The sequence below is a fragment of the Gopherus flavomarginatus genome, chromosome 12 (assembly GCF_025201925.1).
Source record: "Gopherus flavomarginatus isolate rGopFla2 chromosome 12, rGopFla2.mat.asm, whole genome shotgun sequence".
Taxonomy (NCBI): Eukaryota; Metazoa; Chordata; order Testudines; family Testudinidae; genus Gopherus; species Gopherus flavomarginatus.
In genome coordinates, this window is record NC_066628.1 from 1399539 (window position 1) to 1664639 (window position 265101).

At 63.6% G+C, this 265101-nt stretch overlaps 9 protein-coding genes and 5 long non-coding RNA genes across 85 annotated transcripts; 7 read left to right on the forward strand and 7 right to left on the reverse strand.

The window, feature by feature from the left end:
• The first annotated feature begins 10660 nt into the window (after positions 1-10660).
• On the forward strand, positions 10661-16041 carry LOC127032748 (antigen-presenting glycoprotein CD1d-like). The gene is given in 7 exon segments (XM_050920276.1): positions 10661-11478; positions 12558-12836; positions 13953-14234; positions 14901-15197; positions 15658-15728; positions 15730-15769; positions 15849-16041. Coding segments are annotated over 7 exon segments (1128 nt in total). The 5' UTR covers positions 10661-11429; the 3' UTR covers positions 15959-16041.
• A 15883-nt stretch (positions 16042-31924) lies between these two features.
• On the forward strand, positions 31925-37339 carry LOC127032742 (zinc finger protein 271-like). Of its 21 annotated transcripts, XM_050920262.1 has the most exons (4): positions 32906-33111; positions 34128-34528; positions 34583-34612; positions 35075-37339. In XM_050920262.1, the coding sequence occupies exons 1-4, from the start codon at positions 33039-33041 to the stop codon at positions 37319-37321; spliced, it is 2751 nt and encodes a 916-aa protein (XP_050776219.1). In that variant the 5' UTR covers positions 32906-33038; the 3' UTR covers positions 37322-37339. The 21 variants fall into 21 exon arrangements, with proteins under 21 accessions (XP_050776201.1, XP_050776221.1, XP_050776223.1 ...); XM_050920244.1 differs by adding an exon at positions 31925-32022 and having other exon boundaries at positions 33004-33111; positions 34128-37339; XM_050920264.1 differs by having other exon boundaries at positions 32904-33111; positions 34128-34612; positions 35150-37339.
• A 1797-nt stretch (positions 37340-39136) lies between these two features.
• On the reverse strand, positions 39137-47615 carry LOC127032750 (class I histocompatibility antigen, F10 alpha chain-like). 4 transcript variants are annotated; one of them, XM_050920279.1, is made up of 8 exons: positions 47457-47615; positions 46457-46726; positions 43674-43860; positions 42220-42498; positions 40416-40535; positions 40283-40324; positions 39733-39771; positions 39137-39445 (listed from the first exon to the last, which is right to left on the reverse strand). In XM_050920279.1, exons 1-8 carry the CDS (start codon positions 47524-47526, stop codon positions 39361-39363), a joined length of 1092 nt encoding a protein of 363 aa, XP_050776236.1. In that variant the 5' UTR covers positions 47527-47615; the 3' UTR covers positions 39137-39360. The 4 variants fall into 4 exon arrangements, with proteins under 4 accessions (XP_050776236.1, XP_050776237.1, XP_050776238.1 ...); XM_050920280.1 differs by having other exon boundaries at positions 43674-43949; XM_050920281.1 differs by lacking the exon at positions 40416-40535.
• Positions 44042-45163, forward strand: LOC127032776 (uncharacterized). Of its 3 annotated transcripts, XR_007768918.1 has the most exons (4): positions 44042-44121; positions 44161-44316; positions 45036-45068; positions 45112-45163. It is a non-coding gene; the product is annotated as an uncharacterized LOC127032776 (long non-coding RNA). The 3 variants fall into 3 exon arrangements; XR_007768919.1 differs by lacking the exons at positions 44042-44121; positions 44161-44316 and adding an exon at positions 44436-44525 and having other exon boundaries at positions 44958-45068; positions 45112-45126; XR_007768917.1 differs by lacking the exons at positions 44042-44121; positions 44161-44316 and adding an exon at positions 44829-44918 and having other exon boundaries at positions 44958-45068; positions 45112-45126.
• Positions 47616-67438: 19823 nt separating the features above from the next.
• On the forward strand, positions 67439-73577 carry LOC127032779 (uncharacterized). Its single transcript, XR_007768922.1, has 3 exons — positions 67439-67502; positions 67630-67826; positions 73511-73577. It is a non-coding gene; the product is annotated as an uncharacterized LOC127032779 (long non-coding RNA).
• Positions 73578-73678: 101 nt separating this feature from the next.
• On the forward strand, positions 73679-78694 carry LOC127033090 (tenascin-X-like; the record flags this gene model as incomplete). The annotated part of the gene is made up of 6 exons (XM_050920892.1): positions 73679-73937; positions 74270-74842; positions 77051-77163; positions 77526-77679; positions 77884-78159; positions 78558-78694. Coding segments are annotated over 6 exons (1512 nt in total), but the record flags the coding sequence as incomplete, so codon positions are not given.
• Positions 77924-169502, forward strand: TNXB (tenascin XB). Of its 44 annotated transcripts, none has more exons than XM_050920193.1 (36): positions 77924-78159; positions 78987-79748; positions 80683-81006; positions 81258-81548; positions 82737-83018; positions 86765-87058; positions 97057-97350; positions 98706-98999; positions 102610-102903; positions 116602-116895; positions 117738-118031; positions 127933-128220; positions 128906-129199; positions 130194-130481; positions 133853-134146; positions 134959-135252; positions 136050-136343; positions 137756-138043; positions 138899-139192; positions 140156-140449; positions 145191-145484; positions 146471-146764; positions 150309-150602; positions 151391-151678; positions 153216-153515; positions 157743-157865; positions 162519-162662; positions 163159-163278; positions 163490-163633; positions 165362-165492; positions 165738-165870; positions 166157-166308; positions 166388-166484; positions 166963-167124; positions 167416-167579; positions 169392-169502. In XM_050920193.1, exons 2-36 carry the CDS (start codon positions 78992-78994, stop codon positions 169470-169472), a joined length of 8967 nt encoding a protein of 2988 aa, XP_050776150.1. In that variant the 5' UTR covers positions 77924-78159; positions 78987-78991; the 3' UTR covers positions 169473-169502. The 44 variants fall into 44 exon arrangements, with proteins under 44 accessions (XP_050776150.1, XP_050776156.1, XP_050776152.1 ...); XM_050920199.1 differs by having other exon boundaries at positions 146471-146582; positions 150421-150602; XM_050920195.1 differs by having other exon boundaries at positions 145194-145484.
• A 3561-nt stretch (positions 169503-173063) lies between these two features.
• Positions 173064-179614, reverse strand: LOC127033091 (steroid 21-hydroxylase). Its single transcript, XM_050920893.1, has 10 exons — positions 179530-179614; positions 178894-178983; positions 178466-178620; positions 177808-177903; positions 177010-177117; positions 176397-176483; positions 175425-175637; positions 174939-175108; positions 174138-174241; positions 173064-173332 (listed from the first exon to the last, which is right to left on the reverse strand). The coding sequence occupies exons 1-10, from the start codon at positions 179612-179614 to the stop codon at positions 173064-173066; spliced, it is 1377 nt and encodes a 458-aa protein (XP_050776850.1).
• Positions 179615-183632: 4018 nt separating this feature from the next.
• LOC127032435 (uncharacterized) lies at positions 183633-184335 on the reverse strand. The gene is made up of 2 exons (XR_007768829.1): positions 184254-184335; positions 183633-184198 (listed from the first exon to the last, which is right to left on the reverse strand). It is a non-coding gene; the product is annotated as an uncharacterized LOC127032435 (long non-coding RNA).
• Positions 184336-197052: 12717 nt separating this feature from the next.
• On the reverse strand, positions 197053-203843 carry LOC127032401 (proteasome subunit beta type-7-like). Its single transcript, XM_050919659.1, is given in 9 exon segments — positions 197053-197205; positions 198069-198124; positions 198126-198221; positions 200501-200559; positions 200819-200934; positions 201231-201371; positions 201778-201875; positions 202116-202209; positions 203485-203843. Coding segments are annotated over 9 exon segments (834 nt in total). The 5' UTR covers positions 203547-203843; the 3' UTR covers positions 197053-197093.
• Positions 199381-200490, reverse strand: LOC127032434 (uncharacterized). Its single transcript, XR_007768828.1, has 4 exons — positions 200353-200490; positions 200278-200317; positions 199868-199982; positions 199381-199422 (listed from the first exon to the last, which is right to left on the reverse strand). It is a non-coding gene; the product is annotated as an uncharacterized LOC127032434 (long non-coding RNA).
• A 16927-nt stretch (positions 203844-220770) lies between the features above and the next one.
• LOC127032417 (complement C4-like) lies at positions 220771-254368 on the reverse strand. The gene is made up of 40 exons (XM_050919690.1): positions 254293-254368; positions 253780-253966; positions 252990-253060; positions 252572-252660; positions 252164-252246; positions 251847-251943; positions 251472-251577; positions 250442-250565; positions 249621-249736; positions 248788-248958; positions 248415-248594; positions 246639-246821; positions 245498-245653; positions 244572-244698; positions 244374-244445; positions 243509-243718; positions 242277-242388; positions 241694-241764; positions 241479-241618; positions 240881-241090; positions 240624-240675; positions 240394-240483; positions 238419-238622; positions 237582-237657; positions 235495-235651; positions 232612-232752; positions 232352-232520; positions 229589-229773; positions 229034-229192; positions 228727-228786; positions 227573-227666; positions 227141-227303; positions 226523-226613; positions 226189-226263; positions 225599-225701; positions 225298-225387; positions 224634-224726; positions 222702-222785; positions 221316-221448; positions 220771-220912 (listed from the first exon to the last, which is right to left on the reverse strand). Exons 1-40 carry the CDS (start codon positions 254311-254313, stop codon positions 220771-220773), a joined length of 4887 nt encoding a protein of 1628 aa, XP_050775647.1. The 5' UTR covers positions 254314-254368.
• LOC127032427 (uncharacterized) lies at positions 233793-234861 on the reverse strand. Of its 4 annotated transcripts, none has more exons than XR_007768810.1 (4): positions 234571-234861; positions 234256-234309; positions 233906-233933; positions 233799-233839 (listed from the first exon to the last, which is right to left on the reverse strand). It is a non-coding gene; the product is annotated as an uncharacterized LOC127032427 (long non-coding RNA). The 4 variants fall into 4 exon arrangements; XR_007768808.1 differs by having other exon boundaries at positions 234256-234290; positions 234551-234861; XR_007768809.1 differs by lacking the exon at positions 233906-233933 and having other exon boundaries at positions 233793-233867.
• Positions 254369-256738: 2370 nt separating the features above from the next.
• EGFL8 (EGF like domain multiple 8) lies at positions 256739-264005 on the forward strand. Its single transcript, XM_050919693.1, is given in 10 exon segments — positions 256739-256856; positions 257543-257682; positions 259277-259399; positions 259865-259977; positions 260065-260160; positions 260491-260655; positions 261795-261802; positions 261804-261872; positions 262907-263069; positions 263956-264005. Coding segments are annotated over 9 exon segments (870 nt in total). The 5' UTR covers positions 256739-256856; positions 257543-257599.
• The last annotated feature ends 1096 nt before the right edge of the window (positions 264006-265101 follow it).

Below are 265101 nucleotides of genomic sequence, written 5' to 3' on the forward strand. Positions count from 1 at the left end.
CCAGGTGACATGGTCACATGTCCTGTGCGACCCCCCCCAGCCTTCATTCCTCCCAGCCTGACCCACAGGAAGGCCTGTCTGCAAACAGAGCCAGCCACAGTCAATTGTCCTGGTTCATGGGAGCCATCAAGATTCCACACTGTCAGCGCAAACATGAAACCGCGTGAGGAAATGGTGAGAAACCAGAATGTGCACGGCCCTGGTGCTAACAAGTGATACTGCAGAACTAACCAGCCTGGGTCGTCTTATTGTCACTAATAGCCAGGGACCGAACACGCTGGTGTGTTACAGGAGGGTCATTTGTGTGCTGCCTCCGAGCTCCAATGTCGACCCTAAACCACACAAGGCAAAATAACAAAGCCCCTGCTGCAAAAGCAGACAAGCCCCATGTGATGAACTAGGAATGTTCTTAATGTCTTCTCTGAATACTGTGTTGGTGCCTCAGTGTCCCCATGGCAGTTCTTAAGTATCTGGCAGAGCAAAGGGCCAGTGCACCTAAATGCCTGACACTCCGTCTCCTAGCAACTGATGGCCTGGGCCCCCCCCTGCAAAGGTGCCAGCTGAAGGTGTTGGAGACAAAGAGATCAGGTGACCTACTGGCCCTGGGAAAGGAAGGAGCAGAGGAGCTGGGGCTGGAGGGGTTGTGAGTCGGGAGCTGGCTGGGGTCGAGGAGTGAAGTGTAGCCGAGGGGGTCTGGCTCACTGCCCCCCCACAATGGACCGGGCCGAGTGGTCCGGTTCTCTGTACCTACAAGCTCTGTATTAGACCCTGTTCCTGTCATCGAATAAACCTCTGTGTCACTGGCTGGCTGAGAGTCACGTCTGACTGCAAAGTGGTGCAGGACCCGGTGGCTTCCCCAGGACCCCGCTGGGGTGGACTCGCTGTGGGAAGCGCACGGAGGGGCAGAGGATGCTGAATGCTCCAAGGAGAGACCCAGGAGGTGAAGACGTGTGAGCTTCTTGCCCTGCAGACAGTCTGCTCCAAGGGAGAGGAGGCTCCCCAGAGTCCTGCCTGGCTTTGTGGGGAGCAGTTCCAGAGCATTGCCTGGGGACTCCGTGACACCCCAGCATCAGCATTGCAGAGCATACGCGGTACAACAGCTGCCGGCAAAACGGTGTGAAACCCATTGCAGTCACCTCGCTGCGCTCTCAGGGGGCTGCTCCCCCGTGTCTCCTGCTGTCTCGCTGTGCAGGGACCTGCTGTGCCTGCTCCATGGCGAAGATACAGGGACGGCACATGGTCTGTCTGCAGCTGTGACTGCCCGGCCTCCTTCCCTGTTGCCACGGAGTCACCGGGCGATGCTCTGGAACTGCTCACATGGCTTCACCTCCTGGGTCTCTCCTTGGAGCATTCAGCATCCTTTGCCCCTCCATGCGCTTCCCACAGCGAGCCCACCCCAGCGGGGTCCTGGGGGGCCACAGGGTCCTGCACCCCCACTTTGCAGTCAGACGTGACTCTCAGCCAGCCAGTAACACAGAGGTTTATTCGATGACAGGAACAGGGTCTAAAACAGAGCTTGTAGATACAGCGAACCGGACCCCTCGGCCGGGTCCATTCTGGGGGGCAGTGAGCCAGACCCCCACGTCTGCCCTCAGCCAGCTCCAGACTAACCACCCCTCCCAGCCCCTCCTCTCTGCAGCCCCTTTCCTGGGCCAGGAGGTCACCTGATCCCTTTGTCTCCAACACCTTCAGCTGGCACCTTTGCAGAGGGGGGGCCCAGGCCATCAGTTGCTAGGAGACAGAGTGTCAGGCATTGAGGTGCACTGGCCCTTTGCTCTGCCAGATACTTAAGAACTGCCATGGGGACACTGAGGCACCAACACAGTACTCAGAGAAAACATTAAGAACATTCCCAGTTTGTCACACCCCCACCACACAGCTCAGTGGGGCTGTTGTGACGGGTTCAGTCACAGAGACCCCCTTGGGATTCTCACCTGATGTGCTGAAACTCTGACCCTGTTTTTCCTGCCAGCTTGGGACTCCAGAACCCTGCCTTGTTGAGCCAGACATGCTAACCTGCTGCAACACACACCCAGGATGTGAACCATGTCCCCAAAGCTGCAGGCTTGAACTGAAAACCACTCAGCAGGTTACCTGTCTCCAGCTCCCAATGAGATCCAAACCCCCAGATAAATCCGTTTTACTCTGTATAAAGTTTACACAGAGTAAAGTCATAAATTGTCCGCCCTCTATAACACTGACAGACAGATAGGCACAGCTGTTTTCCCCAGGTATTAATCATTTACTCTGCATTCAAAAATAAACAAAAGTGATTTTAGTAAGAATAAAAAGTCGGATTTAAGTGGCTGCAAGTAATAACAGACAGAACAAAGTAAGTCACCAAGTAAAATAAAGCAAAACCATGCACGTCTAAGCCTAATACAGTAATAAAGTGATTACAGATAAAATCTCACCCTCAGAGATGTGCCAATAAGCTTCTTTCACAGACTAGCCTCCTTCCTAGTCTGGGCCCAATCCTTTTCCGGTACAGCCCTGGTTAGCTCCAGCTCGGGTGGTAACTAGGGGATTCCTCATGACTGCCCCCTTTGTCCAGTTCCACCCCCTCATGTAGCTTTGGCACAAGGCGGGAATCCTTTGTCCCTCTCTGGGTCCCCACCCCTCCTTCTCCATGGAAAAGCACCAGGTTTAAGATGGATTCCGGTATCATGTGACATGATCACAGTCAGTGTAAGACCTGAGGGCTTGGCTACACTGGAGAGTTGCAGCGCTGTAAACCCACCACCAGCACTGCAACTTACTCACTGTCCACACTTGCAGGGCACATACAGCGCTGCATCTCCCTGGCTGCCGCGCTGGCCGTACTCCTGCTCTGCCTGGGGTATAGGGATTGCAGAGCTGGTGATGCAGCGCTGCTCCGCAAGTGTGGCCACCAAAAGCGCTGTAATTGGCCTCCGGGGTATTCGGAGGTATCCCAGAATGCCTATTCAGCCACTCTGCTGTTTTGTTGTGAACTCCGGGCTCCCTCCCGGCTGCGTATCTAAAAAACAAACACAGCTCCTGTTTGCTGAGCAGAGGCAGGCAGGGGGATTGCTTTGGAATTTCACAGCTGTTTGCTTGAGGAGAGAAGCAACACGGCGGGGGGGGGGGGGGGAGAGAGGAGTCCGTGTTGGAGCTCGCAGTGCATAATTTGCATTTAGTGAATAAGAGAGGGGTGGGGGAAGGGGTCGAAACTTTTAAATTGATTGCAGGTTGGTGCTGTGTATGTTCCAGTCCTTAGAACTTGCAAGGCAGGGAGCTGACAGCTCCAAAAATCCACTCTCTCTGTCTCCCCCACGCTCCCCCTCAGCCCCCTCTTTTGAAAAGCACGTTGCAGACACTTGCACGCTGGGATAGCTGCCCACAATGCACCGCTCCCAACAGTGCTGCAAATGCTGCAGATGCGGCCACACTGCAGCGCTGGTAGCTGTCAGTGTGGCAACACTGCAGCGCTTTCCCTGCACAGCTGTACGAACACAGCTGTAACTCCCAGCGCTGCACATCTCCAAGTGTAGCCAAGGCCTTATTCTCCATTCTTTCAGGGTTGGCCTGCACAGACCCAGGAAGGTTTGCGAGTAAACAGAGCATTTACAGCCGATTGTCCTGGTTCGTGGGAGCCATCAAGATTCCAAGCCACCATTAACGGCCCACACTTTGCGTAACTACAATCATCCCTCAGAGTTATAGTTCAGATTCCTGGTTTCAGATCCAAGAGTGGGACATTCATACAAACAGGATGATCACGCTCAGAGATTAAAAGCTCTGTAATGATCCCTTACAAGAGACGTTTTGCATGAAGCATATTCCCATTACGTTATATTCACACTTATTAGCATATTTCCATAATGATATGGAGTGCAACGTCACAGGGGCCACCCCAGGGGACTGCACCCCTTCTGCGGGTAGCAATCACCTGCTCCGTTATTCCAGGTTGGAGGAAATAGGGGACACTGAAGGGGACAGAGCCGAACACCCAGAGCTGCCCTGACCCCAGCAATGGGGTTGAGACAAGATGTTAGAGCAAAGGGTCAACTATTTGAACTATTTGCTTATCATCTAGGCTGCTCTCCTACTGCACATAGTTGCTTTCTGCATGCACGTACTCAGGATAGTCGATAAACAGATGCATCCTGATTACCCCTAAAGAGGAATTCTTAAACAGATGCATCCTGATTACCCCTAAGGATATCCTAAGGAGGAATTTAAACAATGCATAGGCTAATGGCATGTACGCACGCTAAATTGTTTGTTACAGAGTATAAAAAGGCTAACTCCGAGCTTGAAAGCTGTGCCTCTCCCTCTGGCATGAGTCGAGGGGAGCACCCGCTCAGCTGACTGATAAATAAAGAACTTGGTAACTGTCTCTTGGTCTTCCGTGCCTCCTTGGGGTAACTGAGTAAGCTCCAGGGGGAAACGAGCCCATTTGGCTAACAAGAGCTGGAACTCAGAGGATGAATTTGGGGGAGATTCAATCTGGAAATGCAGCGTCTGCTCCTGGGCCAAGTGGAGAAACCCAAGCAGGGGGCTATCCCTGCACAGTGAGGTCCCCCAGCCCCCAGAAAAGCCGCACCCCCCATGGAGTCCCACCCACCAGGTGGCAGTTTCCACCCACAACCAAGTGGGGAGAGTCATTGCATGTCACTGTTATGAGACCAGCGTGACACAGCACAGCAATGAGGAGCAACCCTACAATAACAACCCAGCCTGTCCACAGCCCAGCGCTCCCCAGCAACCCTACAATAACAACCCAGCCTGTCCACAGACCCAGCGATCCCCAGCAACCCTACAATAACAACCCAGCCTGTCCACAGCCCAGCGCTCCCCAGGAACCCTACAATAACAACCCAGCCTGTCCACAGACCCAGCGATCCCCAGCAACCCTACAATAATAACCCAGCCTGTCCACAGACCCAGCGATCCCCAGCAACCCTACAATAACAACCCAGCCTGTCCACAGACCCAGCGATCCCCAGCAACCCTACAATAACAACCCAGCCTGTCCACAGACCCAGCGATCCCCAGCAACCCTACAATAACAACCCAGCCTGTCCACAGACCCAGCGATCCCCAGCAACCCCACAATAACAACTCAGCCTGTCCACAGACCCAGAGATCCCCAGCAACCCTACAATAACAATCCAGCCTCTCCACAGCCCAGCGCTCCCCAGCAACCCTACAATAACAACCCAGCCTGTCCACAGACCCAGCGATCCCCAGCAACCCTACAATAACAACCCAGCCTGTCCACAGACCCAGCGATCCCCAGCAACCCTACAATAACAACCCAGCCTGTCCACAGATCCAGCGATCCCCAGCAACCCTACAATAACAACCTAGCCTGTCAACAGACCCAGCAATCCCCAGCAACCCTACAATAACAACCCAGCCTGTCCACAGACCCACCGATCCCCAGCAACCCTACAATAACAACCCAGACTGTCCACAGACCCAGCGATCCCCAGCAGCCCTACAATAACAACCCAGACTGTCCACAGCCCAGCACTCCCCAGCAACCCTACAATAACAACCCAGCCTGTCCACAGACCCAGCGATCCCCAGGAACCCTACAATAACAACCCAGCCTGTCCACAGACCCAGCGATCCCCAGCAACCCTACAATAACAACCCAGCCTGTCCACAGCCCAGCACTCCCCAGCAACCCTGCAATAACAACCCAGCCTGTCCACAGACCCAGCGATCCCCAGGAACCCTACAATAACAACCCAGCCTGTCCACAGCCCAGCACTCCCCAGCAACCCTGCAATAACAACCTAGCCTGTCCACAGCCCAGCGCTCCCCAGCAACCCTACAATAACAACCCAGCCTGTCCACAGACCCACCGATCCCCAGCAACCCTACAATAACAACCCAGCCTGTCCACAGCCCAGCACTCTCCAGCAACCCTACAATAACAACCCAGCCTGTCCACAGCCCAGCACTCTCCAGCAACCCTACAATAACAACCCAGCCTGTCCACAGCCCCAGCGCTGCCCAGCAACCCTACAATAACAACCCAGCCTTCCTACAGCCCCAGCGCTCCCCAGCAACCCCACAATAACAACCCAGCCTGTCCACAGCCCCAGCCCTCCCCAGCAACCCCACAATAACAACCCAGCCTGTCCACAGACCCAGCGCTCCCCAGCAACCCTACAATAACAACCCAGCCTGTCCACAGACCCAGCGATCCCCAGCAACCCTACAATAACAACCCAGCCTGTCCACAGCCCAGCGCTCCCAAGCAACCCTACAATAACAACCCAGCCTGTCCACAGACCCAGCGATCCCCAGCAACCCTACAATAACAACCCAGCCTGTCCACAGCCCAGCGCTCCCGAGCAACCCCACAATAACAACCCAGCTTGTCCACAGACCCAGCGATCCCCAGCAACCCTACAATAACAACCCAGCCTGTCCACAGCCCAGCGCTCCCCAGCAACCCTACAATAACAACCCAGCCTGTCCACAGCCCAGCGCTCCCAAGCAACCCTACAATAACAACCCAGCCTGTCCACAGACCCAGCGATCCCCAGCAACCCTACAATAACAACCCAGCCTGTCCACAGACCCAGCGATCCCCAGCAACCCTACAATAACAACCCAGCCTGTCCACAGACCCAGCGATCCCCAGCAACCCTACAATAACAACCCAGCCTGTCCACAGATCCAGCGATCCCCAGCAACCCTACAATAACAACCTAGCCTGTCAACAGACCCAGCAATCCCCAGCAACCCTACAATAACAACCCAGCCTGTCCACAGACCCACCGATCCCCAGCAACCCTACAATAACAACCCAGACTGTCCACAGACCCAGCGATCCCCAGCAGCCCTACAATAACAACCCAGACTGTCCACAGCCCAGCACTCCCCAGCAACCCTACAATAACAACCCAGCCTGTCCACAGACCCAGCGATCCCCAGCAACCCTACAATAACAACCCAGCCTGTCCACAGCCCAGCGCTCCCGAGCAACCCCACAATAACAACCCAGCTTGTCCACAGACCCAGCGATCCCCAGCAACCCTACAATAACAACCCAGCCTGTCCACAGCCCAGCGCTCCCCAGCAACCCTACAATAACAACCCAGCCTGTCCACAGCCTAGCGCTCCCAAGCAACCCTACAATAACAACCCAGCCTGTCCACAGACCCAGCGATCCCCAGCAACCCTACAATAACAACCCAGCCTGTCCACAGACCCAGCGATCCCCAGCAACCCTACAATAACAACCCAGCCTGTCCACAGACCCAGCGATCCCCAGCAACCCTACAATAACAACCCAGCCTGTCCACAGACCCACCGATCCCCAGCAACCCTACAATAACAACCCAGACTGTCCACAGACCCAGCGATCCCCAGCAGCCCTACAATAACAACCCAGACTGTCCACAGCCCAGCACTCCCCAGCAACCCTACAATAACAACCCAGCCTGTCCACAGACCCAGCGATCCCCAGGAACCCTACAATAACAACCCAGCCTGTCCACAGACCCAGCGATCCCCAGCAACCCTACAATAACAACCCAGCCTGTCCACAGCCCAGCACTCCCCAGCAACCCTGCAATAACAACCCAGCCTGTCCACAGACCCAGCGATCCCCAGGAACCCTACAATAACAACCCAGCCTGTCCACAGCCCAGCACTCCCCAGCAACCCTGCAATAACAACCTAGCCTGTCCACAGCCCAGCGCTCCCCAGCAACCCTACAATAACAACCCAGCCTGTCCACAGACCCACCGATCCCCAGCAACCCTACAATAACAACCCAGCCTGTCCACAGCCCAGCACTCTCCAGCAACCCTACAATAACAACCCAGCCTGTCCACAGCCCAGCACTCTCCAGCAACCCTACAATAACAACCCAGCCTGTCCACAGCCCCAGCGCTGCCCAGCAACCCTACAATAACAACCCAGCCTTCCTACAGCCCCAGCGCTCCCCAGCAACCCCACAATAACAACCCAGCCTGTCCACAGCCCCAGCCCTCCCCAGCAACCCCACAATAACAACCCAGCCTGTCCACAGACCCAGCGCTCCCCAGCAACCCTACAATAACAACCCAGCCTGTCCACAGACCCAGCGATCCCCAGCAACCCTACAATAACAACCCAGCCTGTCCACAGCCCAGCGCTCCCAAGCAACCCTACAATAACAACCCAGCCTGTCCACAGACCCAGCGATCCCCAGCAACCCTACAATAACAACCCAGCCTGTCCACAGCCCAGCGCTCCCGAGCAACCCCACAATAACAACCCAGCTTGTCCACAGACCCAGCGATCCCCAGCAACCCTACAATAACAACCCAGCCTGTCCACAGCCCAGCGCTCCCCAGCAACCCTACAATAACAACCCAGCCTGTCCACAGCCTAGCGCTCCCAAGCAACCCTACAATAACAACCCAGCCTGTCCACAGACCCAGCGATCCCCAGCAACCCTACAATAACAACCCAGCCTGTCCACAGACCCAGCGATCCCCAGCAACCCTACAATAACAACCCAGCCTGTCCACAGACCCAGCGATCCCCAGCAACCCTACAATAACAACCCAGCCTGTCCACAGATCCAGCGATCCCCAGCAACCCTACAATAACAACCTAGCCTGTCAACAGACCCAGCAATCCCCAGCAACCCTACAATAACAACCCAGCCTGTCCACAGACCCACCGATCCCCAGCAACCCTACAATAACAACCCAGACTGTCCACAGACCCAGCGATCCCCAGCAGCCCTACAATAACAACCCAGACTGTCCACAGCCCAGCACTCCCCAGCAACCCTACAATAACAACCCAGCCTGTCCACAGACCCAGCGATCCCCAGGAACCCTACAATAACAACCCAGCCTGTCCACAGACCCAGCGATCCCCAGCAACCCTACAATAACAACCCAGCCTGTCCACAGCCCAGCACTCCCCAGCAACCCTGCAATAACAACCTAGCCTGTCCACAGATCCAGCGCTCCCCAGCAACCCTACAATAACAACCCAGCCTGTCCACAGACCCAGCGATCCCCAGCAACCCTACAATAACAACCCAGCCTGTCCACAGACCCAGCAATCCCCAGCAACCCTACAATAACAACCCAGCCTGTCCACAGCCAAGCACTCCTCAGCAACCCTACAATAACAACCCAGCCTGTCCACAGCCCAGCGCTCCCCAGCAACCCTACAATAACAACCCAGCCTGTCCACAGACCCACCGATCCCCAGCAACCCTACAATAACAACCCAGCCTGTCCACAGCCCAGCACTCTCCAGCAACCCTACAATAACAACCCAGCCTGTCCACAGCCCAGCACTCTCCAGCAACCCTACAATAACAACCCAGCCTGTCCACAGCCCCAGCGCTGCCCAGCAACCCTACAATAACAACCCAGCCTGTCCACAGACCCAGCGATCCCCAGCAACCCTTCAATAACAACCCAGCCTGTCCACAGCCCAGCGCTCCCAAGCAACCCTACAATAACAACCCAGCCTGTCCACAGACCCAGCGATCCCCAGCAACCCTACAATAACAACCCAGCCTGTCCACAGCCCAGCGCTCCCGAGCAACCCCACAATAACAACCCAGCTTGTCCACAGACCCAGCGATCCCCAGCAACCCTACAATAACAACCCAGCCTGTCCACAGCCCAGCGCTCCCCAGCAACCCTACAATAACAACCCAGCCTGTCCACAGCCTAGCGCTCCCAAGCAACCCCACAATAACAACCCAGCTTGTCCACAGACCCAGCGATCCCCAGCAACCCTACAATAACAACCCAGCCTGTCCACAGCCCAGCACTCCCCAGCAACCCTACAATAACAACCCAGACTGTCCACAGACCCAGCGATCCCCAGCAGCCCTACAATAACAACCCAGACTGTCCACAGCCCGGCACTCCCCAGCAACCCTACAATAACAACCCAGCCTGTCCACAGACCCAGCAATCCCCAGCAACCCTACAATAACAACCCAGTCTGTCCACAGCCAAGCACTCCCCAGCAACCCTACAATAACAACCCAGCCTGTCCACAGCCCAGCGCTCCCCAGCAACCCTACAATAACAACCCAGCCTGTCCACAGACCCACCGATCCCCAGCAACCCTACAATAACAACCCAGCCTGTCCACAGCCCAGCACTCCCCAGCAACCCTACAATAACAACCCAGCCTGTCCACAGCCCAGCGCTCCCCAGCAACCCTACAATAACAACCCAGCCTGTCCACAGCCCCAGCGCTCTCCAGCAACCCTACAATAACAATCCAGCCTGTCCACAGCCCCAGCGCTCCCCAGCAACCCTACAATAACAACCCAGCCTGTCCACAGACCCAGCGCTCCCCAGCAACCCTACAATAACAATCCAGCCTGTCCACAGACCCAGCGCTCCCCAGCAACCCCACAATAACAACCCAGCCTGTCCACAGCCCAGCGCTCCCCAGCAACACCACAATAACAACCCAGTCTGTCCACAGACCCAGCACTCCCCAGCAACCCTACAATAACAACCCAGCCCGTCCATAGCCCCAGCGCTCCGCAGCAACAACAACCCAGCCTGTTCACAGCCCAGCCCTCCCCAGCAACCCCACAATAACAACCCAGCCTGTCCACAGCCCAGCGCTGCCCAGCAACCCTACAATAACAACCCAGCCTGTCCACAGCCCCAGCCCTCCCCGGCAACCCCACAATAACAACCCAGCCTGTCTACAGCCCACTGCTCCCCAGCAACCCTACAATAAGAACCCAGCCTCTTCACAGCCCCAGCACTAGAGGCAGGGATCAGGGCGGGGGGCAGCAAGGGGCTCCCCCCAGGCAGTCAGGGCTCCCCATTGCCCCAGGGCAGCGCTAGGGGCTGCAGGAAGCAAGGTGGGGGGCAGCCAGGGGTTCTCTCCGGGCAGTCAGGGCTCCCCATTGCCCCAGGGCGGTGCTAGGGGCTGTGCTGCAGGGAGCGAGGTGGGGGGCAGCCAGGGGCTCTCTCCGGGCAGTCAGGGCTGGCCCGATGCCCCAGGGCGGTGCGGGGGGCTTTGTAAGGGAGCAGTGACACCCCAGGCTGGAGGAGATGGAGGGGGCGTCACACACACTTAGGTTGTGGCTAGTAAAGGACGCGCCGTATAGCTGCTGTTTGCGGGCAGGGGAGAAGGTAGCAGAAAACACCCCCCACGAGCGGCAGCGGCTTTGTCGGTATGGGGGCTGTTCACACTGGTGCTTTTCATCGATAAAACGTGACCTTCAGGCGTGTTCTCCTGACCTTGCTGCCGGGGACCCCCGCTCCCCGGCTCACTGCCAGGCTTGGCTCGGGGGTGGCAGCTGCGGGCGCAGAGCTGAGCAAGCAGAGAAGCTGATGGTGTGAGGGGCGTGTGGGCTGCGGAGGCACTGAAAGCACGTGGGGAACCTGGGCCACTCATCTTACAGCCCTGACGCCTGCCAGAGCCCAGATCCCTCTTCCCCTGCCAGGATGCTGCTCGCTCTGCTGCTCCTCCCCTGGGCATGGGGGGCCCTGGCCGGTAAGTGGGGACCCCCCTGCCCGTTTTGCTTCCAGGGATGTGTGGGGATGGTGCAATCCTAGGGCCAGGATCGGGAAGTACCACGCTGGGCTAGTGACTCTGGATGGGGGAGTAGGGCGGGGGAGGCAGGTGTCACGGACTCCCAGGTCGTGCCCACGCGTGGCCCCGTGGGGTCCGTGGGGGGTGCCCCTTTCAGTGCCACAGCCCTTCTCGGGGGTCCACTCTCTCCCGGGCTCAGGCCCCTCCACCTCCTGGAGCCGCACCTCTCTGAGCCTCAGCACGTCTGTCTCTGCCGTGGGCCCCCTCAGGGAGTCCCCTCGCTCTGGGCCCCCAGGCCTCCTCACCCCCGAAGGGGACAATCCCTCCCACCCCCTGCCCTGTTCTCTAGCCCGGAGCGACTCTCCCCCAGCGTAACACAGGAGGGTTTATTGAGAGTTGAACCCAGCACAGGAAACTCTCAGGGCTCAGGCCTGGCTCCCCTCAGCACAGCACATCCCAGTCCCCCTGCAGCCAGGGGGGCTCTGCCTGCTCCCCCTCTCCAGCCCCGAGCCCCTCTGCTTCCCAGCTGGGCCTCCCATATCCCTGGCCCCGAGCCCCCTCTGTCCATTGGCTTCTCTCCAGGGAAACAGGGTCACTGGGTCTCCTCTCCTCTGGCCCCTCTGGCTGGAGCTGGCTGGTCAGGGCACCGGGGTCCTCTCCCCGCAGCCCATTGTCCCCCACTGGCCGGAACCGGCTGGGTCTCCTGAGCTGGGTCTCTGGGTCGTCAGGTCACCAGTCGCTGGGGTCTCCATCCTCCCAGCTATCGGCCGGGGTCCCACGTTCCCTCTCTGGTCCGGTGTAACAGCAACTCCCTCTCCCCTCCCCTCGTTAACCAGTAACAGCGGGGGACACTGAGTCCCACCCCCCTGCATGCAACCCACTGGAAACCCACAGAAAACAAGAAAATCCCCCATTTCATCACAGCAGGTTAGGGGTCAGCAGGGAGACCCCATAGTGCAGGATTGTTTACAGGAAAGAGACTCATTAATCTCTCTCCCCACCCGCTTTGTCCTCCACTTGTTTCCTGCCCCCTGCCTCAGCCTCCCCTCCTGTCCCCACAGCATCTGTCACCCTCCGGGTGCTCCTCACCTCCCAGTTCCACAACGCCAGCTCCACAGACACGGTGGGGATGGCCCTGCTGGGCGACCTGGAGACCCACTCCCTGGCCTGCGGCACCTGCGAGATCCGCTTCCTGCAGCCCTGGGCCCAGCAGGGCCTGACCCCGAAGCAGTGGCAGGACCTGGAGCTGCTGATCCATCACTACCTATTCAACTTCAACCGGACTGTGAAGAGAATAGCCCAGCAGCAGCGAATGGGCTGTGAGTATGGAGCGGTTTGAGGGGGTCCCCCCCCACCCCACAACCTGGGGTGCTGAGAACTGACACTGAGTGTGTCACTGGGGGCAAGACAGCCAGTCCCTGGCCCTTGGGCTGATTGGAGCCGGCGTCCCCCAGAGGGGAAACACCCGTGTCCCATTCTCCACCCCAGAGTCAGCCAGCCAGGTCTGGGGCCAGATTGTAGCCTGCACTCCCAAGAGGGGAAGGGCCCCGTGTCCTGCTCCCTGAGCCGAGGATCCTGGTCTTTCCTGACATACCCTGAGCCTTGGAAAGCAGGTCATTTGGGTGGGGGTCTGTATCTCAGCAACCCCGTGTGACGGAGAAGGGAGCAGGGCGGATGTGACCTGGGAAGGTTTTCGGTTTTTGTTTTTTGGGTTTAGAGATATTTATTAGTCATACCATAACCTTTCGGAAGAATAACTATATCTCTGGCTGCCGGGGTGTTACACTGGGGATGGGAAGGAAGCTCCCTGAGCTGTAACCTGAGCCAGACGGGGTGGGAGAAGTGACTCCTGCCCGGAGACTGGACAAAGGGGGAGGAGCAGAGGGGAGCGGGGAGAAAGCGAGGGGAGGATTTTTTTAGTTTCAGTTTGGGCTGGGTGGGGCAGCGCAGGGAACCCCAAGCTGGGGTCTATACTCCCTGAACCCCCAGAAGGACTTGATTGAGGGGTCCTGGTTGTCCCTCCAAGCTCGGCTGTAGCCTGTGTTCCTGTTGTCCAATAAACCTTCTGTTTTACTGGCTGGCTGAGAGTCACAGTGAATCTCAGGAAGGGGGTGCAGGGACCTGACTCCCCGACACTTCGTGACAGCCCATGACCAAGGAACCCCAAATTGGCACCACAAACTCTGCCTCAGGCACCGATGTAACACAGCGATTTTCAAACCAGTCTGACTATGCACATGAAAAATCAGCTTTAAACAGAAACTGCAACTTACCCTTAACTCCAGCCAGGGCCACCCCAGGATCCTGCTGCTGTCGTGTGGCCCAACATCCTCGTGGCAGCTGACATTATGTCTTTACTCCTCCGTCTCTCTGTTTCTGCCCCCTCCTGGGGTCTCCGGACCCCCATCCTCATCCCCCTGCCCTTCCCGTTCCAGACCCCTTTGTTACCCAGGGCTCCATTGGCTGCGAGCTGCACCCCAACAGCACCTCGAGGGGATTCTATGATGCTGGACTGAACGGCGAGGACTTCATCAGCTTCGACGCAGATGCAGGGAAATGGGTCGCTCAGCAGGCAGACAAGCTGGCGCTCTACGTCCGGGATCTTCTGAACCAGGATAAGGGCACAGCCAGCACGCTTCAGTTTCTCCTGAGAACAACGTGTGTCAATGAGCTCAATACCTTTGCCCAGTATGGGAGAGAGTCTCTGGAGAGGCAAGGTGAGGCTGGTCACCTCTCCCCGCTCGCTGAGATGCAGCCACCTCAGGGGTGGGGCAGGGGGGCTGTTTATCCAGGGACCCCTTGCCTGGGGTGCAAATGCAGCTATAGCTGGAGTTGGGCACAGTAGCTATGTCACAGCCACACTGCACAGCAGTTTAGGACAGGAAGTGAGGGGGGTTCCGTCACCACTGGTAACTGCAAGGGGTAGAATTGGGGTTTGACCAGCAGGGCCAGCTTTAGGAAGTGCGGGGCCCAATTCGAGCAGTTTCGGCAGGGATGACTTAAAAAAAAACACGTGAAAAATCACGTGGGGCTTGTACTCACCGGGCGGTGCTCCAGGTCTTCGGCGGCACTTCGGCGGCTAGTCCTTCACTCACTCCAGGTCTTCAGCGGCACTGAAGGACCCACCGCCAAAGTGCCACTGAAGACCTGTAGCGCCGCCAGGTGAGGAAAAATTCAAAAGGCGCCTCTAGCCAGGGAAGGGATTCTCACTGGGCATGGGGAGCTCTAAGGTGCGGGGCCCGATTTGGGGCAATTGGTGGAATAGGCCTAAAGCTGGCCCTGCTGGCCAGGACAGCGGGGCCAACGCCTGACCCCGGGGAGCGGAGCTGGGCTTGGCTAGTGAGTCCCCTCTCCCCCACCCCGTCTCTCTCCTCCTGTCTCAGAGAAGCCGGTCGCCGTGGTGTTTGCCCGAGCGCCTCCCCCAGCCGGGACCCCCGCGCCGGTACTGCTGGTTTGCCGGGTCACCGGTTTCTACCCCCGGCCCGTCCACGTGGCCTGGCTGCAGGATGGGGAGGAGGTGGCACCGGGCGGGCGGCTGAACTCCAGTGGGATCCTGCCCAATGCGGACCAGACTTACCAGCTGCACAGCTCCCTGGCCGTGGAGCCGGGCGCCGGGCACAGCTACGCCTGCCGGGTGCAGCACAGCAGCCTGGGGGGCCAGAGCCTGCTGATCCCCTGGGGTAGGTGCACGTCCCGGGGGGGGCAGTTGTGGTCTCTGGGGGCGTTTCCTGCACGTCCTGAGTGGGACGCGGGTGGGTCTAGGTAGCGGGACTGGGGCTTAGGGAAGCAGAGCAGTTGGGTGGGAGGTGTGGAGATGGATCAGGAGGATGGAGGAGCTGAGGGGAACGGGACAAGACTGGGATGGGGGAGCAGGACTAGAGTGGGGGGAAGCTGAGGGGGTGGGAAGGTCGGGGGAGAAGGGGGGACTGTGGGAGAGGCTGAGGGAACAGGGTTGGGATGGGGGGGCTGAGAGCAGTGGGTTAGGTGAGATGATCGGGGGTGGGACTGTGGGGGAGGCTGAGGGAACAGGGCTGAGGTGGGGGGCTGAGGGCAGTGGGTCGGGGGGACTGTGAGGGAGGCTGAGGGAACAGGGCCCACACTCCTGTTCCCGGTCCCAGCACGGCACCCCCTGTTTTACAGAGCAGAGCAGGCCCTGGAGCCCCGGCTGGGTCGTGGGCATCACCCTGGGGGTTCTGTTCGCAGCCGCCGTGTCCGTGCCTGCGGCCGTGGTGCTGTGGCGGAGCAGATGCAGGTGAGTCCTCCCCTCTCGGGGGTGGGGGTGGGGGGGCCGTTGCACGCCCTAACCCATCCCCTCTGCTCTCTCCTTCCAGGGGCTACCAGGACGTTAGACCAGGGGAGCCCAGTGCCTGAGGGGGCAGCACCGGCCCGGGCGTGGGAGTCGGCCCCTCTCCTGGGGACTTGGACCTGTGCCCTGCTGTAAGCGATTTGTCCTGAACCAGCACTCTCTGTTGAGTCCCACCAGAACCGCATCGTTACTGCAGCTGAGTCAGCGGGATCCGCAGAGCCAGGTCAGTGACGCTCTGGATCAGAACCCCACGCTACCCACATTGGTACTGTTGGTCAAAGATCAGTGACCATGAGCCAGAAAGCACCAGCGGACGCAATGGAACTGCAGGCCCTGAGAGACAGCCTGGAACATCAACAAAAAGTGGCAGAAACTCGACAGAGAGAAGCAAGCCCTGGCCAAGCTGAAACAGAAGCTGCTGAAAGAGGAACGGGCTCGTAGGGAGCGTTTGGCTGCTGAGGAGGTTGGCCAGATGCGACAGAAACTGCCAGACACCAGCTCCACGTTAAAAGAGCAAGGGAAGAACAGCAGAAACTGAGAGTCCAGGTTCTAACAGTGGTGGTGTGTTTGTTACTCTGAGCAGTGTCTGTGCTGAACCAGTTTTGCTATGGCCAGGGAGAGGGTGACTGCTTGTTGGTGCCCCCAGGGCCGTCCCTAGGATTTACGGGGCCCTATGCAGTATTGTTAAACTGGTGCCCCTGTGCCTGACGGCAGCCTGGGCTTGCAGCCCGGCGGGACGGGGGCAGAGGGACAAGGCAGAAAGAATAACAAGGTGCCCGGCCCACCTCATGGTGGCAGAGAGTCACAGTTCCCCACAGAGATCCCTGTACCCTCTCTGTCACGCAGAACGGACGTGCAGAAGGTACCTAATTGAAAGCACTACACTGGGAATAAAAAATGTCAGTCACAGGTTTTTTGACCTGCCCTGAAGTTTGTCAGACATTTATTTGCAAAACCTTTGTAGTAAGGGCGAGGCAGCCGTCCCGCTGAACACGGCATTCAATATTCTGGAATACATGGTGCAGCTCTTCTCTGGGTTACATTTTCTTCATCAGTATTTCTAAGCTGATTTTATATTTAAAATGTGCTCTTATGCCTCATAAAGTAATCAGTCCAGATTGCTACATGTGTAACTCACTGAAACAGACAGTATTGAAATTAAAGAGTCACAGCGGTTTAGTGTGTTCATAATAATGGCCACTGCTTTCAGAAAAAGAGACACTGAAATTTCACCAACTTTAAAAAATGTGTTTCCAAAGATTGCAGGCATCACAGAGGGTTTTATATCTTATTGAGGTGTGGATTTTGCTTAAAACTAGTTGATCAGATAGTCAGAAGTAAAGAAAGGGAAACTCTTTGTCCAGCTATCTGGAAGCAAAGGGCTATGGCTTCCTTCAGTGGGGGGCAGGGGGAGATGGGTGAAGGGAGAAACGGATGGACAGACAGGACAGGAAGACTTTGGAAGTAAGTGTTTTTACTATAGTCATTAAAATGTGGATTTTAGATCAGGTCTTTTGAAGGATTTATTTAAAAAATCGTATGTCTGAAGATCCCAGCATTTAAGGCTAAAGATGATTGTGCATCTAAAAATCTGTGCAAGGATTTTTTAGAGATGTAATTTTGTAATCTTCACCAACTCGCTAATGAAATATTTTAAAGCAGATTTTAAACTAAGGTCCTGTAGACTGACATGTTCTGAGTAAATATTACAGCCACACAACTGTACCGATAGGAGATATCTGGGGGGTGGCAAATGCCTGTGAAATGTCTTCATTACCCCTTGACTGGCTCTCGAACAGTCTTGGGCCATGTCTACATCTAAAATTTTGCAGCGCTGGTTGTTAAAGCTGTATTAGTACAGCTGTATAGGGCCAGCGCTGCAGAGTGGCCACACTTACAGCAACCAGCGCTGCAAGTGGTGTTAGATGTGGCCACACTGCAGCGCTGTTGGGCGGCTTCAAGGGGGGTTCGGGGAACGCGAGAGCAAACCGCGGCGAAGCTGGTCTCCTTTCCCGGTTTGCTCACTCGTTCCCCGAACCCCCGAACAAGCAGGTCTCCTTCCCTGCGGTTTGCTGGGTGGTTCGGGGAACGCGAGAGCAAACCCGGGAAAGGAGACCAGCTTCGCCGCGGTTTGCTCTCGCGTTCCCGGAACCACCCAGCAAACCGCAGGGAAGGAGACCTGCTTGCTCGGGGTTCGGGGAACGCGAGAGCAAACCGCGGCGAAGCTGGTCTCCTTTCCCGGTTTGCTCTCGCGTTCCCGGAACCACCCAGCAAACCGCAGGGAAGGAGACCTGCTTGCTCGGGGTTCGGGGAACGCGAGAGCAAACCGGGGAAGGAGACCAGCTTGATTACCAGAGGCTTCCTCAGGTATGCTGGGATACCTGCTTATTCCACGGAGGTCAAGAAAAGCGCTGGTAAGTGTCTATATTTGATTACCAGCGCTGGATCACCAGCGCTGGATCCTCTACACCCGAGACAAAACGGGAGTACGGCCAGCGCTGCAAACAGGGAGTTGCAGCGCTGGTGGTGCCCTGCAGATGTGTACACCTCCTAAGTTGCAGCGCTGTAACTCCCTCACCAGCGCTGCAACTTTCTGATGTAGACAAGCCCTTGGTGTCGTGCTAATAGGGCTGGCAGGCTGGAGACTTTTTCTCTTTTAACTACTAGGTCCCCTTTGCAGGAAGACTCTGAGCCTGCAGGAAGGGTCAGAACAGGGATAGGAAAAGCAGGGGGATAAGACCCAGTGGTGCCCCAAATTTTCAGGTGCCCTACCCAGCTGCCTGTGCCTGAGGACAGCCCCAGGCACCCCCAACCACTTGCCGCCTAGGACTGCCCAGTTCGCCTAGTGGTTGCACTGGCCCTGCATGTGTATGTGTGTGTGTGCGTGTGTGTATTAGCTACTGGTTATAGATCAACTTGTGTTCTCATAACGAACGTAGCATATATACTGCCTTGTCCCCTGAAAAGATCCTGTGTGTTTTTATCAGCATAACACTAGGGTGCATCCAGTTAGTGTCCTAGCAAAATCCTGGAGACCAGACAATTCTGCTGCTTGTATTTTGCCTGTTGCTTCTGTGTTGCTGGGAAAGGGTGTAGCAACTCGGTCTGATCAGGGTGATCCCCTAGCCAGGGCACAAGGAGAGTAGGAAGGTGATTTGGTTGCATTACCCACTAACAGTGTGCAAACTTGCAACCAGGAGGAAAGTTGCAGAGGGAAAGAGAGGACCTCTAACCTTTTATCTAGTAAGTCTGTGACCTTGCCTGAAAGGAGACAGTGTAAAAATCATGTGGGTGGGCCAGAGGTGATTGTGGATGTAAGTGAAACCCAGAAAGAGTCTGTTGTTGCTCAGAAAAATAATCCTTTAGAGGAAGCCCTAGGTGAAGAGGGTGAGGGCAGAATTTCTGTGAGGGGTGAATTGTTGCTCAAAGATGCTCCTAAGGGTAGTCTTTGCAAGCAGTCTGCTGCAACTGAAGGGTGTGCAAGTGAGTTAATCAAGGAAGTTTCAGTTCCTAACAGTCAGAAGTTGTCTGTGGTGAATGGATCCACTGACCTTCCTTGTGAAAGATCCAGTGTGGGTAGCTCTGAGAAGGTCTCAGATGGAATGAAAATTGTTAAGAAAGTTGAACAGTGCTATGACCAAGTGGCTGTGCTTGGCCAGGGCTGCCCAGAGGATTCAGGGGGCCTGGGGCAAAGCAATTTTGGGGGCCCCTTCCATAAAAAAAAGTTGCAATACTATAGAATACTGTATTCTCATGGGGACCCCTGTGGGGCCTGGGGCAAATTGCCCCACTTTCCCCCCCCACCTCTGGGTGGCCCTGTGCTTGGCCAGCTTGTTGGAAAGACAATGATGTTGGAACAGGAATGTCTCCATTCTGATTCTGTGAGCTACCAGGCTGTGTCTCAGGTTCAGAGGAAGGACTGGGCAGCTGAGTCTGCAGAGCAGGACAGCTGGGCAGGTCATCTCTGGAGAATGCAGGGAGGGCAGGTAAACTCTCAGCTCTGTCGTGGTCTCTCAGTGAATTTAACATCTGAGCCCATGTGGAAGCAGAGGTTGGGAAGGGAAGGACCACAGAACTTAATCTAACTCGCTAGTGAAAAGGACGGTATCTCTTTAAGACAGAAGTGGTCCCAGTTGAGGATCTGAAAACCAGTGAGGAGGCTAGTGGGTGTGCTGGTGAACATGACCTGGCCAAGACTTGCCAGTAGCCGTTAGCACAGAGAGCACAGCCACTCAGCCCGTGGATTCTGTTCAGCAAGAGAAATGAGGGTTTGATCCTTCAGGACAAGAGGACAGAGAGACCTTCCTTTTTGTCATGGAGTGTGGGGGGCACCAGGCCCTGCACCCCCGGCTGCCTGCAATTCCCCAGGACTCTCAGCCAGCCAGTAAAACAGAGGGTTTATTTAGACGACAGGAACACAGTCCCAGACAGGTCTTGCAGCCACAGACAACAGGATCCTCCCCAGTTAGGTCCATCTTGGGGTCCCAGGGGCATCACAGCCCCCTTGTGGGGTCAGAATACTCCTAGAATACTGAAGGAGTTAATGGAAGAGGTATCTGAGCCTCTAGCTATTATCTTTGGGAAATCATGGGAGACGGGGGAGATTCCAGAAGACTGGAAGGGGGCAAATATAGTGCCCATCTATAAAAAGGGAAATAAAAACAACCCAGGAAACTACAGACCAGTTAGTTTAACTTCTGTGCCAGGGAAGATAATGGAGCAGGTAATCAAAGAAATCATCTGCAAACACTTGGAAGGTGGTAAGGTGATAGGGAATAGCCAGCATGGATTTGTAAAGAACAAATCGTGTCAAACTAATCTGATAGCGTTCTTTGATAGGATAACAAGCCTTGTGGATAAGGGAGAAGCGGTGGATGTGATATACCTAGACTTTAGTAAGGCATTTGATACGGTCTCGCATGATATTCTTATAGATAAGCTAGGAAAGTACAGTTTAGATGGGGCTACTATAAGGTGGGTGCATAACTGGCTGGATAACCGTACTCAGAGAGTAGTTGTTAATGGCTCCCAATCCTGCTGGAAAGGTATAACAAGTGGGGTTCCGCAGGAGTCTGTTTTGGGACCGGTTCTGTTCAATATCTTCATCAACGATTTAGATGTTGGCATAGAAAGTACGCTTATTAAGTTTGCGGACGATACCAAACTGGGAGGGATTGCAACTGCTTTGGAGGACAGGGTCAAAATTCAAAATGATCTGGACAAGTTGGAGAAATGGTCTGAGGTAAACAGGATGAAGTTCAATAAAGATAAATGCAAAGTGCTCCACTTAGGAAGGAACAATCAGTTTCACACATACAGAATGGGAAGAGACTGTCTAGGAAGGAGTATGGCAGAAAGAGATCTAGGGGTTATAGTAGACCACAAGCTTAATATGAGTCAACAGTGTGACACTGTTGCAAAAAAAGCAAATATGATTCTGGGATGCATTAACAGGTGTGTTGTAAACAAGACACGAGAAGTCATTCTTCCACTTTACTCTGCGCTGGTTAGGCCTCAACTGGAGTATTGTGTCCAGTTCTGGGCACCGCATTTCAAGAAAGATGTGGAGAAATTGGAGAGGGTCCAGAGAAGAGCAACAAGAATGATTAAAGGTCTTGAGAACATGACCTATGAAGGAAGGCTGAAGGAATTGGGTTTGTTTAGTTTGGAAAAGAGAAGACTGAGAGGGGACATGATAGCAGTTTTCAGGTATCTAAAAGGGTGTCATCAGGAGGAGGGAGAAAACTTGTTCACCTTAGCCTCCAATGATAGAACAAGAAGCAATGGGCTTAAACTGCAGCAAGGGAGATTTAGATTGGACATTAGGAAAAAGTTCCTAACTGTCAGGGTAGTTAAACACTGGAATAGATTGCCTAGGGAAGTTGTGGAATCTCCATCGCTGGAGATATTTAAGAGTAGGTTAGATAAATGTCTATCAGGGATGGTCTAGACAGTATTTGGTCCTGCCATGAGGGCAGGGGACTGGACTCGATGACCTCTCGAGGTCCCTTCCAGTCCTAGAGTCTATGAGTCTATGAGAACCCTGTCTGGGCTCCCCTCCATTCCCCAGTCAGCTCCTGAACCTCCTCTCCCTCCCCAGCCTTTGTTCAGCTTCCCAGGCAGAGGTGTCACCTGGCCCCAACCCCCTTCCTGGGGTCTCACTTTACCTGCTCAGGTCTCCTCCCTCCGGCCAGTCTCCATCCCCCAGTGCAGATCGTCCTCCCAGGCCAACCCCCCCCTCAGCACTCACAGCCCCCAGTAAGAACAGTCCCAGGTCGGCACAGGTGGTTAAGAGGTTCCTGAGAGAGTCTCCCTCAGGGACCTTAGTGCTCCAGCACCAGACGCCCAGGCAGACCCTGGGCTGAGCTGCTGAGCAGAGGGGAGCTGGGTCTGTCCCATGCCCTGGGGCAGCGCTGGTTGGGGAGGGGGTGGCACTATCTTAGCTCTGCATTTCCTGCACTTGTGTGGGGTGTTTCATGGCTTGCAGAGTGTCAGTTTTCAACGTTCGGGAGGACAGGTGGCACCAGGAGCCGCTTACACGCTCCTTTGCTGGGACACGTGGCCAAGGGGCTGGGACGTGGGGCCTTTCCCCTCCAGGGCACACAGGTTACAGCCTGGCCTGTGGCAGGGGGCTTTCCCTGCTCCTGCCCTGAAGGGTTAAACCAGTCCTGGGGGAAGGTTGTGGCTGGGAGCTGCTGAACTGGGCTGGTTGGGAAGTGGCTGCAGCTGGGCCATGCCCCAGTCAGGCCCCAGCCGGCCTGGAGAAGGAGGCTGGGAGCCAGGCACCCACTCAGTCTCCCTCTGCCTGTAGAGGGAGAAGGGCCTGGCTGCAGGGAGCTGGACATGGGGTACCTGGGTGGAGCAGGGCTGGGGAACGGCTGGGGAGCCTGGAAAGCCCCAGGCTGTGGCCTCGCACAAGGCCAATAGGTGCTAGGGGTTGTAGGGGGCAGCCCAGGGACAGGCCAGGGCAGCAGGTCTGAACCCCCCTGGCCAGTGCTGAGTGGCTGGTACTGCAGTCTGCCCCAGGGCGCGGGGCGAGATGGAGACTGGCAGCAGCCTGATACTGAGGTGAGCTGGGGATAGTGGGGGGGTCCCTGAGCGGGGAGACCCTAAGACTGAGGGGGTTACTGCCGGGGCAGCACCCCATGTAAGAGGGACACGGGGCCAGAGGACAGGCGGATCACCGGCCTGCAGAGGGCGCTCCGGAGCTGAATCGAGCTAATTCCCGAGAACGACCAGCAGGAGGCGCTGCAGGGGTGAGTCCGCTTGTCTACATGGCCCCAGACGGGCGGATTAGGGTTTTGTGGGGCTCTGGGCCAGAGCAAGGGGGGCCCCCCTTTGCCTGCAGTCCCCCCATGCTCCTGCCAGGGAGTGGCGATTGCCCCCGCTCCACCCCCCGGGCGCTCCAGCTGCTCCCCGGCAGGACCGCCAGGCGAGCAGAGCGAGAAAAGCCCCCACTTCTGGCAGGAGCTCTGGGCAGGCAGGCGGAGCAGGTCGGGGTGTGGGGGGACACATTTTTCTGGGCCCCCCAATGGCTAATCTGCCACTCCCCCCAGAGTGGGGGGACTGGCCAGCTGAGTGGGGCGAGAAAAGGTCTTTCCCTTTAGGGGGCACCTGCCCCAAGGCAGGAGACTGGCTGGCTGGGGCGTCAGGGAATGGCCAATCAATGCATCATATCTGTCACCCCGTCAGGACCCACTCAGACGCTGCTGTGAGCATATCGGTTCTCAGCTCCCCGCTGGGTTTGGGGACCGACCCCCTCAGCCCGCACCATCCTCAGCCCTCGCCTGCATCCTTACCCGCGTTGCTCATCACGCGGATGAAGTCGGCCAGGGAGCGATGGATCAGCAGCTCCAGGTCCTGCCACTGCTTCGGGGTCAGGCTCTGCTGGGCCCAGGGCTGCAGGAAGCGGATCTCGCAGGTGCCGCAGGCCAGGGAGTGGGTCTCCAGGTCGCCCAGCAGGGCCATCCCCACCGTGTCTGTGGAGCTGGCGTTGTGGAAGAGGGTGGTTTGGAGCAGCCGGAGGGTGAGAGATGCTGGGGGGAGATGGGGAGGCTGGGGGGTGAGAGGGGGAGGATGGAGCAGGGCAGGGAACACGATGAATCAGTCCCAGTCTCCTGAGCACCCCTCATCCCTGGCATCAGGTCTCTCCCTGCCGAACCCATCTCCCCCTGCACCCCACTCTGACCCTACGATGACATCCCCTACCCCCAGTAGTGAAAAGGTCCAGGTGGGGGGTCCCCACTTACCAGCCAGGGCCCCCCAAGCCCAGGAGAGGAGCAGAGGCAGCCGCATCCTGGCAGGGGATCTGAGCTGTGCCAGGGTTGGGGCCGCAGGACAAGGGGCTGGGGTCACCCACATGTTCTCGATTCTGCTCCGGACCACACGTCTCGTCAAACTTCTGCATTTGACTGGCTCTGCTCAGATGCTCCTCCCCTCCCCCCAGCCCCAGGCCAACCAGGACAGGAGCAGAGGGGGGATCCCACCTTGTGCCAGGTTTCGGGTCCCAGGCTCACCTCAAAGGCGTGAGAGCAGCAAGGGCGGGGGGCCAGATAGAGCACAAACAGGATCTGGTCCAGGAGCTGACGCCTGCTGATTCGCTCAGGAATAGTGACCACCATCTACTTACACGACATTGGGGGGAGGGAGGGGCACACCCAGGGCCGCTGTACCACCAGACGAACTAGGCGGCCGCCTGGGGCACCAAGATTTGGGGGTGCCAAAAAGTGGGGTGCCCAAAGAGCAGCAGCCAGCTGAGCGCAGGGCTCTGTGGGTGATTCCATCTCCCCAGCCGGGGGGATGAGAAGTGCAGCCCTGTATTCCCCGCTGGAGGTCGCAGTGGCTAGCTTAGGACATCTACGGCTTTACCGAGTGACCAAGACACAGATCCAAATCTTCCATGGGCCTTTGGGTCAGGCCTGAAGGACGGAGCGCCCTGTCTCCAGATTAATTTGGTTATAAACGCTTTGGGGCAGAGGAGAGAGTCAGGGCCTGCTCACCAAATAACCCAGCCACAGCCCTATAGCTGCAGTGGAGAGACCAAGGGGAAAGCAGCAGCTCACCTCCCTCATCCCAGCGCTGTACCCAGGGGGAGCAGGCAGCAGGAGTCAGTGGAAAGAGGACAGACCTGGGAATATGCAGAACCTGAGTTCTGGGTCCAGCTCTGCCACTGACTTACTGTGTCATCTCGAGCAAGTCAGGGTGGCTCCATGCCTCAGTTTCCCCATCTGTAATACGAGTATAATGAAACTTTCCTGCTTTTGTAAAGCATTTGAGATCTATGGATAGAGCTCGCTACACACACGCTCTGCGGGGTGTGGGGGAGCAGCCACCCCCGGAGTGAGTCATTGCAGAAAGGGGAACTACACAGAAACAGGAAGCTCGTTACACGGAAATCAAAAGGCACAGTCCCAAAACCGAGGTGCCTGCAAGCTGCATGGAAACCTTTTTGAAAAGCTGCACTAGCGGCTCCAATTCAGTGTGTGTCCCAAAGCAAAAACCATGGGAAGAGGCCCAAAAAGAGCCACCGTGGCTGGCTGACAAAGTAAAGGAAGCAGCGAGAGGCAAAAGGCCCCTTTAAACAGTGGAAGTTAAATCCTGGTAAGGAAAATAGAAAGGAGCAAAAACTCTGGCAAGTGAGGTGTGAAAATTCAATTAGGGAGGCCAAAAAGGAATCTGAAGAACAGTGGCAAAATTTGCAGATGATACAAAACTATTCAAGATAGTTAAGTCCCAGGCAGACTGCAAAGAGCTACAAAGGGATCTCACAAAACTGGGTGACTGGGCAACAAAATGGCAAATGAAATTCAATGTTGATCAATGCAAAGTAATGCACATGGGAAAGCAATCTCAACTATACATACAAAATGATGGAGTCTGAATTGGCTGTTAACACTCGAGAAAGAGATCTTGGCGTCGTCGTGGATAGTTCTCTGAAAACATCCACTCAATGTGCAGCGGCAGCCAGTGATTCCCAACATTCTGTTTGCTTTCTAAAAAAAACAGGAGTCCTTGTGGCGCCTTAGAGACTAACAAATTTATTTGAGCATAAGCTTTCATGGGCTCCAGCCCACTTCATCAGATGTAGCCCACAAAAGCTTATGTTCTTTTTGCAGGTACAGACTAACACGGCTGCTACTCTGAAACCTTTGCTTTTTAAAGAAAGAGATAGATGATAAGGCAGAAAATATCATATTGCCTCTATATAAATCCATGGTACGTGTACACCTTGAAAACTGTGTGCAGATCTGGTCACCTCATCCCAAAAAAGACATATTGGAAATGCAAAAGGTACAGAGATGGGCAACTAAAATGATTAGGACGATGAAACAGGAGGAGAAATTAAAATGACTGGGAATTTTCAGCTTAGAAAAGAGATGACTAAGGGGGGATATGCTGGAGGTCTATAAAATCTTGACTGATGTGAAGAAAGTGAATAAAGTAAATGTTTTGTTAGGATTATGCAAATGTAACGTAAGGAAAATGCAAGTTACACCAAAACACATTACAGGTCTAGATTTCTAAAGAAAATAATTTAAAAAATGTATTTAATTTAAATTGACTTTTGAAAAGTAAGCCATCATGGGATAAGAGGGCAGTCCTCTCATGGATCAGTAACTGGTTAAAAGATGGGAAACAATGAGTAGGAATAAATTATCAGTTTTTAGAATGGAGAGGGATAAATAGTGGTATCCCTGAGGGGTCAGTACAGGGACCAGTACTGTTCAACATATTCATCTGGAAAAATGGGTAAACACTGAGGTGGCAAAATTTGCAGATGATACAAAACTATTCAAGATAGTTAAGTCCCAGGCAGACAGCGAAGAGCTACGAAGGGATCTCACAAAACTGGGTGACTGGGCAACAAAATGGCAAATGAAATTCAATGTTGATAAATGCAAAGTAATGCACATGGGAAAGCAATCTCAACTATACATACAAAATGATGGCATCTGAATTAGCTGTTACCACTCAAGAAAGATCTTGGAGTCATTGTGGATAGTTCTCTGAAAACATCCACTCAATGTGCAGGGGCAGTCACAAAAGCAAACAATGTTGGGAATCATTAAGAAAGGGATAGATAATAAGACAGAAAATATCACATTGCCTCTATATAAATCCATGGTACGCCCACACCTTGAATACTGTGTGCAGATCTGGTCACCCATCCTAAAAGAGACATACTGAAAATGCAAAAGGTACAGAGATGGGCAAGTAAAATGATCAGGGGTATGAAACAGGAGGAGAGATTAAAATGACTGGGAATTTTCAGCTTAGAAAAGAGATGACTAAGGGGGGATATGATAGAGGTCTACAAAACCTTGACTGGTGTGAAGAAAGTGAATAAGGAAATGTTAATTAATCCTTCACATAACACAAGAACTAGCAGTCACCCAATGAAATTAATAGGCAGCAGGTTTTAAAAAAACAAAAGGAAGTATTTCTTCACACAATATAAAGTCAACCCAGGGAACTCTGTGCCATGGGATGCTGTGAAGACCAAAACTATAACAGGATTAAAAAAAGAACTAGATAAATTCCTGGAGAATAGGTTCATCAGTGGCTATTAGCCAGGATGGGAAGGGATGCAACACCATGCTCTGAGTGTCCCTAGCCTGTTTGCCAGAAGCTGGGAATGGGCAACAGGGGATGGTCACTTGATGATTCCCTGTTCTGTTCATTCCCTGTGGAGCACCTGGCCTTGACCACTGTTGTAAGACAGGGTACTGGGCTATATGCACCATTGGTCTGACCCAGTATGACCATTCTTATGTAAAAATTAATAATAATAAAAATGTTTAGTACAGAAACTCCCCAACATAATGACCTCCCAAGATAACAACAATGTGAGATAACAACCTTGGCAAATACAGCATTTTAAAAATCTTGGCCTACTAGGAAACATATTTATGTAAATTTCCATTCCTAGTCACAAATTTAGCATTCTGGAGTAAAGTGACTAAAATATAGTCCAACAAACAAATGTTTATTTAACGTGCCTCTCACTTTTCTCTCCACCGCGCCCCACTCACTGGTGTTGTCCTTGGTCAGTGGAGACTCAGAGTTCAGAGGTGCTTTCAGGTGAGTTCACCTCCCAGGTGGAGGACAAGAAGGCACCTTGCTCGTTCCTCCAGCTGCTCACTGTTCGCTCTGGCCACGGCTGTTTGTTGTGCCAGTTTTCACTCCACCGCTCTGTTGCCAATGGCCCTGCACAGTCACCTTCTACTGCCACCTGCCCCGTGACCTCTGCGAGTTGGTCTTTTGAGGTTCCACCAGCTCTCAGTGATTTCAGCTGAGCTCTCAGTGTGGGAACCTCACTCACTGCTGGTGCAGTCTGGGCTGCCTCTTACACAAAAACACTGTCCCCACAGGAACACTGTCCCCAGAACAGGACTAAGCACTTCGACCTGATTGTCACTGATTTCAGCTGCAGTGGTCACTTAACAGAACAAAAGACTCTCTATGGAGCCTAGTCAGCTCTGCCTCTAAACAGTGGAGAGGGACAGGTCCCCACCCTCCCTCTTGATGCCTTCAAATCATCACAGGCTAAGTACAGTTCTACTGCCCTTTACTCAGACAATAAGAACATTTCATCCCCCCTTCCACCCACATTCAAGTGGTGTGTAACCCAACCCCAGCCAAAATCTATCACTTGGACAACACAGCTCTGTTTGCTGGATCCCTAGGTAGATTAGGTGTGAATCTGGCCCTGAAGCCTTTCCCCGCAGCCCCAGCTCATCACTAGCTGTCAGGGAGAGCTCATTTAGACTTTGCTTACAAATCATCATTTGAAATTATTAGGTTGGCCAACATCACCGAAATGAATGCACTGGCATCATAAAAAACAGCTGTAGAAGGAAGCAAGGAATCTAGTCTATGTTCATACTTTTCAAATCTATTATACTTTTTCAGATACACATATTTTATCATACACTCTATAAGCTTTTAAAGTGTGTATTAATGTTTCAGTTTAAATTCAGATTTCCAAACAGTCACTAAATTGGTATGTAACTAGCTCACAAAACTGGGGGGGGGGGTGTTGGGGAAATTCAGGGGGGTGTAGGGAAACCACTGGTGGGGCCAATGGACAATCGAGGTGCTAAAGCAGCACCCAAGGACGACAAGACCATTGCAGAAAAGCTGAATGAATTCTCTGCATTGGCCTTCACTGCAGAAGAGGTGAGGGAGATCTCCACACCTGAGCTGTTCTTGTTGGGTGGCAGATCTGAGGAGCTATCCCAGATCGAGGTGTCCTTAGAGGAGGGTTTGGAACAAACTGATAAACTGAACAGTAAGAAGTGAGTCACCAGGACCAGATGGTGTCACCCAAGGGTTCTGAAGGAACTCAAATGTGAAACTGCAGAACTACTAACTGTGGTATGTAGCCTGTCATTTAAACCCGCTTCTGCTCCAGGTGACTGGAGGGTAGCCGATGTGACACCAATTTTTAAAAAGGGCTCCAGAGGTAATCCTGGCAGTTACAGGCCAGGAAACCCAACTTCAGTGCCCGGCAAACTGGCTGGAACTCTCGTGAAGAGCAGAATTATCAGACACTTAGATGAACACGAGTTGTTGTGTTTTGTGCAGTTTTTGTAAAGGGAAATCGCGCCTCACCAATCTACTAGAATTACTGTCATGGAGTAAGAGGAAAGGTCCCTCTCCTGGACTGGTAACTGGTTACAAGAGGAAACAAAGGGTAGGAAGAAATGGGCAGTTTTCAGAATGGAGAGAGATAAATAGTGGTGTCCCCAGGGGTCTCTACTGGGCCCAGTTCTATTCAACATAGAAAGGATCTGAAAAAAGGGGTTAACAGTGAGGTGGCAAAATTTGCAGATGATACAAAACTATTCCAGATAGTGAAATCCAAAGCAGACTGTGAAGAGCTACAAAAAGATCTCTCAAAACTGGGTGACTGGGCAGCAAACTGGCAGATGAAATTCAGTGTTGATCAATGCAAAGTGATGCACGTTGGAAAACATCCTCCCAACCATGCATACAAAATGATGGGGTCTGAACTGGCTGTTCCCGCTCAAGACAGATCTTGGAGTCATTGTAGATGAGGGGTGAAAACGTTATCTAAGTTATAGCAGTTCTCTGAAAACAGCCACTCAATGTGCAGCGGCAGCCACAAAAGCGACCAGGATGTTGGGAACCGTTACAAAAGGGACAGATAATAAGACAGAAAATATCATGTTGCCTCTGTATAAATCCATGGTACGTCCACACCTTGAATACCGTGTGCAGATGTGGTCATCCCATCTCAAACAAGATCTATTGGAATTGGGAAAGGTTCAGAAAAAGGCAACAGAAATGATGAGAGGTGTGGAACAGCTGCCGAATGAGGAGAGATTAATAAGACTGGGACTTTTCAGCTTCAAAAAGAGATGACTGGGGGGGGGGGGATACGATTGAGGTCTATAAAATCAGGACTGGTGTGGAGAAAGTAAATCAGGAAGTGTTATTTACTCCTTCTCATAACACAAGAACTAGGGGTCACCCAACGAAACGAACAGGCAGCAGGTTTGAAACAAACAAAAGGCAGTATTTCTTCACCCAACACACAGTCAGCCTGTGGAACTCCTCGCCAGGGGATGTTGTGAAGCCAAGACTATAACAGGGTTTAAAAAAGAACATGGTAAGTTCCTGGAGGACGGGTCCATCAATGACGATTAGCCGGGAGGGTCAGGGATGCAACCCCACGCTCTGGGTGTCCCTGGCCTCTGCCTGTCAGAAGCTGGGACTGGGCAACAGGGCATGGATCCAGGGCCGTCCTTACCTGTATGCAAAGTATGCAGCTGCGTAGAGCACCAGGAAATTTGGGGCACCCCTGCCCCACCTCTTCCCCAAGGCCCCCGCCTCTGCTCTGCCCCAGCCCTGCCCCCACTCTACCCCTTTCCCAAAGCCCCACCCCTGCCTCTTCCCTACCCCAAGGACTGCAGCAGGGCCGGGCCTGCACTCGCCGGAGGTGGAAAGTGCAGCGACCTGGCCCGAGCTGCGCCGCTGGTGAGTGCTGGGGGTCGGTTCCCCCCTGTCCCCCAAGCCAGCCCCCACCCCCCCGCGGGGAGCTGCATAGGGCCCCAGAATAGCTAGAGGCAGCCCTGGATGGATCACTGGATAATTCTCTGTCCTGTTCCTTCCCTTGGGGGACACCTGGCACCAGGCACGGCCAGCAGACAGGACACTGGGCTGGACGGACCTTTGGTCTGACCCAGTGTGGCCGTTCCTATGCTCTTCAGTTCTCATGTGTGCCAGGGCTGTGGTCACATGGGTTTGTTATTGTAGGGTTGCTCACAAGTGCCGGGGCGGCAGTCACACAGGATCGTTATCGGTCACAGTTTAGCCCCCATGTAGGGGGTGGCTGTTCTATGGGGCGGAGACACCTGGTCACTGTTTGGGGAGACATCCCCGAATTGCTCAGCTTCCTTTCCCCAGTTCTGTCCCAGAGCGGAAGCTGCTTTGTGCCCCAATTCATCCCTCAGGGGTCGGGCTCTTCTCAAACCCCAATGCTGGGGTCAGGGCAGGTCTGGGCGTTGGGCCCTGCCCCCCTCAGCGCCCCTATTTCCTCCAGCCCAGAGCGAGTGAGCAGACGGCTGTCCCCGCAGCAGGTGACCCCCCTCGGCACGACACCCCCACTGGGCCGTGGGGTGGAGGGCAGGGGGCTGGGCAGTGCGGGCTGCAGACCCTGGCCAGAGGGAAGGGGCCGCAGGCTGGTGGCACAGGTGGCCAGTCCTGGACGGCTACAGGTCGGTGTCTCTGCCCCCCGAGGACGAGCCCGGGCTGGTGGGAACCCCTGGTGGGGTGCCCCAAATTTCCTGGTGCTCTACGCAGCTGCATACTTTGCATACGGGTAAGGACGGCGCTGGCTCCAAACCCCTGGGCAGTGGTGGGAACTCAGGGGACCCGCTGAACCCCTGGGAGGGTCTTACAGAGTCCCCCCCCCTCCCCCGAGCCCAGCGCCTCTCGCTCCCAGCCAGGACCCCCCCCGGGAGAGGCGGGTCGGGGGGCGGGTCCATGCCCCCCCCCATCCCGGGCCCGGTCTCCCCGCCCCGCCCCCCGGGGGTTGGGCTTCCTGGGTCAGCGCCGCAGCTGCTCCCGGCCCGGGCGGGGGGAGCCCGGGGGTCGCGCTGGGCTGGAGCCGCCCCTGGGCCGGGCAGCGCCGAGCGCCGCCGGGGGAGGGAGCTGCTGCGCCGGGCCGGCAGGTGCGGGAGGGGCCGGGGGCGGGGGGGGGCGAGGTGCGGGAGGGCGGGGGGTGAGTGGGGGGCTGGAAGGGAGGAGTCGGGAAGGTGGGGGGAGGGCAGGAGGGGATGGGGGGCAGTGCGGGAGGGGCCGGGCCGGGGGCGGGGGGGCGAGGTGTGGGAGGGCAGGAGGGGATGGGGGGCTGGAAGGGAGGAGTCGGGAAGGTGGGGGGAGGGCAGGAGGGGATGGGGGGCAGTGCGGGAGGGGCCGGGCCAGACAGAGCAGGACCGCGGTGGGGGCTGGGAGGGGCGGGAGGAAGTGGGGCGGGCGCTGACCCCCATCCAGCCATGGGGCAGGGGTGTGACTAAGATCCGAACACCCCAGAGCCCCCCTGGTATTCCCAGAGTCCCCCCACCGCATCCTGGGTGTCCAGAGCGGGGACAGTGAGACCCCAGGGACTGTGGTACCCCCTGGGGTGGTATCCCCCTCCCTGCCCCCCAGTCAGCCCCATGGGCCCATCCCACCCGGTATCCTGCCCCCTCCCTGCCCCCCAGTCAGCCTCACGGGCCCATCCCACCCAGTATCCTGCCCCCTCCCTGCCCCCCAGTCAGCCCCACAGGCCCATCCCACCCGGTATCCTGCCCCCTCCCTGCCCCCCAGTCAGCCCCACGGGCCCATCCCACCCAGTATCCTGCCCCCTCCCTGCCCCTGGGTCAGCCCCACAGGCCCATCCCACCCGGTATCCTGCCCCCTTCCTGCTCCCCAGTCAGCCCCACGGGCCCATTGCGCCTGGTATCCTGCCCCCTCCCTGCCTCCGGGTCAGCCCCACAGGCCCATCCCGCCCAGTATCCTGCCCCCCAGTCAGCCCCACGGGCCCATCTCGCCCAGTATCCTGTCCCCTGGAGCAGGCCGGGGCTGGGTTCAAATCATGGGCCGTTCCCTGTAGCAGATATTCTCCTGCCTTGTTGCACACCCTGATCTTGCCTGTCCCGGCCCCCGAGCAGGATTTCTGATCCCTGGGCCGGACGCGCTGTCCTGGATGGAGCGAGGGGCAGAGCCAGGGGTCCCAGGTGCCCAGGGCGCTCAGGAGACCCCGAGAGACGCCTGCACAGGTGAGGAGTCGCTTAAACCGGCTTGGAAATTCCCCCCCTCCCCCGGCTTCCTGGGGCCTTTAAATCCTGGGCAGTAACAGAAGGGGCTTTATGGGCTGGCCAGGGGCTGCCCCGGCCCCCGCGCATGTCGTGATTTTACAAACTCCATTTTGTGTGTGTTCCCGGCTACTTTTAGAGTCTGTCTGTCCTTGGATGCCTGTCGGTCTATCTGTCCAGAGACCTCTGTCCTGTCTGTCTGTCTCTGTCCCTGGATGCTGTTTTCAGGCCTAGAAGCGCTGGGACCAGGCCCCACAGACAGCCCGGGCTGGGTCCTGACTACACCACCGCGTCCATCTGTCCCTCTGTCCCCGCCAGCCCCAGGGCTGCCTCGGCTGCTGCTCAGAGCTTGCCCAGCCACAGCCGAGAGACACCAGCCTGGCTGAGGTCAGCCTGCCGGCAGCTCTGAAACTGTGCCCCCTTGGGAGGCGCTGAGCAGCAGCAGAGACCCCGGGTCCATGTCTGCAGGCTCAGGAAGGCAGCACAGCGAGCCGGTTCAGACACTAGCGGTGGAATCCTGCGGGGGTTCCTGGCTCAGGATCCTCCCCGACCAGGCCCCGAATCCCCATGGTGAGGGGATAATTCTTGGTTGAGCTCTCTGGTTTGTTCCCTTTTCCGAGCAGGGACGGCTTGGGTCTGAATCCCTCTCTGTCCCACGGGGCTCCGGGGGGTTCCCAGACAGACCTGGGACCGAGCCGAGAACTTCGCTTCACTGAAGAAGGTAAAACCCATCTCCCCTGGGAACCCGTGAACTAAGGAGAAAACGACAGCTCAGGAGGGAGTAAATGAGAGTCAGGAGACGCGGAGGCTGTGCAGAGCGCAGGGCAGGACAGTTAGTCCTGGGTTACCCTGTGGCTGTACAATTCACCCCAGTCAGAGTGAAAATACGGCTCAGCGGTTAATAAACCCTGCAGGGGTGGGGTGGGGGGGGCAGATTTTCCGCACCGTGAGAATACTAACCGTGATCCTTTCCCCCGCAGGCGATGGGCCGGTCAGCGAGGCTGAGGAGTGGGATCCCCAGCCGGAAGGGCACGAGCGAGTGGGGCCACAGAGGATGGTACCGGGACGACACCAGGAGAATGATCTGCCCAGCCCAGGTGCCTGCGAGCACCAGCGGGAAAACCCTGCTGGGGAGAGAGACGCAGACTCGGCTCCCCATGGGGCAGGCGACGAGGGGCTGAACGAATCCATGATCCGGGCGGCGGGGACGCCCCACAGCTCTGCCCCAGCTTCCCGTGGGACTGGCGAGGGGCTGAACGAATCCACGATCCAGGCAGCGGGAACACCCCGCAACTCTGCCCTGGCACTGAACGAATCCATGATCCAGCCGGTGGGGTCACCCTGCAGCTCTGCCCCAGCGCTGAATGAATCCACGATCCGGGCGGCGGGGATGCCCCACGGCTCTGCCCTGGTGCTGAACAAATCCATGATCCAGCCGGTGGGGTCACCCTGCAGCTCTGCCCCGGTGCTGAACGAATCCACGATCTGGCCGGCGGGGACGCCCCACAGCTCTGTCCCGGCGCTGAACGAATCCACGATCCGGGCGGCGGGGATGCCCCACAGCTCTGCCCTGGCTCCCCGCAGCTCTGTCCCGGCTCCCCACGGGGCCGGCGAAGCGCTGAACGAATCCACGATCCGGGCAGCGGGGTCGCCCCACAGCTCTGCCTCGATGCTGAATGAATTCATGATCCGGCCGGCGGGGACGCCCCACAGCTCTGTCCTGGCTCCCCGCGGGGCCGGCGAGGCGCTGAACGAATCCACAATCCAGCCGGCGGGGACTCCCCACAGCTCTGCCCCGGTGCTGAACGAATCCATGATCCGGCCAGTGGGGTCACCCTGCAGCTCTGCCCCGGTGCTGAACGAATCCACGGTCCGGCCAGCGGGGACGTCCCACAGCTCTGTCCTGGCTCCCCACGGGGCCGGCGAGGCGCTGAACGAATCCACGATCCAGCCGGCGGGGACGCCCCACAGCTCTGTCCCGGCTCCCCGCGGGGCCGGCGAGGCGCTGAACGAATCCACGGTCCGGCCAGCGGGGATGCCCCGCAGCTCTGCCCCGGTGCTGAACGAATCCACAGTCCGGCCAGCGGGGATGCCCCGCAGCTCTGCCCCAGCGCCCCAGCCGGGGATCGGCGCCCCAGCGAGAGCTACCGGGCCCCCGACCCCCGGGCGGCAGTACGTCTGCCCCGAGTGCGGCCGGGCCTTCGGGCAGAGCTCCCACCTGACGCAGCACCTGCGGATCCACACGGGCGAGCGGCCCTACGTCTGCCCCGACTGCGGCCGGGCCTTCAGCGCCAGCTCCAACTTCCTGGCGCACCGGCGCACGCACACGGGCGAGAAGCCCTACGACTGCTGCGTGTGTGGGCGCAGCTTCCGTGCCAGCTCCACCCTGCAGCGGCACCGGCGCCTGCACACGGGCGAGCGCCCCTACCGCTGCGGGCACTGCGGCCGCGCCTTCTCCCAGAGCTCCTCGCTGGCCAAGCACCGGCGCCTGCACACGGGCGAGCGCCCCTACCGCTGCGGCCACTGCGGGGATGCCTTCGCCGTGCAGTCAGGGCTGGCTGCCCACCGCAGCCGGCACACGGGCGAGCGCCCCTTCGCCTGCCCCGACTGCAGCAAGCGCTTCCGGCGCAGCTCCGACCTGGTGCAGCACCAGCGCGCCCACACCGGGGAGCGGCCCTTCCGCTGCGGCCACTGCGGTGCCGGCTTCAGCCTGGCCTCCACCCTGCTCAACCACCAGCGCGGCCACACCGGGGAGCGGCCCTACCGCTGCCAGCGCTGCGGGGCCAGCTTCGCCCGCAGCTCCACCCTGGCGCGCCACCGGCGGGGCCACGGGCCTGAGGGCGCCGGGCGGCAGGAGGCAGAGCCCGCCCCCCAGCCGGGCCCCCTGAGTCAGGGCTCCTGCCCCCTGCCCCAGCCGGGCACCCTGGGTCACAGCTCAGAGCCCCTCTCTGGCCAGGACACCCTCACCCAGCCGGGCCCCCTGGGTCACAGCTCAGCTCCTGTCACCCTGCAGCCCCCCACGGGGCATGGGTCAGCTCCTGCCCCACAGCAGCCCCCCATGGATCATGGGTCAGCTCCTGCCCCCCAGGAGCCCCGCATGGGTCACAGGTCAGATCCTTCCCCGCAGCACCCCCCTATGGGTCATGGGTCAGCTCCTGCCCCCCAGGAGCCCCCCATGGGTCACGGGTCAGCTCCTGCCCCCCAGGAGCCCCTCACGGGTCACAGGTCAGATCCTGCCCCACAGCAGAACCCCCTGGGTCATAGCTCAGCTCCTGCTCCCCAGGAGCCTCCCCTGAGTCACAGCTCAGCTCCTGCCCCCCAGGAGCCCCCCACGGGTCACAGGTCAGATCCTGCCCCGCAGCAGACCCCCCTGAGTCAGGGCACCATAGATCATGGCCTGGGCCCCCAGCCTGGCACTGTGGATCATGGGTCAGAGCCTGCCCCCCAGCAGAGCCCCCCGGCTCGGCCCCCCGCCTCCCAGCCAGGCGAGCGCCCCTACCCGTGCCTGGTGTGTGGGAAGCGGTTCTCCCGCAGCTCCAACCTGGTGGCCCACCAGCGGATCCATGCGGGCGACAAGCCGTTCCGCTGCCCGGAGTGCGGGCGGGGCTTCCTGCGGGGCTCCAACCTGCGGACGCACCGGCGCCTGCACACGGGCGAGCGCCCCTACCCCTGCCCCGAGTGCGGCAAGCGCTTCGGCGACACCTCCGTGCTGGTCAAGCACCAGCGCATCCACACGGGCGAGCGCCCGCACCGCTGCCCCGACTGCCCCCGCCGCTTCAGCCAGGCCTCGGACCTGGTGGCCCACCGGCGGGTGCACACGGGCGAGAAGCCCTACGTCTGTGCCGAGTGCGGGCGCGGCTTCAGCCGCAGCTCCAACCTGCTGACACACCAGCGGCTGCACCGCGGCGAGCGCCCCTACCCCTGCCCCCAGTGCGGCAAGAGCTTCGGCCAGAGCTCGGACCTGCTGCAGCACCAGCGCAGCCACACCGGCGAGCGGCCCTTCGCCTGCGCCCAGTGTGGCAAAGCCTTCAGCAAGGGCTCCACCCTCACCGGGCACCAGCGCATCCACACGGGCGAGCGGCCCTTCGCCTGCCCCACCTGCGGCAAGCGTTTCCGGCACAGCTCCCACCTGACGGCCCACCTGCGGGTGCACGCCCGGGAGCGGCCACTGTGAGCCGGAGCCCCCGGCCCTGCCCCCGGGCTCTGCCCCCCGGCTCTGCCCCCGGCTCCCACCTGCGGGTGCACACCCGGGAGCGGCCGCTGTGAGCCGGAGCCCCGGCCTGCCCCCCAGCCCTGCCCCCTGGCTCTGCCCCCGGCTCCCACCTGCGGGTGCACGCCCGGGAGCGGCCGCTGTGAGCCAGAGACCCGGCCCTGCCCCCGGCTCCCACCTGCGGGTGCACGCCCGGGAGCGGCCGCTGTGAGCCGGAGCCCCGGCCTGCCCCCCCGCCCTGTCCCCCAGCTCTGCCCCCGGCTCCCACCTGCGGGTGCACGCCCGGGAGCGGCCGCTGTGAGCCGGAGCCCCAGCCTGCCCCCCGGCTCTGCCCCCCGGATCCCACCTGACGGCCCACCTGCGGGTGCACACCCAGGAGCGGCCGCTGTGAGCCGGAGCCCCGGCCTGCCCCCCGGCTCTGCCCCCGGCTCCCACCTGCGGGTGCACGCCTGGGAGCGGCCGCTGTGAGCCGGAGCCCCCAGCCTGCCCCCCGGCTCTGCCCCCCGGCTCCCACCTGCGGGTGCATGCCCGGGAGCGGCCGCTGTGAGCCGAAGGCCCAGCCTGCTCCCCGGCCCTGACCCCCGGGTCCCACCGCACCGCCCACCTCTGTGCATGCCCGTGAGCGGCCGCTGTCAGATGGAGACCCCCGGCCCTACCCCCCGGCTGCGAAGAGAGGGGGGCTGGGGGTGCAGAGAGTCTGAGCCCGGTGCTGTGAGGGAGGAGCTGCTCTGAGTGTGATGGACGCAGTGACGCTGCTTGAGTCTGCACAGAGCCTGAGCCTGTCACTGTGAGGGGTGGGAACTCCTGCCCCACTGCTGGGGCCCCCAGCGGACGGGGAAGCAGCAGGACCACGCGGCTTTCCCTGTTCCCCTTGGGTGACGCAGGAGAGGTCCCGGCTGTGGCGCGGGGGCCGAACGGCTGCAGAGCAGCTGAGTGTGCGCAGGCCCCTGTGTGGCGATTCGTGCCCAGCCCCACGGCAGCTCGTTCCCCACCAGGGAGTCTGCACAAAGGGGGGTTCTGGGGAGGGGGGGGATTCTGTTGATTTTCCCCCTTGTGTAAATAAATGTGATGTGCAGAATTCGGCTTCGGAGTCAGGACTCCTGACTGGTGAACATGGAGCCTGCCTGGGGCAGGGAATGGGACACGGGACCTGTCCCCTCTGGGGGGCGCCGGCTCCCACCGGCCCCAGGGGTGGGACTGGCTGGCTCAGGGTGGCGGGGAATGGGGCAGGGGAGCGGGTAGGGGACTGTCTCTTGTGGGGGGCGCTGGTTCCGATCCGGCCCCAGGGGGGGACTGGCTGGCTCAGGGTGGCGGGGAATGGGGCAGGGGAGCGGGTAGGGGACTGTCTCTTGTGGGGGGCGCTGGTTCCGATCCGGCCCCAGGGGGGGACTGGCTGGCTCGGGGAGGCGGGGAATGGGGCAGGGGAGGGGGTAGGGGACTGTCTCTTGTGGGGGGCGCTGGTTCTGATCCGGCCCCAGGGTGGAGACTGGCTAGCTTTGGGGGGGGGGGGGAAATGGGGCAGGGCCCTGTCCCCTGTGGGGTGCTGGTTTCGATCCGGCCCCAGGGCGGGGACTGGCTGGCTCAGGGGGGTGGAGAATGGGGCAGGGGCCTGTCTTCTCTGGGGGGCGCTGGCTCTGATCCGGGCCCAGGGCAGGGAATGGGGCCAGGGCCTGCCCCCTGTGGGGTGCCAGTTCTTCCAATCCACCAGCCTGTTGGGTTTTGCTGCTGGGGGTTGTTTCCCCGCCGAGCCCTGGCGCTGGGGGAGGCACCGACACGAGGGACGATTAGAAACGGTTCTTTATGATCCATATTGCAGCAATGGCCCGGCCTCGGGTGCTCGGCGCTGCACGGCCAGCGAGGGAAAGGGGCGATTTCCCACGGCCCTTAGCTCCCTGCCTTGGTGTGCGGCCCTGGGTGGGATGGTGTGAGGGGAGACAGTGAACCTGGGGGGCAGCAGGGTTGGGGGCAGAAATCAATTGGCAATCAGTGGGGCCCCCAGGTTCTCAAGGGCCAGGCGCGTTTCCAACTCCATTCACGTGTCCAGCCTTGGGTGGCGAGGAACCCAGGCATCCGAGTGGAAAATCCAACCTGGGGGAAAAACAAGGGAATGAGAGAAGGGGCGGGGGGGGGAGTGGAGGGAAAACCTGCTGGTGTCGGTAAAGGCATTAGCTGGGGGAAAGGCGGGGGTCACCCCCCACAGAAACCCCACTGGGGGGCGGGAGGGGTGGACTGGGAGCTGGGGAAGTCAGGGCTGGAGTACCCGCTGTGGCCACAGGGGGGCGGATCTGCCCCCCCTAGAAATCCCCAGGTGCGGAGTGGGGGCTGTGATGGGGGGCAGGAGGCTGTGATGGGGGGCAGGGGGTCGCTGCACTTACCAGACCCACGGGATCAGCTGAGTTCGGGCGCCTCTTCCTCTGGGGGAGGAGAAGGGGGGCAGGTTACTCAGTGCATGGGGGTGAGGGGTGCATCTCCCCCAGCCTGGTGTCAAGGGGGTTTTCGGGGTGGGGGGATGCCCCAAGGGGGAAGGGGCCACGGGGGGTGCCCCCAGAGTCATGTCTCCCAGGGGGGAGGTGGGGAAGGGAAGTGCTGGGGTGGAGCCCCAGGGGGAGGAGGCCCCAGGAGGTGTATCCCCAACAGGGAGGGGGCAGGGGGAAGCAGAGGGGGCCTCCTGGAGGGGGTATCCCTGTGGGGGGGAGACCCCGGGGGCATATCCCCTGGGGGGGGCAGGGAGGAGGCCCTGGGGGCAGGGCAGGGGGTCCCTGGGGGGTATCCCTGTGGGGGGGAGACCCCGGGGGCATATCCCCTGGGGGGGCAGGGAGGAGGCCCTGGGGGCAGGGCAAGGGGTCCCAGGGGGGTATCCCCGGGGGCATACCCCCCCCAGGACCCCACTCCCTGTCGAAGGGGGGCACCGGGGGGGTCTCTCACCTGAGACCAGGCGCAGCCTGGACTGTCCCAGCTTCCAGCGAGCTGTAGAGACAAGCGGTGGGTGAGGTCAGGAGACGAGTTGTGCCCGTTCTCAGCCCAGCTGCGCCCCCCACCCGCCCTGCCCCACTCTTACCTCGCCTCCTGCACAGCAGCAGCGCCCCCGCCAGGCCGGCCAGGCCCCCCAGCGCCCCCAGAGTCGCCCCGGCCACGGTCCCGGGGGAGACGCCCCCTCGGTACGACGGGCTCCTGGGGGCTGGGACAGAGCCATGGGGAGAACGGTTAGAAATTGGGGTGGGAGTGTCCCGGCAGCGGGGGGCTGGCAGGGCTGGGGGGGGAAGGGGCAGTGGGGGGATCCCAGTGACAGGGCTGTGGGGGGAAGGGGGAACTGGGGGTCTCGGGGGATCCCGGTGACAGGGCTGTGGGGGGAAGGGGGCGCTAGGGGTCTCTCGGGGGATCCCGGTGACAGGGCTGTGGGGGGAAGGGGGTGCTGGGGGGGCACTGAGGGGATCCCGGTGACAGGGCTGTGGGGGAAGGGGGTGCTGGGGGGGCACTGAGGGGATCCCGGTGACAGGGCTGTGGGGGAAGGGGGAACTGGGGGTCTCGGGGGATCCCGGTGACAGGACTGTGGGGGGAAGGGGGAACTGGGGGTCTCGGGGGATCCCGGTGACAGGGCTGTGGGGGAAGGGGGTGCTGAGGGGTCTCTGGAGGGTCTCTGGGGGGGATCCCGGTGACAGGGCTGTGGGGGAAGGGGGCTGATGGGGGTGCCGGGGGGGTCTCTGGAGGGATCCCGGTGGCAGGGCTGTGGGGGAAAGGGGCACTGGGGGTCTCTGGGAGGTCTCTGGGGGGATCCTGGTGACAGGGCGGTGAGGGAAAGGGGCATTGGGGGTCTCTGGAGGGATCCCGGTGACAGGGCAGTGGGGGCGAAGGGGGTGCCGGGGGGTCTCTGAGGGGATCCCGGTGGCAGGGCTGTGGGGGGAAGGGGGCTCTGGGGGGTGCCAGTGGGGTCTCTGGAGGGATCCCAGTGGCAGGGCAGTGGGGGGGAAGGGGCACTGGGGGGTCTCTGGAGGGTCTCTGGGGGGGATCCCGGTGGCAGGGCAGTGGGGGGGAAGGAGGTGCTGGGGGCTCTCTGAGGGCATCCCGGTGGCAGGGCTGTGGGGGAAAGGGGGCTCTGGGGGGTGCCGGGGGGGTCTCTGGAGGGATCCTGTTGACAGGGCAGTGGGGGGGAAGGGGGTGCCGGGGGGTCTCTGAGGGGATCCCGGTGGCAGGGCAGTGGGGGGGAAGGGGATGCTGGGGGTCTCTGGGGGGATCCTGGTGACAGGGCAGTGGGGGGGAAGGGGGTGCTGGGGGTCTCTGAGGGGATCCCGGTGGCAGGGCAGTCGGGGGGAAGGGGATGCCTGGGGGTCTCTGAGGGGATCCCGTTGGCAGGGCTGTGGGGGAAAGGGGGTTCTGGGGGGTGCCGGGGGGGTCTCTGGAGGGATTCTGGTGGCAGGGCAGTGGGGTGGAAGGGGGTGCTGGGCGGTCTCTAGGGGGATCCCGGTGGCAGGGCAGTGGAGGGGAAGGGGGTGCTGGGGGGTCTCTGAGGGGATCCCGGTGGCAGGGCTGTGGGGGAAAGGGGGCTCTGGGGGGTGCCGGGGGGGACTCTGGAGGGATCCCGGTGGCAGGGCAGTGGGGGCTCTGGGGGGGTGCTGCGGGGGTCTCTAGGGGGATCCCGGTGACAGGGCAGTGGGGGGGAAGGGGGTGCTTGGGGGTCTCTGAGGGGATCCCGGTGGCAGGGCACTGGGGGGGAAGGGGGTGCTGGGGGGTCTCTGAGGGGATCCCGGTGGCAGGGCTGTGGGGGAAAGTGGGCTCTGGAGGGTGCCGGGGGGGTCTCTAGAGGGATCCCAGTGACAGGGCGGGGGGAGAAGGGGGCACATGGGGTCCCTGGGGTGCACACCTACCCCACGTAGTCTCCAGCGGCATCTCCAGGTCCCCGTGCCTGGCCCGGCACCGCACCCCCTGGGCCTCTCTCTCGGGCACCCATAGGTGGCTCTGGCGTTGGTAGCACCCATCCCCGCTGGGCAGCCCCGCGCCAGCCTCGGCCCCCGGCAGCATCGCATCTCCCCGCAGCCAGGACACCTCGATGTCCCGCGTGGGGAACCCCCAGGCCTGGCACCCCAGAGTCAGCCAGCCCGGGCGCCCGGGGGTCGGGCGGGACCAGGCCTGCAGCTGGGGGGCGGCTGGTGGGGAGAGACAGTGAGACCCCTGTCCCCCATCTGTGGGGTCACCCCAGCCCCCTGTCTGTGGGGTCACCCGTCCCTCTTTCCTTGGGGTCACCCCAGCGCCTGATGGGGGGGTCACGCGCTGTCCCCCTTTGCTTGGGGTCACTCGAGCCCCTGATCTGTGGGGGCCATCCAGCCCCCTATCTGTGGGGTCACCCCAGCCCTGGATCTGGGGGTCACCCCAGGACCCAATCTGTGGATCACCCCTCCCCCTTTCCTTGAGATCACTCCTGTCCCCAATCTCTGTGGTCACCCCAACCCCTGAGGTCACCCCCTCCTGCAAACCATGGAGTCACCCCTCCTCCCAGCCCACTAATCCATGGGGGGATGACCCCAGCCCAGACAGGCCCCGTTCCATGGGGTGACTGCCACCCCGACCCCATTCCATGCGGTGACCCCTCCCCAGACCATGTTCCATGGGGTGACTGCCACCCTGGCCCCGTTCCATGGGGTGACCCCTCCCCCAGCCCCATTCCATGGGGTGACTGCCTCCCTGGCCTCGTTCCATGGGGTGACCCCTCCCCCAGCCCCATTCCATGAGGTGACTGCCACCCTGGCCCCGTTCCATGGGGTGACCCCTCCCCCAGCCCCATTCCATGGGGTGACTGCCACCCTGGCCCTGTTCCATGGGGTGACCCCCCTGGCCTTGTTCCATGGGATGACCCTCCCTGACCCCGTTGCAAGGGGTGACTGCCCCTCCCGCAGCCCCATTCCATGGGGTGACAGCCCCGCCCCCCGGCCCCGTTGCAAGGGGTGACTGCCCCTCCCGCAGCCCCATTCCATTGGGTGACAGCCCCGCGCCCCGGCCCCGTTGCAAGGGGTGACTGCCCCCCCGGCCCCGTTCCATGGGGTGACAGCTCCGCCCCCGGCCCCGTTGCAAGGGGTGACTGCCCCCCCGCCCCGTTCCATGGGGTGACAGCCCCGCCCCCCGGCCTCGTTGCAAGGGGTGACTGCCCCCCCGCCCCGTTCCATGGGGTGACTGCCCCCCCGGCCCCGTTCCACGGGGTGACAGCCCCGCCGCCCCGGCCCCATTCCATGGGGTGACTGCCCCGCACCCCGGCCCCGTTCCATGGGGTGACTGCCCCCCCCGGCCCCGTTCCACGGGGTGACAGCCCCACTGCCCAGGCCCATACCTGCCCTCCTGGCCCAGGTGCGCCGGCTGCGCAGGAACCGGCCCAGCCACTCCACGCAGGTGTCCCCCAGGTACCGGTGCAGCCGCTCCCCGAACTCGGGCTGGGCGTCCCAGCGGCGCCGTGTGGTCTCGGCCCAGGACAGAGCCGCCAGCCAGCGCTGGTTCCCCCGGTCGAACACCACCAGGTCCTGCCCGTCGTAACCGAACTGGTACCAGCCGCGAACCACCCCCCCGGGCTCCCGCTCGCAGCCCAGCGCCCACTGCAGCGTGTGGCGGCCTGGGGGCAGAGCCAGGGGTCAGGCCACAGGCCATGGGGGGGCCATGGGGCCACAGGGTCGGGTCATGGGACATGGGGGGGCCATGGGGCCACAGGGTAAAACCATGGGCCATGGGGGAGCAATGGGGCCACAGGGTCGGGCCATGGGAGGGCCATGGGGCCACAGGGTCGGGTCATGGGCCATGGGGGGGCAATGGGGTCACAGGGTCAGGCCATGGGCCATGGGGGGGCAATGGGGCCACAGGGTCGGGTCATGGGCCATGTGGGGGCCATGGGGCCACAGGGTCGGGTCATGGGCCATGGGGGGGCCATGGGGCCACAGGGTCAGGCCATGGGCCATGGGGGGGCAATGGGGCCACAGGGTCGGGTCATGGGCCATGGGGGGGTCATGGGGGGCCATGGGGCCACAGGGTCAGGCCATGGGCCATGGCGGGGCCATGGGGCCATAGGGTCGGGCCATGGGCCATGGGGGGGCCATGGGGGGGCCATGGGGCCACAGGGTAAAACCATGGGCCATGAGGGGGCAATGGGGCCACAGGGTCGGGCCATGGGGGGGCCATGGGGCCACAGAGTTGGGTCATGGGCCATGGGGGGGCCATGGGGTCACAGGGTCAGGCCATGGGCCATGGGGGGGCAATGGGGCCACCGGGTCGGGTCATGGGCCATGTGGGGGCCATGGGGCCACAGGGTCGGGTCATGGGCCATGGGGGGGCCATGGGGCCACAGGGTCAGGCCATGGGCCATGGGGGGGCAATGGGGCCATAGGGTCGGGTCATGGGCCATGGGGGGGTCATGGGGGGCCATGGGGCCACAGGGTCAGGCCATGGGCCATGGCGGGGCCATGGGGCCATAGGGTCGGGCCATGGGCCATGGGGGGGCCATGGGGCCACAGGGTAAAACCATGGGCCATGAGGGGGCAATGGGGCCACAGGGTCGGGCCATGGGGGGGCCATGGGGCCACAGAGTTGGGTCATGGGCCATGGGGGGGCCATGGGGTCACAGGGTCAGGCCATGGGCCATGGGGGGGCAATGGGGCCACCGGGTTGGGTCATGGGCCATGGGGGGGCCATGGGGCCACAGGGTCAGGCCATGGGCCATGGGGGGCCATGCGGCCACAGGGTCAGGCCACGGGGGAAGCCACACACCAGGCCATGGGCCACAGGGGGCTCTTGGGGAGGTCAGGGTGCTGGGGGGCTCGGGGCACTCAGGGGTTGGGGGGGCAGAGCTGGGGGGCTCGGGGCACTCAGTGACCTGGGGGCAGAGCTGGGGGGCTCAGGGCATGAGGAGCCGGGGGGAAGGATCTGGGTGCTGGGGGGCTCAGGGCACAGGGGGCCAGGGGGAGGATCTGGGTGCTGGGGGGCTCAGGGTACTTGGGGGCCTGGAGGCAGAGCTGGGGGGCTCAGGGGGGCTGGGGGGGAGGATCTGGGTGCTGGGGGACTCGGGGCACTCAGGGGCCTGGGGGCAGAGCTGGGGGGCTTGAGGCATGGGGGCGCAGGGGGAAAGGATCTGGGTGCTGGGGGGCTCAGGGCATTGGGGGTCAGGGGGAGGATCTGGGTGCTGGGGGGCTAGGGGCACTCGGGGGTCTGGGGGCAGAGCTGGGGGCTTGGGGCACAGGGGCACAAGGGGAAAGGATCTGGGTGCTGGGGGGCTCAGGGCATTGGGGGTGAGGATCTGGGTGCTGGGGGGCTCAGGACACAGGGGGCTGGGGGGAGGATCTGGGTGCTGGGGGGCTCAGGACACAGGGGGCTGGGGGGAGGATCTGGGTGCTGGGGGGCTCAGGGCATGGGGGGCCGAGGGGAGGATCTGGGTGCTGGGGGGTTCGGGGGGCTGGAGGGGAGGATCTGGGGGCTGGGGGGCTTAGGGCATGGGGGGCCGGGGGGGAGGATCTGGGTGCTGGGGGGCTCGGGGGGCTAAGGGGAGGATCTGGGGGCTGGGGGGCTCAGGACACAGGGGGCTGGGGGGAGGATCTGGGTGCTGGGGGGCTCAGGGCATTGGGGGTCGGGGGAGGATCTGGGTGCTGGGGGGCTCGGGGGGCTGGAGGGGACGATCTGGGGGCTGGGGGACTCAGGGCATGGGGGGCCGAGGGGAGGATCTGGGGGCTGGGGGGCTCAGGACACAGGGGGCCGGGGGGAGGATCTGGGTGCTGGGGGGCTCAGGACACAGGGGGCTGGGGGGAGGATCTGGGTGCTGGGGGGCTCAGGGCATTGGGGGTCGGGGGAGGATCTGGGTGCTGGGGGGCTCGGGGGGCTGGAGGGGACGATCTGGGGGCTGGGGGACTCAGGGCATGGGGGGCCGAGGGGAGGATCTGGGTGCTGGGGGGCTCGGGGTGCTGGAGGGGAGGATCTGGGTGCTGGGGGGCTCGGGGGGCTAAGGGGAGGATCTGGGGGCTGGGGGGCTCAGGGCATGGGGGGCCAAGGGGAGGATCTGGGTGCTGGGGGGCTCGGGGGGCTAAGGGGAGGATCTGGGGGCTGGGGGGCTCAGGACACGGGGGGCCGGGGGCTGCTCACCCTGTGTCTGGTTGCTTCTCTGTTTGAGGGTCTCCACGTTGCGCCGGAACCAGTCCTCCTTGGCGGCCCGCGAGGCCCCCCCCTGGCGCCAGTACTCGGGGCCCAGCCCCTCGCCCACCCAGGGCTGGGCAGGCACCTTGGCGCGGGCGGCGCGGTCGTAGCCGTCGATGGGGGCCCCGTCCAGCAGCCCGGCCGCCCCGAACTCCAGCAGCCCCGAGGCGTCGTAGGTGCCCACGTAGTGGTAGGCCAGGCTGTGGGGCCCATCGGGGGCTGCGCCGGCGGGAGAGGGGCTGAGTTCAGGGAGGGGACCCCCACAACCCCCCCTCCAGCACAGAGCCCCCTGCTGCCCCCCCTGCAGCCCAGCCCCTAGCGCCACCCTGGGGCAATGGGGAGCCCTGACTGCCTGGGGGGAGCCCCCTTCTGCCCCCCACCCCTCCCCCTGCAGCCCCTAGCGCCGCCCTGGGGCAATGGGGAGCCCTGACTGCCCGGGCAGAGCCCCCTGCTGCCCCCGCCCCACCCCCTGCAGCCCAGCCCCTAGTGCCGCCCTGGGGCAATGGGGAGCCCTGACTGCCCGGGCAGAGCCCCCTGCTGCCCCCCCCTCAGCCCAGCCCCTAGCGCTGCCCTGGGGCAATGGGGAGCCCCGACTGCCAGGGCAGAGCCCCCTGCTGCCCCCCTCCCCCTGCAGCCCCTAGCGCCGCCCTGGGGCAATGGGGAGCCCCGACTGCCTGGGCAGAGCCCCCTGCTGCCCCCCACCCCCTGCAGCCCAGCCCCTAGCGTCACCCTGGGGCAATCCGGAGCCCTGAATGCCCAGGCAGAGCCCCCTGCTGCCCCCCCTGCTCCCTGCAGCCCAGCCCCTAGCGCCGCCCTGGGGCAATGGGGCCAGCTTGGATTTCCTCCTGGGGTGAAGGTGCCCCCAGCCCCCCTCCCTGGAACTCTCCCCTCCTCACACTCTGCTGTTCCGGCCCTGACCCCTGGGTGCCGTTCACCCCCCGGGACCCACCTGGCTCGGCCAGGCCGAGTAGGGACCACAGCGCCAGCCACACCAGCAGCAGGTGTTTCCGGGGCCCCATCCCCACGGCAGTGATCAGGGACCCAGGCGTCTGGGAGCAGGGAGGGGCAGGAGGCCCCAGCCAGGCAGGGGGATGTGGTGGAGGAGCTTGGCCCAGCAGGATCCAGGCGTCCAGGAGCAGGGCGGGGCAGGAGCCCCCAGCCGGGCTGGGGATGAGGTGGGGGAGCTCGGCCCAGCAGGGTCCAGCCGAGGTGCCAAGAGTGAAAATGAAAGTGGGTGACGGGCAGGGGAGGAGACTTGGCAGCACTGATCATTAACCCTGCCTGGGACCCAGGCCTGCTGTAGGGCCAGTGGGGGTTCCCTGGGGCCTGTGCTGGGGGGGGCAGCAGGGGACTCTGCCTGGGCAGTCAGGGCTCCCCATTGCCCCAGGGCGGTGCTAGGGGCTGGGCTGCAGGGAGCGGGGCGGTGGGGGGCAGCAGGGGACTCTGCCCGGGCAGTCAGGGCTCCCCATTGCCCCAGGGCGGTGCTAGGGGCTGGGCTGCAGGGAGCGGGGCGGTGGGGGGCAGCAGGGGACTCTGCCCGGGCAGTCAGGGCTCCCCATTGCCCCAGGGCGGTGCTAGGGGCTGGGCTGCAGGGAGCGGGGCGGTGGGGGGCAGCAGGAGGCTGTGCCGTGGGGCGCAGGGGGTGACTCAGGAGCTGGGTGGCGAGTGCCGAGATGAGCTCAGGGTTGGAAGCACCAGCAGCCCATGAACTTTTGCAGCTGGGCCGGGCGATGGATCCCAGATGTGGCCCCGGTGCCGGGCGGCAGGCGGGGGCGGTGGGGGGTGCGGGAAAGAGCCCAATCTTAATCCTGGCTCTCCCTCGCACCCCTGGCCTCCTCGGCTGCTCGTGCTCCGCCACTGCTCCGGCCCCCGCCAGGACTCCTGGGTTCTCTGCCCGGCTCTGGGAGGAGAGTAGGGGCTGGTGGTTAGTGCAGGGGGGGCTGGGGGCAGGACTCCTGGGTTCTCTGCCCGGCTCTGGGAGGAGAGTAGGGGCTGGTGGTTAGTGCAGGGGGGGCTGGGGGCAGGACTCCTGGGTTCTGTTCTCGCTCTGGGAGGGCAGTAGGGTCTAGTGGTCAGAGAGGGGGCTGGGGACAGGACTCCTGGGTTCTCTCCCTGCTCTGGAAGGGAAGTAGGGGCTGGTGGTTAGACAGGGAGGTCTGGGGGCAGGACTCCTGGGTTCTATCCCTGCTCCGGGAGGGCAGTAGGGTCTAGTGGTCAGAGAGGGGGCTGGGGACAGGAGCCAGGATGCCTGGGTTCGCTGTGTGTGCTGCTCTCCCCAGCAGTGCCCCCTACGGGCAAAGTTCCCTCACACAGGGGCTCTTGGCCGGCTGGGGGTCGGTCACCCCGGGCTGCGTTCCCTGGCCGGAGCCTGCTGGCCCGTGTGGTGTTTGGGTGCAGCCCGGCCCGGCCCCGTGATTTACGGCTGCTTCACACGGACACGAGATTCTTTTGCAAGGGAGAAAACAAACCCAGAGACACGCAAGAAACCTCCCGGGGCCCCGCTCTGGCACGTCAGCCTCTGCACCTGCTAGTGCCCGGCTAGACACCCCACCCCGGGGCCACTCCCCAGGGCCCCCCGACACTTACTGAGTCACGCTCTGATCACAGACTTCATCCAGCAAAACACCCACCGGGCCAGAACACACGGCCTGGCTCCCAGCCCCTCCACCACCAGGGTAGAACCCAGGCGTCCTGGCTCCCAGCCCTCCGCATCGGGGTAGAACCCAGGAGTCCTGGCTCCCAGCCCCTCCACCACCAGGGTAGAACCCAGGAGTCCTGGCTCCCAGCCCCCCTCCACCACCAGGGTAGAACCCAGGAGTCCTGGCTCCCAGCCCTCCGCATCGGGGTAGAACCCAGGAGTCCTGGCTCCCAGCCCCCCCCAGCCACGGTAGAACCCAGGAGTCCTGGCTCCCAGCGCCCCCGCCAGGGTAGAATCCAGCAGTCTTGGCTCCCAGCCCCCCTTTCCAGGGTAGAACCCAGGCGTCCTGGCTCCCAGCCCCCTGCAGCCAGGGTAGAACCCAGGCGTCCTGGCTCCCAGCCCCCTGCAGCCAGGGTAGAACCCAGGCGTCCTGGCTCCCAGCCCCCTGCACAGGGGTAGAACCCAGGCGTCCTGGCTCCCAGCCCCCCATAGCCAGGGTAGAACCCAGGCGTCCTGGCTCCCAGCCCCCCACAGCCAGGGTAGAACCCAGGCGTCCTGGCTCCCAGCCCCCTGCAGCCAGGGTAGAACCCAGGCGTCCTGGCTCCCAGCCCCCTGCAGCCAGGGTAGAACCCAGGCGTCCTGGCTCCCAGCCCCCTGCACAGGGGTAGAACCCAGGCGTCCTGGCTCCCAGCCCCCCATAGCCAGGGTAGAACCCAGGCGTCCTGGCTCCTAGCCCCCTGCACAGGGGTAGAACCCAGGCGTCCTGGCTCCCAGCCCCCCACAGCCACGGTAGAACCCAGGCGTCCTGGCTCCCAGCCCCCTGCAGCCAGGGTAGAACCCAGGCGTCCTGGCTCCCAGCCCCCTGCAGCCAGGGTAGAACCCAGGCGTCCTGGCTCCCAGCCCCCTGCACAGGGGTAGAACCCAGGCGTCCTGGCTCCCAGCCCCCCATAGCCAGGGTAGAACCCAGGCGTCCTGGCTCCCAGCCCCCTGCACAGGGGTAGAACCCAGGCGTCCTGGCTCCCAGCCCCCCATAGCCAGGGTAGAACCCAGGCGTCCTGGCTCCCAGCCCCCTGCACAGGGGTAGAACCCAGGTGTCCTGGCTCCCAGTCCTCCACCACCAGGGTAGAACCCAGGCGTCCTGGCTCCCAGCCCCCCACAGCCAGGGTAGAACCCAGGCGTCCTGGCTCCCAGCCCCCTGCACAGGGGTAGAACCCAGGCGTCCTGGCTCCCAGCCCCCCACAGCCAGGGTAGAACCCAGGCGTCCTGGCTCCTAGCCCCCTGCACAGGGGTAGAACCCAGGCGTCCTGGCTCCCAGCCCCCCACAGCCACGGTAGAACCCAGGCGTCCTGGCTCCCAGCCCCCTGCAGCCAGGGTAGAACCCAGGCGTCCTGGCTCCCAGCCCCCTGCAGCCAGGGTAGAACCCAGGCGTCCTGGCTCCCAGCCCCCTGCACAGGGGTAGAACCCAGGCGTCCTGGCTCCCAGCCCCCCATAGCCAGGGTAGAACCCAGGCGTCCTGGCTCCCAGCCCCCTGCACAGGGGTAGAACCCAGGCGTCCTGGCTCCCAGCCCCCCATAGCCAGGGTAGAACCCAGGCGTCCTGGCTCCCAGCCCCCTGCACAGGGGTAGAACCCAGGTGTCCTGGCTCCCAGTCCTCCACCACCAGGGTAGAACCCAGGTGTCCTGGCTCCCAGCCCCCCACAGCCAGGGTAGAACCCAGGCGTCCTGGCTCCCAGCCCCCCACAGCCAGGGTAGAACCCAGGCGTCCTGGCTGCCTGGTCCCAGGCTCGGGCTGGGTTCGGAGCCAGCCGAATTCTTCCGTGTCATTAGAGAAACAACAAGAAGGAGGGAGTGACCGTGGGGTGTGGGCCAAGCATGAGTCACATTCCCCCCACCCGCCTCCGTCCGTCCGTCCGTCCATTCCAGGGGCCCTGGGGCTGCCAGGCCACCCGCCGGCCGCCGGCCCAGTACAGCCTGTGCTTCCAGACCCCTCGGGGGAGGCCAGGGCCGGCGGGGGGCTAGCAGGGGAAGGGCTGAATTTCCACCCAGCGACCCCTGCCGGGGACCCATAGCTGGGACCTGTCCCCTCTAGAGGGCGCTGACTGTGATCTGGCCCCACGGCGTGGACTGGCTGGCTCAGGGGGGTGGGGAATGGGGCAGGGGCCTGTCCCCTCTGGGGGGCGCTGGCTCCCACCCAGCCCCAGGGCAGGGACTGGCTGGCTCAGGGGGGTGGGGAATGGGGCAGGGGCCTGTCCCCTCTGGGGGCACCGGCCCCGATCCAGCCCGGGGTTGGGGACTGGCTGGCTCAGGGGGTGGGAATGGCGCAGGGGTCTGTCCCCTCTGGGGGCACCGGCCCCGATCCTGCCCTGGGGTTGGGGACTGGCTGGCTCAGGGGGTGGGAATGGGGCAGGGGCCTGTCCCCTCTGGGGGCACCGGCCCCGATCCAGCCCTGGGGTTGGGGACTGGCTGGCTCAGGGGGTGGGAATGGGGCAGGGGCCTGTCCCCTCTGGGGGCACCGGCCCCGATCCAGCCCTGGGGTTGGGGCCTGGCTGGCTTGGGGGGGGAGTTTCTGTCTGTCTGAGCCTGGCCGGGTCCCCTCGCTGGGGCGGCTCCGGATGGACGGACGGATGGACTCCTGCGGGGGGGGGGGCATGCTGGGGACTGCCGGGGGAGGGGAGGGCGTGACCCCAGGGTGTGATGGAGCAGGGAGTGGGGGGGGTGGCCTGGGCATGTGGGGGGGCGGGAGTTTTACTGGCACTGGCTGGGTTGGTGCTGCTGGGGGGGTATCTGGGGTGACTTCACTTGGGGGACGATACCTCAGCAGGTGACCTGAGCCCGGGGGGGCTGGGCCAGGTGACACCTTCTGCCCCGGAAACTGGACAAAGGCTGGAGAAGGAGCCGAGGGCGGGGGGCTGGGGGCTGGCTGGGGCAAGGGAGAGAGGGCAGAACCGGGCTCTGGGCCCCCCACCCCCCAAGGGACCCGGCTGGGGGTCCTGGTTGTACTACAAGCCCTGCCCGGGGCTGTGTCCTGTCAGCTAATGACCCTCCTGTGCTACCGGCTGGCTGAGAGTCGGGGGGAATCGCAGGACTTGGGGGTGCAGGGCCCTGACCTCCCAGATCTCCCTCACCCCCCAGCTCAGCCCCCTGGGTCCCTCAGCCCCAGATCTCCCTCAGCCTCCAGCTCAGACCCCGGGACCCCTCAGCCCCAGATCTCCCTCACCCCCCAGCTCAGCCCCCTGGGTCCCTCAGCCCCAGATCTCCCACAGCCCCCAGCTCAGACCCCGGGACCCTCAGCCCCAGATCTCCCTCAGCCCCCAGCTCAGACCCCGGGACCCCTCAGCCCCAGATCTCCCTCACCCCCCAGCTCAGCCCCCTGGGTCCCTCAGCCCCAGATCTCCCTCAGCCTCCAGCTCAGCCCCCTGGGTCCCTCAGCCCCAGATCTCCCTCACCCCCCAGGTCAGACCCCTGGGTCCCTCAGCCCCAGATCTCCCTCAGCCTCCAGCTCAGCCCCCTGGGTCCCTCAGCCCCAGATCTCCCTCACCCCCCAGGTCAGACCCCTGGGTCCCTCAGCCCCAGATCTCCCTCAGCCTCCAGCTCAGCCCCCTGGGTCCCTCAGCCCCAGATCTCCCTCACCCCCCAGGTCAGACCCCTGGGTCCCTCAGCCCCAGATCTCCCTCAGCCTCCAGCTCAGACCCCGGGACCCCTCAGCCCCAGATCTCCCTCACCCCCCAGCTCAGCCCCCTGGGTCCCTCAGCCCCAGATCTCCCTCACCCCCCAGCTCAGACCCCTGGGTCCCTCAGCCCCAGATCTCCCACAGCCCCCAGCTCAGACCCCGGGACCCCTCAGCCCCAGATCTCCCTCAGCCCCCAGCTCAGACCCCGGGACCCTCAGCCCCAGATCTCCCTCAGCCCCCAGCTCAGACCCCTGGGTCCCTCAGCCCCAGATCTCCCACAGCCCCCAGCTCAGACCCCGGGACCCCTCAGCCCCAGATCTCCCTCAGCCCCCAGCTCAGACCCCTGGGTCCCTCAGCCCCAGATCTCCCTCACCCCCCAGGTCAGACCCCTGGGTCCCTCAGCCCCAGATCTCCCTCAGCCCCCAGCTCAGACCCCTGGGTCCCTCAGCCCCAGATCTCCCTCAGCCCCCAGCTCAGACCCCGGGACCCCTCAGCCCCAGATCTCCCTCACCCCCCAGGTCAGACCCCTGAGTCCCTCAGCCCCAGATCTCCCTCACCCCCCAGCTCAGACCCCGGGACCCCTCAGCCCCGGATCTCCCTCACCCCCCAGGTCAGACCCCTGGGTCCCTCAGCCCCAGATCTCCCTCACCCCCCAGCTCAGACCCCGGGACCCCTCAGCCCCAGATCTCCCTCAGCCCCCAGCTCAGACCCCGGGACCCTCAGCCCCAGATCTCCCTCAGCCCCCAGCTCAGACCCCTGGGTCCCTCAGCCCCAGATCTCCCTCACCCCCCAGCTCAGACCCCGGGACCCCTCAGCCCCAGATCTCCCTCACCCCCCAGGTCAGACCCCTGGGTCCCTCAGCCCCAGATCTCCCTCAGCCCCCAGCTCAGACCCTGGGTACCTCAGCCCCAGATCTCCCTCAGCCCCCAAGTCAGACCCCGGGACCCCTCAGCTCCAGATCTCCTCATCCCCCAGGTCAGACCCCTGAGTCCCTCAGCCCCAGATCTCCCTCACCTCCCAGCTCAGACCCTGGGTACCTCAGCCCCAGATCTCCTTCACCCCCCAGCTCAGACCCCTGAGTCCCTCAGCCCCAGATCTCCCTCACCCCCCAGGTCAGACCCCTGGGTCCCTCAGCCCCAGATCTCCCTCAGCCCCCAAGTCAGACCCCGGGACCCCTCAGCTCCAGATCTCCCTCACCCCCCAGCTCAGCCCCCTGGGTCCCTCAGCCCCAGATCTCCCTCACCCCCCAGCTCAGACCCCTGGGTCCCTCAGCCCCAGATCTCCCTCACCCCCCAGCTCAGACCCCTGGGTCCCTCAGCCCCAGATCTCCCTCAGCCCCCAGCTCAGACCCCGGGACCCCTCAGCCCCAGATCTCCCTCACCCCCCAGCTCAGACCCCGGGACCCTCAGCCCCAGATCTCCCACAGCCCCCAGCTCAGACCCCTGGGTCCCTCAGCCCCAGATCTCCCTCACCCCCCAGCTCAGACCCCTGAGTCCCTCAGCCCCAGATCTCCCTCAGCCCCCAGCTCAGACCCCTGGGTCCCTCAGCCCCAGATCTCCCTCACCTCCCAGCTCAGACCCTGGGTACCTCAGCCCCAGATCTCCCTCACCCCCCAGGTCAGACCCCTGAGTCCCTCAGCCTCAGATCTCCCTCACCCCCCAGGTCAGACCCCTGGGTCCCTCAGCCCCAGATCTCCCTCACCCCCCAGCTCAGACCTCGGGACCCCTCAGCCCCAGATCTCCCTCAGCCTCCAGCTCAGACCCCGGGACCCCTCAGCCCCAGATCTCCCTCATCCCCCAGGTCAGACCCCTGGGTCCCTCAGCCCCAGATCTCGCTCAGCCCCCAGCTCAGACCCTGGGACCCCTCAGCCCCAGATCTCCCTCATTCCCCAGGTTAGACCCCTGGGTCCCCTCAGCTCCAGATCTCCCTCACCCCCCAGGTCAGACCCCTGGGTCCCTCAGCCCCAGATCTCACTCAGCCCCCAGCCAGACCCCGGGACCCCTCAGCCCCAGATCTCCCTCATTCCCCAGGTTAGACCCCTGGGTCCCCTCAGCTCCAGATCTCCCTCACCCCCCAGCTCAGACCCCTGGGTCCCTCAGCCCCAGATCTCCCTCAGCCCCCAGCTCAGACCCCGGGACCCCTCAGCCCCAGATCTCCCTCAGCCCCCAGCTCAGACCCTGGGACCCCTCAGCCCCAGATCTCCCTCAGCCCCCAGCTCAGACCCCGGGACCCCTCAGCCCCAGATCTCCCTCAGCCCCCAGCTCAGACCCCTGGGTCCCCTCAGCCCCAGATCTCCCTCATCCCCCAGGTCAGACCCCTGGGTCCCCTCAGCCCCAGATCTCCCTCATCCCCCAGGTCAGACCCCTGGGTCCCTCAGCCCCAGATCTCCCTCACCCCCCAGCTCAGATCCATGAGTCCCTCAGCTCCAGATCTCCCTCACCCCCCAGCTCAGACCCCTGGGTCCCCTCAGCCCCAGATCTCCCTCATCCCCCAGGTCAGACCCCTGGGTCCCCTCAGCCCCAGATCTCCCTCATCCCCCAGGTCAGACCCCTGGGTCCCCTCAGCCCCAGATCTCCCTCACCCCCCAGCTCAGATCCATGAGTCCCTCAGCCCCAGATCTCCCTCATCCCCCAGGTCAGACCCCTGGGTCCCCTCAGCCCCAGATCTCCATCATCCCCCAGGTCAGACCCCTGGGACCCCTCAGCCCCAGATCTCCCTCAGCCCCCAGCTCAGACCCCGGGACCCTCAGCCCCAGATCTCCCTCACCCCCCAGGTCAGACCCCTGAGTCCCTCAGCCCCAGATCTCCCTCACCCCCCAGCTCAGATCCATGAGTCCCTCAGCCCCAGATCTCCCTCATCCCCCAGGTCAGACCCCTGGGTCCCCTCAGCCCCAGATCTCCATCATCCCCCAGGTCAGACCCCTGGGACCCCTCAGCCCCAGATCTCCCTCAGCCCCCAGCTCAGACCCCGGGACCCTCAGCCCCAGATCTCCCTCACCCCCCAGCTCAGACCCCTGAGTCCCTCAGCCCGAGATCTCCCTCACCCCCCAGGTCAGACCCCGGGACCCCTCAGCCCCAGATCTCCCTCAGCCCCCAGCTCAGACCCCGGGACCCCTCAGCCCCAGATCTCCCTCACCCCCCAGCTCAGACCCCTGGATCCCTCAGTCCCAGATCTCCCTCACCTGCCAAGTCAAACCCCTGGATCTCTCAGCCCCAGATCTCCCTCACCCCCCAGGTTAGACCCCTGGGTCCCCTCAGCTCCAGATCTCCCTCACCCCCCAGGTCAGACCCCTGGGTCCCTCAGCCCCAGATCTCACTCAGCCCCCAGCCAGACCCCGGGACCCCTCAGCCCCAGATCTCCCTCATTCCCCAGGTTAGACCCCTGGGTCCCCTCAGCTCCAGATCTCCCTCACCCCCCAGCTCAGACCCCTGGGTCCCTCAGCCCCAGATCTCCCTCAGCCCCCAGCTCAGACCCCGGGACCCCTCAGCCCCAGATCTCCCTCAGCCCCCAGCTCAGACCCTGGGACCCCTCAGCCCCAGATCTCCCTCAGCCCCCAGCTCAGACCCCGGGACCCCTCAGCCCCAGATCTCCCTCAGCCCCCAGCTCAGACCCCTGGGTCCCCTCAGCCCCAGATCTCCCTCATCCCCCAGGTCAGACCCCTGGGTCCCCTCAGCCCCAGATCTCCCTCATCCCCCAGGTCAGACCCCTGGGTCCCTCAGCCCCAGATCTCCCTCACCCCCCAGCTCAGATCCATGAGTCCCTCAGCTCCAGATCTCCCTCACCCCCCAGCTCAGACCCCTGGGTCCCCTCAGCCCCAGATCTCCCTCATCCCCCAGGTCAGACCCCTGGGTCCCCTCAGCCCCAGATCTCCCTCATCCCCCAGGTCAGACCCCTGGGTCCCCTCAGCCCCAGATCTCCCTCACCCCCCAGCTCAGATCCATGAGTCCCTCAGCCCCAGATCTCCCTCATCCCCCAGGTCAGACCCCTGGGTCCCCTCAGCCCCAGATCTCCATCATCCCCCAGGTCAGACCCCTGGGACCCCTCAGCCCCAGATCTCCCTCAGCCCCCAGCTCAGACCCCGGGACCCTCAGCCCCAGATCTCCCTCACCCCCCAGGTCAGACCCCTGAGTCCCTCAGCCCCAGATCTCCCTCACCCCCCAGCTCAGATCCATGAGTCCCTCAGCCCCAGATCTCCCTCATCCCCCAGGTCAGACCCCTGGGTCCCCTCAGCCCCAGATCTCCATCATCCCCCAGGTCAGACCCCTGGGACCCCTCAGCCCCAGATCTCCCTCAGCCCCCAGCTCAGACCCCGGGACCCTCAGCCCCAGATCTCCCTCACCCCCCAGCTCAGACCCCTGAGTCCCTCAGCCCGAGATCTCCCTCACCCCCCAGGTCAGACCCCGGGACCCCTCAGCCCCAGATCTCCCTCAGCCCCCAGCTCAGACCCCGGGACCCCTCAGCCCCAGATCTCCCTCACCCCCCAGCTCAGACCCCTGGATCCCTCAGTCCCAGATCTCCCTCACCTGCCAAGTCAAACCCCTGGATCTCTCAGCCCCAGATCTCCCTCACCCCCCAGGTCAGATCCCTGGACCCCTCAGCCCCAGATCTCCCTCATCCACCTAGTCCAATCCCTTATCAAAGCAGGACCAACCCCAACTAAATCATCCCAGCCAGGGCTTTGTCAAGCCGGGCCTTAAAAACCTCTAAGGAAGGAGATTCCACTCCCGCCCTAGGGAACCCATTCCAGTGCTTCACCACCCTCCTAGTGAAAAAGTTTTTCCTAATATCCAACCTAAACCTCCCCCACTGCAACTTGAGACCATTGCTCCTTGTTCTGACATCTGCCACCACCGAGAACAGTCTAGATCCATCCTCTTTGGAACCCCCTTTCAGGTAATTGAAAGCAGCTATCAAATCCCCCTCACTCTTCTCTTCTGCAGACTAAACAATCCCAGTTCCCTCTGTCATGAAGGGGGGGGGTCTTGGTTTTTCCGTGTTTTCCAGTGGGTTGCATGCAGGGGGGTGGGACTCAGTGTCCCCGGTTGTTACTGGTTTAATGAGGGGAGGGGAGAGGGAGTTTGTTGGGACACAGGACCGGAGGGGGACTTGGGACCCGGCTGATGGCCTGGAGGATGGAGACCCAGCTCAGGAGTCGCAGCCGGTTCTGGCCTGTGGGGGACAATGGGCTGCGGGGAGAGGACCCCGGTGCCCTGACCAGCCGGCTCCAGCCAGAGGGGCCTGAGGGGGGCTGAGAGGGGAGGAGACCCAGGTCACCCTGTTTACGACCCTGTGTCACGGAGTCCCTGGGCGATGCTCTGGAACTGCTCCCCACAAAGCCAGGCAGGACTCTGGGGAGCCTCCTCTCCCTTGGAGCAGACTTGTTCAGGGCAAGAAGCTCACACGTCTTCACCTCCTGGGTCTCTCCTTGGAGCATTCAGCATCCTCTGCCCCTCCGTGCGCTTCCCACAGCGAGCCCGCCCCAGCGGGGTCCTGGGGGGCCACAGGGTCCTGCCCCCCCACTTTGCAGTCAGACGTGACTCTCAGCCAGCCAGTAGCACAGAGGTTTATTCGATGACAGGAACAGGGTCTAAAACAGAGCTTGTAGGTACAGAGAACCGGACCCCTCGGCTGGGTCCATTCTGGGGGTCAGTGAGCCAGACCCCCACGTCTGCCCTCAGCCAGCTCCAGACTAACAACCCCCTCCAGCCCCTCCTCTCTGCTCAGCTCCTTTCCCAGGCCAGGAGGTCACCTGAGCTCTTTGTCTCCAACACCTTCAGCTGGCACCTTTGCAGAGGGGGGGCCCAGGCCATCAGCTGCTAGGAGACAGAGTGTCAGACATTTAGGTGCACTGGCCCTTTGCTCTGCAGCAATCACACCCCCTTATCCCACCACCTAGATATTAAGAACTGCCTAGGGGACACTGAGGCACCAACACAGTATTCAGAGAAAACATTAAGAACATTCCCAGTTTGTCACACCCTGTTTACCTAGAGAGAAGCCAATGGACAGAGGGGCTCGGGGCCGGGGATATGGGAGGCCCAGCTGGGAAGCAGGGGGGCTCTGGGCTGGAGAGGGGGAGCAGGCAGAGCCCACCTGGCTGCAGGGGGACTGGGATGTGCTGTGCTGAGGGAAGCCAGGCCTGAGCCCTGAGAGTTTCCTGTGCTGGGTTCAACTCTCAATAAACCCTCCTGTGTTACACTGGCTGAGAGTCGCTCCGGGCTAGAGAACAGGGCGGGGGGGGGCATCAGTTCCTTCGGGGCTGAGGAGGCCTGGGAGTCCAGAGCGAGGGGACTCCCTGCGGGGCCCACGGCAGAGACAGACGTGCTGAGGCTCAGAGAGGTGCGGCTCTAGGAGGTGGAGGGGCCTGACCCTGAGAGAGAGTGGCCCCCCGAGAAGGGCTGTCGCACTCAATGGGGCACCCCCCACGGACTGCACAGGGCCATGAGTGAGCACAATCTGTGAGTCTGTGACACCCTCAAGCTCTCCTTGTAGGTCATGTGCTCCAGCCCCCTAAGCATTTTTGTTGCCCTCCGCTGGACTCTCTCCAATTTTTCCACATCCTTCTTGTAGTGTGGGGCCCAAAACTGGACACAGTACTCCAGATGAGGCCTCACCAATGTCGAATTAGGGGAATGATCATGTCCCTCGATCTGCTGGCAATGCCCCTACTTATACAGCCCAAAATGCTGTTAGCCTTCTTGGCAACAAGGGCACATTGTTGACTCATACCCAGCTTCTCGTCCACTGTAACCCCTAGGTCCTTTTCTGCAGAACTGCTGCCTAGCCATTCGGTCCCTAGTCTGTAACAGTGAATGGGATTCTTCTGTCCTAAGTGAAGGACTCTGCACTTGTCCGCGTTGAACCTCATCAGGTTTCTTTTGGCCCAGTCCTCTAATTTGTCTAGGTCCCTCTGTATCCTATCCCTACCCTCCAGCATATCTACCACTCCTCCCAGCTTAGTGTCATCTGCAAACTTGCTGAGCGTGCAGCCCACGCCATCCTCCAGATCATTAATGAAGATATTGAACAAAAACGGCCCCAGGACCAACCATTGGGGCACTCGGCTTGATACCGGCTGCCAACTAGACATGGAGCCGTTGATCACTACCCACTGAGCCCGACGATCTAGCCAGCTTTCCATCCACCTTATAGTCCATTCATCCAGCCCAGACTTCTTTAACTTGCTGGCTAGATACTGTGATAAGAATACATCCTTCCTTCCCACCCTCCTTCCTTCCCTCCTTCCTTCTCTTCCTCCTTCCTTCCTTCCCACCTTCCTTCCTTCCCACCTTCCTTCCTTCCTTCCCTCCCTCCTTCCCTCCTTCCTTCCTTCTCTTCCTCCTTCCTTCCTTCCCTCCCTCCTTCCTTCTCTTCCTTCCCACCTTCCCTCCTTCCTTCCTTCCCTCCCTTCTTCCTTCCCACCTTCCTTCTCTTCCTCCTTCCTTCCTTCCCTCCCTCCCTTCTCTTCCTTCCCACCTTCCTTCCCTCCTTCCTTCCCACCTTTCCTCCTTCCCTCTTTCCTTCCCTCCTTCCCACCTTCCCTCCTTCCTTTCTTCTCTTCCTCCTTCCTTCCTTCCCTCCCTCCTTCCCTCCTTCCTTCCTTCTCTTCCTCCTTCCTTCCTTCCCTCCCTCCTTCCTTCTCTTCCTTCCCACCTTCCCTCCTTCCTTCCTTCTCTTCCTCCTTCCTTCCTTCCCTCCTTCCTTCCTTCTCTTCCTCCTTCCTTCCTTCCCTCCCTCCTTCCTTCTCTTCCTTCCCACCTTCCCTCCTTCCTTCCTTCCCTCCCTCCTTCCTTCCCACCTTCCTTCTCTTCCTCCTTCCTTCCTTCCCACCTTCCTTCCTTCCTTCCCTCCCTCCCTCCTTCCCTCCTTCCTTCCTTCTCTTCCTCCTTCTCTTCCTTCCCACCTTCCCTCCTTCCTTCCTTCCCTCCCTCCTTCCTTCCCACCTTCCTTCTCTTCCTCCTTCCTTCCTTCCCACCTTCCTTCCTTCCTTCCCTCCCTCCCTCCTTCCCTCCTTCCTTCCTTCTCTTCCTCCTTCTCTTCCTTCCCACCTTCCCTCCTTCCTTCCTTCCCACCTTCCTTCCCTCCTTCCTTCCCTCTTTCCTTCCCTCCTTCCCACCTTCCCTCCTTCCTTTCTTCCCTGCTTGTCCCCCAGCCTGGCGCTGGCTTCCTGCTTCCTCCTTCCCTCCTTTCCACCATCCTCCCTTCCTTCCTCCGACCTCCAGCCTGGGGCCGGCTTCCCACTTCCTTCCCTTCTTTCTTCTTCCCTCCTTGCGCCATCCCCCCAGCCCAGCGCTGGCTCCTGCTTCCTCCTTCCTTCTTGTTCCTTCCTTCGCTCTTTCCTTCACTGGCTCGTCTCTTGTTTTTCTGTTCCTTCCATCCCCCCGCCCCGGAGCTGGCCTCACCCTGTTCCCCGTCAATGACTAAACCAGACCTGGGGGCCGACAGTACGACACCCCCCCTCTCGTGGGACAAGACAATGGAAAATCTGACCCCCTCCCCCGCTCCAGCGGGACCACTGAGCCAGGAGCCGGCGGATGCCTCAGCCCAGAGCTACTGACGGCACCGCACTGCCAGGGCCTGCGCTAGCCCTGGGGTCGGGGCCAGGGCCTGGACGGGACGGCGTTTTATTATTGTGTTTGTTTCCTCGCTCCCCTGCACAGCGACGGGGGGGGCACTGTGTGTGGAGTGGGAGCCCAGGGCTGGGCTGGCAGGGGGCTGCGGGTCGGGAGTGAGGGGCACCGGCAGAGCTGGTGGGGGGGCAGGGCTGGGCTAGCAGGGGCTGCGAGTTGGGAGTGAGGGGCACCGGCAAAGCTGGAGTCTGCGAGTCGGGAGTGAGGGGCACTGGCAAAGCTGGGGGCTGCAGGTTGGGAGTGAGGGGCACCGGTAGAGCTGGTGGGGGGCAGGGCTGGGCTGGCAGGGGCTGCGAGCTGGGAGTGAGGGGCACCGGCAGAGCTGGTGGGGGCAGGGCTGGGCTAGCAGGGGCTGCAGGTTGGCAGTGAGGGGCACTGGCAGGGCTGGGTTGGTAGGGGCTGTGGGTCGGGAGTGAGGGGCACCAGCAGAGCTGGGGGGGGCAGCGCTGGGCTAGCAGGGGGCTGCGGGTCGGGAGTGAGGGGCACTAGCAGGGCTTGGGGGAGCCCAGGGCTGAGCTAGCAGGGGCTGCGGGTCGGGAGTGAGGGGCACCTGGGTTTTGCGTGTCACACTGTTAAGGAAGGCTCACCCGTTGGGGGGGTGTCACACAGACAGACCCAATGGGTGGGGGGGAGGCTGTGTGCTGGCCCTGAAGGGTGCCCCGGCAGCGGGGGGCGGGGTCTGTCTCTGCCCACACACCCTGGCTGCTCCCTGAGTCCCCCGCCGGCTGTGTTGCCTCATCGCTCTGCTATGGCATCTGGATGCTCCAACATCTGTAGCGTGATGCAGATGTTTGGTTGCCCTGGCGACCGCCGGAGGATGGGTAAACAAGTGCGGAAACTTCCCTTCTGCCCTGACCCCCTTCCGGCCTGGGCCCGCAACGGGGGTGTGTGTGTGCCTGGGTTAGAGCGGGGGGGGGGGGGTGCTGGGAGCCAGGACTCCTGGGTTCTCTCCCTGGCTCTGGGAGGGGAGTGAGGGCTGGTGGGTCAGAGCAGGGGGGCTGGGAGCCAGGACTCCTGCGGTCTATTCCCTCTAGGCTGCCTGGCTAGGTGCTGGCACGTGGGCCTGCAGCTCCTGACTTGCCCTTTGTTTGTGCTGTGGTCCCAGGGGTGATGGCCAGAGCCGGGTGCTTTTTTCCAAGTGTTTCAGTGTCTTGGATGAAGAGCCAGGAAACTGTGAGGTGACTCTGGCTCAGTCCCTGCCGGGCTGGGCAGCGCAGGGGAGGGGCAGGAGCCTGGCCCTGCCTCAGTTTCTCCATCTGCAGCATGGGGATGATATGGATACTAATAAGACACGGGGCTTCCCTCCTCCATGGGAAGCTGGCCCAGTTCGGCCTTGCTGCTGGGGAATCTGCCGAGTCCTGTCAAACTAAGAATTATTAAATCGTTGAGAAAGATTTCTTCTGTTCCCTCCTCTGATTTAATGAGACTGGGAGCCAGGACTCCTGGGTTCTCTCCCCGGCGCTGGGAAGGGAGTGGGGGCTGGTGGGTCAGAGCAGGGAGGGCTGGGAGCCAGGACTCCTGGGTTCTCTCCCCAGAGCTGGGAAGGGAGAGGGAGCTGGTGGGTCAGAGCAGGGGGGCTGGGAGCCAGGACTCCTGGGTTCTCTCCCCAGAGCTGGGAAGGGAGAGGGGGCTAGTGGGTCAGAGCAGGGGAGCTGGGAGCCAGGACTCCTGGGTTCTCTCCCCAGCTCTGGGAGGGGAGTGGGGGCTGGTGGGTCAGAGCAGGGGAGCTGGGGGGATGGAGTCCCATAGGCAGAGCAGGTTCTAGGTGGCAGATGTGTTACCTGACTTGACCTTAGGGTCCTGTCCCCTCTCAGCCCGTAGGGGGCGCCCGGGGCCTTGGGAGCCTGCTGAGAGCTGGGACCCAAAGAAGGGGGAGATCCCAGGGCAGGTTCCCCCCATGTGCCCCACAGCCCCCACCCCCCAGCTCAGCCGGTGCCCCTCACTCCCGACCTGCAGCCTCTGCCCCCCCAGCTCTGCCGGTGCCCCTCACTCCCAACCCGCAGCCCCCGCTAGTGAAGCCCTGGGCTCCCCCCCAGCTCTGCCGGTGCCCCTCACTCCCGACCTGCAGCCCCTGCCAGCCCAGCCCTGGGCTCCCCCCAGCTGTGTTGAGGCAGAGACGGATCCTTGTACTTTCTCACACTCTCCCCCGCCCGGGGGGCTCGTTAACAAGTTTTTATCCATGAGCTCAGCCCGCTGCACGTCCGCCAGCCGCCAGCCGAGCTGGACCCAGGTCCCAACCTGTGGGGGGGCAGCTCTGAACTCTCTTCTCTGCCCCTGGCCTGTCCCCATTGATCTCCCAGAGACCCTGCCCCTATTCCTGCCCCCCCACTGGTTTAAGAAGGCTCAGGTCACTCCCTTCGAGCCCCCCAAATCCCTCCCCCCATCCCAGCCCCTGATTCTCCCCAGCCAAGGCGACACGTGTGTGTGTGTGTGTGTGGTGGGGGGGTCACGGCCGCATCAGTGGGTTTGTTTTTATACCTCTGCACCCGCGCTGGGGGTCTCTGCTCCGGTGACAACTTATGAGGTGTGACAAAGTGGAGAATTTTCTGTGTGTTTTGCAGGAATATGGTGTGTGCCTCAGTTTCCCCACATGTGTAATGACGTGGGGGGGGGGTTGTTGGTGCAGGGGACCAGGTGTGACCTCGCCTGGCAGCTGGGATCCCAGACAATGGCCTGGAGATGGGGGACTCCAGCGATTGGTGACCAGGAGGGCCCCCTGGCCCCCTGCCCCCCAGCTCAGGAGTCACAGCCAGTTCTGGGCCAGTGGGAGGACAATGGGCTGCAGGGAGAGGATCCGGTGACCTGACCAGCCAGTTCCAACCAGAGGACAGAAGAGGGGAGAGGAAGCCCCTGTTTATGGCCCTGTTTCCCTGGAGAGAAGCCAGTGGACAGAGGGGGCTTGGGGCCGGGGATATGGGAGGCCCAGCTGGGAAGCAGGGGGTCTCTGGGCTGGAGAGGGGGAGCAGGCAGAGCCCACCTGGCTGCAGGGGGACTGGGATGTGCTGGGCTGAGAGAGGCCAGGCCTGAGGCCCTGAGAGTTTTCTGTGCTGGGCTGAGACGCTCAATAAAGCCTCCTGTGTTACGCTGGCTGAGAGTCCCTGCAGGCTGGAGACCGGGGGGGAGGGCAATGGGGCTGCTCCCTCTGGGCCTGGGACCCCGGGGGGACTGGAGCAAGGGGACGCCCTGAGGGGCCCCCGGCAGAGCCAGGCACTGGAGGCTCAGAGGTGCGGCCCCAGGTGGCAGTGGGGCCCAGGGTTTAACCCCAAGAAGGTCACCTAGATAGGGGTCGTCCCAGGGCTGTCTGGAGCCCAGGAGCAGGGTGTCTGGGGGTCTGGGACATGAGGGTCTCACACTGCTTATCTGGGCCCCATGGTGGGTTTCCCGGGCAGCCTCGTCCGTATCTCGTCCCCACTGGGCTCGGCCCCCCCGTCCCTCTCTCGTCCTCACGCTCGCTGTGTCCTTCCCTCGCTTACTGACCCAGGCCCTCCCTGCCGCTTTGGCCCTGGGCCACCCCGGTGCACAGAGCCCCTGTGTCTGCCCAGCCCAGCCCGGCCAAAGCAAACGCCCAGAGCCGCGGCCACATTCCGGGAAGCCCTGGCACCGGGGCTGGGATACGGTGCGGCGTCGGCATCACTGGAGCCTTTCAGCCCTCCCGGGGGGTGCGCCCCATGGGGGGCTGGAGGAGAGTCCAGCCTCCCAGCCCCCACCCCAACCCTATTATTAAACTGCGGCTGCCTCTGGGGTGGAGCATGGAGCCCCTTAGCCTCCTACAGCAATGGGGCTACCTGCAATCTGGTACCCCTGCCAAGCCCCCCCCAGGCTGACACCCCAAATGAGCCTCCCCCAGCCTGACACCCCCTGTTGAGCTCCTCCTTGCAGCCCAGTCCCCCTGACGAGATCCCCCCAGCAGCATGACAACCCTGCTGAGCCCCCCACCCTGCCCCCAGAGCACAAGCCTCCGAGCACCACACTGAGGAGAAGCTTCTGGCTTGGGGCACATGCTCCGTACCCCAACCCGTCCCTCCTTAACAATTATCCCAGTCCTGCCCCCCCCAGCCCTTCTGGTGCCCCTCACTCCCTACCTGCAGCCCCTGCTAGCCCATTCCTGCCCCCCCAGCCCTGCCAGTGCCCCTCACTCCCGACCCGCAGCCCCTGCCCCCCCCAGCGCTGCCCTCCCCAGCCCTGCCAGTGCCCCCCACTCCCCACCCGCAGCCCCTGCCCCCCCCAGCACTGCCGGTGCCCCTCACTCGATACCTGCAGCCCCTGCTAGCCCATTCCTGCCCCCCCAGCCCTGCCAGTGCCCCTCACTCCCGACCCGCAGCCCCTGTCTGCCCAGCCCTGCCCTCCCCAGCCCTGCCAGTGCCCCCCACTCCCCACCCGCAGCCCCTGCCCCCCCCCAGCGCTGCCGGTGCCCCTCACTCCCGACCCGCAGCCCCTGCCAGCCCAGCCCTACCCCCCCAGCCCTACTGGTGCTCCTCACTCCCGACCGTTGAACTGTGGTTGGCAGCAAAGCTGATGCCAGCGAGTGAAGGAGGCTGTGGGTTGCCGTGGGGGGTCCTGGCACAGACGTTTTAGCTCCCTGGGCCAAGGCTGCTGTGGTCAGTCAGCCGAGGGCTGAAATGGCTGAAGCTTGTGTTCATCCTGGCTCTGCCAGGCCGGGGTCACCCCAGGGGGCACCGGCCCCAATCCAGCCCCAGGGCAGGGACTGGCTGGCTCAGGGGGCAGAGAGTGGGGCCCGGGGCCTGTCCCATCTGCGGGGCACCGGCTCCCATTAGTGGAACAAGTTTGCTGGGTCTCAGGTTGGTTTGTAGCTGGGGCAGACGCCCCATTCGCCACCCAGGCCCTGGCCCCTGTGCAGAGGGGTGGCTGGTTCGTGGCCAGTGGTCTGAGCTGTGCCCTGCCCCCCTGGCCTGGCCCGGTCTGAGCTGGGCCCTGCCCCTGGACTGGTCTGAGCTGTGCCCTGCCCCCCTGGCCTGGCCCGGTCTGAGCTGTGCCCTGCTCCCAGCCTGGTCTGAGCTGTGCCCTGCCCCCAGTCAGAGCTGTGCCCTGCCCCCCTGGCCTGGCTTGGTCTGAGCTGTGCCCTGCTCCCGGCCCGGTCTGAGCTGTGCCCTGCCCCCGGCCCAGTCTGGGCTGTGCCCTGCTCCCGGCCGGGTCTGAGCTGTGCCCTGCCCCCCTGGCCTGGCCCGGTCTGAGCTGTGCCCTCCTCCCGGTCTGAGCTGTGCCCTGCTCCCGGCCCGGTCTGAGCTGTGCCCTGCCCCCCTGGCCTGGCCCGGTCTGAGCTGTGCCCTGCTCCCGGCCCGGTCTGAGCTGTGCCCTGCCCCCCTGGCCTGGCCCGGTCTGGGCTGTGCCCTGCTCCCAGCCCGGTCTGAGCTGTGCCCTGCCCCCGGCCCAGTCTGGGCTGTGCCCTGCCCCCCTGGCCTGGCCTGGTCTGTGCCCTGCTCCCCAGCCTGAGCCCTGGTGCCCCCACCGTACCTGACAGGTTGCGGGGGTGGGAGGAAGGCCTGGGGCGAGTGTCTCGGGTGAGGGTGGGGGCTGCTCTGGGTGGCTGGTCCCAGGGTATTGGAGAAACCTGGTGGGGGCCAACATGGCTCGTATTGGACCCACTTGTGCTGGGGGAGGGGAGGGCCAGAGCCGCCTGGCCGGGGTCACGTCTCCCCCCAGCCCCTGTCCGGGCTGGGCCCAGCAAGCCCAGGTGGGGGCGGGGTGCCGGTCGGGCCGGGCGGGGGGGGCCGGGGCGGGGCAGGTTCGGGCGGTCGCTGACCCGGCCTGGCCATGACATCACCCCCCGCCCCCCCCCCGCGCAGCGCAGGGAGCGAGGGACGAACCGGGTGTGTGAAAGTGAGAGCGCCCCCCCCGCCCCCGCCGCCCAGCCCAGCCCGGTCCGGCCCGGCCCCCGGGCGCAGGGAGCTGCGCGCACAGTCCCGAGCGCAGCGCAGAGCCAGGAGCGCAGCGCGGGAATCCGGGAGCCCCATCCCGGAACGCAGCGCAGAGACCCCGGAGCCCCCAGCCCGGAGCGCAGCGCAGAGACCCCGGAGCCCCCAGCCCGGAGCGCAGCGCAGTAACCCGGAGCGCAGAGCCCCCAGCCCGGAGCGCAGCGCAGAGCCGGGCGCGCAGCGCGGACAGACCCGGGGGCGCAGGGCAGAGCCCGGAGCCCCCAGCCCGGAGCGCAGCGCAGTGACCTGGAGCGCAGAGCCCCCAGCCCAGAGCGCAGCGCAGAGACCCCGGAGCGCAGAGCCCCCAGACCGGAGCGCAGAGCCCCCAGCCCGGAGCGCAGCGCAGAGCCGGGCGCGCAGCGCGGACAGACCAGGGGGCACAGGGCAGAGCCCGGAGCCCCCAGCCCGGAGCAGCAGCTTCTCCCCTGCAGCCGCCGCCCCGCTCCCAGGTAGGGCCGCACGGCCGGGCACCGAGGGGGCAGCAGGTGGGCGGGGAGGGGCTGGGATCGCGGATGGGCGGGGGAGGGCGGCTTGCAGGGAGTTTGGAGAGTGCCCGAGCGAGAGGCTGCCCGGGCCCCGCAGCAGCTGGGGGGGAAGGGGGGGAAGAGAGAAGTGGATGGACGGAGAGTGGCGGGGTGGGGGGGGAGGTGGACACACAGAGATGGGTGGAGGGAGGGATGGAGGATGGAGGGAGTGAGGAGGGATGCAGGGATGGATGGAGGGATGGAGGAATGGATAGAAGGAAGGATGGAGGATGAAGAGAGGTAGGGATGGATGAAGAGATGGAGGGATGGATGGAGGAAGGAGATAAGGAGTGATGGAGGATGGATGGATGGATGGATAGAAGGAAGGATGGAGGATGAAGAGAGGTAGGGATGGATGGAGAGATGGAGGGATGGATGGAGGAAGGAGATAAGGAGTGATGGAGGATGGATGGATGGATGGATAGAAGGAAGGATGGAGGGTGAATAGAGGTAGGGATGGATGAAGAGATGGAGGGATGGATGGAGGAAGGAGATAAGGAGTGATGGAGGATGGAGGGAGTGAGGAGGGATGGAGGGATGGATGGATGGATGGATAGAAGGAAGGATGGAGGATGAAGAGAGGTAGGGATGGATGAAGAGATGGAGGGATGGATGGAGGAAGGAGATAAGGAGTGATGGAGGATGGAGGGATGGATGGATGGATAGAAGGAAGGATGGAGGGTGAAGAGAGGTAGGGATGGATGGAGAGATGGAGGGATGGATGGAGGAAGGAGATAAGGAGTGATGGAGGATGGAGGGATGGATGGATGGATAGAAGGAAGGATGGAGGATGAAGAGAGGTAGGGATGGATGGAGAGATGGAGGGATGGATGGAGGAAGGAGATAAGGAGTGATGGAGGATGGAGGGATGGATGGATGGATAGAAGGAAGGATGGAGGATGAAGAGAGGTAGGGATGGATGAAGAGATGGAGGGATGGATGGAGGAAGGAGATAAGGAGTGATGGAGGGATGGATGGATAGAAGGAAGGATGGAGGATGAAGAGAGGTAGGGATGGATGAAGAGATGGAGGGATGGATGGAGGAAGGAGATAAGGAGTGATGGAGGATGGAGGGATGGATGGATGGATAGAAGGAAGGATGGAGGATGAAGAGAGGTAGGGATGGATGAAGAGATGGAGGGATGGATGGAGGAAGGAGATAAGGAGTGATGGAGGATGGAGGGATGGAGGGATGGATAGAAGGAAGGATGGAGGATGAAGAGAAGTAGGGATGGATGGAGAGATGGAGGGATGGATGGAGGAAGGAGATAAGGAGTGATGGAGGATGGAGGGATGGATGGATGGATAGAAGGAAGGATGGAGGGTGAAGAGAGGTAGGGATGGATGGAGAGATGGAGGGATGGATGGAGGAAGGAGATAAGGAGTGATGGAGGGATGGATGGATAGAAGGAAGGATGGAGGATGAAGAGAGGTAGGGATGGATGAAGAGATGGAGGGATGGATGGAGGAAGGAGATAAGGAGTGATGGAGGATGGAGGGATGGATGGATGGATAGAAGGAAGGATGGAGGGTGAAGAGAGGTAGGGATGGATGGAGAGATGGAGGGATGGATGGAGGAAGGTGATAAGGAGTGATGGAGGATGGAGGGATGGATGGATAGAAGGAAGGATGGAGGATGAAGAGAGGTAGGGATGGATGGAGAGATGGAGGGATGGATGGAGGAAGGAGATAAGGAGTGATGGAGGATGGAGGGATGGATGGATAGAAGGAAGGATGGAGGGTGAAGAGAGGTAGGGATGGATGGAGAGATGGAGGGATGGATGGAGGAAGGAGATAAGAAGTGATGGAGGATGGAGGGATGGATGGATAGAAGGAAGGATGGAGGGTGAAGAGAGGTAGGGATGGATGGAGAAATGGAGATAGGGATGGATGGAGGGAGGGAGGGAGGGATGGGGAGGGAGACGGCTGGATCCAGTGACGGAGGGAGGGCGAAGGGGGGCATTGAGGGGGCCCGTGCTACATGATGAAGTTGGCAAGCTGGGTGCCAGCGGGAATGACCCATTGGTAACCCCGCCTCCACTCCCAGCACTGACCCGCCCCCGTCACCCCACCCCCTGAACAAAGGCATGTGCTGGGGGCTAGTCCCCAGCAACCCCCACGGTGCCCCACCACAACAAACTCCTGTACCTCCCCCACCTCTGTAGCCTCCACTGCTGGTGCCCCCTCCCCCTCTGGCCTGACAACCCTCCGGTCCCAGCACAGCCCTGTCGGTGGCACCGCCCCCCCAGTTTAGGAGTTTGGGCGGTGAGAAAATTGGGGTCGGGAATGGAGAGTGGTAGGGAGTGTGGGGGGAGCCAGAGCCCTGGGGGAGGGGTCTGCAGGCAGGAGGACAGAGACCCATGTGTGTCGGGGTTGGGGGGCAGGAGGGTGCCCAGGCAGGTGCATTTGTGGATCCCACAGATGAATAGAGACCCAGCCGGGACACCGAAGACACGGGAGGGCAGATGGTGACAATTGCTGGCTCCCCACAAGGGAAAGACCCCCTGTCACCCCAAGCCCACCACTGAGCCAGTCCCTGCCCCATTCCTTGCCCCACTGAGCCTGCCAGTCCCTGCCCTAGGGCTGGATGGGAGCCAGCGCCCCCCAGAGGGGACAGGCCCCTGCCCCATTCCCTGCCCCACTGAGCCAGCCAGTCCCCCAACCCCCATCTCCTGCCCCCGCAGCTAGGCCTGGCTGGGATCTGGGTGGGACCCTTATCTCTTCACACAGGAATTTTCCCAGCTGTCAGCTACTTGCCAGGGAGGGAGCCAGGCTGGGATCTTCTCCCAGTGCTGCAAGGGCCGCGCACCCCACATCACCCCAGTCTGCCCCCCAGCTGCTCCCCCAGGCCACCAGGGGGCTGCAGGAGGGAGAAGACCCAGGGGCAGGGCTGGGACCCCTCAGCACAGCAACCCCCAGAGTCTGTGGAGAGTGGGGTCTAGTGGACGGGGGGGGGCGGAGGGGCTGGAAGTCTGGACTCCTGGGTTCTATTCATGGCTTTGGGAAGGGAGAGGGGTCTAGTAGTTAGAGCCGAGAGGCTGGAGCCAGGACTCCTGGGTTCTCTGCCCAGCTCTGGAAGTGGAGTGGGGGCAGGTGAGTTAGAGCAGGGGGGCTGGGAGCCAGGATTCCTGGGTTCTCTCCCTGGCCCTAGGGGGGGAGTGGGGGCTGGTGGGTTAGAGCAGGGGGGATGAGAGCCAGGATTCCTGGGTTCTCTCCCTGGCTCTAGGGGGGGAGTGGGGGCTGGTGGGTTAGAGCAGGGGGGCGGGGAGGTTTGGAGCCAGGACTCCTGGGTTCTCTCCCAGCTCTGGGAGGGGAGTGGGGGCTGGTTGGTTAGAGCGGGGGGGCTAGGAGGTTTGGAGCCAGGACTCTTGGGTTCTCTCCCAGCTCTGGGAGGGGAGTGGGGGCTGGTTGGTTAGAGCGGGGGGGCGGGGAGGTTTGGAGCCAGGACTCCTGGGTTCTCTCCCAGCTCTGGGAGGGGAGTGGGGGCTGGTGGGTTAGAGCGGGGGGGCGGGGAGGTTTGGAGCCAGGACTCCTGGGTTCTGTCCCCATGTCTGGCGGTTGCAGGGACATGAAAGGAGCAGTGAGGGATGTACAAGGCCCAAGAAGCAGCAGCCCCCGGGGGAGCCCAGGGGAAGTCCGAGTGGTTATTGGAAAGCCGGGAGGATCTGGGACCACAGCTGTGAAAATAAGAAGCCGCAGGGGTTTGTGCAGAGCTCAGGAACACTGGGCTGTGTGAACGGCCACGGGCTCAGCCGCAGAAACCCCACAGCCTGGCCAACAGTATTCTGCTTATGGGGAGGGGAAACAGAGGCACAGAACGGCACTAGAACCCAGGAGTCCTGGTTCCCAGCCCCCCACTGCACCCCACTCCTCTGCCAGGAGTCCAGAATGCAAAGGCCACGCTTCTTAAACCAGCTATTTCTTAACAGTGGCGGTTCCCGGGGGCTGGGATATCACAGGCAGGACAGGGCCATGGGGGGGGACATGGAGGGGGGGCCCAGGGACTGGGACATGGGGGGTGGCTGGGTCTGGAGGGAGATGAGGCTGGGTGTCTCAGGGGCTGGGACATGGGGAGGTGGGGGTCCCGGGGACTGGGACATGGGGGGAGGGGCTGGGCCTGGAGGGAGACGAGGCCGGGTGTCCCGGGGGCTGGGACATGGGGAGGTGGGGGTCCCGGGGACTGGGACATGGGGGGGAGGGGCTGGGCCTGGAGGGAGACGAGGCCAGGTGTCCCGGGGGCTGGGACATGGGGAGGTGGGGGTCCCGGGGACTGGGACATGGGGGGAGGGGCTGGGCCTGGAGGGAGACGAGGCCGGGTGTCCCGGGGGCTGGGACATGGGGAGGTGGGGGTCCCGGGGACTGGGACATGGGGGGGAGGGGCTGGGCCTGGAGGGAGACGAGGCCGGGTGTCCCGGGGGCTGGGACATGGGGAGGTAGGGGTCCCGGGGACTGGGACATGGGGGGGAGGGGCTGGGCCTGGAGGGAGATGAGTCCGGGTGTCCCGGGGGCTGGGACATGGGGAGGTGGGGGTCCTGGGGACTGGGACATGGGGGGGAGGGGCTGGGCCTGGAGGGAGACGAGGCCGGGTGTCCCGGGGGCTGGGACATGGGGAGGTGGGGGTCCCGGGGATTGGGACATGGGGGGGAGGGGCTGGGCCTGGAGGGAGACGAGGCCAGGGGGACTGGGACATGGGGGGGAGGGGCTGGGCCTGGAGGGAGACGAGGCCGGGTGTCCCGGGGGCTGGGACATGGGGAGGTGGGGGTCCCGGGGACTGGGACATGGGCTGGGCCGGCTCCGTCCCAGCGTGGGATGTGTCTGCACGCTCTGCTCCCCCGGCTCGTATCTCTCGCTCCTGGCTCCCCGCCAAACTCCGGCCTTTGGCCCTGTTCCCCCGGCCCGGCTCCAGATACATATTTGCAGCATGAATCCGGGTTGTTTAGCGGGAGGCGGTGCGGTCCCCACACCTGTCCCACAGCCATGCAGCTCCGGCCGGCCGCCCTGGGGTCCCAGCTCCGAATCCTGGCCCTGCTCCCCCCCAGCGCAGCCCCCAACCCCAACCCCAGGCCTGGCGTCCCACAGAGACCTGTCCTGCCACGGCACCTGCCTCCAGATCGTGGGGCTGGGAGCTAGAGAGGTGGCGGGGTCGTGTCTCGGTGCCAGGGGTCCCGGGGGCTGGGAGATACTGGGGGGGCCTGTCTCGGTCCTGGGGGTCCCAGGAGCTCTGGGGTGGCTGGGGAGAGCCTGTCTCGATGGCGGGGATCCCAGGGGCTGGGATATAGCTGGGGGAGGCTGTCTTGGAGCCGGAGGTTCTGGGGGCTGGGAGATATCGGGGGAGCCTGTCTCGGTGCCCGGGGTCCCAGGGGCTGGGAGATAGCTGGGGGACACTGTCTCAGTCTCGGGGGTCCCAGGGGCTGTGGGTTGGCTGGGGGGAGCTTGTCTCGGTGCCGGGGGTCCCAGCACTGGATTTCGGTTGTGGTTTGTTTGTGGGCCTGTGCGGTTGATTTCTGGCCTGAGTTTGAATTGGGCGCTAGAGGGGAAGGGTCTCGTGGGGGGGTCTTTGGGGTCCCTGGGGTCTCTGTGTCCCCGTCACTAACTGCCTCCCCCCACAGGTCTGCACCCCCTCTGGCCACGCCATGGGGCCCTGGCTGCTGCTGTCGCTGCTGCTGCTTGTGCAGGGGGGACCTCCCCCCCACCCCCGCCGGACCCCCACCAACGCCACCATCTTCTCCCACATCTACAGCATCCGTCGGGGGGCGGGTGAGGGGGCTGGGGGGGTGGGGTCTGAGTCCCCGCAGGAGGCGTTGGCCCCCCCCAGCCAGCTGAAGCCCCCCCAGCTCTACGAGCACACGCTGGAGGGGGACGAGCAGGTAGTCTTCACCCACCGCATCAACCTGCCCCCCCCAGCCTGTGACTGCGAGGGGGGGGCCCTGCGGGAGGCGCTGGCCAGGCTGCGGGCGCTCGAGGCCCAGGTCCAGGCGCTACGGGAGCAGTGTGGGGCCAAGGGCTGCTGCCCCTCCTCCGCCCAGGCCGGCACAGGTGAGATTGGGGGGCCATCAGGAGGGGGGACATGGGGAGGAGGTGGGGATATTGGGCAGAGTCAGAGGAGGGGGTTGGGAGTCAAAAAGGGGCAGGGCCAGTGTGGGATGGGGCGGGGCCATAGCAAGGGGTGGGGACCTGAAGGAGGGAGGGGGGAGCAGTGGGAGGAGCAACAGACAGAGGCGGGGCCAAAGGAGCAGGGAGGGTGTCAAAAGGGGCGGAGTGAGGAAGGTGCGATGGGCGGGGCCAAGGCAGGCAGGTGGCGCCCCCCGGTGGGCTGCAGGCAGGTTGCAGTTTCACCCCATCCGCGTCTCCCTCCCTCCCCGCCGCAGGCCACACAGACACCCAGAGCCTCTGCGGCCGGCACGGCGCCTTCGACCTGGCCACCTGCGGCTGCGTGTGCCAGCCAGGCTGGGGCGGCCCCACCTGTGCCGAGCCGCAGTGCCCGGGGGGCTGTGGGGGCCGGGGTGAGTGTGTGACCGGACGCTGCGTCTGCCCCCCTGGCTTCACCGGCTCCCACTGCGAGACGCCCGTCTGCGCCGACGACTGCAACGACCAGGGCCGCTGCCAGGGCGGGCGCTGCCTCTGCTTCCCCGGCTACTCGGGGCCGGCCTGCGAGACGCCGGACTGCCCCGGGGACTGCCATGGGCGCGGGCGCTGCCAGGACGGGCGCTGCCTCTGCAGACCTGGCTACGCCGGCCCGGACTGCGGCACCCAGGCCTGTCCTGGCGACTGCAGCGAGCGCGGGCGCTGCCTGAAGAATGGGGTCTGCGCCTGCCACCGTGGCTACACTGGGCCTGACTGCAGCCAGCCTGCCTGCCCCGGCGACTGCGGGGGGCACGGGGAGTGCCGGCACGGGGAGTGCCACTGCCAGGACGGCTACGCCGGCGAGGACTGCACCATAGGTACGGCCACCCTACCCACAATGCCCTGGGCCACCCCAGCCACCCTACCCACAGTGCCCTTGGCCACCCTAACCGCCCTACCCACAATGCCCTGGGCACCCCGGTCACCCTACCCACAGTGCCCTTGGCCACCCCAACTGCCCTACCCACAATGCCCTGGGCACCCCGGTCACCCTACCCACAGTGCCCTTGGCCACCCTAACCACCCTAACCACAATGCCCTGGGCACCCCGGTCACCCTACCCACAGTGCCCTTGGCCACCCCAACTGCCCTACCCACAATGCCCTGGGCACCCCGGTCACCCTACCCACAGTGCCCTTGGCCACCCTAACCGCCCTACCCACAATGCCCTGGGCACCCCGGTCACCCTACCCACAGTGCCCTTGGCCACCCTAACCGCCCTACCCACAATGCCCTGGGCACCCCGGTCACCCTACCCACAGTGCCCTGGGCCACCCTAACCGCCCTACCCACAATGCCCTGGGCACCCCGGTCACCCTACCCACAGTGCCCTTGGCCACCCTAACCGCCCTACCCACAATGCCCTGGGCACCCCGGTCACCCTACCCACAGTGCCCTTGGCCACCCTAACCACCCTACCCACAATGCCCTGGGCCGCCCCAACCACCCTACCCACAATGCCCTGGGCCGCCCCAACTGCCCTACCCACAATGCCCTGGGCACCCCGGTCACCCTACCCACAGTGCCCTTGGCCACCCTAACCGCCCTACCCACAATGCCCTGGGCACCCCGGTCACCCTACCCACAGTGCCCTTGGCCACCCTAACCACCCTACCCACAATGCCCTGGGCCGCCCCAACCACCCTACCCACAGTGCCCTGGGCCGCCCCAACTGCCCTACCCACAATGCCCTTGGCCACCCTAACCGCCCTACCCACAATGCCCTGGGCACCCCAACCACCCTACCCACAATGCCCTGGACCACCCTGGCCACCCTACCCATAATGCCCTGGGCTGCCCCCCCCACAGCCCCATCTGTGGCTGCTGCCCACATCCCTGGGCATCCATCCCAGTGGTGGGGTGTGGGTGGGGGCCATCCTTGCCCCCCCCCCGTGTGGGGCAGCACTGGGCACCGAGCTGAAGGGTCTTTGTGTTGTCTAACCCTCTCCTGATCCACAGCCAAGGTGGGGGGGGAGCTGCCCCCAGATGTATATGGGAGCTGGGGCCCCCTTGCTCGGGACGTCCCGTCCCAGGGCACAGAGACCCCCTGTTAGGAGCCGCCCGCCCCACAGCCAGGCTGGCCAAGATCAGCCTTGGCACTGCGCCCCCTCCGGCTCCGGTTCCCCTCTAGAATCGGCCCCATTCATCCCGGCCAGGGGCGCGGTGCTGGGGGGCAGGGATCTGAGCGCCCTTGTTCCCCACGGTGTTTGCTTTCCATCCCCGCCCCGGACGGGACAGAGATCAAAGGCCCTGGCTGGACGCAGGGGGGAGGCCCTGGGCAGGGACAAGGACACGGGGCCTTTTCCCTCTGCGGGGCGGGGGCAGGGGGCAGCTGGCTTGGGGGGCAGGGAATGGGGCAGGGACCTTTCCCCTCTGGGGGGTGCCAGCTCCCATCCAGCCCCAGGGCAGGGAATGGCTGGTTCGCAGGGGGGCAGGGAATGGGGCAGGAGCCTGTCCCCTCTAGGGGGGCGCCAGCTCCCCTCCAGTCGAGTGTGGGGACTGGCTGGCTCACGGGTCAGGGAATGGGGCGCCGGCTCCCATCCGGCCCCAGGGCAGGGACTGGCTGGCTCAGGGGGACAGGGAATGGGGCAGGGGCCTGTCCCCTCTGGGGGGCGCTGGCTCCCCCCGGCCCCAGGGCAGGGACTGGCTGGCTCAGGGGGACAGGGAATGGGGCAGGGGCCTGTCCCCTCTGGGGGGCGCCGGCTCCCCCCGGCCCCAGGGCAGGGACTGGCTGGCTCAGGGGGCAGAGAATGGGGCAGGGGCCTGTCCCCTCTGGGGGGTGCTGGCTCCCCCCGGCCCCAGGGCAGGGACTGGCTGGCTCAGGGGGGTGGGGAATGGGGCAGGGGCCTGTCCCCTCTGGGGGGCGCCGGCTCCCCCCCGGCCCCAGAGCAGGGACTGGCTGGCTCAGGGGGCAGGGAATGGGACACAGGCCTGTCCCCTCCAGGGGATGTCAGCTCCAGGGCGGGGGTCTGGCCAGCTGGGGGCAGGGAAGAGGGTTCGGGGCACTCACTCCTGTCCCCCCGCAGAGATCCCAGCCGTGACGCTGCGCGTGGGGCGCCGGGACGAGGGCTCCTTCCGCCTGCAATGGACTCGCCCCAAGATCCACGTGGATGGATATGAAATTCGCCTCGTTCCCACGGTAATGGGGTTCTGGGGGGGGGTGTCAATCATCCCCTGCCCCCTGCAGGGGGGCTGGTCCCGGATCTGGGCCCTGGAGGGCAGGGGATGTCAGTGGGGGAGGAGGGTGTGTGACCCCTGGCCCCCACCCTGGGGAGACTCACTTCTGGGAGGGAGCACTGGAAGGAAGGGGGGGTTAAGAGGGGGTGGGGGGTGCATGGGTGGAGGGTGCAGACAGAGGCCAGGGGATCCCCCATCCCCTGACCCCGTCTGACCCCCAGTAGCGCCATGACCCTGTGGTTTGGGGGCTTGGGACGGAAAGGTGCCTGAGAGGGTGGGGGGCCGGGTCCCCCAGCCCCTGACCCTCTCTTTCTGTCCCCCCAGGGTGACCCCGAGGGCGCCGTGTCCCTGCAGCTGCCCGGCTCGGCCACGTCCTTCGAGCGCTCGGGGCTGGGCCCAGGCCAGGAGTTCAGCGTCACCGTCCGGGCCCAGCGGGCCCAGCGCCTCGGGCCCCCCGCCACCCAGAGCGTCCGCACCCGTAGGTGGTGGGCGGCTGACGGGGGTCCCGGGGGGTAGGAAGTTTGGGGGCTGTGATGGGAGCCCAGGGGAAGTGTTAGTGGGGGAATCTCTGGGATGAGGGCCCTGTGGGGGGAGGGGGACCTTGGGGAGAAGTATAGGAAACAGGGGGGTTCTCTGGGGAGGGGACCCCCCCTCCCCACTCTCACCCCTCTTCTCCCTCCAGGGATTGACGCTCCCCGCGACCTGCGCCCCACGGGGGCCACGGCCACCTCACTGAGCCTGCGCTGGGAGCCCCCGGCTGCCCAGCCCGATGGATACACCCTGCGCTACAGCCCAGTGGGGCGGGACAGCTCCGAGCCCCCCACCCGCCTGCCCCTGCCCCCTGACCGCACCACCCTCACACTGACCGGCCTCCGCAGCACCACCCAGTACACCCTCGCCCTGACTGCCCACCGCGGCCCAGAGCAGAGCCCTCCCGCCAGCACCAGCGCCACCACCGGTGGGTCCCACGGCCGGGGGGGGCGGGAGGGGAGGGGAAGCAGCGATGAAATGGGGGAGGGGAGGGAGACAGGGAAGAAGGAAATGAGAGAGGAGGACGAGCGAAGGAGGGAAATCAGCAAGGACTGAGTGTGGGAGCAGCGCGGAGAGACGAGAGCGTCCATCTGTCCACCTGACCATCCGTCCATCCATTGGTCCGTCAATCCATCTCTCCGTCCACCTGTCCATCTGTCCGTCCCTTGGTCCGTCGATCCATCCCTCTGTCTGTCCATCCACCTGTCCGTCCATCCCTCCATCCCTCCAGTCGTCTGCCGAGTTGGTCGTCCATCGTCCGTCCATCCGTGCGTCTATAAGGGAACCAGACGTTTCTCCTTCTCTTCTCCCCACTCTTCTGCACAGGGTTTTTCTTTCCCTCTCTCCCACAGCGAGTGATCGGTTCATTCTGCCCAGAGCAAGGCTGCCCGGGAGCCCAGTCGGATCCAGAACCTCCCCCTCCCACTCACCCCCGACTCACCACCCTCTTCCCAGCCATTTAGGATCCGCAGGTCACGGAGCCATGTGGGGGGTCGGACTAACCCAGTTCTCTTCCCTTCTCTCTTCTTGGCAGCTAGCGCACCGGCACCGGCCGGGGAACATGGGGCATTTCCCCTCCAGGAGGTGCCGTCTCCCCCAGGCAGGGACTGACTGGCTTTGGAGGGTGGGGAATGGGGCATGGGGCCTGTCCCCTCTAGGGGGCACCGGCTCTGATTCACCCCAGGGTGGGGGACTGGCTGGCCAGGGGGACAGGGAATTGGATCCCCTAATTGCACCAATATTTGCTCCTGGCAGCGCCGATGCCCACCCTGCCCCCACCTGGCCGACTGCACCCAGAACCCACACGCCCCTCAGTGGCCCGTCTCCGGCCGCCTGGCCCTGCGGGGAAGCCAGGCCCCCGGGCCACCCCGGCCAACGCCTCCTCGCTCCCCAGCCAGCTCTTCTTTCGGACCATGGCGCAGAACCTGACGGCCAAGCTGGCCCGGTACAACGGGACCCTGCTGCAGCGCCTGGAGAGTTACCTCCGCGCCACACGCTACCCGCTCCGCGGCAACCAAACCATCGCCAGCGTGGCCAGGACCATCTACCTCTACCTGGTGCACAGGAAGTCCCTGGAGGAACAGGAGATGGTCTACGTGGGGCTGGGCCAGCATTCGAAGGAGCTCGGGGTCATGGCACCCACCCTGGGGCACCCTGCGGAGGAGCCCACAGGGCCTCCCGGCCACCTCCAGATAGCCGGGAAGGAGGGTGGCATCTTCTCGGAGGGCTCCCCCGGCTGGGCCACGGGGCCCAGGGGCCACGCCAAGCCGGCGGTGGTGGCCCACTCCCCCGGCGCCATTGTGGTCTCACTGGAGGGCATGCGTGGCCACGCAGAGCGCATGGTGGTCCGCTACTGGCGGGTGGGCGACGGCGGAGGAGCGGGGGAGCTGGCGGTTCCCGGCGACGCCGCGGCGGTTCGCCTGCACGGCCTGGCGCCTGGCACCACCTACCAGGTGGAGATCCATGGCCTGGTCCAGGGGCGGCTCTCCAAGTCCTATTCCTTTGTCGCCTCCACAGGTAGTGCTGGGGGGGGGGTCCAACGTGGGGGGGTCGCCTCCTCTGGCTCAGTAACCCCACCGGCCACAGCGCCACCTGGCTGTTCACCGATGCACCCGCTGGCGCTAACCCCCTCGGTCCTGCCCTCCTCTCTCCCGCAGGCTGCTGGCTTCTGCCCACGGGCCTGGCATGGCCGTCGGACGGGCCGACTCCACCCCACTCCCGCCGTCCCCTTCCCTCCCTCTCTCCTCTGGCATTAACCCCCTTTCTCCTGCAGCTGGTCCGGCTTCCACCCGCTACAGGCCTCATGCCACGGACTCAGTGGGGAATGGAGCAGGCCCCTCCAGCCCCACGGCGTAGACTGGCTGGCTCGGGGGGGCAGGGAATGGGGCAGGGGCCTGTCCCCTCTGGAGGGCGCCGGCTCCCATCTGGCCCCAGGGCAGGGACTGGCTGGCTCAGGGGGGCAGGGAATGGGGCAGGGGCCTGTCCCTTCTGGGGGGCGCCGGCTCCCATCCGACCCCAGGGCAGGGACTGGCTGGCTCAGGGGGGCAGGGAATGGGGCAGGGGCCTGTCCCCTCTGGGGGGCGCCGGCTCCTATCCGGCCCCAGGGCAGGGACTGGCTGGCTCAGGGGGGCAGGGAATGGGGCAGGGGCCTGTCCCTTCTGGGGGGCGCCGGCTCCCATTCGGCCCCAGGGCAGGGACGGGCTGGCTCAGGGGGCTCAGGGAATGGGGCAGGGACCTGTCCCCTCTGGGGGGCGCCGGCTCCCATCCGACCCCAGGGCAGGGACTGGCTGGCTCGGGGGCAGGGAATGGGGCAGGGGCCTGTCCCCTGTGGGGGGCGCCGGCTCCTATCCGGCCCCAGGGCAGGGACTGGCTGGCTCAGGGGGGCAGGGAATGGGGCAGGGACCTGTCCCCTCTGGGGGGCTCCCTTTCAACCTTTCATGCCCTCCCCCAGCTCCAGAGGCATCTGGCACCGAGCCCCCCCCCACACCCAGCCTCTCCCGCCCTGGGCCACCCCCAGGGGACCTGGCCGTGACAGATGTCTCATCCGACCGGTTCCGCGTCACCTGGACGGCCACGACTGGCACCTTCCAGCACTTTGTGCTGCAGTACCAGAAGCCCGGCTCTCGGGTGCCCCCCGGGCAGACCCAGGTGCCTGGGGGGAAGAGGAGTGTGATCCTCACCCAGCTGAGCCCCGGCACCGAATACGAGGTGGAGCTGCGGGGGGTGGCACCTGACGGGACCATCTCAGAGCCCATCACCACCAGCGTGTCGACAGGTAACCCCCGCCCCTTACTCCAGCCAGCCTTCCTCCACAGGATCCTTCCCCCCATCCTTACAGCCAGGCTTTGCAGGGCTATGGACTCCTTGGAGAACCCAGGAGTCCTAGCTGCCTTCCACCCCCCCACGCTAACCACTAGCCCCCACTCCCCTGCCAGAGCTAGAGATACAACCCCTGCTCTAACCGTCAGCCCCCCCTCCCAGAGAGCCCAGGCACCCTGACTGTGTTACGCCCTCTCTCTCTTACAGCACCCCTTGGTGGGGGCCCTGGGCCAAGCGACCTGGGGGCCTTGGGGGTCAGGAACGTGACCAGCGATGGGTTTGGGCTCCAGTGGAGGGCGCCGAAGGCCCTGTTCCAGTCCTTCCTGCTGCGCTACGAAGATGCAGCCGGGCGCATGGGGCCCCGGGAGGCCGAGGTGCCGGAGGACCAGCGGGCGACCCGTGTTGGGGGACTGCGGCCTGGCACCGAGTACAACGTCACGCTGTATGGGGTGCACCGCGGCCAGCTCTCACCCCCACTCAGAGCCAGAGTCCGGACAGGTACCGCCACCCCCTGGGCGGCTCACGCCTCAGCCCCCTGCCAGCCGGGGCGGCACCCACTGCCCCTTCCCCTGCCCAGCCCAGCACTTGCCCACCAGCCTGTTTTCCTTCCACAGTGTTAGGGGGCAGCACCCAGGAGTCCTGCCTCCCAGCCACCCCGGTCTAACCAGCCCCCACTGCCCTCCCAGAGCTGGGAGAGAACCCAGGAGTCCTGGCTCCCAGCCCCCCCTGCTCTAACCCACAAGTCCCCACTCCCCTCTCAGAGCTGGGAGAGAACCCAGGAGTCCTGGCTCCCAGCCCCTCCTGCTCTAACCACCAGCCCCCACTCCCCTCTGAGCTGGGAGAGAACCCAGGAGTCTTGGCTCCCAGCCCCCCGTGCTGTAACCACCAGCCCCCACTCCCCTCCCAGAGCTGGGAGAGAACCCAGGAGTCCTGGCTTCCTTTCCCAACCCCAGCCCGCCCCGCCCCCTAGGCAGTGTGGAGGTGAGACAGCTGGGAGCCTTTGCCAAGGGTATTTTAAATAACAATTGTCTGCCAGGTCCGGTGGCTCCTGGGCTGGGAGGGGCAAAGCGAGCTGCCTCCCCACCCATACATCTAGACACACGGCCCAGGCATCCTCCCCCATCACCCCCCCCCCCCCGCCTGCAGCCCCCCTGGAGATGCCTGGTGACGCATCTCGTCTCCTCGGTGGGGTGGGCGTGTGATGCATAGAGTGTGACTGGGGGGGAACCCAGGCAGGGAGGGAGCAAGGAGCCCCCCCCCGGGAGGTTTGTGCTGCTGCAGCCTGTGAAAGGAAGGAAGAAATCGCAGAAGGGAAACAGTGGGGAAGGAGGGGGTGACTGCGGGCGAGGTGACCCAGGGAAATGCCCTAGAGGAAGGGGAGGCCTGGCTGACGGAGGGTGCAGGGGAGAAGGAAGGGGACAGAGACAAGGCAGGTGGCAGGGGCCTGACGCAGAAAGGGGCAGTGACAGGCGGTGGAGCGCGCGGCGGGGGACAGAAAAGGGACGAATTGCTAACGGCAGCAATGGGAGGGAGAACCGAAGCGATGGCGTTGGAAAGATGGAAGAGAGGAGGGGCAGATACACACAGCGATCTCCCCCCACTGCTCCCCCCATGGCATCTCCAATACCCTTCTCCCACCCTGACCCATAACTGATGGGACCATCCCTCCTGCCCTCTCCCTGCCAGCACCAGCAGAACCCGGCACCCAGCCCAGCCTGGGGGAGCTCTCGGCCTCCAATGTCACCCACGACTCCGCCCTGCTCTCCTGGACCGTCCAGGCCGGGGACTTCGACTCCTTCCTCCTGCAGTACAAGGACGCGGAGGGCAAACCCCAGGCCCTACCCGTGGATGGGGGATCCCGCACGGTCACCGTCACCAACCTGGCCCCCTCCCGCAGATACAAGTTCAACCTCTACGGAATCTCCGGCCGCAAGCGCCTCGGCCCCGTCTCCACCGACAGCGTCACAGGTCAGCGGCTGGACCCGGGGCACCAGCCCCTTTCGCTATTGCCCCTTTGCATTGAAGTGTGGTGGGGACACCGACCACTGGGCTGGGACCTTCCCAAGAAGGTGCTTCCAAGGAAATAAGAGAGGAGAATGAGCAAAGAAGGGAAAGAAGCAAGGACTGGAGTGTGGAAGCAGGTGCAGAGGGATGACAGTGTCCATCTGTCCATTCATCCGTCCACCTGTCTGTCCATCCGTCCATCCACAATTAGACTGCTGGCCATTCAATGGGCAGAGTGAAGAGAGTGGATAGGGATGGGTGGATGTATGGATGGACAGACAGACAGACAACTGGATCAATGTGCACCAGACGGGTTGGGTAAATGAATTGATCTGTATAGGAACAGATGGATGGGTGTCTACATGGGTGGAGGGATGGATGGAGGGGATGGCCACTGTTGCATAGATAGAGGAATGGAGATAGATGGATGGATGGAAAGATGGAAGGGTGGATAGATATGGATGGGAGTATGGACGGAAAAGTGGGTAGATATGTATGGAGGTGGATGGATGGACTGATGGAAGAGTGGGTACATATGTATTGGAGGGGATGGATGGACAGAGGGATGGAAGGGAGGGCAGATATGGATGGGGGTATATGGAGGGATGGACAGACGGAAGGATGGGCAGAAATGGATGGGGGTGGATGGAGGGATGGACAGACGGGACGGTGGGCAGATATGTATTGGGGGTGGATGAGTGGATGGAGAGATGGAAGGGTGAGTAGATATGGATGGGGGTGTATGGAGGGATGGAGAGACGGAAGGGTGGTCAGATATGGATGGGGGTGGATGGGTGTTTTGGGGGATGCACGGATAGCTGTGTATGTGTAACTTTTCTGCCAGGTGTCTCCAGCAGCAGTAAGAGCTGGGTTGGGTGTGGTGATGCATGGACAGGCGGGTGGGTGGATGGGTGCGCACAGGGGTGCGTGGAGGAGCGGTTGGAGATGGATGGACGGGCGGGTGGGTGGATGGGTGCGCACAGGGGTGGGTGGAGGAGCGGTTGGGGATGGATGGACGGGCGGGTGGGTGGATGGGTGCACACAGGAGTGGGTGGAGGAGTGGTTGGGGATGGATGGATGGGCGGGCGAGTGGGTGGATGGGTGCGCACAGGGGTGGGTGGAGGAGTGGTTGGGGATAGATGGATGGACGGGCGGGTGGGTGGATGGGTGCGCACAGGGGTGCGTGGGGGAGCAGTTGAAGATGGATGGGTGGACGGGTGGGTGAGTGCGCACAGGGGTGGGTGGAGGAGTGGTTGGGGATGGACAGATGAGTGGGTGGGTGGGTGGGTGCGCACAGGGGTGGGTGGAGGAGTGGTTGGGGATGGATGGACGGATGAGTGGGTGGGTGGGTGCGCACAGGGGTGGGTGGAGGAGTGGTTGGGGATGGATGGACGGACGGGTGGGTGGATGGGTGCGCACAGGGGTGCGTGGAGGAGCAGTTGAAGATGGATGGGCGGACGGGTGGGTGAGTGCGCACAGGGGTGGGTGGAGGAGTGGTTGGGGATGGACAGATGAGTGGGTGGGCGGGTGGGTGCGCACAGGGGTGGGTGGAGGAGTGGTTGGGGATGGATGGACGGATGAGTGGGTGGGTGGGTGCGCACAGGGGTGGGTGGAGGAGTGGTTGGGGATGGATGGACGGACGGGTGGGTGGATGGGTGCGCACAGGGGTGGGTGGAGGAGTGGTTGGGGATGGATGGACGGGCAGGCGAGTGGGTGAATGGGTACGCACAGGGGTGGGTGGAGGAGTGGTTGGGGATGGATGGACGGGCGGGTGGGTGGATGGGTGCGCACAGGGGTGGGTGGAGGAGTGGTTGGGGATGGATGGACGGATGAGTGGGTGGATGGGTGTGCACAGGGGTGCGTGGAGGAGCGGTTGGAGATGGATGGACAGGCGGGTGGGTGGATGGGTGCGCACAGGGGTGGGTGGAGGAGTGGTTGGGGATGGATGGACGGGCGGGTGGGTGGATAGGTGCGCACAGGGGTGCGTGGAGGAGCGGTTGGAGATGGATGGACGGGCGGGTGGGTGGATGGGTGCGCACAGGGGTGGGTGGAGGAGTGGTTGGGGATGGATGGACGGGTGGGTGGGTGGATGGGTGCGCACAGGGGTGCGTGGAGGAGCAGTTGGAGATGGATGGACGGGCGGGCGAGTGGGTGAGTGCGCACAGGGGTGGGTGGAGGAGTGGTTGGGGATGGATGGACAGGCGGGCGGGTGGATGGATGTGCACAGGGGTGGGTGGAGGAGTGGTTGGGGATGGATGGACGGATGAGTGGGTGGGTGGGTGCGCACAGGGGTGGGTGCGCACAGGGGTGCGTGGAGGAGCAGTTGGAGATGGATGGGCGGGCGGGTGGGTGAGTGCGCACAGGGGTGGGTGGAGGAGTGGTTGGGGATAGATGGACGGGCGGGTGGGTGGATGGGTGCGCACAGGGGTGGGTGGAGGAGTGGTTGGGGACGGATGGGCGGGCGGGTGGGTGGATGGATGGGTGCGCACAGGGGTGCGTGGAGGAGCGGTTGGAGATGGATGGACGGGCGGGTGGGTGGATGGGTGCGCACAGGGGTGGGTGGAGGAGCGGTTGGGGATGGATGGATGGGCGGGTGGGTGGATGGGTGCGCACAGGGGTGGGTGGAGGAGTGGTTGGGGATGTATGGACAGGCGGGCGGGTGGATGGGTGTGCACAGGGGTGGGTGGAGGAGTGGTTGGGGATGGATGGATGGATGGGCGGGTGGGTGGATGGGTGTGCACAGGGGTGGGTGTGCACAGGGGTGGGTGGAGGAGTGGTTGGGGATGGATGGACAGGCGGGCGGGTGGATGGGTGCACACAGGGGTGGGTGGAGGAGTGGTTGGGGATGAATGGACGGGCGCGTGGGTGGGTGGGTGGGTGCGCACAGGGGTGCGTGGAGGAGCGGTTGGAGATGGATGGATGGACAGGCGGGCGGGTGGATGGGTGCACACGGGTGGGTGGAGGAGTGGTTGGGGATGAATGGACGGGCGCGTGGGTGGGTGCGCACAGGGGTGCGTGGAGGAGCGGTTGGAGATGGATGGATGGACAGGCGGGCGGGTGGATGGGTGCACACAGGGGTGGGTGGAGGAGTGGTTGGGGATGAATGGACGGGCGCGTGGGTGGGTGGGTGCGCACAGGGGTGGGTGCGCACAGGGGTGGGTGGAGGAGCAGTTGGAGATGGATGGACGGGCGGGCGAGTGGGTGAGTGCGCACAGGGGTGGGTGGAGGAGTGGCTGGGGATGGATGGACAGGCGGGCGGGTGGGTGGGTGCGCACAGGGGTGGGTGCGCACAGGGGTGGGTGGAGGAGTGGTAGGGGATGGATTAGTGTCAATGGGGATCTTTCCATTGACATTGGTGACTTTAGTTCACGCCCTTCGCTTTCCCTCTCATTTGTTCTTCGTTCCCTCCTGTCTCAGCCCAAGTCGCAGTGAGGTTTGTGCCGGTTGATCTGGGCCGACCCCTCCAGGGAGGTGTGGTGGCCACGGGGAACGTGGGAATGTGGGATCCTCTTTGCAGACATGGCCCATCCATTTGTGTGTCCCCAGCTCTCCTTCCCAGCAGCCGGATCCAGCTGTGTCCCTGGGCTCCCTGCACCCTCGTCCTACTAATCTTCTCTGCTGATCCCCTCTGGGCAGGAACCGCCCGGCCCCCCAAGGGCCTGGTCAGCCACCCTAACCCAGCCATGCCCTTACCCTCCTCTTTGTTCCAGCCAAGGAGCCGCGGGAGCCGGAACTCACCCCCCAGCCCAGCCTGGGGGAGCTCTCGGCCTCCGATGTCACCCACGACTCCACCCTGCTCTCCTGGACCGTCCAGGCCGGGGACTTCGACTCCTTCCTCCTGCAGTACAAGGACACGGAGGGCAAACCCCAGGCGCTGCCCATGGATGGGGGATCCCGCACGGTCACCGTCACCAACCTGGCCCCCTCCCACAGATACAAGTTCAACCTCTACGGCATCTCCGGCCGCAAGCGCCTCGGCCCCATCTCCACCGACACCGTCACAGGTCAGCAGCTCTCCAGGGGCGCAGCTCCTTCCCCTCCCGTCCCTTTTCCTTTCCCGTGTGACATGGACGTCGAACACTGACCCAGGACGTTCCAAAGAAGATGCTTCCAAGAGTCCTGCATCCACAAGCAGATTGCCGGCCATTCAAAGGCTAGAGATGAGAGTAGATGGGGTGGGTGGATGGATGGATGGATAGATGGATAGACAGACAGATAGCTGGATCGGTGTGCATGGGGCAGGTTGAGTGAATGGAATGATGTGTATGGAAAGAGATGGATGAAGAGACAGGTACATGGATGGGTGTCTACAGGAGTGAATGGATGGATGGAGACGATGGTCATCAGTAAGTAGATAGAGGAATGGAAGTGTATGGGGATGGATGGATGGATGAGCGGGTAGGCAGATATGTATGGGGATGGATGGACAGAAGGCTCAGTAGATATGTTTGGGGATGAACAGATGGATGGATGGATGGATAGAGGAATGGATTCATGGGGGTAGACAGATGGGCGGGTGGGTGGGTGGATGTTTGGATGGATGGGATGGGATGGGATGGGATGGGATGGGATGGATAGATGGAGGGGATGGGATGGATGGATGGATAGAGAAATGGATTCATATGGGGGTGGACAGACGGGCGGGTGGGTGGGAGGATGTTTGGATGGATGGGATGGGATGGGATGGATGGATGGATGGTGGGAGGGGATGGGATGGATGGATGGATAGAGAAATGGATCCATATGGGGGTGGACAGATGGACGGGTAGGTGGGTGGATGTATGGATGGATGGATGGGATGGGATGGGATGGATAGATGGAGGGGATGGGATGGATAGATGGATAGAGGAATGGATTCATATGGGGGTGGACAGACGGGCGGGTGGGTGGGTGGATGTGTGGATGGATGGATGGATGGAGGGGATGGGATGGATGGATGGATAGAGGAATGGATTCATATGGGGTGGACAGATGGACGTGTAGGTGGGTGGATGTATGGATGGATGGATGGGATGGGATGGGATGGATAGATGGAGGGGATGGGAAGGATGGATGGATAGAGGAATGGATTCATATGGGGGTGGACAGATGGGCGGGTGGGTGGGTGGATGTTTGGATGGACCTGATGAAATGCATCCTAGAATACTCAAGGAGTTAATAGAAGAGGTATCTGAGCCTCTAGCTATTATCTTTGGGAAATCATGGGAGACGGGGGAGATTCCAGAAGACTGGAAGGGGATAAATATAGTGCCCATCTATAAAAGGGAAATAAAAACAACCCAGGAAACTACAGACCAGTTAGTTTAACTTCTGTGCCAGGGAAGATAATGGAGCAGGTAATTAAAGAAATCATCTGCAAACACTTGGAAGGTGGTAAGATGATAGGGAATAGCCAGCATGGATTTGTAAAGAACAAATTGTGTCAAACTAATCTGATAGCTTTCTTTGATAGGGTAACGAGCCTTGTGGATAAGGGAGAAGCGGTGGATGTGATATACCTAGACTTTAGTAAGGCATTTGATACGGTCTCGCATGATATTCTTATAGATAAGCTAGGAAAGTACAATTTAGATGGGGCTACTATAAGGTGGGTGCATAACTGGCTGGACAACCATACTCAGAGAGTAGTTGTTAATGGCTCCCAATCCTGCTGGAAAGGTATAACAAGTGGGGTTCCGCAGGGGTCTGTTTTGGGACCGGTTCTGTTCAATATCTTCATCAACGATTTAGATGTTGGCATAGAAAGTACGCTTATTAAGTTTGCGGACGATACCAAACTGGGAGGGATTGCAACTGGACAGGGTCAAAATTCAAAATGATCTGGACAAATTGGAGAAATGGTCTGAGGTAAACAGGATGAAGTTCAATAAAGATAAATGCAAAGTGCTCCACTTAGGAAGGAACAATCAGTTTCACACATACAGAATGGGAAGAGACTGTCTAGGAAGGAGTATGGCACAAAGAGATCTAGGGGTTATAGTAGACCACAAGCTTAATATGAGTCAACAGTGTGATACTGTTGCAAAAAAAGCAAACGTGATTCTGGGATGCATTAACAGGAGTGTTGTAAACAAGACACGAGAAGTCATTCTTCCGCTTTACTCTGCGCTGGTCAGGCCTCAACTGGAGTATTGTTTCCAGTTCTGGGCACCGCATTTCAAGAAAGATGTGGAGAAATTGGAGAGGGTCCAGAGAAGAACGACAAGAATGATTAAAGGTCTTGAGAACATGACCTATGAAGGAAGGCTGAAGGAATTGGGTTTGTTTAGTTTGGAAAAGAGAAGACTGAGAAGGGGACATGATAGCAGTTTTCAGGTATCTAAAAGGGTGCCATCAGGAGGAGGGAGAAAACTTGTTCACCTTAGCCTCCAATGATAGAACAAGAAGCAATGGGCTTAAACTGCAGCAAAGGAGATTTAGGTTGGACATTAGGAAAAAGTTCCTAACTGTCAGGGTAGTTAAACACTGGAATAGATTGCCTAGGGAAGTTGTGGAATCTCCATCTCTGGAGATATTTAAGAGTAGGTTAGATAAATGTCTATCAGGGATGGTCTAGACAATATTTGGTCCTGCCATGAGGGCAGGGGACTGGACTCGATGACCTCTCGAGGTCCCTTCCAGTCCTGGAGTCTATGAGTCTATGGATGGATGGGATGGGATGGGATGGATGGATGGATAGAGGAATGGATTCATATGAGGGTGGACAGACGGGTGGGTGGGTGGGTGGATGTTTGGATGGATGGGATGGGATGGGATGGATGGATGGATGGAGGGAGGGGATGGGATGAATGGATGGATGGATAGAGGAATGGATCCATATGGGGGTGGACAGACGGGCGGGTGGGTGGGTGGATGTTTGGATGGATGGATGGGATGGGATGGATGGAGGGAGGGAGGGAGGGGATGGGATGGATGGATGGATAGAGGAATGGATCCATATGGGGGTGGACAGACGGGCAGGTGGGTGGGTGGATGCTTGGATGGATGGATGGGATGGGATGGGATGGATAGATGGAGGGGATGGGATGGATGGATGGATAGAGGAATGGATCCATATGGGGGTGGACAGACGGGCGGGTGGGGGGGATATTTGGATGGATGGATGGGATGGGATGGGATGGGATGGATAGATGAAGAGGATGGGATGGATGGATGGATAGAGGAATGGATTCATATGAGGGTGGACAGAAGGGTGGGCGGGTGGGTGGATGTTTGGATGGATGGGATGGGATGGGATGGATGGAGGGAGGGAGGGAGGGGATGGGATGGATGGATGGATAGAGGAATGGATCCATATGGGGGTGGACAGACGGGCGAGTGGGGGGGATGTTTGGATGGATGGATGGGATGGGATGGGATGGGATGGATAGATGAAGGGGATGGGATGGATGGATGGATAGAGGAATGGATTCATATGGGGGTGGACAGATGGGCGGGTGGGTGGGTGGATGTGGATGCTTCGAGCCAGCAGTCTAATAAGAAAACCCGCACTTGCGAACTGAGTGAGCAGCGAGCAGAGGACATACAAACAGAGGGAGTTTGCCTGGGAATTGTGCGAGAGGAGGTACAGGGTGTGCCGTCTAAGGGCATCTGTGTTGTGAGCTGGTGGGGTGAATATCCGAGTGTCTATCTGCTGTGACCATTTGTTTGGTGCCCGTTGGAGGGACTGTTGGACTGTGTGGCAGGCTGATTGAAAAGTGGTAATTGGGCGTGCTTTGTTCCAGGGGCACCTGATTGGTTGAGTGGAGGGAGGCTTTGAGCCGGGCCAGCTGCTTCCAGCCAGCAGCCTTATAAAAAAGCAGCCAGTTGCGAACCAAGTGAGTGGTGAACAGAGGCAAACAGAGAGAGTTTGTCTGGAAGTTCGCTTGTGGGGAGTTCCCACAGAGTGTTTTTGCCTTTCAGGCTTCTGTGAGTGGTAAATGCAACGTCTGAAGGGGCTCTTAGAAGGAAGACAATATGGATAGTGAGCGATCAGCTATTGCGACCTGTCTGGGATGTGCCATGTTTATCTGTCTCCCAGAGGATAGAAGTGACTTCATCTGTGTGAAGTTCAGGCTGGTCTCCATATTGGAAGAGACGGTTAAAGGACTAGAGACCCAAGTATCAACCCTGCATTGCATCAGAGAACATGAAGACTATGGATGGAAGTCAGCGTTTGGTTCTGCAGGCACAGCGAGCTGAAGAATCTGAGAGGGCGGTGCAGAACAGGAAGAAAACTGGCAGCATGTGACCGCCAGACAAAGGAAGAGGAGAACCCATGTACCCCCAGTGCAGACAGAAATAAGAAACCATTTTCAGGCTATCTGCACAGGTACCACAGTGGAGAATGCTTTGGAAGAGTTATCTGAGGGAAGGGATCAGAGAGAGAGACCCCATCGGCTGGAAGGCATGGGATGCATTGTCCTAGGGACACCACTCCCAAGAGAAGGAGACGGATGGTGGTGGTCGGGGACTCCCTCCTAAGGGGGACAGTCATCCACCTGCCGACCAGACCGGGAGATTCGGGACGTGTGCTGCTTGCCTGGAGCTAAAAGCCAGGATGTGACAGAGTGTCTGCTGAGACTGATCAAACCCTCGGACCGCTACCCCCTGCTGCTTCTCCACATGGGCACCAACGATATTGCCAAGAATGATCTCGAGCAGGTCACTGCAGACTACGTGGCTCTGGGAAGAAGGATAAAGGAGTTTGAGGCGTAAGTTGTGTTCTCATCCATCCTCCCTGTTGAAGGAAAAGGCCCAGGTAGGGACCATCGAATTGTGGAGGTGAATGCCTGGTTATGCAGGTGGTGTCGGAGAGAAGGCTTTGGATTCCTCGACCATGGGATATTGTTCCAGGAAGGAGGATTGCTAGGAAGAGATGGGCTCCACCTAACGAAGAGAGGGAAGAGCATCTTCGCAAGCGGGCTGGCTAACCTAGTGAGGAGGGCTTTAGGTTCACCCTAGGTTCACCAGGGGATGGAGACTTAAGCCCAGAGGCAAGTGGGAAAGTGGGATACCGGGAGGAAACACAAGGAGAAGGGTGCAGCAGGGGAGGTCTCCTGATTTATGCTGAGAAAGCAGGACAATAGGCTAGTTCAGTGCCTGTACATGAACACAAGAAACAAGCAGGGAGAACTGGAAGTCCTGGCACAGTCAAGGAACTATGATGTGATTGGAATAACAGAGACATGGTGGGATAACTCACATGACTGGAGCACTGTCATGGAGGGATATAAACTGTTCAGGAAAAACAGGCAGAGCAGGAAAGGTGGGGGGACTGCATTGTATGTAAGGGAGCGGTATGACTGCTCAGAGCTCCGGTATGAAACTGCAGAAAAACCTGAGAATCTCTGGGTTAAGTTTAGAGGCAAGAGCAACAAGGCTGACGTCATGGTGGTCATCTGCTATAGACCTCCAGACCAGGGGGATGAAGTATACGAGGCTTTCTTCAGACAATTAACTGAAGTTTCCAGATCACAGGTCCTGGTTCTCATGGGGGACTTCAATCCCCCTGACATGGGCTGGGAGAGCAATGCAGCGGTGCACAGACAATCCAGGAAGTTTTTGGAGAGCGCTGGGGACAACTTCCTGGTGCACGTGCTGGAGGAACCGACTAGGGGCCGTGCTCCTCTTGACCTGCTGCTCACAAAAGGGAAGGATTGGTAGGGGAAGTAGAAGTGGATGGGAACCTGGGAGGCAGTGACCATGAGATGGTTGAGTTCAGGATCCTGACACAAGGAAGAAAGGAGAGCAGCAGAATACGGACCCTGGACTTCAGAAAAGCAGACTGACTCCCTCAGGGAACTAATGGGCAGGATCCCCTGGGAGAATAACATGAGGGGGAAAGGAGTCCAGGAGAGCTGGCTGCATTTTAAAGGAGCCTTATTGAGGGCACAGGAACAAACCATCCCGATGTGCAGAAAGAATAGCAAATATGGCAGGCGACCAGCTTGGCTTAACCGTGAAATCTTCAGTGAGCTTAAACACAAAAAGGAAGCTTACAAGAAGTGGAAACTTGGACAGATGGCTAGGGAGGAGTGTAAAGATATTGCTAGAGCATGCCGGGGTGTAATCAGGAAGGCCAAAGCACAATTGGAGTTGCAGCTAGCAAGAGATGTTAAGAGTAACAAGAAGGGTTTCTTCAGCTGTGTTAGCAACAAGAAGAAAGTCAAGGAAAGTGTGGGCCCCTTAATGAATGGGGGAGGCAACCTAGTGACAGCTGATGTGGAAAAAGCTGAAGTACTCAAGGCTCTTTTGCCTCGGTCTTCACAGACAAGGTCAGCTCCCAGCCTGCTGCACAGGGCAGCACAGTATGGGGAGGAGGTGACCAGCCCTCAGAAGAGCTGGTGCACAAGTCCATTCGAGCTGGATCCAATGCATCCAAGGTGCTGAGGGAATTGGCTGATATAATTGTAGACCCATTATCGTCGAAAACTCCTGGCGGACGGGGGGTGGGGTGGGTCCCAGACAACTGGAAAAAGGTAAATCTAGTGCCCAGCTTTTAAAAAGGAGAATCCAGGGAAGTACAGACTGGTGAGCCTCACCTCAGTCCCTGGGAAAAACCATGGAGCAGGTCCTCAAAGAATCCATTTTGAAGCACTTGGAGGAGAGGAGGGTGATCAGGAACAGTCAGCATAGATTCACCAAGGGCAAGTCATGCCTGACTAACCTGATTGCATCTATGAGGAGATAACTGGGTCGGTGGATGTGGGGAAAGTGGTGGATGTGATAGATCTTGACTAGAAAAACTTTTGATACAGTTGTAACGAAGCTGCCTCTGGTGGGACACTACTGAGAGTATCAATTCAGGACAAATTGCTCAGAGCAGAGCAGTCACAGCCCGAGGCTGACCAGCCAAACAGAGAAAACTTGGTCTCACCCCACTGGCTAACCAGAAGTCACACAAGCAATTCCCTCAGACACTCCAGTTCCCTTGAATCACCACCAGCACCGCTCCTTATGGGGACAAATGGTTATGAAAACCAACACCCCAGTAAAAGAAAAAGGTTCTTCTGATCCCAAAGGACCAGGCCCCAGACCAGGTCAATATACCAGTCAGATCTTACCCACAAATCACGCTGTTGCCAGTCCTTTAGAATCTAAAATCTAAAGGTTTGTTAATAAAAAGAAAGAAATAGAGACGAGAGCTAGAATTGGTTAAATGGAATTAACAGTGATGGCAAAGTTCTTAGTTCAGGCTTGTAGCAGTGATGGAGTAAACTGCAGGTTCAAATCAAGTCTCTGGAGAACATCCCCCGCTGGGATGGGTCATTCAGTCCTTTGTTCAGAGCTTCAGTTTGTAGCAAAGTCCCTCCAGAGGTACGAAGCAGGATTGAAGACAGATGCAGATGATGCATCTGCCTTTTATAGTCCCTTTGCCATGTGCCTTGTGCTTCCTTTGTCTCCAACACAAGCTGCCCAGCACATGGCCTGGAAGCCTCAGAGTTCGGTCCATGGGCCTGGCCCTACCTTGCTGAGTCACCAGATGTATCTGCTTCTCTCAATGGGTCAGTTGTAGCTGATGGTCCTTAACGGGCTCTCAGGCAGGCCAGGCAGAGCTGATGCGACGTTGTCTGGGGTGTCCCCCAGAAGCAGAGCACAAGTGTGAAATACAGACAGGACAGAGCCAATACTTGTAACTTGAAATACAACAAAGGTACCTGCACCCAGAGCGCATCATCGTAACCAGCCAACCAGAACCTCCTCAGAGACACCTCACTTGACCCTCTTCGTACAAGATTTGGTGCCATTACAGGACCTTGGTTGCAACAATGATCTATACGGTCCCAGTTCGTGTAAATAACATCACAGTGGTCTCCCACAGTATCTTGCCGGCGAGTTAAAGAAGTCTGGGCTGGATGATTGGACTATAAGGTGGATGGAAAGCTGGCTAGATCATCGGGCTCAGCGACTAGAGATCAACTGCTCCATGTCTAGTTGGCAGCCGATTTCAAGCGAAGTGACCCCAAGGGTCGGTCCTGGGGCCGGTTTTGTTCAATATCTTCATTAATGATCTGGAGGATGGCGTGGACTGCACTCTCAGCAAGTTTGCAGATGACACTAAGCTGGGAGGAGTGGTAGATACGCTGGAGGATAGAGAGAGGATACAGAGGGACCTAGACAAATTAGAGGATTGGGCCAAAATAAATCTGATGAGGTTCAACAAGGACAGTGCAGAGTCCTGCACTTAGGACAGAAGAATCCCATGCACTGCTACAGGCTGGGGGCCGACTGGCTAAGTGGCTGTTCTGCAGAAAAGGACCTAGGGGTTACAGTGGATGAGAAGCTGGATATGAGTCAACAGTGTGACCTTGTTGCCAAGAAGGCTAACAACATTTTGGGCCGTATAAGTAGGAGCATTGCCAGCAGATCGAGGGATGTGATCATTCCCCTCTATTCGGCATTGGTAAGGCCACATCTGGAGTACTGTGTCCAGTTTTGGGCCCCCCAGCACAGAAAGGATGTGGAAAAATTAGAAAGAGTCCAGCGAAGGACAACGAAAATGATTAGGGGGCTGGAGCCCATGACTTCTGAGGAGAGGCTGAGGGAACTGGGATTGTTTAGTCTGCAGAAGAGAAGAACGAGGGGGGATTTGATCGCTGCTTTCAGCTACCTGAAAGGGGGTTCCAAAGAGGATGGATTTAGACTGTTCTCAGTGGTGGCAGATGACAGAACAAGGAGCAATGGTCTCAAGTGGCTGTGGGGAAGGTCTAGGTTGGATATTAGGAAAAACTTTTTCACTAGGAGGGTTGTGAAGCACTGGAATGGGTTCCCTAGGGCGAGGGTGGAATCTCCTTCCTTAGAGGTTTTTAAGGTCCGGCTTGACAAAGCCCTGGCTGGGATGATTTAGTTGGGGTTGGTCCTGCTTTGAGCAGCGGGTTGGACTAAATGACCTCCTGAGGTCTCTTCCAACCCTAATCTATAATTCTATGAATGAATGGAAAGGAGGGTTGCCAGATGCGTATGGAGATGGACAGAAGGACAGACGGGTGAGTGTGTATGGTGATGCATGGATGGATGGATGGATGGATGGACGAACAGACGGAAAGGTGGGTGAATGTGTTTGAGGGTGGATGGATTGACAGAAGTGTGAGTGGATATGTTTGGGGATGGATGGATGGATGGATGGACACACAGACGATAGGGTGGTTGGATGGGTGTTTTGGGGGATTCATGGGTACATATATATTTTTGACTTGGTGGCAAGGTTGCATTATCAGCAACAAGGATAGAGGGATGGTATGCTGATGGAGGGATGAGGGTGTAGGGGATGGAGGGATGGTATCTGATGGATGGATGAGGGTGTAGGGGATGGATGGATGAGGGTGTAGGGGATGGAGGGATGGTATGCTGATGGATGGATGAGGATGTATGGGGATGGAGGGATGAGGGTGTAGGGGATGGAGGGATGGTATCTGATGGAGGGATGAGGGTGTAGGGGATGGAGGGATGGTATCTGATGGATGGATGAGGATGTATGGGGATGGATGGATAAGGGTGTAGGGGATGGAGGGATGGTATGCTGATGGAGGGATGAGGGTGTAGAGGATGAAGGGATGGTATCTGATGGATGGATGAGGTTGTAGGGGATGGAGGGATGGACAGAGGAGTTTCTGGGGCTGAATGGGTGTCAATGGAGCTCTTTCCATCATGTTGGTGGCTTTGGTTCACTCCTTCTCTTTCTGTCTTGTTTCTTCTTCCTTCCCTTTCTCTCTTCCGTCTCAGCTCAGCTCTCACTAAAGTTTGTGCCAGTTGCTCTGGGCCAACCCCTCTGTGGAGGTGGAGTGGCTGTGGGGAGCCCAGGTGGGAATGTGGGATTCTCTTTGTAGACATGCACCATCCATCTGTCTGTCCCCAGCTCTCCTTCCCAGCAGCAGGATCTGGCTGTGTCCTGGGACAAGTCCTTGGGGCTCTCTGCCCCCTCCCCTGCTAATCCTCCCTGCAAATTTCCTCTGGCTAGAAATAACCCAGCTCCCCAAGATCCCAGTGAGTCGCCCCCTTCAACCCCCTCTCTCTGTTCCAGCTGCAGCGCCACCGAAGGAGGTACCCACCACCCAGCCCAGCCTGGGGGAGCTCTCGGCCTCCGACGTAACCCACGACTCCATCCTGCTCTCCTGGACCGTCCAGGCTGGGGACTTCGACTCCTTCCTCCTCCAGTACAAGGACGCGGAGGGCAAACCCCAGGCGCTGCCCATGGACTGGGGATCCCGCACAGTGACCGTAACCAATCTGGCACCGTCCCGCCGATACAAGTTCAACCTCTACGGCATCTCCGGCCGCAAGCGCCTCGGTCCCATCTCCACCGATGCCATTACAGGTCAGCGGCTGCTCCTGGGGAGCCAGCTTCTTCCCCTCCCACCCCCTTTGCTTTGCAGTGTCAGGGACGCCGTTCACTGGGCCAGGACCTTCCCAGGAAGATGCTTCCAAGCCTCCAGCCTCCACAAGCATATTGGCGGCCATTCAATAGACAGAGAGAGGAGTGCGGATGTGAATGGATGGGTGGGTGGCAGGCTGGATAGACAGAGAGCTGGATGGGTGTGTATAGGGCAGATTGAGTGAATGGATAAGAACATGGAACAGCTACAGCGGGTGAGACCAAGGGTTCATCTAGATCAATGTCCTGTCTGCTGACAGTGGCCAGCGCCAGATGCCCCAGAGGGAATGAAGAGAACAGGTAATAATCCAGTGATTCATCCCCTGTCACCCGTTCCCAGCTTCTGACAAACAGAGGCCAGGGACACCATCCCTGCCAATAGCCATTGATGGACCTGTCTGTCCTCCATGAACTGATAGATGTGTGTGGGGGTGGATGGATGAATTAATAGGTAGATGGATGCTGTCTATGGGGGTGGATAGAGATGGATGGGTGCATGGAGGGGATGGTAATGGATGGATAGATAGAGGAATGGATATATATGGGGATGGACAGATGGATAGGTGGGTGGGTGGATGTGTAGGAAGATGGATGGACAGGCAGACTGGTTAGGGGGGTGTATGGCAAGAGATGGATGGATGGATGGATGGACGGAAGGCTGGGTGGATGTCTATGGGGATGAACGAATGGATGGAAGGGTGAGTGAATGTGTTTGGGGTTGAATGAATGGACGTACAGACGGTAGAGTGGTTGGATGGGTGTTTTGGGGGATTCATGGGTACATGTATATTTGTAACTCTGTGGCCAGGTTGCATTATCCGCTACAAGGACAGGGTGGGTAAGGTGATAGATGCATGAATGGACGAACGGATAGATCGGTGTGTATGAGGATGGAGGAGAGCCTGGGGATAGATAGGTGTCATCCGTTGACATTGGTGGGTTTGGTTCACACCCTTTTCTTTCTGTCTCATTTCTTCTTCCTTCCCTCTGTCTCCTCCCATCTCACTCAGCCTTCACTGAGGTTTGTGCCGGTCACTCTTGGCTGAACCCTCCATGAAGGCGGGATGGCCACGGGGAACCTGGGAATGTGGGATCCTCCATCCGTTTGTCTGTACCAGCTCTCCTTCGCAGCAGCAGGATCCGGCTGTCTCCTGGGACAAGTCCTTGGGGCTCCCTGCACCCTCCCCTGCTAATCCTCCCTGCAAATCCCCTCTGGCTAGAAATAACCCAGCCCCGCAAGATCCCAGTGAGTCACCTCCACCCCGGCCTCCCCCTTCATCCCATTCTCTCTTTTCCAGTTGCAGTGCGGCGGGAGGAAGAAACCACCGCCAAGCCCAGCCTGGGGGAGCTCTCGGCCTCCGACGTAACCCATGACTCCATCCGGCTCTCCTGGACCGTCCAGGCCGGGGACTTCGACTCCTTCCTCCTCCAGTACAAGGATGCGGAGGGCAAACCGCAGGCGCTGCCCGTAGACGGAGAATCCCGCACGGTCACTGTCACCAACCTGGCCCCCTCCCACAGATACAACTTCAAATTCTATGGTGTCTCCGGCCGCAAGCGCCTTGGGCCTATCTCCACTAATGCAGTCACAGGTCAGCGGCTGCTCCCAGGGCCCGACCCCTTCCCCTCCCAACCCCCTTTGCTCTACAGTGTCAGGGACACCGTCCACTGGGCCAGGACCTTCCCAGGAAGACACTTCCAAACCTCCAGGCTCCACAAGCAGATTGGTGGACATTCAATGGGTCAAGGGAAGAATGTGGATGGGGATGGATGGATAGACAGACAGTTGTATTGTGCATGGGGCAGGTTGCGTGAATGGATAGATGTGTCTAGGAATGGATGGATGGATGAATTAATAGGATGTCTATGGGGATGGATAGAGATGTATGGATGGAGGGGATGGTAATGGATCCATAGAAAGAGGAATAGATATATATAGGGATGGTCAGATGATGGGGGGGCAGATGTGTAGGTGATGGATGGACAGATGGACTGGTGGGCAGGTGTGTATAGTGATTGATGGATGGACGGGTGGCTGGGGGGCTGTGTATGGGGATGGTCAGACTGATGAAGGGATGTTTATGGGGATGGATGGATGTACATACAAGTGGTAGAGTGCATGGATGTGTATGGTGATGGATGGATGGATGTACAGATGGTAAGGTGGGTGGATGTGTATGGGGATGGATGGATGGACATAGAGACAGTAAGGTGGATGGATGTTTATGGGGATGGATGGATGAATGGTCGAATAGACGGTAAGGTGGATGGATGGGGATGGGGATGGACAGAAGGGCAGACTGGTGGATGGATGTTTATGGGGTTGGATGGATGGACGTACAGATGGTAAGGTGGGTGGATGTGTAGGGGAATGGATGGATGGACGTACAGAGGGCAAGGTGGATGGATGTGTATGGGGATGGATGGATAGATGGATGGATGTACAGACGGTAAGGTGGATGGATGTGTATGGGGATGGATGGGTGGATAGACGGTAAGGTGGATGGATATGTATGGGGAAGGATGGATGGACGTACAGATGGTAAGGTGGATGGAGGTGTATGGGGATGGACAGACTGGTGGATGGATGTGTATGGAGATGGATGGATGGACGTACAGACGGTAAGGTGGATGGGTGTGTATGGGGATGGATGGATGGATGGACGTACAGATGATAAAGTGGATGGATGGGGATGAGGATGGACAGAAGGGCAGACTGGTGGACGGACTGGTGGATGGATGGATGTACAGATGGTAAGGTGGGTGGATGTGTATGGGGATGGATGGATGGATGGACGTACAGACGGTAAGGTGGATGGTAGTGTATGGGGATGGATGGATGAATGTATAGACGGTAAAGTGGGTGGATGTATATTGTGATGGATGGATGGACGTACAGATGGTAAGGTGGATGAATGTGTATGGGGATGGATGGATGGATGGACGTACAGACGATATGGTGGATCATAGTGTATGGGGATGGATGGATGAATGTATAGACGGTAAGGTGGGTGGATGTATATGGGGATGGATGGATTGACGTACAGACGGTAAGGTGGATGGATGTGTATGGAGATGGATGGAAGGATGTACAGACAGTAAGGTGGATCGATGTGTATGGGGATGGATGGATGGATGGATGGACGTACAGATGGTAAGGTGGATGAATGTGTATGGGGATGGATGGATGGACATACAGATTGTAAGGTGAGCAAATGTGTATGGGGATGGATGGATGGACGTACAGATTGTAAGATGAGTGGATGTTTATGGGGATGGATGGATGGATTGACGTACAGATGGTAAGGTGGATGGATGTGTATGGGGATGGATGGATTGACGTACAGACGGTAAGGTGGGTGGATGTGTATGGGGATGGATGGATGGATGTACAGACGGTAAGGTGGGTGGATGTGTATGGGGATGGATGGATTGACGTACAGATGGTAAGGTGGGTGGATGTGTATGGGGATGGATGGATGGACGTACAGACGGTAAGGTGGATGGATGTATATGAGGACGAATGGATGGACGTACAGGTGGTAAGGTGGATGGATGTGTATGGGGATGGATGGATGGACGTACAGATGGTAAGGTGGATGGATATGTATGGGGATGGATGGATTGACGTACAGACGGTAAGGTGGGTGGATGTGTATGGGGATGGATGGATGGATGGACGTACAATGGTAAGGTGGATGGTAGTGTATGGGGATGGATGGATGAATGTATAGATGGTAAGGTGGATGGATGTATATGGGGATGGATGGATTGACCTACAGACGTTAAGGTGGATGGATGTGTATGGAAATGGATGGATGGATGTACAGACAGTAAGGTGGATGGATGTGTATGGGGATGGATGGATGGACGTACAGACGATATGGTGGATCATAGTGTATGGGGATGGATGGATGAATGTATAGACGGTAAGGTGAGTGGATGTGTATGGGGATGGATGGATGGACGTACAGATTGTAAGGTGAGTGGATGTGTATGGGGATGGATGGATGGATGTACAGACGGTAAGGTGGGTGGATGTGTATGGGGATGGATGGATGGACGTACAGATGGTAAGATGGATGGATGTGTATGGGGATGGATGGGTGGACGTATAGACGGTAAAGTGGGTGGATGTGTATAGGGATGGATGGATGGACATAGAGACGGTAAGGTGAATGGATGTGTATTGGGATGGATGGATGGATGTATAAACGGTAAGGAGGATGGATGTGTATGGGAATGGATGGATGGATGTACAGATGGTAAGGTGGGTGGATGTGTATGGGGATGGATGGATGGATGGACGTACGGATGGTAAGATGGATGGATGTGTATGGGGATGGATGGGTGGACGTATAGACGGTAAAGTGGATGGATGTGTATAGGGATGGATGGATGGACATAGAGACGGTAAGGTGGATGGATGTGTATGGGAATGGATGGATGGATGGACGTACAGATGGTAAGATGGGTGGATGTTTATGGGGATGGATGGATGGATGTACAGACGTTAAAGTGGATGGATGGGGATGGACAGAAGGGCAGACTGGTGGATGGACTGGTGGATGGATGGACGTACAGACAGGAGGGTGGGTGGATGGGAATAGACAGAAGGGCAGACTGGTGGATGGATGGACGTACGGACAGTAGGGTGGGTGGATGTGTGTGGGAATGGATCGGTGTTTAGGGGATTGATTTATAGATGTGTATGTGTAACTCTGTGGCTGGTGCGTGATAGATGCATGGATGAATGGAGGTATGGTGTAGCGATGGATGAATGGATGGAGGAGTGTCTGGGGGTGGATGGGTGTCAATGGAGATCTTTTCATTGATGTTGGTGGTTTTGGTTTCACCCCCTTCTCTTCTCTCTCGTTTGTTCTTCCTTCTCCCTCTCTCCTCCCGTCTCAGCTCAGCTCTGCCCGTGGTTTGTGCTGCTCACTCTGGGCTGAGCCCTTCATGGGGAGGGGTGGCCATGGGGAACCCAGGAATGTTGGTTCCTCTTTGCAGACATATCCCGTCCATCTGTCTGTCCTCAGCTTTCCTTTCCAGCAGCAGGATCCAGCTCCGTCCTGAGGCCAGTCGCTGGGGCTCTCTACCCCCTTCCCCCACTAATTCATCTGGATCCAATAATCTGCCCCCCCAAGGACCTGGGGAGCTGCTCCGGCTGGCCGTACCCTTCACCCCCTCTCTCTGTTCCAGCCACGGCACCGACAGAGGCGGTACCCACGGCCCAGCCCAGCCTGGGAGAGCTCTCGGCCTCCGACGTCACCCACGACTCCATCCTGCTCTCCTGGACCATCCAGGCCGGGGACTTTGACTCCTTCCTCCTGCAGTACAAGGACGCGGAGGGCAAACCCCAGGCGCTGCCCGTGGACGGGGGATCCCGCACAGTCACCGTAACCAATCTGGCCCCCTCCCGCAGATACAAGTTCAACCTCTACGGCATCTACGGCCGCAAGCGCCTCGGCCCCGTCTCCACCGACACCGTCACAGGTCAGCGGCTGCGCCTGGGTGTACCAGTCCTTCCCATCCCTCCCCCCTTTGCTTTGCAGTGTGGCAGGGATGCTGGCCACTAGGCTGGGACCTTCCTGAGATAACGCTTCCAGTCTCCCCTTCCATGACCTGTTTGTGGCCATTCGACAGATGGAGGGAGAGAGAGAAATTTGTGTGTTTACATGGCTGGACAGAGGGGGGTTGGTGGGTGGTTGGATGGTGTCACGGAGTTTGGGGGCGACAAGGCCCTGCACCCCTGGCTTCCTGAGGTCCACCATGACTCTCAGCCAGCCAGTAAAGCAGAAGGTTTTTTTAGACGCCAGGAAACCAGTCCAAGACAGGTTTTTCAGGTACAGACAACAGGACCCCCTCCATCAGGTCCATCTTGGATGGCCAGGGAGGCCAGAGCTCTGCTGGGAGGTCAGAGCCCCATCTGGGCTCCCCTCCATTTTCCCAGGCTGCTCCAAACTGAAACTTCCTCCAGCCGTCTCATTCTCCCTCCCCTCAGCTCCTCCTCCAGCCTTTGTCTAGTTTCCAGGGCAGAGGTGTCTCCTGGCCGCATCCCCCTCCTGGGTTCTCATGTTACATACTCAGGTATCCCCCCTCAAGGACAGCTGAATCGATGTGTCTTGGGCAGGTTAAGTGAATGGATAGCTGTGTATGGGGGTGGATGGGTGGATGGATGGATGGATAGAGGGTGTCTGTAGATGGGTGGATGGATGGCTGTGTGTTGAGATGGATGGAGGGATAGTTCTTTATGGGGATGGATGGATGGATATAGAGAAGGAGTGTGTGGATGGTTGGGTGGATGGATAGATGGATGGATGGCTCCGTGTTGAGACGGATGGAGGGATATCTCTTTATGGGGATGGATGGATGGGTGTAGAGAAGGAGTGTGCGGATGGCTGTGTGGATGGATGGATGGATTGATGGATGGCTGTGTGTTGAGATGGATGGAGGGATAGCTCTTTATGGGGATGGATGGATGGATGGATGTAGAGAAGGAGTGTGTGGATGGTTGGGTGGATGGATAGATGGATGGATGGCTCCGTGTTGAGACGGATGGAGGGATAGCTCTTTATGGGGATGGATGGATGGGTGTAGAGAAGTAGTGTGCGGATGGCTGTGTGGATGGATGGATGGATTGATGGATGGCTGTGTTTTGAGATGGATGAAGGCATAGCTCTTTATGGGGATGGATGGATGGATATAGAGAAGGAGTGTGTGGATGGATGGCTGTGTGTTGAGATGGATGAAGGGATATCTCTTTATGGGGATGAATGGATGGATGTAGAGATGGAGTGTGTGGTTGGATGGGTGGATGGATGGCTGTGTGTTGAGACGGATGGAGGGATAGCTCTTTATGGAGATGGATGGATGGATGTAGAGAAGGAGTGTGTGGATGGCTGGGTGGATGGATAGATGGATGGATGGCTCCGTGTTGAGACGGATGGAGGGATAGCTCTTTATGGGGATGGATGGATGTAGAGGAGTGTGTGGATGGTTGGGTGGATGGATAGATGGATGGATGGCTGTGTGTTGAGACGGATGGAGGGATAGCTCTTTATGGGGATGGATGGATGTAGAGGAGTGTGTGGATGGTTGGGTGGATGGATAGATGGATGGATGGCTCCGTGTTGAGACGGATGGAGGGATAGCTCTTTATGGGGATGGATGGATGGGTGTAGAGAAGTAGTGTGCGGATGGCTGTGTGGATGGATGGATGGATTGATGGATGGCTGTGTGTTGAGATGGATGAAGGCATAGCTCTTTATGGGGATGGATGGATGGATATAGAGAAGGAGTGTGTGGATGGATGGCTGTGTGTTGAGATGGATGAAGGGATATCTCTTTATGGGGATGAATGGATGGATGTAGAGATGGAGTGTGTGGTTGGATGGGTGGATGGATGGCTGTGTGTTGAGACGGATGGAGGGATAGCTCTTTATGGAGATGGATGGATGGATGTAGAGAAGGAGTGTGTGGATGGCTGGGTGGATGGATAGATGGATGGATGGCTCCGTGTTGAGACGGATGGAGGGATAGCTCTTTATGGGGATGGATGGATGTAGAGGAGTGTGTGGATGGCTGGGTGGATGGATAGATGGATGGATGGCTGTGTGTTGAGACGGATGGAGGGATAGCTCTTTATGGGGATGGATGGATGGATGTAGAGAAGGAGTGTGCGGATGGCTGTGTGGATGGATAGATGGATTGATGGATGGCTGCGTGTTGAGACGGATGGAGGGATAGCTCTTTATGGGGATGGATGGATGTAGAGGAGTGTGTGGATGGTTGGGTGGATGGATAGATGGATGGATGGCTGCGTGTTGAGACGGATGGAGGGATAGCTCTTTATGGGGATGGATGGATGGATGTAGAGGAGTGTGTGGATGGCTGGGTGGATGGATAGATGGATGGATGGCTCCGTGTTGAGACGGATGGAGGGATAGCTCTTTATGGGGATGGATGGATGGTTGTAGAGAAGGAGTGTGTGGATGGCTGTGTGGATGGATGGATGGATTGATGGATGGCTGTGTGTTGAGATGGATGAAGGCATAGCTCTTTATGGGGATGGATGGATGTAGAGGAGTGTGTGGATGGTTGGGTGGATGGATAGATGGATGGATGGCTCCGTGTTGAGATGGATGGAGGGATAGCTCTTTATGGGGATGGATGGATGTAGAGAAGGAGTGTGTGGATGGCTGGGTGGATGGATAGATGGATGGATGGCTCCGTGTTGAGACGGATGGAGGGATAGCTCTTTATGGGGATGGATGGATGGATGTAGAGAAGGAGTGTGCGGATGGCTGTGTGGATGGATAGATGGATTGATGGATGGCTGCGTGTTGAGACGGATGGAGGGATAGCTCTTTATGGGGATGGATGGATGTAGAGGAGTGTGTGGATGGTTGGGTGGATGGATAGATGGATGGATGGCTGCGTGTTGAGACGGATGGAGGGATAGCTCTTTATGGGGATGGATGGATGGATGTAGAGGAGTGTGTGGATGGCTGGGTGGATGGATAGATGGATGGATGGCTCCGTGTTGAGACGGATGGAGGGATAGCTCTTTATGGGGATGGATGGATGGGTGTAGAGAAGGAGTGTGTGGATGGCTGTGTGGATGGATGGATGGATTGATGGATGGCTGTGTGTTGAGATGGATGAAGGCATAGCTCTTTATGGGGATGGATGGATGTAGAGGAGTGTGTGGATGGTTGGGTGGATGGATAGATGGATGGATGGCTCCGTGTTGAGACGGATGGAGGGATAGCTCTTTATGGGGATGGATGGATGGGTGTAGAGAAGTAGTGTGCGGATGGCTGTGTGGATGGATGGATGGATTGATGGATGGCTGTGTGTTGAGATGGATGAAGGCATAGCTCTTTATGGGGATGGATGGATGGATATAGAGAAGGAGTGTGTGGATGGATGGCTGTGTGTTGAGATGGATGAAGGGATATCTCTTTATGGGGATGAATGGATGGATGTAGAGATGGAGTGTGTGGTTGGATGGGTGGATGGATGGCTGTGTGTTGAGACGGATGGAGGGATAGCTCTTTATGGAGATGGATGGATGGATGTGGAGAAGGAGTGTGTGGATGGCTGGGTGGATGGATAGATGGATGGATGGCTCCGTGTTGAGACGGATGGAGGGATAGCTCTTTATGGGGATGGATGGATGTAGAGGAGTGTGTGGATGGCTGGGTGGATGGATAGATGGATGGATGGCTCCGTGTTGAGACGGATGGAGGGATAGCTCTTTATGGGGATGGATGGATGTAGAGAAGGAGTGTGTGGATGGCTGGGTGGATGGATAGATGGATGGATGGCTGCGTGTTGAGACGGATGGAGGGATAGCTCTTTATGGGGATGGATGGATGGATGTAGAGAAGGAGTGTGCGGATGGCTGTGTGGATGGATAGATGGATTGATGGATGGCTGCGTGTTGAGACGGATGGAGGGATAGCTCTTTATGGGGATGGATGGATGTAGAGGAGTGTGTGGATGGTTGGGTGGATGGATAGATGGATGGATGGCTGCGTGTTGAGACGGATGGAGGGATAGCTCTTTATGGGGATGGATGGATGGATGTAGAGGAGTGTGTGGATGGTTGGGTGGATGGATAGATGGATTGATGGATGGCTGCGTGTTGAGACGGATGGAGGGATAGCTCTTTATGGGGATGGATGGATGTAGAGGAGTGTGTGGATGGTTGGGTGGATGGATAGATGGATGGATGGCTGCGTGTTGAGACGGATGGAGGGATAGCTCTTTATGGGGATGGATGGATGGATGTAGAGAAGGAGTGTGTGGATGGATGGATGGATTGATGGATGGCTGTGTGTTGAGATGGATGGAGGGATAGCTCTTTATGGGGATGGATGGATGGATGTAGAGAAGGAGTGTGTGGATGGTTAGGTGGATGGATAGATGGATGGATGGCTGTGTGTTGAGACGGATGGAGGGATAGCTCTTTATGGGGATGGATGGATGGATGTAGAGAAGTAGTGTGCGGATGGCTGTGTGGATGGATGGATAGATGGATGGATGGCTGTGTGTTGAGATGGATGAAGGCATAGCTCTTTATGGGGATGGATGGATGTAGAGGAGTGTGTGGATGGTCGGGTGGATGGATAGATGGATGGATGGCTCCGTGTTGAGATGGATGGAGGGATAGCTCTTTACGGGGATGGATGGAGGGATGTAGAGAAGTAGTGTGCGGATGGCTGTGTGGATGGATGGATAGATGGATGGATGGCTGTGTGTTGAGATGGATGAAGGCATAGCTCTTTATGGGGATGGATGGATGGGTGTAGAGAAGGAGTGTGCGGATGGCTGTGTGGATGGATGGATGGATTGATGGATGGCTGTGTGTTGAGACGGATGGAGGCATAGCTCTTTATGGGGATGGATGGATGGATGTAGAGAAGGAGTGTGTGGATGGATAGATGGATGGATGGCTATATGTTGAGACAGATGGAGGGATAGCTATGTATGGGGATGGAGGGAGAATGTGTAATCCTGTTAGTCTGTCATGGAGGTCACAGAACTCATGGATTCTGTGAGTTTCCGTGACCTCTGTGACTTCTGCAGTGGTCAGCAGCAGCAGTTTGGGTGTGTGGGAGGGGGCTAGGGGCAGGGGGATGCTCTCTTGGGATGGGGGGCTCCCCAGCTCCCACTGGCGTGGCCCTACAGCTGCTAGGCGGCGGAGGGTCCAGGGGGTTCCGCACACTCCCCGTGCTCACAGCCCCCCCCCCCGCAGCTCCCATTGGCTGTGGTTCCCGGTGAATGGGAGCCACACAGCTGGCACTGTGACAGGCGCAGTGCACAGAGCCCCATGGACCCTCTGCCACCTAGGAGCTGCAGGAACATCCGGAGACGGGAGCCTGTGAGCCCTGTCAACCCTCCCCCCAAAGCACCAGCAGGAGTCCCGGGCCATATGTCACTGCCCGCTCCCCCCCAGCACCAGCACCAGCACCGGACTGCCCTCCCCACAAAACCACCTGCAATCCTTGAGTTAGGGGTATATAGTAAAAGTCGTGGACAGGTCACAGACCGTGTATTTTTGTTTACCCGTCACTAAAATGTAGCCTTAACAATGGGTCATTTTGGCATGGATGGATTGGTAGATGCGTGGATGGCATTGTGTTATGGGGAGGGATTGGTAGGTGGGTGGATGGATGTGTGTTATGGGGTGTATGGGGATGGATTGGTAGATGGGTGGATGGATGTGTGGTACGGGGAGGGATTGGTAGGTGGGTGGATGGCTGTGTTTTTTGGGGTATATGGGGACATGTTGGTAAGTGAGTGGATGGCTGTGTGTTATGAGGTGTGTGGGGACGGATTGGTAGGTGGGTGGATGGATGTGTGTTTTGGGGTATATTGGGAGGGATTGGTAGATGGGTGAATGGCTGTGTGTTTTCGGGTGTATGGGAAAGGATTGGTAGGTGGGTGGATGGCTGTGTGTTTTGGGGTGTATGGGGAGGGATTGGTAGGCGGGTGGATGGCTGTGTGTTTTGGGGTGTATGGGGAGGGATTGGTAGATGGCTGGATGGCTGTGTGTTTTGGGGTGTATGGGGAGAGATTGGTAGATGGATGTATGGATGTGTGTTTTAGGGCGTATGGAGACGAATTGGTAGATGAGTGGATGGCCGAGTGTTATGGGGTGTATGGGGATTGGTAGATGGGTGGATGGCTGTATGTTATGGGGTGTATGGGGAAGGATTGGTAGGTGGGTTAATGGTTGTGCGTTTTTGGGGTGTATGGGGAGGGATTGATAGGTGGGTGGATGGCAATGTTATGAGGTGTATGGGGAGGGATTGGTAGATGAGCGGATGGCTGTGTGTTATGGGGTGTATGGGGAGGGATTGATAGGTGGGTGGATGGCTGTGTGTTTTGGGGTGTATGGGGAGGGATTGGTAGATGGGTGAATGGCTGTGTGTTTTGGGGTGTATGGGGACAGATTGGTAGGCGGGTGGATGGCTGTTTGTTTTGGGGTGTATGGGGAGGGATTGGTAGATGGGTGGATGGATGTGTGGTATGGGGAGGGATTGGTAGGTGAATGGAAGGCTGTGTGTTTTGGGGTGTATGGGGACAGATTGGTAGGTGGGTGGATGGCTGTGTGTTATGGGGTGTATTGGGAGGGATTGGTAGGTGGGTGGATGGCAGTGTGTTATGGGGTGTATGGGGAGGGATTGGTAGGTGGGTGGATGGTTGTGTGTTATGGGGTGTATGGGGAGGGATTGGTAGGTGGGTGAATGGCTGTGTGTTTTGGGGTGTATGGGGAGGGATTGGTAGGTGGGTGGATGGCTGTGTGTTTTGGGGTGTATGGGGAGGGATTGGTAGGTGGGTGGATGGTTGTGTGTTATGGGGTGTATGGGGAGGGATTGGTAGGTGGGTGGATGGCTGTGTGTTTTAGGGTGTATGAGGAGGGATTGGTAGGTGGGTGAATGGCTGTGTGTTTTGGGGTGTATGGGGAGGGATTGGTAGGTGGGTGAATGGCTGTGTGTTTTGGGGTGTATGGGGAGGGATTGGTAGGTGGGTGGATGGTTGTGTGTTATGGGGTGTATGGGGAGGGATTGGTAGGTGGGTGGATGGCTGTGTGTTTTAGGGTGTATGGGGAGGGATTGGTAGGTGGGTGAATGGCTGTGTGTTTTGGGGTGTATGGGGAGAGATTGGTAGGTGGGGGGATGGCTGTGTGTTTTAGGGTGTATGGGGAGGGATTGGTAGATGGGTGAATGGATGTGTGTTTTGGGGTGTATTGGGAGGGATTGGTAGGTGGGTGGATGGATGTGTTTTGGGATATATTGGGAAAGATTGGTGGGTGGGTAGATGGCTGTGTGTTTTGGGGTGTGCGGGGACAGATTGGTAGGTGGGTGGATGGCTGTGTGTTTTGGGGTGTATGGGGAGGGATTGGTAGATGGCTGGATGGCTATGTGTTTTAGGGTGTATTGGGAGGGATTGATAGATGGGTGAATGGCTGTGTGTTTTGGGGTGTATGGGAAAGGATTGGTAGGTGGGTGGATGGCTGTGTGTTTTAGGATGTATTGGGAGGGATTGGTAGATGGGTGAATGGATATGTGTTTTGGGGTGCATGGGGAGGGATTGGTAGGCGAGTGGATGGCTGTGTGCTTTGGGGTGTATGGGGAGGGATTGGTAGATGGATGGATGGATGTGTGTTTTAGGGCGTATGGAGACGGATTGGTAGATGAGTGGATGGCTGAGTGTTATGGAGTGTATGGGGATGGACTGGTAGATGGGTGGATGGCTGTATGTTATGCGGTGTATGGCGAGGGATTGGTAGGTGGGTGAATGGCTGTGTGTTTTTGGGGTGTATGGGGAGGGATTGATAGGTGGGTGGATGTTTGTGTGTTTTGGGGTGTATGGGGAGGGATTGGTGGGTGGGTAGATGGCTGTGTGTTTTGGGGTGTGCGGGGACAGATTGGTAGGTGGGTGGATGGCTGTGTGTTTTGGGGTGTATGGGGAGGGATTGGTAGATGGGTGAATGGATGTGTGTTTTGGGGTGTATGGGGAGGGATTGGTAGGCGGGTGGATGGCTGTTTGCTTTGGGGTGTATGGGGAGGGATTGGTAGATGGCTGGATGACTATGTGTGTTAGGGGATATTGGGAGGGATTGGTAGATGGGTGAATGGATGTGTGTTTTGGGGTATATTGGGAGGGATTGGTAGATGGGTGAATGGATGTGTGTTTTGGGGTATATTGGGACGGATTGGTAGATGGGTGAATGGATGTGTGTTTTGGGGTGTATGGGGAGGGATTGGTAGGTGGGTGGATGGCTGTGTGTTTTGGGGTGTATGGGGAGGGATTGGTAGGCGAGTGGATGGCTGTGTGTTTTGGGGTGTATGGGGAGGGATTGGTAGATGGCTGGATGGCTATGTGTTTTAGGGTGTATTGGGAGGGATTGGTAGATGGGTGAATGGATGTGTGTTTTGGGGTATTTTGGGAGGGATTGGTAGATGGGTGAATGGATGTGTGTTTTGGGGTGTATGGGGAGGGATTGGTAGATGGGTGGATGGCTGTGTGTTTTAGGGTGTATTGGGAGGGATTGGTAGATGGGTGAATGGATATGTGTTTTGGGGTGTATGGGAAAGGATTGGTAGGTGGGTGGATGGCTGTGTGTTTTAGGGCGTATGGGGACGGATTGGAAGATGAATGGATGGCTGAGTGTTATGAGGTTTATGGGGTGTCACGGAGTCCCCGGGTGATGCTCTGGAACTGCTCCCCACAAAGCCAGGCAGGACTTTGGGGAGCCTCCTCTCCCTTGGAGCAGACTGTCTTCAGGGCACGAAGGTCCCACGGCTTCACCTCCTGGGTCTCTCCTTGGAGCATTCAGCATCCTCTGCCCCTCTGTGCGCTTCCCACAGCAAGCCTGCCCCAGCGGGGTCCTGGGGGGGCCACAGGGCCCTGCACCCCCACTTTGCAGTCAGACGTGACTCTCAGCCAGCCAGTAACACAGAGGTTTATTCAATGACAGGAACAGGGTCTAAAACAGAGCTTGTAGATACAGCGAACCGGACCCCTCGGCCAGGTCCATTCTGGGGGGCAGTGAGCCAGACCTCCACGTCTGCCCTCAGCCAGCTCCAGACTAACCACCCCTCCCAGCCCCTCCTCTCTCCTCAGCCCCTTTCCTGGGCCAGGAGGTCACCTGAGCTCTTTGTCTCCAACACCTTCAGCTGGTACCTTTGCAGAGGAGGGGCCCAGGCCATCAGTTGCTAGGAGACAGAGTGTCAGGCATTTAGGTGCACTGGCCCTTTGCTCTGCCAGATACTTAAGAACTGCCATGGGGACACTGAGGCACCAACACAGTATTCAGAGAAAACATTAAGAACATTCCTAGTTCGTCACATCTCTCCCCTTCGAGACCAAACTGAGCGAGGTCACTCCAGCCAGTGACCTGGGGAAGTTCGAACCCACCAATGTTCCCATGGATGCCCCAGCATCTCTCTCATTCCTCTGTGTGAGTTACACCAGGACAGTCCAGTCTCACGCCCTCTCTTAGGTCGGGTGTGCTTGATGGCACTTGCAGGCCGCAGGTGGGAAGGTTTATGTGGCCCGAATCCTTTTGCCACCCCAATACCCCTGGGGTTCAAACTGGGACGGGGTCTTTTCCCAGCACCCTGGGCTGCGATTCGGGCTCTCTTGTTTAAGAGCCCCCATCTTGGCCTTGGCCAGCTCTGGGCTTGGGCAGCCGCTCCCCACTTTGTGGCCCAGACACAACACCTCTGCCATCCCCACCTTACACTTTCCAGCTTTTACCGTCAGTCCCACCTCCTTGAGGCAGCCCAGCCCCCTCTTCACCTGGGACACCTGTTCCTCCCAGGTCTGGCTAAAGATGCACATGTTATCAGTGTCTGCCCGGGCCAAGTTCTCCATCCCCCTCTGCTTGTCTAGAGTCTCCCCAGGCCTAGGCATGGGGTCGGCATCGGACACTGTGATGGCTTTAAGCTTCTGATAGCCCCCACAAAACCAGATCATCCTGTCTCCCTTGGTGATAAGCCCCACGGGTGAGGCCCATGGGCTGTAAAACGGCTGGATCCCATCTAAAGCCAGCATATCCCTGACCTCTCTCTCCAGGATCTGGGCTGCTTTCCCAGTGACTCTGAATGGGGAACACCTGATGGGGAGATTGTCTCCCACCTCAGGGAAGAGATCCCCCAGGGGGTCTTCCCCCTTCTCCTCCCAATCCTCCCCTTTCAGGTCCAGGGGTCCCCTCACTCTCCTCCCATCCAGCAGCTCGAACGGGAAGAACCCTGTGGATTCCTGGGGCACCACCAGCTGCCTCCCGATTCCCCCCAGTTCTACTTCCCCTTGGGGAGCCCACTCCCAGTACAGGGATCCCTCCTCCTGCAGGACTCTGTCCCTGCAGCCTTCCCCAAGGGGGTTTGCAGCGCTGTGGCCAGCAAGTTCCCTCAGCTTCTCCAAGGAGGGATCCCTCTGCAGCTCGGTCTGAGATTCAGCAGCTGGGGCAGGGAGTGGGACCTGCTCCCTCTCGCTGGCTGGGCCTGGGGTCACAGCCCCCCTGAGCCCTGTCCCTGGTAGCTCCCTCCCTGCTGTGTAATCACTTCCCAGCAGCACGTCTGGACCAGGCAAACCTGTTTGGCAGCTGACCTGCCCTGCCTGGGTGTCCCCCCACTCAGCTGGGGTCTCAGCTCCCCCCGTGCTCAGCACTGCCCTTGCTGTCCCAGTGGGGCCAGGCAGCGAGCTCTCTGCTCTGGTCACAGCATCAGAGCCAGCGTGAGCCCCCTCTCCGGTGTGCAGGGGGGCAGGGAGCATCTCTCCCTCCCACTCAGCCCCAGGGGCTGGTTATTGGTAGGCAGGTATCCTGAGCCCAGCAGCCCCTCCCCTCTGCCAGCCAGGTCATTTGCATTTTCACTGACCATTTCCATCCTAGCCAATTGGTTCCCTGGATTTGAATTCAAACCCTCGGCCATTACAGGAGCGGGGCCTGGATCCTGTCCCAAAGAGACACAGTCACCCCCCAACAGGACCTCCCAGCTGATATCCTGGAGAACCCCAACTACCAGCCAGCCCGACCCCTCCTGGGTCTGCACAGGGATCTGGGCCATAGGCAGGGCGAGGGGCTTCACCCCAGAGACCTTCACCCAGGTCCCACAGTCCCTCAGCATCTGGGGCTGCACCACCACAGTTCTCTCTGTCCCAGGGTCTCGCCCCTGCAGGCGTGTTTCCCCACTGACCCCTGGGAAGCCCCCTATGTCTCTCTGCTCCACCATCACCAGTCCAGGCTGCTGCTGCTTCTCCTGCAGCTTTTCCTCGGGCTCTTGCTCTCTCTCACGGTCCTCTCGCTCTCTCGGGCTCTGCTCCCATCCCATCCGTCTCCGATCCCCTGATGGGGAACTCGATCGTGAAGACCCTCGTCTGATTGGGGCCCAGACTCCCAGGGATGCCTGGCTGATGCTCCAGCTGCTCCAGATCCTCTTGTAGCCCCATCTGGGTCAGGAATCTGCTCCTCAGAGTGATCCTCCTCCTCCAACTGCACGATTAACTGTGCCTTGGTGAATTTCCCCATGCGTAACCCTCTCTTTGTGCACAGGATCACAATGTCCTTCTCAAGGAGATGGTGATAGACCATCACTTCACCGTTCCCAAGTGGCTCTGGACTCACAGGCCTGTGTGCTCTTGGCTCCCCCATGGTTTCCAGGAAGAACCCCTGGTGTGCCAGCCCTTCTCGTGATCACCACCTCTTTGCCAGGGTCGAGCTGCAGACTCCTCCGCCCCTGGGACTGCTCCTGCAATCCCCCGGGGAACCCTGCTACTGCAAAATCCTTCTCTCTCCCAGGGTCCAGCCGCAAGCTCCTCTGCCCCTGAGACTGCTCGCTGCAGTCCTCAGGGGGACCCCGTTACTCCAACAGTCCTTCTCGCTGCTCACACACTCCCAGAGGTTAACTGCCCCCTGAAACCGTCCCTCTCTGAGCCTTCAGCACGCCTGGTCCTCATTATCCCTCCTTTGTTTTACTGCTCCCCAGTCACTTACTGCAAGCAGCGCCATTCACGGGGTGCACTACGTCCCACCGCTACCACCAGTTGTCACGGAGTCCCTGGGCGATGCTCCGGAACTGCTCCCCACCAAGCCAGTCAGGACTTTGGGGAGCCTCCTCTCCCTTGGAGCAGACTTGTTCAGGGCAAGAAGCTCCCACGGCTTCACCTCCTGGGTCTCTCCTAGGAGCATTCAGCATCCTCTGCCCCTCTGTGTGCTTCCCACAGCAAGCCCGCCTCAGTGGGGTCCTGGGGGGCCACAGGGTCCTGCACCCCCACTTTGCAGTCAGACGTGACTCTCAGCCAGCCAGTAACACAGAGGTTTATTCAATGACAGGAACAGGGTCTAAAACAGAGCTGGTAGGTACAGCGAACCGGACCCCTCGGCTGGGTCCATTCTGGGGGTCAGTGAGCCAGACCCCCAGGTCTGCCCTCCACCCTTGACCCCAGCCAGCTCCAGACTAACCACCCCTCCCAGCCCCTCCTGTCTGCTCAGCCCCTTTCCCGGGCCAGGAGGTCACCTGATCCCTTTGTCTCCAACACCTTCAGCTGGCACCTTTGCAGGGGGGGGCCCAGGCCATCAGTTGCTAGGAGACAGAGTGCCAGGCATTTAGGTGCACTGGCCCTTTGCTCTGCCAGATACTTAAGAACTGCCATGGGGACACTGAGGCACCAACACAGTATTCAGAGAAAACATTAAGAACATTCCCAGTTCGTCACATGGGGATGGATTGGTAGGTGGGTGGATGGCTGTGTTTTTGGGGTGTATGGGGAGGGATTGGTAGGTGGGTGGATGGCTGTGTGTTTTGGGGTGTATTGGGAGGGATTGGTAGATGGGTGAATGGATGTGTGTTTTGGGGTGTATGGGGAAGGATTGGTAGGTGGGTGGATGGCTATGTGTTTTAGGGTGTATTGGGAGGGATTGGTAGATGGGTGAATGGCTGTGTGTTTTGGGGTGTATGGGGAGGGATTGGTAGGTGGGTGGATGGCTGTGTGTTTTGGGGTGTATGGGGAAGGATTGGTAGGTGGGTGGATGGCTATGTGTTTTAGGGTGTATTGGGAGGGATTGGTAGATGGGTGAATGGCTGTGTGTTTTGGGGTGTATGGGGAGGGATTGGTAGGTGGGTGGATGGCTGTGTGTTTTGGGGTGTATGGGGAAGGATTGGTAGGTGGGTGGATGGCTGTGTGTTTTAGGGTGTATTGGGAGGGATTGGTAGATGGGTGAATGGCTGTGTGTTTTGGGGTGTATGGGGAGGGATTGGTACCCACACCTCTATCCATCCCCAGCGTCCATCCATGCATCCATCTCCAACATGTACCCACACCTCCATCCATCCATCCACCCATCCACCCACAGCATCCATCCATCTCCAGCCTGCAGCCACACCTCCATCCATCCATCCACAGCATCCATCCATTACATCATGTACCCACACCTCCATCCATCCATCCATCTATCCCATTCAGGATACACTCAGAGTCACCAAGGCCCCCGTCTCTGCGTCCCATTTCTCCTTTTTGCTCCCATGCGACCTCCCCACTTAACTTTTCACGCCCTGCAGGTCCGTGGGTAATGAGGAGCCCCCGGCTTGCCCTGCCCTTGCTCTCTCTGTTTCATTGTCCCTCATTGGACTCAGCGAGTGGCCATGCCCCTCACCCCCAAAATCTCTTTTCCAGCCATGGCGCCGCAGGAGGAGGCAGTTGGGATGCAGCTCCGCCTGGGGGAGCTCTCAGCGGCCAACGCAGTCCACGACTCCATCGACCTCTCCTGGACCGTGGAAGAGGGGACATTTGACTCCTTCATCCTCCAGTACCGGGACGCAGAGGGCAACCCCCGGGCGCTGCCCTTGGACGGTGCCCTGCGCTCCCTCCACCTCCATGACCTGGCCCCCTCCCACAGATACAAGTTCAACCTCTACGGCATCTCCGGCCGCAAGCGCCTCGGCCCTGTCTCCACTGACGCCGTCACAGGTCAGCGGCTGTGCCCAGACCCCTGGGTCTCTCAGCCGCTCTGGCTCCTCGACCTTCACGTCTCTTTCTGGCACTGCTTGTGCCCTTGCCCGTCGCTACAACCCACAGCACGGGCGTGCACTGTGTGTCTGTCTGTGCTGAGCACCCGGCCTCCAATCTGTCCCCAGGGTTCTGGAGCTGCGTCCTCCTTCTCCTTCCATGCTCCGTCTCCTTCCACTGTCTCTCTCTTTCTGCCTTCAGCTTCTCTCAATCTCAGGCAACGGCTCTTTTTTCTCCCTTCTACCTTCTGTCCTTCCAATGTCCTTCTTTGATCTCCTTCACTGTCCTGCTTCTACCTTCCAGCTGGTTTGTGCCTTTCCGTCTGCCTCCCCTTCTTTCTCTCTTTGTCCATCATCTCTGAATCTAGGAACCCTCCCCTTCTCCCCCCTTCCCGTCACCAACCTACCCCTCATATCTCCTTCTCTGCTTTCACTCTCTGTCCATCTGCTCCATCCAGTTCTCTCCTTTCCTTCCTCTACGCTGTTTGTTCAACATTCCTTGCCCATCGTTCTTCTGTTTCCTCCCTCTGAGGCTTTCATTCTGCCCTTCCCTTCTGATCTCTCTCTGTCTCCCCACTTCCCTCGGATTCTTTCCTGTACTTTCCTTCCTCTTTCTTCCTTTGCTGCTTTCCCCTTTTCTCTCTTCCGTTTTCTTGTACGTTTCCCCTCCTTCCTCATTCATATTTTCTTTATTTCCCTTTTGAGTCTTTATTTTTTTCTCCACTCTTCTTTCTCTTCCCTCCAATTGTTGCCTTTTATCCCAGACAGTGATCTGCGCCCTTCACCCTCCTCTCTCTTTTCCAGCCGCAGCACCGACGGAGGCAGTACCCACCGCCCAGCCCAGCCTGGGGGAGCTCTCAGCCTCCAACATCACCCACGACTCCATCCTGCTCTCCTGGACCGTCCAGGCCGGGGACTTCGACTCCTTCCTCCTCCAGTACAAGAACATGGAGGGCAAACCCCAGGCACTGCCCGTGGACGGGGGATCCCGCACGGTCACCATCAACAGCCTGGCCCCTTCCCGCAGATACAAGTTCAACCTCTATGGCATGTCCGGCCGCAAGCGCCTCGGCCCCGTCTCCACCGACGCCGTCACAGGTCAGTGGCTGCTCCGGGCGGTGCCGGCCCCTTCCCCTTGTACAATGCTTTGCTGTGCAGTGTGGTGGAAACATTGGTCAGCGCTCCAGAACCATCCCAGCAAGACACTTCCAAGCCTCAGGTGTCTATGACCTGGCTACTGATCATTCAACAGATGAAAGTGGGGATATATGAATGGATGGACGGATAGAGCCGGTGTGTGGATGGATGGATGGATGCATGTGGGTGGATGAGCGGCTGTATCTGGGAACGGATGGAAGGATAGATGGATGGGTGGAAGGATGGATGTGTTTGAAAAGATGGACGGATGGGTGTGTGGGATGAATGACTGGTAGAAGGATGTGTGGGAAGGGCTGGGTAGACACTGGGTGTTAATGGAGATGGATGGATGTGAATGAAAATGGATGATGGGGATGGAGGCGTGTGTACAGGGCTGGCTGGGTGTCAATGGGGATCTTTCCATTGACGGTGGTGGTTTTGGTTCACCCTCTTCTCTTTCTCTCTTTTTTCTTCTTCCTTCCCCCTCTCCCCTCCCATCTCAGCTCAGCTCTGCGGGTGGTTTGTGCCGGTCACTCTGGGCCGACCCCTCCATGGATGCGGGGTGGCTGCAGGGAACCCTGTGTGATGCAGTAGGGACTGTCTGTGTGGGGAGTAGGAGAGCAGGGGAGGACTTTAGGGGATGGACGATGCCAGGGCCTGTAACCTGAGCTAGGTAAGGGAGGGGAAAGGTCAACACCTTTGCCCGGGAAGGGGACAAAGGAAGGGAGTGGCAGGAGGGAAGCAGTTAGAGTTTGGGGCTTGGGGCTGTGTGGGTGGAATTCAGGGTATCCTAGCTAGGATCCAAGCACCCTGAAAGCCCAGAAGGACTCGGTGGAGGGGTCCTGACTGTGCCTGCAGCTCTGCTGTAACCTGTGTTCCTGTTGTCCAATAAACCTTCTGTTTTACTGGCTGGCTGAGAGTCACTGTGGGTCCCAGGAAGAGGGGTGCAGGGCCGGACTCCCCCACACTCCGTGACAACTGGTGGCAGTGGTGGGAGATACTGCACCCCGTGGACGGCGCTTCCTGCAGTAAGTGACTGGGGAGCAGTAAAACGAAGGGGTGATTAACCGCTGGGAGTGTGTGCCCAGTGAGAAGGACTTTGCAGTAACAGGGTCCCCCGGGGGATTGCAGCGAGCGGTCCCAGGGGCGGAGGAGTCTGCAGCTCGACCCTGGCAGAGAGGTGGATACCTCAAGAAGGGCTGGTGCACTAGGGGTCCCCCTGGAAACCGTGGGGAGCGGCGAGCACCCCGGCCTGTGAGTGGCCAGCAGGAAGATGTATGCCAAGCAGCACAAGTGCTACCTGCTGGAGCTGTGCAAGCAGAGGGGGCTGCACCCAGGGAGGCTCACCAAGGACCAGCTGATTGCCCAGCTGGAGCAGGGAGACCGCATGAATGAACGGAGCCCTGTCTCTGAGGGAAGCAACCGGGCAGATGCAGCGCAGGCACCAGTGTCTGTCCCCGCTGGGAGTGGTCAGCCGGCGGACGAGGGCTTCCCGAGACCCCCCCTTCCTAGGCCTATGGGAAGGGCGGGGAGGAGCCCAGTGTATACCGAGGGCACCGTGACCCCCCCGGCCAGCAGGGGATCCTCCCGGCGAAGCCCACCCCCCAGCAGGGGATCCTCCCGGCAACGCTCGGCATCCGTGGAGCGGATGCGGCTGGAATATGAAAGGGAGAAGCTCGAGTTAAAGAGGCAAAAGCTGGAGGAGAAGGCGAAACAGCGTGAACATGAGGAGAACCAGCGCCAGCGTGAGTGGGAGGAGAAGGAGAAACAGCATGAACATGAGGAGAACCAGCGTAAACATGAGCGGGAGGAGAAGGAGAAACAGCGTAAACATGAGCTGGAGCTGGCCCGGCTGGCGAGCAGTGAGGCTCCGGCTGCGGTGAGTGAGGGGGGACCCAAGCCTACAAAGAGCTTTGATAAGCACTTGCTGCCCCGGCGTAAGGAGGGGGAGGACATAGATACCTTCCTGACGGCCTTTGAGAATGCCTGCGAGCTGCACAGGGTTAACCCTGCAGACAGGATCGCAGTTCTCACCCCCTTACTGGACTCCACAGCCGTGGAGGTGTACAGCCGACTGAAAGGGGTGGAGGCAGGGGACTACGAACTGTTCAAACAGGCCCTGCTCCGCGAGTTTGGGCTGACTCCTGAGATGTACCGGAAAAAGTTCTGGAGCCAGCGTAAAACCCGTGAGGTCACATACCTACAACTGGTCAACCGGGCGCAGGGGTATGCCCGCAAGTGGACAGCTGGGGCCCAAACTAAAGAGGACCTGCTTGACCTATTCATACTGGAGCACCTGTACGAGCAGTGCCCGTCCGACTTGAGGCTGTGGTTGATGGACCAGAAGCTGGAGAACCCACAGCACGCAGGCCAGCGGCCGACCAATTTGTGGACAGTCGTGCAGGGGATGGCAGGGAGGAGTCTCGAAGGAGCAAGCCTGCCTCAACGCAGAGAGAGAGTCATCATGGGACCTCCCAGCGGGGTCCTATGGAGAACCCCCCCAAAAGGGGAACATCCAGCGGCAGGTCCCTCCGACCCACTCAAGGGGACCCACGAGACATGGGCTGCTATCGCTCTGGCCAACGAGGTCACATACGGGCCCAGTGCCCCAAGCTCAGGGACAGACCAAGCAGACCCAACCCGCAGAGGGTGGACTGGGTAAAAACCCAATCGGAGGAGGGGCTACATTCCCAGGAAAGGGGGGCTGGCAACATACCACCTGTGGAGGCTCCAGGCTCCGGGTTTTTGGTTTACCGAGTGGGCGCGGGGCTGCCCCTCCGGAAGGAGTGCATTGTTTCCCTGGAGGTAGATGGGAGGAAGGTCACTGGGTACTGGGACACGGGCGCAGAGGTGACGCTGGCCCGGCCCGAGGTGGTGGCCTCAGATTGGATGGTGCCCGACACCTACCTGACCCTGATGGGCGTGGGCGGGACCCCATTCAAGGTGCCCGTGGCAAGGGTACACCTGAAATGAGGGGCCAAGGAGGGCCCCAAGGATGTGGGGGTACACCGATATTTGCCCACTGACGTGTTAATGGGAGGGGACCTCGAGGACTGGCCTAGTAACACCCAGAGTGCCCTGGTCGTGACTCGTAGTCAGAGTCGGCAAATGGCACTGCACCCCGACAACGGAGAAGGTACTCGACCCGAGGTGCAGGACCCTAACCCAGGCAGCGGGGAATGCCCAGGGGCACGATGCAGAGAGGCTGCGGCCTCAGACCCAGCCAGCAAGAGAGAGCCGGTCCCCATCCCTGTCCCAGCTGCTGAGTTCCAGGCCGAGTTGCAGAAAGATCCCTCCTTGCGGAAGCACAGGGACCGGGCTGACCTTAGTGCGGTACAGACCATGAGGAGAGGTTGCAAGGAGAGGTTCCTGTGGGAGAAAGGGTTCCTGTACCGAGAATGGGCTCCCCCAGGGGAAGTAGAGTCATGGGGAACAGGAGGCAGCTGGTGGTTCCCCAGAAGTTTCGTCACAAGCTGCTGTACCTGGCCCATGACATCCCTCTCGCAGGGCACCAGGGAATCCGACGCACCAGGCAGAGGCTGCTACAGAACTTTTACTGGCCTGGGGTCTTTACCCATGTCCGACAGTACTGCCAATCTTGTGACCCCTGCCAGAGGGTGGGGAAGGCCCGGGACAAGGGGAAAGCGGCTTTGAGGCCTTTACCTATCATAGAAGAACCTTTCCAGAAGGTGGCCATGGACATAGTGGGACCCCTCAGCAAGATGACCCGGTCAGGGAAGAAATACATCCTGGTGGTGGTGGATTTTGCCACTCGCTACCCCGAGGCGGTGGCCTTGTCCTCTATCGAAGCCGACACAGTGGCAGATGCGCTGCTGACAATTTTCAGCCGGGTGGGGTTCCCCAAGGAGGTCTTAACGGACCAGGGGTCCAACTTCATGTCGGCCCTGCTCCGGTCCTTATGGCAGAAATGTGGGGTCCAGCACAACTGGGCCTCAGCGTATCACCCCCAGTCCAACGGGCTGGTAGAAAGGTTCAACAGGACGCTGAAGATGATGCTAAAAACATTTATGAACCAGCACCCGCAGGACTGGGACAAGTACTTACCTCACCTGCTGTTCGCGTACAGGGAGGTGCCCCAGGAATCGACCGGGTTTTCACCTTTTGAACTGTTGTATGGAAGGCGGGTAAGGGGGCCCCTAGACCTGATGAGGGACGAATGGGAGGGGAAGGCCTCTCCCGAGGGAGAGTCAGTGGTGGACTATGTCCTGACCTTCCGGGAAAGACTGGCCGAGCTCATGGGCCTGGCCAGGGAGAATCTGGCCTGAGCCCAGAGGAGGCAGAAGGTCTGGTATGACCGCACGGCACGGGCCTGTGCCTTCGCCACCGGAGATCAGGTGATGGTTCTCATCCCTGTGAGGAGAAACAAACTCCAGGCTGCCTGGGAAGGGCCCTTCAAGGTTATCAAGCAACTGAATGAGGTAAACTATGTGGTGGAGCTGTCAAACCGGGCACATCACCGTCGGGTGTACCATGTGAACATGATGAAACCATACTATGACAGGGGGAATGTGGTGTTGGCCGTGTGTGGACATTGGGAGGGGCAGGGAGATGACCCCTTAGCAGATCTATTCCCTGGGACAAAAGCTGGTTCCCCCCTGGAGGCGATTCCCCTCTCTGATCAGCTGACCTCGGACCAGCACGCTGAGATCAGAGGGGTGCTGCATCTGTACCGACAGCTGTTTTCCAACCAGCCTGGACGCACTAATTTGACTGTCCACCGGGTGGAGACCGGGTCACATCCCCCTATAAGATGCTCCCCTTTTCGGGTCACTGGTAAAACTGCCCAGGATCTTGAAAGAGAGGTCAGGGACATGCTGGCTTTGGGGGTGATCCAGCCGTCTTCCAGCCCTTGGGCCTCACCAGTGGTGCTGGTTCCCAAGAAGGATGGGTCAATCCGGTTCTGTGTGGACTATCGAAAGCTCAATGTCATCACCGTATCTGATGCCTACCCTATGCCCAGGCCTGACGAGCTCCTAGACAAGCTGGGAGGTGCTCGGTACCTCACCACTATGGATCTTACCAAAGGCTACTGGCAAGTGCCGCTGGATGCAGATGCCAGGCTGAAATCGGCCTTTATCACCCCTCTGGGGCTCTATGAGTTTTTGACCCTGCCCTTCGGCCTCAAGGGAGCACCGGCCACCTTCCAGCGCCTGGTGGATCAGCTACTGAGGGGGATGGAGAGTTTTGCCATGGCGTATATTGACGACATCTGCGTCTTCAGCCAGACCTGGGAGGACCACATGTCCCAGTTAAACAAGTCCTAGACCGACTCCGAAAGGCTGGGTTAACAGTAAAGGCTGAGAAGTGCAAGGTGGGGATGGCTGAAGTATCTTACCTGGGCCATCGGGTGGGGAGCGGCTGCCTGAAGCCGGAACCAGCCAAGGTGGAGGTGATCAGAGACTGGCCTGCTCCCCTAACCAAAAAGCAGGTCCAGGCCTTTATTGGGATGGCGGGGTACTATCGAAGGTTCGTGCCCCACTTTAGTGCCATAGCCGGCCCCATCACTGAACTGTGCAAAAAGGGGAAGCCAGACAAGGTGATCTAGACTGAGCAGTGCCAGGAGGCTTTCCGGGCGCTGAAGGAGGCTCTAGTTAGCGACCCAGTTCTGGCAAACCCAGATTTTGACAAACCCTTTATGGTGTTCACCGATGCCTCAGACACGGGACTGGGGGCGGTGTTAATGCAGGAGGATGAAAAGGGGGAGAGACACCCCATCGTGTACCTGAGTAAGAAGCTGCTACCCCGGGAACAAAGCTACGCGGCCATTGAGAAGGAATGCCTGGCCATAGTGTGGGCCCTTAAGAAGCTAGAGCCATATCTCTTTGGGCGACACTTCACCGTGTACACCGACCACTCTCCCCTGACCTGGCTGCACCAGATGAAAGGAGCCAACGCCAAGCTCCTGAGGTGGAGCCTGCTCCTGCAGGACTATGACATGGACGTGGTCCATGTGAAGGGAAGTGCCAACCTGACAGCAGATGCGTTGTCCCGGAGAGGGGACCCTGAACTTCCCCAGGTCACTGGGCAGAGTGACCCCGCTCAGTTCAGTCTCGAAGGGGGGAGAGATGTGATGCAGTAGGGACTGTCTGTGTGGGGAGTGGGAGAGCAGGGGAGGACTTTAGGGAATGGACGATGCCAGGGCCTGTAACCTGAGCTAGGTAAGGGAGGGGAAAGGTCAACACCTTTGCGGAAGGGAGTGGCAGGAGGGAAGCAGTTTGAGTTTGGGCTTGGGGCTGTGTGGGTGGAATTCAGGGTATCCTAGCTAGGATCCAAGCACCCTGAAAGCCCAGAAGGACTCGGTGGAGGGGTCCTGACTGTGCCTGCAACCCTGCTGTAACCTGTGTTCCTGTTGTCCAATAAACCTTCTGTTTTACTGGCTGGCCGAGAGTCACTGTGGGTCCCAGGAAGAGCGGTGCAGGGCGGGACTCCCCCACACTCCATGACACCCAGGAATGTGAGATCCTCTTTGCAGAGATTCCCCATCCATCTGTCTGTCCCCAGCTCTCCTTCCCAGAGTCAGGATTTGGCTGTGTCCCTGGGCCACTCCCTGGGGCTCCCTGCTCCCTCCCCCCACTAATCCTCTCTGCAGATCCCCTCTCAGTGGGAATAATCCGGCTTTCCACAGATTGGGTGAGCCACCACGCACCCCAACTGCACCCTTCAACCCCCTCTCTCTGTTCCCGCCACAGCCCCGTGGAAAGAGGAACCTGCCCCCCAGCCCAGCCTGGGGGAGCTCTCGGCCTCCGACGTCACCCACGACTCCATCCGGCTCTCCTGGACCGTCCTGGCCGGGGACTTTGACTCCTTCCTCCTGCAGTACAAGGACACGGAGGGCAAACCCCAGGCGCTGCCCGTGGATGGAGGATCCCGCACGGTCACCGTCACCAGCCTGGCCCCCTCCCGCAGATACAAGTTCAACCTCTACGGCATCTACGGCCGCAAGCGCCTCGGGCCCATCTCCACTGACAGTGTCACAGGTCAGCGGCTGCTCCCGAGATGCCGGCCCCTTCCCCTCCCACCCTTTTTGATTTGCAGTGGGTGAGGACAGCAACCACCAGCGGGGACCTTCTTGGGAGGATGCTTCCCAGATTCCAACCTCCACGACCTGTCTACCGGCCATTCAACAGATGGAGGAGTGTGGATAGAAGCGTGTGGGTGGATTGACAGAGAGACAGAGAGATCAGTGTGTATGAAGCAGATGGAATGAATAGATAGATAGTAGGGGGTGAATGAATGAATGAAAAGATACATGGATGGCTGTCTATAGGGATCAGTGGGGATGGATGGATGGGGATGGTTATAGCTGGATGAATAGGTAGATTGAAGGCTGTCAGTGGGGGTGTATGGATGAATGGATGTCTATGGGAAGGAATGGATGGATGGATGAGCAGATGCATGGATGTCTACTAGTATGGATGGGAATGGATGGATTGATGGTCATGGATTGATAGATGGATGAATTTGGGGATGGATGGAGATGGAGTGGGTGGATAGATAAATGGATATGGATGGAGATGGATGGATGGGGATGGGGATAGAGCGGCTGGATTGATGGGTGGATGTGTATGGGGATGGAGTGAATGGATGTGGATGGAGATGGATGGATAGACGGGTGGATGGGGATAAATGGATGGATGTGGATGTGGATGGATGGATAAGGAGAGGGATGGATATGGACAGAGATGGATGGATATGGAGATGGATGTATGTGGATGGGGATGTATGGATAGGGGGAGGGATGGATGGATAAGGGGATGGATGGATGTGGATGGAGATGGATGGATAAGGATATGGATGGATGTGGATGGAGATGGATGGATAAGGAGATGGATGTATGTGGATGGGGATGGATGGATAAGGAGTTGGATGGATGTGGATGGGGATGGATGGATAGGGAGAGGGATGGATGCGTATGGAGATTGATGGATAAGGAGTTGGATGGATGTGGACGGGGATGGATGGATAAGGAGATGGGTGGGGATTGATGTGGACGGGGATGGATGGACAGGTGCGTGTGGATGGATGGAGGGCTCTATCTGGGAACACATGGAATGATCTGCGCCCTTCACCCCCCTCTCTCTGTTCCAGCCGCAGCACCCACAGAAGAGGTACCCACCTCCCTGCCAAGCCTGGGGGAGCTCTCGGCCTCCGACATCACCCACGACTCCATCCGGCTCTCCTGGACCGTCCAGGCTGGGGACTTTGACTCCTTCCTCCTGCAGTACAAGGACACGGAGGGCAAACCCCAGGCTCTGCCCATGGACGGGGGATCCCGCACGGTCACCATCACCAACCTGGCCCCCTCCCGCAGATACAAGTTCAACCTCTACGGCATCTACGGCCGCAAGCGCCTTGCCCCCGTCTCCACCGATGGTGTCACAGGTCAGCAGCTGCTCCTGGGATGCAGGCCCCTTCCCCTCCCACCCCCTTTGCTTTGTAGTGGGTGAGGACAGCAGCCACCAGCAGGGACCTTCCTGGGAAGGTGCTTCCCAGATTCCAACCTCCACGACCTGTCTACCGGCCATTCAACAGATGGAAGAGTGTGGATGGAAGCGTGTGGGTGGATTGACAGAGAGACAGAGAGATCAGTGTGTATGAAGCAGATGGAATGAATAGATAGATAGTAGGGGGTGAATGAATGAATGAAAAGATACATGGATGGCTGTCTATAGGGATCAGTGGGGATGGATGGATGGGGATGGTCATGGCTGAATGGATAGGTAGATGGAAGGCTGTCCGTAGGGGTGGATGGAGGGACGGATGGATGAGCAGATGCATAGATGTCTACTAGTATGGATGGGAATGGATGGATTGATGGTCATGGATTGATAGACGAATGTGTTTGGGGATGGATGGATGGATGTGGGTGGGGATGGATAAGGAGAGGGATGGATGTGGATGGGGAGGGGTGGATGTGTATGGGGATGGAGCGGCTGGATTGATGGGTGGATGTGGATGTGGATGGATGGATAGATGGGTGGATGAGGATGGATGGATGGGGATGCGGATGGATGGATAAGGAGATGGATGGATGTGGACTGGGGTGGATGGATAGATGGATATCTATGGGGATGGATGGATAAGGAGAGGGATGGATGTGGATCGGGAGGGATGAAGTGGATGAATAGATCAATGGATGTGGGTGGGGATGGATGGAGAAGGAGATGGATGGGGATGATGGATGTGTATGGAGTGGATGGATGGATGCATGTGGGTGGATGAGCGGCTGTATCTGGGAATGGATGGAAGGATAGATGGATGAGTGGAAGGATGGATGTGTTTGAAAAGATGGACGGACAGGTGTGTGGGATGAATGACTGGTAGAAGGATGTGTGGGAAGGGCTGGGTAGACACTGGGTGTTAATGGAGATGGATGGATGTGAATGAAAATGGATGATGGGGATGGAGGCGTGTGTACAGGGCTGGCTGGGTGTCAATGGGGATCTTTCCATTGATGGTGGTGGTTTTGGTTCACCCCCTTTCCTTTCTCTCTTCTTCCTTCCCCTTGTCTCCTGACGTCTCAGCTCAGCTCTGCGCGTGGTTTGTGTCGGTCACTCTGGGCCGACCCCTCCATGGATGCGGGCTGGCTGCAGGGAACCCAGGAATGTGGGATCCTCTTTGCAGAGATTCCCCGTCCATCTGTCTGTCCCCAGCTCTCCTTCCCAGAGTCAGGATTTGGCTGTGTCCCTGGGCAACTCCCTGGGGCTCCCTGCTCCCTCCCCCCACTAATCCTCTCTGCAGATCCACTCTCAGTGGGAATAATCCGGCTTCCCACAGATCGGGTGAGCCACCATGCACCCCGACTACACCCTTCACCCCCCTCTCTCTGTTCCCACCACAGCCCCGTGGAAAGAGGAACCTGCCCCCCAGCCCAGCCTGGGGGAGCTCTCGGCCTCCGACGTCACCCATGACTCCATCCGGCTCTCCTGGACCATCCAGGGCGGAGACTTCGACTCCTTTATCCTCCAGTATAAGGACATGGAGGGCAAACTCCAGGCACTGCCCATGGACGGAGGATCTCGTACAGTCACCGTAACAAACCTGGCCCCTTCCCGCAGATACAAGTTCAACCTCTACGGCATCTATGGCCGCAAGCGCCTCGGGCCCGTCTCCACCGACACCGTAACAGGTCAGCGGCTGCTCCTGAGATGCCGTCCCTTTCCCCTCCAACCCCCTTTGTTTGCAGTGGGTGAGGACAGCAGCCACCAGCGAGGACCTTCCTGGGAAGATGCTTCCCAGATTCCAACCTCCACGACCTGTCTACCGGCCATTCAACAGATGGAGGAGTGTGGATGGAAGCGTGTGGGTGGATTGACAGACAGACAGAGAGATCAGTGTGTATGAAGCAGATGGAATGAATAGATAGATGAGTATGGAGTAAATGAATGAATGAAAAGATACATGGATGGCTGTCTACAGGGATCAGTGGGGATGGATGGATGGGGATGGTCATGGCTGGATGGATAGGTAGATGGAAGGATGTCAGTGGGGGTGGATGGAAGGATGGATGTCTATGGGGAGGAATGGATGGATGGATGAGCAGATGCATGGATGTCTACTGGTATAGATGGGAATGGATCGATTGATGGTCATGGACTGATAGATGAATGAGTTTGGGGATGGATGTATAAGGAGATGGATAAATGTGGATGGAGATGGATGGACAAGGAGTCGGATGGACGTGGATGGGGATGGTTGGATAAGATGATGGATGGGGATGGAGCAGATGAACAGACGTGTATGGATGGATGGGGTGCTGTATCTGGGAATGCATGGAATGATCTGTGCCTTTCACCCCCATCTCTCTGTTCCAGCCTCGGCACCCACAGAAGAGGTGCCCACTGCCCAGCCCAGCCTGGGGGAGCTCTCGGCCTCCAACGTCACCCATGACTCCATCCGGCTCTCCTGGACCATCCAGACTGGGGACTTCGACTCCTTCCTCCTACAGTACAAGGACACGGAGGGCAAACCCCAAGCACTACCCGTGGATGGAGGATCCCGCACGGTCACCGTCACCAACCTGGCCCCCTCCCACAGATACAAGTTCAACCTCTACGGCATCTCCGGCCGCAAGCGCCTCGGCCCCATCTCCACCGACACCATCACAGGTTAGCGGCTGCTCCTGGGAAGCCGTCCCCTTCCCCTCCCACCCCCTTTGCTTTGTGTTGGGTGAGGACAGCAGCCACCAGCGGGGACCTTCCTAGGAGGATGCTTCCTAGATTCCAACCTCCACGACCTGTCTTCCGGCCATTCAACAGATGGAGGAGTGTGGATGGAAGCGTGTGGGTGGATTGACAGACGGACAGAGAGATCAGTGTGTATGAAGCAGATGGAATGAATACATAGATGAGTATGGGGTGAATGAATGAATGAAAAGATACATGGATGGCTGTCTATAGGGATCAGTGGGGACGGATGGATGGGGATGGTTATGGCTGGATGGATAGGTAGATGGAAGGCTGTCAGTGGGGGTGTATGGATGGATGGATGTCTATGGGAAGGAATGGATGGATGGATGAGCAGATGCATGGATGTCTACTAGTATGGAAGGGAATGGATGGATTGATGGTCATGGATTGATAGATGGATGAGTTTGGGGATGGATGGAGATGGAGTGGGTGGATAGATAAATGGATATGGATGGAGATGGATGGATGGGGATGGGGATAGAGCGGCTGGATTGATGGGTGGATGTGTATGGGGATGGAGTGAATAGATGTGGATGGAGATGGATGGATAGACGGGTGGATGGGGATAAATGGATGGATGTGGATGTGGATGGATGGATAAGGAGAGGGATGGATATGGACGGAGATGGATGGATATGGAGATGGATGTATGTGGATGGGGATGGATGGATAGGGAGAGGGATGGATGGATAAGGGTATGGATGAATATGGATGGGGATGGATGGATAAGGATATGGATGGATGTGGATGGAGATGGATGGATAAGGAGAGGGATGGATGGATAAGGAGACGGGTGGGGATTGATGTGGACGGGGATGGATGGACAGGTGCGTTTGGATGGATGGAGGGCTGTATCTGGGAACACATGGAATGATCTGCGCCCTTCACCCCCCTCTCTCTGTTCCAACCGCAGCACCCACAGAAGAGGTACCCACCCCCCAGCCCAGCCTTGGGGAGCTCTTGGCCTCCAACGTCACCCACGACTCCATCCGGCTCTCCTGGACCGTCCAGGCTGGGGACTTCGACTCCTTCCTCCTCCAGTACAAGGACACGGAGGGCAAACGCCAGACTCTGCCCATGGACCGGGGATCCCGCACGGTCACCGTCACCAACCTGGCCCCCTCCCGCAGATACAAGTTCAACCTCTACGGCATCTACGGCCGCAAGCGCCTTGCCCCCGTCTCCACCGACGGCGTCACAGGTCAGCGGCTGCTCCCGGGATGCCGTCCCCTTCCCCTCCCACCCCCTTTGCTTTGCAGTGTGTGAGGACAGCAGCCACCAGCGGGGACCTTCCTGGGAAGATTCTTCTCAGATTCCAACCTCCGTGACCTGTCTACCGGCCATTCAACAGATGGAGGAGTGTGGATGGAAGCGTGTGGGTGGATTGACAGAGAGATAGAGAGATCAGTGTGTATGAAGCAGATGGAATGAATAGATAGATGAGTATGGGGTGAATGAATGAATGAAAAGATACATGGATGGCTGTCTATAGGGATCAGTGGGGATGGATGGATGGGGATGGTCATAGACTCATAGACTCATAGACTCATAGGTCAGAAGGGACCAATCTGATCATCTAGTCTGACCTCCTGCACAAGGCAGGCCACAGAACCCCACCCATCCAATTTTATACAACCCCTATCCCAGGACCGAGTTATTGAAATCCTCAAAAATGGTTTGAAGACCTCAAGCTGCAGAGACACCACCAGCAAGCGACCCGTGCCCCACGCTGCAGGGGAAGGCGAAAAACCTCCAGGGCACCTGCCAATCCGCCCTGGAGGAAAATTCCTTCCCGACCCCAAATATGGCGATCAGCTAAACCCTGAGCATGTGGGCAAGAGTCACCAGCCAGCACCCAAGAAGGAGTTCTCCGCAGCAACGCAGTACCCATCGCATGCAACATCTCCCCGCAGACCATTGAGCAGACCTATCTGGTGGTAATTCAAGATCAATTGCCCAAATTAATGATCCTATCATAACATCCCCTCCATATACTTATCAAGCTTTGTCTTAAAGCCAGGAAAGTCTTTTGCCCCTACTACTTCCCTCGGAAGGCTATTCCAGAACTTCACTCCCCTAATGGTCAGAAACCTTCGTCTAATTTCAAGTCTAAACTTCCTAATATCCAGTTTATACCCATTCGTCCTCGTGGCTACATTAGTACTAAACTTAAATAATTCCTCTCCCTCCCTAACGTTAACCCCCTTGATATATTTATATAGGGCGAGCATATCCCCCCTCAGCCTTCTTTTGGCCAGGCTAAACAAGCCAAGCTCTTTGAGTCTCCTTTCATAAGGCAGTTTTTCCATTCCTCGGATCATCCTCGTAGCCCGTCTCTGAACCTGTTCCAGTTTGAATTCATCCTTCTTGAACATGGGACACCAGAACTGCACACAGTATTCCAGATGGGGTCTCACCAACGCCGTATACAACGGTACTAACACCTCCTTATCCTTGCAGGAAATACCCCGCCTGATGCATCCCAAAATCGCATTTGCTTTTTTAACAGCCGTATCACATTGGCGACTCATAGTCATCCTGCTGTCAACCAGTACCCCAAGGTCCTTCTCTTCCTCCGTCGCTTCCAACTGATGCGCCCCCAACGTATATCCAAAATTCTTATTATTAATTCCTAAATGCATGACCTTGCACTTTTCACTATTGTATTTCATCCTATTTCTATTACTCCAGTTTACAAGGTGGTTCAGATCTTCTTGAATAGTATCCCTGTCCTTCTCCGTGTTAGCAATACCCCCCAGCTTCGTGTCATCCGCGAACTTTATTAGCACATTCCCGCTCTTTGTGCCAAGGTCAGTAATAAAAAGGTTAAATAAGATCGGTCCCAAAACCGATCCTTGAGGGACTCCACTGGTGACCTCCTTCCAGCCTGACAGTTCACCTTTCAATACGACCCTCTGGAGTCTCCCCTTTAACCAGTTCCTTATCCACCTTACAACTTTCATATTCACTCCCAGCTTTTCCAATTTAACTAACAGCTCCCCGTGCGGAACCGTGTCGAATGCCTTACTGAAATCTAGGTAAATTATATCTACCGCATTTCCTTTATCTAAGTAATCCGTCACCTTCTCAAAGAAGGAGATCAGATTGGTTTGGCACGATCTACCTTTAGTAAATCCGTGTTGCAATTCGTCCCAATTACCATTGACCTCTATGTCCTTAACTACTTTCTCTCTTAAAATTTTTTCCAAGACCTTACATACTACAGACGTCAAGCTAACAGGCCTATAATTACCCGGATCACTCTTTTTCCCTTTCTTAAAAATAGGAACTACATTAGCAATCCTCCAGTCATACGGCACAACACCCGAGATTATCGATTGCTTAAAAATTCTCGCTAACAGGCTCGCAATTTCACGCGCCAGTTCCTTTAATATCCTCGGGTGGAGATTGTCCGGGCCCTCCGACTTCGACCCATCGAGCTGTTCAAGTACGGCCTCTACCTCAGTTGCAGTAATATCCACTTCCATATCCACATTCCCGTTTATCATCCCTCCATCATCGCAAGGTTCCTCACTAGTCTTATTAAAAACCGAGGCAAAGTACTTGTTTAGATGTTGGGCCATGCCTAGGTTATCCTTAACCTCCATTCCATCCTCAGTGTATAGCGGCCCCACTTCTTCTTTCTTTGTTTTCTTCTTATTTATGTGGCTGTAGAACCTTTTACTATTGGTTTTGATTCCCTTTGCAAGTTCCAGTTCAATGCGGCTTTTAGCCTTCCTCACTTTATCCCTACATGTTCTGACCTCAGCAAGGTAGCTTTCTTTACTGATCCTGCCTTCCTTCCACTCCCTGTAAGCTTTCTGCTTTTGTCTAATCCCCTCTCTGAGTTGCTTGCTCATCCAGTTTGGCCTACAACTCCTGCCCATGGTTCTTTTCCCCTTTCTCGGGATGCAGGCTTCCGACAGTCTCCGCAGCTGTGACTTAAAGTAATTCCAGGCCTCCTCCACATTTAAATCCACTAATTCCTCCGTCCAATCCACTTCCCTAACTAATTTCCTTAACGCTTTAAAATTAGCCCTCGAGAAGTCAAAAACCCTAATCGCAGATCTACATTTGTTTATCCTTCCATCTAGTTTGAACTGAATCAGCTCATGATCACTCGAACCAAGGTTGTCCCCAAGGTTGTGGCTGGATGGATAGGTAGATGGAAGGCTGTCAGTGGGTGTGGATGGATGGATGGATGTCTATGGGGAGGAATGGATGGATGGATGAGCAGATGGATGGATGTCTACTGGTATGGATGGGAATGGATGGATTGATGGTCATGGACTGATATATGGATGTGTTTGGGGAGGAACGGGGATGGAGCAGATGGATGGATAAGGAGGTGGATGGATGTGGATGGAGATGGATGGATTAGGAGAGAGATGGATGTGGATCAGGATGGATGGATAAGCAGAGGGTTGGATACTTATGGGGATGGAGGGATAAGGAGATGGATGGGGATGGATGTGAATGGAGTGGATGGACAGGTGCGTGTGGACAGATGGAGGGCTGTATCTGGGAACTCATGGAATGATCTGCGCCCTTCACCCCCTCTCTCTGTTTCAGCCGCAGCACCCACAGAAGAGGTACCCACCCCCCAGCCAAGCCTGGGGGAGCTCTCAGCCTCCGACATCACCCACGACTCCATCGGGCTCTCCTGGACCGTCCTGGCCAGAGACTTTGACTCCTTCCTCCTGCAGTACAAGGACGCAGAGGGCAAACCCCAAGCGCTGCCCGTGGATGGAGGATCCCGCACGGTCACCGTCACCAACCTCGCCCCCTCCCGCAGATACAAGTTCAACCTCTACGGCATCTCCGGCCGCAAGCGCCTTGGGCCCGTCTCCACCGACACCGTCACAGGTCAGCGGCTGCTCCCGAGATGCCGGCCCCTTCCCCTCCCACCCCCTTTGCTTTACAGTGGGTGAGGACAGCAGCCACCAGCGGGGACCTTCCTGGGAAGATGCTTCCCAGATTCCAACCTCCACGACCTGTCTACCGGCCATTCAACAGATGGAGGAGTGTGGATGGAAGCGTGTGGGTGGATTGACAGAGAGACAGAGAGATCAGTGTGTATGAAACAGATGGAATGAATAGATAGATGAGTATGGGGTGAATGAATGAATGAAAAAATACATGGATGGCTGTCTATAGGGATCAGTGGAGATGGATGAATGGGGATGGTTATGGCTGAATGGATAGGTAGATGGAAGGCTGTCAGTGGGTGTGGATGGATGGATGGATGTCTATGGGGAGGAATTGATGGATGGATGAGCAGATGCATGGATGTCTACTGGTATGGAGGGGAATGGATGGATTGATGGTCATGGACTGATAGATGGATGAGTTTGGGGATGAACCGAGATGGAGAGGATGGATGGATAAGGAGGTGGATGGATGTGGATGAAGATGGATGGATAAGGAGATTGATTGATGTGGATGGGAATAGAAGGCTAAGGAGATGGATGGATGTGGATGAAGATGGATATATAAGGAGAGAGATGGATGTGGATGGGGTGGATGGATAAGGAGAGGGATGGATGCGTATGGGGATGGAGGAATAAGGAGATGGATGTGGATGGGGTGGATGGACAGGTGCGTGTGGATGGATGGAGGGCTGTATCTGGGAACTCATGGAATGATCTGCGCCCTTCACCCACCTCTCTCTGTTCCAGCCGCAGCACCCACAGAAGAGGTACCCACCCCCCAGCCAAGCCTGGGGGAGCTCTCGGCCTCCAACGTCACCTACGACTCCATCCAGCTCTCCTGGACCATCCAGGCCGGGAACTTCGACTCCTTCCTCCTGCAGTACAAGGACACGGAGGGCAAACCCCAGGCTCTGCCCATGGGCGGGGGATCCCGCACGGTCACCGTCACCAACCTGGCCCCCTCCCGCAGATACAAGTTCAACCTCTACGGCATCTACGGCCGCAAGCGCCTTGGCCCCGTCTCCACCGACAGCGTCACAGGTCAGCAGCTGCTCCCAGGATGCCGGCCCCTTCCACTCCCACCCCCTTTGCTTTGTAGTGGGTGAGGACAGCAGCCACCAGCGGTGACCTTCCTGGGAGGATGCTTCCCAGATTCCAACCTCCACGACCTGTCTACCGGCCATTCAACAGATGGAGGAGTGTGGATGGAAGCGTGTGGGTGGATTGACAGACAGACAGAGAGATCAGTGTGTATGAAGCAGATGGAATGAACAGATAGATGAGTATGGGGTGAATGAATGAATGAAAAGATACATGGATGGCTGTCTATAGGGATCAGTGGGGATGGATGGATGGATGAGGATGGTCATGGCCATGGCTGGATGGATAGGTAGATGGAAGGCTGTCAGTGGTTGTGGATGGATGGGTGGATGGATGGATGGATATCTATGGGGAGGAATGGATGGATGGATGAGCAGATGCATGGATGTCTACTGGTAGGATGGGAATGGATGGATTGATGGTCATGGACTGATAGATGGATGTGTTTGGGGATGAACCGGGACGGAGCGGATGGATGGATAAGGAGGTGGATGGATGTAGATGGGGATGGAAGGCTAAGGAGATGGATGGATGTGGATGGAGATGGATATATAAGGAGAGAGATGGATGTGGATGGGGTGGATGGATAAGGAGAGGGATGGATGCGTATGGGGATGGAGGAATAAGGAGATGGATGTGAATGGAGTGGATGGACAGGTGCGTGTGGACAGATGGAGGGCGGTATCTGGGATCTCATGGAATGATCTGCGCCCTTTACTCCCCTCTCTCTGTTCCAGATGCAGCACCCACAGAACAGGTGCCCACCGTCCAGCCCAGCCTGGGGGAGCTCTCAGCCTCCAACGTCACCCACGATTCCATCCAGCTCTCCTGGACCGTCCAAGCTGGGGACTTCGACTCCTTCCTCCTGCAGTACAAGGGCGCTGATGGCAAACCCCAAGCACTGCCCATGGATGGAGGATCCCGCACAGTCACCGTAACCAATCTGGCCCCCTCCCGCAGATACAAGTTCAACCTCTACGGCATCTTCGGCCGCAAGCGCCTCGGGCCCGTCTCCACCGACAGCATCACAGGTCAGCAGCTGCTCCCGGGATGCCGTCCGCTTCCACTCCCACCCCCTTTGCTTTGCAGGGGGTGAGGACAGCAGCCACCAGCGGTGACCTTCCTGGGAAGATGCTTCCCAGATTCCAACCTCCACGACCTGTCTACCGGCCATTCAACAGATGGAGGAGTGTGGATGGAAGCGTGTGGGTGGATTGACAGATAGACAGAGAGATCAGTGTGTGTGAAGCAAATGGAATGAATAGATAGATAGTAGGGGGTGAATGAGTGAATGAAAAGATACATGGATGGCTGTCTATAGGGATCAGTGGGGATGGATGGATGGGGATGGTTATGGCTGAATGGATAGGTAGATGGAAGGCTGTCAGTGGGTGTGGATGGATGGATGGATGTCTACGGGGAGGGATGGATGGATGGATGAGCAGATGCATGGATGTCTACTGGTATGGATGGGAATGGATGGATTGATGGTCATGGATTGATGGATGTGTTTGGGGATGGATGGCGATGGAGTGGGTGGATAGAGAAATGGACGTGGATGGGTATGGATGGATAAGGAGATGAATGGATGTGGATGAAGATGGATGGATAAGGAGAGGGAGGGATGTGGATGGAGATGGATGGAGCGGATGAATAGATCAATGGATGTGGATCAGGATGGATAGATAAGGAGAAGAATGGATGTGTATGGGGATGGAGCGGCTGGATTGATGGGTGGATGCGGATGTGGATGTGGATGGATGGATGCATAAGGAGATGGATGAGGATGGATGTGTATGGAGCAGATGGATAGATGCATGTGGGTGGATGGGCGGCTGTATCTGGGAACGGATGGAAGGATAGATGGATGGGTAGAAGGGTGGATGTGTTTGAAAAGATGGACGGATGGGTGCGTGGGATGAATGACTGGTAGAAGGATGTGTGGGAAGGGACGGGTAGACACTGGGTGTTAAGGGAGGTGGATGGATGGATGATGGGGATGGAGGCGTGTGTACAGGGCTGGCTGGGTGTCAATGGGGATCTTACCATTGATGGTGGTGGTTTTGGTTCACCCTATTCTCTTTCTCTCGTTTCTTCTTCCTTCCGCCTCTCTCCTCCCGTCTCAGCTCAGCTCTGCGCGTGGTTTGTGCCGGTCACTCTGGGCCGACCCCTCCATGGATGCGGGGTGGCTGCAGGGAACCCAGGAATGTGGGACCCTCTTTGCAGAGATACTCCGTCCATCTGTCTGTCCCCAGCTGTCCTTCCCAGAGTCAGGATTTGGCTGTGTTCTGGGGCCACTCCCTGGGGCTCCCTGCCCCCTCCCTCCACTAAATCTCTGTGCAGATCCCCTCTCAGTGGGAATAATCCGGCTTCCCACAGATCGAGTGAGCCACCACGCACCCCGACTGCATCCTTCACCCCCCTCTCTCTGTTCCCGCCACAGCCCCGTGGAAAGAGGAACCTGCCCCCCAGCCCAGCCTGGGGGAGCTCTCGGCCTCCAACGTCACCAACGACTCCATCCGGCTATCCTGGACCGTCCAGGCTGGGGACTTCGACTCCTTCCTCCTGCAGTACAAGGACACGGAGGGCAAACCCCAGGCGCTGCCCGTGGATGGAGGATCCCGCACGGTCACCGTCACCAACCTGGCCCCCTCTCGCAGATACAAGTTCAACCTCTACGGCATCTACGGCCGCAAGCGCCTCGGGCCCGTCTCCATCGACAGCGTCACAGGTCAGCAGCTGCTCCCGGGATGCCGGCCCCTTCCCCTCCCACCCCCTTTGTTTTACAGTGGGTGAGGACAGCAGCCACCAGCGGGGACCTTCCTGGGAGGATGCTTCCCAGATTCCAACCTCCACGACCTGTCTACCGGCCATTCAACAGATGGAGGAGTGTGGATGGAAGCGTGTGGGTGGATTGACAGACAGACAGAGAGATCAGTGTGTATGAAGCAGATGGAATGAATTGATAGATAGTATGGGGTGAATGAATGAATGAAAAGATACATGGATGGCTGTCTATAGGCATCAGTGGGGATGTATGGATGGGGATGGTTATGGCCATGGCTGGCTGGATAGGTAGATGGAGGGCTGTCAGTGGGTGTGGATGTATGGATGGATTTCTATGGGGAGGAATGGATGGATGGATGAGCAGATGCATGGATGTCTACTGATATGGATGGGAATGGATGGATTGATGGTCATGGATTGATGGATGTGTTTGGGGATGGATGGAGATGGAGTGGGTGGATAGATGAATGGACGTGAATGGGGATGGAGTGAGTGGATGTTGATGGGGATGGATGGATACATGGGTGGATGGGGATAGATGGATGGATGTGGATGGGGATGGATGGATAAGGACAGGTATGGATGTGGATGGGGATGGATGGATAAGGAGAGGGATGGATGTGGATCGGGATGGATGGATAAGGAGAGGGATGGATGCGTATGGGGATGGATTTATTAGGAGATAGATAGGGATGGATGTGGATGGAGTGGATGGACAGATGCATGTGGATGGATGGAGGGCTGTATCTGGGAATGCATGGAATCATCTGCGCCCTTCACCCCCCTCTCTCTGTTCCAGCCGCGGCACCGAAGGATGAGGTACCCACCCCCCAGCCGAGCCTGGGGGAGCTCTCGGCCTCTGATGTCACCCACGACTCCATCCGGCTCTCCTGGACCGTCCAGGCTGGGGACTTTGACTCCTTTCTCCTCCAGTACAAGGACACGGAGGGCAAACCCCAGGTGCTGCCCGTGGACGGGGGATCCCGCACGGTCACCGTCACCAACCTGGCCCCCTCCCGCAGATACAAGTTCAACCTCTACGGCATCTACGGCCGCAAGCGCCTCGGACCCCTCTCCACCGACAGCGTCACAGGTCAGCGGCTGCTCCCGGGATGCCGGCCCCTTCCACTCCCACCTCCTTTGCTTTGCAGTGGGTGAGGACAGCAGCCACCAGCGGTGACCATCCTAGGAGGATGCTTCCCAGATTCCAACCTCCATGACCTGTCTACCGGCCATTCAACAGATGGAGGAGTGTGGATGGAAGTGTGTGGGTGGATTGACAGACAGACAGTGAGATCAGTGTGTATGAAACAAATGGAATGAACAGATAGATAGTAGGGGGTGAATGAATGAATGAAAAGATACATGGATGGCTGCCTATAGGGATCAGTGGGGATGGATGGATGGGGATGGTCATGGCCATGGCTGGATGGATAGGTAGATGGAAGGCTGTCAGTGGGTGTGGATGGATGGATGGATGGATGTCTATGGGGAGGAATGGATGGATGAATGAGCAGATGTATGGATGTCCACTGGTATGGATGGGAATGGATGGATTGATGGTTATGGACTGATAGATGGATGTGTTTGGGGAGGAACGGGGATGGAGCGGATGGATGGATAAGGAGATGGATGGATGTGGATGGAGATGGATGTATAAGGAGAGGGATGGATGTGGATAGGGATGGATGGATAAGGATATGGATGGATGTGGATGGAGATGGATGGATAAGGATATGGATGGAGATGGATGGATAAGGATATGGATGGATGTGCATGGGGATGGATGGGAAGGAGATGGATGGATGTGGATGGGGATGGATGGATAAGGATAAGGATGGATGTGGATGGGGATGGATGGGAAGGAGATGGATGGATGTGGATGGGGTGGATGGATAAGGAGAGGGATGGATGTGGATGAGGATGGAGGGATAAGGAGATGGATGGGGATTGATGTGGACGGAGTGGATGGACAGATGCGTGTGGTTGGATGGAGGGTTGTATCTGGGAACTCATGGAATGATTTGTGCCTTAAATCCCCCTCTCTCTGTTCCAGATGCAGCACCCACAGAACAGGTGCCCACCGTCCAGCCCAGCCTGGGAGAGCTCTCGGCCTCCAACGTCACCCACGATTCCATCCAGCTCTCCTGGACCATCCAGGCCGGGGACTTTGACTCCTTCCTCCTGCAGTACAAGGACGCGGAGGGCAAACCCCAAGCACTGCCTGTGGATGGAGGATCTCGTACAGTCACCGTAACCAACCTGGCCCCCTCCCGCAGATACAAGTTCAACCTTTACGGCATCTTCGGCCGCAAGCGCCTCGGGCCCGTCTCCACCGACAGCGTCACAGGTCAGCCGCTGCTCCTGAGATGCCACGCCCTTCCCCTCCCACCCCCTTTGCTTTACAGTGGGTGAGGACAGTGGCCACCAGCGGGGACCTTCCTGGGAGGATGCTTCCCAGATTCCAACCTCCACGACCTGTCTACCGGCCATTCAACAGATGGAGGAGTGTGGATGGAAGCGTGTGGGTGGATTGACAGACAGACAGAGAGATCAGTGTGTATGAAACAGATGGAATGAATAGATAGATAGGGGGTGAATGAATGAATGAAAAGATACATGGATGGCTGTCTATAGGGATCAGTGCGGATGGATGGATGGGGATGGTCATGGCTGGATGGATAGGTAGATGGAAGGCTGTCAGTAGGTGTGGATGGATGGATGTCTATGGGGAGGAATGGATGGATGAGCAGATGCATGGATGTCTACTGGTATGGATGGGAATGGATCGATTGATGGTCATGGACTGATATATGGATGAGTTTGGGGACGGATGGGGATGGAGCGGATGGATGGATAAGGTGACGGATGGATGCGTATGGGGATGTATGAATAAGGAGATGGATGGAGATGGATGGATAGATGGATGGATGTGTACAGGGATGGATGGGGATGGAGCAGATGGATATATTAATGGCTGTGGATGGGGATGGGTGGATAAGGAGACAGATGGATGTGTATGAGGATGGACGGATAAGGAGATGGATGGAGATGTGGGTGGCGCTGGAGTAGATGGATAGATGGATGGATGCGTATGGGGTTGGATGGTGTTTACGGGACTGGATGGGTGTTTTGAGGGATGCATGGCAGACATGTGCATGTCTGGGTAGCCCTTCTGCATGGGGCAGGTACAGGGGCTATGCTGGGTAAGGTCGTGGATGCCTGGATGGATGGATGTGGCTGGCCACAGGTGATGGATGGATGGGGGAGCGTATGAAGACGGTGGAATGGGTGTTACTGGGGCTGGGTGAGCGTGACTGGGAATCTTTCCATTGACGTTGGTGGCTTTGATCCACCTCCTTCTTTCTCTCTCATTTGTTCTTTGTTCCCTGTCTCTCCTCCCGTCTCAGCTCAGCTCTCAGCCTTCCTGGGAGGATGCTTCCCAGATTCCAACCTCCGCAACTCGTCTTCTGGCCATTCAGGGGGTGGAGGAGTGTGGATGGGTGGATAGAGAGATGGATTGATGTGTATGGAGCAGACAGAGGGAATGCATCAGTGTGTATGGGGGGCTGTCAGGGACTCCCAGGTTGTGCCCACTCATGGCCCCGTGCAGTCCGTGGGGGGTGCCCCTTTCAGTGCGACAGCCCTTCTCGGGGGGCCACTCTCTCTCGGGGTCAGGCCCCTCCACCTCCTGGAGCCGCACCTCTCTGAGCCTCAGCACGTCTGTCTGTGCCGTGGGCCCCCTCAGAGAGTTCACGCGCTCTGGGCCCCCTGGGCCTCCACCCCCGAAGGGGTTGATGGCCCCCCCCGCACCCTGTTCTCTAGCCTGGAGCGACTCTCAGCCAGCGTAACACAGGTTTATTGAGAGTTGAACCCAGCACAGGAAACTCTCAGGGCTCAGGCCTGGCCTCCCTGAGCCCAGCACATCCTAGTCCCCCTGACTCCGGGGGGCTCTGCCTGCTCCCCCTCTCCAGCCCCGAGCCCCTGCGTTTGGGCATCCAATATCAAGTCAGGGCCAGGCTTTAGCAACTGCGGGGCCCGATTCGTGGGGCTTGTACTCACCGGGCGGCTCCCAGTCTTCAGCAGCCCCTCGAATTCCCGCACTCCGGGAGGGGGAGTGGAGCCGCAGGGATCGCCGTGGTCCGGTGTGGGAGGAGGGCCGCGGGGATCGCCGCGCTCCGGCGGGGAAGGGGGCCGCAGGGATCGCCGTGGTCCGGTGTGGGAGGAGGGTCGCGGGGATTGCTGCGCTCCGGTGGGGGAGGGGGGCCACGGGGATCGCCGCGCTCCGGTAGGGGAGGGGGGCCGCGGGGATCGCTGCACTCCGGCGGGGGAGGGGACCGTGGGGATCGGCGCACTCTGTGGTGGGTGGAGGGAGGTCGCAGGGATCGCTGTGCTCCAGGTGTGGGAGGGGGGCCGCAGGGATTGCTGCACTCCGGATGGGGTAGGGGGGCCGCGGGGATCGCCATGCTCCGGTGGGGGAGGGGGGCCGTGGGGATCGGCGCCCTCCTTGCAGGGGGAGGGGGGCCGTGGGGATTGCTGCGCTCTGGACAGGGTAGGGGGGCCGCGGGGATCGCCGCGCTCCAGGCAGGGGGAGGGGGGCCGTGCGGATTGCTACGCTCTCTTCAATCCTTTGTTCCCCATTGGCCAGAACCAGCTGGCTGCCAAGCTGAGGTGGCCTCTTTGTCTCCAGGTCACCATTTGTTGGGGTTCCCCATCTCCAGGATGTTGTCCAGGGGTCCCGGTCGCTAGGCGAGGTCACACCTGGTTCCCCACAACAACAACCCCTCTCCCACCAGCTTGTTACACAAGCAGCACACAGGGAAACTGAGGCACGGACACACTAGTCATGTAAAACCCTACAACAATGCCCAGCTTCGTCACAGGAGCATGGATGGATGAATGGATGGAGAGCTGGAGGCTTTCCATGGATGTCTATGAGGATGGATGAATTTCTGTGGTGATGGAGGGAGGGCTGGTCATGAATGGATGGATGGATGGGGGAGCATATGAAGATGGTGGTGTGGGCGTTTCTGGGGCTGGATGGGTGTCAATGGGGATCTTTCCATTGATGTTGGAGGCTTTGGTTCACCCCCTTCTCTTTCTCTCTCATTTGTTCTTCCTTCCCCGTCTCCTCCCGTCTCAGCTTAGCTCTGCCCGTGGTTTGTGCTGGTCGCTCTCGGCCGACCCCTCCATGGAGGTGAGGTGGCCGTGGGAAACCCAGGTGGGAATGTGAGATCCTCTTTCCAGACATGCCCCGTCCATCTAGGGCAGGTCTGCACAACTCGTAAAGCAGCGAGGGCCACATTACTCCAACGAAAACAGCTGAGGGCCAAACCCCCCCGGCCCCACGGAAACACCCCGCCCCAGGGCCTCCCGGCCCCACAGAAACACCCCGGCCCAGCACCACCCAGCCCTGCAGAAACAAACCCTCCTTCCCCAGCGCCGCCCCACCAGAACAGCTGCGGACCAGAAAGGAAGGTTGGGGGTGGGGAGGTGATACTTGATTTTAAATCAGCCAGGGGCTCCCAGCTGAAGAGGTGGCTGGGAGCTGTCAGGGGCAAATTAAAGGGCCCGGGGTTCCAGCAGCTGGGGGAACCGGGAGCTTTGTGGGGCTGGGGCAGGGATTTAAAGGGCCCAGAGCTCCTGCTGCTGAGGGGAGCCCGAGCCCTTTAAATCCCAGCCCCAGCCCATCCGCTGGAGCCGCGGCTGGGATTCAAAGGGCTCTGGGCTGCCCGTGGTGGCAGGGAGCCCTGAGCCTTTTAAATCTCAGCCGCGGCCGGGAATCTCTGCAGGCAGCCCAGAGCCCTATGAATCCCGGCCACGGCTGAGATTTAAAGGGCTCTGGGCTCCCCGTGGCTGAGATTTAAAGGGCTCTGAGCTCCCCGTGGCTGAGATTTCAAGGGCTCTGGGCTCCCCGTGGCTGAGATTTAAAGGGCTCTGGACTCCCCACGGCTGAGATTTAAAGAGCTCTGGGCTCCCCACGGCTGAGATTTAAAGGGCTCTGGGCTCCCCACGGCTGAGATTTAAAGAGCTCTGGGCTCCCCGCGGCTGAGATTTAAAGGGCTCTGGGCTCCCCACGGCTGAGATTTAAAGAGCTCTGGGCTCCCTGTGGCTGAGATTTAAAGGGCTCTGGGCTCCCTGTGGCTGAGATTTAAAGGGCTCTGGGCTCCCCACGATTGAGATTTAAAGGGCTCTGGGCTCCCCACGGCTGAGATTTAAAGAGCTCTGGGCTCCCTGTGGCTGAGATTTAAAGGGTTCTGGGCTCCCTGTGGCTGAGATTTAAAGGGCTCTGGGCTCCCTGTGGCTGAGATTTAAAGGGCTCTGGGCTCCCCACGATTGAGATTTAAAGGGCTCTGGGCTCCCCATGGCTGAGATTTAAAGAGCTCTGGGCTCCCTGTGGCTGAGATTTAAAGGGCTCTGGGCTCCCCACGATTGAGATTTAAAGGGCTCTGGGCTCCCCACAATTGAGATTTAAAGGGCTCTGGGCTCCCCACGGCTGAGATTTAAAGAGCTCTGGGCTCCCTGTGGCTGAGATTTAAAGGGTTCTGGGCTCCCTGTGGCTGAGATTTAAAGGGCTCTGGGCTCCCCGCGGCTGAGATTTAAAGAGCTCTGGGCTCCCTGTGGCTGAGATTTAAAGGGTTCTGGGCTCCCTGTGGCTGAGATTTAAAGGGCTCTGGGCTCCCCGCGGCTGCCAGCAGCTCAGAGCCTTTTGAATCCCGGTCCGGGCCTCACAGTGAGCTGCCGCGGGCAGTACGTTGTGCAGGCCTGATCTAGAGTGACCAGATGTCCCGATTTTATAGGGACAGTCCCGATTTTTGGGTCTTTTTCTCATATGGGCTCCTGTTCCCCCCCACTCCCATCCCGATCTGTCACACTTGCTGTCTGGTCGCCCTCCGTCCATCTGTTCCCAGTTCTCCTTCACAGCAGCAGGATCTGGCTGTGTCCTGGGACCAGTCCCTGGGACTCTGCGCCCTCCCCCCACTAATCCTCTCTCCAGATCCTCTCTGGCTGGCAGCAACAGGGCCCCCCAAAGTCCAGATGAGCAGCCCTCCATCCTGGCTTCCCCCTTCACCCACTTCTCTATGTTCCAGCAGCAGCACCAGGAAAGGAGGAACCTGCCCCCCAGCCCAGCCTGGGGGACCTCTCGGCCTCTGACGTCACCCACGACTCCATCCGGCTCTCCTGGACCGTCCAGGCCGGGGACTTCGACTCCTTCCTCCTGCAGTACAAGGACGCGGAGGGCAAACCCCAGGCGCTGCCCGTGGACGGGGGATCCCGCACGGTCACTGTCACCAACCTGGCCCCCTCCCGCAGATACAAGTTCAACCTCTACGGCATCTCCGGCCGCAAGCGCCTCGGGCCCGTCTCCACCGACACCATCACAGGTCAGCAGCTGCTCCTGGGTGTGCCAGCCCCTTCCCATCCCACCCCCGTTGCTGAGCCGTGTGGTCGGGTTAACACGCAGGACAGGTGGAGAATGGAGCCAGTTCCCACCTCCCCATGCTCACAGACTCGCCCGGCATGTCCATACCCCGCAGGCCAGGGGCCCTGAGACAGGCACTGCTGCGTCTCAAACCAGAGTCCCCCCGATGATCGCCCAGGGGGCAGAGTCTGCTCCTGCCTGGCCCCAGCTCGCTGGCCCTGGGGCTCGCTGGCTCTTCTCCGGGCCGGGTCGGGCTCTGTCCGTGGGACGCTTGTCACCGCGGAGCTGAAGCTGCCGGGTCCATGCAGCTGGCGTCTTGGAGCAGCACCAACCCCTCCAGGGCCCGTGGGGCACAGCCAGGACCCCTGAGCCGGCCTGTGTCTGCAGCTCCCAAGCCGGGGGGTGCTTGGCCGTCCCCTCGCTGGCTGGGCCCTGCCCCTGGGCTGCCGGTCCAGGTCACCAGCCCCACACAGCCCCCTCGATAGTGCCCAGCAGGGGCGGCCCGTCGCTCTGTGCACACCCGACGCCAGGCCAGCCGGGGCTCGGGGTTAGCTGCCGTCCATTAGGCAGGGCCCCCAGAGACTCAGTCTGGGGCTCCAGGAGCTGGGAAGCCCCTCGAGGGGGTCACACAAATCTGCTCCCACCCCTTTCCTGCTTCTTCTTTCTCCCTTTACTACACCCCACCCATCGCTCCTCCCCCCTCCCCACACCTGCCTGGCCCCTACCCTGATCTCTGCCCCACAAGCCAAGTCTCTGCCCCTTTCCCTGGGGAACTGCTTTGCTCCCACCGTGCCCTCTCCTCCACCAGGGCGGCCCTCCTGCTCCGATCCCAGGGCTACGCTGCCTGGGTCTGCAGAGAGCCTGAGCCCATTGCTCCAGGAGGCAGGGGCTGCCTCCATATGCCTGACCAAGCGTTTCCACACCCTGTGCCCCCTCTCTCTGTTCCAGCTGTGGCACCATGGGACAAGGGAGCGGGGATGCAGCTACGCCTGGGGGAGCTCTCAGCCTCCAATGTCACCCACGACTCCGCCCTACTCTCCTGGACCGTGGAGGAGGGGACCTTCGACTCCTTCATCCTCCAGTACAAGGACGTGGAGGGCAAACCCCAGGCCCTGCCCGTGGACGGGGAATCCCGCACAGTCACCGTCACCAACCTGGCCCCCTCCCGCAGATACAAGTTCAACCTCTACGGCATCTCCGGCCGCAAGCGCGTCGGGCCCGTCTCCACCGACACCGTCACAGGTCAGCAGCTGCTCCCGGAGCACCAGCTCCTTTCCCCCGACCCCATTTGCTTTGCAATGCAGTCGAGACAGCAGCCGCCAATGGGACCATGGATGAAAGAATGAATAGATAGATGGATGTCTGTGTATGGAAGTCGGTGGGGATGGATGGATGGATTAATGGATGGAGGGGATCTCATGGATGGATAGACTGATTAATGGATGTGTATGGGGATGGATGGATAAGGAGATGGATGGATGTCAATGGGGCTGGAGCAGATGGATAGATTAATGGCTTGGATGGAGATGGGTGGATAAGGAGATGGATGGATGGGGATGGGGGGATAAGGAGATGGATGGATGGGGATGGGGATGGGTGGATAAGGAGATGGATGGATAAGGAGAGGGATGGAGGGGGATGGGGATGGATGGATGGATAGATGGATGGATGCGTATGGGGATGGATGGGGATGGAGCAGATGGATAGATTAATGGCTGTGGATGGGGGTGGATGGATAAGGAGATGGATGGATGCATATGAGGATGGCTGGATAAGGAGATGGATGGATGTCGATGGGGCTGGAGCAGATGGATAGATTAATGGCTGTGGATGGGGATGGGTGGATAAGGAGATGGATGGATGTGGATGGGGATGGATGGATAAGGAGAAGGATGGATGGATAAGGAGAGGGATGGATGTCTATGGGGATGCCTGGATAAGGAGATGGATGGATGCGTATGGGGATGGATGGATAAGGAGACGGATGGATGTGGATGGGGATGGATGGATGAGAGGGATGGATGCGTATGGGGATGGATGGATGGATAAGAAGATGGATGGATGGGGATGGGGTGGATGGATAGATGGATGGATGCGTATGGGGATGGCTGGACAAGGAGACGGATGGATGTGTATGGGGATGGATGGATAAGGAGATGGATGGGGATGTGGGTGGGACTGGAGCAGATGGATAGATGGATGGATGCGTATGGAGTTGTATGGTGTTTACGGGACTGGATGGGTGTTTTGAGGGATGCATGGCAGACATGTGCATGTCTGGGTAGCCCTTCTGCATGGGGCAGGTACAGGGGCTATGCTGGGTAAGGTCGTGGATGCTGGATGGATGGATGTGGCTGGCCACGGGTGATGGATGGGTGGGGGAGCGTATGAAGATGGTGGTTTGGGTGCTTCTGGGGCTGCATGGACGGGCGGGCAGGTGGGTGGGTGCGCACAGGGGTGCGTGGAGGAGCGGTTGGAGATGGATGGACGGGTGGGTGGGTGGATGGGTGCGCACAGGGGTGCGTGGAGGAGCGGTTGGAGATGGATGGACGGGCGGGTGGGTGGATGGGTGCGCACAGGGGTGGGTGGAGGAGCGGTTGGGGATGGATGGACGGGCGGGTGGGTGGATGGCTGCGCACAGGGGTGAGTGGAGGAGTGGTTGGGGATGGATGGATGAATGGGTGCGTGGGTGGATGGGTGCGCACAGGGGTGCGTGAAGGAGCGGTTGGAGATGGATGGATGGGCGGGCGGGTGGATGGGTGCGCACAGGGGTGCGTGGAGGAGTGGTTGGGGATGGATGGATGGACGGGCGGGTGGGTGGATGAGTGCGCACAGGGGTGGGTGGAGGAGTGGTTGGGGATGGATGGACGGATGAGTGGGTGGGTGGGTGCGCACAGGGGTGGGTGCGCACAGGGGTGGGTGGAGGAGTGGCTGGGGATGGATGGATGGACGGGGGGTGGGTGGAGGAGTGGTTGGGGATGGACGGACGGGTGGGTGGATGGGTGCGCACAGGGGTGGGTGGAGGAGTGGTTGGGGATGGATGGATGGATGGATGGATGGATGGGAGCGTGGGTGGGTGGGTGCGCACAGGGGTGGGTGGAGGAGTGGTTGGGGATGGATGGATGGACGGGCGGGTGGGTGGATGGGTGCGCACAGGGGTGGGTGGAGGAGTGGCTGGGGATGGATGGATGGACGGGGGGTGGGTGGAGGAGTGGTTGGGGATGGATGGACGGACGGGTGGGTGGATGGGTGTGCACAGGGGTGGGTGGAGGAGTGGTTGGGGATGGATGGACGGACGGGTGGGTGGATGGGTGCACACAGGGGTGGGTGGAGGAGTGGTTGGGGATGAATGGACGGGCGCGTGGGTGGGTGGGTGCGCACAGGGGTGGGTGCGCACAGGGGTGGGTGGAGGAGCGGTTGGGGATGGATGGACGGGCGGGTGGGTGGGTGGGTGCGCACAGGGGTGGGTGGAGGAGTGGCTGGGGATGGATGGATGGATGAGGGGGTGGGTGGGTGGGTGCGTGTGCACAGGGGTGAGTGTGCACAGGGGTGGGTGGAGGAGTGGTTGGGGATGGATGGACAGGCGGGTGGGCGGATGGGTGCGCACAGGGGTGGGTGGAGGAGTGGTTGGGGATGGATGGACAGGCGGGTGGGTGGATGGGTGCACACAGGGGTGCGTGGAGGAGTGGTTGGGGATGGATGGACGGGCGGGTGGGTGGATGGGTGCGCACAGGGGTGCGTGGAGGAGCGGTTGGAGATGGATGGATGGGCGGGTGGGTGGATGGGTGCGCACAGGGGTGCGTGGAGGAGTGGTTGGGGATGGATGGATGGATGGATGGGCGCGTGGGTGGGTGGGTGCGCACAGGGGTGGGTGGAGGAGTGGTTGGGGATGGATGGATGGATGGATGGGCGCGTGGGTGGGTGGGTGCGCACAGGGGTGGGTGGAGGAGTGGTTGGGGATGGATGGATGGATGGGCGCGTGGGTGGGTGGGTGCGCACAGGGGTGGGTGGAGGAGCGGTTGGAGATGGATGGACGGGCGGGTGGGTGGATGGGTGCACACAGGGGTGGGTGGAGGAGTGGTTGGGGATGGATGGACGGGCGGGTGGGTGGATGGGTGCGCACAGGGGTGGGTGGAGGAGTGGTTGGGGATGGATGGATGGATGGACAGGCGGGTGAGCGGATGGGTGCGCACAGGGGTGCGTGGAGGAGCAGTTGGAGATGGATGGGCGGACGGGTGGGTGGATGAGTGCACACAGGGGTGGGTGGAGGAGTGGCTGGGGATGGATGGATGGACGGGGGGTGGGTGGAGAAGTGGTTGGGGATGGATGGACGGGCGGGTGGGTGGGTGGGTGCGCACAGGGGTGGGTGGAGGAGTGTCTGGGGCTGGCTGGGTGTCAGTGGGGATCTTTCCATTGATGTTGGTGGCTTTGGTTCACCCTCTTCTCTTTCTCTCATTTGCTCTTGCTTCCCCCTCTCTCCTGCCGTCTCAGCTCGGCTCTCACTAAGTTTGGTGCCGGTTGCAGACTGAGGCGGGGTGGCCGCGGGACCCTGGGAATGTGGGATGCTCTTTGCAGACCTGCCCCGTCCGTCTGTCTGGCCCCAGCTCTCCTTCCAGCCGCAGGATCCGTCACTGTCCTGGGGCCGGTCCCTGGGGCTCCCTGCACCCCCATCCCCCAATAATGCTCTCTGCAGATCCCCTCTGGCTAGGAATTACATGTCCACCAAGGACGGGGTGAGCCGCCCGACACCCCATCTGCGCCCTTCAGCCCCCTCTCTCTGTTCCAGCCATGGGGCCGCCAGAGGGGGAACCCACTGCCCAGCCCAGCCTGGGGGAGCTCTCGGCCTCCAACATCACCCACGACTCCATCCAGCTCTCCTGGACCGTCCAGGCCGGGGACTTCGACTCCTTCCTCCTGCAGTACAAGGACGCGGAGGGCAAACCCCAGGCGCTGCCCGTGGACGGGGGATCCCGCACGGTCACCGTCACCAGCCTGGCCCCCTCCCGCAGATACAAGTTCAACCTCTACGGCATCTACGGCCGCAAGCGCCTCGGCCCCGTCTCCACCGACACCGTCACAGGTCAGCGGCTGCGCCTGGGGGGAGGGTCCCAGCCAGCAGCCGCCTCCTTCCTTCTCCCACCGCCAGGTCTTTTCCAGGCCCCCCCCTCAGCGCTTTGCTTTGCCCCTGGCTTCCCACTGCCCTGCCTCTCCCAGCCCTGCGCAGCGTTTCCTCGTGTCCCTTGGCCTCTTCTTCTCTTCCGCATTTCTTCACCCCTCCTCTCTTCCCACCGCTCCTCTGTCCGGCCCCTCGTCCGCAGGGTCTTCCACGTCCTTCGCTCCCGGCTGCCCTCCTCCACATCCCTTTGCTTGGTGCGATCACGCCGCCAGCGGCCACAGCCAAGGGATCTTGCCCCATCCGCGGCAGCTCCAGGTTTCCTGCCGCCCCAAGCAGCGGGGCGGGAAGGGCCGATCTCGCACTGCTCCATGCTTCGGTGGCGGATCAGCGGCGAGCCCGTCCTCCCCTCTCCCACTTCGGTGGCAGCTCAAAGGGGAAGAGAGACTGAGGGACCCACCACCGAAGACCCACACGGTCTGCCCCAATAGCAGCCGGACCTGCTGCCCCTTTGGATTGGCCGCCCCAAGCACCTGCTTCCTTACCTGGTGCCTGGCGCCGACCCTGCCTCCATCGGCCACTTTGCTCCCCTATTTCTACCCCACAGAGGGGCCGCTTGTCCCAGACCTCAGAGGTGACACTGCCTGAGTTTGCAGAGAGCCTGAGCCCATCACTTCGCAGTGGGGGAAGCTGCCTCTCTTTCCCCCGCAAGCAGTTACCTCACCCACAACCCTCCCCCTCTGTTCCCACCGCAGTGCCGCGGGAGGAGGGAGCCGGGATGCAGCTCCGCCTGGGGCCGCTCTCAGCCTCTGATGTCACCCACGACTCCCTCGATCTGTCCTGGACCGTGGAGGAAGGGACCTTCGACTCCTTCATCCTCCAGTACCGGGATGCGGACGGCAAACCCCAGGTGCTGCCCGTGGACGGGGGATCCCTCACGGTCACCGTCACCAACCTGGCCCCCTCCCGCAGATACAAGTTCAACCTCTACGGCGTCTCCGGCCGCAAGCGCCTTGGGCCCGTCTCTACCGACGCCGTCACAGGTCGGTGCTGGGGAATTCCCCCTCTCCTCCCTCCTTCCCCCCTCGGCAGGTGCATGGTGGGATTGAATCGCCCCCTTCTCCGCGTCTCTGTGCCTGTGGGGCGGGGGCAGGGTGCGAGGGACGCACTTTGCCTTGGGAAGATGCCGATTCACCTCTCGAGGCGCTGGCCGGGAACCAGGCTCGTAGGAGTGTCGGGCTCGGCCAAGGGACCCGGGACCCCAGTCTCAGCTGCGTCGCACTGGCCCTCGCCCCGGCCAGCAGCATGCTCTTCCGGAAACACGTGAGCCGGGGACGGAGAGTCGGCCTGGCCCTTGGGGATTGTGCGGCCGGCTAATTGCCCTCCCTGCTCCGTGCCACCAGCCGCGATCGGCTCTGATCCGTCCTCCTGTCGGCAGCACGGCCCGGGACCGGTGGGGTCTGGCGTGTCCCAGCAGCAGCCAGGCCACCTGCAAAGAGCCTGGGGGCGTTTGCCAACGTTCGTTCGGCAGCTTTCGTCCCGATCCCGAACGGGGCGGGGGCGGGGCCGGGAGACGTGGGGGCCGGGCTGGGTCTGAGCTGCTCCCCTCTCCCCAGGCCGGCTGGACGAGGAGCAGGAGGAAGGGGCCACGCAGCCCAAGCTGGGGGAGCTCTCGACCTCCGAGGTCACCAAAGACTCCGTCCGCCTCTCCTGGACCGTCCAGGTCGGGGACTTCGACTCCTTCCTCCTGCAGTACCGGGACGCGGACGGCAAACCCCAGGCCCTGCCCGTGGACGGGGGATCCCGCACGCTCGTCGTCTCCGACCTGCTCCCCTCCCGCAGATACAAGTTCAACCTCTACGGCGTCTCCGGCCGCAAGCGCCTCGGGCCCGTCTCCACCGACGCCGTCACAGGTGGAGGGAGAAGGGAGGCAGGGCCCCTCGACAGCCTGGGGCGCCCGGCTGGATTCTACCAGCCCCCTTCCTGCCTCAGGTCTTCCCTCTGCAGCCCAGCTGGGACCCCGGACTCCTGGGTTCTCTCCCCGGCTCTGGGAGAGGAGTGAGGGCTCGTGGTTAGAGCAGGGGGACTGGGAGCCAGGACTCCTGGGTTCTCTCCCTGGCTCTGGGAGGGGAGTGGGGGCTGGTGGTTAGAGCAGGGGGGACTGGGAGCCAGGGCTCCTGGGTTCTGTCCCAGTTCTGCCTCTGACCTTCTGGGTGACCATGCAAGAAGCCCTATACCTGCCCCTTGCCTCGGTTTCCCCACCTGTAACATGGGGCTAACGATCCCATTGCACCACTGACGAGCTGTGGGGACAGACCCTTATCTGCCGGGCCTCACCCCTGTGCCCCCTGCTCCTGACCCCCCGCATTCCTGTCCTCCCTCCATCCTCCCCCAACCCGGCAGTTAACCCTTTCCACTCTGTGCCAGAGCCCCTGCTCAGGGCCTGACTCCCGGCCAGGTGCACGATGGGATAGAATTAACCCCGTCTTGCCTGGCCCTGGCCCCTGGCCCCATCTCCCCCAGGGACAATTAACCCCGTCCTGCCCTTGCGGGAGCCTGAGCCCCCTCCTGCCCCCGCAGCCTTCCCGGAAGCCTCCAGCGTGATGCCCGCCCGGCTGGAGCAGCTGCTGGTCTCTGAGGTGACCCCGACCTCCCTGCGGCTGCGCTGGGACGCGCCCGAGGGCGACTTCGACACCTTCCTCATCCGGTACCGGGCCGAGGGCTGGGGGCCCGCCCAGGAGATGCCGGTGCCGGGGGCCCAGCGCTCGGCCGTGCTGCGGGGGCTGCGGCCCAGCACCGAATACGGCTTGGCCGTGTACGGCCTGCGGCAGGGCGAGGAGACGGCCAATGTCCATGGGGCCGCGCGGACCAGCAGCCTCGGTACGGCCCCCCTGGGCTGGGCGGGGTAGGGCGGGGCACAGAGCCCGGCTGCCCCCTTGTCCCAGCGCCCCCTGCTGCCTCCAGCCTGTCCCTGCTGCCATCTCATCCCAGCGCCCCCTGCTGCCCCCAGCCTGTCCCTGCAGCCCAGCGCCCCCTGCTGCCCCCAGCCTGTCCCCACAGCCCAGCGCCCCCTGCTGCCCCTCGTGCCAGCGCCCCCTGCTGCCCCCAGCCTGTCCCTGCAGCCCAGCGCCCCCTGCTGCTCCCAGCCTGTCCCCGCAGCCCAGTGCCCCCTGCTGCCCCTAGCCTGTCCCCACAGCCCAGCGCCCCCTGCTGCCCCCAGCCTGTCCCCACAGCCCAGAGCTCCCTGCTGCCCCCAGCCTGTCCCCACAGCCCAGCGCCCCCTGCTGCCCCCAGCCTGTCCCTGCTGCCATCTCATACCAGCGCCCCCTGCTGCCCCCAGCCTGTCCCCACAGCCCAGCGCCCCCTGCTGCCCCCAGCCTGTCCCCGCAGCCCAGCGCTCCCTGCTGCCCCTCGTCCCAGTGCCCCCTGCTGCCCCTAGCCTGTCCCCACAGCCCAGCGCCCCCTGCTGCCCCCAGCCTATCCCCACAGCCCAGCGCCCCCTGCTGCCCCTCGTCCCAGCGCCCCCTGCTGCCCCCAGCCTGTCCCCACAGCCCAGAGCTCCCTGCTGCCCCTCGTCCCAGCGCCCCCTGCTGCCCCCTGCTGCCCCTCGTGCCAGCGCCCCCTGCTGCCCCCAGCCTGTCCCTGCAGCCCAGCGCCCCCTGCTGCCTCCAGCCTGTCCCTGCTGCCATCTCATCCCAGCGCCCCCTGCTGCCCCCAGCCTGTCCCCTCGTCCCAGCGCCCCCTGCTACCCCCAGCCTGTCCCCGCAGCCCAGCATCCCCTGCTGCCCCTCGTCCCAGCGCCCCCTGCTGCCCCTAGCCTGTCCCCTCGTCCCAGCGCCCCTGCTGCCCACAGCCTGTCCCCACAGCCCAGCGCCCCCTGCTGCCCCCAGCCTGTCCCCACAGCCCAGAGCTCCCTGCTGCCCCTCGTCCCAGCGCCCCCTGCTGCCCCCAGCCTGTCCCCACAGCCCAGCGCCCCCTGCTGCCCCCAGCCTGTCCCCACAGCCCAGCGCTCCCTGCTGCCCCTCGTCCCAGCGCCCCCTGCTGCCCCTCGTCCCCGCAGCCCAGTGCCCCCTGCTGCCCCTCATCCTAGCGCCCCCTGCTGCCCCTAGCCTGTCCCCTCGTCCCAGCGCCCCTGCTGCCCCCAGCCTGTCCCCACAGCCCAGCGCACCCTGCTGCCCCCACCCTGTCCCCACAGCCCAGAGCTCCCTGCTGCCCCTCGTCCCAGCGTCCCCTGCTGCCCCTCGTCCCCGCAGCCCAGTGCCCCCTGCTGCCCCCAGCCTGTCCCCTCGTCCCAGCGCCCCCTGCTGCCCCCAGCCTGTCCCCACAGCCCAGCGCCCCTGCTGCCCCTCGTCCCAGCGTCCCCTGCTGCCCCTCGTCCCCGCAGCCCAGCGCCCCTGCTGCCCCCAGCCTGTCCCCACAGCCCAGCGCACCCTGCTGCCCCCACCCTGTCCCCACAGCCCAGAGCTCCCTGCTGCCCCTCGTCCCAGCGTCCCCTGCTGCCCCTCGTCCCCGCAGCCCAGTGCCCCCTGCTGCCCCCAGCCTGTCCCCTCGTCCCAGCGCCCCCTGCTGCCCCCAGCCTGTCCCCACAGCCCAGCGCCCCCTGCTGCCCCCAGCCTGTCCCCGCAGCCCAGCGTCCCCTGCTGCCCCTCGTCCCAGTGCCCGCTGCTGCCCCCAGCCTGTCCCCTCATCCCAGTGCCCCCTGCTGCCCCCAGCCTGTCCCCTCGTCCCAGCGCCCCCTGCTGCCCCCAGCCTGTCCCCACAGCCCAGCGCCCCCTGCTGCCCCCAGCCTGTCCCCGCAGCCCAGCGTCCCCTGCTGCCCCTCGTCCCAGTGCCCGCTGCTGCCCCCAGCCTGTCCCCTCGTCCCAGCGCCCCCTGCTGCCCCCAGCCTGTCCCCACAGCCCAGCGCCCCCTGCTGCCCCCAGCCTGTCCTCGCAGCCCAGCATCCCCTGCTGCCCCCAGTCTGTCCCTACAGCCCAGGGCCCCCTGCTGCCCCCAGCCTGTCCCCGCAGCCCAGCGTCCCCTGCTGCCCCCAGCCTGTCCCTACAGCCCAGGGCCCCCTGCTGCCCCTCGTCCCAGCGCCACCTGCTGCCCCCAGCCTGTCCCCACAGCCCAGCGCCCCCTGCTGCCCCCAGCCTGTCCTCGCAGCCCAGCATCCCCTGCTGCCCCCAGTCTGTCCCTACAGCCCAGGGCCCCCTGCTGCCCCCAGCCTGTCCCCGCAGCCCAGCGTCCCCTGCTGCCCCCAGCCTGTCCCTACAGCCCAGGGCCCCCTGCTGCCCCTCGTCCCAGCGCCCCCTGCTGCCCCCAGCCTGTCCCCACAGCCCAGCGCCCCCTGCTGCCCCCAGCCTGTCCCCACAGCCCAGCGCTCCCTACTGCCCCCAGCCTGTCCCCACAGCCCAGCGCCCCCTGCTGCCCCCAGCCTGTCCCCACAGCCCAGCGCTCCCTACTGCCCCCAGCCTGTCCCCACAGCCCAGCGTCCCCTGCTGCCCCCAGCCTGTCCCTACAGCCCAGGGCCCCCTGCTGCCCCTCGTCCCAGCGCCCCCTGCTGCCCCCAGCCTGTCCCTGCAGCCCAGCGCACCCTGCTGCCCCTCATCCTAGCGCCTTCTGCTGTCCCCAGCCTGTCTCCTCGTCTCAGCGCCCCCTGCTGCCCCCAGCCTGTCCCCAGCCTGTCCCCTCGTCCCCGCAAGCCAGCGCCCCCTGCTGCCCCCAGCCTGTCCCCGCAGCCAAGCGCCCCCTGCTGCCCCCAGCCTGTCCCCTCATCCCCGTGCCCCCTGCTGTCCCCTCGTCCCAACAGCCAAGCACCCCCTGTTGCCCCATGCCCCATCCCGGGGGGGCGGGAAATGGGCAGCTGGGTGGGCCCAAGGCCTCTCCCAGCCCAAGAGGCCAGAGCCATGGAGAGTGGGAGGGACAGGATAGATGGAGGGAGGGATGGACAGAAGGAGGGAGGGATGGACAGAAGGAGGGAGGGATGAAGTGGGGAGGGAGGGACGGATGGAAGAGGGGATGGAGTGAGGGATGGATGGATAGACAGAAGGAGGGAGGAATGATGTGGGGAGGGAGGGACGGATGGAAGAGGGGATGGAGGGGGGATGGAGGGAGGGTTGGACAGAAGAATGGAGGGAGGGAAGGAAGGGGGGATGGAGGGAGGGAGGGATGGGTGGACAGAAGGAGGGAGGGATGAAGTGGCGAGGGAGGGTAGGATGGAGGGAGGGACGGATGGAAGAGGGGAGGGAGGGAGGGAGGGACGGATGGACAGAAGGAGGGAGGGATGAAGTGGCGAGGGAGGGTAGGATGGAGGGAGGGACGGATGGAAGAGGGGAGGGAGGGAGGGAGGGACGGATGGACAGAAGGAGGGAGGGAGGGATGGAGGGAGGGAAGGGGGGATGGAGGGAGGGAGGGATGGGTGGACAGAAGGAGGGAGGGAGGGATGGAAGGGGGGATGGAGGGAGGGATGGAAGGGGGGATGGAGGGACGGATGGAAGAGGGGATGGAGGGGGGATGGAGGGAGGGAGGGATGGGTGGACAGAAGGAGGGAGGGATGAAGTGGGGAGGGAGGGTAGGATGGAGGGAGGGACGGATGGACGGATGGAAGAGGGGATGGAGGGAGGGAGGGATGGGTGGACAGAAGGAGGGAGGGATGAAGTGGCGAGGGAGGGTAGGATGGAGGGAGGGACGGATGGATGGATGGAAGAGGGGATGGAGGGAGGGAGGGATGGGTGGACAGAAGGAGGGAGGGATGAAGTGAGGAGGGAGGGACGGAGGGAAGAGGGGATGGAGGGAGGGATGGGCAGAAGGAGGGAGGGATGAAGTGGGGAGGGAGGGTAGGATGGAGGGAGGGGCGGATGGACGGATGGAAGAGGGGATGGAGAGAGGGAGGGATGGGTGGACAGAAGGAGGGAGGAAGGGATGGAAGGGGGGATGGAGGGAGGGAAGGGGGGAGGCACAGGTGGCTGGATAAATGCTGGGGGGTGATGGGGAAGGCCCTGGTGGCTGAGGGGGGGAGGGGGCTCCGCAGGCTGGTGCTGCCCCCCAGTGGCCACGCTGGGAAGGGCCCCCCGGCTGGCTCCGCCTGAGGGCCCGTGGAGCCCCCTGAGCCCCATGTCTCCCCAGAGCTGGAGAGCCCCCGGGACCTGCGCTTCAGTGACGTCCGAGAGACCTCGGTGGGGGTGACCTGGGGGGCCCCGTCCACCCACGTCGACCACTACAAGGTGTCCTTCCAGCTGCGCCACGGGGGTGAGTGCCCCACAGCGGCCCCTGCTGCTGCCCCATCCGACCTCCCACAGCGCCCCCTGCTGCCCCCCACAGCGCCCCAAACTGACCCCCACAGCACCCCAAACTGACCTTCCACAGCGCCCCCTGCTGCCCCCACAGCGCCCCAAACTGACCCCACAGCGCCCCCTGCTGCCCCCCATAGCGCCCCAAACTGACCTCCCACAGTGCCCCCTGCTGCCCCCCACAGCGCCCCCCATCTGACCTCCCACAGCGCCCCCTGCTGCCCCCCACAGCGCCCCAAACTGACCCCCACAGCGCCCCAAACTGACCTCCCACAGCGCCCCCTGCTGCCCCCCACAGCGCCCCCTGCTGCTGCCCCCATCCGACCTCCCACAGCACCCCAAACTGACCTCCCACAGCGCCCCCTGCTGCCCCCACAGCGCCCCAAACTGACCCCACAGCGCCCCCTGCTGCTGCCCCATCCGACCTCCCACAGTGCCCCAAACTGATCCCCACAGCACCCCCTGCTGCCCCCCATAGCGCCCCAAACTGACCTCCCACAGCGCCCCCTGCTGCCCCCACAGCGCCTCCTACTGCTGCCCCCCATCTGACCTCCCACAGCGCCCCCTGTTGCCCCCCACAGCGCTCCAAACTGACCCCCACAGCACCCCTGCTGCTGCCCCATCCAACCTCCCACAGCGCCCCCGCTGCTGCCCCCCATCTGACCTCCCACAGCGCCCCCTGCTGCCCCCCACAGTGCCCCAAACTGACCGCCACAGCGCCCCCTGCTGCCCCCAAAGCGCCCCAAACTGACCCCCACAGTTCCCCCTGCTGCTGCCCCGTCCGACCTCCCACAGCACCCCCTGCTGCCCCCCACAGCACCCCAAACTGATCCCCACAGCGCCCCCTGCTTCCTCCCACAGCGCCCCAAACTGACCCCCACAGCGCCCCCGCTGCTGCCCCATCCAACCTCCCACAGCGCCCGCTGCTGCTCCCCACAGCGCCTACTGCTGCCCCCCACAGCGCCCCCTGCTGCTGCCCCATCCAACCTCCCACAACACCCCAAACTGACCCCCACAGTGCCCCCTGCTGCTGCCCCATCCGACCTCTCACAGCGCCCCCTGCTGCCCCCCACAGCACCCCAAACTGACCCCCACAGCGCCCCCACTGCTGCCCCATCCAACCTCCCACATTGCCCGCTGCTGCTCCCCACAGCGCCTACTGCTGCCCCCCACAGCGCCCCCTGCTGCTGCCCCATCCAACCTCCCACAACACCCCAAACTGACCCCCACAGTGCCCCCTGCTGCTGCCCCATCCGACCTCCCACAGCGCCCCCTGCTGGCCCCCACAGCGCCCCAAACTGACCCCCACAGCGCCCCCTGCTGCCCCATCCAACCTCCCACAGCGCCTACTGCTGCCCCCCACAGCGCCCCAAACTGACCGCCACAGCGCCCCCTGCTGCCCCCAAAGCGCCCCAAACTGACCCCCACAGCGCTCCCTGCTGCTGCCCCGTCCGACCTCCCACAGCGCCCCCTGCTGCCCCCCACAGCGCTCCCTGCTGCTGCCCCATCCGACCTCCCACAGCGCCCCAAACTGACCCCCACAGCGCCCCCTGCTGCCCCCCACAGCACCTCAATCTGACCCCCACAGTGCCCCCTGCTGCCCCCCACAGTGCCCCCTGCTGCTGCCCCATCCAACCTCGCACAGCGCCCCTTGCTGCCCGCCACAGCGCCCCAAACTGACCTCCCACAGTGCCCCCTGCTGCCCCCAGCACCCCAAACTGACCCCCAGAGCGCCCCCTGCTGCCCCCCACAGCGCCCCCTGCAGCTGCCCCATCCAACCTCCCACAGCACCCCCTGCTACTGCCGCATCTGACCTCCCACAGCGCCCCAAACTGACCTCCCACAGCACCCCCTGCTGCCCCCCACAGCGCCCCAAACTGACCCCCACAGCGCCCCAAACTGATCCCCACAGCGCCCCCTGCTTCCCCCCACAGCGCCCCAAACTGACCCCCACAGCGCCCCCGCAGCTGCCCCATCCAACCTCCCACAGCGCCCGCTGCTGCTCCCCACAGCGCCTACTGCTGCCCCCCACAGCGCCCCCTGCTGCTGCCCCATCCAACCTCCCACAACACCCCAAACTGACCCCCACAGTGCCCCCTGCTGCTGCCCCATCCGACCTCTCACAGCGCCCCCTGCTGCCCCCCACAGCACCCCAAACTGACCCCCACAGCGCCCCCACTGCTGCCCCATCCAACCTCCCACATTGCCCGCTGCTGCTCCCCACAGCGCCTACTGCTGCCCCCCACAGCGCCCCCTGCTGCTGCCCCATCCAACCTCCCACAACACCCCAAACTGACCCCCACAGTGCCCCCTGCTGCTGCCCCATCCGACCTCCCACAGCGCCCCCTGCTGGCCCCCACAGCGCCCCAAACTGACCCCCACAGCGCCCCCTGCTGCCCCATCCAACCTCCCACAGCGCCTACTGCTGCCCCCCACAGCGCCCCAAACTGACCGCCACAGCGCCCCCTGCTGCCCCCAAAGCGCCCCAAACTGACCCCCACAGCGCTCCCTGCTGCTGCCCCGTCCGACCTCCCACAGCGCCCCCTGCTGCCCCCCACAGCGCTCCCTGCTGCTGCCCCATCCGACCTCCCACAGCGCCCCAAACTGACCCCCACAGCGCCCCCTGCTGCCCCCCACAGCACCTCAATCTGACCCCCACAGTGCCCCCTGCTGCCCCCCACAGTGCCCCCTGCTGCTGCCCCATCCAACCTCGCACAGCGCCCCTTGCTGCCCGCCACAGCGCCCCAAACTGACCTCCCACAGTGCCCCCTGCTGCCCCCAGCACCCCAAACTGACCCCCAGAGCGCCCCCTGCTGCCCCCCACAGCGCCCCCTGCAGCTGCCCCATCCAACCTCCCACAGTACCCCCTGCTACTGCCGCATCTGACCTCCCACAGCGCCCCAAACTGACCTCCCACAGCACCCCCTGCTGCCCCCCACAGCGCCCCAAACTGACCCCCACAGCGCCCCAAACTGATGCCCCCCACAGCGCCCCAAACTGACCCCACAGTGCCCCCTGCTGCTGCCCCCAGCCAACCTCCCACAACACCCCCTGCTGCTCCCCACAACGCCCCAAACTGACTCCCACAATGCCCCTTGCTGGCCCCGAACAGCCCCTCAAGTCACACCCCCCACAGCATCTCTTGATGGCCCCCCAGTGCCCCAAACCAACCCCCCACAGTGCCCCCTGCTGCTCCCCACAACACCTCAAACTGACTCCCCACAGCGCCCCTCGCTGGCCCCCTGCAGTGCCCCAACCCAATGCCCCCCTGTGACGATGTGGTTCTGGCAGGACCCCACTGAGAGTGCCAATTCAGGACCAATCGCTCAAACAGGGCAGTCAGAGCCCCAGGCTGGGTTTTTCCACCTCTAAGGCAAACCAAACCAGCCAGACAAAAAGGACTTCGGTTTCACCCCTCTGGCTAACCACAAGTCACACAAGCAATTTCCTTAGACACTCCAGTCTCCCAGTATCACCACCGGTGCTACCCGTCCTGGGGATGAATGGTTATGAAAACCAACACCCCAGTAAAAGAAAAAGGTTCTCTCGATCCCAAAGGACCAAGCCCCAGACCCAGGTCAATATATACATCAGATCTTACCCACAAATCACGCTGTTGCCAATCCTTTAGAATCTAAAATCTAAAGGTTTATTCATAAAGGGGAAAAGGTAGAGATGAGAGCTAGAATTGGTTAAATGGAATCAATTACATACGGTAACGGCAAAGTTCTTAGTTCAGGCTTGTAGCAGTGATGGAGTAAACTGCAGGTTCAAATCAAGTCTCTGGAACATCCCCCGCTGGGATGGGTCATTCAGTCCTTTGTGCAGAGCTTCAGCTTGTAGCAAAGGCCCTCCAGAGGTAAGAAGCAGGACTGAAGACCAGATGGAGATGAGGCATCAGCCTTATACAGGCACTTCCAGGTGTAAGAACACTCCTTTGTTCCTGCTGTGGAAAGTTACAGCAAAATGGAGTTTGGAGTCACATGGGCCAGTTTCTGCACACCCTGCTGAGTCACAGGGCGTATCAGCCTCCTCTCAGTGGGTCAATTGTGTAGCTGATGGCCCTTAATGGGCATCAAGCAGGCTGGGCAGAGCTAACACCCACTTGTCTGGGGTGTCTCCCAGAACTGCAGCACCAATTTGAAATACAGACAGCATACAGCCAATATGCATAACTTCAACTACACAATGCTACAGACACACAGACAGCATCATCCTAACCAGCAACCCAGAACCTGGTCTTGGACACCTTACATGACCCCCTTTACCTAGGATTTGGTGCCACTACCGGACCTTGGTTACAACCCATGTTCTATATGGTCCCAGATTATAGCAATAACATCACACCCCCCCAACTGCCTCCATCCCTGCTGCCCCCCCCACTGCTGGCCCCTGCAGCACTGTGACCCCCCCATAGCACCCCCCCCCCACTGACCACCTGAAATGCCCCCTGCAGCCCCCGGAACTGCCTACAGAACAGCACCCCCTACTGGCCCTGTGCCCTGGCCCCGCCCCCTGCATCACATCTTCCCCTGGCCCCGCCCCTGCCATGTGGCCCCGCCCCCTCCAGATGGCCCCGCCCGCAGCACGTCCTGACCCACTGTCACCCCAGGGGAGCCGCAGAGCGTGATGGTCGAGGGCACCAGGCTGCAGACGATGCTCGAGGGGCTGATCCCCGGGGCCAGCTACGAGGTCAGCGTCATGGCCGTGCGGGGCTTCGAGGAGAGCGAGCCGCTGGTGGGCTACGTCACCACGGGTAAGGGCCGGATGCCTGGGTCCCCTCCCTGCCTCGGGGCCAGTGCTGGACACCTGGGTCCCCTCCCTGCTCTGGGGCCACCAGCCAGATGCCTGAGTCCCCTCCCCTGCCCCAGGGCCAGCGCCGGACACCTGGGTCCCCTCCCTGCTCTGGGGCCACCAGCCAGATGCCTGAGTCCCCTCCCCTGCCCCAGGGCCAGCGCCGGACACCTGGGTCCCCTCCCTGCCCCGGGGCCAGCGCCGGATGCCTGGGTCCCCTCCCTGCCCTGGGGCGAGCACCAGACGACGCCTGGGTTCCTCCGCTGCCCTGGGTCCCTTCGCCTGCCCTGGGTCCCCTCCCTTTCCATGCAGGGCAGGTGCCACACCCTGCCACCTGGATCTCTGGGTCCTGTCCCCTTGCCACCCCTCTGTATGCCTGGATTCCCCCCACCCGTCAGCCGGACGCCTGGGTCCCCTCGGGGGGCTGCTCTCCCTGAAGCTCTGCACTCTCTCCGCAGTCCCCGACGGCCCCTCGGACCTGCGCGCCGTCAACGTCGCCGACACCTTGGCCCTGCTGCGCTGGCGCCCGCCCCAGGCCCCTGTCCAGAGCTACGAGCTGAGCTACGGGCCCCCCCAGGGTGAGCGCGGGGGCAGGGCAGGGCGGCACTTCCCTCCCCTCCCCCGGTGGGTGGCTCCGACCCTGGCACCCGGGTCCAGCATGGGCGTCTCCCGGGCACTGGGCTGTCGCGTCCCTGCAGCCCGGTTGCCCCCTTCCCGGCCCGGTCCTTTCGGCCTCCCCCCGGTGCCCCCACCACCTCATCACCCCCCTCACCCCAGCTCTCCCCCCAGGCCCCTCGGTGACACTGCAGCTCCCTGGGGACCGGGCCGAGCACCCCCTGGCTGGGCTGCGGCTGGACACCGAGTATCTGGTCACCGTCCATGGGGTGACGGGGGGCAACCGCAGCTCCCCCGCCAGCGCCACCTTCACCACCGGTACGGGGGGCAGGGAGGGGGCGGGGAAGCAGTGCAGGGGGTGGGGGGAGGAAGGAGTGGGAGTGGCGGGGGGTGGGGGAAGCAGTGGAGGAGTTGGGGGAGGAAGGAGTGGGGGCAGAAGGGGGAGGGGTGGGGCAGCAGGAGGGTCACAGGGAGGGGTGGGGGAAGCAGTGGGGGGGAGGAAGGAGTGGGGGCAGAAGGGGGAAGCGTGGGGGAAGCTGGGGGGTCACAGGGAGGGGTGGGGGAAGCAGTGGGGGGGAGGAAGGAGTGGGGGCAGAAGGGGGAGGGGTGTGGCAGCAGGGGGGTCACAGGGAGGGGTGGGGGAAGCAGTGGGGGGGAGGAAGGAGTGGGGACGGAAGGGGGAGGGGTGGGGCAGCAGGAGGGTCACAGGGAGGGGTGGGGGAAGCAGTGGGGGGGAGGAAGGAGTGGGGACGGAAGGGGGAGGGGTGTGGCAGCAGGGGGGTCACAGGGAGGGGTGGGGGAAGCAGTGGGGGGGAGGAAGGAGTGGGGACGGAAGGGGGAGGGGTGTGGCAGCAGGAGGGTCACAGGGAGGGGTGGGGGAAGCAGTGGGGGGGAGGAAGGAGTGGGGACAGAAGGGGGAGGGGTGTGGCAGCAGGGGGGTCACAGGGAGGGGTGGGGGAAGCAGTGGGGGGGAGGAAGGAGTGGGGACGGAAGGGGAGGGGTGGGGCAGCAGGAGGGTCACAGGGAGGGGTGGGGGAAGCAGTGGGGGGGAGGAAGGAGTGGGGACGGAAGGGGGAGGGGTGGGGCAGCAGGAGGGTCACAGGGAGGGGTGGGGGAAGCAGTAGGGGGAGGAAGGAGTGGGGACAGAAGGGGGAGGGGTGTGGCAGCAGGGGGGTCACAGGGAGGGGTGGGGGAAGCAGTAGGGGGAGGAAGGAGTGGGGACAGAAGGGGGAGGGGTGGGGCAGCAGGAGGGTCACAGGGAGGGGTGGGGGAAGCAGTGGGGGGAGGAAGGAGTGGGGACAGAAGGGGGAGGGGTGGGGCAGCAGGAGGGTCACAGGGAGGGGTGGGGGAAGCAGTGGGGGGGAGGAAGGAGTGGGGACAGAAGAGGGAGGGGTGGGGCAGCAGGGGGGTCACAGGGAGGGGTGGGGGAAGCAGTGGGGGGGAGGAAGGAGTGGGGACGGAAGGGGGAGGGGTGGGGCAGCAGGAGGGTCACAGGGAGGGGTGGGGGAAGCAGTGGGGGGGAGGAAGGAGTGGGGACGGAAGGGGGAGGGGTGTGGCAGCAGGAGGGTCACAGGGAGGGGTGGGGGAAGCAGTGGGGGGGAGGAAGGAGTGGGGACGGAAGGGGAGGGGTGTGGCAGCAGGGGGGTCACAGGGAGGGGTGGGGGAAGCAGTAGGGGGAGGAAGGAGTGGGGACGGAAGGGGAGGGGTGTGGCAGCAGGGGGGTCACAGGGAGGGGTGGGGGAAGCAGTGGGGGGGAGGAAGGAGTGGGGACGGAAGGGGAGGGGTGGGGCAGCAGGAGGGTCACAGGAAGGGGTGGGGGAAGCAGTGGGGGGGAGGAAGGAGTGGGGACGGAAGGGGAGGGGTGTGGCAGCAGGGGGGTCACAGGGAGGGGTGGGGGAAGCAGTGGGGGGGAGGAAGGAGTGGGGACGGAAGTGGAGGGGTGGGGGAAGCAGTGGGGAGAGAGAGGAAGGAGTGGGGGCAGCAGGGGGAGGGGAACGGGGTGGTGGGGGAAGTGAGGGGGGTCCCTGTTTCACTCTCCCCCCCCAGGACTGGATGCTCCCCGGGACCTGCGAGCCACCGAGGTGACCCCCCGCAGCGCCCGGCTCTCCTGGACCCCCCCGCACATCCCCCCCGCTGGCTACGTGCTGAGCTACGAGACGCCCTCCGGCCAAATGCAGGTATCGGGGACCCCCCACCCCTACATTCCCCAGCACCTCCTACAACCCCCCCACCCAACCTGCTCAGCCCCCCAGCACCTCCTACAACACCCCCCAATGCCCCTCCCCACTTTCTGCCCTCCCCCCAGCTCCCCCCACATCCCCGTCTGTGGAGCCAGGAGTCCCCCCAGACCCATCGCTGCTCCCTCTCCCTCCCCCACTCCCTGCGGCCGGTCACCCCCCCCACTCCCTTCCTCTCCCCCCAGGAGATCCCCCTGGGCCCTGACGCCGCCTCCCACCAGCTGAGCAACCTGACCCCGTCCAGCCGCTACCAGGTCTGGGTGCAGGCGATCCGGGGGGGCCACCCCAGCACCCCCATCGCCACTTCCTTCAACACCGGTGAGCTGCAGGACGCCTGGGTTCTCTCCCGGCTTGGGGAGGGGAGTGGGGGTTGGTGGGGGTGGGGCCGGGATCCTGGACACCTGGGTTCTCTCTCAGCTCGGGGAGGGGGGTGGGGGCTGGTGGGTTGGGGGGGGTCGGAAGCCGGGAGGGGAGTGGGGGCTGGGAGCCAGGACTCCTGGGTTCTCTCCCAGCTCGGGGAAGGGAGTGGGGGCTGGTGATTGGAGGGGGTGGGGCCGGGAACCCGGACTCCTGGGTTCCATCCTCTCCTCTCCCCTCCTGGCAGTCTGGCTGAGCTACCCCTTCCCCCGGGACTGCGTGGAGGAGCAGCTGAACGGGCCGGGCCCCTCCCGCGAGGTGACCATCTACCTGGGGGGCGACAGGCAGCGCCCCCTGCAGGTGTACTGTGACATGGAGACCGACGGGGGCGGCTGGCTGGTGAGTGGGGGGGCAGCGCGGGCTGGCGGGGGGGCAGCGGGGCTGAGGTCTGTCTCTGACCCCCCCCCGACTCCCCCAGGTGTTCCAGCGTCGCATGAACGGCCAGACAGATTTCTGGCGCGACTGGGAGGACTATGCCCGGGGCTTCGGGAACCGGTCCCAGGAGTTCTGGCTGGGTGAGTGAGTGAGAACCCAGGCGTCCGGGCGGCCCTGCCATCCCCAGACCCCTCCCCCCACCGAGCCAGGGAGAGAACCCAGGTGTCCCGGTGACCCTGCCATCCCCAGACCCCTCCCCCCGCCGAGCCAGGGAGAGAACCCAGGCGTCCTGGGCGGCCCTGCCATCCCCAGACCCCTCCCCATGCCGAGCCAGGGAGAGAACCCAGGCGTCCTGGGTGGCCCTGCCATCCCCAGACCCCTCCCCATGCCGAGCCAAGGAGAGAACCCAGGCGTCCGGGTGACCCTGCCATCCCCAGACCCCTCCCCCCGCCGAGCCAGGGAGAGAACCCAGGCGTCCTGACTCCCAGTTCCCCCTGCTCTAACCCACCAGATCCCACTCCCCTCCTGGAGTTGGGATAGAACCCAGGCGTCCGGGGCTGCCCTGCCATCCCCCAGCCCCCGCAGAGTGGGGTGAGAACCCAGGCGTCCTGCCCCCAGGTAACGACGCCCTGCACGAGCTGACGGCGGGGGGGGAGCAGGAGCTGCGGGTGGATCTCCGGGCCGGGGCCGAGGCCGTGTTCGCCCAGTACCAGCGGTTCCGAGTGGACCCCCCCAGCGAGCATTATCGCCTGCACCTCGGCAGCTACCGCGGCACGGCCGGTGAGGGGCGCCGGGGAGCAAACGGTGGGGGGCAGAGGGGGATGGATTGGGGACAGTGGGGGGCTGCTATGTTGGGGGGTCCGTGTCCTTGGGGGTGGGGTGGGGGTTGGGGGGACAGTGGGGGTTGCTATGTTGAGGGGGTCAGTGGGGGGATCCGTGTCCTTGGGGTGGTTGGGGGAGGGGGGGCTGGGTGGACAGTGGGAGGTTGCTATGTTGAGGGGGTCAGTGGTGGTTGGGGGGGGCTGCTGTCTCCCCTAGCCCCCCGTCACACCCTGACGTCCCCCCCCCCAGGCGACGCGCTGAGCTACCACTCGGGCAGTGTTTTCTCGACCCGGGACCGGGACCCGAACCGGCTGCTGATCCCCTGCGCGGTGTCCTACCGCGGGGCCTGGTGGTACCGCAACTGCCACTACGCCAACCTCAACGGGCTCTACGGCAGCCGCCGGGACCACCAGGTACGGCCGCCCGGACGCCTGGGTTCTCCCCCGGCTTGGGGGGGGCGGGACGCCTAGGTTCTCTCCTGGCGAGGGGTGGGGGCAGGACGCCTGGGTTCTCGCCCGGCTTTGGGGGTGGGGGCAGGACGCCTGGGTTCTCGCCCGGCTTGGGGGAGGCGGGACGCCTAGGATCTCTCCTGGCAAGGGGGGGGGGCAGGACGCCTGGGTTCTCCCCCGGCTTGGGGGGGGCGGGACGCCTAGGTTCTCTCCTGGCAAGGGGTGGGACAGGATGCCTGGGTTCTCGCCCGGCTTTGGGGGGGGCAGGACGCCTGGGTTCTCTCCTGGCGAGGGGGGGGGTAGGACGCCTGGGTTCTCTCCTGGATCGGGGGGGGCGCAGGACGCCTGGGTTCTCTCCTGGCAAGGGGGGGGAGCAGGACGCCTGGGTTCTCGCCCGGCTTTGAGGGGGGGCAAGACGTCTGGGTTCTCTCCTGGCTCGGGGGGGGTGGGACACCTGGGTTCTCGCCCGGCTTGGGGGAGGCGGGACGCCTAGGATCTCTCCTGGCAAGGGGGGAGGCAGGACGCCTGGGTTCTCTCCCAGCTTGAGGGGGGTGGGACGCCTAGGTTCTCTCCTGGCAAGGGGGGGGACAGGACGCCTGGGTTCTCGCCCGGCTTTGGGGGGGAGGCAGGACGCCTGGGTTCTCTCCTGGCGAGCAGGGGGGCAGGACGCCTGGGTTCTCTCCTGGATCGGGGGGGCGCAGGACGCCTGGGTTCTCTCCTGGCGAGGGGGGGAGCAGGACGCCTGGGTTCTCGCCCGGCTTTGGGGGGGGGCAGGACGCCTGGGTTCTCTCCTGGCGAGGGGTGGGGGCAGGACGCCTGGGTTATCTCCCAGCTTGAGGGGGGTGGGACGCCTGGGTTCTCTCCTGGCGAGCAGGGGGGCAGGACGCCTGGGTTCTCTCCTGGATCGGGGGGGCACAGGACGCCTGGGTTCTCTCCTGGCGAGGGGGGGAGCAGGACGTTTGGGTTCTCGCCCGGCTTTGGGGGGGGGGGGGCAGGACGCCTGGGTTCTCTCCTGGCGAGGGGTGGGGCCAGAACGCCTGGGTTTTCGCCCGGCTTTGAGGGGGGGCAGGACGCCTGGGTTCTCTCCTGGCGGGGAGGGGGGGAGGACAGGATGCCTGGGTTCTCTCCTGGCAGGGGAGGGGGGCAGGATGCCTGGGTTCTCGCCCAGCTGGGCGGGGTGCAGGACGCCTGGGTTCTCTCCTGGCTCGGGGGGGGGCAGGACGCCTGGGTTCTCGCCCGACTTTGGGAGGTGGGATGCCTGGGTTCTCTCCTGGCTCGGGGGTGGGGTGCAGGACGCCTGGGTTCTCGCCCGGCTTTGGGGGGGGCGGGACGCCTGGGTTCTCTCCTGACGGGGGGGAGGACAGGACACCTGGGTTCTCTCCTGGTGGGGGAGGGGAGCAGGATGCCTGGGTTCTCTCCTGGCAAGGGGTGGGGGCAGGACGCCTGGGTTCTCGCCCAGCTTTGGGGGGGGGCAGGACGCCTGGGTTCTCGCCCGACTTTGGGGGGCGCAGGACGCCTGGATTCTCTCCTGGCTCGGGGGGGGGCGCAGGACGCCTGGATTCTCGCCCGGCTTGGGGGGGTAGGGGGGCTGGTGGGGATTGGGAGCCAGGACTCCTGGGTTGGCCCATCCCCAGGGAGGAAATTAACTCCTTCCCATCCAGCAAGTCCAAGCCAGTGGGGAAACTGAGTCACGGATTGCGCCTAGCACTATTACAGAAGTGACTGGGGGTTCGTGCCAGGAGGGGGTCTCTCACTCCCCTTTTCTGCCCCCCCCAGGGCGTGAACTGGTTTAACTGGAAAGGTTTCGAGTTCTCCATCCCCTTCACCGAGATGAAGATGCGGCCGCGGCGAGGCTGAGGGGGCCGGACGGACGGAGGGACACGAGGGAGAGCGAGCGAGCGAGAGCGCAGCACTGACGGGCACCAGCAGGGGGAGCCAGGGCGTCACGAGGAGACCCCCCCAGAGACCCCCAATCCTTAACTCCCTCCATACCCCCAGCTCACCTAGCCCCCCCCCCCCCCCGCGCGGGGTCCCTGCTGCCCACAGTACAGCAGGCCCAGGCTGAGGGGAGCAACCCAGCCAGCTGGGGGGCAGATGGAACCCAGGAATCCTGACCCCCAGCTCCTCTGGGGCTCCCCTGCCCCTCCCCGAGCAGGGGGCCTGTGGGGAGGCAGGGGAGCAAGCGGTGACCCCACCCCCGGTGGAGCAACGGAGACGGATGGACCCAAAGCACCTTTATTCTGACTGAAACAGCCTGGATGGGCAAGGATGTTGTGGGGCAGAGTTAAGGGGGTTAGCCGGGAAATCTGGGGAGGGCAGAGTTAAGGGGGTTTTCCAGGGCCTGTACAGAGTCTATTGAGCGATATAGTTTATATATAAAAAAAACAGCTGAAAAATGTTACAAAAAAAACCCCAGTGAGTGAAAAACTGTTGGGGCAGGGGATAGGGGTGGGGTGGGGGAGGATGGAGGCAGGGGATAGCTGTTGGGTGGGGGAAGATGGGGCGAGGGATAGGTGTGGGGTGGGGATGGGTGTAGGGTGGGGGAGGACGGGGCGAGGGATAGGTGTGGGGCGGGGGAGGACGGGGCAGGGGATAGGTGTGGGGTGGGGATGGGTGTAGGGTGGGGGAGGACAGGGGTGCTCCCCATGGCCTGGAGGGATGCAGGAGTGTGGGGGGGGTGGGGACTGTGAGGGGCTTGGGGGTTGGTGGGGGTCCCTGTGGCTCCGAGTGGATGGGGGGATAATGGAGGTGGGGGGCTCACTGGGGTAGTGGGGGTTGGTGTGGGGTTCAGGGTGGCCAGAGGGTCACTGGGGGGATGGGGGGGAGGTCGCTGGGAGTCACAGGGTCACTAGGGGGTTGGGGCTGTGGGGGGTGACGGGGTCCCCGAGGTGCAGCCTGGGCCCGTGGCACCGCTGGGCCCCCTTCCCTCCCCAGAGCTAGGCCAGTGCCCTGCAGCAACCCCACCCCCCCAGGGGGCTGTGATCTCTCAGCCCCACGGGGAGCCCCACACCCGGCTCGAGCCCCTCCCAACACACACAGACAGGCCCCAGCCAGTGCCCCCCAGCCCCGGCCTTGCATCCTAGAGCCTGGCCACCCGTCCGCCCCCCTCACTGTGGGGAGGACACGCCCCAGCCCCGGCCTTGCACCCCAGGGCCTGGCCACCCGTCCGACCCCCTCGCTGTGGGGAGGACACGCCCCAGCCCCGGCCTTGCGCCCCAGGGCCTGGCCTCCCGTCCACCCCCTTGCTGTGGGGAGGACACGCCCGAGCCCCGGCCTTGCACCCCAGAGCCTGGCCACCCGTCCACCCCCTTGCTGTGGGGAGGACACGCCCCAGCCCCGTCCTTGCGCCCCAGGGCCTGGCCACCCGTCCGACCCGCTCGCTGTGGGGAGGACACGCCCCAGCCCCGTCCTTGCGCCCCAGGGCCTGGCCACCCGTCCGCCCCCCTCGCTGTGGGGAGGACACGCCCCAGCCCCAGCCTTGCGCCCCAGGGCCTGGCCTCCCGTCCGACCCCCTCGCTGTGGGGAGGACACGCCCCAGCCCTGGTTCGGAGCCGAGATCCCCAGCAAACCCCCTGCTTGAGGGACAGGCAGAAGCAGGTTTATTGCACGGAGCAGCCCCGGCATGTGGGGCTTGGGCAGCCGTCGGGGACTTGCAAATCCAGCTGCCTGGGGGTGGCTCAGCGCCGGTCCCCGTAGCCCCCCAGCGCTGCCCACGCCGGGCCAGGCCAGGGGGCTCAGCAGCTCACGGGCGCTGGGTGGGAGGTGATGGAGACAGGGGTACAGGGCTCTGCTTTGAGGTACAGGGTGTCCCAGGAGGCTCCGCAGGGCTCCCAGGGGTGGGGGGCGGTTATGGGGGTGCCAGGGGCTCGGGGAGGGGGTCTCAGGAAGGAAGGCTATGGGGTCACTAGCGGCTCAGGGGGTGCCCCCGGGGCAGGAAGCAGACACGGAAGGGTGCTGGGGGGGCTATGGGATCACGGGGGGCTCAGGAGGGCCCTGGGGCAGGAAGCTGACATGGAAGGGGGGGCCTATGGAGTCATTAGGGGCTCGGGGGAATCGGGCAGGAAGCGACTGTGGAAGGGCCCTGGGGGGCTATGGGGTTACAGGGAGTTCAGGGGGCCCCTGGGGCAGGAAGCAGAAGTGGAAGGGGGAGCTATGGGGTCACAGTGGGCTCAGGGGGCCCCGGGGCAGGAAGCGGATGTGGAACGGGGGGCTATGGGGTCACAGTGGGCTCAGGGGGCCCCGGGGCAGGAAGCGGATGCGGAACGGGGGGCTATGGGGTCATGAGGGGCTCAGGGGGCCCCGGGGCAGGAAGCGGACATGGAAGGGGGGCTATGGGGTCATGAGGGGCTCAGGGGGCCCCGGGGCAGGAAGCGGAAATGGAAGGGGGGCTATGGGGTCACAGGGGGCTCGGGGGGCCCCGGGGCAGGAAGCGGATGCGGAAGGGGGGGCTATGGGGTCACAGGGGGCCCTGGGGCAGGAAGAGGATGCGGAAGGGGGGGCTATGGGGTCACGGGGCGCTCAGGGGGGACGTGGGGCAGGAAGCGAATGCGGAAGGGGGGGCTATGGGGTCATGAGGGGCTCAGGGGGCCCCGGGGCAGGAAGTGAATGTGGAAGGGGGGGCTATGGGGTCACGGGGGGCTCAAGGGGCCCCAGGGCAGGAAGCTAATGCGGAACGGGGGGCTATGAGGTCACAGGGGGCTCAGGGGGGCCGTGGGGCAGGAAGCGGACACAGAACGGGGGGACTATGGGGTCACAGGGGGCTCAGGGGGCCCCGGGGCAGGAAGTGGACACAGAAGGGGGGCTATGGGGTCACGGGGGGCTCAGGGGACCCTAGGGCAGGAAGCGGACGCGGAACAGGGGGCTATGGGGTCACGGGGGGCTCAGGGGACCCCAGGGCAGGAAGTGGACACAGAAGGGGGGCTATGGGGTCACGGGGGGCTCAGGGGGCCCCGGGGCAGGAAGCGGATGCGGAAGGGGGGGCTATGAGGTCACAGGGGGCTCAGGGGACCCCTGGAACAGGAAGCAGAAGTGGAAGGGGGCTAGGGGGTTCAGGGACCCCCAGGGCAGGAAGCGGACACAGAAGGGGGGCTATGGGGTCAAGGGGGCTCAGGGGACCCTCGGGGCAGGAAGCAGACGTGGAACGGGGGGCTATGCGGTCACGGGGGGCTCAGGGGACCCCCGGGGCAGGAAGCGGACACAGAAGGGGGGGCTATGGGGTCACGGGGGGCTCAGGGGACCCCAGGGCAGGAAGCAGACACAGAAGAGGGGCTATGGGGTCAAGGGGGGCTCAAGGGACCCCCGGGGCAGGAAGCAGACGCTGAACGGGGGGCTATGGGGTCACGGGGGGCTCAGGGGACCCCCGGGGCAGGAATCGGACACAGAAGGGGGGCTATGGGGTCACGGGGGGCTCAGGGGACCCCAGGGCAGGAAGCAGACACAGAAGAGGGGCTATGGGGTCACGGAGGGCTCAGGGGGCCCCCGGGGCAGGAAGCAGACACGGAACGGGGGGCACCGCACCACGGTGCCGAACACGCCCCGCAGGGCCGGGAGGGCGCCGGGCGCAGGGGGCTCCATCCGGAACTCGCGCAGGACGTGCCCGAGGAAGACGAAGATCTCGGCCCGGGCCAGGGTCTCCCCCAGGCAGGCCCGGGCCCCACAGCTGAAGGGTAGCAGGTTGCGCTGGGCCAGCCGGGGGTCGTCCGCCTCCAGGAACCGCTCTGCGGGATTGGAGAGAGGCGTCAGCTGGGACCCAGGAGTCCAGGCAGGGAGCCCTCCCCCCCCACATGAGAGAGTCAGGGACCCAGCTTGTGGGGGGGAGGGGAGGACCCAGGCATCCAGGAGAGGGTATCAGCCCCCAGCCCCCCCTACGAGAACCGGGGACCCAGGCATCCAGGAGGGGAGTATCAGCCCCCAGCTCCCCCATGAGAACCGGGGACCCAGGCATCCAGGAGGGGGTATCAGCCCCCAACCCCCCATGAGAACCAGGAACCCAGGTGTCCAGGAGCGGGGTATCAGCCCCCAGCCCACCCATGAGACCCAGGGACGCAAGCGTCTAGGAGGGGGGTATCAGCCCCCAGCCCCCCATGAGAACCGGTGACCCAGGCATCCAGGAGGGGGTATCAGCCACCAGCCCCCCCATGAGAACCGGAGACCCAGGCGTCCAGGAGGGGGTATCAGCCCCCAACCCCCCATGAGAACCGAGGACCCAAGCGTCTAGGAGGGGGGTATCAGCCCCCCACGAGAACCGGTGACCCAGGCATCCAGGAGGGGATATCAGCCACCAGCCCCCCCATGAGAACCAGGGACCCAAGCGTCTAGGAGGGGGGTTTTAGCCCCCCACGAGAACCGGTGACCCAGGCATCCAGGAGGGGGTATCAGCCCCCAGCCCCCCATGAGAACCGGGGACCCAGGCATCCAGGAGGGGGTATCAGCCCCCAGCCCCCCCACGAGAACCGGGGCCCCAGGCGTCCGGGCAGGCTCAGCCCCAGCCCCGTGGCGGGGGAGGGGCCCGGGGGGCAGTACCTGGCCTGAATTCCAGGGGGTGTCGCCAGGTGCCCGCGTCGTGGTGGGCGGCGAAGAGGTTGGGGATCACGGTGGTTCCCTTGGGGATGGCAAAGCCCAAGAGGCTGCAGAGACAGGGGGGGTCAGACCGGGGAGGGGCGGGTACCTGGTGTGCCACGTGGTGCTGTGGGGCAGGGCGGGGAAGGGGGGCCGTGGGGCAGGGCAGGGGAGGGGTACCTGGTGTCCTGCGTGGTGCTGTGGGGCAGGGCGAGGGGAGGGGTACCTGGTGTGCCGCGTGGTGCTGTGGGGCAGGGCGGGGAAGGGGGGCCGTGGGGCAGGGCAGGGGAGGGGTACCTGGTGTCCTGCGTGCTGCTGTGGGGCAGGGCGAGAGGGATGGGGCCGTGAGGCAGGGTGGGGGAGGGGGGGCCGTGAGGCAGGGTGAGGGGCAGGGCAGGGGAGGGGTACCTGGTGTCCCGCGTGGTGCTGTGGGGCAGGGCGAGGGGCGGGGCGGGGCTGGGCGGGGGACGGGGGCCGCGGGGCGGGGTGGGGCGGGGGAGGGGTACCTGGTGTCCTGCGTGGTGCTGTGGGGCAGGGCGAGAGGGATGGGGCCGTGAGGCAGGGTGGGGGGCAGGGCGGGGGAGGGGTACCTGGTGTCCCGCATGGTGCTGTGGGGCAGGGTGAGGGGCGGGGCGGGGGATGGGGCCGTGGGGTGGGGCGGGGGAGGGGTACCTGGTGTCCCGCATGCAGGCCGTGGGGCAGGGGAGGGGTACTTGGTGTCCCGCGTGGTGCTATGGGGCAGGCCGTGGGGCAGGGGAGGGGTACCTGGTGTCCCGCGTGGTGCTGTGGGGCAGGGCGAGGGGCGCCACGGGGCGCAGACGCAGCGTCTCGGAGATGGTGGCACTGAGCAGGGGCAGCCGATCCCGGTCCCCATAGCTGGGGGGGCGCTCGGGGCCCAGCACCCGCTGCAGCTCCGCGTGGATCCCGTCCTGGACCTGTGGGGGGGACCCCATGGACACTGACCCCCATGGAGACTGATGCCCCCCCCATTCTTTCCAGGGATTGCCCAGTGCTTTATGGGGGGGGGGGGCAGGATCATCCTGCCTGCTGTACAAATGGGGAAACTGAGGCAAGGAGAGATGGGACTTGACCAAGGTCACCCACAGAGACCCCCCCCCCGAACTCTTCCCCCAAGCACTGAGTGCCCTCGCCCACCCCCAACGAGCAGCGCAGTGATGGGGCAGGAGGCAATCAGAGCGGGTGGTGGGGAGGTTTGGGGGTACAGGGGAGGTTTGGGGGTTCGGGGCTCACCTGGGGGTGGTGCAGCAGGAAGGCCACGGCCCAGGTGAGCAGGGCGGCCGTGGTCTCGGTGCCCCCGATGAAGAGGTCCACGAGCGCCATGTGAACGTGCTCCGGGGTGAGGCCCCCCTCAGCTGCGGGGTCCCCCCCAGCCCCTCGCCGCTCCCCCAGCAGCTGCAGCATGTGATCCACCATGTCCCGGGCACACTCGGGGCGCAGCGACTCCTGGGGGGATGTGGGGGTCAGGGGAGGTAATGGGGATCCCCAAACCCCGCACCGGGAACCCTGCACCCCCACCCCAGAGACCCCCAAACCCCGCACCGGGGACCCTGCACCCCCGCCCCATAGACCCCCAAGCCCCGCACCGGGGACCCTGCACCCCCACTCCAGAGACCCCCAAACCCCGCACTGGGGACCCTTCACCCACGCCCCATAGACCCCCAAGCCCCGCACCGGGAACCCTGCACCCCCACCCCAGAGACCCCCAAACCCCGCACCGGGGACCCTGCACCCCCACCCCAGAGACCCCCAAACCCCGCACCGGGGACCCTGCACCCCCGCCCCATAGACTCCCAAACCCCGCACTGGGGACCCTTCACCCACGCCCCATAGACCCCCAAGCCCCGCACCGGGGACCCTGCACCCCCACCCCAGAGACCCCCAAACCCCACGCCAGAGCACCACCACCCTCTACCCCCCCGAGACACCCCAACCCCCTCCCCAGGGACGCTCCCCCATTGCCCCAGAGACCCCCCAAACCCAACACCGGGGACCCTCCACTCCCACCCAAGCACCCCCACCCTGTACCCCACCCTTTCCCCAGAGACCCCCCAAACCCCGACTCCCAAACCCTTCACCAGGGACCCTAACTCCGCATACTCGAGACCCCCACCCTGTACCCTGCCCCCAGGGACACCCCTCAACCCGGAGAACCCCCAGCCCCGCCCAGCGGCTCCATCCCCGGGGAGCCCCCCCGGCCCCCACCTGGTGCTGCTGGATCTGGGCCCGGACGAAGGCGTCTCGGAACCGAACCTGCGTCAGGAGCCGCCGCAGGGCCCCGCTGGGGAACACCTGGGGGGGACCCCGAGATTGAGACTGCGGCGCCCCCTGCTGGCCCCACAGCGACACCCCCTCCCAGCCCCACAGCGCCCCCTGCAGCTCCCCCGCCCCCTGCTGCCCCCCACAGCGACACCCCCTCCCCGCCCCACAGCTCCCCCACCCCCTGCTGGCCCCCCACAGCGACACCCCGTCCCCGCCCCCGCTGCCCCCCACAGCGACACCCCCTCCCCACCCCACAGCGCCCCCTGCAGCTCCCCCGCCCCCTGCTGCCCCCCACAGCGACACCCCCTCCCAGCCCCACAGCGCCCCCTGCAGCTCCCCCGCCCCCTGCTGCCCCCCACAGCGACACCCCCTCCCCGCCCCACAGCTCCCCCACCCCCTGCTGGCCCCCCACAGCGACACCCCGTCCCCGCCCCCGCTGCCCCCCACAGCGACACTCCCTCCCCACCCCACAGCGCCCCCTGCAGCTCCCCCGCCCCCTGCTGCCCCCCACAGCGACACCCCCTCCCCACCCCCAGTGCCCCCTGCCGCCCCTCACCCTGAGCAGGGGCAGCGCGTCCAGCGCCCGCACGGCGCCCCGGCCCCACAGCTCCACCAGCTCCGTGATACAGGCCTGGATGTCCCGGGTGGCGGCGGCGTCCGGCATCTGGGGGGAGGGAGCGGGATGGAGCCCCCCAAATCCTCCCCCTCCCCCTGCCCGCCCAGCTTCCTTGGACGCCAGGGTCCCCTAGGGTCGCTCCCCGCCCCCCCGCCCAGACACCTGGGTCCCCTCGGGGCGCTCCCCGCCCCCCCGGACGCCGGGGTCCCCTAGGGGTGAGTCCCTGCCACCCCCGCCCGGACGCCTGGGATCCCTCGGGGCGCTCCCCGCACCCCCCCGGACGCCGGGCTCCCCTAGGGGTGAGTCTCTGCCCTCCCCGCCCGGACGCCTGGGTCCCCTCGGGGCGCTCCCCGCCCACCCCCCGGAGGCCGGGGACCCCTCGAGGTGAGTCCCTGCCACTCCTGCCCGGACGCCGGGGACCCCTCGGGGCGCTCCCCGCCCACCCCCCTGACGCCGGGGACCCCTCGGGGTGAGTCCCTGCCACTCCTGCCCGGACGCCTGGGTCCCCTCGGGGCGCTCCCCGCCCCCCCGGACGCCGGGGACCCCTCGGGGTGAGTCCCTGCCACTCCTGCCCGGACGCCGGGGACCCCTCGGGACGCTCCCCGCCCACCCCCCGGGAGGCCGGGGTCCCCTAGGGGTGAGTCCCTGCCACCCCTGCCCGGACGCCAGGGACCCCTCGGGGAGCTCCCCGCCCCCCCGGACGCCGGGGTCCCCTGCGGCGCCCCCTCCCCCGCTCACCATGGGGCCGAAGGCCAGGGCGCAGATGGTGCGACACGTCTGCAGCGAGAAGTCCTGGGCCACGTCCACAGCGGCCCCCCCATAGCTACGGAAAACCTGGGGGGGCAGAGATAGGTCAAGGGGGGGCAGCGCCCCGGGCCCGTGACCCCCCCCGCCAAGGCGGGTCCCCGGGGGAGGGGCCAGGGCAGATCCGGGTTCCCGGGGCGAGGGGATGGGCGGGAAGTAAGATGTTGGGGGGAGTCCCTGTTGGGGGGTTCCCCAAAGTGAAGGGCCCTATGGGGGGTAGGCGATCCCTGGCGGGGGTGCAGGGAGGTGAAGGGGGGGTCCCCGGGGATGAAGCGGGTCCCTATCCGGGGTGGTATTTCCCTGGGCTTAGGGTTTCCCTGGGCTTAGGGGGTCCCTGGGGGGGTTCCTGGGAAGAAGCGGGTCCCTATCCGGGGTGGTATTTCCCTGGGCTTAGGGGGTCGTTGGGGGGGAGTCCCTGGGCTTAGGGGGTCCCTGGGGGGGTTCCTGGGATGAAGCGGGTCCCTATCTGGGGTGGTATTTCCCTGGGCTTAGGGGGTCCCTGGGGGGGTTCCTGGGACGAAGCAGGTCCCTATCCGGGGTGGTATTTCCCTGGGCTTAGGGGGTCCCGGGGGGGCCAAAGCAAAGCCCTCACCTGGCAGAGCGCGGCCGCCTGGGCCCCCAGAACCGGGTCGAGCTGCAGGCGCTGGGCGCGGGCCAGGGCCGAGTGAGCCGCTTTGCGCTGCAGCCGCCAGCTGGGGGTGAAGTCGCCCAGGGACAGATCGTGGCCCCCCAGAGAGATGAGATCCGCTGCGGGGGGGGGAGGGGAGGGTTAGTGACCAAGCGGAGCGAGACCTCCCACCCCCACCGAAGCCTCCGGGATCTGCCCCTTTCCCGTTCCAGCGTTAACTCTGGACCCTACTGATGGCAGAGCCCGGGGAAGTCGGAGCTCAGAGAGCTGGAGGAGGGGCTGACCCCCCCAATATCTTCATGAACAAACCCTCTGGCAACACATCCCCCACCCGTCCACAGCCCCCCCAAACCAGCCCCAACCCCCAATCTCAACCCCCAGCCCCTCATTACCGACAAAGCTGGGGGGGCGCCCGGCAAAATCAGACCATTTCTGGGTCAGCGCCTGGCGGATGGACTCCACGCTGTTCAGCACCACCACGTCTGGGGGCACACACGAGGGGTTAATGGGGGGACCCAGGAGGGGAGGGACAGAGCAGGGAGGGGGTAAGCCGGGGGGGAAGGAAGGGGGCCAGGTGGGGGAGGGGCCAGGCACAGGGGGGCAGGAAGGGGACCCGGTGGGGCAGGGGCCAGGCATGGGGGGGAAGGAAGGGGGCCCGGTGGGGCAGGGGCCAGGCACAGGGGGTAGGAAGGGGGCCTGGTGGGGCAGGAGCCAGGCACAGGGGGGAAGGAATGGGGCCTGGTGGGGCAGGAGCCAGGCACGAGGGGGAAGGAAGGGAGCCTGGTGGGACAGGGGCTGGGCACAGGGGGGAAGGAATGGGGCCTGGTGGGGCAGGGGCCGGGCACAGGGGGGCAGGAAGGGGGCCCGGTGGGGGAGGGGCCAGGCATAGGGGGGGAAGGAAGGGAGCCTGGTGGGACAGGGGCCAGGCACAGGGGGGCAGGAAGGGGGCCCAGTGGGGCAGAGGCCAGGCACAGGAGGAAGGAAGGAGGCCCCGGGGGTCTGGCAGGGGGGGTCCCAGCCCCGCTCACCCTTGGCCCCGAAGCGGAGCCGGTAGACGGGCCCGTAGCGCCGGGCAAGGTCCAGCAGGTGCAGGGGCAGCTCTGGGTGCAGCATGTGGGGCAGCCCCCCCACCAGGGGCAGGGCCCAGGGGCCGGGCAGGGTGCTCAAGCTGCCCCCCCCGCGAGCCTCTCGCCCGCCCCCCAGCACGGCCAGGGCCAGCAGCACCAGCAGCAGGAGCAGGGCGGCCGTCAGCATCGCTGGGGCGTGGGGGCACCGGCGGGATATAAAGCCCCCGAGTCCTTCGTCACGGGGCCTTGGAGAGACAGGCGTGACGCAGGGTGCCCCTCACTCCCGACCTGCAGCCCCCTGCTCCGTCGGTGCCCCTCACTCCCGACCCGCAGCCCCCTGCTCCGCCGGTGCCCCTCACTCCCGACCCGCAGCCCCTGGCTCCGCCGGTGCCCCTCACTCCCGACCCGCAGCCCCTGGCTCCGCTGGTGCCCCTCACTCCCGACCCGCAGGCCCCCACTGGCCCAGCCTTGGGGCTCAGGGTGACTTCTGGGTAATTATTTTGGTTTCATTAACCTGAGGTCAGAGCCCTGCAGTGGGTCCGGGGGTCCCTGGCACTTTGCTGATGGGGGCATTGGATGGGCAGAAACCAGCCTGTGGGAATCTCTTGCTGGTTTGTCGGTGACCGATTGGCACCCGCTTGCCACGCTCTGATGGCTGGCGCGGCCGGGGTTCGAACCGGAGTCCCAGGGCGTTTACATAGCACAAGCAACACCTGGTTTATTCTGGATCGGCTCATGCCTAGGACCCGCTCCCTGCCACGGCTGGGTGGCAGCTGGGGCCTCGCTGAGGCCGGATCGAAAGGATAAACATGCAAGAAGCAATTTGGGGGGAAGTATTGGGGGGCATGATGGGATTAAACAAACACACACCCCGGCATGGGGCCCCTCTTCACACCCCATCAACACCTGTTCAGTGTCACCGTTCAGCAGCCCCCTGCCCCACCCCAGAGCCAGCCGCATCCTGGCACCGGGTGAGGGGGATCCGTGTAACCAGCCCCCAGCCCCACCCCAGAGCCAGTAGCATCCTGGCACCGGGTGAGGGGGATCCGTGTAACCAGCCCCCTGCCCCACCCCAGAGCCAGCCGCATCCTGGCACCGGGTGAGGGGGATCCGTGTAACCAGCCCCCAGCCCCACCCCAGAGCCAGCCGCATCCTGGCACCGGGCAAGGGGGCCCCCTGTAACCACACCAACTCCACCCCAGAGGGGCAAGGGGCCCCATGTAACCTGCCTGGGAAGCCGAGTCCCAACCTTGAGGCGCTGTCAGCACAAATCATCCCAGCGCGTCACTCCCCACCCTTGACCCTGGGGACCCCTAGTCGCCATGGAAACAGCAGTGGGGTCCCATCCATCAGCAGTCACTGGGGGGGTGTCACAGACACCCCCCTTCCCTGGGTTTGTGAAAATACTTGTTTAAATTAGGAGATAAATAGGCCCAGAGGGAAAATGGCAGAGACGTGGGAGAAGACCGGGGGGGGGCTCCAGGGTCCCCTCCTACCCAGCCCCCCCATGCAAGAAAAAAGGGGTAACCAGCGAGGTGGCAACATTTGCAGCTGGTACAAAACTGCTCCCGAGGTCAGTGCCCGGCTGCCTGTGAAGGGCGCCAAAGGGGTCTCACAAAGCGGGGGGCTGGGCAGCAAAGGGGCAGAGGAACTTCAGGGGCGATCAACGGGAAGTGAGGCAGGCTGGGAAACGGGCTCCCGGCCGAGCTGACCTGGCTCTTCCCACGCCCGGGAGATCTCGGCGGCTCTGGCCACACCTGCAACTTCCCAGCAGGGTGGTCACGGCGCCAGCGCTGCAGGGTCCCATCTCGTGGGGGTCAGCTCCCAGCGCCGGGGCCTGGCTACACTGGGCTCCCAGCACCGGGGCCCGGCTACACTGGGCTCCCAGCGCCGGGGCCTGGCTACACTGGGCTCCCAGCGCCGGGGGCCTGGCTACTCTGGGCTCCCAGCACCAGGGCCCGGCTACACTGGGCTCCTAGCGCCGGGGCCCGGCTACACTGGGCTCCCAGCGCCGGGGCCCGGCTACACTGGGCTTTGCAGCGCCGGGGCCCGGCTACACTGGGCTTCCAGCGCCGGGGCCCGGCTACTCTGGGCTCCCAGCGCCGGGGACCCTGGCTACACTGGGCTCCCAGCGCCGGGGCCCGGCTACACTGGGCTCCCAGCACCGGGGCCCGGCTACACTGGGCTCCCAGCGCCGCGGCCCTGCTACACTGGGCTCCCAGCACCAGGGCCCGGCTACACTGGGCTCCTAGCGCCGGGGCCCGGCTACACTGGGCTCCCAGCGCCGGGGCCCGGCTACACTGGGCTTTGCAGCGCCGGGGCCCGGCTACACTGGGCTCCCAGCGCCGCGGCCCTGCTACACTGGGCTCCCAGCGCCGGGGCCCGGCTACACTGGGCTTCGCAGCGCCGGGGCCCGGCTACACTGGGCTTTGCAGCGCCGGGGCCCGGCTACACTGGGCTCCCAGCGCCGGGGCCCGGCTACACTGGGCTTCGCAGCGCCGGGGCCCGGCTACACTGGGCTTTGCAGCGCCGGGGCCCGGCTACACTGGGCTCCCAGCGCCGGGGCCCGGCTACACTGGGCTTTGCAGCGCCGGGGCCCGGCTACACTGGGCTCCCAGCGCCGCGGCCCTGCTACACTGGGCTCCCAGCGCCGGGGCCCGGCTACACTGGGCTTCGCAGCGCCGGGGCCCGGCTACACTGGGCTTTGCAGCGCCGGGGCCCTGTCTATACTGGTGCTTTGCATGTGTAACAAGGCAGTGGGAGAGCGGTGGTGGTTGCGGGGAACCAAGTGTGACCTCACCTGGCAGCTGGGACCCCCGGACAGCATCCTGGAGACAGGGAACCCCAGTGACCGGGGACCCGGTGACCCAGCTCAGGAGTCACAGCCGGTTCTGGCCAGTGGGGGACAATGGGCTGCGGGGAGAGGACCCCGGTGACCTGACCAGCTGGCTCCAGCCAGAGGGGAGCTGAGAGGGGAGGAGACCCAGTGACCCAGTTTACGACCCTGTTTCCCTGGAGAGAAGCCAATGGACAGAGGGGCTCGGGGCCGGGGATATCGGGGGCCCAGCTGGGAAGCAGGGGGGCTCTGGGCTGGAGAGGGGGAGCAGGCAGAGCCCCCCTGGCTGCAGGGGGACTGGGATGTGCTGGGCTGAGGGAAGCCAGGCCTGAGCCCTGAGAGTTTCCTGTGCTGGGTTCAACTCTCAATAAACCCTCCTGTGTTACGCTGGGGGAGAGTCGCTCCAGGCTAGAGAACAGGGCCGGGGGTGGGGGGGATCGTCCCCTTCGGGGTGAGGAGGCCTGGGAGGCCCAGAGCGAGGGGACTCCGAGGGGCCCATGGCACAGACAGATGTGCTGAGGCTCAGAGAGGTGCGGCTCCAGGAGGTGGAGGGGCCTGACCCCAAGAGAGAGGACCCCCGAGAAGGGCTGTCGCACTGAAAGGGGCACCCCCCACGGACTGCACCCCGATCTGTGAGTCCGTGACAGGACGTGGTATTTGCTCATTCTCCTAACACAGGAACTAGGGGTCACCCCCTGAAATTAATGGGCACCAAATTTAAAACGAACTGAGTACAGTGCGTGCCTCAGTTTCCCCTCGGTGCCGCATGTGGCCAGGTGTGGGAGGGCCGGGAGTGACCTCGCCCAGCAGCCAGGACCCCTGCAAAGGCCCAGTCCGGCTGGGGGCAGCCCAGGTGACCTGTTGCCGGGGAGAAGAGGGGCTGGCAGGGGAGGGGACATGGGGGCTTGGCTGGAAGGAAGAGGGCAGCCGGACGGGGGTCACGGGGCAGCCCGAGCCCCAGGGGCCGGGGAGGGACCTGCCCAGGCTGGGCCCAGCCGCTCACTTGCCCTCCTGTGACGCTGGCGCAGTCCCTGCAGGCCAGATCGGGGGGGCTCTGGCGGGCCCCCAGCACAGCCAGGTGCTGCAGGCTCGGAGGTGCGGCCCCAGGAGGTGCTGGGCCCAGGGTTTAACCCCCGAGAGTGAGCGGCCCCCCGAGAGGGGCTGGCACCCCAAGGGGGGGTCGTCTCGGGGCCACAGGGAGCCGAGAGATGGGGGGGGGATTCCGAGACAATTTCAAACCAACTTTATTGACGTGACAGCAGCTGCCCTGTACAACACACAGGACACCCCGGCCCCCCTAGATCCAGGGGGCCCCCCCACACCCTCGCTGGGGCTCCCCCTCTCCACCGGGGGGGCTCTGGGACAGGAGAGAAGTTAAGATCCACGGTTAAAACCCTGCGCAAACCCCCACACCGAAGAGCTGGGGGTCCCAGACTCCTGGGGTCTCCTGGCCCCAGGCTCAGACTGGGGGACCCGAGGGAGGAGCTCAGGGGTATAAAAAGAGCCAGGAAAGGGGGGCTCAGAACTGGGGGGCAGAGGGGGGTTGGGAGGGAGGGAGGCTGTGGGGGAGGGCTCGAGTGCGGGGGGGCCCAGGGGAGGTTTTCAGGTCTGCTCCCTGCTCAGCCCAGGCGGGTGTTGACACCACCGATGCACCGGGGGGGTCACAGGGAGGGTCCAGCCCCCCTTAGACCAGGCCAGGGGGGCCACGGCAGGGGGGCCAGGGAGACTCAGGCCCCCCTCAGCCCAGGCCACGGGGGCTATGCCGGACGGGGTCGTAGGGAGGGTCCTGCCCCCCTCAGCCCAGGCCCTAGGGCTGCACCGGGGAGGCTGCGGGGGGGGTCCAAGCCACTCAGCCCAGGCCCTGGGGCTGAGCTGGGGGGGTCCACGGGGGGGTCCAGGCCCCTCAGCCCAGGCCCGGAGGCTGCGCGGGGGGGCCGTGGGGGGGTCCAGGCCCCTCAGCCCAGGCCCGGAGGCTGCGCCGGGGTGGTACGGGGGGGCCCAGGCCCAGAGGGCCGCGGGGGGGTCCAGGCCCCTCAGCCCAGGCCCTGGGGCTGTGCCGGGGTGGTACGGGGGGGCCCAAGCCCAGGGGGCCGCGGGGGGGGGTCCAGGCCCCTCAGCCCAGGCCCTCCTGGATGCCGCGGATGCGCCGCGCCAGCTGGATGTCCTTGGGGAAGAGGGTGACGCGCTTGGCGTGGATGGAGCAGAGATACGAGTCCTCCAGCAGCCGCACCAGGAACGCCTCTGCCGCCTGGGGGGAGTCAGGGGGTCAGGGGGAGCCCCGACAGCTGCCCCAGGGAGCCCCAAGAGCCCCCAAACCGTGCCCTCCCCCCAGCCCCCAGGGAGCCCCGACAGCCCCCCCAGGGAGCCCCGACAGCCCCCAAACCGTGCCCTCCCCCCAGCCCCCAGGGAGCCCCGACAGCCCCCAAACCGTCCCCTCCCCCCAGCCCCCAGGGAGCCCCGACAGCCCCCCCAGGGAGCCCCGAGAGCCCCCAAACCGTCCCCTCACCCCAGCCCCCCAGGGAGCCCTGAAAGCCCCCCCAGGGAGCCCCAACAGCCCCCAAACCATCCCCTCCACAGCCCCCAAACTGTCCCCTCCCCCCAGCCCCCCAGGGAGCCCCCACAGCCCCCAAACTGTCCCCTCCCCCCAGCCCCCCAGGGAGCCCCCACAGCTCCCCGAACCGTCCCCTCGCCCACAGCCCCTCAAACCGTCCCCTCCCCCCATCCCCCCTCAAGGGAGCCCCCACAGCCCCAAGCATGCCTCCCCCAGGACCCTCACCCCCCTCCGCCCCAGGCCATTCTGGCAGCCCCCCGCCCTCACCTCCTGCAGGGCCAGCAGCGCCATGGCCTGCCAGCGGAAGTCCACGCCCCGGGTGTACAGCAGGCAGATCTCCCGCACCTGGGGAGAGGGCAGCAGGTGAGACGGGGCTGGCGCAGCCGGGGGGCACGTGGCTGGGCCCATGGGGCAAACCGGGGGGTGGGAAGGTTACTGGGCTGGATGAGTCCATAGGGCAAACTGGGGATGGGGGAAGTTGCGGGGCCCATGGGGCAGACCAGGGGGAAGAGGGGGAAGTTACTGGGCCGGTGGGATCCATGGGGCAGACTGGGGATGGGGGAGCTTGCGGGGCCCATGGGGCAGACTGCGGATGGGGGAAGTTGCGGGGCCCATGGGGCAGACCGGGGGGAGAGGGGGGAGTTACTGGGCCGGTGGGATCCATGGGGCAGACCGGGGATGGGGGAGGTTGTGGGGCCCATGGGGCAGACCGAGGGGAGAGGGGGGAGTTACTGGGCCGGTGGGATCCATGGGGCAGACCGGGGATGGGGGAGGTTGTGGGGCCCATGGGGCAGACCGGTGGGAGAGGGGGGAGTTACTGGGCCGGTGGGATCCATGGGGCAGACCGGGGATGGGGGAGGTTGTGGGGCCCATGGGGCAGACCGGTGGGAGAGGGGGGAGTTACTGGGCCGGTGGGATCCACGGGGCAGACCGGGGATGGGGGAAGTTGCAGGGCCCATGGGGCAGACCGGGGGGAGAGGGGGGTGTTACTGGTCTGGTGGGATCCATGGGGCAGACCAGGGATGGGGGAGGTTGCGGGGCCCATGGGCCAGACCGGGGGGAGAGGGGGGAGTTACTGGGCCGGTGGGATACATGGGGCAGACCGGGGATGGGGGAGGCTGTGGGGCCCATGGGGCAGACCGGGGATGGGAGAAGTTGCAGGGCTCATGGGGAGACCAGGGATGGGGGAAGTTGCGGGGCCCATGGGGCAGACTGGGGATGGGGGAGGTTGTGGGGCCCATGGGGCAGACTGGGGGGAGAGGGGGGAGTTACTGGGCCGGTGGGATCCATGGGGCAGACCGGGGATGGGGGAGGTTGTGGGGCCCATGGGGCAGACTGGGGGGAGAGGGGGGAGTTACTGGGCCGGTGGGATCCATGGGGCAGACCAGGGATGGGGGAGGTTGCAGGGCCCATGGGGCAGAATGGGAGGGAGAGGGGGGAGTTACTGGTCTGGTGGGATCCATGGGGCAGACCAGGGATGGGGGAAGTTGTGGGACCCATGGGGCAGACCAGGGATGGGGGAGGTTGCAGGGCCCATGGGGCAGAATGGGAGGGAGAGGGGGGAGTTACTGGTCTGGTGGGATCCATGGGGCAGACCAGGGATGGGGGAGGTTGCGGGGCCCATGGGGCAGAATGGGAGGGAGAGGGGGGGAGTTACTGGTCTGGTGGGATCCATGGGGCAGACCAGGGATGGGGGAAGTTGTGGGACCCATGGGGCAGACCAGGGATGGGGGAGGTTGCGGGGCCCATGGGGCAGACCAGGGATGGGGGAGGTTGCGGGGCTCATGGGGCAGACCAGGGATGGGGGAGGGGGGAGTTACTGGGCCAGTGGGATCCATGAGGCAGACCGGGGGGAGAGGGGGGAGTTACTGGGCCGGTGGGATCCGTGGGGCAGACCGGGGGGAGTTACTGGGCCGGTGGGATCCATGGGGCAGACCGGGGGGAGTTACTGGGCCGGTGGGATCAGTGGGGCAGACCGGGGGGAGTTACTGGGCCGGTGGGATCCATGGGGCAGACCGTGGATGGGGGAGGTTGTGGGGCCCATGGGGCAGACCGGGGGGAGTTACTGGGCTGGTGGGATCCGTGGGGCAGACCGGGGGGGAGAGGGGGGAGTTACTGGGCCGGTGGGATCTGTGGGGCAGACCGGGGATGGGGGAGTTTGTGGGGCCCATGGGGCAGACCGGGGGGAGAGGGGGGAGTTACTGGGCCGGTGGGATCCGTGGGGCAGACCGGGCCGTTCTGAGTGTGCTATCACACCTCCCGGACAGGGGCTGGGGCCGGAGAGAGGCAGTTTCCCCCCCCGGCCGACCTGCCCCCGGGCCCAGCTGCAGAGACCTGGGGCCGCGCAGAGCCGGGAACCGCAGCCCGGGCGCTACGGGGACACCCGGGCGCTACGGGGACACCCGGGCGAGGCTCGTCTGTCAGTGGGGCTCCGAGTCTCACAGACTTTAAGGTCAGAAGGGACCATGATGGTCGTCTGGTCTGACCCCCGGCACAGCGCAGGCTACGGACTCTCACGCACCCGCTCCTGGGACAGACCCTGAGCTGTGGCCGAGTCACTGAAGTTCTCAAATCGTGGTCTGAAGACCTCAAGCTGCAGAGAATCCTCCAGCCAGTGACCCCTGCCCCACGCTGCAGGGGAAGGCGAAAAACCTCCAGGGCCTCTGCCAATCTGCCCTGGAGGAAAATTCCTTCCCGACCCCAAATATGGCGATCAGCTAAACCCTGAGCATGTGGGCAAGACTCACCAGCCAGCACCCAGGAAGGAATTCTCTGTAGTAACTCAGATCCCTCCTATCCAACATCCCATCACCAACCACTGGGCATACTTACCTGCTGATAATCAAAGATCAATTGTCAAAATTAGGCTCTCCCATCATCCCATCCCTTCCATAAACTTATCAAGCTTAATCTTAAAGCCAGATATATCTTTTGCCCCCACTGCTCCCCTTGGAAGGCTGTTCCAGAACTTCACTCCTCTGATGGTTAGAAACCTTCCTCTAATTTCAAGTCTAAACTTCCTAGTGTCCAGTTTATACCCATTTGTTCTTGCGTCCACATTGGTACTAAGCTTAAATAATTCCTCTCCCTCCCTAATATTAATCCCTCTGATATATTTACAAAGAGCAAGCATATCCCCCCGCAGCCTTCTTTTGGTTAGGCTAAACAAGCCAAGCTCTTTGAGTCTCCTTTCATAAGGCAGGTTTTCCATTCCTCGGATCATCCAAGTAGCCCGTCTCTGAACCTGCTCCAGTTTGAATTCATCCTTCTTAACCACGGGAGCCCAGAGCTGCACACACTATTCCAGATGAGGTCTCACCAGCGCCTTGTACAACGGTACTAACACCTCCTTGTCTTTGCTGGAAATCCCTCGCCTGATGCATCCTAAAACCGCATTAGCTTTTTAACGGCCATATCACATTGGCGGCTCATAGTCATCCTGTGATCTACCAATACGCCGAGGTCCTTCTGCTCCTCTGTTACTTCCAACTGATGTGTCCCCAATTTATAACCAAAATTCTTCTTATTAATCCCTAAGTGCATGACCTTGCACTTTCCACGATTAAATTTCATCCTATTACTATTACTCCAGTTTACAAGGTCATCCAGATCTTCCTGTAGGATATCCCAGCCCCTCTCCGTGTTAGCAATACCCCCCAGCTCTGTGTCAGCCGCAGACTTTATTCGCACATTCCCGCTTTTTGGGCCAAGGTCAGTAATAAAAAGGTTAAATCAGATTGGCCCCAAAACCAGTCCCTGAGGAACTCCACTGGTACCCTCCCTCCAGCCTGACCCGCTATCAAATCAAGCTGCGCAGAGTTCAGCCTTATACAAAGTGGGATTTAACTAGGCAAATCAAACCTTTCAAAATCTCTGCTGCCCCACGACAGGAAGACACTTAAGCATACGCCTTCAGGCACGGGCCGAGTGCAGTTACTCCATGGGACTCGTCAGGGGACTGAGCACCTCCCTGGATGAGGGCCTCGGGAAGCCCGCACTTTGCACACCCTGCAATGTCTGACACCCACAGATCTGTTTTCCTGCAACCACGTTTTACAACCTTTTACAAAATAAGTTTTCTAACTTTAAAAAAAAAAAAAAGACCCAGTGGTACAGAATCTACTTTTAGTCAATTCCCTGTCAAGAAACTTGATTAGTTTCAACAGAGTTAATGCAGATTTACGCCAACCCGGGATCTCACCCTCTGGGGAGACACTGGGGGGACTGTCAGTGGGGCTGAGTCAATGACCAACCCGGGATCTCACCCTCTGGGGAGACACTGGGGAACTGTCAGTGGGGCTGAGTCAACGACCAACCCGGGATCTCACCCTCTGGGGAGACACTGGGGGACTGTCAGTGGGGCTGAGTCAATGACCAACCCGGGATCTCACCCTCTGGGGAGACACTGGGGAACTGTCAGTGGGGCTGAGTCAACGACCAACCCGGGATCTCACCCTCTGGGGAGACACTGGGGAACTGTCAGTGGGGCTGAGTCAACGACCAACCCGGGATCTCACCCTCTGGGGAGACACTGGGGGACCGTCAGTGGGGCTGTGAGTCAACGACTAACCCAGGATCTCACCCTCTGGGGAGACACTGGGGGGACTGTCAGTGGGGCTGTGGGTCAACGACCAACCCGGGATCTCACCCTCTGGGGAGACACTGGGGGGACCGTCAGTGGGGCTGTGGGTCAACGACCAACCCGGGACCTCACCCTCTGGGGAGACACTGGGGGACCGTCAGTGGCTGCAGGGCCCTTCGCAGGCCGGGGGCCCGGAGCCGAGCGGCTAGTGGCCCGGTGCCCCTGGGCTAATGGCCAGGCTGGTCGGCACGAGGAGAGTGGAGCCGAGACGCTGCAGGACACGTCTAACCCCTGGGCCACGATCCGGCTGCGTCTCAGCTCTGCTCTGGGGGCAAGGGGGGAACCAACCGCCAGGCCTGAGCGCCCCAGTCACTGGCTGGAGTCCCCCGAACATGGACTCGGGGCTGGTTCTAAAGGGGCTTTGGGCAGCTACAGGCTCCTCTCCGCTGGGTCTGAGCCTCCAGAGGTGAATTCACGTGTCTGCTCAGCACGCAGGAGAATGGGGGTCACAGGGGGCGTGTGGGAGAAGGGAGGTTATGGGGGGGTCACGGGGGGGCATGTGACTCACCGCGCAGGAGAAGGGGGGTTATGGGGGGTGTCACAGGGGGGCATGTGACTCACCACGCAGGAGAACAGGGGTTATGGGGGGTTACAGGGAGTCAATCGCCACACGGGAGAAGGGAGGATAGAGGGGAGCAGAGGGGGGTAATGGGGGGGTGACTCACCACGTGAGAAAAGGGGGGATAGAGGGGGGCGGGGGGTACAGGAGGGTTATAGGGGAGTTATGGGGGGGCACTCACCACACGGGAGAAGGGGGGATAGAGGGGGGCAGGGAGGGTAACGGAGGGTTACGGGGGGGGTGACAGGGGTGACTCACCACGCGCGAGAAGGGGGGGATAGAGGAGGTAACGGGGGGGTTACAGGGGGTGACTCACCACGTGGGAGAAGGGGGGGATAGAGGAGGTTACAGGGGGGTTTCAGGGGGGGCGACTCACCACGCAGGAGAAGGGGGATAGAGGGAATTACAGGGGGGTTACGAAGGGGTCACTCACCATGCGGGAGAAGGGAGGATAGAGGGGGCACCAGGGGGTTAACGGGGGGTCACTCACCATGCGGGAGAAGGGGGGATAGAGGGGGTGACAGGGGGGTTTCAGGGGGGTCACTCACCACGCGGGAGAAGGGGGGATACAGGGGGTTACGGGGGGGTCACTCACCACGCGGGAGAAGGGGGGATAGAGGGGGTTACGGGGGGGTCACTCACCACGCGGGAGAAGGGGGGATAGAGGGGGTTACGGGGGGGTCACTCACCACGCGGGAGAAGGGGGGATAGAGGGGGTTACGGGGGGGTCACTCACCACGCGGGAGAAGGGGGGATAGAGGGGGTTACGGGGGGGTTTCGGGGGGTCACTCACCACGCGGGAAAAGGGGGGATAGAGGGGGTTACGGGGGGGTTTCGGGGGGGTCACTGACCAGGCGGGAGAAGGGGGGATAGAGGGGGTTACGGGCGGGTTTCGGGGGGGTCACTCACCACGCGGGAGAAGGGGGGATACAGGGGGTTACGGGGGGGGTTTCGGGGGTCACTCACCACGCGGGAGAAGGGGGGATAGAGAGGGTTATGGGGGGGTTTCGGGGGGTCACCACGCGGGAGAAGGGGGGATAGAGGGGGTTACGGGAGGGTTTCGGGGGTCACTCACCACGCGGGAGAAGGGGGGATAGAGAGGGTTATGGGGGGGTTTCGGGGGGTCACCACGCGGGAGAAGGGGGGATACAGGGGGTTACGGGGGGGTTTTGGGGGTCACTCACCACGCGGGAGAAGGGGGGATAGAGGGGGTTACGGGGGTCACTCACCACGCGGGAGAAGGGGGGATAGAGGGGGTTACGGGGGGTTTGGGGGTCACTCACCACGCGCGAGAAGGGGGGATACAGGGGGTTACGGGGGGTTTGGGGGTCACTCACCACGCGGGAGAAGGGGGGATACAGGGGGTTACGGGGGGGTTTCGGGGGTCACCACGCGGGAGAAGGGGGGATAGAGGGGGTTACGGGGGGGTCACTCACCACACGGGAGAAGGGGGGATACAGGGGGTTACAGGGGGGTTTCGGGAGGGTCACTCACCACGCGGGAGAAGGGGGGATACAGGGGGTTACGGGGCGGTTACGGGGGGGTCACTCACCACGCGGGAGAAGGGGGGATACAGGGGGTTACGGGGCGGTTACGGGGGGGTCACTCACCACGCGGGAGAAGGGGGGATACAGGGGGTTACGGGGGGGTTTGGGGGTCAGTCACCACGTGGGAGAAGGGGGGATACAGGGGGTTACGGGGGGGTTTCGGGGGGTCACCATGCGGGAGAAGGGGGGATACAGGGGGTTACGGGGGGGTTTTGGGGGTCACTCACCACGCGGGAGAAGGGGGGATACAGGGGGTTTGGGGGGTCACTCACCACGCGGGAGAAGGGGGGATACAGGGGGTTACGGGGGGGTTTCGGGGGTCACTCACCACGCGGGAGAAGGGGGGATACAGGGGGTTACGGGGGTCACTCACCACGCGGGAGAAGGGGGGATAGAGGGGGTTACGGGGGTTTCGGGGGTCACTCACCACGCGGGAGAAGGGAGGATACAGGGGGTTACGGGGGAGTTTCGGGGGGTCACTCACCACGCGCAAGAAGGGGGGATAGAGGGGGTTACGGGGGGGTTTCGGGAGGGTCACTCACCACGCGGGAGAAGGGGGGATACAGGGGGTTACGGGGGGGTTTCGGGGGTCACTCACCACGCGGGAGAAGGGGGGATACAGGGGGTTTTGGGGGGTCACTGACCACGTGGGAGAAGGGGGGATACAGGGGGTTACGGGGGGTTTCGGGGGTCACTCACCACGCGGGAGAAGGGGGGATACAGGGGGTTACGGGGGGTTTCGGGGGTCACTCACCACGCGGGAGAAGGGGGGATACAGGGGGTTACGGGGGGTTTCGGGGGTCACTCACCACGCGGGAGAAGGGGGGATACAGGGGGTTACGGGGGGTTTTGGGGGGTCACTCACCACGCGGGAGAAGGGGGGATACAGGGGGTTACGGGGGTCACTCACCACGCGGGAGAAGGGGGGATAGAGGGGGTTACGGGGGTTTCGGGGGTCACTCACCACGCGGGAGAAGGGGGGATACAGGGGGTTACGGGGGAGTTTCGGGGGGTCACTCACCACGCGCGAGAAGGGGGGATAGAGGGGGTTACGGGGGGGTTTCGGGAGGGTCACTCACCACGCGGGAGAAGGGGGGATACAGGGGGTTACGGGGGGGTTTCGGGGGTCACTCACCACGCGGGAGAAGGGGGGATACAGGGGGTTTTGGGGGGTCACTGACCACGTGGGAGAAGGGGGGATACAGGGGGTTACGGGGGGTTTCGGGGGTCACTCACCACGTGGGAGAAGGGGGGATACAGGGGGTTACGGGGGGTTTCGGGGGTCACTCACCACGCGGGAGAAGGGGGGATACAGGGGGTTACGGGGGGTTTCGGGGGTCACTCACCACGCACGAGAAGGGGGGATACAGGGGGTTACGGGGGGTTTCGGGGGTCACTCACCACGCGGGAGAAGGGGGGATACAGGGGGTTACGGGGGGGTTTGGGGGTCACTCACCACGCGGGAGAAGGGGGGATACAGGGGGTTACGGGGGGGTTTCGGGGTCACTCACCACGCGGGAGAAGGGGGGATACAGGGGGTTACGGGGGGTTTCGGGGGTCACTCACCACGCGGGAGAAGGGGGGATACAGGGGGTTACGGGGGGTTTCGGGGGTCACTCACCACGCGGGAGAAGGGGGGATACAGGGGGTTACGGGGGGTTTCGGGGGTCACTCACCACGCGGGAGAAGGGGGGATACAGGGGGTTACGGGGGGTTTTGGGGGTCACTCACCACGCGGGAGAAGGGGGGATACAGGGGGTTACGGGAGGGTTTCGGGGGTCACTCACCACGTGGGAGAAGGGGGGATACAGGGGGTTACGGGGGGGTTCGGGGGTCACTCACCACGCGGGAGAAGGGGGGATACAGGGGGTTACGGGGGGGTTTCGGGGGTCACTCACCACGCGGGAGAAGGGGGGATACAGGGGGTTATGGGGGGTTTTGGGGGTCACTCACCACGCGGGAGAAGGGGGGATACAGGGGGTTATGGGGGGTTTTGGGGGTCACTCACCACGCGGGAGAAGGGGGGATACAGGGGGTTATGGGGGGTTTCGGGGGTCACTCACCACGCGGGAGAAGGGGGGATACAGGGGGTGACGGGGGGTTTCGGGGGTCACTCACCACGCGCGAGAAGGGGGGATACGGGGGGTTTGGGGGTCACTCACCACGCGGGAGAAGGGGGGATACAGGGGGTTACGGGGGGTTTCGGGGGGTCACTCACCACGCGGGAGAAGGGGGGATACAGGGGGTTACGGGGGGGTTTCGGGGGGTCACCACGCGGGAGAAGGGGGGATACAGGGGGTTACGGGGGGTTTCGGGGGGTCACTCACCACGCGGGAGAAGGGGGGATAGAGGGGGTTACGGGGGGGTTTGGGGGTCACTCACCACGCGCGAGAAGGGCAGTTTGCTGATCAGGAGGCTCGTGCTTTTCTGGAACTTGCGGATCTCCAGCAGCGCCCGCTGCCCGGGCCGGTACCGGCGCCGCAGCCCTGGGGAGCAGGGGGGTTAGGCGGGGCCCGAGGGGGAAGGGGACACCGGGCGGGGGGGCCCTGGGGGGACAGTGCAACGTCTCCCCCCAGCACGTACCAGGCGGGCGGCGGCTCGAGGGGGAGGGGCCCGGGGAAATCCCGGTGGGGGGGGGGGCGGGGGGCGGGGCTCCCGGGGAGGGGGCCGAGGGGGATGAGGGAGAGGGGCCCGGGGGGGCGGGGGTCCCGGCGGGGGGGGGGGGGACCGAGGGGGCGGGGCTCGGGGGGCGGGGATCCCGGCGGGGGGGCCGAGGGGGATGAGGGAGAGGGGCCCGGGGGGGCGGGGATCCCGGCGGGGGGGCCGAGGGGGCGGGGCTCGAGGGGCGGGGATCCCGGCGGGGGGGGTCGGGGGGATCCCGGCGGGGGGGTCGGGGGCCGGGGCTCTCGGGCGGGGGGGCCGAGGGGGATGACGGGGAGGGGCCCGGGGGATCCCGGCGGGGGGATGAGGGGGCGGAGCCCGGGGGGCGGGGCTCCCGGCGGGGGGGGGGGGCGGGGGGATCCCGGCGGGGGGGGCCGCACTTACCGGGCGCGCGGCGGCGCGGGGGGGGCGGCTCGGGCCGGCGGGGGGGGGCGGCGCGGGGGGGCGGCGGCCTTGCGGCGGGAGCGGGGCCGCGCGGGGGAGCCGCGGTGCATGACGGGTCCGGCCTGGGGGGAGAGACGGGGGGTGAGCGGGGAACCCAGGAGTCCGGGCCCCGCCCCGCAGTGATGACGTCACGGCCCCGCCCCGCTGTTTCGCACCTCCGTGACGTCACCCTTCCCCCTATGACGTCACACAGGTCCCAGGAGCCCCCGGCTCGCCCCGCACCGCGTCCAGCTTCGGGTATGACGTCACGACCACGCGCGCCTGCTCCCGAGCACTGACGTCACGCGGCTCCCCGCGTCTCACCCGGTGGCGCCGCTTCCGAGTCTCTCGAATTCAAACCTCCCGCGACACCCGCCCCCGCGCGTCACTTCCCGACGTCACTTCCGGCGCCGGAAACCCGGCCTGGCCGCTCTGCGCCGCCGGCGGACCCGCCTCTATGGTTCCCTGCTCGGGGGCGGTTTGCGTCACGTGTCCGCCTGACCCCGCCCCCGCGGTGACGCGTGTCAGGCTCCGGCCCCGAGCGGCGGTACCCGGGGGGGGGGCTCAGTCACCCAGAGGGCCCCGGGCCCGGCGCAGCCGCGCTGATTGGTGAACGCCCGTCACGTGACCGCCGCTGGCCCGAGCCGCGGGAGGGGACAAAGCTCCGCCCACCGCGAAACGAGAGGGCGGGGCCCAGGGAGCCCCGATGTGCCGGTTGTTCCTTTGCGCGGGGCCGGTCCCCCAACGACACCGACTCTGACGTCAGAGATCCCACCCCCGCCAGTCGGAGCTGGGCACGTGACACTGGGGCAGGGGCGGGGCCGGTTCCTCCCCCCGCGCCCTGCCCTGCACGGGAGCTGCCCCCCGTCACACTCACGGTGAGGGACCTCCGCGCGGGCGGGCCCCCCCGCACGGGTCCGCCCCTCGGCCCGGGGCACCGCCGCCCCCGGGCCCGGCACCGCGCGGGTTTCACCCGGGAAGCGTCTTCCCCAAGCGCGCCGTGCAGTGCCCCCGGACCCCGCCCTGTCCTCATCTGCATAAACTGACACCTCTGCCGCCTGGCCCCGCCCCCTCCCCACGGCCCCGCCCCACAGGGGCAGGGGTCACCGTACGCCAATCACGGCACAGACACCGGGCTCAGCAAAGGCCCTTTATTGAGGGTGGGGGGTCGGTATCCCCCGGGGGGGGTTCAGGGGGCGGTGTCCCAGGGGTATCTGGGTGTCCCGGGGGGGTCAGTATCCCTGGGGGGGGACAGGGATCGGTGTCCCAGGGGTATCTGGGTGTCCCGGGGGGGTCGGTATCCCGGGGGGGGACAGGGATCAGTGTCCCGGGGTATCTGGGTGTCCCGGGGGGGTTGGTATCCCGGGGGGGGACAGGGATCAGTGTCCTGGGGTATCTGGGTGTCCCGGGGGGGTCGGTATCCCGGGGGGGGACAGGGATCAGTGTCCCGGGGTATCTGGGTGTTCCGGGGGGGTTGGTATCCCGGGGGGGGACAGGGATCAGTGTCCCGGGGTATCTGGGTGTCCCAGGGGAGTCGGTATCCCGGGGGGGGACAGGGATCGGTGTCCCAGGGGTATCTGGGTGTCCCAGGGGGGTTGGTATCCCGGGGGGGGGACAGGGATCGGTGTCCCAGGGGTATCTGGGTGTCCCGGGGGGGTTGGTATCCCGGGGGGGACAGGGATCGGTGTCCCAGGGGTATCTGGGTGTCCCGGGGGGGTTGGTATCCTGGGGGGGGACAGGGATCGGTGTCCCAGGGGTATCTGGGTGTCCCGGGGGGGTTGGTATCCCGGGGGGGGACAGGGATCGGTGTCCCAGGGGTATCTGGGTGTCCCGGGGGGGTCGGTATCCCGGGGGGGGACAGGGATCGGTGTCCCAAGGGTATCTGGGTGTCCCGGGGGGGTCGGTATCCTGGAGGGGGACAGGGATCGGTGTCCCGGGGTATCTGGGTGTCCCGGGGGGGTCAGTATCCCGGGGGGGGACAGGGATCGGTGTCCCAGGGGTATCTGGGTGTCCCGGGGGGGTTGGTATCCCGGGGGGGACAGGGATCGGTGTCCCAGGGGTATCTGGGTGTCCCGGGGGGGTTGGTATCCCAGGGGGGGACAGGGATCGGTGTCCCAGGGGTATCTGGGTGTCCCGGGGGGGGTTGGTATCCCGGGGGGGGACAGGGATCGGTGTCCCAGGGGTATCTGGGTGTCCCGGGGGGGTTGGTATCCCAGGGGGGTACAGGGATCGGTGTCCCAGGGGTATCTGGGTGTCCCGGGGGGGCGGTATCTCGGGGCTCCAGGCCCCCCCAGCGCCGGCCACATTCAGTCGACGTCCATCCCGGTCACCATCTCGTCCAGCAGCTGGAGCCGCAGGGGGGCAACGGCTTCACTCAGCACCGCTGTGGTACCGGCCCGGTACCGGTACCGGCCCTGCCTGGGGGGGGGAGTCAGCCAGTGCCCAGCCTGGCCCCCCGTCACCAGCCCCCCAACTCCCTGACACCCCCCAGCACCTGCCCCCCACCTCCCCCTCACACCCCCCAGCACCAGCCCCCCAACTCCCTGACACCCCCCAGCACCTGCCCCCTACCTCCCTCATACACACCCCGTCACCAGCCCCCCAACTCCCTGACACCCCCCAGCACCTGCCCCCCACCTCCCCCTCACACCCCCCAGCACCTGCCCCCTACCTCCCTCATACACACCCCGTCACCAGCCCCCCAACTCCCTGACACCCCCCAGCACCTGCCCCCCACCTCCCCCTCACACCCCCCAGCACCTGCCCCCTACCTCCCTCATACACACCCCGTCACCAGCCCCCCAACTCCCTGACACCCCCCAGCACCTGCCCCCCACCTCCCTCATACACACCCCCCAGCACCAGCCCCCCAACTCCCTGACACCCCCCAGCACCTGCCCCCCACCTCCCTCATACGAACCCCAGCACCTGCCGCCTACCTCCCTCATACACACCCCAGCACCAGCCCCCAACTCCCTGACACCCCCAGGCACCAGCCCCCCCTCCCTCATACACACCCCAGCACCAGCCCCCCAACTCCCTGACACCCCCCAGCACCAGCCCCCCAACTCCCTCACACACACCCCAGCACCGGCCCCTCCGACAGCCCCCAGCACCAGCCCCCACCTCCCTCTCACACACCCTGGCACCAGCACCCCATGTCCCCAACACCCCCCTGCCCTGGACTCCTGGGTCCCCGCCCTGTCTCCCCCAAACCTTCCCCCCACCCAAGACTCCTGGGTCCCTGCCCTATGCCCCCCTTGGTGCCCCGGGGGTCTCACCTCTGCCCGTGGGGGATGGGGGTGCGGAAGGGGCGCAGGGTCTGGGCCCCCCCCCCGGGTGATGACACACAGATCCACGTTGCTCCCCGAGCCCAGGTCACTGAGCACCCCGGCCGTGATGGCGTCGGCCAGGAGCTCCTGGGCCTCCGCCAGCTGCGGGGAGAGAGGGGTGAGCCCGGACGCCTGGGTCCCACCCCCTGCCTGGATACCAAGATCCCTGCCCTGCCCCCACACACCCTGCCGCGATACCTGGGTCCCCGCCCCCACATCTCCCGCCCGCGTACCTGGGTCCCTGCCCCGCCCCCATGCACCCTGCCCCGATACCTGGGTCCCCGCCCCCACATCCCCCGCCCGTATACCTGGGTCCCCGCCCCCACATCTCCCGCCTGCGTACCTGGGTCCCTGCCCCGCCCCCACACACCCTGCCCCGATACCTGGGTCCCCACCCCCACATCCCCCGCCCGTGTACCTGGGTCCCCGCCCCGCCCCCACACATCCTGCCCCGATACCTGGGTCCCCACCCCCACATCCCCCACCCGTGTACCTGGGTCCCCGCCCCCACATCTCCTGCCCGTGTACCTGGGTCCCTGCCCCGCCCCCATGCACCCTGCCCCGATACCTGGGTCCCCGCCCCCACATCTCCTGCCCGTGTACCTGGGTCCCTGCCCCGCCCCCATGCACCCTGCCCCGATACCTGGGTCCCCGCCCCCACATCCCCCGCCCGTGTACCTGGGTCCCCGCCCCGCCCCCACACATCCTGCCCCGATACCTGGGTCCCCACCCCCACATCCCCCACCCGTGTACCTGGGTCCCCGCCCCCACATCCCCCGCCCGTGTACCTGGGTCCCCGCCCCGCCCCCACATACCCTGCCCCGATACCTGGGTCCCCACCCCCACATCCCCCGCCCGTGTACCTGGGTCCCCGCCCCCACATCTCCCGCCCGCGTACCTGGGTCCCTGCCCCGCCCCCACACACCCTGCCGCGATACCTGGGTCCCCGCCCCCACATCTCCTGCCCGTGTACCTGGGTCCCTGCCCCGCCCCCATGCACCCTGCCCCGATACCTGGGTCCCCACCCCCACATCCCCCGCCCGTGTACCTGGGTCCCCGCCTCCACATCTCCCGCCCGCGTACCTGGGTCCCTGCCCCGCCCCCATGCACCCTGCCCCGATACCTGGGTCCCCACCCCCACATCCCCCGCCCGTGTACCTGGGTCCCCGCCCCCACATCTCCTGCCCGCGTACCTGGGTCCCTGCCCCGCCCCCACACACCCTGCCCCGATACCTGGGTCCCCACCCCCACATCCCCCGCTCGTGTACCTGGGTCCCCGCCCCCACATCTCCCGCCCGTGTACCTGGGTCCCTGCCCCGCCCCCATGCACCCTGCCCCGATACCTGGGTCCCCACCCCCACATCTCCCGCTCGTGTACCTGGGTCCCTGCCTCCACATCTCCCGCCCGTGTACCTGGGTCCCTGCCCCGCCCCCATGCACCCTGCCCCGATACCTGGGTCCCCACCCCCACATCTCCCGCCCGTGTACCTGGGTCCCTGCCCCGCCCCCACACACCCTGCCCCGATACCTGGGTCCCCACCCCCACATCCCCCACCCGTGTACCTGGGTCCCTGCCCCGCCCCCATGCACCCTGCCCCGATACCTGGGTCCCCACCCCCACATCCCCCGCCCGTATACCTGGGTCCCTGCCCCGCCCCCATGCACCCTGCCCCGATACCTGGGTCCCCACCCCCACATCCCCCGCTCGTGTACCTGGGTCCCCGCCCCCACATCTCCCACCCGCGTACCTGGGTCCCTGCCCCGCCCCCACACACCCTGCCCCGATACCTGGGTCCCCACCCCCACATCCCCCGCCCGCGTACCTGGGTCCCTGCCCCGCCCCCACACACCCTGCCGCGATACCTGGGTCCCCGCCCCCACATCCCCCACCCAGATACCTGGGTCCCTGCCCCGCCCCCATGCACCCTGCCCCGATACCTGGGTCCCCGCCCCCACATCCCCCACCCAGATACCTGGGTCCCTGCCCCACCCCCATGCACCCTGTCCCAATACCTGGGTCCCCACCCCCACATCTCCCGCCCGCGTACCTGGGTCCCTGCCCAACCCCCACACACCCTGCCCTGATACCTGGGTCCCCGCCCCCACATCTCCCACCCGTGTACCTGGGTCCCCGCCCCCACATCTCCCGCCCGCGTACCTGGGTCCCTGCCCCGCCCCCACACACCCTGCCCCGATACCTGGGTCCCCGCCCCCACATCCCCCGCCCCGATACCTGGGTCCTTGCCCCAATCCCACCTCCACATCCTCTGCCCAGATGCCTGAGTCCTGGCCCTGCCCCACACCCTCCCCACCCGGACATCTGGGTCCCCACCTTGCCCCATCCCCCTCCAGATTCCTGGGTCCCTGTGGCCCCCCCTCACCTCCATGTCCGGCTTGAACCGATCCTCAAGAACTGCAATGGCTGCTGCAGCCCCAGAGCCTGGGGTGGGGAGAGGGGTCAGAACCAGCCCTATAGACACCTGCAGCCCCTGCCTTGCCCCCCAGACACCCCTAGCCCCTCCCCCAGCCCTCTCCCCCACATACACCCCCAGCCCCTCCCCTGGTCCTCCCCCTCAGAGACATCCCTAACCCCTCCCCTGCCCCCCTGACACCCGCAGCCCCTCTCCCAGCCCTCCCCCCCACAGACACCTGCCCCTCCCTCCAAAGAGCCCATCCCACCCCCTGCCCGCCCCGCTCACCCATGGAGGTGAAGGGCAGTTTGCTGGTGGAGCCGTGGGGGTGGACGCTGTACAGGTGGGGCCCGGTGGAGTCAACGCCCCCCAGAATCAGCGACGCCCCGATGTGACCCTGATACCTGAGTGGAGGGGACGCTGTCAGAGCCTGTGACATCACCCCCACCCCAGTGACATCACACCAGAGCCTGTGAGGTCACAGCCACTCTGTCCCTAGGCCCCTGGTCACGTCACGATGTCCCACCCCATTCTGTGATGTCACTCCTATGCCCCACCCATGCAGTGATGTCACAGTGCAATTCCCTGCCCCATGCCGTGATGTCACCACTATGCCCCGCTCCATTCAGTGATGTCACACCCCATGCGGTGATGTCATAGTGCAATGCCCCGCCCCACACGGCGCTGCCCCGCCCCTCACCGGAACAGCATCTGCTTGAGGAAGCGGCAGGCGGTGGCCACGCGGGGCAGGCGGCCGGTGGACAGCGAGTGCAGCTCCATGTTGGACGAGAGCAGCTGGGTCATCACCTCGGCGTCAGCCGCCACCCCTGCCCCACAGCAACTGGGGAGAGAGAGACAGGGCTGCGGGTCGGGAGTGAGGGGCACCGGCAGAGCTGGGGGGCAGGGGCTGCGGGTCAGGAGTGAGGGACACCACCAGAGCTGGGGGGCAGGGGCTGCGGGTCGGGAGTGAGGGGCACCAGCAGACCTGGGGGGCAGGGCTGGGCTGGCAGGGGCTGCGGGTCGGGAGTGAGGGGCACCGGCAGGGCTGGGGCGGGGGGCAGGGCCGGGCTAGCAGGGGCTGCGGGTCGGGGGTGAGGGGCACTGGCAGAGCTGGGGGGCAGGGCTGGGCTGGCAGGGGCTGCGGGTCGGGGGTGAGGGGCACTGGCAGAGCTGGGGGGCAGGGCTGGGCTGGCAGGGGCTGCGGGTCGGGAGTGAGGGGCACCGGGAGGTACTGGGGGGTCACTCACTAGATGTTGGGGGCGATGAAATGGATTTTCTCACAGTTCTTGTCGGCTACGACCATGTCGTCAGTGGCGCGAGTGTCGGCCCCAAGAATCACCCCCTCCTGCGGGGAGATGTGGGGCAGGTCAGCACCCCATAGCCAGCCCCTCACCTGCTCCTGGCACCAGACCTCCCCCTGGGATGGGCTCCCAGCCCCACAGCCCCATCTGGGACAGAGCCCCTGCGTCACCAGCCCCCGCAGCACAGCCCCCCAGTTCCCCCACCTGCCCCAGCCCCACACCTCCCCTTGGCACATGCCCCCAGCTCCGGCCCCCCCATCCCAGCCCTGCCCCTGTCCCGACACCTTGTAGATGAGGCCCGCGATGGTCGTTCCTGTCTTTCTGGCCTTGGGGGGCAGGAAACCTTGGGGGCCCCCGACCTTTGCCAGAGCCGCATTCCTGGGGGGGGAAGGAGACGTCATTTGGGGGGGCGGAGGGGACACAGGGCCTTTCCTTGCCGGGGGGGCAGTGGCCCCAGGTGTGACCCACTCCCCTGGCAGCATCTCTAGCAGCCACGTGCCCCCCCTCCCCCCCAGGGAAATCCCAGCCCATCCTCCGTTCCCATCCGCCCCTTCCGGAGGGTATTGTTCCACCATGACCGAGGGGGGGCACCGCAGAGCTGGGGGGGGCAGGGCTGGGCTGGCAGGGGCTGCGGGTCGGGAGTGAGGGGCACCGGCAGAGCTGGCGGGGGCAGGGCTGGGCTGGCAGGGGCTGCAGGTCGGAAGTGAGGGGCACTGGCAGAGCTGGGGGGGCAGGGGCTGCGGGTCGGGAGTGAGGGGCACCGGCAGAGCTGGCGGGGGCAGAGCTGGGGGGGGCAGGGGCTGCAGGTCGGGAGTGAGGGGCACTGGCAGAGCTGGGGGGGCAGGGGCTGTGGGTCAGGAGTGAGGGGCACCGGCAGAGCTGGGGGGGGCAGGGGCTGTGGGTCAGGAGTGAGGGGCACCGGCAGAGCTGGGGGGGCAGGGGCTGCGGGTCGGGAGTGAGGGGCACCGGCAGAGCTGGGGGGGCAGGGGCTGTGGGTCAGGAGTGAGGGGCACCAGCAGAGCTGGGGGGGGCAGGGCTGGGCTGGCAGGGGCTGCGGGTCGGGAGTGAGGGGCACCGGCAGAGCTGGGGGGGGCAGGAGCTGTGGGTCAGGAGTGAGGGGCACCGGCAGAGCTGGGGGGGGCAGAGCTGGGGGGGCAGGGGCTGCAGGTCGGGAGTGAGGGGCACCGGCAGAGCTGGGGGGGACAGGGCTGTGCTGGCACGGGCTGCGGGTCGGGAGTGAGGGGCACTGGCAGAGCTGGGGGGGCAGGGGCTGCGGGTCGGGAGTGAGGGGCACCGGCAGAGCTGGGGGGGGCAGGGGCTGCGGGTCGGGAGTGAGGGGCACCGGCAGAGCTGGGAGGGGGCAGGGCTGGGCTGGCAGGGGCTGCGGGTCGGGAGTGAGGGGCACCGGCAGAGCTGGGGGGGGGCAGGGCTGGGCTGGCAGGGGCTGCGGGTCAGGAGTGAGGGGCACCGGCAGAGCTGGCGGGAGGGGGGGGCCGGATTTTGTGTTTCACTTTCACTCTCTGAGCTCCGGGTGTCGCTGGTTGAGGCTCCAGACGCTGTGGGTCGGGGTCGAGCCCCGTGTGGATGCGGGGGGGGGATGTCTGAGGAGGGACCCAGGCGTCCGGGGGGGTCTCTGCAAGGGTGGGGTCTCACCTCAGGCAGTTCTCGAAGGCGAAGCCCCCACGTGGCTCTGGGGGGAGCTTGTCTCTGTCCATGTGGGGGGCAGGCGCTGGGCCGAGGTCGCTGGGGGTTGCTGGGGGTCACGGGGGGCCAGGCCCTGCTCTCCCCACGTCTCCCTGTGGCTCCGTCGGCCTCGCTGGCTCCTTTCACTTTCCCTTTGGGTCACATGAAGCCAGGCAGGGTCTGAGCCAGCACCAGGATCCGCCCCACAGCCTGAGACGAAAGGCCTCTGGGCCCCACGGTGCTGCCCCACACCCTGTGACAACAGCCCACGGCGCCACAGCCCGGCACCCCACACACCCTACACCCCGACTTGACAGGCCCCACAGCGCTGTGCCCCCCACGCTCCGTCACAACAGCCCCCCAGGCCCCATGGTGCCACAGCTTGGTACCCCACATACCCCACACCCCGACTTGACAGGCCCCACGGCGCTGCCCCACATCCTGTCACAACAGCCCCCACGGCCCGGCACCCCACACACCCCACGGTGACAGTGCACAGCCTGGCACCCCACATCCTGACACAACAGCCCCCACAGTGCTGCACCCCACACGCCCCAACTCAACAGCCCCCCAGGCCCCATGCTGCCACAGCCTGGTACCCCACATACCCCACACCCTGACTTGACAGGCCCCATGGCACTGCACCCCACACACCCCACGGCCTGGCACCTGGGACCATCTACCCACCCCCAGCACACAGGGCCAGGCCAAGCACCTGGCACCACATCCCCACCACAACCCCCCTGCACACGATGGCCTTTGTGCACCCCACTCCCAACACAGCCCTGTCACCAAAGCCCCCCAGCCCCACACAGAGCCCCCCCATGCACATGCTACGGGGCCTGCTCAGCTCAGCACACAGCTCAACAACTGCAGCAGAGTGGCCCCCCCAGTGCAACACACACACACACACACACACACACACACACACACACACACACACACACACACACACACACACACACACACACACACACACACACACACCCACCCTCTCTCTCTCTCTCTCTCTCTCTCTCTCTCTCTCTCTCTCTCTCTCTCTCTCTCTCTCTCTCTCCCCGCTGCTGGAGAACCCAGGTGTCCGGGGTCCACAGACACACAAACTCCCTGAGATGGGGGTGTTATATTGGGTCTGCCTACCTGAGAGCCAATTGTCACGGAGTCACCGGGCGATGCTCTGGAACTGCTCCCCACCAAGCCAGTCAGGACTTTGGGGAGCCTCCTCTCTCTTGGAGCAGACTTGTTCAGGGCAAGAAGCTCACACGGCTTCACCTCCTGGGTCTCTCCTTGGAGCATTCAGCATCCTCTGCCCCTCCGTGCGCTTCCCACAGCAAGCCCACCCCAGCGGGGTCCTGGGGGGGCCACAGGGTCCTGCACCCCCACTTCGCAGTCAGACGTGACTCTCAGCCAGCCAGTGACACAGAGGTTTATTCGATGACAGAAACAGGGTCTAAAACAGAGCTTGTAGGGACAGAGAACCGGACCCCTCGGCCGGGTCCATTCTGGGGGGCAGTGAACCAGACCCCCCACGTCTGCACTTCACTCCTCGACCCCAGCCAGCTCCAGACTAAGCCCCCCCCAGCCCCTCCTCCTCAGCCCCTTTCCCGGGCCAGCAGGTCACCTGATCCCTTTGTCTCCAACACCTTCAGCTGGCACCTTTGCAGAGGGGGGGCCCAGGCCATCAGTTGCTAGGAGACAGAGTGTCAGGCATTTAGGGGCACTGGCCCTTTGCTCTGCCAGATACTTAAGAACTGCCATGGGGACACTGAGGCACCAACACAGTATTCAGAGAAAACATTAAGAACATTCCCAGTTCGTCACATCTCTCCCCCCTTCGAGACTGAACTGAGCGAGGTCACTCCAGCCAGTGACCTGGGGAAGTTCGAACCCACCAACGTTCCCATGGATGCCCCAGCATCTCTCCCATTCCTCGGTGTGAGTTACACCAGGACAGTCCAGTCTCACGCCCTCCCTTAGGTCGGGTGTGCTTGATGGCACTTGCAGGCCGCATGTGGGAAGGTTTATGCGGCTTGAACCCTTTTGCTACCCCAATACCTCTGGGGGCCAAACTGGGACGGGGTCTTCTCCCAGCACTCTGGGCTGCAATTCGGGCTGTCTTGGTTAAGAGCCCCCATTATGGCCTTTGCCAGCTCTGGGCTTGGGCAGCCGCTCCCCACTTTGTGGCCCAGACACAACACCTCTGCCGTCCCCCCTTGCACTTTCCAGCTTTTATCGTCAGTCCCACCTCCTTGAGGCAGCCCAGCCCCCTCTTCACCTGGGACACCTGTTCCTCCCAGGTCTGGCTAAAGATGCACATGTTATCAGTGTCTGCCCGGGCCAAGTTCTCCATCCCCCTCTGCTTGTCTAGAGTCTCCCCAGGCCTAGGCATGGGGTCGGCATCGGACACTGTGATGGCTTTAAGCTTCTGATAGCCCCCATAAAACCAGATCATCCTGTCTCGCTTGGGGATCAGCCCCACGGGTGAGGCCCATGGGCTGTAAAATGGCTGGATCCCATCTAAAGCCAGCATGTCCCTGACCTCTCTCTCCAGGATCTGGGCTGCTTTCCCAGTGACTCTGAATGGGGAACACCTGATGGGGAGATTGTCTCCCACCTCAGGGAAGAGATCCCCCAGGGGGTCTTCCCCCTTCTCCATCCAATCCTCCCTCTTCAGGTCCAGGGGTCCCCTCACTCTCCTCCCATCCAGCAGCTCGAGAGGGAAGAGCCCTGTGGATTCCTGGGACACCACCAGCTGCCTCCCGACCCCCCCCCAGTTCTACTTCCCCTTGGGGAGCCCATTCCCGGTACAGGAATCCCTTCTCCCGCAGGACTCTGTCCCTGCAGCCTTCCCCAAGGGGGTTTGCAGCCCTGTGGCCAGCAAGTTCCCTCAGCTTCTCCAAGGAGGGATCCCTCTGCAGCTCGGTCTGGGATTCAGCAGCTGGGGCAGGGAGTGGGACCTGCTCCCTCTCGCTGGCTGGGCCTGGGGTCACAGCCCCCCTGAGCCCTGTCCCTGGTAGCTCCCTCCCTGCTGTGTAATCACTTCCCAGCAGCACGTCTGGACCAGGCAAACCTGGTTGGCAGCCGACCTGCCCTGCCTGGGTGTCCCCCCACTCAGCTGGGGTCTCAGCTCCCCCCGTGCCCAGCGCTGCCCTTGCTGTCCCAGTGGGGGCAGGCAGCGAGCTCTCTGCTCTGGTCACAGCATCAGAGCCAGCGTGAGCCCCCTCTCCGGTGTGCAGGGGGGCGGGGAGCATCTCTCCCTCCCTCTCAGACCCAGGGGGCTGGTTACAGGTAGGCAGGTATCCTGAGCCCAGCAGCCCCTCCCCACTGCCAGCCAGGTCATTTGCATTTTCACTGACCATTTCCATCCTAGCCAATTGGTTCCCTGGATTTGAATTCAAACCCTCGGCCGTTACAGGAGCGGGGCCTGGATCCTGTCCCATGGGGAGACAGTCACCCCCCAACAGGGCCTCCCAGCCGATATCCTGGAGAACCCCAACTACCAGCCAGCCCGACCCCTCCTGGGTCTGCACAGGGATCTGGGCCATAGGCAGGGCGAGGGGCTTCACCCCAGGGAACTTCACCCAGGTCCCACAGCCCCTCAGCATCTGGGGCTGCACCACCACAGTTCTCCCTGTCCCAGGGTCTCGCCCCCGCAGGCGTGTTTCCCCACTAACCCCTGGGCAGCTCCCTATGTCTCTCTGCTCCACCATCACCAGTCCACGCTGCTGCTGCTTCTCATGCAGCTTTTCCTTGGGCTCTTGCTCTCTCTCACGGTCCTCTCGGTCTCTTGGGCTCTGCTCCCATCCCATCCGTCTCCAATCTCCTGATGGGGAACCCAATCGTGAAGACCCTTGTCTGGTTGGGGACCAGACTCTCCGGGATGCCTGGCTGATGCTCCAGCTGCTCTCAGATCCTCTTGTAGCCCCATCTGGGCCAGGAATCTGCTCCTCAGAGCGGTGCTTCTCCTCCAACTGCACGATTAACTGTGCCTTGGTGAACGTCCCCATGCGTAACCCTCTCTTTGTGCACAGGATCACAATGTCCTTCTCAAGGAGATGGTGATAGACCATCACTTCACCGTTCCCAAGTGGCTCTGGACTCACAGGCCTGTGTGCGCTTGGCTCCCCCATGGTTTCCAGGAAGAACCCCGGGTGTGCCAGCCCTTCTCGTGATCACCACCTCTTTGCCAGGGTCGAGCTGCAGACTCCTCCGCCCCTGGGACTGCTCCTGCAATCCCCAGGGGAACCCTGCTACTGCAAAAATCCTTCTCTCTCCCAGGGTCGAGCGGCAAGCTCCTCCGTCCCTGAGACTGCTCGCTGCAGTCCTCAGGGGGACCCCGTTACTCCAACAGTCCTTCTCGCTGGGCACACACTCCCAGAGGTTAACTGCCCCCTGAAACCGTCCCTCTCTGAGCCTTCAGCACGCCTGGTCCTCATTATCCCTCCTTTGTTTTACTGCTCCCCAGTCACTTACTGCAAGCAGCGCCATTCACGGGGTGCGGTACATCCCACCGCTGCCACCAGCTGTCACGGAGTCACCGGGTGATGCTCTGGAACTGCTCCCCACCAAGCCAGTCAGGACTTTGGGGAGCCTCCTCTCCCTTGGAGCAGACTTGTTCAGGGCAAGAAGCTCCCACGGCTTCACCTCCTGGGTCTCTCCTTGGAGCATTCAGCATCCTCTGCCCCTCCGTGCGCTTCCCACAGCGAGCCCACCCCAGCGGGGTCCTGGGGGGGCCACAGGGTCCCGCACCCCCACTTTGCAGTCAGACGTGACTCTCAGCCAGCCAGTAACACAGAGGTTTATTCGATGACAGGAACAGGGTCTAAAACAGAGCTTGTAGGTACAGAGAACCGGACCCCTCGGCCGGGTCCATTCTGGGGGGCAGTGAGCCAGACCCCCACGTCTGCCCTCAGCCAGCTCCAGACTAACCACCCCTCCCAGCCCCTCCTCTCTGCTCAGCCCCTTTCCCGGGCCAGGAGGTCACCTGAGCTCTTTGTCTCCAACACCTTCAGCTGGCACCTTTGCAGGGGAGGGGCCCAGGCCATCAGTTGCCAGGAGACAGAGTGTCAGGCATTTAGGGGCACTGGCCCTTTGCTCTGCCAGATACTTAAGAACTGCCATGGGGACACTGAGGCACCAACACAGTATTCAGAGCAAATATTAAGAACATTCCTAGTTCGTCACACCAATTAACAGCCTGACAAGCGTAAGGAAAAATACTTTATTCCGCAGAAAAAGGAGAGCCTGTGCTTTGGTACAAAAGACTCTGTCTTACACAAATTTCACAAACCTTTTATAGACATTCAGACAAAGCCCCTTGCGTGTTAATACTTGATTGGTAAGTGTAAAATCTCATGTTCCCCTTATCTAAGTAGAACTAACTGGTCTGGAGCAGGATCTTCCTGCTTGGAGGCAGAGGAAAAGGCTGGTGTGTCCATGAGCAGTACTCCCCCCCCACCCACCTACTGGCCGCTTGTAATCTATTAAGGGGGGTCAGCCAGCTTTCACGGGGGGGGGAAGGAGCTGTGACAAAGTGGGGGGTTTCTGTGTTTTCCAGTGGGTTGCATGCGGGGGGGGGGGGCTCAGTGTCCCCGGTTGTTACTGGTTAACGAGGGGAGGGGAGAGGGAGTTTGTTGGGACACAGGCCCGGAGAGAGACTTGGGACCCGGCTGATGGCCTGGAGGACGGAGACCCAGCTCAGGAGTCACAGCCGGTTCTGGCCCATGGGGGACAATGGGCTGCGGGGAGAGGACCCCGGTGCCCTGACCAGCCGGATCCAGCCAGAGGGGCCTGAGGGGAGCTGAGAGGGGAGGAGACCCAGTGACCCTGTTTACGACCCTGTTTCCCTGGAGAGAAGACAATGGACAGAGGGGGCTTGGGGCCGGGGATATCGGAGGCCCAGCTGGGAGCAGGGGGGCTCTGGGCTGGAGATGGGGAGCAGGCAGAGCCCCCCGGAGTCGGGGGACTGGGATGTGCTGGGCTGAGGGAGGCCAGGCCTGAGCCCTGAGAGTTTCCTGTGCTGGGTTGTGACGTTATTGCTATAAACTGGGACCATATAGAACATGGTTTGCAACCAAGGTCCTGTAGTGACACCAAATCCTAGGTAAAGGGGGTCATATAAGGTGTCCAAGACCAGGTTCTGGGTTGCTGGTTAGGATGATGCTGTCTGTGTGTCTGTAGCACTGTGTAGTTGAAGTTATGCATATTGGCTGTATGCTGTCTGTATTTCAAATTGGTGCTGCAGTTCTAGGAAACATCCCAGACAAGTGGGTGTCAGCTCTGCCCAGCCTGCTTGATGGCCCATTAAGGACCATCAGCTACACAATTGACCCACTGAGAGGAGGTGGATACGCCTTGTGACTCAGCAGGGTGTGCAGGGACTTGCCTATGTGACTGCAAACTCCATTTTGCTGTAACTTTCCACAGCAGGAACAAAGGAGTGTTCTTACAGCTGGAAGAGCCTATATAAGGCTGATGCCTCATCTCCATTTTGTCTTCAATCCTGCTTCGTACCTCTGGAGGGACTTTGCTACAAGCTGAAGCTCTGCACAAAGGACTGAATGACCCATCCCAGCGGGGGATGTTCTCCAGAGACTTGATTTGAACCTGCAGTTTACTCCATCACTGCTACAAGCCTGAACTAAGAACTTTGCCATCACTGTATGTAATTGATTCCATTTAACCAATTCTAGCTCTCAGCTCTTTTTCCCTTTATGAATAAACCTTTAGATTTTAGATTCTAAAGGATTGGCCACAGCGTGATTTGTGGGTAAGATCTGATGTGTATATTGACCTGGGTCTGGGGCTTGGGCCTTTGGGATCAAGAGAACCTTTTTCTTTTACTGGGGTGTTGGTTTTCATAACCATTCATCCCCAGGATGGGTGGGACTGGTGGTGACACTGGGAGACTGGAGTGTCTAAGGAAATTGCTTGTGTGACTTGTGGTTAGCCAGTGGGGTGAAACCGAAGTCCTTTTTGTCTGGCTGGTTTGGTTTCCCTTAGAGGTGGAAAACCCCCAGCCTAGGGCTGTAACTGTCCTCTTTGAGCGATTGGTCCTGAATTGGCACTCTCAGTGGGGTCCTGCCAGAACTGCATCGTCACAGGGGTTCAACTCTCAATAAATCCTCCTGTGTTACACTGGCTGAGAGTCGCTCTGGGGGGTGGGGGGGCCTGTCACGGAGTGTGGGGGGACACCAGGCCCTGCACCCCCGGCTGCCTGCGATTCCCCAGGACTCTCAGCCAGCCAGTAAAACAGAGGGTTTATTTAGACGACAGGAACACAGTCCCAGACAGGTCTTGCAGGCACAGACAACAGGATCCTCCCCAGTTAGGTCCATCTTGGGGTCCCAGGGGCATCACAGCTCCCTTGTGGGGTCAGAGCCCCGTCTGGGCTTCCCTCCATTCCCCAGCTGGCTCCTGAAGCTCCCCTCCCTCCCCAGCCTTTGTTCAGCTTCCCGGACAGAGGTGTCACCTGGCCCCAACCCCCTTCCTGGGGTCTCACTTTACCTGCTCAGGTCTCCTCCCTCCGGCCAGTCTCCATCCCCCAGTGCAGATCGTCCTCCCAGGCCAACCGCCCCCTCAGCACTCACAGCCCCCAGTAAGAACAGTCCCAGGTCGGCACAAGGCCATCAACCCCTTCAGGGCGGTGAGGATGCCCGGAGGGTCCATGTGATGCAGTAGGGACTGTCTGTGTGGGGGATGGGAGAGCAGGGGAGGACTTTAGGGGAGGGACAGGACCTAACCCTGTAACCTGAGCCAGGTAGGGGGCAGGGGTTAACACCTTGGCCCGGGATGCTGGAGAAAGGAATTGGCCGGCTGGAGGAGGGGCAGTTCAGTTTCGGTTTTGGGCTGTGTGGGCGGAATTCAGGGGATCCTAGCTGGGATCCAAGCACCCTGAAAGCCCAGAAGGACTCGGTGAAGGGGTCCTGACTGTGCCTGCAAGCTCTGCTGTAACCTGTGTTCCTGTTGTCCAATAAACCTTCTGTTTTACTGGCTGGCTAAGAGTCACTGTGGGTCCCAGGAAGAGGGGTGCAGGGCCGGACTCCCCCACACTCCGTGACTACTGGTGGCAGCGGTGGGATATACTGCACCCCGTGGACGGCGCTTCCTGCAGTAAGTGACTGGGGAGCAGTAAAACGAAGGGGTGGTTAACCCCTGGGAGTGTGTGCCCAGTGAGAAGGACTTTGCAGTAACAGGGTCCCCCGGGGGATTGCAGCGAGCGGTCCCAGTGGCGGAGGAGTCTGCAGCTCGACCCTGGCAGAGAGGTGGTGACCTCACGAAGGGCTGGTGCACTAGGGGTCCCCCTGGAAACCGTGGGGAGCGGCGAGCACCCCGGCCTGTGAGTGGCCAGCAGGAAGATGTATGCCAAGCGGCGCAAGTGTGACCTGCTGGAGCTGTGCAAGCAGAGGGGGCTGCGCCCGGGGAGACGCACCAAGGACCAGCTGATTGCCCAGCTGGAGCAGGGAGACCGCATGAATGAACGGAGCCCTGTCTCTGAGGGAAGCAGCCGGGCAGATGCAGCGCAGGCACCAGTGTCTGTCCCCGCTGGGAGTGGTCAGCCGGCAGACGAGGGCTTCGCGAGACCCCCCCTTCCTAGGCCTAGGGGAAGGGCGGGGAGGAGCCCAGTGAACACCGAGGGCACCGTGACCCCCCCAGCCAGCAGGGGATCCTCCCAGTGACGCTCGGCATCCGTGGAGCGCAAGTGGCTGGAATGGGAGAAAGAGCTAAAACTGAGAGAGCTAGAGGATCATGAGGAGAGACAGAGGGAACATGAAGAGAGACAAAGGCAGTGGGAACTGGAGGAGAAAGACAGACAGAGAGAGCATGAACTGAAGCTGGCCCGGCTGAGGAGCAGCAGGCCCCCGGCTGCAGTGAGCGAGGGGGGACCCAGGACCGCGCGGAGCTTTGAGAAGTGCATCCTGGCCCAGCGTAAGGAGGGGGAGGACATGGATGACTCCTGGATGCCTTGGAGACGGCCTGCGAGCTGCACCAGGTAGCTCCGGCAGACAGGCTCCGGGTTCTCACCCCCTTACTGGACCCCAAGGCCGTGGCATTGTACCACCGGCTGGGAGAGGAGGAGAAAGGGAACTACGAACTATTCAAGCAGGCCCTGCTGCGCGAGTTTGGGCTGACTCCTGAGATGTACCGGGAGAGGTTCCGGGGTCAGAATAAAACCCCTGAGGTCTCATATCTGCAACTAGCCGTCTGCATGGAGGATACGCCAGCAAGTGAGCAGATGGGGCCCAGACGAAGGGGGACCTGGTTAAACTGCTGGTACTGGAGCAACTGTATGAGCGGTGCCCATCCGACCTGAGGCTGTGGTTGAGGGACCAAAAGCCAGAGAGCCCGCGACATGCAGGGCGGCTGGCCGAAGAGTTTGTGAAGAGCCGGTCGGGGGGTGGCAGGGAGGAGTCCCAAAGGAACAGGCCCGCCATGATGCAGAAAGAGAGTCATCCTGGGACCTCCCACAGGGGGAATAGGGAGAACCCCCTCCCAAGGGGAACACCCAGCGTCAGGGACAACCGACCGGTTCGAGGGGACCAACGGGACATGAGCTGCTATCAGAGTGGCCAGAGGGGCCACATACAGTTCCACTGCCCCAGGCTCAAGGACAGACTGAGCAGACTGACCCCACACCGGGTGAACTTGGTAGAGACCCAGCTGGATGAGGGGCAGCGTTCGCAGGAAAGGGGGGCTGGCCGCGTACCGCCTGCGAAGGAGGGAGGAGGGCCCCAGGTCAGCTCCTCTGGGGGGCTGGATGCTCCAAGCTCCGGGTTTGTGGTTTACCGGGTGGGCGCGGGGCTGCCCCTCCGGAAAGAGTGCATTGTTTCCCTGGAGGTAGATGGGAGGGAGGTCACTGGGTACTGGGACACGGGCGCAGAGGTGACGCTGGCCCGGCCCGAGGTGGTGGCCTCAGATCTGATGGTGCCCGACACCTACCTGACCCTGATGGGCGTGGGCGGGACCCCATTCAAGGTACCCGTGGCAAGGGTACACCTGAAATGGGGGGCCAAGGAGGGCCCCAAGGATGTGGGGGTACACCAATATTTGCCCACTGATGTGTTAATGGGAGGGGACCTCGAGGACTGGCCTAGTAACACCCAGAGTGCCCTGGTCGTGACTCGTAATCGGAGTCGGCAAATGGCACTGCACCCTGACAACGGGAAAGGTACTCGACCTGAGGTGCAGGACCCTAACTCAGGGAGCGGGGAATGCCCAGGGGCACGGTGCAGAGAGGCTGCGGCCTCAGACCCAGCCAGCAAGAGGGAGCCAGTCCCCATCCCTGTCCCAGCTGCTGAGTTCCAGGCCGAGTTGCAGAAAGATCCCTCCTTGCGGAAGCACAGGGACGGGCTGACCTTAGTGCGGTACAGACCATGAGGAGAGGTTGCAAGGAGAGGTTCCTGTGGGAGAAGGGGTTCCTGTACCGAGAATGGGCTCCCCCAGGGGAAGTAGAGTCATGGGGGATCAGGAGGCAGCTGGTGGTTCCCCAGAAGTTCCGTCACAAGCTGTTGTACCTGGCCCATGACATCCCTCTCGCAGGGCACCAGGGAATCTGGCGCACCAGGCAGAGGCTGCTACAGAACTTTTACTGGCCTGGGGTGTGACGAACTGGGAATGTTCTTAATATTTGCTCTGAATACTGTGTTGGTGCCTCAGTGTCCCCATGGCAGTTCTTAAGTATCTGGCAGAGCAAAGGGCCAGTGCACCTAAATGCCTGACACTCTGTCTCCTAGCAACTGATGGCCTGGGCCCCCCCTCTGCAAAGGTGCCAGCTGAAGGTGTTGGAGACAAAGGGATCAGGTGACCTCCTGGCCCGGGAAAGGGGCTGAGCAGAGGAGGAGGGACTGGGGGGGGGAGTTGGAGTCTGGAGCTGGCTGGGGTCAAGGAGTGAAGTGCAGACGTGGGGGGTCTGGCTCACTGCCCCCCAGAATGGACCCAGCCGAGGGGTCCCATTCTCTGTACCTACAAGCTCTGTTTTAGACCCTGTTCCTGTCATCGAATAAACCTCTGTGTTACTGGCTGGCTGAGAGTCACGTCTGACTGCAAAGTGGGGGTGCAGGACCCTGTGGCTTCCCCAGGACCCCGCTGGGGCGGGCTCGCTGTGGGAAGCGCACGGAGGGGCAGAGGATGCTGAATGCTCCAAGGAGAGACCCAGGAGGTGAAGCCGTGTGAGCTTCTTGCCCTGAACAAGTCTGCTCCAAGGGAGAGGAGGCTCCCCAAAGTCCTGACTGGCTTGGTGGGGAGCAGTTCCGGAGCATCGCCCAGGGACTCCGTGACAACTGGTGGTAGCGGTGGGACGTAGTGCACCCCGTGAATGGCGCTGCTTGCAGTAAGTGACTGGGGAGCAGTAAAACAAAGGAGGGATAATGAGGACCAGGCGTGCTGAAGGCTCAGAGAGGGACGGTTTCAGGGGGCAGTTAACCTCTGGGAGTGTGTGCCCAGCGAGAAGGACTGTTGGAGTAACGGGGTCCCCCTGAGGATTGCAGCGAGCAGTCTCAGGGGCGGAGGAGCTTGCCGCTCGACCCTGGGAGAGAGAAGGATTTTTGCAGTAGCAGGGTTCCCCTGGGGATTGCAGGAGCAGTCCCAGGGGCGGAGGAGTCTGCAGCTCGACCCTGGCAAAGAGGTGGTGATCACGAGAAGGGCTGGCACACCAGGGGTTCTTCCTGGAAACAATGGGGGAGCCAAGAGCACACAGGCCCGTGAGTCCAGAGCCACTTGGGAACGGTGAAGTGATGGCCTATCACCATCTCCTTAAGAAGGACATTGTGATCCTGTGCACAAAGAGAGGGTTACGCATGGGGAAATTCACCAAGGCACAGTTAATCGTGCAGTTGGAGGAGAAGGACCGCTCTGAGGAGCAGATTCCTGGCCCAGATGGGGCTACAAGAGGATCTGAGAGCAGCTGGAGCATCAGCCAGGCATCCCCGGGAGTCTGGTCCCCAATCAGACGAGGGTCTTCACGATTGGGTTCCCCATCAGGAGATTGGAGACGGATGGGATGGGAGCAGAGCCCGAGAGAGCGAGAGGACCGTGAGAGAGAGCAAGAGCCCGAGGAAAAGCTGCAGGAGAAGTAGCAGCAGCATGGACTGGTGATGGTGGAGCAGAGAGACATAGGGGGCTGCCCAGGGGTCAGTGGGGAAACACACCTGTGGGGGCGAGACCCTGGGACAGACAGAACGGTGGTGGTGCAGCCCCAGATGCTGAGGGGCTGTGGGACCTGGGTGAAGGTCCCTGGGGTGAAGCCCCTCGCCCTGCCTATGGCCCAGATCCCTGTGCAGACCCAGGAGGCGTCGGGCTGGCTGGTAGTTGGGGTTCTCCAGGATATCGGCTGGGAGGCCCTGTTGGGGGGTGACTGTCTCCCCATGGGACAGGATCCAGGCCCCGCTCCTGTAATGGCCGAGGGTTTGAATTCAAATCCAGGGAACCAATTGGCTAGGATGGAAATGGTCAGTGAAAATGCAAATGACCTGGCTGGCAGTGGGGAGGGGCTGCTGGGCTCAGGATACCTGCCTACCTGTAACCAGCCCCCTGGGGCTGAGTGGGAGGGAGAGATGCTCCCCGCCCCCCTGCACACCGGAGAGGGGGCTCACGCTGGCTCTGATGCTGTGACCAGAGCAAAGAGCTCGCTGCCTGGCCCCACTGGGACAGCAAGGGCAGCGCTGAGCACGGGGGGAGCTGAGACCCCAGCTGAGTGGGGGACACCCAGGCAGGGCAGGTCGGCTGCCAACCAGGTTTGCCTGGTCCAGACGTGCTGCTGGGAAGTGATTACACAGCAGGGAGGGAGCTACCAGGGACAGGGCTCAGGGGGGCTGTGACCCCAGGCCCAGCCAACGAGAGGGAGCAGGTCCCACTCCCTGCCCCAGCCGCTGAATCCCAGACCGAGCTGCAGAGGGATCCCTCCTTGGAGAAGCTGAGGGAACTTGCTGGCCACAGCGCTGCAAACCCCCTTGGGGAAGGCTGCAGGGACAGAGTCCTGCGGGAGAAGGGATTCCTGTACCGGGAATGGGCTCCCCAAGGGGAAGTAGAACTAGGGGGAATCGGGAGGCAGCTGGTGGTGCCCCAGGAATCCACAGGGTTCTTCCCGTTCAAGCTGCTGGATGGCAGGAGAGTGAGGGGACCCCTGGACCTGAAGAGGGAGGATTGGATGGAGAAGGGGGAAGACCCCGGGGGGGGATCTCTTCCCTGAGGTGGGAGACAATCTCCCCATGAGGTGTTCCCCATTCAGAGTCACTGGGAAAGCAGCCCAGATCCTGGAGAGAGAGGTCAGGGACATGCTGGCTTTAGATGGGATCCAGCCATTTTACAGCCCATGGGCCTCACCCGTGGGGCTGATCCCCAAGCGAGACAGGATGATCTGGTTTTGTGGGGGCTATCGGAAGCTTAAAGCCATCACAGTGTCCGATGCCGACCCCATGCCTAGGCCTGGGGAGATTCTAGACAAGCAGAGGGCGATGGAGAACTTGGCCCTGGCAGACACTGATAACATGTGCATCTTTAGCCAGACCTGGGAGGAACAGGTGTCCCAGGTGAAGAGGGGGCTGGGCTGCCTCAAGGAGGTGGGACTGATGGTAAAAGCTGGAAAGTGTAAGGGGGGACGGCAAAGGTGTTGTGTCTGGGCCACAAAGTGGGAAGCGGCTGCCCAAGCCCAGAGCTGGCCAAGGCCAAGATGGGGGCTCTTAAGTGCTGGGAGAAGACCCCGTCCCAGTTTGAACCCCAGAGGTATTGGGGTAGCAAAAGGGTTCAAGCCGCATAAACCTTCCCACATGCGGCCTGCAAGTGCCATCAAGCACACCCGACCTAAGGGAGGGCGTGAGACTGGACTGTCCTGGTGTAACTCACACCAAGGAATGGGAGAGATGCTGGGGCATCCATGGGAACGTTGGTGGGTTCGAACTTCCCCAGGTCACTGGCTGGAGTGACCTCGCTCAGTTCGGTCTCGAAGGGGGGAGAGATGTGACGAACTGGGAATGTTCTTAATATTTGCTCTGAATACTGTGTTGGTGCCTCAGTGTCCCCATGGCAGTTCTTAAGTATCTGGCAGAGCAAAGGGCCAGTGCCCCTAAATGCCTGACACTCTGTCTCCTAGCAACTGATGGCCTGGGCCCCCCCTCTGCAAAGGTGCCAGCTGAAGGTGTTGGAGACAAAGGGATCAGGTGACCTCCTGGCCCGGGAAAGGGGCTGAGCAGACAGGAGGGGCTGGGAGGGGTGGTTAGTCTGGAGCTGGCTGGGGTCAAGGGTGGAGGGCAGACTTGGGGGTCTGGCTCACTGCCCCCCAGAATGGACCCAGCCGAGGGGTCCGGTTCTCTGTACCTACAAGCTCTGTTTTAGACCCTGTTCCTGTCATCAAATAAACCTCTGTGTTACTGGCTGGCTGAGAGTCACGTCTGACTGCAAAGTGGGGGTGCAGAACCCGGTGGCTTCCCCAGGACCCCGCTGGGGTGGACTCGCTGTGGGAAGCGCACGGAGGGGCAGAGGATGCTGAATGCTCCAAGGAGAGACCCAGGAGGTGAAGCCGTGGGAGCTTCTTGCCCTGAACAAGTCTGCTCCAAGGGAGAGGAGGCTCCCCAGAGTCCTGACTGGCTTGGTGGGGAGCAGTTCCAGAGCATCGCCCGGGGACTCCGTGACATGGGGTCTTTACCCACGTCCGACAGTACTGCCAATCCTGTGACCCCTGCCAGAGGGTGGGGAAGGCCCGGGACAAGGGGAAAGCGGCTTTGAGGCCTTTACCCATCATAGAAGAACCTTTCCAGAAGGTGGCCATGGACATAGTGGGACCCCTCAGCAAGACGACCCGGTCAGGGAAGAAATACATCCTGGTGGTGGTGGATTTTGCCACTCGCTACCCCGAGGCGGTGGCCTTGTCCTCTATCGAAGCAGACACAGTGGCAGAGGCGCTGCTGACAATTTTCAGCCGGGTGGGGTTCCCCAAGGAGGTTTTAACGGACCAGGGGTCCAACTTCATGTCGACCCTGCTCCGGTCCTTATGGCAGAAATGTGGGGTCCAGCACAACTGGGCCTCAGCGTATCACCCCCAGTCCAACGGGCTGGTAGAAAGGTTCAACGGGACGCTGAAGATGATGCTAAAAACATTTATGAACCAGCACCCGCAGGACTGGGACAAGTACTTACCTCACCTGCTGTTCGCGTACAGGGAGGCAGGGCTGGGCTGGCAGGGGCTGCGGGTCGGGAGTGAGGGACACCGGCAGGGCTGGGCTGGCAGGGGCTGCGGGTCGGGAGTGAGGGGCACCGGCAGAGCTGGGGGGCAGGGGTGGGCTGGCAGGGGCTGCAGGTCGGGAGTGAGGAGCCGGCGCTCGCAGTGACATCACACTGATGACCTCACAATGCTGCCTGGCAATGACCTCACAGCAGGGGGCGGGGCCTGGGGGTCTCTCCCGAGATGAAGTGGGCTGAACAGACCCTGCTTTCCCTGCTCGTGTCCCAGGTTCGGGGTGAGTGAACCCAGGTGTCCGGGAGACCCCACCCCAAGCTTTGGCCTCACATTAGATAGTCTGATTATTATAGAACCCAGGCGTCCGGGGCCCCATTGGATGGGGGGGGGGTCTTTCCTACCTCCTGGGGGGCTGACGCCTCTCCTGCCTCCACCCCAGCTCTCTGCTCCTGCCCCCCAGAGGGTGTCGCCACCCCGAACAGCTGGGTCCCGGCTCTCTGCATCTGGCTGACTCTGAACCTGTCGCTGCTTGGAGCCCTGGGGGTCGGCGTGGGGCTCACCCGCCGCAGAAAGGACCCAGGTATCTGGGGAGGGGGAGATGTGGAGAGGACCCAGGTGTCTGGGGAGGGGAGATGTGGAGAGGACCCAGGTGTCCGGGGAGGGAGAGGGGAGGGGGAGATGTAGAGAGGACCCAGGTGTCCGGGGATGGGGAGGGGAGATATGGAGAGGACCCAGGTGTCCGGGAAGTGCCATCCCTCGCCCCCAGTCTGGAGCAGGGTGGGGGGAGGGGAAGGAGCTTTATTGAACCCAGGCATCCGGGTCCCTGACCTCCCCCGTCCGCTGCTGTTGCAGGCTCCACCCTGAAGTGAGGCTCCGAGACCAGGCGGGGGGCGCCCCCCCTCACCCCCCCGCGGGTTCTGCTGCCCGACGCCCCCTGCAATAAACGGGGAGCTGGGCACCGACTGGGAGTCAATGGGGGGGCTGAGGCGACGGCAGGTGCGGGGGGCGAGGGGCTCTAGGAGTGGGGGCAGAAAGGGGCACTGGGGGGAGGGGTGCTGGGAGGTGGGGGTGGGGGGAACAGAGGGTACTGGGGGCAGGAGTGAGGGGAACAGGGGGTGGGGGCAGGGGCTGAGGAGAGCAGGGGGTGGGGGGAACAGGGGGTACCGGGTTCACCCCCCAAGAGAGGCGACATGACAGTCGGGGGGAAACATGTTTTATTCCAATCAGCTGGAAGGTTGGGGGGTCTGGGCAGTGCTGGGGGGTCCAGGCGGGTGGGGGCGGTGCTGGGGGGTCCGGGCGGGGCTGGGGGGGTCCGGCGGGGTCACACCCTGCAGCCGTTCTGCCCGTAGCCCTGGGCGAAGGCGCGGCGCTGGGCGCAGCGGTTCCAGGCGGGTGGGGGTGGTGCTGGGGGGTCCGGGCGGGGCTGGGGGGGTCCCGGGGGGGTCACACCCTGCAGCCGTTCTGCCCGTAGCCCTGGGCGAAGGCGCGGAGCTGGGCGCAGCGGTTCCAGGCGGGTGGGGGCGGTGCTGGGGGGTCCGGGCGGGGTGGGGGGTCCCAGGGGGGTCCAGGGGGGTCACACCCTGCAGCCGTTCTGCCCGTAGCCCTGGGCGAAGGCGCGGAGCTGGGCGCAGCGGTTCCAGGCGGGTGGGGGCGGTGCTGGGGGGTCTGGGCGGGGCTGGGGGGTCCCGGGGGGGTCCGGGGGGGTCACACCCTGCAGCCGTTCTGCCCGTAGCCCTGGGCGAAGGCGCGGCGCTGGGCGCAGCGGTTCCAGGCGGGTGGGGGCGGTGCTGGGGGGTCCAGGTGGGGCTGGGGGGGTCCAGGGGGGTCCGGGGGGGTCACACCCTGCAGCCGTTCTGCCCGTAGCCCTGGGCGAAGGCGCGGCGCTGGGCGCAGCGGTTCCAGGCGGGTGGGGGCGGTGCTGGGGGGTCCGGGCGGGGCTGGGGGGGTCCGGGGGGGTCACACCCTGCAGCCGTTCTGCCCGTAGCCCTGGGCGAAGGCGCGGAGCTGGGCGCAGCGGTTCCAGGCGGGTGGGGGTGGTGCTGGGGGGTCCGGGCGGGGCTGGGGGGTCCCGGGGGGGTCCGGGGGGGTCACACCCTGCAGCCGTTCTGCCCGTAGCCCTGGGCGAAGGCGCGGAGCTGGGCGCAGCGGTTCCGATGGGCCGTGGCCCGGCACCGGTTGGGCTCCGGCAGCAGCTCGATCCAGGCGGCCGCGTCCAGCAGGTACCGGCGCCTGGGGGGGCAATGGGGTCAGAGGGGGCCTGGGCGACCCCCACCCCCTGCTGCCCTTGCCCCCGCCCCTCTGCCCCCGATGTCCCCCACCCCTCTGCTGCCCCCACCCCTCTGCCCCCCATCAACCCCTCTCTGCCTCCCACCCCTCTGCCCCCCATCGACCCCTCTGCTGCCCCCATTGACCCCTCTCTGCCCCCCACCCCTCTGCCCCATCAACCCCTCTCTGCCCCCCACCCCTCTGCTCCCCATCTACCCCTCTGCCCCCCATCGATCTCTCTGCCCCCATCAACCGCTCTCTGCCCCCAACGACCCCTCTCTGCCCTCTGCCCCCCATCAACCACCCTGCTCCCACCCTCCCCCACCCCCCTGCCTCAGATACATCCCCTCCTGCCCCCCGCACTCACTGGCCTTGGGGGTCCAGCGTCTCCCCATCCTGCCCCATCAGCAGGTAGCGTCTGCCCGGCACCAGGCGGGTCCGGCACGAGCCCCGGACCAGGAACCAGCGGCTCTGCCCGGCCTTCAGCCCCACGTCCTCCGCTGGGGGGGGGCAGGTTAGATGGGGGGGTCACCTGCTCCCTTCTTCCCTGGGCACCCCACCCCTCCCCCAGCTCACTCCTCTCCCCCCCAATCCCTTGCCCCCCAGCTCACTCCCCTCCCCCCTAGCTCACTGCCCTCCCCCCCAATCCCCCACCCCCAACTCACTCCCCTCCCCCCACAATCCTCCTCTCCCCCCAATCCCCCACCCCCAGCTCACTCCCCTCCCCCCAATCCACCACCCCTCCCCCAGCTCACTCCCCTCCCCCCTAGCTCCCTGCCCTCCCCCCCAATCCCCCGCCCCCCAACTCACTCCCCTCCCCCCACAATCCTCCTCTCCCCCCCAATCCCCCACCCCCAGCTCACTCCCCTCCCCCCCAATCCGCCACCCCTCCCCCAGCTCACTCCCTTCCCCCCCAGCTCACTGCCCTCCCCCCAATCCCCCGCCCCCACCTCACTCCCCTCCCCCCACAATCCTCCCCTCCCCCAATCCCCCACCCCCCAATCCCCCGCCCCCACCTCACTCCCCTCCCCCCAATCCCCCACCCCTCCTCAATCCCCCTCCCCCAGCTCACTCCCCTCCCCCCACAATCCTCCTCTCCCCCCCAGTCCCCCACCCCCAGCTCACTCCCCTCCCCCCAATCCCCCGCCCCACCTCCCTCCCCTCCCCCCAATCCCCCACCCCCCAGCTCACTCCCCTCCCCCCACAATCCTCCCCTCCCCCCAATCCCCTGCCCCCAGCTCACTCCCCTCCCCCCAATCCCCCACCCCCAGCTCACTCCCCTCCCCCAGCTCACTCCCCTCCCCCCAATCCCCCGCCCCCACCTCACTCCCCTCCCCCCCAATCCCCCCAGCTCACTTCCCTCCCCCCAATCCCCCGCCCCCCAGCTCACTCCCCTCCCCAGCTCACTCCCCTCCCCCCAATCCCCCACCCCCCAGCTCACTCCCCTCCCCAGCTCACTCCCCTCCCCCCAATCTCCCACCCCCACCTCACTCCCCTCCCCCTCAATCCCCCGCCCCCCACCTCACTCCCCTCCCCCCAATCCCCCCAGCTCACTTCCCTCCCCCCAATCCCCCACCCCCCAGCTCACTCCCCTCCCCCCACAATCCTCCCCTCCCCCCAATCCCCTGCCCCCAGCTCACTCCCCTCCCCCCAATCTCCCACCCCCACCTCACTCCCCTCCCCCCAATCCCCCACCCCCCAGCTCACTGCCCTCCCCCCCAATCCCCCAGCCCCCAGATCCCCCCGCACTCACTGAACTGCAGGGGCTCCAGGATCTCGGCCTCATAGGCCCGGAAGCCGCTCAGCTCCTGCTCCCGCTGGACCTGGACCTCGTACCCTGGGAGAAGGGGGGGTCAGCACGGGAGAGGACACACAGCCCCTCCCCCAGCCCGTACTGTGCCCTGGGGCCATGGGTCAGGGTCTGTGGGTGAGGGGGGCTGAGGATTGGGGGGGATCCTGAGGGGCGGGTGTGACCAAATGGGAATTTTTCAGAGTATTTTGCACAAACATGGTGTGTGCCTCAGTTTCCCCATGTGTTGCCTGTTCCACAGGGTGGGGAAAGGGGTATTCTTGTGGCTGCGGCAGGAGGCCAGGCTGAGCGGGAGGTGGCGGGAAGGAGGGTCACTGGGGACTTGTGGGGCGAGCCAGGGCCGTGGGACTGACCCTCGGCGCTAACAGACGAGTTCCAGCCACAGAACCACCCACCGCGTTCCCTGCTGGCCGTGGGGTGAGGGGTCCATGGGGTGGGAGATCGGGGGGCAGGAGGGCCCTGGGCTGAGAAGTTGGGGGAGCCCGTGGGGTGGGAGATGGGGGTGGGGCAGGGGTCCTGGGCTGGGGGCTGGGAAGTTGTGGGGGTCCATGGGGTGGGAGATCGGGGGGCAGGAGGGCCCTGGGCTGAGAAGTTGGGGGAGCCCGTGGGGTGGGAGATCAGGGTGGGGCAGGGGCCCTGGGCTGGGAAGTTGGGGGGGCCGGTGGGGTGGGAGATGGGGGTGCGGCAGGGGCCCTGGGCTGGGAAGCTGTGGGGGCCCGTAGGGTGGGAGATCAGGGGGGTGGGGGCCCTGGGCTGGGAAGTTGGGGGGGGCCCGTGGGGTGGGAGATCAGGGGGGCCCAGGGCTGGGAAGTTGGGGGGCCCATGGGGTGGGAGATCGGGGTGGGGCAGGGGCCCTGGGCTGGGAAGCTGTGGGGGCCCGTGGGGTGGGAGATCGGGAAGGCAGGGGGGCCCTGGGTTGGGAAGTTGGGGGGGCCCATGGGGTGGGAAGTTGGGGGGCCTGTGGGGTGGGAGATCTGGGGGGGCCATGGGGTGGGAAGTTGAGGGAGCCCGTGGGGTTGGAGATCGGGGGCGGGGGGGGCCTTGGCTAGGAAGTTGGGGGGGCCCATGGAGTGGGAGATCGGGGTGCCCTGGGCTGGGAAGTTGGGGGGGCCCATGGGGTTGGTGATCGGGGTGCCCTGGGCTGGGAAGTTGGGGGCCCTTGGGGTGGGAGATTGGGGGGACGAGGGGCCCTGGGCTGGGAAGTTGGGGGGCCCGTGGGGTTGGAGATCGGAGCGGCCCTGGGCTGGGAAGTTGGGGGCCCGTGGGGTGGGAGATTGGGGGCGGGGGGGGGCCTTGGCTGGGAAGTTGGGAGGGTCCATGGGGTGGGAGATCGGGGTGCCCTGGGCTGGGAAGTTGGGGGCCCATGGGGTGGGAGATCAGGGGCGGGGGGGGCCTTGGCTGGAATGTTGGGGGGGTACATGGGGTGGGAGATTGGGGTGCCCTGGGCTGGGAAGTTGGGGGCCCGTGGGGTGGGAGATGGGGGGCGGGGAGGCATGGGGTGGGAAGTTGTGGGGCCCGTGGGGTGGGAGATGGGCGGCGGGGAGGCATGGGGTGGGAAGTTGGGGGCCTGTGGGGTGGGAGATCAGGGGCGGGGGGGGGCCTTGGCTGGGAAGTTGGGGGGGGTCCATGGGGTGGGAGATCGGGGTGCCCTGGGCTGGGAAGTTGGGGGCCTGTGGGGTGGGAGATGGGTGGGGAGGCATGGGGTGGGAAGTTGGGGACCCGTGGGGTGGGAGATGGGGGGGCAGGGAGACATGGGCTGGGAAGTTGGCGACCCATGGGGTGGGAGATGGGGGGCGGGGAGGCATGGGGTGGGAAGTTGGGGGCCCGTGGGGTGGGAAGTTGGGGGCCCGTGGGGTGGGAGATGGGGGGCCGTACCGTACTGCACCCGGGGGCTGTAGCAGGCGAACTCGGTCCGATTGGCCTCCGTCACCTTGTCCTCCAGGGTCCGCCTCAGCCGCGGGCAGGCGCCTGTGGGGAGACGGGGTCAGGACTCCTGGGTTCTCTCCCCGGCTCTGGGAGGGCAGTGGGGGCTGGTGGTTAGAGCAGGAGGGGGCTGGGAGCCAGGACTCCTGGGTTCTCTCCTCGGCTCTGGGAGGGCAGTGGGGGCTGGTGGGTTAGAGCATGGGGGGCTGGGAGCCAGGACTCCTGGGTTCTCTCCGGGCTCTGGGGGGGGAGTGGGGGCTGGTGGGTTAGAGCTGGGGGGTGGGAGCCGGGACTCCTAGGTTCTCTCCTGGCTCTGGGGGGGGAGTGGGGGCTGGTGGGTTAGAGCTGGGGGGTGGGGGCCAGGACTCCTGGGTTCTCTCCCGGCTCTCGGAGGGGAGTGGGGGCTGGTGGTTAGAGCTGGGGGGTGGGAGCCGGGACTCCTGGGTTCTCTCCCGGCTCTGGGAGGGGAGTGGGGGCTGGTGGGTTAGAGCTGGGGGGTGGGGGCCAGGACTCCTGGGTTCTCTCCCGGCTCTCGGAGGGGAGTGGGGGCTGGTGGGTTAGAGCGGAGGGGTGGGAGCCCGGACTCCTGGGTCCCCCTGGCGGGGGGGGGTCTCACCCTCAGCGCACTGGCAGACGTCCTGGGAGCAGAGGGCGGAAACGAACCTGCTCCGGGCCGGGGCCGTGTAGAAGATGCTGCACCGCTGGGCTGGGGGGAGATGTGGGTGGTGAGGGGCCAGTGGGGAGGGCTGGATCCCGCTGCCCCCATGTGCCCCCTTCCCCAGCCCAGTCCCATGTACCCATCCGACCCCTCCTGCCCCTCTCATGCCCCCCAACTCCTCCCCCAGCCCTCGCACGACCCCCCCGCCTGCCCCCCAACTCCTCCCCCGGCCCTCGCACGACCCCTCCGCCTGCCCCACCTGGCTCGTAGAAGTCGTAGAGGCTGGCGCTGGCCGGCTGGAGCAGCCCCACGGGCACCGGCTGGGCGGCCCGGAACCCCACACAGTCCCGCTCCTGGGGGACCTGGGGGACGGGGCGGGGGTCAGACACCAGGAGCGGCCCCCTCCCCCCACTGCAACCACAGGCCCCCCAGGGCCCCTCCCTCCTGTCCCCCAACCCCTCTTAGCCCCCCCAGTACCCCCCACTGCAACCACAGCCCCCCGGGGCCCCTCCCTCCTGTCCCCCACCACCGCTCAGGCCCCCCAGTAACCCCCACTGCAACCACAGCCCCCCGGGGCCCCTCCCTACTGTCCCCCACCACCGCTCAGCCCCCCCAGTGCCCCCCACTGCAACCACAGCCCCCCGGGGTCCCTCCCTCCTGTCCCCCACCCCCGCTTAGCCCCCCCATGCCCCCCACTGCAACCACAGCGCCCCGGGGCCCCTCCCTCCTGTCCCCCACCACCGCTCAGCCCCCCCGTACCCCCCACTGCAACCACAGCCACCTGAGGCCCCTCCCTCCTGTGCCCCACCACCGCTCAGCCCCCCCGTACCCCTCCCCTGACCCTCTCACCGTCTCGAAGTACAGAAGGAGTCTCTGGCCCTGGACTTCATAGTGGCTGATGTAGCGATCGGACAGGTCCTTCAGCTGGGGGGGTGGGGGGGTTACACATGCCTGACACGGCTCCCAGACACCACCGGCCCCTCCCTCACCCAGACACACAGCCCCCAGCCCCCTCCCCGCACAATCCCTCCCCCACCCAGACACGGCCACCCACAGCCCCTCTCTCCTGCCCCAGGCAGAGGGGCAGGGCGCCCACTACAGGGGGAAATGGCACATGCGTGTCTGAAGGTGGCAGCAGGCAGGAGGGAGGGGGGCCGAGGTGGGGGGATCGGGGGCCCCCGACCTTGTCGAGGTCGTCCATGTGGGGCTGGAAGCCGCTCAGCAGGGTGATGTCGGCGATGGCCATGCCGGAGAGAGGGGAGCCCGGCTGCCTCCTGAGGAGGAGGGGACACTGTGAGAATGAGGCACACCGGGAAGTCCCGCCCTCTGTGTCAGGGTGATATTGCAGGAAGTCCCGCCCTTGTAGCACATGGACACACCGGAAGTCCCGCCACAAACGGAAATGAGGTTAAGGCATAAAGTCCTATCTCCACATGGATATATCAGTCCTGCCCCCATACGAATTAAGATCTGACAGGAAGCCCTGCCCCCACAGCATATGGACAAAAGGAAGGCCCACCCTTGTTAGAATGGGGCTAAGACAGGAAGTCCTGCCCCTGTTAGAATGGGGCTAAGACAGGAAGTCCTGCCCCTATAGCACATGGACAACAGGAAGACCCACCCTTGTTAAAATATGGGGAAGACAGGAAGTCCCGCCCCTATAGCACATGGACAACAGGAAGACCCACCCTTGTTAGAATATGGTGAAGACAGGAAGTCCCGCCCCCTATAGCACATGGACAACAGGAAGTCCCGCCCCCCAGCAGAAGGGGCGTGGCCAGACCCTGGCGCCCCGACTCACCAGATGCAGACTGAATAGGCCACGTCCTTGTTGCGCTTGCTGGGATCAGCCGCCTCCCTGCGGCGCCGGCGCCGGGCGTCGAACCAGTGGATGGGGTGGAGCGGAGCCTCGGCCAGGGGGGCCTCCCCCCCGTACTCGTAGTCATAGTCATCCTCCTCGTCCACTGCGGGGCACAAACCACGCTGCAGCCAGCCCCGCCCAGGAAACAGGGCACCGGCCCTTTAAAAAGTGTGGCCTAAATGCTATGACGTCATGGAGAAGGAGGGGCCTGACTGCAGCCCTGGAGGCTCCGCCCCACTTGCCGATGGGGAAATTGCGGGGGGTCTGCCCTGAAAAGGCCTAAAGAGGCTATTGCTGGAGGGGCGGAGCCCCGGGTGCCCCCCCGAAGCCCCACCCGCCCGCTCGACCCTTCCTGCGCCGGCGGGGACTCACCCTCGAAGCGCACGTCCCCGCTGACCGTCACCTCCAGCCCCAGGCTCTGGCACGAGCCGTTGTGCAGCTCCAGCACGTTGTACAGCTTCAGCACCTGGGCACAGGAGCCGGGAGAACCCAGGAGTCCGGGCTTCCAGCCCCACTCCCACTCCCCTCCCAGAGCCGGGGAGAGAACCCAGGAGTCCTGGCTCCCAGCCCCACTGCTCTGACCCACCAGCCCCCACTCCCCTCCCAGACCCGGGAGAGAACCCAGGAGTCCTGGCTCCCAGCCCCACTGCTCTGACCCACCAGCCCCCACTCCCTTCCCAGAGCCGGAGACAGAACCCAGGAGTCCTGGCTCCCAGCTCCCCTGCTCTCACACCAGCCCCCACTCCCCTCCCAGAGCCGGGGAGAGAACCCAGGAGTCCGGGCTCCCAGCCCCCCCCTTGCTCTTACCACTAGCCTCCACTTCCCTCCCAGAGCTGGGAGAGAACCCAGGACTCCTGGCTCCCAGCGCCCCTGCTCTAACCCACCAGCCCCCACTCCCCTCCCAGAGCCGGGAGAGAACCCAGGAGTCCTGGCTCCCAGCTCCCCTGCTCTCACACCAGCCCCCACTCCCCTCCCAGAGCCGGGGAGAGAACCCAGGACTCCTGGCTCCCAGCCCCCCTGCTCTAAGCACCAGCCCCCACTCCCCTCCCAGAGCCGGGAGAGAACCCAGGAGTCCTGGCTCCCAGCCCCCCTGCTCTAACCACCAGCCCCCACTCCCCTCCCAGAGCCGGAGAGAGAACCCAGGAGTCCTGGCCCCCAGCCCCCCTGCTCTAACCACCAGCCCCCACTCCCCTCCCAGAGCCGGGAGAGAACCCAGGAGTCCTGGCTCCCAGCCCCCCCTGCTCTAACCCACCAGCCCCCACTCCCCTCCCAGAGCCGGGAGAGAACCCAGGAGTCCTGGCTCCCAGCCCCCCCTGCTCCATCCACCAGCCCCCCTCCCCTCCCAGAACCAGGAGAGAACCCAGGAGTCCTGGCTCCCAGCCCCCCCTGCTCTAACCCACCAGCCCCCCTCCCCTCCCAGAGCCAGGAGAGAACCCAGGAGTCCGGGCCCCCAGCCCCCACTCCCCTCCCAGAGCCGGGAGAGAACCCAGGAGTCCGGGCCCCGCCGCCAGGCCTGTGTTACTCACAGTCAGAGTGCCCTTTCCTTTCCCTTCCACCTTCACTTGGAGGTTGTCGCCCAAGGAGAACTGGGGGGATCAAATCACGTGGTAAAACCAGGGGAGACACTGGGGGGCGTTAAACCACCTCCCAGCCCGTGGGCAGGAGAAATCTGGGGGGCAGGGACTGGGGCAGGGGCCTGCCCCCTCTAGGGGGCTCTGGCTCCCACCGGCCCCGGGGCAGGGACTGGCTGGCTCGGGGGGGCAGGAAATGGGACTGGGCATGGGGCAGGGACTGGATGGCTCAGAGGGGCGGGGGGCATCTGGGTTCACTCGCCTGCAGCTCTTCCTGGATGTGGTTCTGGGAACGGTCGAGAATCACTTTCTTGGTGCCTGATTTGCCAGGGCTGGAGAAAGTTAAATCCAGCTCGTTCCCTTCGGGGGTGTAGGTGTTGATCCAGTACTGGGACAGGGCATCCAGCGCCACCACCGTGTCCTGAAAACAGCCAGCCATGGGACCCAGGAGTCCTGAATCCCAGCCCCTCCGACTCTAACCCACCAGCCCCCACTCCCCTCCCAGAGCCGGGAGAGAACCCAGGAGTCCTGGCTCCCAGCCCTCCCCCCGCTCTAACCCACCAGCCCCCACTCCCCTCCCCTCCCAGAGCCGGGAGAGAACCCAGGAGTCCTGGCTCCCAGCCCCCCTGCTCTAACCCACCAGCCCACACTCCCCTCCCAGAGCCGGGAGAGAACCCAGGAGTCCTGGCTCCCAGCCCCCCTGCTCTGACCCACCAGCCCCCACTCCCCTCCCAGACCCGGGAGAGAACCCAGGAGTCCTGGCTCCCAGCCCCCCTGCTCTGACCCACCAGCCCCCACTCCCCTCCCTGGCTGGGACCTGTGTGGATTTGAAGCCGCCACCGTAGTTCCTCTGCTCCGTCAGCCACCGGGCGACTTTCTTGGCGGTCGAGAGGTCGTTGTGCAGCACGAGGTGCAGGAGCGCATAGGCCGTGGTCTCGACCGAGATGGCCGAAGCGGAGGTGGCCCCATCCTGCTCTGCTGCCCAAAACATCATGGTCCCCTCTGAGGGGGAAGAGAGACCCAGCTTCAATACACCAGCCTTGGGAGCTGCAGTACCGACCACGGCCATTGGGGGGAGCCGGGGCTGCGGTACCGCCCGCTGGGGGGAGCCGGGGCTGCGGTACCACCCGCGGCCGCTGGAGGGAGCTGGGGCTGCGGTACCGCCCGCGGCAGCTAGGGGGAGCCGGGGCTGCGGTACCACTCGCCGCCATTGGGGGGAGGTAGGGCTGCGGTACCGCCCACGGCCAGTGGGGGGAGCTGGGGCTGCAGTACAGCCCATGGCCATTGGGGGGAGCTGGGGCTGCACTACAGCCCATGGCCATTGGGGGGAGCTGGGGCTGCGGTACCGCCCGCGGCCGCTGGGGGGAGCTGAGGCTGCGGTACCGCCCGGCGCCGCTGGGGGGAGCCAGGGCTGCGGTACCGCCCGCAGCCGCTGGGGGGAGCCAGGGCTGTGGTACCGCCCGCTGGGGGGAGCTGGGGCTGCGGTACCACCCGCGGCCGCTGGAGGGAGCTGGGGCTGCGGTACCGCCCGCGGCAGCTAGGGGGAGCCGGGGCTGCGGTACCACTCGCCGCCATTGGGGGGAGGTAGGGCTGCGGTACCGCCCACGGCCAGTGGGGGGAGCTGGGGCTGCAGTACAGCCCATGGCCATTGGGGGGAGCTGGGGCTGCACTACAGCCCATGGCCATTGGGGGGAGCTGGGGCTGCGGTACCGCCCGCGGCCGCTGGGGGGAGCTGAGGCTGCGGTACCGCCCGGCGCCGCTGGGGGGAGCCAGGGCTGCGGTACCGCCCGCAGCCGCTGGGGGGAGCCAGGGCTGTGGTACCGCCCGCTGGGGGGAGCTGGGGCTGCGGTACCGCCCACGGCCAGTCGGGGGAGCCGGGGCAGCGGTACCGCCCGCTGGGGGGAGCTGAGGCTGCGGTACCGCCCACAGCCAGTCGGGGGAGCTGGGGCTGCGGTACCGCCCGCGGCCGCTGGGGGGAGCTGGCCACTAGAGGGAGCTGGGGCTGCAGTACTGCCCGTGGCCAGTGGGGGGAGCTGGGGCTGCGGTACCGCCCACGGCCAGTCGGGGGAGCTGGGGCTGCGGTACCGCCCGCCGCCGCTGGGGGGAGTGTCGCTGTGACACATTCTGGAGGCGCAGGGGAAGGGTTCCTAAGGGGTTCACTCAGACCCCCCAAAGGGCAGAGTATAGGGGCTTCCTCCAGTGTGGGGGGCTGGGGAAGACAGGCTGCACCGGAGAGGCTGGGGGGGGCAGAGGCTGCAGCGGGAGGGCACAGGCTGAAGCGGGGGGGGGCCTGGGGGCACAGGCTGCGCTGGGGGGGCAGAGGCTGCATCGGGGGGCCTGGAGGGCACAGGCTGCATTGGAGGGGTAGAGGCTGCAGCGGGGGGGCCACGGGGCACAGGCTGTGCCGGGGGGGCAGAGGCTGCAGTGGGAAGGCAGGGGGGCACAGGCTGCACCGGGGGGGCAGAGGCTGCAGTGGGAAGGCAGGGGGGCACAGGCTGCACCGGGGGGGCACAGGCTACAGTGGGTGTCTGCGGAGCACAGGCTGTGCTGGGGGGGGGCACAGGCTGCAGCGGGGGGCTGAGGCTGCAGCGGGGGGTCTGGGGGGCACAGGCTGTGCTGGGGGGGCAGAGGCTGCAGTGGGGGTCTGGGGGGCACAGGCTGCACCGGGGGGGCAGAGACTGCAGCAGGGGGGCCTGGGGGGCACAGGCTGGGCTGGGGGGGCACAGGCTGCAGCGGGGGGCCAGGGGGGCACAGGCTGCACTGAGGGGGCAGAGGCTGCAGCTGGGGGGGCAGAGCGGCACAGGCTGCAGCAGGGGGGCCAGGGGGGCACAGGCTGGGCTGGGGAGGCACAGGCTGCAGCGGGGGGCCTGGGGGGTACAGGCTGCACCGGGGGGGCAGAGGCTGAAGATGGGGAGGCAGAGGGGCACAGGCTGCAGCGGGGGGGCCGGGGGCGCACAGGCTGCAGCGGGGGGCCAAGGGGGCACAGGCTGCGCTGGGGGGGCAGAGGCTGCAGCGGGGGGGCCGGGGGGGCACAGGCTGCAGCGGAGGTCTGGGGGGCACAGGCTGCACCGGGGGGGCCGAGGGGGCACAGGCTGGGCTGGGCGGGCAGAGGCTGCAGCGGGGGGGTCAGGGGGGCACAGGCTGCAGCGGGGTGGCAGGGGGGGCACAGGCTGGGCTGGGGGGGCAGAGGCTGCAGCAGGGGTCAGGGGGGTACAGGCTGCGCTGCGGGGGCAGAGGCTGCAGCGGGGGTCTGGGGGGCAGAGGCTGCGCCAGGAGGACCGGGGGGGCACAGGCTGGGCTGGGGGGGCAGTGGCTGCAGCAAGGGTCTGGGGGGCACAGGCTGCGCCAGGGGGGCACAGGCTGGGCTGGGGGGGCAGAGGCTGCAGCAGGGGTCTGGGGGGCAGAGGCTGCGCCAGGAGGACCGGGGAGGCACAGGCTGGGCTGGGGGGGCAGTGGCTGCAGCAAGGGTCTGGGGGGCAGAGGCTGCGCCAGGGGGGCACAGGCTGCGCCGGGAGGACCGGGGGGGCACAGGCTGCGCCGGGGGGGGGCAGGGGGCACAGCCTGCAGCCACAGGACGCACCAGTGTCCTGCAGGGCGAGGTCCCGGAGCCGGCGGTCGGCTGCCCCGATGGCGCCCGCGTCGTCGGAGGCCAGGGACAGGGCGTAGGCCGTGATGGCAGCCGGGTAGGGGTCCCGGCCCTGCTCCGGCGCCGCCGACAGGTACCGCGTGGCCCGGGACAGGCTGCTTTTCTGTGCGGGGGGGGGAGAGCAACAATCAGACAGACCCCCTGACTCCCCCCCACTTCCCCAGCTCCCTCATTACCCCCCAGCCTCCCCGTACCAGGCGTGCCCGCTGCTCCTGCTTCTCCATCTGCAGATCGGGGTCGGCCTCTTGCCCCTCGTACAGCGCCAGCGCCTGCTTCAGGGCCACCACCACGAAGGCCGTGAGCGAGACGCCCCCCTGGTGCCCCCCGACGCCGCCCTGGGGGGAGAGAACGGGGGTGAGCGTGCGAGGCGCATGTGCGAGGGACGCCCTGCGGGTACCAGCGGACACTGGTAGTGGTGAGTTCCACAGGTGCACAGCCTGGTGCCTCAGTGGCATCACCTGCCCCCTACTACTGTGGGCCCTAGGGCTTGGGGGGCGATGGGGGATGGGAGCCGAGTGTGCTGGAGTCAGGGCACAGATCTATGTGTGAAAACCAGAGTGTGCCAGGCAGGGAGGGGCGTGGGCCAGCCCGAGTGCAGACTGTGAGCGTGGAGCTGGGAGGGGACCACATCTAGACACACCTGGTGAGGGTGCAAATCTGAGCATGTACGGCCGGAGGGGGTGCCAGGGGCTGGATACAATGATGAACATGCTGCTGGGAATGTCCCCTTCGGGGCACGGGGCGTGCATACAAATCCACATGTGCATGGCGTGAGTGTGCAAATCTGAGAACACGAGCACTGTGTGGCGGGGGGAGCTGAGGGGCATGTCTGGCCGTGCAAAGTCTGAGGGGAGCGAGGCTGGTGGACGTGCACGTTTAGCTCAGGGTGTGAGCGGAGCACGAGTCTGGTGCAGCTGTGAGCGTGTGGCCTGCTGGGTTAGTGTACAAATGGGAGTGTAAATACTTGTGCAAATGGTGGGCTGTGTGTTGGTGTGGCTCCAGCCGGGCCCTGAGCCCAGGATCTAACCTGTGTGTGCAAAAAGAGCCTGGGGGCTTTGCACACCAGGGCAGTGAGTGTGCATGGCGAGATTGCACCTGCATGTGCCATGGGGCAAGTGTGAGTTTGCAACATGACCGTGAGTGTGCGAGGGAGCCGTGTGTGACGATATGAGGTGTCTTAGTCCCACCCCCTGCTCAAAGTGTGACCAAGCCCCAGACCCCTCCATGGATTGAACCCACAGCCCAAGGCTCCCGGATGTGGGGGGCAGGCAGTTCCCTCCCCTGCCCCGGGCCGACCTGCCCCCGGGCCCAGCTGCAGAGACCTGGGGCCGCGCAGAGCCGGGAACCGCAGCCCGGGCGCTACGGGGACACCCAAACGAGGCTCGTCTGTCAGTGGGGCTGAGTCAACAACCAACCCGGGATCTCCCCCTCTGGGGAGACACTGGGGGGACTGTCAGTGGGGCTGTGGGTCAACGACCAACCCGGGACCTCACCCTCTGGGGAGACACTGGGGGGACTGTCAGTGGGGCTGTGGGCCAACGACCAACCCAGGATCTCCCCCTCTGGGGAGACACTGGGGGACTGTCAGTGGGGCTGTGGGTCAATGACCAACCCGCGATCTCACCCTCTGGGGAGACACTGGGGGACTGTCAGTGGGGCTGAGTCCACGACCAACCCGGGATCTCACCCTCTGGGGAGACACTGGGGGACTGTCAGTGGGGCTGTGGGTCAACGATCAACCCGGGATCTCACCCTCTGGGGAGACACTGGGAGACTGTCAGTGGGGCTGGGTCAACGACCAACCCGGGATCTCACCTTCTGGGGAGACACTGGGGGACTGTCAGTGGGGCTGAGTCAACGACCAACCCGGGATCTCACCCTCTGGGGAGACACTGGGGGGACCGTCAGTGGGGCTGGGTCAATGACCAACCCGGGACCTCACCCTCTGGGGAGACACTGGGGGGACTGTCAGTGGGGCTGTGGGTCAACGACCAACCCGGGACCTCACCCTCTGGGGAGACACTGGGGAACTGTCAGTGGGGCTGTGGGTCAACGACCAACCCGGGATCTCACCCTCTGGGGAGACACTGGGGCACTGTCAGTGGGGCTGTGGGTCAACAACCAACCCGGGACCTCACCCTCTGGGGAGACACTGGGGGGACTGTCAGTGGGGCTGGGTCAACGACCAACCCGGGATCTCACCCTCTGGGGAGACACTGGGGGACCGTCAGTGGGGCTGAGTCAACGACCAACCCAGGATCTCACCTTCTGGGGAGACACTGGGGGACTGTCAGTGGGGCTGAGTCAACGACCAACCCGGGATCTCACCCTCTGGGGAGACACTGGGGGACCGTCAGTGGCTGCAGGGCCCTTTGCAGGCCGGGGGCCCGGAGCCGAGCGGCTAGTGGCCCGGTGCCCCTGGGCTAATGGCCAGGCTGGTCGGCACGAGGAGAGTGGAGCCGAAACGCTGCAGGACACGTCTAACCCCTGGGCCACGATCCGGCTGCGTCTCAGCTCTGCTCTGGGGGCAAGGGGGGAACCAACCGCCAGGCCTGAGTGCCCCAGTCCAGTCACTGAGTGTCCTCAGCTGCTCCCCCGGGCAGCACCGTCAGTGCAACATGCCGGGCCTTGTGCACTGGGAATGTGCAGAGGCACCTGGGTGACTCCGTGGCGAGTGTGAGAGGGCAGTTGTGCAATGCACCAGCTAGTGTGCAAGGGGGATAGTGCATGCAGGAGCATGGGTAAAGGTGCAACATCTCAGTGAGTGTGTGAAGGCAGTTGTGCAACATCTGTAAGTGAGCGTGTAATGTGTGAGTGTGTGATGTGGAGTGATGATGCAAGTGTGCACAAGAATGTGCAAGGCAATGGCAAATGTGCAAGGCAGCAGGCTGTGAAGATGAGGATGCAGATGAAAGTGAGCACGCAAAATTGGGGATCAGGTGTGCAAGGCCCAGGTGTGAATGTGAGAGTGAGGCAGTAGTGTGTGTGAACGTGCACATGTTTGTGCAAGGCCATTGTGAAGGGAGTGTTCCGGCAGCAGCGAGTGCACGAGGGCGTCGGGGCACGTGCAACGTCACCTGCATGTCCCGGTGGATGACGGGCTGTGGGTCGCGGAAGGAGCCGTCGGCCTGTTGCTGTCCCAGCAGCCATGTGACCGACTCCCGAATCCCGGCAGCGTCCACGTTCTGGTACTGCCGGCTGAGCGCCAGGACCTTCACCACGAACGCCGTCAGCCTGGGGGGGGCCGGGGTCAGGGGGGCCGACTCACCCCCAGAGCCCCCAGCCGCCTCCCGGCCCTTCCCTGGGGAGCGGATCCCCCACAGAGCCCCCAGCCCCGGATCCCCCCTCACAGCCCCCCAGCCGCCTCCCGGCCCTTCCCTGGGGAGCGGATCCCCCCCAGAGCCCCCAGTCCCGGATCCCCCCCTCACAGCCGCCCAGCCGCCTCCCGGCCCTTCCCTGGGGAGCGGATCCCCCACAGAGCCCCCAGCCCCGGATCCCCCCCTCACAGCCCCCCAGCCGCCTCCCGGCCCTTCCCTGGGGAGCGGATCCCCCCCTCACAGCCCCCCAGCCACCTCCCGGCCCTTCCCTGGGGAGCAGATCCCCCACAGAGCACCCAGCCCCGGATCCCCCCCTCACAGCCCCCCAGCCGCCTCCCGGCCCTTTCCTGGGGAGCGGATCCCCCCCTCACAGCCCCCCAGCCGCCTCCCGGCCCTTCCCTGGGGAGCAGATCCTCCACAGAGCCCCCAGCCCCGGATCCCCCCCCCACAGCCCCCGAGCCGCCTCCCGGCCCTTTCCTGGGGAGCGGATCCCCCCCTCACAGCCCCCCAGCCGCCACCCGGCCCTTCCCTGGGGAGTGGATCCCCCCCAGAGCCCCCAGCCCCGGATCCCCCCCTCACAGCCCCCGAGCCGCCTCCCGGCCCTTTCCTGGGGAGCGGATCCCTCCCTCACAGCCCCCCAGCCGCCTCCCGGCCCTTCCCTGGGGAGCAGATCCCCCACAGAGCACCCAGCCCCGGATCCCCCCCTCACAGCCCCCCAGCCGCCTCCCGGCCCTTCCCTGGGGAGCGGATCCCCCACAGAGCCCCCAGTCCTGGATCCCCCCCTCACAGCCCCCCAGCCGCCTCCCGGCCCTTCCCTGGGGAGCGGATCCCCCACAGAGCACCCAGCCCCGGATCCCCCCCTCACAGCCCCCCAGCCGCCTCCCGGCCCTTCCCTGGGGAGCAGATCCCCCACAGAGCCCCCAGCCCCGGATCCCCCCCCCACAGCCCCCGAGCCGCCTCCCGGCCCTTTCCTGGGGAGCGGATCCCCCCCTCACAGCCCCCCAGCCGCCACCCGGCCCTTCCCTGGGGAGCGGATCCCCCCCAGAGCCCCCAGCCCCGGATCCCCCCCTCACAGCCCCCGAGCCGCCTCCCGGCCCTTTCCTGGGGAGCGGATCCCTCCCTCACAGCCCCCCAGCCGCCTCCCGGCCCTTCCCTGGGGAGCAGATCCCCCACAGAGCACCCAGCCCCGGATCCCCCCCTCACAGCCCCCCAGCCGCCTCCCGGCCCTTCCCTGGGGAGCGGATCCCCCCCAGAGCCCCCAGCCCTGGATCCCCCCCTCACAGCCCCCCAGCCGCCTCCCGGCCCTTCCCTGGGGAGCGGATCCCCCCCAGAGCCCCCAGCCCTGGATCCCCCCCTCACAGCCCCCCAGCCGCCTCCCGGCCCTTCCCTGGGGAGCGGATCCCCCACAGAGCACCCAGCCCCGGATCCCCCCCTCACAGCCCCCCACCACGCGTCCCGGCCCTTCCCTAGGGAGTGGATCCCCCCCAGAGCCCCCAGCCCTGGATCCCCCCCTCACAGCCCCCCAGCCGCCTCCCGGCCCTTCCCTGGGGAGCGGATCCCCCCCAGAGCCCCCAGCCCTGGATCCCCCCCTCACAGCCCCCCAGCCGCCTCCCGGCCCTTCCCTGGGGAGCGGATCCCCCCCAGAGCCCCCAGCCCTGGATCCCCCCCCCACAGCCCCCGAGCCGCCTCCCGGCCCTTTCCTGGGGAGCGGATCCCCCCCAGAGCCCCCAGAGCCCCCCAGCCACCTCCCAGCTCTGCCCTGGGGAGTGGATCCCCCCCTAGAACACCCAGGCATTGACCCCCCAAGCTCCCAGGCCTGGACCCCCCAGCCCCCCAGCCTGGCTCACCAGGTGCTGCTGGCCCGGTGCAGCCAGGCGCCGTACGACCCGTCTTTCTTGCGGAAGGTCAGGATCCGCTCGTAGCCTGGGGGGAGGAGATGAGCCGGGGGTGTCACATGGGCGGTTGACCTCCACCTCCATGCCCACTGCTCCCCTTGTGCTCCGTGAGGGGCTCGTGCCTGAGGCGTGCAGGCGAGGGGGGATGAGCGTCCGCGGGTCTGTGCGCTGGGCGTGCAAAGGGGGGCTGCACACGTGTGTGCACAGTGCAAGAGCTGGCGGGCAGCCATGGTGGGTCAGGTTCCCACGTGCAGGGGACCAGTGTGCGAGCTGGGGTCCGGCACCCCATTGCTGTGTGCAGCTCCCCAAGCCGAACCCTCAAACCCCACCGGCCCTGCCCCCCTCACCCCCACCCCCGCCCGCCCCTGTGCCCAGCCCCCTTGGCCCCCCACCCCCACGCGCGGTTCCTGGCCCCTCACCCCCACCCACCCTGGTGCCCAGCCCCCCTGGCCCCCCACCCCCACCCGCCCCGGCGCCCGGCCCCCCTCACCCCCACCCCCACCTGCCCCGGTGCCCGGCCCCCCTCACCCCCTACCCCCACTGAGCCCGGAGCCTGGCCCCCCTTGCCCCCCAGCCCCACGCATCCCGGTTCCTGGCCCCTCACCCCCACCCACCCTAGTGCCCAGCCCCCCTGGCCCCTCACTCCCACCCGCCCCGGCGCCCGGCCACCCTCACCCCCCACCCCCACCTGCCCCGGTGCCCAGCCCCCCTCACCCCCTACCCCCACCCACCCCAGAGCCTGGCCCCCCTCACCCCCCACCCCCGCCCGCCCTGGTGCCCGGGACTCACCCACGCGCAGGTGCTCCAGCCCCTCCTGCTTGCGCTCGGCTCTGAGCTGGACCCACTGCTCCGTCTCGTCCAGGTAGCGCAGGGCGTAGAGCCCGGGCGCCATGTAGATCATCGTCTGCTCCGCGCAGCCCCGCGGCACCCGCAGCAGCCCCACCAGCCCGGCGGGCGAGAGCGACTTCTCCAGCGTCTCCACGGGCACGTCGGCTGCCCCACGGCGGAGACAGCGTCAGCGACCCACGGACCGCGCGCCGGGGAGCCAGCGACCCATGGACCCCACGCCGGGGAGCCAGAGACCCACGGACCCCGCGCCGGGGAGACCCAGCGACCCACGGACCCCACGCCGGGGAGAGCCAGAGACCCACGGACCTCGTGCCGGGGAGCCAGAGTCCCACAGACCCCACGCCACGGAGCCAGCGACCCACGGACCCCGCGCCAGGGAGAGCCAGAGACCCACGGACCTCGTGCCGGGGAGCCAGAGACCCACGGACCCCGCGTTGGGAGACAGCGTCAGCGACCCACGGACCCCGCACCGGGGAGCCAGAGACCCACAGACCCTGCGCCGGGGAGACCCAGCGACCCACGGACCCCACGCCGGGGAGCCAGAGACTCACGGACCCCACGCCAGGGAGCCAGAGACCCACGGACCCCGCGCCGGGGAGAGCCAGAGACCCACGGACCCCGCGCCGGGGAGAGCCAGAGACCCAGCGACCCACAGACCCCGCGTTGGGAGACAGCGTCAGCGACCCACGGACCCCGCGCCGGGGAGCCAGAGACCCACAGACCCTGCACCGGGGACACCCAGCGACCCATGGACCCCACGCCGGGGAGCCAGAGACTCACGGACCCCGCACCGGGGAGCCAGCGACCCACGGACCCCGCGCAGGGGAGAGCCAGCGACCCACGGACCCCACGCCGGGGAGCCAGAGTCTCACGGACCCCGCGCCGGGGAGCCAGCGACCCACGGACCCCGCGCCGGGGAGAGCCAGAGACCCACGGACCCCGCGCCGGGAGACAGCGTCAGCGACCCACGGACCCCGCGCCAGGGAGCCAGAGACCCACGGACCCCGAGCCGGGGAGAGCCAGAGACCCAGCGACCCACGGACCCCGCGCCGGGGAACCAGAAACCCACGGACCCCGCGCCAGGGAGACCCAGAGACCCACGGACCCTGCGCTGGGGAGACCCAGGAACCCAGCGACTCACGGACCCCGCGCCGGGGAGAGCCAGAGACCCAGCGACCCACGGACACCACACCAGGGCTGGGGGGAGTTGGCACTGGGGTGGGGACAGGGATGGGGAATGTAGTGGGGTGGGGAGGGGGCATCGAAGTGAATGGGGGAGGGGCATCAGGGCAGTGACAAAGTGGTTCTGTTCTGAATGTTTTCGCTGAACCCTGTGTGCCTCAGTTTCCCTCTGAGTTACTGAGGTGTCTCGTTGGGGGTGTGATGTTAGTGACACGAACTGGGACCGTATAGATCATTGTGGCAACCAAGGTCCTGCAGTGGCACCAAATCTTTACAAAGAGGGTCAAGTGAGGTGTCTCTGAGGAGGTTACCATGATGCGCTCTGGGTGCAGGTACCTTTGTTACAGGTATTGGCTCTGTCCTGTCTGTATTTCACACTTGTGCTCTGCTTCTGGGGGACATCCCAGACAATGTGGCGTCAGCTCTGCCTGGCCTGGCCTGCCCGAGGGCCCGATACGGCCCATCCACTACAACTGACCCACGGAGAGAAGCAGACACACCAGGGCCAGGCCGGAGGAGGGGCACGGCGGGGAGTGGGGCTGCGCTGCTGGGAGTGAACCAATCTCCGGATCTGGGACCCGTGGGGGGGCCCAGGGCCTGGGTGGCAGGGAGGGTGGGAGCCGCGGGGGATGAGTGATGGGGGAAGGGTAGCGGGGGATGGGGAGGGCGGGGCATGGGGGAGGGGCAGCGGGGGATGGGGAAGGGCGGGGGGGCAGCAGGGGGGGTCTCTCACCCGTGACACGGACGCTCATCTTGAAGTCCCCATCAGGGAGGGCGTTGGGGGGCAGCTCCCCCGGGATCTCCAGCGCCCGGCTGAGCCTCTCTGTGCGGGCAGGGGGGGTCAGATGGGATGCAGGCAGCCCCAAAACCCCACCCCAGGGGCATCTCCCCCACAGAGCCCCCCCTTGGCACCCTATGGGGCCCCATGAGACTCACCCTCCCCCCGGGCCTGGGGTCACCCACCTGCAGAGTCCAGCGTGTAGCTCATCTCCTCCAGCTGGGTGGTGCCTTCTCTCTGGGGGGCAAGACGGGGGGTCAGAACGGGTACCTGGGGGGCGGAGGGGGTGGGGAGGGGAGGAGCAGGTTGGGGAGGGGTAGAGGGGATGGAGGAGGGGAGGAGCAGGTTGAGGAGGGGCAGAGGGGGCAGGAACAGGCAGGGGATGGGCAGGGGGGAGGGGAGGAGCAGGCAGCGGCTCCGTGGGGCTCGGCCCCCCTCTCACCTCCACCCGCAGGGTCCGGGCGACGCTGTCCCCGAGCCCCCAGCCCCCCTGCGCCGTGATGGTGACAGGGATGTCGGCGGCGCCCATGGGCACCACGGCGAAGGGCACAGCCAGAGCCCCCTTCGCTGGGACCTGCACGGCCTGGCGCCGGATCCGGTCCCCCGTCGCCGGGGAGCAGAGACCCTCCGAGCGCTCCATGTGCACCGAGACCTGGGGAGAGAGACAGAGACCCCCGCATGGGCTGTGGGCCGGGGCTGGGGGGCACTGGCAGGGCTGGGGCCTGCAGGTCGGAGCTGAGGGGCATCGGCAGAGCTGGGGAGGGCAGGGCAGGGGGCTCGGGCACACCGGCAGGGCTGGGGGGCAGGGCATGGGGGCATTGGCAGGGTGGGGGGCAGGGACGGGGGCTGGGAGCTGTGGGTTGGAGCTGAGGGGCATCGGGAGGGCGGGGGGCTGTGCAGGTCTGAGGGGCACCAGCAGGGCCGGGGGCTGCGGGTCGGGGCTGGGAGCACCGGCAGGGCAGGGGGCAGGGACGGGGGCTGCGGGTCAGGGCTGGGGGCACCGGCAGGGCCGGGGGCAGGGCCAAGCGGGGGCCCCTCACGTTGACGGGCCGATCCCGGTAGTTGTACAGCACCGGGCGCAGCTCCAGCTGCTCGAATCGCTTCACCGCGTAGGGCAGCCGCAGCGAGACGTGGAAATCCTGGAAGACGCGGACGCTGAGCGGGTCGGAGATGCAGATCCCTGGGGGGAGGAGCTGGGTGAGCCGGGGAGGCAATGGGGGGGCGGACAGACGGACGGATGGGGGGACGGACTCACCGGTGGTCGGCGACATGCTGACGGCCTGGATCTCCCAGGTGGTGATCGAATCCGGCACCAGGTGGGTTTGCCTGCGGGAGACAGGCCAGGGTGGGGGGGTCAGGGGTGGGGCTGGGTAGGGAGGGTGGCCCCAGGGAAGGTGCTTGGAGGAATATGGGGGGACGCCGGGAAGGAGTGGAGCCCTGGGGTGGGGGGAGGGGAACCCCAGAGAAGTGGGGGGAGGAACAGGGTGAGCTGGGGGAGGGGCTCCCCAGGAGAAGTGGGGGGAGAGGCGGCGAGGTGGGGGAGGGGCTCCCCAGGAGAAGGGGGAGGGGCAGCGAGGTGGGGGAGGGGCTCCCCAGGAGAAGTGGGGGGAGAGGCGGCAAGGTGGGGGAGGGGCTCCCCAGGAGAAGTGGGGGGAGAGGCGGCAAGGTGGGGGAGGGGTTCCCCAGGAGAAGTGGGGGGAGAGGCGGCGAGGTGGGGGAGGGGCTCCCCAGGAGAAGGGGGAGGGGCAGCGAGGTGGGGGAGGGGCTCCCCAGGAGAAGTGGGGGGAGAGGCGGCGAGGTGTCCCCAGGAGAAATGGGGGGCCCCCGGGGGCACTGACCGGCTGCTCCCGTGCACGGTGACGGTTTTCCAGAGCCAGCTCTCGGGGAAGACGCTCCGGGTCTGCACAAAATCATCGTCGAAGAACTCGTCCTCGTCCACCTCGGGGTTCACTGTGGGGTAAATGTGGGGGTTCAGCATCTGCACGGGGCTGTGGGTCGCAGCTCGACTCCCTGCCCATCTGCGGCTCTGTGTGCGAGACCCCTCCCCCCTGTAATCACTCACCCCAGGGCCTGAGCGAGGGGCGATGGGGGGGTGGGAGGCGGCACCTCCAGCCAGCGGCCCCCCTTGGCGAGGGGCTGGGAGCCAGGGCCCAGGGCAATGAGAGGGGCCCAGTGGACTCGCTGGAGCCGAGCGGAGACACTGACGGCCGGGGGCGGTTAGGAGCCAGCCCCGTCCCTCGGACACCCCTTGTGCAGCACCGGGACACCCCCCGGGGGAGCAGCACAAAGGCCCAACGGCCACACACGGATTTTGGAGCTGGGCAGGTTTGCAGGTGGGGGAAGTTGCTGTAATGGGGAGGGGCCTCGCGGAGCCCCCCGGTCTCGATCTCCACCCTCCCCCAGCTAAGTCACCCGCCAGGGCAGTCGGGGAGCAACTCGGTAACAACAAGCCAGAGTGCGTGTGTGTGTGTGCGTGAGAGTGCGTGAGTGTGCGTGTGTGAGTGTGCGATATATCTCACATGCAGATGACACAGTGAAGGTTGATACACGTATTACCAGTAAAATGTGGGGCTTTGCCTTATCCCCCCCGAAAAGATCCTGTGCAGCACTTTAAGTACAACAACTGTGCGGGGCAGGGTTAGCGGCGGGGGGGAGGAACCCCAGAGCCAGGCTCCCGCCCCCTGCTCTAACTACCAGCCCCCACTCCCCTCCCAGAGCTGGGAGAGAACCCAGGAGTCCTGGCTCCTAGCCCCCCTGCTCTGACCCACCAGCCCCCACTCCCCTCCTAGATCCAGGGACAGAACCCAGGAGTCCTGGCTCCCAGATGCCCCTGCTCTGACCACCAGCCCCCACTCCCCTCCCAGAGCCAAGGAGAGAACCCAGGAGTCCTGGCTCCTAGCCCCCCTGCTCTAACCCACTAGACCCCACTCCCCTCCTAGATCCAGGGACAGAACCTTGAGTCCTGGCTCCCAGCCCCCTTGCTCTAACCCACCAGCCCCCACTCCCCTCCCAGAGACGGGAGAGAACCCAGGTGTCCGGGCTCCCAGCCCCTCCCCAAGCCCAGGCTCACCCCGGGCCAGCCCGCCAGAGCTCCAGGCCCGGGCCTTGCGGCGAAGCTCGATGGCGAATTGGCAGCAGTCGAGGAAGGGGCCTCGGCAGCGGGCAGCATCGGGGCCCAGGATCCGTGTTGCTCGCTGCTCGCACGTCCGGCGCATCGGCACTCGGGTCATCCCGTCCCGGCAGCACCGCAGAGCCAGCGGGTCACCCTGGTACTGCGAGGCTGGGGAGACGGGACGCAGGGGGCACGTCAGACGGGGTGCGGGGGGACAGAGTATCAGATGGGGAGGGGGGACAGACAGGGTCGGGGGCAGATGGTGTGCGCAGGCAGTGGATCAGACAGGGCAGGGGTCAGAAGGGCAGATGGGGCACGGGGGTTGCAGAGGGTCAGATGGGGTGCGGGGGGCAGATGGTGTGGGTGGGCAGCGGATCAGATGGGGCGAGGGGCAGACGGGGTGCAGGGGGCAGAGGGTCAGATGGGGTGCGGGAGGGCAGCAGAGGGGCAGACAGGACGTGGGGGGCAGCAGAGTATCAGATGGGGCAGGGGCAGAGCGTCAGACAGGGCATGAGGGGCAGAGGGTCAGACGAAGCGCGGGGGGCAGCAGAGGGGCAGATGGGGCACGGGGGGGATGCCTGGCACCACTGTCCCTGCCCGGGGTCCCAGGCTGGCCACGGGGCAGAGCTCGAGGGGGGAGCAGGGGGTTGGAGCCCACAGGGTCCGTTTTGGAGGTGGTGGGGCCACACGGCCAGGCCTGGGCGAAATGGGGCACCCTTGTGGGGCTCCTCCAAGGGGCTGCCCCTCGGCCGGGGGGCGCAGCAGCGACCTGGTGGATCCATGCACAGGGCGGGTAGATCCTGCCCCCCACGCCCCCACTCACCTCTCTTCTGGGCCTGCAGCTGGAAGTCCAGCGAGCGCTTCCTGCGGGGGGCGTCCTGGCCGCAGCTGTGCCCTGGGGGTCCAAAGACCGAGGGGGGGTAAGACTGGGCAGGTCACAGCCCCTGAGCCCCCTCCTGGCCCCCATGTGACCCCCGCCCCTCAGCTCCCCCCCAGGTCCTCCCCCCGCCCCCCATCTCACCGCTCCACAGCCGGCTCTGCAGCTCCCCCACGCGCAGGGCCAGGCCGGCGTCTTCGAAGACCCCCAGGGCGTCGGCCCCACTGCCCGGCGAGCAGCCCAGGTCGTAGCTGTCCATGGCCGCGAACACCTGGGGAATGGGGGGAGAGAAGCTGGGGGTGGATGGACGGGCAGAAGCCGGGGGATGGGGGCTGGGGGGCAGAAGCCGGGGGGCAGACAGCAGGGGGATGGGGGGCCGGGGGACAGACAGCAGGGGGATGGGGGGCCGAGGGGCAGAAGCCGGGGGGCAGACAGCAGGGGGATGGGGGGCCGGGGGGTGGAAGCCGGGGGGCAGACAGCAGGGGGATGGGGGGCCGGGGGGCGGAAGCCGGGGGGCAGACAGCAGGGGGATGGGGGGCCGGGGGGTGGAAGCCGGGGGGCAGACAGCAGGGGATGGGGGGCCGGGGGACAGACAGCAGGGGGATGGGGGGCAGAAGCTGGGGGGTTCATTGCCCCGCCAGGTCCCAGGAGGAACGTGGCCGGCGTCCATTGCCCTTGGCCACACCCGTCATGGCCCCATTCTCTGGCCATTGACCATTCGGGGTCATAGGTCACCAGTGGGGTCGTGGGTCAAACCCAGGTCCTGGGGGTGAGTCTGGGGCCAAGGGCCCTTTGAATGGAGGAGGCCGTGATTGGCCGGTCATGAGCAAAGGCCCGTTTGGGAGGTCAGAGGTCAAACCCAAGGAGCCGATGACCATCCATGTCTAATGGGTTGACCGTTCAAAGGTCATGGGTCACGGCAGAGAGGTCGTAGGTCAAGCCCAAGGAGGCTAATGACCCTTGGCTCCCATGGGGTGACCTTGGAAGGCCCCAGCTCAAGGCCGGGGGTGGCAGGCCAAGCCGTGGGGTGACCGGGTCAGGGGTCGGGGGTCAGACCGGGTCGGCCGTACCTTGGCGGGCGTGAGGCGGTGCCGGCGGTTGACCACGTAGACGGCCGAGTCGACGGCCACCAGGGAGACGGCGGCGCGGGAGTCGGTGGCCACCGTGAACCTGAGCGAGTCGTGGGGGCGCAGCTCCCCGCTGCCCCGCTCCAGCTGCAGCTCCAGCTGGGGGGACGCGGGTCAGGGGGCCCACACCCTGCCCCTCACCCCGCCCCACAGCCCGCCCCACACAGCCTGCCCCACACCCTGCCCCACACCCTGCCCCACACCCCGCCCCTCACCCCGCCCCACACACCCTGCCCCACACACCCCGCCCCTCACCCCGCCCCACACCCTGCCCCTCACCCCGCCCCACACACCCTGCCCCACACCCCGCCCCACACCCTGCCCCTCACCCCGCCCCTCACCCCGCCCCACACCCTGCCCCTCACCCCGCCCCACACACCCCGCCCCACACACCGCCCCACACACCCCGCCCCTCACCCTGCCCCTCACCCCGCCCCACACACCCCGCCCCACACCCCCCCACACACACCCCAACCGGCCCCGTGCTGCACCTCACCCACCCCACAAACCCCACAGAACTGCACCAAACCCCACCCCACACTCTGTCCCACACCCCGCCCCACACCCTGCCCGGCCCCACGCTGCACCCCACAAACCCCACAAACCCCACTGCACCCCACAGAACTGCACCAAACCCCTCCCCACATACCCCGCCCCACACACCCCGCCTGGCCCCGTGCTCCACCTCACCCTCCCCACTGCACCCCACTGCACCTCACAGAACTGCACCAAACCCCACCCCACACACCCCGCCCGGCCCTGCGCTGCACCTCACCCTCCCCACAAACCGCACTGCACCCCACAGAACTGCACCAAACCCCTCCCCACACACCCCGCCCGGCCCCGTGCTGCACCTCACCCTCCCCACGAACCCCACTGCACCCCACAGAACTCCTGCACCAAACCCCACCCCACCCGGCCCCGTGCTGCACCTCACCCACCCCACAAACCCCACTGCACCCCACAGAACTGCACCAAACCCTCCCCACACAAGCCCCACAACATACCCTGCATCAACCCCTGCCCCCCCCCACACCGCCCCACACCACCCGCCTTGCCCCTCCCCCAACCCCCCTGGATTTACCTTCCCCTGGCAGCGGTCCACCACGTCCACCCACAGCGAGTTGGCCACGACCTCGTCCCCGCGCCGGTAAAAGGCCACGAGCCGGAAGGCTGGGACCAGCTCGGGGGTGACGGGGACGGAGATTACGGTGTAGGACGTCCGGGGCACGGCGCGCGCCGCCACGATGGAGCCCCGGTGCAGCACCTGCCGGGGAGACCCACAGCTGGTCCCGGGGCAGCCATGGGGCCTGGGCTGCAGGGGGCGGGATGGGGGGCTGCAGGGGGATCTCTCCCAGCCAGGGAGCAGTGGGGAGCACTAGGGGGCGCTCTCCAAGCCAGGAGGCGATAGGAGGCACTGGGGGGCACCAGGGGGCGATCTCCCAGCTGGGGGGAGGTAGGGGGCACTGGGGGGCACCAGGGGGCATTGTCCCAGCTGGGGGGAAGTAGGGGGCACTCGGGGGCACCAGGGGACGTTGTCCCAGCTGGGGGGCAGTACGGGGCACCAAGGGGCAGTAGGGGACAATATGGGGCACTAGGGGGAGCTCTCCCAGCCAGGGGGCAGTAGGCGGCACTGGGGGGCAGTAGGGGGCACCGGGGGGCGCTCTCCCAGCCAGGGGGCAGTAGGGGGCACTGGGGGGCAGTAGGGGGTACCGGGGGGGCGCTCTCCCAGCCAGGGGCAGTATGGGGCACTGGGGGGCAGTATGGGGCACCGGGGGGCAGTAGGGGGCACCGGGGGGGCGCTCTCCCAGCCAGGGGCAGTATGGGGCACTGGGGGGCAGTAGGGGGCACCGGGGGGCAGTAGGGGGCACCGGGGGGGCGCTCTCCCAGCCAGGGGGCAGTAGGCAGCACTGGGGGGCAGTAGGGGGCACCGGGGGGCACTCTCCCAGCCAGGGGGCAGTAGGGGGCACTGGGGGGCAGTAGGGGGCACCGGGGGGGCGCTCTCCCAGCCAGGGGCAGTATGGGGCACTGGGGGGCAGTAGGGGGCACCGGGGGGCAGTAGGGGGCACCGGGGGGTGCTCTCCCAGCCAGGGGGCAGTAGGGGGCACTGGGGGGCAGTAGGGGCACCGGGGGGGGCGCTCTCCCAGCCAGGGGCAGTATGGGGCACTGGGGGGCAGTATGGGGCACCGGGGGGCAGTAGGGGGCACCGGGGGGGCGCTCTCCCAGCCAGGGGGCAGTAGGCGGCACTGGGGGGCAGTAGGGGGCACCGGGGGGCACTCTCCCAGCCAGGGGGCAGTAGGGGGCACCGGGGGGCACTAGGGGGCACCGGGGGGCGCTCTCCCAGCCAGGGGCAGTATGGGGCACTGGGGGGCAGTAGGGGGCACCGGGGGGCAGTAGGGGGCACCGGGGGGGTGCTCTCCCAGCCAGGGGCAGTATGGGGCACTGGGGGGCAGTAGGGGGCACCGGGGGGCAGTAGGGGGTACCGGGGGGGCGCTCTCCCAGCCAGGGGCAGTATGGGGCACTGGGGGGCAGTATGGGGCACCGGGGGGCAGTAGGGGGCACCGGGGGGCGCTCTCCCAGCCAGGGGCAGTATGGGGCACTGGGGGGCAGTAGGGGGCACCGGGGGGCAGTAGGGGGCACCGGGGGGCGCTCTCCCAGCCAGGGGCAGTATGGGGCAGTAAGGGGCACCGGGGGGCAGTAGGGGGCACCGGGGGGCGCTCTCCCAGCCAGGGGCAGTATGGGGCACTGGGGGGCAGTATGTGGCACCGGGGGGCAGTAGGGGGCACCGGGGGGCAGTAGGGGGCACTGGGGGCAGTAGGGGGCACCGGGGGGCGCTCTCCCACCAGCCGCACTCACTCACCATGTAGTAGAAGTGGGAGAAGGCGCCGGAGCCGAGGTCCTTGAGCCCCACAGAGAGCGACTGGCCGGGCCCCACGGCGCCCGAGCGCTGGGTCTCCAGCACCAGGTAGCTCCCACTGGGGGACCGAACCGCTGTGGCCTGGAGAGACCCCTCGGCCTGGTCCCTCTCCCCCGCCACCACCTGCGGGGGGGGGGCATGGCTCAGCACCTGCCCCCTAGCCGTGCCCTGCCCCTCGCCCAGCCCCCCTCCCCTCCCCTTCCCGTCCCCCACCCCCTCCGGCCAGGCCCCGGCCCCCATCCATCCCCAGTCCATCCCTGTCCCCGTCCCCCACCCGCCAGCCCCCTCCCCTCCCCAGCCCCCCCCGGGGCCAGACCTGCAGGGTGAGGGCGCTGGCTCTGGAGTCCAGGTTGAGGGGGAACATCACCAACCCCCTCTCATCCGCCACCACCCGTCTCTGGGGGTGGGACGGGCCCCCCGACACCTCGGCTGAGACCCACACGGGGATGCGGGGGGCCAGGGAGCCGTCGGCCAAGGTGACGCGGGCCTGGGGAGAGATGGGAGAGTGGGGGGGGGCACAGACTCAAACAGCCCTGTGTACGCAAAGCCCGCCAGCTGCGTGCCCCCTACCCTGACCCCCCAGCCCCACACCCCCAGCCCACGATCCCCCCACCCCTGACCCGCAGCTATACACCCCAGTCCCCCCAGCCTGACCCCCAGCCCCACACCCCCAGCCCCAGATCCCTCCACCCCTGACCCGCAGCTATACACCCCAGTCCCCCCAGCCTGACCCCCAGCCCCACACCCCCAGCCCCAGATCCCTCCACCCCTGACCCGCAGCTATACACCCCAGTCCCCCCAGCCTGACCCCCAGCCCCACACCCCCAGCCCCAGATCCCTCCACCCCTGACCCGCAGCTATACACCCCAGTCCCCCCAGCCTGACCCCCAGCCCCACACCCCCAGCCCCAGATCCCTCCACCCCTGACCCGCAGCTATACACCCCAGTCCCCCCAGCCTGACCCCCAGCCCCACACTCCCAGCCCACGATCCCCCCACCCCTGACCCGCAGCTATACACCCCAGTCCCCCCAGCCTGACCCCCAGCCCCACACTCCCAGCCCCAGGCCCCCACCCTGATTCTCCCAGCCCCCGATCCCCCCAGCCCACCCCTGAGCCCCGGCCCCAGGCAGCAGGGGCAGCTGCCCCACCAGCACAAGGAAGGGAGCCCCGGGGATGAAGTGCCGTTTGGTTTGCGACAGGTCCACGCTGTAGGGAGACGTCACGAACTTGACGGTGCTCAGCTCCTGCTCCTCCAGCTCCCCGCCTGCCGGGGGGACGCGAGCGTGAACGGGGGGGGCGGGCCCAGCCCCCCTGCAGGATCACAGCCGGCGCCCCCCGGAGGGGACAGGCCCCCGCCCCATTGCCCCCCCGAGCCAGCCAGGCCCTGCCCCATCGCCCCCGCCCCCGAGCCAGCCAGGCCCTGCCCCATCGCCCCCCCGAGCCAGCCAGGCCCTGCCCCATTGCCCCCTCCTGAGCCAGCCAGGCCCTGCCCCATTGTCCCCGCCCCCGAGCCAGCCAGACCCTGCCCCATTGCCCCCCCGAGCCAGCCAGACCCTGCCCCATCGCCCCCCCGAGCCAGCCAGACCCTGCCCCATTGCCACCCCGAGCCAGCCAGTCCCTGCCTCATTCCCTGCTGCCCCCCCTGAGCCAGCCGGTCCCTGCCCTGGGGCCAATGGGAGCTGGCGCACCCCAGAGGGGCTGGGCCCCTGCCCCATTCCCGTGTCCCCAAGTGAGCCGGTGTCTGCCCTGGGGCCAATGGGACCCGGTACCCTCGAGAGGGGCCGGACCCCTGCCCCATTCCCGTGCCCCCAAGTGAGCCGGTCTCTGCCCTGGAGCCAATGGGAGCCGGTACCCTCGAGAGGGGCCGGACCCCTGCCCCATTCCCGTGCCCCCAAGCGAGCCGGTCTCTGCCCTGGGGCCAACGGGAGCTGGCGCCCCCCAGAGGGGCCGGCCCGGCCCCCACACTCACTGACGGTCTCTATGAAGGTCACCGCAATGTAGAGGTTGGTCCCTGCCAGGTCCTGCAGCGGTCGCCCCAATTTCTCTCCCAGGAGGCTGCGCTTCAGGATCACGTGCGCTGCCCCCTCGTTCACCTGCCGGGGGTGGGAGGGAGAGAGTTAGATGATACCCAGCCCCCCCCGTACACACGGACCCAGACGGGGGGGGGGCCACGGAGCAGGGGTGGGAGGAAGGGGGCAGAGGGAGCTGTGACAAAATGGGATGGTTTTTTCCTTAACATTTTGCATGAATATGCTGTGTGCCTCAGTTTCCCCATGTGTTACCTGGGGGGCGCCAGGGGGTGCAATTTTTGCTGAGCCCCCATGAGGCAGGTGGGGCAGCCTCTGGGTCTCCCCCAGGCTGGACTTTGCTGCAGGTCCCAGCACCCTGTGCTCACAAGCTGTGTCTGGCACCGGGCTCCCGACGGCGAATAACCCTCCTGTCTCACAGTCGCTGCTGCTCCCCCAGGGGTCCCATCCAGGGCGACTCACTGAAGGGGGCTCACAGGGGGCTGGGGGGGAGGAGGACCCTAGGGTGCTGCAGGATCCCAGGGGAGAGGGTCCCTGGCGGGCTCTGGGGGCATCCCATGGGGTCCCAGGAGGGGAGGGGGATCCCAGAGAAATGGGCATCCTGTGCATGGATGGGGATCCCATCGGGGGAGGGGGGTTCCAGAGAGATGTGGGTCCCGTGGGGGTAGGGGAATCCCAGAGGGGAGTCCCAAAGGAATGGAGGTCCTGTGGGAGGATGAGGGGGTCCCATGTGGGGACAGGGGCCCCAGAGGGATAGGGGACCCATGGGGGAAATTGGGGCTCCTGTGGGGGGAATGGGGGGTCCCATGAGCAGATGGGGGGGTCCTGTGGGTGGGTGAGGGGTCCCACAGGGGGAGGAGGATCCCAGGGGAGTCCCAGAGGGATGGGGACCCGTGGGAGGATGGGGGGGTCCTGTGGGGAGAGGGGGGTCCCAGAGGGATGGGGGTTCCGTAGGGGGAATGGGGGTCTCACCGTGATCTGTTGCTCCAGGCCCCTGAGGAAGGTTTTCTCCCCATCCTCGTTGCTCACCCCAAACCTCAGGTAGGCAACACCGTTCACCCCCTTCCCATAGACAAACCTGGGGAGAGGGGGGGTCACCTCGAATCCTGAGACCGGGGGGCACAGCCCAGGGGGGTCAGCAGGGGGGTGGCTCTGCCGGGGTCTGGATTCAGTGGGGAGCTGCACCTCAAGGTCCGTCCTGGCCCCGTGGGGAGTCTGGGGCTGAGCCCAGTCATGGGGGGATCCTGGGGAGCCTGGGGAAAACTGGGAGCCAAAGCACCCCAGAACCACCCCCCGGCTGCCTGAGCCCGGCCAGAGGGAAGGGGGGGTCAGGGGAGCTGCCCCTACCTGACCTGCAGGTCAATGCGCAAATCGGGGGACCCCTCTCCCCTCACCAGCATATGGGTCCGTTCAGGGATGATCTTCACCTCGAAATTGGGGAGCACTGGGGGGAGAAAACACACATGGGCCCCAGAAGTCCTGGCTCCCAGCCCCCCGACACACACACTCCAGCCCTGGAGCCAGGAGAGAACCCAGGAGTCCTGGCTCCCAGCCCCCCGACACACACACTCCAGCCCTGGAGCCAGGAGAGAACCCAGGAGTCCTGGCTCCCAGCCCCCCTCCCCTCTCCGAGCCGAGAGAGAACCCAGGCGTCCGGGACTCACCGTATTTCTTCACCTCGAACTCGGCGCTGGTGTTGGACTCGAGGGCGTTGGAGAATCGCGCCGTGATGCGCCAGGTCCCAGGCCTGGGAGGGGAAGGGGGTGAGAGGGGATCGGGGACCCCTGGAGCTCCCCCCAGCCCCTCCGCCTAGGGGCCCCGCTCCCAGCCCCCCCCCACAGAGGCTGGAGAAGGATGTCAGGGTCCCACCCCCAGACAGGCAGACCCAGGCAGACAGGGTCACAGGGAGCCCCCCTGACACCCCAGCAGGGGATCCCCTAGTCTGGACCGGGCACAAGCCAGCTCTAGGGGGCTTCTCTGCCCCCTCCACCCCTGGTGCCCTCCCAGGGCAATGGGGTGTCTGTGTCACCCCCAGCTCCCCAGCCATGGGGGTGTCCCAGCCCCCCACTCACTCGGAGATGTCGGGGATCGAGAGCTGGTCCGAGATGACCCAGTTCTGCGGGAACCGCTCCACCTTCCGCACCTGCAGCCCCTGGTTGTTCTGGGGGGCAGACGGGGGGGTGTTAGCGGGGGCCCAATCCCCTCCTATCAGTGGGGCCCGATCCTGCCCCCATAGCCCCTTCATGGGGCCCCAACCCCTCATGGGCCAGATACTTCCCCTCCCCCTCCCAGCCTCGGTTTCCCTTCCCCCAACCCCCCATGGGCCCGATCCTGCCCCTCCCCCTCCCAGCCTCGGTTTCCCATCTCCCCACCCCCCCATGGGCCCGATCCTGCCCCTCCCCTTCCTAGCCACGGGCTCCCTGTCCTCCATCCCCCTAAGGGCCCGATCCTGCCCCTCCCAGCCACGGGCTCCCTGCCCCCGGCTCTCACCAGGACAGTGATGGTGATGGACTCGGCCGTGGGGCGCAGCTCGTGGTTCAGGGCGAAGACTCGAAAGTGAACTAGGTGGGGGAATGAGACAGGCTGTGAAGGGGGGGCTGGGGACCATGGGGGCAGGGGATAAGGGGGATGCAGAGGGATGTGGGGGGCAGGGACTGTAGGGTAAGGGGGGCCACAGGGGACCAGTGGTCATGGGGTGCAGGAGCCATGGGATGTGGGAGACCATAGGGGGCAGGTGGCTGTGGGAAACTGGGCGCTCTGGGGGCTCGGGGCACAGGGGGCTACGGGGTCTATGGGGCATGGGGGTCATGGGGAACAGAGGGAAAGTTGGGCACAGGGGCAATTGGGCCGTGGGGCATAGGGGGCTGTGGGGGCCATGGGGCGCAGGGGGCGTGGGGGCTATGGGGCATGGGGGCCATGGGGCACAGAGGGAAAGTAGGGCACGGGGGCCATGAGGCACAGGAGGCTATGGGGGCCATGGGGGATGTGAAGGCTATGGGGGGACCGTGGGGCGCAGGGGGCTATGGGGAACGGGGGCCATGGGGCACAGTGGGCTATGGGGGCCATGGGTCACGGGGGTCATGGGGAACAGAGGGAAAGTGGGGCACAGGGCCGTGGGGTGCAGGGGCCATGGGGCGCAGGGGCTATAGGGCACAGGGGCCATGGGGCACAGGGGGCTATGGGGGCTGTGGGGCACAGGGGGCTATGGTGCACGGGGGCCATGGGGCACAGGGGCCATGGGATACAGAGGGCTGTGGGGCTCGGGGGCCACGGCTCTCACCCCTCTGCCGGGGCGTGTAGACCGGCTTGTCGGTCTGGATGAAGAGCTGCCCGCGCCGGGTCGTCCAGGCCAGTCTCAGGGTCTGGGCTCCCGGGGGGGGCAGCTGGGGGCTCCGCGCGACCAGCTGGACGTAGCGACTCCGACGCAGCGCGGCCAGGCCACAGCGACCCGCCAGCTCCAGGGTCACCTGCGGGATGGGGGGCAGTGAGGGGCTGGGCTCTCCCCAGGGGGCGGGACTCCCCAGGGGCAGTGAGGGGCGGGGCTCTCCCAGGGGGCGGGGCTTTCCCCTGGGGGCGGGGCTCCCCAGGGGCAGAGAAGGGGCGGGGCTCTCCCCAGGGGGCGGGGCTCTCCTGGGGCAGTGAGGGCGGGGCTCTCTCCAGGGGGCGGGGATCTCCTGGGGCAGAGAAGGGGTGGGGCTCTCCCCAGAGGGCGGGGCTCTCCTGGGGCAGTGAGGGGCGGGGCTCTACCAGGGGGCGGGGCTTTCCCCAGGGGGCGGGGCTAGTCGCCCCCTACCTTCAGGCTGAGGAGCTGCATGTGGCCGTTCTCGGGGCGCAGGCTGAAGAGCTTCTCGTCGGAGCATTTCTGCCGCGTGTCCACCTCGTTCTGGAAGTAGAGGGTCCCGTCGAGCTGCCCGGCCACCCCCTCGGCCTGGAGCAGGACCCCCACCTCCACGCCCACCGGCACCAGCCTCGGCGCCGCCATCAGCAGCCTAGGGGGGAGAGAGATCAGCTGGTGCCCCTCAGTCCCAACCCACAGCCCCTGCCAGCCCAGTCCTGCCCCCTACCAGCTCTGCTGGTGCCCCTCTCTCCCGACCTGCAGTCCCCTGCTCTGCCGGTGCCCCTCACTCTCGACCCGCAGCCCCTGCTAGCCCAGCCCTGCCCCCCCCAGCTCTGCCGGTGCCCCTTACTCCCAACCCAGAGCCCCCCAGCGCTGCCCGTACCGGGGGGCTTGGTGGCTGGTGCACACCAAGGCCCCCACGAAGGCCAGGCAGAGCAGCAGGTGCATGTTGCTCTGGGTGCGTCTCTGCCCCATCTGTCCCTGGGGGTCTGGGCTGCCTTGGGGAGACGTGGGGGGGTTGCTGCTTTTTATCTCCTGGGGTAATTATTAACCCGCCAAGGCCCCGGCCCAGCTGCAGTAACGGGGGGGGGGGTGGGATGGCTGGACAGACAGAGGGAGAGGATGGAGAGGGTGGATGGGTGCCTAGGCCCAAAGGACCCCTCCCCCCTCTAGGTCTGGGGGTTCCCCGACGGGGCTTGTCCTTGGGATCAGCCTTTGGGCCGGGACCGGCAGGGTCCTGGCGTGTCAGGGGAGAAGCCTGTGCCCTCCTCAACTCCCTGCTCCAGCCCCCCAGCGCCCTCCTCCAGCACCCCCCCCCCAAGCTGGTCACTGACCCTGAGGTCTTGGTTGGGTCCCGCCCCCTCCCAGGTGCCAGGAAAGGAAACCACGTGACTGCTGGGAAATCACAGAGTGACCCTGGCTCATGCCAAAGATCTGCCCCAGGGCGGCGCTAGGGGCTGGGCTGCGGGGGGGGGGCATCAAGGGGCTCTGCCCGGGCAGTCGGGGCTCCCCATTGCCCCCGGGCGGCGCTAGGGGCTGCAGGGGGAGGGGGGCAGCAGGGGGCTCTGCCCCAGCAGTCGGGGCTCCCCATTGCCCCCAGGCAGCGCTACGGGCTGGGCTGCAGGGGGCGGGGGGGCAGCAGGGGGCTCTGCCTGGGCAGTCAGGGCTCCCCTTTGCCCCAGGGCGGTGCTAGGGGCTGGGCTGCAGGGGGGGCAGCATGGGGCTCTGCCCGGGCAGTTAGGGCTCCCCATTGCCCCAGGGCGGCACTAGGGGCTGGGCTGCAGGGCGCAAGGGGGAATCGGGGGGCTCTGCCCGGGCAGTCGGAGCTGGGGGGCTGCAAGTCGGGACTGAGGGGCACCGGCCAGGCTGGGGAGGGTTGTGGGTTGGGAGTGAGGGCCGCCAGCTGGGCAGGGGGAGCTGTGGGGCATGACTGTGGGGCGCTGGCCGGGCCGAGGGGGGCTGTGGTATGGGAGTGAGGGGCGCCAGCCGGGCCGGGGTGGCTGTGGGGCAGGACTGTGGGGCGCCGGCCGGGCCGGGGGCTGCGGGTTGGGAGTGAGGGGCACCAGCCAGGCCTGGGGGGCTGCGGGTCGGGAGTGAGGTGCGCCGGCCGGGCCAGGGGGGCTGTGGGGCAGGACTGGGGGGCACCAGCCAGGCCGGGGGGGCTGCAGGTCAGGAGTGAGGTACGCTGGGGGGGGCTGTGGGGCAGGACTGTGTGGCACCAGCTGGGCCAGGGGGACTGTGGGTCGGAAGTGAGGTACGCCGGGGGGGGCTGTGGGGCAGGACTGTAGGGCGCCAGCCAGACCGGGGGGGCTGTGGGGCACCAGCTGGGCCATGGGGGCTGCGGGTCGGGAGTGAGGTACGCCGCCCGGGCCGGGGGGGGCTGTGGGGCAGGACTATGGGGCGCCAGCTGGGCAGGGGGGCTGTGGGGCAGGACTATGGGGCGCCCCGGCCGTCACAATGGGACAAAGGCAGGAATCGCTTGTTGCGGATGGAAAATCTCGCCCACGATTCAGCTCTAAACAAGGCCATTGTGTGTCCCCGTCCGGGCACAGGGGGGGCGGGGGGAGCTGTCTGGGCCCCCCCCCAGCTTGGCCCCCGTGATGTCAGCGCCTGGCCCCCACCCCCGTGTGCAGGGAACAAAGCGGCAGCGTCAGGGCCCTGGGGTGTGGATTCGGGGGGGCCACAATGGGGCCTTTCTCAGCCAGGGGCCGGGGTGGGGGGGCACCGGGTGTGTGAATCAGACACGGAGGCCGAAATGCCAAGGGGCACCGGGGGGGGGGGGGGAACGACGGGACCCCACCCTGCTGGCTTCAAGGAGAGGGAGCCGGGGGGGCCTGAGGCTGGGGGGAGGGGGTGTTCTCAGGGGAGGGGCTCTAGGCCTGAGGGGGGGTTCCCTTGCCGACATGGGAGGTGGGGGGAGGGGATTCCAGCCCCCCCAGGCCACAGGGAGGCTCCAGGCTCAGGCCAGCTCAGAGGCCAGGAGGAAGGAGCAGGGCTGGGCCCTGGGACCAGCACAACAGGTGAGAGCTGGGGGGGTGGTCTATGGGGTGTCCCTATCTCCAGGGCATTTCCCCGCTTTCCCTAACAAACTCCCACACCCAGGACTCCTGGGTTCTCTCCCCGGCTCTGGGAGGGCAGTGGGGGCTGGTGGTTAGAGCAGGGGGGGCTGGGGGCCAGGACTCCTGGGTTCTCTCCTGGCTCTAGGAGGGCAGTGCGGGCTGGTGGGTTAGAGCAGGGGGGCTGGGGGCCAGGACTCCTGGGTTCTCTCCCAGCTCTGGGAGGGGAGTGGGAGCTGGTGGGTAAGAGCAGCGGGGCTGGGAGCCAGGACTCCTGGGTTCTCTCCCCAGCTCTGGGAGGGGAGTGGGGGCTGGTAGTTAGAGCAGGGGGGGCTGGGAGCCAGGACTCCTGGGTTCTCTCCCCAGCTCTGGGAGGGGAGTGGGGGCTGGTAGTTAGAGCAGGGGGGGCTGGGAGCCAGGACTCCTGGGTTCTCTCCCCAGCTCTGGGAGGGGAGTGGGAGCTGGTGGGTTAGAGCAGGAGGGCTGGGAGCCAGGACTCCTGGGGTCTCTCCCCAGCTCTGGGAGGGGAGTGGGTGCTGATAGTTAGAGCAGGGGGGCTGGGAGCCAGGACTCCTGGGTTCTGTACTGCTCCCATTGGGGGAGTGTCCCGGATACCTGGCTTCAGTAATTTTTGCCTCTCTCTCCTGCAGGAAGCTGCACTGGAATTGCCCCTCCTTCTCTGAGCACCACGGCCAGAGCCCCCCAATATGTCAGGGGTGCTGCCCACCCTGGTGGCAGTGCTGTGGGGGGGCATCCTGGGGGCCGGGGGACAGGGAGCGAAGCCGGAGAGGTGAGAGGGGGAGCTCTAGGGTGGGGATGTAGGGCCCTGGGGTAGGGGATCTCCTTGGGGTGGAAGGGGGCCCTGGGGTGACTGTAAGGAGATGTGTGCTGGGAGGCTCTGGGGGGGCTGTGAGGATACAGGGGGGCTGGAGCTATGGGGGGGTTGTCACGGAGTCACCGGGCGATGCTCTGGAACTGCTCCCCACCAAGCCAGTCAGGACTTTGGGGAGCCTCCTCTCCCTTGGAGCAGACTGTCTGCAGGGCAAGAAGCTCACACGGCTTCACCTCCTGGGTCTCTCCTTGGAGCATTCAGCATCCTCTGCCCCTCCATGCGCTTCCCACAGCGAGCCCGCCCCAGCGGGGTCCTGGGGAAGCCACCGGGTCCTGCACCCCCACTTTGCAGTCAGACGTGACTCTCAGCCAGCCAGTAAAACAGAGGTTTATTCGATGACAGGAACAGGGTCTAACACAAAGCTTGTAGGTACAGAGAACCGGACCCCTCGGCTGGGTCCATTCTGGGGGGCAGTGAGCCAGACCCCCAGGTCTGCCCTCCACCCTTGACCCCAGCCAGCTCCAGACTGAAACCCCCTCCAGCCCCTCCTCTCTCCTCAGCCCCTTTCCCGGGCCAGGAGGTCACCTGATCCCTTTGTCTCCAACACCTTCAGCTGGCACCTTTGCAGAGGGGGGGCCCAGGCCATCAGTTGCTAGGAGACAGAGTGCCAGGCATTTAGGTGCCGTGGCCCCTTCATCTGCAGCAATCACACCCCCTTATCCCACCACTAGATATTAAGAACTGCCATGGGGACACTGAGGCACCACCACAGTATTCAGGGGAAACAAGAACATTCCCAGTTCACCATAGGGGCTCTGAGCACAAAGGGGGCTCTGGGGGGCTGTGAGGATATGGAGGTTGGGTTTGGGGGCCCTGTGAGGATACTGGGGGCTCTGGGGAGGCTCTGAGCCAACGGGGGCTCTGGGGGGGCTCTGGAGATGTGGGGGGCTATGAGGATACTGGGGGCTCTGGGGAGGTTCTTAGCCGACGGGGGCTCTGGAGATGTGGGGGGGGCTGTGAGGGTACTGGGGGCTCTGGGGAGGCTCTGAGCCAACAGGGGCTCTGGGGGGGCTCTGGAGATGTGGGGGGCTATGAGGATACTGGGGGCTCTGGGGAGGCTCTTAGCCGACGGGGGCTCTGGAGATGTGGGGGGCTGTGAGGATACTGGGGGCTCTGGGGAGGCTCTGAGCCGACGGGGGTTCTGGGAGGCTCTGGAGATGTGGGGGGCTGTGAGGATACTGGGGGCTCTGGGGAGGATCTGAGCCGATAGGGGCTCTAGGGGGCTCTGGAGATGTGGGGGGGCTGTGAGGATACTGGGGGCTCTGGGGAGGATCTGAGCCAACAGGGGCTCTAGGGGGCTCTGGAGATGTGGGGGGCTGTGAGGATACTGGGGGCTCTGGGGAGGCTCTTAGCTGACGGGGGCTCTGGGCAGCTCTGGAGATGTGGGGGGCTGTGAGGATACTGGGGGCTCTGGGGAGGATCTGAGCCGATGGGGGCTCTGGGGGGCTCTGGAGATGTGGGGGGGCTGCTCTCTCACCATCTCTCCCCTCAGCCGGGGTGTCTGCGCCCGTCACACCCTGCGGGTCCCCCTGGTTTACAACGAGACCTTTGCCCGGCCCCTGCACCAGCCATACCTGACCCTGTGCCCCGGGGGCCGCGTCTGCAGCACCTACAGGTACCCTCCCCCCGCCGCAGGATGCCTGGGTTCTCTCCCAGGTCTGGGAGGGGAGTGGGGGCTGGTGGTCAGAGCAGGGGGGGCTGGGAGCCAGGACTCCTGGGTTCTCTCCCAGGTCTGGGAGGGGAGTGGGGGCTGGTGGGTCAGAGTGGGAGGTGGGAGCCAGGACTCCTGGGTTCTCTCCTGGTTCTGGGAGCGGAGTGGGGCCAGTGAGTGGGGCTGGGAGCCAGGACTCCTGGGTTCTCTCCCAGGTCTGGGAGGGGAGTGGGGGCTGGTGGGTCAGAGTGGGAGGTGGGAGCCAGGACTCCTGGGTTCTCTCCTGGTTCTGGGAGCGGAGTGGGGCCAGTGAGTGGGGCTGGGAGCCAGGACTCCTGGGTTCTCTCCCGGCTCTGGGAGGGCAGTGGGGGCTGGTGGGTCAGAGTGGGGGGTGGGAGCCTGGACTCCTGGGTCCCATCCTGCCCACAGGACCACGTACCGCGTGGCCGTGCGCCAGGTGACCAGGGACGTGCTGCAGACGAGCTCCATCTGCTGCCAGGGCTGGAAGAAGAGGCATGTGGGGGCCAACACCTGCGAGGAGGGTGAGTCGGGGGGGTCTGGCTTGGGGGGTGGGACCCCCAAACCCTCCCCCACCCTGTTAACCCTTCGATGCCCTTCTCCCTCCACAGCCGTGTGCCACAAGCCCTGTCAGAACGGGGGCATCTGCGCCAGCCCCGACCGGTGCCACTGCCGCCCCGGCTGGGGGGGGCGCTACTGCCATGTGGGTGAGTAGAACCCAGGCGTCCGGCCCCCCCCCCCACTCTAACCCAGCAGCCCCCTCTCCAAGAACCCAGGCATCCGGCCCTGACCCAGCAGCCCCCTCTCCGAGAACCCAGGCGTCCGCCCCCACCCAACCCAGCAGCCCCCTCTCCGAGAACCCAGGCGTCCGGCCCCCGCACAACCCAGCAGCCCCCTCTCCGAGAACCCAGGCGTCCTCCCCCCCGCAACCCAGCAGCCCCCTCTCCGAGAACCCAGGCGTCCGGCCCTGACCCAGCAGCCCCCTCTCCGAGAACCCAGGCGTCCGGGCTCACTGCGGGGGGGTCTCTCCTCTCCAGATGTGGACGAATGCCGCTCGCCTGCCTCTCTCTGCCCCCAGCGCTGCCTCAACACCCCAGGCAGCTACCGGTGCCAGTGTGGGCCCGGGTCCGCCCTGGGGCCCAATGGGACCAGCTGCCACCCGCTGCCCACCGCCCACACCGCCCCACTGCCCACCCCCCCAGGTACGTGGGGCACCACTGGGGCGGGCTGGAGCCCGGACTCCTGGGTTCTCTTCCAGCTCTGGGAGGGGAGCGGGGGCTGGAGGGTTCGAGCAGGGGGGCCTGGGAGCCAGGACTCCTGGGTTCTCTCCCGGCTCTGGGAGGGGAGCGGGGGCTGGAGGGTTCGAGCAGGGGGGGCTGGGAGCCAGGACTCCTGGGTTCTCTCCCGGCTCTGGGAGGGCAGTGGGGGCTGGTGGTTAGAGCAGGGGGTGCTGGGAGCCAGGACTCCTGGGTTCTCTCCCGGCTCTGGGAGGGCAGTGGGGGCTGGTGGTTAGAGCAGGGGGGGCTGGGAGCCAGGACTCCTGGGTTCTCTCCCGGCTCTGGGAGGGCAGTGGGGGCTGGTGGTTAGAGCGGGGGGGGGCTGGGAGCCAGGACTCCTGGGTTCTCTCCTGGCTCTGGGAGGGCAGTGGGGGCTGGTGGTTAGAGCAGGGGGGGCTGGGAGCCAGGACTCCTGGGTTCTCTCCAGGCTCTGGGAGGGGAGCGGGGGCTGGTGGGTCAGAGCAGGGGGGGCTGGGAGCCCGGACTCCTGGGTTCTCTCCCGGCTCTGGGAGGGGAGTGGGGGCTGGTGGTTAGAGCGGGGGGGCTGGGAGCCAGGACTCCTGGGTTCTCTCCCGGCTCTGGGAGGGGAGTGGGGGCTGGTGGGTCAGAGCAGGGAGGGCTGGGAGCCAGGACTCCTGGGTTCTCTCCCGGCTCTGGGAGGGGAGTGGGGGCTGGTGGTTAGAGCAGGGGGGGCTGGGAGCCAGGACTCCTGGGTTCTCTCCCGGCTCTGGGAGGGGAGCGGGGGCTGGTGGGTCAGAGCAGGGGGGGCTGGGAGCCAGGACTCCTGGGTTCTCTCCCGGCTCTGGGAGGGGAGCGGGGGCTGGTGGTTAGAGCGGGGGGGGCTGGGAGCCAGGACTCCTGGGTTCTCTCCCGGCTCTGGGAGGGGAGTGGGGGCTGGTGGTTAGAGCAGGGGGGGGGCTGGGAGCCAGGACTCCTGGGTTCTCTCCCGGCTCTGGGAGGGCAGTGGGGGCTGGTGGTTAGAGCAGGGGGGGCTGGGAGCCAGGACTCCTGGGTTCTCGGGGGGGGGCGTTGTTTGTTCTCTCAGTGCCCTCTCCCCCCCCCAGTGCGGGGCCCCCCCCGCCCCGGAGCGGCTGACCAGGCAGGTGCAGGAGCTGCAGCAGCAGATGGAGAAGCTGGAGGAGGTGAGGGGGGGTGGGCGGAGCTTAGGAGGCTGGGGGCGGGGTTACCGGCTTGGAGGGAGGGGCTGGGCGATAGGGGGTGCAGGGGGTGGTGATGAGCTGGGTGGGAGAGAGGAGGGGCCGGCAGGAGTTTCGGGATTCAGATGTGGGGGCTCAGGGTTGTCAGGGGGACATTGGGGGATCAGGGGTGTCGGGGGGACATGGCGCTGGGGGGACATTGGGGGGCTCAGGGGTGTCGGGGTGACTTTGGGGGATCAGGGGTGTCAGGGGGACATTGGGGGATCAGGGGTGTCGGGGGGACATGGCGCGGGGGGGACTTTGAGGGGATCAGGGGTGTCGGGGTGACTTTGGGGGGCTCAGGGATGTCGGGGTGACTTTGGGGGGCTCAGGGATGTCAGGAGGACATGGCGCTGGGGGGACTTTGGGGGGCTCAGGGGTGTCGGGGTGACATTGGGGGATCAGGGGTGTCAGGAGGACATGGCGCTGGGGGGACATTGGGGGGATCAGGGGTGTCAGGGGGACATTGGGGGATCAGGGGTGTCGGGGGGACATGGCGCTGGGGGGACTTTGGGGGCTCAGGGGTGTCAGGGGGACATGGCGCTGGGGGGATTTGGGGGGCTCAGGGGTGTCGGGGTGACATTGGGGGATCAGAGGTGTCAGGGGGACATGGCGCTGGGGGACTTTGGGGGGCTCAGGGGTGTCGGGGTGACATTGGGGGATCAGGGGTGTCAGGAGGACATGGCGCTGGGGGGACTTTGGGGTGTCAGGGGGACATTGGGGGATCAGGGGTGTCGGGGGGACATGGCGCTGGGGGGACATTGGGGGGATCAGGGGTGTCAGGGGGACTTTGGGGGCTCAGGGGTGTCAGGGGGACATGGCGCTGGGGGGATTTGGGGGGCTCAGGGGTGTCGGGGTGACATTGGGGGATCAGAGGTGTCAGGGGGACATGGCGCTGGGGGACTTTGGGGGCTCAGGGGTGTCGGGGTCCCCGCTGGGACTTTGGGGCTCACCCCCACTCACGTCACGCTGCCCCCCAGCGCGTGGAGCGGGCCCTGGGTACCCTGCGCCGGCTGCTGCCGCCCCCGCTGGCCGAGCTGGGCCCCGCCGAGGTCGCCGAGCTCTGGAGCCGCCTCCGGTACCTGGACCGGCTGGACTCGCTCAGCGACCAGCTGCTGCTGCTGGAGGAGAGACTGGGGGCCTGTGAGTGACCCGGGCCCCCAACTCCCCCTGCCCCCCACTGCCTGGATTGACCGCGCCCCCAGGCCCCCAAATCCCCCTGCCGCCCGCCGGAGAGTGACCCCGGGCCCCCAAATCCGCCTCCCCCCCACTGCCTGGCAGTGACCCCGCCCCCCAAATACCCCTGTCCTCCCGCCGGAGAGTGACCCCGGGCCCCCAAATCCCCCTGCCCCCCACTGCCTGGCAGTGACCCCGCCCCCCAAATACCCCTGTCCTCCCGCCGGAGAGTGACCCCGGGCCCCCAAATCCCCCTGCCCCCCACTGCCTGGGACTGACCGCGCCCCCAGGCCCCCAAATCCCCCTGCCGCCCGCCGGAGAGTGACCCCGGGCCCCCAACTCCCCCTGCCCCCACAGTGCCTGGGATTAACCGCGCCCCCAGGCCCCCAAATCTCCCTGCCCCCCACTGCCTGGCAGTGACCCCGCCCCCCAAATCCCCCTGCCGCCCGGCGGAGAGTGACCCCGGGCCCCCAAATCCCCTTGCCCCCCCAGTGCCTGGGATTGACCCCGCCCCCCAAATCCCCCTGCTCCCCCGCAAAGGAGAATTACCTTGGCTCCGGCCCCCCAAATCCCCCTGCCCCCCCGCCAGAGAGTGACCTCGCCCCCTAGCCCCCCAAATCCCCCTGCCCCCCACTGCCTGGGAGTGACCCCGGCCCCCAAATTCCCCGGCCCCCCCGCCAGTGACCCCGCCCCCTGGCCCCCAAATTCCTCGCCGCGGCTGCCCCCGGCCCCTCCACTCACAAGTTCTGGGGACCCGGCCCTGGTGGGGGAGGGGACCTGCCGGGCCTGGAGCCTTGCCGGGGGGGGGGGTTGAGGGGGCTCCCCCAATTTAACCCTTTCTCTGCCCCCCCAGGCTCCTGCCAGAACGGGAAAAACGGGTTTGGATACGAAGTGAGCCGGTGACGCCCCCCCCCCCCCAGCGCCCGGCGGAAAACTGACTGAGGGGGAGGCAGAGCATGGGGGGTGTCCATCCCTCCCCACGATTTAAATCGTTAACGCCTCTAATTTATGCCAGGACGTTGCTAATTAGCGCAGATGAATTAAACAGTTAATTGGATTCCCACCTCCAGCCCCTCCAGCGTTTATTTGGTGCAAAGGGGTGGGGGGAGCCCGGACTCCTGGGTTCTCCCCCCGCTCTGGGAGAGGAGTGGGGTCTGGTGGGTTAGAGCCAGGGGGGCTGGGAGGGGAGTGGGGACTGGTGGTTAGAGCAGGGGGGGCTGGGGGCCAGGACTCCTGGGTTCTCTCCTGGCTCTGGGAGGGGAGTGGGGGCTGGTGGGTTAGAGCAGGGGGGCTGGGAGACAGGACTCCTGGGTTCTCTCCCCAGCTCTGGGAGGGGAGTGGGGGCTGGGGGGTTAGAGCAGGGGGGCTGGGGTCTCTCCTGGCTCTGGGAGGGGACGGGGGCTGGTGGGGGAGAGCAGGGGGGAGGGGTGGGAGCGGGAGCCCGGACTCCTGGGTTCTCTTGCCAACTCTCCCTGCTCTCAGGGCCTGGTCGGTTTCTTCCCCCCCTTCATTGTTCTCACATTTTCCTGGCCGGGCCCAGCGCCGCGGGTGGGGTGGGGGGCAGAGGAAACGAGTTGGGGGGTGAATGCAGAGCCCAGCGCTTCCGCAGATGGGGCCGCCCCTCGGTGCCCTCCCCCCCAGCTCTGCAGGTGCGGCTCCGGGAGGTGGAGGGGCCTGACCCCGAGAGAGTGGACCCCTGGGAAGGGCTGTTGCACTGAAAGGGGCACCCCCCATGGACTGCACGGGGCCACCAGTGAGCACGACCTGGGAGTCTGTGACAGCCCCTCACTCCAGACCCACAGCCCCCTGCCCCCAGCCCTGACCCCCTCCAGCCCTGCTCGTGCCCCTCACTCCCGACCCACAGCCCAGCCCTGCCAGTGCCCCTCACTCCCAACTTGCAGCCCCTGCCAGCCCAGCCCAGCCCCCACCCCCCAGCTCTGCCGGTGCCCCTCACTCCTGACCCGCAGCCCCCGCCCTGCAGATGCCCGAGTCCCCTCCC

What these genes read in the sequence shown, in the direction of transcription:
- LOC127032742 (XM_050920244.1), top strand. Translation starts at nt 33,039, where the DNA reads ATGGAGCGAGGGGCAGAGCCAGGGGTCCCAGGTGCCCAGGGCGCTCAG. An exon ending in CCCGAGAGACGCCTGCACAG is followed by an intron (nt 33,112 to 34,127) that starts GTGAGGAGTCGC and finishes TTTCCCCCGCAG; the next exon opens with GCGATGGGCCGGTCAGCGAG.
- LOC127032750 (XM_050920279.1), bottom strand. Translation starts at nt 47,526, where the DNA reads ATGGGGCCCCGGAAACACCTGCTGCTGGTGTGGCTGGCGCTGTGGTCC. An exon ending in GAGAAGCAACCAGACACAGG is followed by an intron (nt 43,861 to 46,456) that starts GTGAGCAGCCCC and finishes TACGACGGGCAG; the next exon opens with GACCTGGTGGTGTTCGACCG. An exon ending in CACCTGGGCCAGGAGGGCAG is followed by an intron (nt 42,499 to 43,673) that starts GTATGGGCCTGG and finishes TCTCCCCACCAG; the next exon opens with CCGCCCCCCAGCTGCAGGCC.
- TNXB (XM_050920193.1), top strand. Translation starts at nt 78,992, where the DNA reads ATGCCCACCCTGCCCCCACCTGGCCGACTGCACCCAGAACCCACACGC. An exon ending in CTCCACCGACACCGTCACAG is followed by an intron (nt 134,147 to 134,958) that starts GTCAGCGGCTGC and finishes TCTCTGTTCCAG; the next exon opens with CCGCAGCACCCACAGAAGAG. An exon ending in CTCCACCGACAGCGTCACAG is followed by an intron (nt 135,253 to 136,049) that starts GTCAGCAGCTGC and finishes TCTCTGTTCCAG; the next exon opens with ATGCAGCACCCACAGAACAG.
- LOC127033091 (XM_050920893.1), bottom strand. Translation starts at nt 179,614, where the DNA reads ATGCTGCACCCAGAGCTGCCCCTGCACCTGCTGGACCTTGCCCGGCGC. An exon ending in TCCTGCTGCACCACCCCCAG is followed by an intron (nt 175,109 to 175,424) that starts GTGAGCCCCGAA and finishes TCCCCCCCACAG; the next exon opens with GTCCAGGACGGGATCCACGC. An exon ending in CCCCCTGGAATTCAGGCCAG is followed by an intron (nt 173,333 to 174,137) that starts GTACTGCCCCCC and finishes CCAATCCCGCAG; the next exon opens with AGCGGTTCCTGGAGGCGGAC.
- LOC127032417 (XM_050919690.1), bottom strand. Translation starts at nt 254,313, where the DNA reads ATGCAGCTCCTCAGCCTGAAG. An exon ending in CAGCATGTCGCCGACCACCG is followed by an intron (nt 241,619 to 241,693) that starts GTGAGTCCGTCC and finishes TCCTCCCCCCAG; the next exon opens with GGATCTGCATCTCCGACCCG. An exon ending in CTACACGCTGGACTCTGCAG is followed by an intron (nt 240,484 to 240,623) that starts GTGGGTGACCCC and finishes CTGCCCGCACAG; the next exon opens with AGAGGCTCAGCCGGGCGCTG.